Source organism: Carcharhinus amblyrhynchos, chromosome 4 (assembly GCF_965287045.1).
Source record: "Carcharhinus amblyrhynchos chromosome 4, sCarAmb.v2.hapA, whole genome shotgun sequence".
Lineage (NCBI taxonomy): Eukaryota > Metazoa > Chordata > Chondrichthyes > Carcharhiniformes > Carcharhinidae > Carcharhinus > Carcharhinus amblyrhynchos.
This window is the reverse complement of record NC_137327.1, coordinates 65,937,807-66,173,008: the sequence shown is the minus strand read 5'-3', so window position 1 is coordinate 66,173,008 and position 235,202 is coordinate 65,937,807. Positions and strand designations below refer to the sequence as shown.

Genomic DNA, 235,202 nt, shown 5'->3' with positions numbered 1-235,202 from the left:
GTCACTGTAATATTGGGAAAGACCGCAGATAATGCAAGATTCTACATGCTGCAATTAAGTAATCAGTTTCTGCTGATGTTGCTAGCTGCAGCAGCATTGGCTAGAGCATCAGGAAGAATCCTGAACAGTTTTGGAACCTTGGAATCAAGTCAGTATCCACCTTGCTTCATTTCAAAAGACTGCAGGTCTGAAAATACAACATTCCGATAGCACTGAGAGGATTGTTAACATAGCAAAGTGGGAGGATGATTAAGATATCACTGAAAGAGGATCAATAACACTACTCAGAGAGGATTATTAACATAGTACTGTTAGAGGATCATTAGCATAGTACTGAGAGAAGGTCATTAAAATAGTACAAAGAAAGTGTCATTAAGATAGTAAGAAGTTGCACAATACCAGGATAAAGTCCAACAGGTTTATTTGGTAGCAAAAGCCACTAGTTTTCGGAGCGCTGGCTGCCCCTTCATCAGGTGAGTGGGAGTTCTAAACACAAACGGGACATATAAAGACACAAACCCAATGTACAGAATAATGGTTGGAATGTTCCAACCATTATTCTGTACATTGAGTTTGTGTCTTTATATGTCCTGTTTGTGTTTAGAACTCCCACTCATCTGATGAAGGGGCAGCCAGCGCTCCGAAAGCTAGTAGCTTTTGCTACCAAATAAACCTGTTGGACTTTAACCTGGTGTTGTGAGACTTCTTACTGTGTTTACACCAGTCCAATGCCAGCATCTCCACATCATTAAGATAGTACAAGGAGTGAATCAGTAAGATAATACAGAGCGAATATGAACATAACACAGATAGCATTAAGAGATAATCATTTACATAGTACTGAGAGCAGGTCATTAATGTAAAAACATTAACATAGTATTGAAAAAGAAGCATTTGCATCATACAGACAGGGTCATTTCCATATTACTGAAAGAGGATCATTAACATAGTACAGAGAGAGGATGATTCAGAAAGCACGGAGAGAGGATTACTTAGATAGTACTGACATAGGATCATAAACATAGTACAGAGAATGGATCATTAAAGTAGTTCAGAGAGATGGTCTGTGACAAAGTACAGAGATGGTGTCATTAACATTGTACAGGGAGAGGATCATTAACATCATACAGAGACAGGATCATTCCCATAGCTCTGAGAGTGTACAATTAACATGGTACTGTGTTAGAATCATCAACATAGTAGAGAGAGTGAACCATCAGCATCAAGTGAAGGTCATTGACATAGCACAGTGGAGACAATCATTAACAAAGTACAGAGAGTGGATCATTAACATGGTACTAAGTGAGGATCATTGACACGGTCCAGAAAGGTAATCGTTAACATAGTTCAGAAGGGGGATCACTAGCAGAGTTCAGTGGGTGGATCATTAACATAACACAGTGAGAGGATTTTTAACATGGTTCAGAAAAGTGATTGTTAACATAATTCAGAAAGGGGATCAATAGTGCAGATTGTGCATCATTGACATAGTACGGAGAGAAGATATTAATGCAGCACAGAAAGTGCTGAGAGATGATCATTTACACAGTATTGAGAGTCATTAATATTTAAAGAGTGGATCAATAGCATAGTATTGAGAGGGATTATTAACATCATAAAGAGTGGACTATTAACATAGTGCTGAGAAAGTATCATTAACATAGTACTAGGAGTGCATCATTAGCATAGTAAAGACTATGGATCATGAACACAGTACAGAGAATCGATCAATAACACAGCACAGGGAGAGGACCATTAACGTAGTAGTCGGAGTGGACCAATAATATATTGTGATAGTGAAGTAATAAAATAGTGCAGAGTCTGAATCATTAAAAAATACTGCAAGAGGATCAATGACACAGTACAAAATATGGGTCATTAACATCGAAAAGAGAGTAGATCACTAACATAGTACTGACAGGATCATGAAAAAAGTTCAAGGTGAATCATTAATACGGTACAGGAAGATGATAGTAACGTAGCACAAGACTAATTCCCGTAGAACTGAGAGTGGATCGTAAACATAGTAGAGAAAGTGGATTCTTAACTTAGAAATGATTTTGGACCAGTAATAGTACTGAGAAAATCATTAGCGTAGTACTGAGATTGGAGTATTAACATAGAACAGAGAGAGACAGACATTAACATAGCACAACGAGTTCCCAAGGTCATTAATTCCCAAGGGTCGTGGGTGGAGAGGGGGACTGGTGGTGTTAAGGTGGCGGCGCGGGCTCGTTGGGCCGAAGAGACTGTTTCCCGGGCTGATTTTGTTCTTTGTTCTTATATCTGATGATCTTAAAGTGGATCATTAACATAGTACAAAGAGCAGATTATTAACATCGCACAGAGAGAGGAGTTTTAACATAATAGAGGATTGAGAGAGGATAATTAACATAGTACAGAGAATGGATAATTAACATTATACAGAGAGTGCATCTTTAACGTAGGATAAAGAAAACAAAGTCGTAAGAGTGCAGAATTAACATAACACAGCATTTGGATCATTAACATGATACAGAAAGTATATCATTCGCATAGTACAAGAGAGGATCACTTACATAATACAGAGAAGGTCATTTAAATTAGTACAGAAAATGAATCATTAACACAGTATAGTAAGTTGACATAGTCCAGAATGTGGATCAGTAACATCGTATAGAGAGTGGATAATCAACATCATACAGAGAGTGGATCATTACTGAGTTAAAATTTGTAATATAGTACAGTGGAACATTAACATAGTGCAGAGTTAGGATCATTAACTTAGTACAGAGAGTAGATCATTCGCAAAGTGCGTCAATAAGATAATACTGAGAGTGGAACATTAACATTGTACAGCATTTGGATCATTAATATAGAACTCAGAGAGGATCAATAACTTAGTAGAGAAAGTGTGTTGTTAAGACAGTACAGAATGCCATTAATGTAGCACTGAGAAAGGATCATTAACATATATGAATGTGAGTCATTAACCTCGTACTGAAAGTGCATTATTAACAAAGTTCATGGTAGGTTGGCAGAGGATCATGAACAAAGTTCATGCAGATGATCATTAACACAGTACTGAGAGTGTATCATTACTGAGTTAGAATTTTTAACATAGTAAAGAGAGAGAATCATGAACTAAGTTCAGAGTGGATCATTAATATGGTACAGAAAGAGGATAGTAATATAGCACAAGAGTAGACGATTCCCATAGAATGCAGAGTGGATCATAAACATGGTACAGAAAGTGGATCGTTAACATAGCACTGATTTTGGATCAGGAATAGTACTGAGAGAAAACCATAAACTTAGTACTGAAGTTGGAGTATTAACATAGTACAGGGAGATGAGTATTAACATAGCACACAAGGAATCATTAACATAGCACAACAATTGGATATTGTACAGAGAATGGATCATTAGCATAGTAGTGAGAGAATGCAATTAACATGCTACTGAGAGAGGATCATTAACATAGTCCAGAGAGTGGGTCATTAATCTAGTACTGAAAGTGCATCCTTAATATTGCATTGACAGAGGATCATGAACAAAGTTTATAGATGATCACTAACAAAGTACTGTGGGTAGATCATTAACATTCCTTCAATGTACTTTGTTAATGATCCTCTCTCAATACAATGCTAATGAGCCTTGTTCAGTACTATGGAAATGATCCACTCTTTATGCTAACAATTCTCTTCCTCTATTATGTTAAAACTCCTCTCTCTGTGCGATGTTAATAATCTGCTCTTTGTACTATGTTAATGATCCACTTTAAGATCATCAGATATAAGAACAAAGAACAAAATCAGCCCGGGAAACAGTCTCTTCGGCCCAACGAGCCCGCGCCGCCACCTTAACACCACCAGTCCCCCTCTCCACCCACGACCCTTGTCTAATGTTTTATGGCCACCCAGATTGAGGGAAACTGATTTAGGGACAATTTATTCCTGCCAATCAACCTAACAGCACATCTTTGGGGTGTGGGAGGAAACCGGAGCACCCGGAGAAAACCCACGCAAGCACGGGGAGAATGCGCAAACTCCCGCAGACACCGGCCCAAGTCCATGTGTCTGCACAGCAATCAGCGATAGTCACTGAGCTGTCGTCTTGCCCAGTATCTTGTCCAGTTTAGGCGCTCAGTAACGACATGAAGCACTAGGCCAATCTCGAACAACCAAGAGCAGCCCCAGTACGACCCATCGTGTGTATGCCCCTCGTTGGACACGAGGTGGACCCACTTAAAACCTGTGAATGAAAAGAGAAAAAACATTATTATCATACTATACCCATTTACATTACCAGGGTCGCCCCAATGCTAATGACCCTTATTTAAAAGGATCTCCATCTCCAACTCAGTCATGTGCCTGTCTAAGTTACTCTTAAATGACTCTAGCGTGTTTGCCTCCACCACCTTACTTGGCAGAGCATTCCATAGCCCCACTACCCTCTGTGTGAAAAACCTCCTTCTAATATCTGTGTTGTACCTCTCCCCCCTCACCTTAAGTCCATGGCCCCTTGTCCTACGAGTCTCTATTATAGGAAATAGCTTACCTCTGTTTACTCTATCTATACCCTTCATAATCTTATATACCTCTATTAGATCCCCCCTCAGTTGGCTTCTTTCAAGGGAAAAGAGCCCCAATTTCTTCAATCTTTCTTCATACCCCAGTCCTTCCATGCCAGGCAACATCCTGGTAAACCCCCTCTGCACTCTCTCCAGAGTCTCCACGTCCTTCCGGTAGTAAGGCGACCAGAACTGGACGCAGTACTCTAAATGCGGCCTAACCAACGTTCTGTACAACTGCAACATTAGACTCCAGCTCTTATATTCTATACCCCTTCCTTTAAAGGCTAACATACCATAGACTTTCTTCACCACACTCTCCACTTGCACTGCCACCTTCAAAGACTTGTGCCCTTGCACCCCCAGGTCTCGCTGCGATTCTATACTCCTTATGGGCTTATCCTTTATCATATAACTTCCCCCTACATTATTCCGGCCAAAATGCATCACCTCACATTTATCAGGATTAAACTCCATTTGCCCAATCAACCAGCCTATCAATATCCCGTTGTATTGCCAGACACTGCTCCTCACTGCCCGCCAATCCAGCCATCTTGGTGTCATCAGCAAATTTGCTGATCACACCGCCTACTCCCTCTTCCAAATCATTTATAGACACTACAAAGAGAAGAGGTCCCAGTACTGAGCCCTGCGGCACACCACTAGTGACAGACCTCCAGCTAGAAAAGGACCCCTCCACTACTACTCTCTGACTCCTCTTTGCAAGCCAGTTCTCTACCCATCTAGATACCTGGCCACGTAAACCATGATCTTCTCTACCAACCTACCATGAGGGACTTTGTCAAACGCCTTACTGAAATCCATATAGACGACATCAACGGCTCGTCCTTCGTCGACCGTTTTTGTCACCTCCTCAAAGAATTCTACCAGGTTCATAAGGCAAGACTTCCCCTTTACAAAGCCATGCTGCGTATCCTTAATCAAATCACAATGCTCTAAGTGCTCATACATCCTATCCCTGAGAATCCTCTCCATCAATTTGCCTACCATTGACGTTAAACTCACCGGCCTATAGTTACCTGGACTATCCCTTCTGCCTTTTTTAAACAGCGGTACCACGTTCGCTATCCTCCAGTCCTCTGGGACCTCACCTGTGTCCAAAGAAGAGACAAAGATTTACATCAGAGGCCCAGCAATCTCATCCCTTGCCTCCCTAAGCAGCCTAGGATAAATGCCATCGGGCCCCGGAGATTTATCGGTTTTAATGCTACCTAAAAGCCCTAACACTTCTTCCCTCGTAATCGGTAGATCTTTCAATTGGTCTACCGCTCCTTCGGTGACTGTACCAGACATCAAGCCCCTCTCCTTCATGAATACCGATGCAAAGTATTCATTCAGGATCTCCCCCATTCCCTCTGCCTCTAAGCACAATTCCCCTCATCTGTCCCTGAGGGGACCGATTTTACCCCTAGCCACCCTTTTGCTCTTAAGATAGGAGTAAAACGCCTTTGGATTCTCCTTAACCCTACCTGCCAAAGCCATCTCATGCCCCCTCTTTGCTCTCCTAACTCCCCTTTTGAGATCCCTCCTACTCTCTCTGTATTCCTCCAACGCTCTCTCCATTCCCAGCTGCTTAGACCTGACATACGCCTCTCGTTTCTTCCTAACCAGGTCTTCTATATCTGTAGTAATCCACGGCTCTCTAATCCTACCTTTCCCATCCTTTCTCCTAACCGGCACATGCCTTTCCTGCACCCATTGCAGTTTTCCCTTGAAAGACTCCCACATGCCTAACGTGGTCTTGCCTTCCAACAGCCTATCCCAGTCTGTATCCCTAAGCTCCTGCCTAATCCGGCTGTATCTAGCCTTCCCCCAATTTAGCACCCTCCCCTTAGGACGGCTCTCATCTTTTTCCATTCGTATCCTAAAGTAGACAGAGTTGTGGTCACTATTAGCCACATGTTTGCCTACTGCAACCTTAACCACCTGACCCGGCTCATTGCCCAGGACTAAATCCAGGATAGCCCCCTCTCTAGTCGGGCTATCTACATACTGCTCCAAGGACCCTTGCAATACACATCTTACGACTTCCTCCCCGTCCGACCCCCCAGCTCTAGGCACCTTCCAATCCACCCCAGGGAGATTAAAATCTCCCACTACAACAACCCTGTTCTTCCTACACTTGTCCAAAATGTCCCTACATATACCCTCTTCCACTGCCCGCGGGCTGTCGGGCGGTCTGTAGTACGCTCCTAGCACAGTAATGGCCCCCTTCCTATTCCTCAACTCCACCCACAGAGACTCAATTCCCAACGCCCCCATGTTATCCTCCCTCTGCACCGCTGTGATCTGCTCCCTAACTAAGAGCGCCACTCCCCCTCCTCTTTTCAACCCTCCCCTATCACGCCTAAAACACTTATACCCTGAATATTTAGCTGCCAGTCCTGCCCCTCCTTTAACCACGTCTCTGTCACTGCCACCACATCTAAATTCCTTGCTAACAACAAGGCCCTAAGTTCATCCGTCTTACCCGTCACACTCCTCGCACTAAAACAGATGCACTGAAGACCCTCAGGCCCTCTAGGATCCTCCTTCTCCTGGAAGATTTTCCTATCATCTAGACTTACCCTGACCTCCAACTCACTCCCACTCCCAGTGCCTGAGCTGTCTCTCTCCTCTCCACCCCTCCTCCATATTAGTTTAAACCCTGCCTAAACACTCCAGCCAACCTCCCAGCTAAAATATGTGTCCCCTTCCCATTCAAGTATTCCCTATCCCTCTTATAGAAGTGCCCTTCCTTTGCAAAGACTTCCCAATGGTCTACAAAACTAAAACCCTCTGTCCTGCACCAATCCCTCAGCCACGCATTCAGCTGCAGGATCTCATTATTTTTATCCCTGCTATTGCTGGGCACTGGCAGCAGCCCAGAGATCGCCACCCTGGAGGCTCTGCACTTCAGCCTGGCTCCCAACTCCCTGAACTGCCTATGTATTTCCCCTCTACTTTTCCTTCCTAGGTCCTTCTCACCTACATGTATAATTACATCCGCCCAGGTCCCTTGGCCCTTCAAGATTCCCTCTACCTTCTCCAACACATCCTGTACCCCTGCTCCAGGGAGGCAGACTACCATCCTGGAGTCCCGCTTTTGCCCACAGAACCGCCTATCAATTCCTCTAACCCTCCCATCCCCCACCACTATCTCACATCCAGCCCCCTTCCTTCCCTCTGAGGCATTCTGCTCTCCCCCTCGTGCCCTTTCCACCTCAGTTGGCACCTTACCCCTGCTATCTTGAGAGACTACCCCTGGGGTAGCCTTTGGAACATTACTCCTCCTCTTTTTCCCCTTCCTAACTGTAACCCACCCATCCCCCCTCCTAGGCTCTGGGATCCCCTCTTGAATGTGGTTCCTATTCGTTAGCACCTCATTCTTCCTAACTAAAAATAAATCCTCCAGCCTCAACTCCAGTTACCTAACCCCGGCCCTCAAACGCTGCAACTCCAGACATTTGGTGCAGATGTGGACTCTCCAGAGATGCTGTGTCTCCAGGAACTCCCACATATTGCACCTTACACAGCTGACACGCCTCCCCATGGACCCTGCCATTTATTTCGCCACCCTTAAACTTATGGACACAGTTAGAAAAATTTGACCAGTAACTAAGCCTGCTCTCGCCTAAGCCTGTGAGCCAAAGCCCTTGCAGCACTCACTTAGCACCCACCTCACTCCGCTGCCCACTCTCGACGCTGCCCGCTGTCTACTGTGGCCTTCTTTTTGTACTCCCGTGCTCCCTTCCCAACTGCCCTTGCGCCTAGCACCCACTACGGAAAGCGCAAAATGCAAAAAAAACCCGCGAACCAGCAATGCATTTGAAAAAGATCAGTACACTCACAGTTTAGACTCACCAGCCACCAGTACACTGCTCCAGGGAACAATGAGGAGCAGAATTAGACCAATTGGCCCATCGAGTCTGTTCCACCATCCAATCATGGCTAATATTTTTCTCATCCCCATTCTCCTGACTTTTCCCCCATAAACTCTGATCCCCTTGTTAATCAAGGACATAGCTATCTCTGTCTTAAAGACACTCAATGACCTGGTCTCCACAGCCTTCTGTGGCAAAGGGTTCCACAGATTCACCACTCTCTGACTGGAGAACTTTCTCCTTATCTCTGTTTTAAAGGATTGTTCCTTTAGTCTAAGCCCTCCTAGTTTTTCCTACTAGTGGAAACATCCTCTTCACGTCTACTCAACCCAGGCCCCGCAGTATCCTGTAAGTTTTAATAAGATCCCCCCTCATCGTTCTAATCTCCAATGAGTAAAGACCCAGAGTCCTCAACTGTTCCTCATACAACAAGCCCTTTATTCCAGGGATCATTTTAGTGAATCTCCTCTGGACTCTTTCCAAGGCCAGCACATCCTTCCTGAGATACTGGCCCAAAACTGCTCACAATAGTCCAAATGGGGTCTGACCAGAGCCTTATACGCCTCAGAAGTACATCCCTGCTCTTGTATTCTAACCCTCTCGACATGAATGCTGACATTGTATTTGCCCTCCTAATTGCTGACTGAATCTGCACATTAACCTTAAGAGAATCTTGAACAAGGACTCCCAAGCCTCCCATGCTTCTAATCTCCTAAGCATTTCCCCATTTGGAAAATAGACTATGCCTCCATTCCTTCTTCCAAAGTGCATAACCTCACTCTTTTCCGCATTGTATTCCATTTGCCACTTCTTTACCCATTCTCCTAGCCTGTCCAAGTCCTTCTGCAGCCTCTCTGCTTCCTCAATACTACCTGTCCCTCCACCTAGCTTTGCATCATTTGCAAACTTAGCAACAGTATCTTCAGTTCCTTCTTCCAAATCGTTAATGTATATTCTGAAATGTTGTGGTCCCAGCACCGAACTCTGAGGCACACTAGTCACTAGCTGCCATTCTGAGAAAGACCTCTTTATCCCCACTGTCTGCATGCTGCCACTCAGCCAATTCTCTCTCCATGCCAGGATCTTACCCTTAACACCATGGGCTCTTAACTTATTTATCAATCTCCTATGCCCCCTGGTAATTGACTCTTCCACCTTGGGGAAAAAGCTTCTGACTGTCCATTCTGTCCATACCCCTCAGAATCTTGTAGACTTCTATCAGGTTGCCCCTCAACCTCCCTTGTTCCAGTGAGAACAAATCAAGATTCTCCAACCTCTCCTCATAGTTAATGTCCTCCATTCCAGGCAACATCCCAGTAAATCTTTTCTGTACCCTCTCCAAAACCTTCACATTCTTCTGGTAGTGTGGCGACCAGAATTGAACACTATATTCCAAATGCGGTCTAACTAACGTTCTATGAAGCTGCAACATAACTTGCCAATTTTTAAACTCAATGCCGCGGCCAATGAAGGCAAGCATGCCTTATGCCTTCTTGACTACTTCTCCAGCTGCATTGCCACTTTCAGTGACCTGTGTACCTGTATACCCAGATCCCTTTGCCTGTCAATACTGTTAAGGGTCCTGCCATTTCCTGTATATTTCCTATCCGTATTAGATCTTCCTCATATTTGTATGGATTAAACTCCAGCTGCCATCTCTCTGCCCAAGTCTCCAACTGATCCATATCCTGCTGTATACTCTGATGGTCCTCATCACTATCTGCAAATCCACCAGCCTTTGTGTTGTCCGCAAACTTACTAATCAATCCAATTACATTTTCCTCCAAATCATTTATATATATTACAAATAGCACTGACCGCTTGGGAATACAGGTACAGAATTCCCTAAAAGTGACGTCACAGGTGGATAGGGTCGTAAAGAGTGCTTTTGGTACATTGGCCTTTATAAACAGGAGTATCGAGTATAAAAGTTGGAGTGTTATGGTAAGGTTATATGAGGCATTGGTGAGGCCAAACTTAGAGTATTGTGTACAGTTTTGGTCACCTAGTTACAGGAAGGATGTAAATAAGGTTGAAAGAATTCAGAGAAGCTTCACAAGGATGTTGCCGGGATTTGAGAAGCTGAGTTACAGAGAGATTGAATAGGTTAGGACTTTATTCCCTGGAGCGTAGAAGAATGAGGGGGGATTTGATAGAGGTGTATAAGATTTTGATGGGTATAGATAGAGTGAATGCAAGCAGGCTTTTTCCACTGAGGCTAGGGGAGAAAAAAACAGAGGGCATGGGTTTAGGGTGAAAGGAGAAAAGTTTAAAGAGAATTTTAGCGGGGGGAGGCTTCTTCATGCAGACAGTGGTGGGTGTGTGGAATGAGCTGCTGGATAAAGTGGTAAATGCAGGGTCACTTTTAACATTTAAGAAAAACTTGGACGGGTTCATGGATGAGAGGGGTGTGGAGGGATATGGTCCAAGTGCAGGTCAGTGGGACTAGGCAAAAAATAGTTCAGCACAGACAAGAAGGGCCAAAAGGCCTGTTTCTGAGCTGTAATTTTCTATGGTTCTATGGTTTCTATGGAACACCATTTGTCACTGCCCTCTATTCAGAATTCTAACAGAGTTGCCAAACATGATTTCCCCTTGATGGAGCTATACTAACTCAGTCCTATTTTCATGAAATCATAGAACCCTACAGTGCAGAAAGAGGCCCTTCGGCCCATCGAGTCTGCACCGAACACAATCCCACCCAGACCCTACCCCCACATCCCTACATATTATACCCACTAATCCCTCTAACCTACACATCCCTGGACACTAAGGGGCAATTTCTTAGCATGGCCAATCAACCTAACCCGCACATCTTTGGACTGTGGGAAGAAACCGGAGTACCCGGAGGAAACCCACGCAGACACGAGGTGAATGTGCAAACTCCACACAGACAGTGACCCGAGCCAGGAATCAAACCCTGTGTTATACACTTCTAAGTACTTCACGATCTCCTCTTTAATAATGGACTTTAAAATGTTGCCAATACTGAAGTCAGCTAACCGGCCTATAATTTCCCATCTGCTGCCTCCCTCCCTTCTTAAACAGCTGAGTTACATTAGCTACTTTTCAGTCCTATGGGACCATCCTTGCCTCCAATGATCCCTGAAAGATCACCACCAATGCCTCCACAATTTCCTCAGCTACCTCCTTTAGAATTCTGGGGCGTAGTCCAGGTGAGTTATCCACTTTCAGACCTTTCAGTTTCCCCAGAACCTTCTCTTTAGTGATGGCACACTCACCTGTGCCCCCTGATTCTCCTGGAGCTCTGGCATCCCACTAGTGTCTTCCATCATGAAGACTGTTGCAAAGTAACTATTCAGTTCCTCTGAATATTATTCTTATTATTACTTCTCCAGCCTCATTTTCCAGTGGTCTAATGTCCATTTTTGCCTCTCTCTTACCTTTTATATATTGAAAAACACTGTTCCTAACTTCTTTTATATTACTAACTAGCTTACAGTCATAATTCATCTTCTCTTCCTTTTTTTTTTAGTTGTCCTCTATTCACTTTTAAAGCCTTCCCAATCCTCTGACTTCCCATTAATCCTCGCCACTTTGTATATATCTCCTTCCTTTTTCAGCATCAAGGCTGATTAATACTTGTATTAATGATCCACTACCTAGATTGTGTTAATGATCCTCTCTCAATAATGATCCACACTCAGTAGTAAGTTTTTTTTGTTTACTTTATTCCAATCCAATCAAGTCAAATTAAAGCCAATTCAGAGTCCCAACAAGTTGGGACATTCCCGATCCAAGCTGACAAGATAGGGCTCTCACCTCCTGTCTTGGGCTTGATCTACATGATCCAAGCTGATTGGAGTAGGTGTAGCTCCTCCTCCAAGGCTTGATCTTATTTGCGTCTTAGCCAAAAGGCTGAGACACTGCTTGAAAAAAATTGCTTCAAATGAAGCTGAAATGTAACTTAATGACTTCAACCAAGTACAGCATGTTGACACTACACTTGCTCTTAGCCAAAAGGCTGAGAAGCAATCCACGCTCAGTAGTAAGTTAATGAACTACATTATGTATTATGTTAATGGTCCTCTCTGTTACTGACCCATTCTCTATATCATGTCCATGATCTGCTCTCTTTATTATGGTAATAACCCAGTTCCTGTACCATGTTAATGAAATTTTCGCAGTACTGCTAATGATCCAAACAATGTATGATGTTAATGCTCCACTCTCACTACTTTGTTAATGATCCCATCTCTGTACCATGTTAACGATGCTTTCTCTGTATTATGTTAATGATATTCTCTGTACTATGTTAGTGAACCATTCTCTGTGTCATGTTAATGAGCTATTCTCAGTGTTATGTTAATAATTCACTTTCTGTGCTATGCCAATGATCCACTTTTTGTATTATGTTAATGATCCACTCTTTGTGCTGTGTTAATGATCCTCTGCCTGGACTGTTTTACTGAACCACTCTCTGGACTATGTTAATGATCCACTCTCGACTATGTTTATGATCGTCTAATTGCCATTGAAATGTTCTACTCTCTGTGCTCTGTACCAAGACAATGATCCTCTTTATGTACAATGTTAATGATCCTCTCTCAGTACCATGTTAGAATCATAGAGTCATAGAGATTTACAGCATGGAAAAAGGCCCTTTGGCCCAACTTGTCCATGCCATCCTTTTTTTAAACCCCTAATCTCATCCCAATTGGCCCAATTTTTTAAAAACCCCTCAGCTAATTCCTATGGCCCAAATTCCTTTATACCCATTCTACCCATGTAATTTTCTAAATGCTTTTTAAAAGACAAAATTGTACCTGCCTCTACTACTACCTCTGACAGCTTGTTCCAGACACTCACCACAAAATTGCCCCTCTGGCCTCTCTCACCTTAAACCTATACCCTCTAGTTTTAGACTCCCCTACCTTTGGGAAAAGATGTTGACTATCTACCTTGTCTATGCCCCTCATTATTTTATAAACATCTAATAAGGTCACCCCTGAGCCTCCTATGCTCCAGAGGAATAAGTCCCAGTCTATTTAGCCTCTCCTTATAATTCAATCCATCAAGTCCCAGTAGCATCCTAGTAAATCTTTTCTGCACTCTTTCTAGTTTAATAATATCCTTTCTATAATAGGGTAGCCAGAATTGCACACAGTATTCCAAGTGTGGCCTTACCAATGTCTTGTACAACTTCAACAAGATGTCCCAACTCCTGTGTTCAATGTTCTGACTGATGAATCCAAGCAAGCCGAATGCCTTTTTCACCACTCTGTCCACCTGTGACTCCACTTTCAAGGAGCTATGAACATGTACCCCTACGTCTCTTTGTTTTGTAACTCTCCCCAGTGCCCAACCATTAACTGAGTAAGTCCTGCCCTGGTTCAATCTACCAAAATGCATCACTTCGCATTTGTCTAAATTAAACTCCTTCTGCCATTCGTCAGCCCACTGGCCTAATGGATCAAGATCCCATTGCAATCCGAGATAACTTTCTTCACTGTCCACTATGTCACCCATCTTAGTGTCATCTGCAAACTTACTAACCATGCCTCCTATATTCTCATCCAAATCATTATTATAAATGACAAATAACAGTGGGACCAGCACTGATCCCTGAGGCACACCACTGGTCACAGGTCTCCAGTTTGGAAAACAACTCTGTACAACCACCCTCTGGCTTCTGTCAAGAAGCTAATTTTGTATCTATTTAGATACCTTACCCTGGATTCTGTGAGATTTAACCTTATGCAACAACTTCTCATGTGGTACCTTGTCAAAGGCCTTGCTAAAGTCCATGTAGACAACATCAACATCGCTGCCCTCATCTACCTTCTTGGTTACCCCTTCAAAAAAAAATCAAATTTGTGAGATGTGATTTTCCACTCACAAAGCCATAGTGAATGTCCTTAATCAGTCCTTGCGACTCTAAATGCCTGTGGATCTTGTCTCTCAAAATACCTTCCAATAATTTACCCACCACAGATGTGAGGCTCACAGGCCTGGAGCTCCCAGGCTTTTCCCTGTAGCCTTTTTAAACAAAGGCACAGCATTTGACACTCTCCAATCTTCAGGCACCTGACCCATGATAATTAATGATTCGAGTATCTCAGCTAGGAGATCTGCAAGCTCCTCCCTAGCCTCTTACAATGTCCTGGGATACACTTTGTCAGATCCCGGGGATTTATCTACCTTGCTGTGCTTTAAGACTTCTAGCACCTCCTTCTTTGTAATATGTACACTCCTGAAGACGTCACTATTTATTTCCCCAAGTTCCCTAACATCCATGCTTTCCTCAACAGTAAATACTGATGAGAAATATTCATTTAGGATCTCACTCATCTCTTGTGGATCCGTACATAGATGACCTTGTTGATCCTTAAGAGGCCCTACTCTCTCCCCTGTTACTCTTTTGTCGTTTATGTATTTGTAGAAGCTCTTTGGATTCTCCTTTGCCTTATCTGCCAAAACAATCTCGTGTCCCCTTTTTGCCCTCCTGACTTCTCTCTTAACTCTACTCCCTATACTCTTCAAGGGATTCACTTGATCTCAGCTGCCTATGCATGTTATGTGCCTGTTTCTTCTTCTTGACCAGGGCGCCAATCTCCTGAGTCATCCAGGGTTCCCTATTTCTGCCAGCCTTGCCCTTCGTGTGTTTATCCTGAACCCTGGTTAACACACTGTTGAAAGCGTGCCACTTACCAGACGTCTCTTGCCCTCCCCCAGTTAATCTTTGAAATTTCCTGCCTGATACCATCAAAATTGACCTTGCCCCAATTTAGAATTTTGAACAATTAATGAACCACTTTCTTTTCTATGTTAATGATGCTCTCTGTACTTTGTTAATTATTCTCTCCCGGTAATATGTTAGTGATCCACTTTCTGTACTATGTTAATAATATTCTCTCTGTGCTATGTTAATGATCTTCTCTCGTACTTATTGATCGTTTTTCTGTGCCATGTTAATGACCCTCTTTGTAATATGTTAATGAGGCTCTATCAGTAACATACTAACGAACAAAACTCTGTACTATGTTAATGATCCTTTCTGTACTATGTTAATGGTCCATTCTCAAAACTATATTAATGATCCACTATCTAGATTGTGTTAATGAACCTCTCTCAGTAATGATCCACTCCCAATACTAGGATAATGGACCACATGTTAATGGTCAACTCCCCATTTTCTGTTACTGATCCTCACTCTGTACTATATTCATGATCCTCTTTCTTTACTATGCTAATTTTGCACTGTTGATAAATATGTTAATGAAACTTTCTCAGTACTCTGTACTTTGTTAATGATCCACTTTCTTCACTTTGTTAATGATTCTCTCCCTGTACACTGTTAATGATTTACTTTCTGTACTATATTATTGATCCTGTTGCAGTATTTTGTTAATAATCCAGACACAGTACAACCTTGTTGTTCCACTATCGCTAGTATATTAATGATCCACTCGGTGAACTATGTACTCTTCCTGCCCTCTGTTAATGACCCACTCTGTGCAATGTTAATGATCCTCTGTACCATATTAATGACACAATCTCAGTATTATGTAAATGACCCACTCTCTGTACTGTGTTAATGAAACTTTCTCAGTTCTATGTTAATGATCCTCTCTCTTTACAATGGGAATTATCCTCTGTACTACAAGAAGTCTCACAGCACCAGGTTAAAGTCCAACAGGTTTATTTGGTATCACGAGCTTTCAGAGTGCTGCTCCTTCATCAGGCAAGTGATAGAAAGCTCTGAAAGCTTGTGATACCAAATAAATTGGTTGGACTTTAACCTGGTGTTGTGAGACTTCTTACTATGCCCACCCCATTCCAATGCGGCATCTCCACATCATCCTCTGTACAATGTTAACAGTCTTCTCCCTGTACTGTGTTACTGATCTGCTCTCTTTAGACTCTTTGTATGATGTTAATAAAACTTTCTCAGTACGATATTAATGATTCTCTCTGTACTTTGTTAATGGTACACTCTCTGTATGATGTTAATGATCTACCATCTATATTATCATTGATTGTCTTGCAACATTTGTTATTAATGATCTGGATACTGTGCTATTTTAATGCTCCACTCTCATTTCATGTTAATGATCCTCTCTCAGTTCTGTGTCACTGATCTTCTCTCAGTACAATGTAAATGACCCTCTGTCAGTATGATGCAAATGATTCTCTCTCTGTACAATAGGACTTACTGTACTGTGTTAATGGCCCTTTCTCAATGCCATCCACTCACTGTGTTATGTTCATTGATCCACCCTCTTCGGTATGTTAATGACCCACACTCTGTAATGTGTTAATAAAACTTTCTTAGTACTACATTAATGATCCACCTTCTGTACTTTGTTAATGATTCTCTCCCTTTATTATGTTACTGAATCACTCTCATTCAGAATTACCCTCTGTTCTGTGTTAATGATCAACTCTATACTATGTTGATGGTCCACTTTCTTCACTATGTTATTGGTCCTCTCTGAGTACTATTTTAGTGATCCAAACGCTGTTGGTAATGCTCCACTGTCACTACTATGTTAATGATTCTCTCTCAGTACTGTTAAGAATATACTTTCAGTGCTACGTTAATGATCCACCCTCTGGGCTATGTTAATGATCCTCTCTCAGTAGTAGGTTAGTTGTACTCTCTCGTTAATTGCACTACTCATGTTAATTGCATTACTACGTTAATGATCCACTCTCTGTACAATGTTAATGTTCCTCCATATTATGTTAAAAATTCTAACTCAGTAATGATCCACTTTCCCAATGGTACTGAGCGAGGGTCATTAACATGTAACAGAAAGAGGATCATTCCGATATTGATCAGGGAGAATTTTAAACATAACAGAGAGAGGATCATTCGCATAGAACTCAAGAGTGGATCATTAACACAGAACAGAGAGTAGATCATAAAAACTAGAAGCAGGTCTCGGTTATTTGGCCCTTTGATCCTGCTCCACCATTCATTTTGATCATGGCTGATCATCAAATTCAATATCCTGATTCTCCCATATCCCTTGATCCCTTTAGGCCCAAGAGCTATGTCTAATTGGCCTCAACTATTTTCTGTAGTTGTAAGTTCCACACATTCTTTAAAGTTTACTTATTAGTGTCACAAGTAGGCTCACATTCACACTGCCAATGCAGTTACTGTGAAAATTCCCAAGTCGCCACAATTCAGATACACTGAGTGTGAATTTAGTATGGGCAATTCACCTAACTAGCATGTCTTTTAGACTGTGGCAGGAAACCTGAGCACCCGAAAGAAACTCACACAAACACAGGGAGAACATGTAGGCTCCACACAGATAGTGACTCAAGCCAGGAATTGAACCCAGGCCCCTGGTGCTGTGAGCAGCACTGCTAATCACTCTGCCCATGTGCTGCCTTCACCACCCTTTGGGTGGAAACATTTCTCCTCACCTCAGTTCTAAAATGTCTGCCCCCTTAAAAGAGCATAACAACTAGGAGCAGGAGTAGGCCATCTGGCCCCTCGAACCTACTCTACCATTCAATAAGATCATGCCCGCTCACCATAACCCTTAATTCCTTTACTGTTCAAAAATTTATCTATCCTTGCCTTAAAAACATTCAATGAGGTAGCTTCAACTGCTTCACTGGGCAGGGAATTCTACAGATTCACAACCCTTTATGTGAAGAAGTTCCTCCTCAACTCCTCCTCTGCTTCCCCTTATTTTGAGGTCATGCCACCTAGTTCTAGTTTCACCTGCCAGTGAAAACAACTTATCTGCTTCCAGCTTATCTATTCCCTTCATAGTCTTATATGTTTCTATAAGATCTCCCCTCATTCTTCTGAATGCCAATGAGTATAACCTCAGTCTACTCAATCTCTCCTCATAAACCAACCCTCTCAACTCCGGAATCAACCTAGTGAATCTCCTCTGCACCCCCTCCAGTGCCAGTACATTCTTTCTCATGTAAGGAGACTAAAACTGTACACTGTGCTCCAGGTGTGTCTCACCAGCACCTTATACAGCTGCAGCATAACCTCACTGTTTTTAAACTCCATTCCTCTGGTAATAAAGGGCAAAATTCCATTTGTCTTCTTAATTACCTGCTGCACATATAAGCCAACTCCTTGTGATTCTTGCACAAGGACATCCAGGCCCCTTTGCACAGAAGCATGCTGCAATTTTTTACCATTTAAATAAAACCCCTTTTTGCTGCTTTTCCTAATGGATGACCTCACATTTACCAACATTGCACTCCATCTGCTAAACCCTCGCCACACACTTCGACGATCTATATCTCTTTGCAGACTTTCAGCATCCTCTGCACACTTTGCTCATCTTAAAGTCATCTGCAAATTTTGACTCACTACACTTGGTCCCCAACTCTAAGTCATCTATGCAAATTGTAAACAATTGTGATCACAATACTGATCCCTGAGGCATCTGGTCACTGATCGTCAACCAGAAAAACACCCATTTACCCCCATGCTTTGCTTTCTGTTAGTTAACCAATCCTCTATCTATACTAATACTTTACTCATAACAGCGTGCACCTTTTTTCTTAAGTAGCAGCACTTGTCAAATGCCTTCTGGAAATCCCATTGTCCACTGCCCATGTAATATTTTTAAAAAATTCCACCAAATTAGTCAAACATGACCTTTCCTTCATGAACCCATGTTGCATCTTACCAATGGGACAATTCATATCCAGAGGTCTTGCTATTTCTTCCTTGATGATAGATTCAAGCAGTTTCCCTACTACAGAAGTTAAGCTAACCGGCCTATAGTTCCCTGCCTTTTGTCTATCTCCTTTTTTAAACAGTGGAGTCACACTTGCTGTTTCCCAATCTGCGGGAACCACCCCAGATTTGGTAAATTACCACTAGTGCATTTGCTATCTCTCCCACCATCTCTTTTAGCACCCTGGGATGCATTCCATCAGGACCAGGAGACTTGTCTACCCTTAACCCCATTAACTTGCCCAACATTATCTCTTTCATGATAATGATAGTTTTTGGGTTCTCACCTGCCATAGCCTTCCTGTCATCAATTTTTGGCATGTTATTTGTATCTTCCACTGTGAAGACCGACACAAAATACCTGTTCAATGCCTCAGCCGTTTTCCCATTTCCAGTTATTACATCCCCTTCTTGTCCTCTAAAGGACTAATGCTTACTTTAGTCATTCTTTTTCGTTTTATATATTTGTAGAAACTTCTGCTATCTGTTTTTATATTCTGAGCTAATTTACTCTCATAATCCATCTTACTTTTCATGGCTTTCTGTTGTCCTTTAAAGATTTCCCAATCCTCTAGATTCCCACTAATCTTTGTCACTTTGTATGCATTTTCTTTCAATTTGATACCCTCCTTTATTTCCTTAGATATCCATGGCTGATCTTTTTCTACAGTCCTTTCTTATCACTGGTATATACTTTTGCTGAGCATCAAGAAAGATCGCTTTGAAAATCCTCCACTGTTCCTCAATTGTCCCACCATAAAGTTTTTGCTCCCAGTCTACCTTAGCCAACTCCTCCCTAAACCTCTGTAGTCTCCTTTGTTTAAGCACAGACACTAGTATTGGATTTTACCGTCTCACGTTCCTTCTGTATTTTAAATTCCGAGAGGATCCCTAATTGCAAGATCATTAATTATTCCTGTCTCATTACAAAGGACCAGATCTAGGGAAGATTGCTCCCTCATAGGTTCCATTACATACTGTTCAAGGAAGTTATCGTGGGTACATTCTATGAACTCCTCCTCAAGGCTGCCTTGACCAATCTAGTTTGACCAATTGATATGTAGATTAAAATCCCCATGATAATTACATGCATCAGTTATTTCTTTGTTCATTTCTCACCCCATCATGATGCTATTATTTGGTGGCCTATAGATTACACCTATCAGTGACTTTTCTCCTTACTATTTCTGATTTCCACCTAAATGGATTCAACAATTTTTTTGCATAGAACCTATATCATCTCTCACTACCACCTTGATGTCATCCTCAAATATCAGAGCTACACCACCTCCATAATCTTCCTGATGGTCCCTCCGAACAGTCTGATACCCCTGGATATTTAACTCTCAGTCGTGAACATCCTGCAACCATGTCTCTGTGATGGTCACCAAATCATACTCGTTCACAATGATTTGTGCCATCAACTCATTTATCTTTTTCGAATGCTATGAGCATTCAAATAAAGTGCCCTTATGCTAGTTTTTGTCCCCTCTTTTTGAATTCCAACATTTCCATTAATCACATCTCCTGAGTTCTCTCTCCTTTTAACTTTTTCCTGATTTTTGAAGTGGCTGGAACATTCTCCCCACATTTTGTCCTTGTTCCCTCTGTCTCGGACTCCTTACATAGGTTCCCACCCCCCTGGCATATTAGTTTAAACTCTCTCCTACCCCTTTAGCAAATACTCCCTAGGACATCAGTCCCAGTCCTGCCCAGATGTAACCTGTCCAATTTGTACAGGTCCCACCTCCCCCAGAACTGGTCCCAATGCCCAGGAACCTGAAACCCTCCCCCGACACCATCTCTTCAGCCACGTATTTATCCGATATATCCTGTCATTTCTGACTAGTAAAAAGTCTGACAACACCAGGTTTTAGTCCAACCGATTTATTTGATAATAGACTCACAAGCTTTCGGGGTTAGTCCCTTCGTCAGGTGAATGGAGAGTTCTGGCCTCAGGCAGAGCATATAAAGCACAGACAGTTTAGAGATTACTGATTAGAATGCGAATCCAGGTTAGGTGTAAGGATTCGCATTCTAATCAGTAATCTCTAAACTGTCTGTGCTTTATATGCTCTGTCTGAGGCCAGAACTCTCCATTCACCTGACGAAGGGACTAACCCCGAAAGCTTGTGAGTCTATTATCAAATAAATCGGTTGGACTAAAACCTGGTGTTGTCAGACTTTTTACTGTGTTTACGCCAGTCCAACGCCGGCATTCCCACATCATTTCTGACTAGCACATGGCAGCAGTAGTAATCCTGAGATCACTACCTTTGAGGTCCGATTTCTTAACTTTCTTCCTAGCTCCCTGTATTCTGCTTTTAGGACCTCATCCTTTTTTTCTCACCTATGTCGTCTATACCCTCTTCCTTCAGAATGTCCTGCTGCCGTTCTGAGGCATCCTTGACCCTAGCGCCAGGAAGGCAACATACCATCCTGGAGTCTTGCTTGCGGCCACAGAGATGCCTGTCTGTTCCCCTTACAGTTGAATCCCTTATAACTACTGCACTGGCACACTTTTTACCCCACCCCTTTGCAGCAGAATCAACCAACGAGCCCCCCTCCTAGGTCTGAACTCTCACCATTGGGAACATTCTTTCTGAATCTATCCTGTTAGAATCTTATAAATTTCTATGAGATCCCCTCTCAACCTTTTAAACTCCAGTGAATCTAATCCTAACCGACTTAGTTTACTCATATGACAGACATGCCATCCAGGAATCAGCCTAGTAAATCTTTGCTGTTCTGCCTCAAGCAAGGACATCCTTCCTCAGATAAGGACAGCTCCAGGTGTGGCCTCACCAATGCCCTAGACAATTGCAGCAAAACATCTCTATCCCTATACTGAAATCCTCTTGCTATGAAGACCAACATACCATTTGCCTTCTTACTGCCTGCTGTACCTGTACACTTATCATTAACACACTGCTGAGAGTGGATCAGTAACACAGCTCAGGGAGAGGTTTATATTACAAAAGTGGGCCGTTAACATAGTACACTGGTTGGTTGATCAGCATAGTATTCAGGGAGTATTATTAACATAGTACAGAGAGTGGATAATTAACATAATACTGAGAGAGTAGAATTACCATAGTACGAGCTGATCATCGACAGAGTACAAAGAGAGGAATAATAAAATAGTACAGAGAGTGAATCATGAACATAGTAGAGAGATTAAGACATTAGCATAGTACAGAGAAAGGGGATCATTAATACAGTCAGAGAAAGGATCATTAACATTTTGCAAACAGTGGTTCATTAACATAGTACAGAAATTGGATCATTAACGTAGCTCAGAGGGAGCATTTTAAACGTAGTAGGGAGAGAGGATAATTATCATTGTAGTGAACGAGAATAATTGCAGCAGTACGGAGGGTCATTCCAATAGTGCTGAGAGAAGATAATAAACATAATATTGAGAGTTGATCATTCACGTAGAATCATTAATATAGTACAGAGAGAGCATCACCAACATTAAACAGATAGATGATCATTCCCATAGTACAGAGAGAGTATCATGAACACAATACAGAGAGTGAAGTGTTAACATAGCGCACCGTTTGGATGGTACAGGGAATCATTAACATAACAGTTGGAACAGAGAATACTGACGAGAGACATAATTGAGATATGCAATATTGTGATAGGGAGTGAGAGAGTAGACAGGAGGACAATATCTTTCCCATATTGCAGAGAGTTGACTATTCCCCTACACGGAGGGTGGACCATTCCCTAGCGCAGAATGGCTCACTAAAAGCACTGTTTTGATTTTATATCATCAACTGAAAAATTTATCTATTAATTCCTTGCTGTATAATTCTTTTTGACAGCTGTTGGGTAACAAATGATATTGTCCATTATGTGACCAACGTGGGTATCTTCTCAGTGGTCTTTCTTGGTAACACCATCATACTGATCATTGTGTCTATGAAGATCATTGAGATGAAGAGAGCTCAACACACTCACAACAGCCAGGGAAGTAGATGGAAGTCCGTGCTTTCGTTGCTGGGTCTCAACTCTCTGCTTGGCTTGTCATATGGTCTGGGACTTTTCTCCATTGGGCCACAGCGTGAAATTGTGCTTTACCTCTTCACCTTTATCAATTCTCTGCAAGGTCAGTCTCAAAGAAGGGACCTCTTTAGTTATATCCATTTAATTGGTAATGTGGGAGTTGTGCGTCATATCTAATAATGAGGCTGGGAACCAATTGTCATTAATTAACCCCAGTTATTAACATCTGGTATCATATTTATTAAAAACATGGTTCTTCCACACTCTGACTTCTGGTTCTACATGCACTTTCTATTTCCCTTAGCTCACCCATACCCATGTTGTTCATATGTGAGAATAGCTAGTGTGAACCAATCAATAGTTTCACTGTGCACTATCATTCCCCTAGCACTGATGGATAAAGAAAAGTGTAGTCCTCAAGTGAAGGTGCCAAACTGGGGGAAGGCCATACTTTACCACATAGCACATAAGAACATAAGAACATAAGAAATAGGAGCAGGAGTAGGCCATCTAGCCCTTCGAGCCTGCCCCGCCATTCAATAAGATCATGGCTGATCTGAAGTGGATCAGTTCCACTTTCCTGCTTTCTCCCCATAACCCTTAATTCCCTTGTCTATTAAAAACCTATCTACCCATGACTTAAATATATTTAGCGAGGTAGCCTCCATCACTTCAACGGGCAGAGAATTCCAGAGATTCACCACCCTTTGAGTGAAGAAGCTCCTCCTCAACTCTGATCTAAACTGCGCCCCCTTATCTTGAGGCTGACCCTTCTAGTCCCGCTATCCTTTCTAAGCGGGAAGAATCTCTCTACCTCTAGCCTATCCATCCCCTTTGTTATCTTATACGTCTCTAAAAGATCCCCCCTCATCCTTCTAAACTCCATTGACTACAGACCTAGTCTATTTAGTCTCTCTTCATAGTCCAACCCCCTCATCTCCGGTATCAGCCTAGTGAACCTCCTCTGCACTCCCTCCAAGGCCAATATATCCTTCTGCAAATGCGACGACCAAAACTGCAAACAGTACTCCAGCTGTGGCCTCACCAGTACCCTGTATAGTTGCAGCAAGACTTCCCTACTTTTATATTCTATCCCCCTCGCTATAAAGGCCAACATTCCATTTGCCTTCTTGATCACCTGCTGCACCTGCAGACTGGGTTTTTGCGACTCATGCACAAGGACCCCCAGGTCCCTCTGCATCGTAGCATGCTGCAGCTTTTTGCCTTTTATACACACGTGATACACACATACACACACAAACAAAAATCATTTGTTTCATCTAAAATCATTGATGGATTTTTTTCTGTCTGATCTGCAAATGTTACTTTCTACCCTGGGTGAAGTGGCAAATGTAGACCAGAGCTAAAAACTGGGATCTTCCATTGTGGGTCAATTTCTTCAGCTTAAAAGCCACAAGAGATCAGCTGCTCGTCTTATAGTAGATATCAAATTATAATGATTTTCATTTGACATACTTGTTTAAAGCTGGAACATTCTAAAGTTATGGAAAAACTCAGAGCATTTTATAGCACATGCAAAGAGGAATATGTTCTATCATATTTGTGTTGGTTCTTTGAGAAAGTTATCCAAATAGTCTTACTTGCTGTTAGAACAAAGAACAAAGAAAATTATAGCGCAGAAATAGGACTTTTGACCCTCCAAGCCAGCATCAACTATGCTGCCTGACTGAAACAAAACCCCTTACCCTTCTGGGGACCATATCCCTCTATTCCTATTCTATTCATGCATTTGTCCAAATGCCCCTTAAAACTCACTATCGTATCTGCTTCCAGTACTGTTCCCAGCAGCCAGTTCCAGGCACCCACCAAGCTCTGTGTAAAAAAACTTGCCTCATACATCTCCTTTAAACTTTGCCCCTTGCACCTTAAACCTATGCCCCCTAGTAATTGATTCTTCCACCCTGGGAAAAAAGTTCTGACTATCCACGTTGTCCATGCCTCTCATAATCGTGTAGACGTCTATCAGTCACCGCTCAACCTCTCTTGTTCCAGTGAGAACAAACCAAGTTTCTTCAACCTCTCCTCACAGCTAATGCCTTTCATACCAGGCAACATCCTGGTAAAGCTCTTCTGTACTCTTGCCAAAGCCTTCACACCTTTCTGATAGTGTGGTGACCAGAATTGAACATTTTATTCCAAATGTGGCCTAACTAAGGTTTCATAAAGCCACAACATGACTTGCCAATTTTTAAACTCAGCGCCCCAGCCAGTGAAGGCAAGCATGCCATATGCCTTCTTGACTACCTTCTCCATCTGCGTTACCACTTTCAGTGACCTGTGTACCTGTACATCCAGATCCCTCTGCCTATCAATACTCTTAAGGGTTCTGCCATTTACTGTATATTTGCTATCAATGTTAGATCTTCCAAAATGCATTACCTCACATTTGTCCGGATTAATAAGAACATAAGAAATAGGAGCAGGAGTAGGCCATCTAGCCCTTCGAGCCTGCCCCGCCATTCAATAAGATCATGGCTGATCTGTCGTGGCTCAGTTCTACATTCCCGCCCTCTCCCCATAACCCTTAATCCCCTCGCTTATCAAAATCCCATCAACCCGCGTCTTAAAACTCCATCTGCTATCTCTCCGCCCAAGCCGCCATCTGATCTATATGGTCTTCATTGCAATCTGCAAATCCACCAACATTTGTATCATTTGCAAACTTACTAATTTTACAGTTACATTTTCCTCCAGATCATTTATATATGTTATAAACAGCAAAGGCCCCAGCACTGGTCCCTGAGGGACGCCATTTGTCACAGTCCTCCATTCAGAAACATACCCTTCCACTGCTACCCACTGTCTTCTTTGACTGAGCGAGGTCACCTCTGATCCCATACAACTTCACCTTTTCCACCAGTCTGCCATGTCAAAGGCCTTATTGAAGTCCATGTAGACAACATCCACTGCCCTATCCTCACTAATCATCTTTGTCACTTCCTCAAAAAACTTGATCAAGTTACTGAGACATGACCTCCCTTTCACAAAACCATGTTGTCTCTCACTAATATGTCCACTTATTTCCAAGTGGGAGAAAATTCTGTCTTGAAGAATCCTCTCCAATAATTTCCCTACCACTGAGATAAGGTTCACAGGTCTGTAATTAACTGGGTTATTCTTGCTTCTTTTCTTAAACAAAGGAACGACATTGGCTATTCCCCAATCCTCTGGGATCCCTGTAGCCAGTGAGGATACAAAGATCTCTCTTAAGGCCCCAGCAATTTCTTTCCTTGCCCCTCTTAGTATTTTGGGGTATATCCCATCAGGTCTTGGGGACTCGTCTATCTTAATGTTTGTTAAGGACTGCAATACTTCCTCCTGTTTGATCTCAACATGACTCAAACTATCTACACATCCTTTCCCAAATTCATCATCCACCAAGTCCTTCTCTTTGGTGATTACTGATGCAAAGTACTCATTTAATACCTTGCCCATTTCCTCTGGCTCCTTCCCCTGTCCTTGAGTGGGTCAACCCTTTCCCTGGATACCCTCTTGCTCTATATATACATATATGTATACACACACATATATATATAAAAAGCCTTGGGGTTTTCCTTAATCCTGCTGGCCAATGACTTTTTGTGACCCCTTTTAGCCCTCCTTACTCCTTCCTTAAGTTTCTTTTTACTTTCCTTCTATTTCACACTTGCTTCATGTTCCCAGTCTTGACAAATGCTTCCTTTTTCTCTTTGTGTGGGCTTACAATATCTCATTATCCAAGATTCCCAAAACTTGGCTTATCCTTCATCTTTACAGGAATGTGCTGGTCCTGAATCCCTAACAACTTACAAAGAACAAAACAAAGAACAAAATCAGCCCGGGAAACAGTCTCTTCGGCCCAACGAGCCTGCGCCGCCATCTCAACACCACCAGTCCCCCTCTCCACCCACGACCCTTGTCTAATGTTTTATGGCCACCCAGATTGAGGGAAACTGATTTAGGGACAATTTATTCCTGCCAATCAGCCTAACAGCACATCTTTGGGGTGTGGGAGGAAACCGGAGCACCCGGAGAAAACCCACGCAAGCACGGGGAGAATGCGCAAACTCCCGCAGACACCGGCCCAAGTCCATGTGTCTGCACAGCAATCAGCGATAGTCACTGAGCTGTCGTCTTGCCCAGTATCTGGTCCAGTTTAGGCACACACTAACGACATGAAGCACTAGGCCAATCTCGAACAACCAAGAGCAGCCCCAGTACGACCCATCGTGTGTATGCCCCTCGTCGGACACGAGATGGACCCACTTAAAACCTGTGAATGAAAAGAGAAAAAACATTATTATCATACTATACCCATTTACATTACCAGGGTCACCCCAATGCTAATGCCCCTTATTTAAAAGAATCTCCATCTCCAACTCAGTCATGTGCCTGTCTAAGTTACTCTTAAAGGACTCTAGCGTGTTTGCCTCCACCACCTTACTTAGCAGAGCATTCCATACCCCCACTACCCTCTGTGTGAAAAACCTCCTTCTAATATCTGTGTTGTACCTCTCCCCCCTCACCTTAAGTCCATGGCCCCTTGTCCTACGAGTCTCTATTATAGGAAATAGCTTACCTCTGTTTACTCTATCTATACCCTTCATAATCTTATATACCTCTATTAGATCCCCCCTCAGTTGGCTTCTTTCAAGGGAAAAGAGCCCCAACTTCTTCAATCTTTCTTCATACCCCAGTCCTTCCATACCAGGCAACATCCTGGTAAACCTCCTCTGCACTCTCTCCAGAGTCTCCACGTCCTTCCGCTAGTAAGGCAACCAGAACTGGACGCAGTACTCCAAATGCGGCCTAACCAACGTTCTGTACAACTGCAACATTAGACTCCAGCTCTTATATTCTATACCCCTTCCTTTAAAGGCTAACATACCATAGGCTTTCTTCACCACACTCTCCACTTGCACTGCCACCTTCAAAGACTTGTGCACCTGCACTCCCAGGTCTCGCTGCGATTCTATACTCCTTACGAGCTTACCCTTTATCATATAACTTCCCCCTACATTATTCCGGCCAAAATGCATCACCTCACATTTATCCAGATTAAACTCCATTTGCCATGTATCTGCCCAATCAACCAGCCTATCAATATCCCGCTGTATTGCCAGACACTACTCCTCACTGCCTGCCAATCCAGCCATTTTGCTGATCACAGCACCTACTCCCTCTTCCAAATCATTTATATACACTACAAAGAGAAGAGGTACCAGTACCGAGCCCTGCAGCACACCACTAGTGACAGACCTCCAGCTAGAAAAGGACCCCTCCACTACTCTCTCTGACTCCTCTTTGCAAGCTAGTTCTCTACCCATCTAGATACCTGACCACGTATCCCATGAGCTTTAATCTTCTCTACCAACCTACCATGAGGGACTTTGTCAAACGCCTTACTGAAATCCATATAGACGACATCAACGGCTCGTCCTTCGTCAACCGTTTTTGTCACCTCCTCAAAGAATTTTACCAGATTCGTAAGGCAAGACTTCCCCTTGACAAAGCCATGCTGCGTATCCTTAATAAGATCGCAACACTCCAAGTGTGCATACATCCTATCCCTAAGAATCCTCTCCATCAACTTACCTACCACTGACGTTAAGCTCACCGGCCTATAGTTACCTGGGTTATCCCTCCCAACCTTTTTAAACAATGGTACGACGTTCACTATCCTCCAGTCCTCTGGGACCTCACCTGTGTCCAAAGAAGAGACAAAGATTTGCGTCAGAGGCCCAGCAATCTCATCCCTCGCCTCTCTAAGCAGCCTAGGATAAATGCAATCGGGCCCCGGAGATTTATCAGTTTTAATGCCATCTAAAAGCCCTAACACTTCTTCCCTCGTAATCGATAGATCTTTCAATTGGTCTACTGCTCCCTTAATGACCGTACCAGACATCACGCCCTTCTCCTTCGTGAATACCAACGCAAAGTATTCATTCAGGATCTCCCCCATTTCCTCTGCCTCCAAGCACAATTCCCCACGTCTGTGCCTGAGAGGACCGATTTTACCCCTAGCCACCCTTTTGCTCTTAAGATAGGAGTAAAACGCCTTTGGATTCTCCTTAACCCTACCTGCCAAAGCCATCTCATGCCCCCTCTTTGCTGTCCTAACTCCCCGTTTGAGATCCCTCCTACTCTCTCTGTATTCCTCCACCTGAAAGCCTCCCACATGTCAGATGTTGACTTGCCCTCATACATCTGCCCCCAATCTACATTCTTCAGTTCCTGCCTAATATTGTTGTAATTAGCCTTCCCCCAATTTGGCATCTTCACTCGAGGACTACACTCTTCTTTATCCATCAATACCTTAAAGCTTATTGAATTGTGATCACTGTTCCCAAACTGTTCCCCTACTGAAATGTTGACCACCTGGCCGGGTTCATTCCCCAATATCAGGTCTGGTATGGTCCCTTCCCTAGTTGGACTATCTACATACTGTTTTATGAAGCCCTCCTGGATGCTCCTTACAAACTCTGCTCCATCCATGCCCATAGCACATGCCCAGTCAATATAGGGGAATTAAAATCTCCCACTACAACAACCCAGTTACTTTTACACCTTGCCAAAATCTGCCTACGTATCTTCCCTCTATCTCCTGCTGGTTATTAGGCAGCCTACAGTAAACCCCCAACATTGTGACTACATCTTTCCTATTCCTGAGCTCTACCCATATTGCCTTACCATATGTTTCCTCCGAGGTGTCCTTCGGCAGTATGGCTCCTTAACCAGTGGTGCAACTCCCCCATCCCTTTTACATCCCGTCTATCCCATCTGAGACATCTGTAACCTGGAATGCTAAGCTGCCAATCCTGTCCTTCCCTTAACCAAGTCTCTGTAATGGCAACAACATCAGTGTTCCAAGTACTAATCCAAGCTCATCCATCTTACCTGTTAGACTTCTAGCATTGAAACAAATGCACTTCAGTCCACCACACCCTCTTTGATTAGCAACCACACCCTGCCTGCTCTTTCTCTGTTCTTTTCCCTTCTTGCAACATTTCTTTCATTTCCTGTTTTTAATTGTTTCTCCTTTTTTTCTCTCTTAAAACTGTTTCCACATCCTTTCAATCCATCAACCTGGTATCATAATAATAAATCTACTCTTCAGCCTTTTTGCAGCCTTCACATTCTTCCTAAAATGTGTGTCTGGAATTGGATATTATTCCAGCTGAAACCTCACCGGTGCTAGAGCATAACACCTTTGTTTTGTATTGTACTGTATTGGGCTCAGAGGAGCGAGAAGCAGGGAGTGTAAAATTGCATAGGTGGGATTTCTTTGGAATTCCACCCACCCTATCTGGATGCAGTATTCACGCAGGAAAAAGTCAAAGTAGTCGAGGAGAATACTGAGATACAGGCTCTTAGACTAGATGGGATTGAGGAGGTGTTAGCAATTCTTGAGAGTGTGAAAATAGATAAATCCCCTGGGCCGGATGGGATTTACCCTAGGATTCTCTGGAAGGCTAGGGAGGAGATTGCAGAGCCTTTGGATTTGATCTTTGTATCGTCATTGGCTACAGGTATAGTGCCGGAAGACTGAAGAATAGCAAATGTTGTCCCCTTGTTCATGAAGGGGAGTAGAGACCATCCTGGGAACTATAGACCGGTGAGCTTTACTTCTGTTGTCGGCAAAGTTTTGGAAAGAATTATAAGGGATAGGATTTATAATCATCTAGAGGGAAATAAATTGATTAGGGATAATCAACATGGTTTTGTGAAGGGTAGGTCGTGCCTCACAAACCTTATCGAGTTTTTTGAAAAGGTGACCAAAGAGGTGGATAAGGTTAAGGCAGTTGACGTGGTGTATATGGATTTTAGCAAAGTATTTGATAAGGTTCCCCATGGTAGGCTACTGAAGAAAATGCAGATGCATGGGATTGAGGGTGATTTAGCAGTTTGGATCAGGAATTGGCTAGCTGATAGAAGGCAGAGGATGGTGGTTGATGGGAAATATTCAACCTGGACTTTAGTTACAAGTGGTGTACCTCAGGGATGTGTTTAGGGGCCACTGCTGTTTGTCATTTTTATAAATGACCTAGATGAGGGTGTAGAAGGATGGGTTAGTAAATTTGCTGATGACACCAAAGTCGGAGGAGCTGTGGACAGTGAAGTTGGATGTTACAGTTTGCAGAGAGACATAGATAAGCTGCAGAGCTGGGCTGAGAGGTGGCAAAAGGAGTTTAATGCGGAAAAGTGTGAGGTGATTCACTTTGGTAAGAGTAACAGGAGTACAGAATATAGGGCTAATGGAAGGACTCTTGGTAGTGTTGACGAGCGGAGAGATCTCGGGGTACATGTGCATAGATCCCTGAAAGTTAGCACCCAGGTTGATAAGGTTGTTAAGAAGGCGGATGGTGTGTTAGCTTTTATTGGTAGAGGGATTGAATTTCGGAGCCGTGAGGTCATTTTGCAACTGTACAAAACTCTGATGTGGCCGCACTTGGAGTATTGCGTACAGTTCTGGTCGCCGCATTATAAGAAGGATGTGGACGCATTGGAAAGGGTGCAGAGGAGGTTTACCAGGATGTTGCCTGATATGGTGGGAAGGTCTTATGAGGAAAGGCTGAGGGACTTGAGGTTGTTTTCATTAGAAAGAAGAAGGTTGAGAGGTGACCTAATTGAGGCATACAAGATGATCAGAGGGTTAGATAGGATGGACAGTGAGAGCCTTTTTCCTCAGATGGTGACGGCTAACACGAGGGGACATGGCTTTAAATTAAGGGGTGATAATTATAGGACGGATGTCAGAGGTAGGTTCTTTACTCAGAGGGTAGTAAGGTCGTGGAATGCCCTGCCTGCAGCAGTTGTGGACTCGCCAACTTTAAGGGCGTTCAAATGGTCAGTGGATAGGCATATGGCTAACATTGGAATAGTTTAGGTTAGAGAGCCATTAGATTGGTTCCACTGGTCGGTGCAACATCGAGGGCCGAAGGGCCTGTACTGCGCTGTAATGTTCTATGTTCTATGCTGTATTGTCTGACAATGTTCATAGCTATCAGCAAGTCCAGCCATCTTCGTGTCAACTGCAAACTTGCTGATAACACCAGTTACACCTTCTTCCAGATCATTTATATATATCTCACAAATAGCAGAGGCCCCAGTACAGAGCCATGGATAACTTTTTTTTAAAACTCAGTCGGTTGGTGCTCGCTGTTCCCCCTCTCTGCTCTCGGCCATTGCCTCTCTCTCTTTCTGTCTCCTTCCTGCTCGCTCACGCCGGAACACCACTGGTCACAGACCTCCAGCAGGAAGAAGACCCTTCGACTGCTACCCTCTGTCTCCTGTGGCCAAGCCAGTTCTCTACCCACCTCTCCTTGTATCCCATGAGCCTTAACCTTCTTAACCAACCTGCCATGAGGGACTTTGTCAAATGCCTTACTGAAATCCATATAGACGACATTCACGGCCCTTCCTTTGTCAACCGTTTTTGTCACCTCCTCAAAAAACTCTACCAAATTTGTGAGGCATGACTTCCCTCTTACAAAGCCATGCTGTCGATCACTAATGAGATTTTTCCGTTCTAAATGCGCATACATCCTATCTCTAAGAATCCTCTCCAACAACTTCCCAACCACAGATGTCAAGCTCACTGGTCTATAATTACCTGAGTTATCCCTACTACCCTTCTTAAATAACGGTACCACATTCGCTATCCTCCAATCCTCAGGGACCTCATCTGTGTCCAGTGATGAGACAGATTTCCGTCAGAGGCCCAGCAATTTCATCTTTTGTCTCCCTGAGCAGTCTAGGATAGATGCCATCAGGCCCTGGGGATTTGTCAGTTTTAATGTTCCCTAAATGGTAGGCTTCTGCAGAAAATGCAGATGTATGGGATTGGTGGTAATTTAGGTGCTTGGATCAGGAATTGGTTAGCAGATAGGAGACAGAGGGTGGTGGTAGATGGTAATTATTCATCATGGAGTTCGGTTACGAGTGGTGTGCCTCAGGGATCTGTTTTGGGGCCACTGCTGTTTGTAATCTTTATTAATGATCTGGATGAGGGTATAGTTGGGTGGATTAGTAAGTTTGCTGATGACACCAAAGTCGGAGGTGTGGTAGATTGTGAGGAAGGGTGTCGAAGTTTGCAGGGTGACTTGGACAGGTTGCAGAGCTGGGCCGCGAGGTGGCGGATGGAGTTTAATGCGGAGAAGTGTGAGGTAATCCATTTCGGTAGGAATAACAGATGTGTTGAGTATAGGGCTAACGGGAGGACTTTGAATAGAGTGGAGGAGCAGAGGGATCTAGGTGTATGTGTACATAGATCCCTGAAAGTTGGGAATCAAGTAGATAAGGTTGTTAAGAAGGCGTACGCTGTCTTGGCGTTTATTGGTAGGGGGATTGAATTTAGGAGTCGCAGCGTCATGTTGCAACTGTACACAACTCTGGTGCGGCCGCACTTGGAGTACTGTGTGCAGTTCTGGTCCCCACATTACAGGAAGGATGTGGAGGCTTTGGAGAGGGTGCAGAGGAGGTTTACCAGGATGTTGCCTGGTATGCAGGGGAGGTCCTATGAGGAGAGACTGAGGGATTTGGGGTTGTTTTCACTGGAAAGAAGGCGGCTAAGAGGGGATCTTATAGAAACATATAAGATGATTAGAGGTTTAGATAGGGTGGATGGTGATAGCCTGTTTCCTCGGATGGAGAAATCTAGCACGAGGGGGCATGGCTTTAAATTAAGGGGGGGTAGTTATAGGACGGATGTCAGGGGCAGGTTCTTTACCCAGAGGGTGGTGAGGGACTGGAATGCCCTGCCTGCTGCAGTTGTAAATGCGCCTAGTTTGGGGGCGTTTAAGAGATTGGTGGATAGGTTTATGGACGAAAAGGGATTGGTTTAGATTAGTGGGTCAATGTTTTTTTTTAAAAATAAGACTGGTCGGCGCAACACTGTGGGCCGAAGGGCCTGTTCCGCGCTGTAATGTTCTATGTTCTATGTTCTAAAAAACCTAGTACTTCCTCTCTTGCAATGCAGATTCTCTCTAACGGGTCAACACCCTCCTCTGAAACACTCCCAGTCAACACGTCCCTCTCCTTTGTGAGTACTGATGCAAAGTATTCATCCTAATCAACAGCCACCAATTCCAGTCTATACCAGGAAAATTAAAGTCTCCCACTACAACAAGCCTATTTTTTCTGCACCTATCCAGAATCTCCTTACATATCCGTTCCTCCACTTCCCGTGGGCTAATGGGCAGCCTATAGTATACCCCCAGCATAGTGATTGCACTCTTCGTGTTTCTGAGCTCGACCCACAACAACTATTACATGACCCCTCTAAATTGTCCACCCTCTGCACTGCTGTAATATGCTCCCTAACTAATATCACTACTTCCCCACCTCTTTTAGCCCCTCCTCTGACTCGCCTAAAACACTTATACCCCAGAATATTCAGCTGCCAGTCCTGTCCTTCTTTTAACCAAGTCTCCGTTAGCGCAACCACATCCAAATTCTGTGTAAGCATCAAGGCCTTAAGTTTGTCTGTCTTACCCGTTACGCTCCTCGCATTGAAACAGACGCACTCCAGGCCTCCAGGCCCACTCAGGTCATCCTCTTTCAGAAGGCTCTTCTTCTTAGCTAGCCTTGCCCTGGCCCCCAGTTCGACCCCAGCCCTCAGTGTTTACTGTTTTGATCCCCACCGCCCTGCCACACTAGTTTAAACCCTGTCGAAACACTCTGTCAAAACCCCCAGCCAGGATATTCGTGCCCTTCCAGTTAAGATCTCACCCACTTCCTGTCGCTCCACGCATAACTCCCCTCCATTCTCCTTGAGTGGGTCTACACTTTCTCTTGCTCCTAATATATGCATAAAAGCTTTTACCCTGTTTACTAAACATATTTCATGGACCATCTCAGCCCTCCTAATTCCACATTTACATTCCTCCTTACTTTCACTATATTCCTCAAAGGCTTTGTCAGTTTTTAGATGCCTTGACCTATAGTATGCTTTTTTTTGGCTTTTGACTAAATTTTTGTCATAATTGCTTCAAATAGCCCAAAATTTAATCAACCATTTCAATTAAAATGATCTAATCCTCACTTGTGGGAATTTGTATCCGGATTAAAACTCCCACATTTCTTAAAATATCCTGGAATCATGCTAATGGCCATTGAAACATGAATCCAGATCAATAACCTATGAAAAGAAAACTTTATGAATTATACTCCCTCTTTTTAAATTCTGTTTGGCTTAACTCACTTAAATTATGATCACAAAATCACAATATCATACCAAAAAGATTAAAGCTTAAAACATCCAACTCCCAATGATCATTTCCAAATAGAGAAGCATAACAGATGCTTTAAAGGAACAATGAATTCCATAAGCATTCTCTTGGTTCTGTTTTAAACCTTCTAAATTCCTGTAATTAAGAACCTGTAGGTTATTTCCCCAGTTGAAAATATCTTGTATCAAAGCAAAAATTCAAAGCAAAAATATTAAAGCAAAAATTCTCGAATGTCCAGATAAACCAAGTGGAATTCCTTACTTTCATAGCTGCAATTCAAACTTACAGCTTCATCTTCTAAATTTTAAAACAACCTAAACATCCTTTAGGCAGCTATTAATTGGTTATGTTTTAACTTTTACTGATTCTATGGCTGCAGTGACCTGCACTGCAGTAGGGATCCTGATTTCAGAACAAGCTTGCTTGAAATCAGCTTGGTCAGATTTTTTTTTCAAAGCTTTCAGCATTTTTACAATGCAATGTTTTTGCATTGTACCAATTAATTAACAATGTTTCTGAGTGAGCTAGCGAGACAGTGTTTCTTCTCTTCCCCATTCAGTATAAATTTAAGTCTTGCCTTTTTGACTCTCACCTTTTGTTGGCATTTGCCTTCTTGGTTTTTGCCATTGTCCATGGTCTTGTCGACCAACGCATGCTCACAGTTTTCCATAAAACCTGAGGTGATCACCTCCTCACTCCCTTTGCCTGGCCTACTTTACTTGGGGCTCAGATTTCATTCTTTAAGTCATCTACTACTGGTTAACAACAGTACCCAGCTGGGAGTATGATCAAAAGAAAATACTCACCAAACTGAAATGTTATCACATCTTTTCCTGACTAATCGGCACAACATCGTGGGCCGAAGGGCCTGTTCTGCGCTGTAATGTTCTATGTTCTATGTTCTATGACTTGTGCAAATCTATTGTGGGGCTTCTTTGGTGCTTTGCTTGTTAGTGGAGTTACAACTATCGTTTGCCTCAAGTAGCCAGACAAATTCACAGTGGTTCAAAATGATTTATTGAAGACCAACTTAGGTTATTAAGGCCATTCAGAGTACAGAATTCAGAAAGGCACGAGCAGTTATAGATTCCAATTTTATTACAAGTAATTAGCATATACCAATCAAGGTATAGGAGTTATCTCTATTCACGCACAGTTATTGATTAAGGTTACATCATTCATAAGGACAGATTATAAAACCTATAGGCTTGCTTAATTATAATATCCAATCAGCATGAGGTCTTAACTGCATCAATAGTTTATTGTTCTAACTATCTTTTGACACCCCAACTGTGTATGAATATTAAAAATCAAATCAACCTTCTCATTCCAAGTGTCTGGTTTAATGGTCTCTCCCAGGCTAAGGCATTTTCTTTCCCTTCTGTTCTTCAGTTGTCCTTTGTCTGGAATGGGCAGCTTACTATCCTGTTATGCATGTCTCTGCTATTAAACTGTGTGCAGACTTTTTTGTGGTTTAACCCTTTGACTGGACACATCCATCAATATGTCTACTATTTTCCTCCATAATTGTTAGCATGGGTGTCAGTCCCTCTCATTCTGTATCTAGCATCGTGCTGTACCTGTCTTGTGAGTATTAATGGGCCACAGCAGAGGAGCTTTACTCTGTATCTAACTCCCTGCTATATCCTGGGAATGTTTGTTGGGTACAGTGTAGAGGGAATTTTACTCTGTATCTCACCCCATGCTGTACCTGTCTTGGAGCATCTGATGGGACAATATAAAGAGAACTTTATGCTGTATAACCCAGGGACTCAATAGTTGTTGCTGAACTTGGAAATAGATTTCATTTCTCACCAGCTTCCAGTGTATTTTTTCCTAGGGTAGAAGAGTCAATTACTCGGGGGCATGGGTTTAAGGTGTGAGGGGCAAGGTTTAAAGGTGAAGTACAAGGCAAGTTTTTTACCCAGAAGATGATGGGTGCCTGGAACTCATTGCCGAGAAGGTAGTGGAAGCAGATACGATAGTGACTTTTAAGGTTTTTTTTAAGTTTTTAGTGACTTGACGAATACATGAATAGAATGGGAATGGATGGATATGGTCCCCGGAGGATAGGGGGTTTTAGTTCATTTGGGCAGCATGGTCAGTGCAGGTTTGGAGGGCTGAAGGGCCTGTTCCTGTGCCATAATTTTCTTTGTTCTTTGTACTGCAGAACATTCCTGAAAGTCACCTGCAGAGACAGATTGCCAAAACAATGATGAGTATGAAACACTTAGAATGTTCATATTAACATCTGTCAATTCTCTTGTTATTGTCACAAGGCCTCTTTCTGTTTCTTCGACAAATTGTGTTGATCGCCTTTGCCAGGAGGTACAACGTGAGAAACTCATCATCGTCATAAGAGGTGGCTACAAACAAATGTCACTGATATTTAGAATGATGAAGCCACTTTTAAAGGAATTTCCCTACCATTTAACTACATTGGAGAATTGACTAAAAGCGATTGTATGTAACAAAATTCTAATTTAAATATTAATATATTATTTAGCTTGTATTTGTTCTCTACAGCTTTTTAAAATGTATAAGCTTTGAAGCTTCCAGGAAGGTATGTGTGTCTATGAGTTTGTGTCTATGAGTTCATGTTTATGAGAGTGTGTCTATGTAAGTGTGTCCACAAGTGTGTGCCAATATGTGTGCATGTGTCTATGAATGTGCGCCTATATGCTTGCATTCATTTTTGCTATTAAAATGCAGGTGAGTTAGAACTTGTTTATTTATGTTTCAAACTTCAGTAACTTTAAATAACGCTGGGTGAGTTTGATGTGTTGTGTTGATTACATGGATCAATAATGAATAGCATTCTCTCACAGAAAATATCAAACAACTGCACCAAATTCTCAATTAAACGCTTTGTTAATGGTCTCAGTGAAATTTGTGTTGCAACACAAAGTTTTGAAGTTGTCATTTGGTTTCAAAATTAACATTAGATGTTTGGTCATGATTTTCACTATCTCTGCCACTGAAATATTTTTACAAAAGCCTTGACTTTCCTTTAACTTTCAACTATACATTCTGGTATTCCCAGCTCTGTGAACCTCACAAAATCTCCCGAATTTGCATCTGGCAATGTGCTAAAGCTGGTCATGTTCACCAGATTGTATTTTATATAGATGCCCCAGAAATCATTAACATCATCCCTGAGTATGTTCTGTCCCATTGCTTGGAACCACCCATCCAATGAGATAGATAGAAAACTGGTAGACAGTCAGAAGGAAGCTGCCCTGGGCATCTGTTGCGTTCAAACTCAATGAAGTCTCACAGCATCGGGTCAAACCCGGACACCAACATACCCTGCCTCCATCCCATCCTCCCTAAGCTGCTGAATCAACACTTCTCCATGTTGAACACCACTTGGAGGAGGCACTGAGGGTGGCAAAGGCACAGAATATATTTTGGGTGGGGAGCTTCACTATCCATCACCAAGAATGACTCAGTAGCATCAATATTAACCAAGGAAGCAAAGCTCTGAAGGATGTAACTTTGCAAAAATTGAGAGTAAACTTATGGTGTGGTAATTGTTGGATTTGTCCTATTACTTGTGGACAAGACATACCTGGTCAATTTTTCACATTGCTGGATGGATGTCAGTGTTGTCCCTGTATGGAATAACTTGGCTAGGGGCATAGCAAGTTCTTGAGCCCAAGTCTTCAGTTCTCAGGCAGAATATTGTCAGGCCCATAACTCAATATCCATTTCAGCCACTCATGATTTCACATGATATGAACTGAAATATCTGAAGACGGGCTTCTGTGATAGTATGGACCTCTGGAGGAGGATGAGTTGGATCATTCATTTGGTACTGCCGGTTGAATATGGTTGTAAATGTTTCAGCTTTGTCTAATCCACTGATGTGCTGGGCTCCCCCATCAATTAAGGTGGGATGTTTTTGGAGCCTCCTCCTCTACATAGCTGCTTAATTGTCAGTGCTATGAAACAGCACAAAACATAGCAATAACCAGTTTATTGATGGTCAAAATTAGATTCTATCAGGGCCACTCCATTCTTGACCTGATTAGAACCTTGGTTTAAACATGGAAAAATGACCAGAAGCTAAGAGGTGATGTGAAAGTACATGCCATTATTACACAAATAATTAACAGTGTAATACAGATAGTTCACCACATAGTGCAGCACGACCTTCCATTGATTTAAAAGGAGCATGCACAATGGCCTCACTCTGATTCTATAGTAAGTCAATTAACAGTCACCTCTTATTCTACAGACAGTCAGTTAATACAATTCACTCTCACTCTTACAGTCACTTAATACAGTTTATTCACACCCTACAGAAAGTGAGATAATACAATTCCCTTTCACTCCATAGACAGTCAGTTAATACAGTTTGTTTTCACTCTACAGGCAGTCAGATACACAGTTCACGCCAGTGGCTGGAATTTTACTGGCCTACCCACCAAGGGAATTGGGGGCGAGGGGCAGAGCACGGGAAGGCCCATTGAAGGCCTTTTGGGTAGAATTTTATGGTTTTGGGATGAGCGAGGCCCTAAAATCCTGCCCATAGATTCAGTTGATGCAGTTCACTCCAACAATACAGTCAATAAGTTAATACAATTCTCTTTCACTCCATAGAGAGCCAGTTAACACAGTTCATACTCAGAAAATAGATGTCAGTTAATACAATTCACTCTCTGGAGACAATCAGTTAATACAGTTCGCTTTCAGTCTATATGGAGTCAGTTAAAACAGTTCACTCTCACTTTATAGACTTTTGGTTAATATAATTCAGTGACATAAAGACAGTTAATACAGTTCGCTCTCACTCTATAGACAGTCACTTATCACAGTTCTGTCTCAGACAATAGACTGCCAGTTAATACAGTTCACTCTTACTCTATACAGAGCCAGTTAACATAGTTCACTCACACTCTACAAACTGTCAGTTAATACACTTCAAAGAACAAAGAAAATTACAGCACAAGAACAAGCCCTTCAGCCCTCCATGCCTGCACCAACCATGCTGCCCGAGTGAACTAAAACCCTCTACTCTTCAACAAAATTTTGTAAATTGAGTTTGTGTCTTTATATGCCTTGTTTGTGAACAGAACTCCCACTCACCTGATGAAGGGGCAGCGCTCCGAAAGCTAGTGGTGTTAGCTACCAAATAAACCTGTTGGACTTTAACCTGGTGTTGTGAGACTTCTCACAATATTTAGACAGTCAGTTACTGCAATTTAATCTCACTGTGCCTCAGGGATCTGTTTTGGGGCCACTGCTGTTCGTAATCTTTATTAATGATCTGGATGAGGGTATAGTTGGGTGGATTAGTAAGTTTGCTGATGACACCAAAGTCGGAGGTGTGGTAGATTGTGAGGAAGGGTGTCGAAGTTTGCAGGGTGACTTGGACAGGTTGCAGAGCTGGGCCGCGAGGTGGCGGATGGAGTTTAATGCGGAGAAGTGTGAGATAATCCATTTCGGTAGGAATAACAGATGTGTTGAGTATAGGGCTAACGGGAGGACTTTGAATAGAGTGGAGGAGCAGAGGGATCTAGGTGTATGTGTACATAGATCTCTGAAAGTTGGGAATCAAGTAGATAAGGTTGTTAAGAAGGCATACGGTGTCTTGGCGTTTATTGGTAGGGGGATTGAATTTAGGAGTCGCAGCGTCATGTTGCAACTGTACACAACTCTGGTGCGGCCGCACTTGGAGTACTGTGTGCAGTTCTGGTCCCCACATTACAGGAAGGATGTGGAGGCTTTGGAGAGGGTGCAGAGGAGGTTTACCAGGATGTTGCCTGGTATGCAGGGGAGGTCCTATGAGGAGAGACTGAGGGATTTGGGGTTGTTTTCACTGGAAAGAAGGCGGCTAAGAGGGGATCTTATAGAAACATATAAGATGATTAGAGGTTTAGATAGGGTGGATGGTGATAGCCTGTTTCCTCGGATGGAGAAATCTAGCACGAGGGGGCATGGCTTTAAATTAAGGGGGGGTAGTTATAGGACGGATGTCAGGGGCAGGTTCTTTACCCAGAGGGTGGTGAGGGACTGGAATGCCCTGCCTGCTGCAGTTGTAAATGCGCCTAGTTTGGGGGCGTTTAAGAGATTGGTGGATAGGTTTATGGACGAAAAGGGAGTGGTTTAGATTAGTGGGTCAATGTTTTTTTTTTAAAAATAAGACTGGTCGGCGCAACATTGTGGGCCGAAGGGCCTGTTCCGCGCTGTAATGTTCTATGTTCTATGTTCTATGTTCTATAGACAGACCGTTGATACAGTTCATTCTCACACTATATAGGGTCAGTTAATTCAGATCATTCTTACTCTATATAGACTCAGTTAATGCAGTTCACTTATAATCTATAGACTGTCAGTTAATACTAATCCACAGAGTGAATAGTCAAAAACTTTTTCCCAGGGTGCAAGAGTCAATTACAAGGGGACACAGGTTAAAGATGTGAGGGGCAAGGTTTAAAGGAGATGTACGAGGCAGATTTTTTACAGAGAGTTGTGGGTGCCTGGAACTTGTTGCTGGGGGAGGTAGTGTAAGTGGATACGGTAGTGGCTTTTAGGGGGTGTCTTGACAAATACATGAATAGGATGGGAATAAAGGGATATGATCCCCGGAAGGTAGGGGGTTTTAGTTCAGTCCACTGCCTGTAGTTTCTGCCCTTTGATTGTGATTATGGGTTTTGTGTACGGTGCATGAGGAGCAGGCTGGTGCATGACTTCAGTCTTTTTAATGTTGATGGTGAGTCCAAAGTTGTCACAAGTTGTGCAAAGTTTGTCCATAATGACTTGCATCACTGGCTCTGAGTCAGTATACAGGGCACAGTCATTGGCAAACAGGAAGTCTCTCAGAACAGTCTCCTTCACTTTGGTAACAGCTTGAAGTCTCCTCAGGTTGAAGAGCTTCCCATCCACTCTGTACTTGAGGCAGATTCTAGCAACACTGTCCTGGAAGGCATCATTCAGCGTGGCAGTAAACATCATGCTGAACAGTGTGGGTGAGAGTACGCAGCCCTGTTTGGTGCCATTGGTGACTGGGAATGCCTTAGAGGATTCTTCACCATCCAGTACTCTGGCCATCATGCCATCATGGAACTGGAGTACCCTCTGAATGAATTTGGGGGCGGCAGCTGAACCTTGACACGATCTTCCACAGGCCTTGTCGGCTTATAGTGTCGAAGCTTTCGCGAGCTCAACAAAGGTTGTGTAGAGCTCACAATTCTGCTCCTGGCACTTCTCCTGAGGTTGGCACTTAACAAAAATCATGTCAGTAGTCCCATGACCTTTGTGGAAGCCACACTGTGACACTGGAAGCAGGCCCAGCTACAGATGAGTGGCCAGATGATTTAGTAGGACTCTCGCGAAGGCTTTTCCTGTGATGGAGAGCAGTGAGCTTCCTTGTTGGTTTTGCATACTTGCTGATTGCCCTTCCTCTTGTAGAGGTGTGCTATGGAAGGAACTTTAAGTTCTTGAGGAATGGATCCTTGCTTCCAAAAGGACTGGAACAACTCGGTGAGCTCCTCGTTAAGTACAGGACCAACAGCTTTGTAGATCTCTGTGGGTGTGGCATCTGCCCCTGGGGCTTTGCCACTGGATAGCTGGCTGACAGCTTTCGTGACTTTGGCTACTCTCAGTGGGTCATCCATGGCACTGTTGATATCATCTGGGGAATCCTGTTTATTGCCTCATCTTTAATGGATGACGGTCAGTTGAGGACGGCTTCAAAGTGTTCAGCCCATCTCTGCAGGATCTGAGCCCTCTTTGTAATGAGAGTTGTACTATCTGTACTCAGGAGGGGGGAACTCCCAAGAGATTGAGGTCCATAGAGAGTGTTGAGGACTTCATAGACCCGTTTCAAGTTGTTTCTGTCAGTGTATCCCTGTATTTCATCTGCCTTGGCGCTCAGCCAGGCATCCTGCATTTTATGCAGTTTATTCTGGACTGTCCTGCGAGCACTGGTAAAAGCATTTTTCTTGGCAGCTGATGATGGGTCGTTCTGACTGGTCCGATGAACACTGTGCTTTTCAACAAGTAAAGCCTGTATCTCCTCATCATTCTCATTGAACCGGTCATGCTGCTTATGGGTAGAGGGTCTGAGCATCTTCAGTGCAGATGGATGGACAGCATCCCAGTCGTCCTCAGCGCTTCCTGCGAGGTGTAGGTCAGCAAGCTTGATTTTTAAGCGTTCAGCCAGTGCTGAAGCTATGCTGGGGTTCTTTAGCTTGGCCGCATTGATTCTTTTCATAACCTTGCTTCCTTGTGGTCGCCTCTTGGGTCTGATGCAGAGCCTCATTTTGGAGACAATGAGCCTGTGATCTGTCCAGCAGTCAGCACCACACATGGCCTTGGTCACTGACATCCTGCCTGTCTTTTCTCCTGACGATGACATAGTCGATAAGATGCCAATGCTTAGAGTGGGGGTGCATCCAGGAGGTCTTGTTACAGGTAGGCAGACGGAAGGTTGTGTTGGTGATGAGGAGGTTGTGTGCTGCACAGGTCTTCATTAAGAGTAGGCCATTACTGTTACACTTGCCTACTCCATGCCTCCCAGTGACTCCCTGCCAGGTTGCAGAGTCACACCCTACTCCTGCATTGAAATCACCAAGCAAGATCAGCTTGTCGGTACTGCTCACTGCTGATAGTAGAGTGTCTAGTTCTTCGTAGAACTTCTCTTCATCTTGTCCGAGTTGTTTATTGTGGGGACATAGACGTTGATCAGGGTGGCTTGACTTCTGCTCTATAGCAGAAGCTGTAATGTCATAAGCCGGTTGTTCACACCTTTGGGTAGACTAGCAAGTTTCCAAACAAGGTGACTCCTGACGGTGAATCCAACTCCAGCATCACGATGCTCATCACTGCCGTGACCACTCCAGAAAAAAGTGTATCCACCTCCAGTTTCAGTCAACTGACCTGCGTTGGCAAGACGGGTTTCACTCAGGGCTGCAATGTCAATATTGTGTCTTGCAAGCTCCCTGGCAACTAAGGCTGTTCTACTCTCTGGTGTGTCTGCTGTAGGGTTGTCCAAAAGCATGTGCACATTCCAAGTGCCAATGGTGAGCGGTGTTACCTTGTGTTTTATTTTGATTGTTTGACCACAAGTTGGGATCCCTGCCAGCCGCGGTAAACTAGCCAGGGTGTAGTGAAGCAGGCAATGTTTAGGGCAACTTTTCTAGCCCCTTCCTCATTCTATGGAGGTGAGCTGTGCGTTCCTGAAGAGGACTGCTCAGTCGCCCAGGTAGACACTGAGTTCCACCTCTGCTTCGGTCAGCGGAAAATGACCATTAGACCTGAGCCGCCTGTGACTACAGCTCCCAGTGTATCCACACCTGCTGCTTCATCGCTCATCCATCACCACAGGACTTCAAAGGTTGAACAGGATGATGATGATGATGGTGTCAAGACTAGTGCTTGATTTGGATTAAAGTGGTGGAGAGTTGCGCAGCGCCAGCCTCACTCTCTCTTCCCAATTCCATCCGGGTCCAGTGGCAAGACAAAAGTCAAGATGGCTGGAGATGGGACAAGGTGCAGTGGATGACCAGGATGTCTTCTGTATCTTGTCCTGCTCTTTGCGTTCCACGACGCTTGCAGAGACCACCTTCTTGACCGTTGGATCTTCCACTGGTCTCATTAGCTCAATCCGCCAGACGCTGTCTTCACATGCTGGGATAGACTCCCTATTTCACCGAGGGTTGAGACTCGTTGGCTACCCTCACCTGGTTTAGCCGGCTTGTCGAAGCCGTTGCCCGGGTTGTGGCCGCTGTCGCATGCAAACAGCTATGGGGAGCCACAGGTGAGAGCCGAGTGCCAGGTGGGGACAAAGGGTGGACAAACCATCCTGAAAAAGACACGACATGTTCCCCCACCAGAGGTACTACCCATCCCGGACACCCCATACACCCTAATGTTGTAGACCATCAATTAATACAGTTTTGTAGAAAATCTATAGATTTTCAGTTCACACTCACTCTAAAGATAGTTAATTAATACAGCTCAATTTCACATTATACAGTTTCAACTAATTCTGTTCACCGGCACTCTGTATAGAGTCAGTCAATGCAGTTCACTCTCACACTATAGACAGTCAGTTTGTACAAATCCTTCACACTCTATAAACAGTTGGTTAATACAGTCAGCTATTACAGTTCGCTGTCAGTCTGTATGGAGTCAGATACTACCGATCACTCTCATTGTCTGGACAGTCACTTACTACAGTTCATTCTCACTCTGGAATGACCATTGTTATGGTTTACCCTCACCCCCTATAGGGTCAGTTAGCACAGATCATTCTCACTCTATAGATAGTCAATTAATATAATCCACTCTCACTCATAGATTGTCAGTTAATACTGTTCAATTTTATTATATTGAGAATCAGTTAACACTCACTCTATAGACTTTCAGTTAATACGCTTCACTCTCACTCCAATGACAGACAGTTAATACAGTTCACTTTCACTGTATATAAAGTTAGATAATACACCACTCCTAATGGAGGTAGTATAGAACTCCAAGTATAAAGGGTCTCGTTTTAAATTTACTGTAATAAATAAACTAGGTTAAGGAGCAGATTATAGGGTGCCTGATATATAGAATAAGAATTCACCGTGTGCCTGATATAATATGTGCAAAGGTATTGTCTATTAATCACATATAATCTATTGATTTTTAATGAATTTTTAAAGAAATATTGTAACTAAAATGTAGTTTTAAATGTGTTTGTGAACCTTGGCCAAACAATGATCTATTTGCTCAGCATGAATGGAAATTTACAGCAGTGGACAGGCCACGTGTTTTGAGACAATGAAGCATAGTGAGCAGCTTGTTCTTATCAGCCAGGGTTAGGGAGCTGTAAATTAATCAGGCGTCTAGAATGAATGGGAGTATATTCACTAACTTGTTGTTAGTGAGGCTGGTACAACTTCCCATGTTGATAAGAAGGGGCTGGACTCAGGCAGGAGAACTGACCCACTTTTATTATTTAAAATGTGCAGTTATTAGCAATAGTCGTAAATATACTGGATTTACATAGTTAGGTTTCTTAGCAATGGGGGAAGTACAATGGATTAATCACTCCTTTCCTGCTGACAAGTGGAACATTATTGGCTAAGGTAATACTATGTAATATTGTAATTGAACCCTGCAGTTTGGATGACAGGCTGGGCAGGGATGTGATGTGTTCTGAAGCATATATCAATTACATGTTTGTATTGTTACGCCAGAGAGGGTATTCGGTACACACCATTTATCTTTTCTCCTGATGCATACATTAGCAATAAACTTTCTTTCATTCTTTGAACACATGCTGTCTTTCATAGTCCTTGTATTGGTTAAGTGAGACCAGCTGACAAGGCAACCCAGTGGGACACCTTGGAAAATTCCTCTTAAGCTCTCAGTCTATACAGAGGCAGTTGATGCAGTTCACTGCCACTCGACAGAAAGCTATCTAATATAATCCACTCACTCTGTATCGAGTCAGATATAACAGCTGACTCTCATTCTATAGACAGTCAGCTAACACAGTCGCTCTACTAACAGTTATTAATACAGTTCACTCTCACTCCACAGACATTCAATGAATACAGTTCTCTGTCACTCTATATGGAGTCAGATAATACAGCCCATTTACTCCATAGACACTCTCACTCTACAGACAATCGGTTAGTCGAGTTCACTCTCGCTCAAAAGACAATCAGTTAATATAGTCTCACTCTTTAGACTTTAGACTCATTGAGTCACAGAGATATACAGCATGGAAAGAGGCCCTTTGGCCCAACTTGCGCATGCTGACCATATTTCCTAAACTGAACTAGTCCCATTTGCCTTCTAAACCTTTCCTATCCATGTACTGGTCCAAATATCTTTTAATTGTTGTTATTGTACCTGCCTTGACCTCTGGCAGTTCATTCCATATACACACCACCCTGTGTGCGAAGATGTTGCCCCTCAGGACCCTTTTAAATCTTTTCCGTCTCATCTTAAACTTATGCCCTCTAGTTTTGAACATCCTACCCTGGGGAAGAGACCTTGGCTATTCACCTTATCTATGCCCCTCATGATTTTACATATGTTCTTAAGGTCAACCCTCATCTTCTTACTTTCCAGGGAAAAAAAGTCCCAGCCTATCCAGCCTCTCCTATAATTCAAACCTTCAAGTCCCATCAATACCCTTGTAAATGCTTTTTGCACCCTTTCCAGCTTAATAACATTCCTCCTGTAACAGGGTGTTCAGAATTGTATGCAGTACCCCAAATGTGGCCTTATTAATGTCTTGTTATAACATATCATCCCAACTCCTGTACTAAGTGCCCTGGCTGATGAAGGCAATTGTGCCAACTGTCTTCTTCACCAACACGCCACTTTCAAGGAACTATGTAGCTGCACCCTTAGGTCTCTTGCAACATTCCCAGGGCCTTCCCATTAACTGCATCAGTCCTGCCCTAGTTTGCCTTACCAAAATGCAACACCTCTCATTTATCTGAACTAAACTCTATCTACCATTCCTCGGCTTCAATGTCCACTTCACCACCGATTTTGGTATTATCACAAGCTTACTAACCAGGCCTCCTATATTCTCATCCAAATTGTTTATATAAATGACAGTGGACCTAGAGTTAGACCTGTGGCACATCGGTGGTCACAGGCCTCCAGTCTGAAAAACAAGCCTCTACCACTATCTTCTGTCTCATACTGGTAAGCCAATATTGTATCCAATTGATTGGTCCTCCCTGGGTCCCATGTGATCTAACTTTACTGACCAGTCTATCATGCGATACATTGTCAAATGCCTTACTAATGTCGATGTGGACAATGTCTATCGCACTGCTCTCATTTATTTTCTTGGTTACCCCTTCAAAAAGTTATCAAATTTGTAAGGCTCGATTACCCATGCGCAAAGCTGTGCTGATTATCCCTAATCAGTCCTTGCCTTTCCAAATGCATGTAGATCTGATCTCTCAGAATCCCCTCCAACAACTTTTCACCACTGACGTTAGGCTCATCGGTCTGTAGTTCCCAGGCTTTTCCCTGCCGCCTTTCTTAAAATATGGCACAACATTTGCCTCCCTCCAATCTTCTGGCACATCACCCATGGCTGTCGATGATACAAATATCTCCACAAGTGACCTGGCAATTTCTTTCCGAGCTTCCAACAATGTCCTGGGATACTCTCGATCAGGTCATGGGGATTTATCTGCTTTATGCATTTAAAGATCTCCAGCACCTCCTCTTCTGTAAAGTGGATGCTTTTCAAGATATCACTATTTACTTCCCTTAGCTCCCTAGCTTCCATGTCTTTCTTCATAGTAAATACTGACAAGAAATTTTCATTTAGGATCTTACCCATCTCTTGTGGCTCCACAAATAGATGACCCCGATGATCTTTAAAGAGATCTATTCTCTCCCTACTTCTTTTTTGCCCTTAATATGCTTGCAGAATCTCTTTAGATTCTCCTTTACCTTATCTGCCATAGCTCTCTCATGTTCCCTTTTTGCCCTTCAATTTTCTGTTTTAAGTGTACTCCTATATCCCCTATAATCCTCAAGGGATTCACTTGTCCCCAGTTGCCTATACCTGACAGATACTTCCTTCTTTTTATTGACCAGAGCCTCAATATTCCTAGTCACCCAGTGTTCCCTACACCTATGACTGTGTGGCCAAATTCCCCTCCAACTCAATTTTCAAGTTTGCTGACGACACCACCATACTGGGTTGGATCTCAAACAATGACGTGAGAGTACAAGAATGAAATAGAGAACCTGGTGAAATGGTGCGTTGACAATAATCTCTCCCCCAATGTCAACAAAATGAAGGAGATTGTCATTGACTTCAGGAAGTGTAATGGAGAACACATCCCTGTCTACATCAACTGGGATGAAGTAGAAATTGTCAACAGCTTCAAGTTTTTAGATGTCCAGATCACCAAAAACCTGTCCCATGCCAACGCTATGGTTAAGAAAGCCCACTAACGCCTCTACTTTCTCAGAAGACTTAGAAGGCTACACTCAGCTTTGAGGCACTCTCTTGTTTCCTTCTCTATGAATAGTATGCTTTGTCTGTATAACACGTAAGAAACAATACTTTTCACTGTGACAATAATAAATCAAATCCTGCCAGCCTTGCCCTTCACATTAACAGGAACTTCCAGGAGGAGGATCAGGAGCCGACCAGGTGGTTGTGGAGGCAGTGGAGGCAAAGGCCAAGGAAGCTTAAGGATGGATACAGACAAGTGTAGTCCTCAAGTTAAGGTGCTAAACTACATCAATATTAGGCACGAACTGAAGAATGTAGATTGGGGGTAGATGTTTGAGGGCAATCTGGCATGTGGGAAGCTTTTAAGTGTAGGATGATAGGCATTCAGAACTGGCACACTCCTGTAAAGATGAAGGGTAAGTATGGCAAGTTTTGGGAAACTTGGATAACAAGAGATTTTGTGAGCTTAGTCAAAGAGAAAAAGGAAGCATTTGTCAAAGCTAGGAGGTTGGGAATACGTGAAGCAAGTGTGGAATACAGGGAAAGTAAAAAGAAACTTAAGCAAGGCGTAATGAGGGCTAAAAGGGGTCACAAAAAATCATTGGCCAGCAAGATTAAGGAAAATCCCAAGGCTTTTTACATATATACAAAGAGCAAAAGGGTAGCCAGGGAGAGGATTGGCCCAGTCAAGGACAGGGGAAGGAATCTATGCATGGAGCCAGGGGAAATGGCTGAGGTATTAAATGAGTACTTTGCGTTGTATTCACCAAAGAGAAGGACTTGGTGAATGATGAATCTGGGAAAGTGTGTGTAGATTGTTTGGGCCATGTTGAGATTAAAAGGGAGGAGTTACATAGAACATAGAATAGAACACTACAACACAAACAGGCCCTTCAGCCCACAAGTAGCGCCGATCATATCCATACCTACCAGGCCGATCTATAACTCTCAATCCCATTAAATCCCATGCACTCATCCAGAAGTCTCTTAAAAGACCCCAGCGAGTTCGCTTCTACCACCACCGATGGCAGCCGATTCCACTCACTCACCACCCTCTGAGTGAAAAACTTACCCCTGACATCTCCTCTGTACCTACTCCCCAGCACCTTAAACCTGTGTCCTCTCGTAGCAACCATTTCAGCCCTGGGAAATAGCCTCCGAGAATCCACCCTGTCTATACCTCTCAACATTTTATAGACCTCTATCAGGTCACCTCTCAAACTTCGTCTCTCCATGGAGAAAAGACCTAGCTTCCTCAACCTATCTTCAATAGGCATGCCTCCCAATCCAGGCAACATCCTTGTAAATCTCCTCTGCACCCTCTCAATAGCTTCCACATCCTTCCTGTAGTGAGGTGACCAGAACTGCGCACAGTACTCCAAGTGGGGTCTGACAAGGGTCCTATAAAGTTGCAGCATTACCTCCCGACTCCTAAACTCAATCCCTCGATTAATGAAGGCTAACACACCATACGCCTTCTTGACCACATCCTCCACCTGCGAGGCCGATTTAAGAGTCCTACGGACCTGGACCCCAAGGTCCTTCTGCTCCTCAACACTGCTAAGAATCCTACCCTTGATATTGTACTCCTTCATACCACTGGACCTGCCATAATGGACCACTACACATTTATCCGCGTTGAAGTCCATCTGTCACTTCTCCGCCCAGTCTTGCATCCTATCTATGTCTCGCTGCAACTTCTGACATCCCTCCAGACTATCCACAGCACCACCAACCTTTGTGTCATCGGCAAACTTACCAACCCATCCCTTCACTTCCTCATCCAGGTCATTTATGAAAATGACAAACAGCAAGGGTCCTAGAACAGATCCCTGGGGCACTCCACTGGTGACTGACCTCCATGCAGAAAAAGACCTATCCACAACCACTCTCTGCCTTCTGCAGGCAAGCCAGTTCTGGATCCACAAGGCAACAGCCCCCTTGGGTCCCATGCCCTCTCACCTTCTCAAGAAGTCTTGTATGGGGCACCTTATCGAATGCCTTGCTGAAGTCCATGTAAACCATATCCACTGCTCTTCCTTCATCAATGTGTTCAGTCACATTTTCAAAGAACTCAACTATGCTCGTAAGGCATGGCCTCCCCTTGACAAAGCCGTGCTGACTATTTCTGATCATACTTTTCTTCTCTAAATGTTCATAAATCGTCCCTCAGTATCTTGAGTTCTTGAGAAATATTAAAATAGACAAGACTCCAAGGCCTGATGGGATAAACCCCAGAATACGGGTAACGGTTAGGAAGGGGAAAGCTCATGTGATGGAGAGCATGCCAGTGGATGTCCCCCTTCAAAATAAGTACTCCTGTCTGAGTACTGCTGGGGGGGACAGCTCACCTGGAGGAGGAAGCAGTGGCCAGGTCTCTGGAGCTGAGCCTGAGCCAGTACTTCAAAAAAGTAAGAAAAAGAGCAGCAAGGCAGTACTAATAGGGGACTCCATAGTGAGGGGATCAGACAGGCGTTTTTGCGGATGCAGACGGGAGTCGCGGATGGTTGTTTGCCCCCCTGGAGCTGGGATCCAGGATGTCTCTGGACGCGTCCCAGACATCCTGAAAGGGGAGGGTGAGGAACCGGAGGTTGTGGTTCACATAGGTACCGCTGACATAGGCAGGAAGAGGGAAGGGGTCATGAAAAGGGATTATAGGGAATTAGGTAGACAGCTGAGAAAGAGGAATGCGAAGGTAGTAATCTCAGGATTGCTGCCTGCGCTGCGGGAGAGTGAGAGCAGAAATGGAATGAGGTAGAGGGTGAATGCGTGGCTGAGGGACTGGAGCAGGGGGCAGGGATTCCGGTTCCTGGATCATTGGGACCTCTTTAGGGGCAAGTGTGACCTGTTCAGTAAAGATGGATGGCACTTGAATCCCAGGGGGCCAAATATCTTGGCGGGAAGATTGGCTCGGGCTCCGAGGGGGGGGCTTTAAACTAGAAAGGTTGGGGGGAGGAAATAGAGATGAGGAGACTGAGAGCGAGGAGGTTAGCTCCCAGGTAGAGAAGGACTGTAGACGGTATGCGAGGGAGGTTAGACGGATGGTGGAGAAGGGAAGTGCCCAGACCGAGGGGCTGAGGTGTGTCTATTTTAACGCCAGGAATGTAGTGAATAAGGTAGATGAGCTTAGGGTGTGGATTGCTGCTTGGAAATGTGATGTGGTGGCCATTACGGAGACTTGGATGTCTCAGGGACAGGACTGGGTACTTCAGGCGCCGGGATTCAGATGCTTCAGGAAGGACAGGGTTGGGGGCAAAAGAGGGGGCGGAGTGGCACTGTTGATCAGGGACAGTGTCATGGCTGCAGAGAAGGTGGATGTCGTGGAGGGAGTGTTTACGAAGTCTCTGTGGGTGGAAGTTAGGAACAACAAGGGGTTGATAACTTTGCTGGGTGTTTTCTATAGGCCGCCCAATAGCGACAGGGAAGTTGAGGTGCAGATAGGGAAACAGATCCTAGAGAGATGTAGTGATAACAGAGTTGTCGTGATGGGAGACTTTAATTTAGAACATAGAACATAGAACACTACAGCACAAACAGGCCCACGAGTTGCACCGATCACATCAACACCTACCAATCTATAGACCTATCTATAACCCCCAATCCCATAAAACCCCATATACTCATCCAGAAGTCTTTTAAAAGACCCCAGCGAGTTCGCCTCCACCACCACTGACGGCAGCCGATTCCATTCACTCACCACCCTCTGAGTGAAAAACTTACCCCTAATATCACTTCCGTACTTTCCTCCGCGCACCTTAAATCTGTGTCCTCTCGTAGCGACCATTTCAACCCGGGGAAATAGCCTCTGAGAATCCACCCTATCTATTCCTCTCAACATTTTATAAACTTCTATCAGGTCGCCTCTCAACCTTCGTCTCTCCAGGGAAAAGAGTCCCAGCTCCCTCAACCTAACTTCATAAGGCATGCCTCCCAGTCCAGGCAACATCCTTGTAAATCTCCTCTGTACCCTTTCAATAGCTTCTACGTCCTTCCTATAGTGAGGCGACCAGAACTGCGCACAGTACTCCAAGTGAGGCCTGACAAGGGTCTTATAAAGTTGCAGCATTACCTCCCGATTCCTAAACTCAATCCCTCGATTAATGAAGGCCAGTACACCATATGCCTTCTTGACCACATCCTCCACCTGCGAGGCCGATTTAAGAGTCCTGTGGACCCAGACCCCAAGATCCTTCTGCTCTTCAACACTACTAAGACTCCTGCCCTTGATAGTGTACTCGTTCATCCCATTGGTTCTGCCAAAATGGACGACTACACATTTATCCGCGTTGAAGTCCATCTGCCATTTCTCCACCCAGTCCTGCATCCTACTTATGTCCTGCTGCAACTTTTGACATCCTTCCAGGCCATCCACAATACCACTGACCTTCGTGTCATCAGCGAACTTATTTACCCATCCCTCCACTTCCTCATCGAGGTCATTTATGAAAATGACAAACAGCAAGGGTCCTAGAACAGATCCCTGGGGCACTCCACTGGTGACTGACCTCCATTCAGAAAAAGACCCATCCACAACCACTCTCTGCCTTCTTCAGGCAATGATGTGGGTATACCGGCGTTGGACTGGCGTAAACACAGTAAGAAGTCTGACAACACCAGGTTTTAGTCCAACCTGGTGTTGTCAGACTTTTTATTCTGCAGGCAAGCCAGTTCTGGATCCACAAGGCCAAAGGCCCTTGGATCCCATGCCCTCTCACCTTCTCAAGAAGTCTTGCATGGGGGACCTTATCAAACGCCTTGCTGAAGTCCATGTACACCACGTCCACGGCACTTCCTTCGTCAATGTGTTCAGTCACATTATCGAAGAACTCAACTAGGCTCGTAAGGCACGACCTGCCCTTGACAAATCCATGCTGACTATTCCTGATCATGTCAAACCTCTCCAAATGCTCATAAATCTTGTCCCTCAGAAGCCTCTCCATCAGCTTACCGACCACTGAGGTCAGACTCACCGGTTGGTAATTTCCCGGGCTATCTGTGTTCCCTTTCTTGAAAATAGGAACTACATCCGCAATCCTCCAATCTTCCGAAACCTCTCCCGTCTCCATTGACGACGCAAAGATCATCGCCAGGGGCTCTGCAATCACTTCCCTCGCCTCCCACAGTATCCTGGGGTACATCCCATCTGGTCCCGGCGACTTATCTATCTTGATAGAATTCAAAAGTTCTAACACATCCTCCTCCTTAATATCCACATACTCAATCTTTTCCATCTGCTGCAAATCCGTAGCAAAATCTCCCAGATCAGTTTCCACTGTGAATACTGAGGCAAAGTACTCATTAAGCACCTCTGCCATTTCTTCTGGTTCCACACAGACCTTTCCCCTTTCACCTTTTATAGGTCCTATCCCTTCTCTTCTTATCCTTTTATCCTTTTTCCCAAACATCGACTGGAATATCCCAAGGGTAAGGGGTTTGGATGGGGAGGAGTTTGTTAGGTGTGTTCAGGAGGGTTTCCTGACACAGTATGTGGATAAGCCTATGGGAGGAGAGGCTGTACTTGACCTGGTGCTGGCTAATGAACCAGGACAGGTGTCGGATCTCTCGGTGGGACAGCATCTCGGGGATGGAGATCATAATTCTATCTCCTTCACGATAGTATTGGAAAGAGACAGGATCAGGCAGGCTAGGAAGGTGTTTGTCTGGAGTAAGGGGAAATATGATAACATCAGGCAGACAATTGGACGAGTAAACTGGAAGGAGGTGTTCTTGGGGAAAAGTACTGAAGGAAGGTGGCGGATATTCAAGGAATGTTTGACTGGAGCTCTGCACGATAACGTTCCGATGAGACAGGGAGGTTTTGGTAGGTTGCGGGAGCCATGGTGCATGAAGGTTGTGGTGAACCTGGTCAGGAAGAAAAGAAAGGTGTATAAAAGGTTCAGAGAGCTAAGAGATGTTAAGGATCTAGAGGAGTATAAGGCTTGTAGAAAGGAGCTTAAAAAGGAAATTAGGAGAGCCAGAAGGGGACATGAGAAGGCCTTGGCGGGTAAAATTAAGGAGAATCCCAAGGCCTTCTACAAATATGTGAAAAGTAAAAGGATGAGAGGTGAAGGGATAGGACCTATAAAAGGTGAAGGGGGAAAAGTCTGTGTGGAACCGGAAGAAATGGCAGAGGTGCTTAATGAGTACTTTGCCTCGGTATTCACGGTGGAAACTGATCTGGGAGATTGTACTACAGACTTGCGGCAGTCTGAAAAGATTGAGTATGTGGATGTTAAGGAAGAGGATGTGTTAGAACTTTTAAACACTATCAAGATAGACAAGTCGCCGGGACGGATGGGATGTACCCCATGTTACTGTGGGAGGTGAGGGAAGTGATTATGGAGCCCCTGGCGATGATCTGTGCATCGTCGATGGAGACAGGAGAGGTTCCAGAGGATTGGAGGATTGCGGATGTGGTTCCTATTTTCAAGAAAGGAAACAGGGATAGCCCGGGAAATTACCAACCGGTGAGTCTGACCTCAGTGGTTGGTAAGTTGATGGAGAGGCTTCTGAGGGACAAGATTTATGAGCATTTAGAGAAGTTTAGAATGATCAGGAATAGTCAGCACGGCTTTGTCAAAGGCAGGTCGTGACTTACGAGCCAAGCTGAGTTCTTTGAAAATGTGACTGAACACATTGACGAAGGAAGAGCAGTGGACGTGGTTTACATGGACTTCAGCAAGGCATTTGATAAGGTCCCCCATGCAAGACTTCTTGAGAAGGTGAGAGGGCATGGGATCCAGGGGGCTTTGGCCTTGTGGATCCAGAACTGGCTTGCCCACAGAAGGCATAGAGTGGTTGTGGATGGGTCTTTTTCTGCATGGAGGTCGGTCACCAGTGGAGTGCCCCAGGGATCTGTTCTGGGACCCTTGCTGTTTGTTATTTTCATAAATGACCTGGATGAGGAAGTGGAGGGATGGGTTAGTAAGTTCGCCGACGATACGAAGGTTGGTGGTGTTGTGGATATTCTGGAAGGATGTCAGAAGTTGCAGCGTGACATAGATAGGATGCAGGACTGGGCAGAGAAGTGGCAGATGGACTTCAATGCGGATAAATGTGTAGTGGTCCATTTTGGCAGGACAAACGGGTTGCAGGAGTACAATATCAAGGGCAGGAGTCTTAGCTGTGTTGAAGAGCAGAAGGATCTTGGGGTCCGGGTCCATAGGACTCTTAAATCGGCCTCACAGGTGGAGGATGTGATCAAGAAGGCGTATGGTGTACTGGCCTTCATTAATCGAGGGATTGAGTTTAGGAGTCGGGAGGTAATGCTGCAACTTTATAAGGCCCTCGTCAGACCCCACCTGGAGTACTGTGTGCCGTTCTGGTCGCCTCACTACAGGGAGGCTGTGGAAGCTATTAAGAGGGTGCAGAGGAGATTTACAAGGATGTTGCCTGGATTGGGAGGCATGCCTTATGAAGGTAGGTTGAGGGAGCTAGGTCTCTTCTCCCTGGAGAGACGAAGGTTGAGAGGCGACCTGATAGAGGTTTATAAAATGTTGAGAGGAATAGATAGGGTGGATTCTCGGAGGCTATTTCCCAGGGCTGAAATGGTTGCTACGAGAGGACACAGGTTTAAGGTGCTGGGAAGCAAGTACAGAGGAGATGTGAGCGGTAAGTTTTTCACTCAGAGGGTGGTGAGTGAGTGGAATCAGCTGCCGTCGGTGGTGGTTGAGGCGAACTCGCTGGGGTCTTTTAAAAGACTTCCGGACGAGTATATGGGATCTAATGGGATTGGGAGTTACAGATAGTTCTATGGCTTGGTAGGTATAGATGTGATCGGCGCAACTTGTGGGCCAAAGGGCCTGTTTGTGCTGTAGTTTTTCTATGTTCTATGTTCTAATACTGAGAAAGACAAGGAAGGAAATTGCTGGGGCGTTGAGAGAAATCTTTGTATCCTCACTGGCTACAGGGAGGTCCCAGAAGATTGGCGAATAGCCAATGTTGTTCCTTTGTTGAAGAAGGGTAGCAAGAATAATCAAGATAATTACTTCAGTGGTAGGGAAATTATTGGAGAGGATTCTTTAAGAAAGTGTTTGCTCCCACTTGGAAATAGGTGGCCGTATTAACGAGAGGTAACATGGTTTTATGAAGGGGAGGACATGTCTTGCTAACTTGACCGAGTTTTCCGAGGAAGTGACAAATATGATTGATGAGGGTAGGGCAGTGGATGTTGTCTAGATGGACTTTATTAAGGCCTTTGACAAGGTCCCTCATGGTAGACTGGTGTAGAAGGTGAAGCTACATGGGCTCAGAGGTGAACTGGCAAGGTGGATAAAGAACTGGCTCAGTCATAGAAGACAGAAGGTAGCAGTGGAAGAGTGTGTTTCTGAATGGCATTCTGTGACAAGTAGTGTTCTTCAGGGATCAGTGCTGGGACCTTTTGCTGTTTGTAATATTATATATAATTTGGGGGAAATGTAACTGGTTTGATTAGTAAGTTTGCAGATGACACAAAAGTTGGTGGATTTGCGGATGGTGATGGGGACCATCAGAGGATATAGCAGGATACAGATTGGCTGGAAGCTTGGGCAGAGAGATGGCAGATGGAGTTTAATCTGGACAAATGTGAGGTAATGTGTTTTGGAAGGTCTAATACAAATAGGGAATATACAGTCAATTGCAGAACCCTTAAGAGTATTGATAGGTAGAGGGATCTAGGTGTACAGGTACGCAGGTCACTGAAAGAGGTAACGCAGGTGGAGAAGGTAGTCAAGAAGCCATCTTGCCTTCATCACTGGGGCATTGAGTTTAAAAATTAGCAAATCATGTTGTCGCTTTATAGAATCTTAGTTAGGCCATTCTTGGAATATAATGTTCAATTCAAGTTGCCACACTACCAGAAAGATATGGATGCTTTGGAGAAGGTACAGAAAAGATTTATCAGGATGCTGCCTGGTATGGAGGGCATTAGCTGTAAGGAAAGGTTGGAGAAAGGTTGTTCTCATTGGAATGATGGAGGTTGAGGGGTGAGGTGATAGAACAAGATTATGAGGGGCATGGACAGGATGGATAGTCAGAAGCTTTTTTCCGGGGTGGAAGAGTTAATTACTAGGGGGCATAGATTTAAGGTGCGGGGGGGCAAGATTTAAAAAAAATGTACGAGGCAGTTTTTTACGTTAAGGGTGGTGGGTGCCTGGAACGCGCTGCCGGGTGAGGTAGTGAAAGCAGATGCATGAGAACATAAGAACATAAGAAATAGGAGCAGGAGTAGGCCATCTAGCCCTTCGAGCCTGCCCCGCTATTCAATAAGATCATGGCTGATCTGTCGTGGCTCAGTTCCACATTCCCGCCCTCTCCCCATAACCCTTAATTCCCTTGCTTATCAAAAACCCATCAACCCGCGTCTTAAAAATATTTAGCAAGGCAGCCTCCACCACTTCAACGGGCAGAGAATTCCGGAGATTCACCACCCTTTGAGTGAAGAAGTTCCTCCTCAACTCTGTTCTAAACCGCCCCCCCTTTATCTTGAGGCTGTGCCCCCTAGTCCTACTGTCCTTTCTGAGTGGGAAGAGTCCCTCCACCTCTATCCTATCCATCCCATTCATCATCTTATATGTCTCAATGAGATCTCCCCTCATTCTTCTAAACTCTAATGAGTACAAGCCTAGTTTATTCAGCCTCTCCTCATAGCTCAACCCCCTCAACTCCTGTATCAGCCTAGTAAACATCCTCTGCATTCCTTCCAAGGCCAAAATATCCTTGCGTAAGTGCGGTGACCAAAACTGCACACAGTACTCCAGCTGCGGCCTCACCAATGCCCTATACAGCTGCAGCAAGACCTCCCTACTTTTATATTCAATCCCCCTCGCTATGAAGGCCAGCATCCCATTCGCCTTCCTGACCACCTGCTGCACCTGCAAGCTGGGTTTTTGCGACTCATGCACAAGGACCCCGAGGTCCCTCTGCACCGTCGCCTGCTGCAGCTTTTCGCCACGTAAGTAATAGTCCTTCCTACCATTATTCCTACCAAAGTGGACCACCTCGCACTTGCCAACATTAAATTCCATTTGCCAGTTCCTGGCCCATTCGCCCAGCCTATCTAGATCCTTCTGCAGACTCTCCACACCCTCCGCACAATTTGCCGTTCCCCCAATCTTGGTGTCATCAGCAAATTTTGACACCATACACTCGGTTCCCTCCTCCAAATCATCTAGATAAATGGTAAATAGCAGAGGCCCCAGCACCGACCCCTGGGGCACTCCACTAGTCACCAACTGCCAATCCGAATAGCACCCATTAACCCCCACTCTCTGCCTCCTATTTGACAACCAATCCCCTATCCACGCTAACACCCTACCCCCAACTCCATGCCCCCTTACCTTCTGCAATAACCTCTTGTGAGGTACCTTGTCAAACGCCTTCTGAAAATCAAGAAAGACCACATCCACCGGCTCTCCTCTATCCACCGCCCTAGACACATCCTCATAGAACTCCAATAAATTTGTCAGACACGACTTCCCCTTAACGAAACTGTGCTGCGTCTGCTCTATCAAGCAATTCCCCTCAAAATGCCTCGCTATTTCCTCCTTGATGACGGATTCTAACATTTTACCTACAACAGATGTTAAACCAACTGGCCTATAATTCCCTGCCTTTTGCCTGCCACCCTTCTTAAACAACGGCGTAACATTAGCAGTTTTCCAATCTTCCGGCACTTCCCCGGAATCCAGCGACATTTGGAAAATAACCACCAAAGCATCCACTATCACCTCCGCCATTTCTTTCAGAACCCTTGGATGCATTCCATCTGGTCCTGGGGACTTGTCCACAATCAGCCCCTCCAGTCTGTCGAGCACCGCCTCTCTAGTAACAGTAATGTCATTGAGACTCACAATAGTGAGTTTTAAGGGGCGTTTGGACAAATACCTGAATGGGATGGGAATTGAGGGATCTGGTCCCCAGAAGGATAGGAGGTTTTCGTTCAGTTGGGCAGCATAGTCAGTTCAGGCTTGGAGAGCTGTAGGCCCTGCTCCTGTGCTGTAATTTTCTTTGTTCTTTGATATTGCCATGCCACTCTGTTCATCCCACTCCCTATGAGATGCTCTGCTGTCCAGAAGGGGGGAAATTGGAAGGTCTGGGGTCATATGGTGTCTCCTGGCTGCAAGACCCCAGAATGGGCTTCAACCTCCTCTCTTGAGGACGAGGGGAAACACCATGGGATGGCGGGCAGCTGATGCGATCTCCAGAAGCCTCAGTGTCAACTGGTTCTGAGAGCCTTGAAGGATAAACTGTGTCTCGCTCACAATGTGTGAGCCCTCAGAAACAGAACTCTGTGACCGAGCCATGTTTTGCAGCCACTCAGCAGTATTGACTGCCTACCATGCTGTGCCAGCACCACCTACCTGTTGGACTTCTCCAAACAACCTTGCATTGCTGACACTTGCGGTTAATACAGTTCACTGTGACTCTAAAGATAGTTCACTCTATATAGAGTCAGCTGATGCAGTTGACTCTCACTCTATACACTTTTGGTTAATAGAGTTCATTCTCATTCTGTGGACTGTCAGTAAACACAGTTCTCACTCAAAGAATAGACTGCCAGTTCATGCAGTTCAGTCTCACTCCGTATACAGTCAGTAAACACAGTTCACACACACGCTACATAGTCAGTTACTAGAATTCACTCTCACTTAAAAGTGTCAGCTAACACAGCTCACTTTTACTCTTTATAGTGTCAGATAATACATTTCACTCACTCTATATAGAGTGAGTTGATGCAGTTCATTCTCAATATATAGTCAGTAAGGTCAATATATAGTCAATATATAGTCAATATATATTTATAAGCTCAATATATAGTCAATGCACTCTCACTATATAGACAGCCAGTTAACATAGTTCGCGCTCACAGAATCAACTGTCAGTTAATACAGATCAATCTCATTCTAAAGGCAGTTGGTTAATATTTTGCACTCAAAGAGACAGCACAAGGATAGTCCCTTCGTCCTTCCAAGCCTGCGCCAATCATGACGTCCTAACTAAACAAATAAAATCTTTCTGCCTTACTTACTGGTCCGTATCCCTCTATTCCCTCCCATTCATATACCATCCAGATGCCTCTTAAATGTTGCTAATGTACCTGCTCCCACCACATTCTCTGGCAGCGCATTCCAGTCACCCACCATTAAGATGGTGGCACGGGCTCGTTGGGCCGAAGGGCCTGTTTCCCGTGCTGTGTTGTTCTTTATTCTCTGCGTGAAACATGTCCCCTGCACATCTCCCTTAAGATTTCCCCCCTCTCACCTTGAATTTGTGCCCCCTTGTAATTGTCACTTCCACCCTGGAAAAAAGCCTCTGATCATCCATCTTGTCTATGCCTCTCATAGTTTTGTACACATCTATCAGGTCTCCCCTTAGCCTCTGTCTTTCCAGTCCTAGTTTATTCAATCTCTCCTCATAACTAACGCCTTAGATACCAGGCAACATCTTGGTGAACATTCTTTGCACTCTCTCCAAAGCTTCCGTGTCCGTCTGGTAGAGTGGTGACCAGAACTGCAGGCAGTACTCTAAATGCAGCCTAACCATGGTTTTATATAGCTGCATTTCTCAACTTTTGTACTCGATGCCTCAACTGATGAAGGCAAGCATGCTATATGCTTCTTAATCACCTTGGCCACCTGAGTTGCCACTTTTAGGGAACTGTGGACCTGCACATCCAGATCCCTCCATATATTAATGTTCCTTAGGGTTCTGCCATTTGCAGTACAATTCACACCTAAATTTGATTGTCAAAATGCACCAGCTCATGTTTGTCCAGATGAAACTCCATCTGCCATTCTGTGCCTCAAAGTCCAAACTATCTATATGTTATCATAGAATCTACAGCATGGAGACAGGCCCTTCAGCTCAAATTAGTCCATGTGAACAAAAAAGCTCAACTAGGCTAACCACATTTACCTGCATTTAGAACATAGAACATAGAACATTACAGCGCAGAACAGGCCCTTCGGCCCACGATGTTGCGCCGACCAATTAAAAAGCAATGACCCTCTAACCTAAACCAATCCCTTTCCATCTATAAACCTATCCACGGATCTCTTAAACGCCCCCAAACTAGCCGCATTTACAACTGCAGCAGGCAGGGCATTCCAATCCCTCACCACCCTCTGGGTAAAGAACCTACCTCTGACATCCGTCCTATAACTACCACCCCTTAATTTAAAGCTATGCCCCCTCGTGCTAGCTTTCTCCATCCGAGGAAAAAGGCTATCACTGTCCACCCTATCTAAACCTCTAATCATCTTATATGTTTCAATAAGGTCCCCTCTTAGCCACCTTCTTTCTAACGAAAACAACCTCAAATCCCTCAGTCTCTCCTCATAGGACCTCCCCTCCATACCAGGCAACATCCTGGTAAACCTCCTCTGCACCCTCTCCAATGCCTCCACATCCTTCCTATAATGTGGGGACCAGAACTGCACACAATACTCCAAGTGCGGTCGCACCAGAGTTTTGTACAGTTGCAACATGACGCTGCAGCTCCTAAATTCAATCCCCCTACCTATAAACGCCAAGACACCGTATGCCTTCCTAACAACCTTATCTACTTGATTCCCAACTTTCAGGGATCTATGTACACATACACCTAGATCCCTCTGTTCATCAACACTATTCAGAGTCCTACCGTTAGCCCTATACTCTACACATCTGTTATTCCTGCCAAAGTGAATTACCTCACACTTTTCCGCATTAAACTCCATCCGCCACCTCTCGGCCCAGCTCTGCAACTTGTCCAAGTCTCTCTGGAAACTATGACACCCCTCCTCACTATCTACCACACCTCCGACTTTGGTGTCATCAGCAAATTTACTAATCCACCCAACTATACCCTCATCCAGATCATTTATAAAAATTACAAACAGCAGTGGCCCCAAAACAGATCCCTGAGGCACACCACTTATAACCGAACTCCATGACGAATACTTACCATCAACCGCCACCCTCTGTCTCCTATCTGCTAGCCAATTCCTGATCCAATTAACTAAATCACCCTCAATCCCATACAACTGCATTTTCTGCAGAAGCCTTCCATGGTGAACCTTATCAAACGCCTTACTAAAATCCATATATACCACGTCAACTGCCTTACCCCCATCCACCTCTTTGGTCACTTTCTCAAAAAACTCAATAAGGTTAGTAAGGCACGACCTACCCTCCACAAAACCATGCTGACTATCTCCAATCAATTCATTACTCTCTAAATAACTATAAATCCTATCCCTAATAATTTTTTCTAAAACCTTGCCCACAACAGAAGTAAGACTCACCGGTCTATAATTCCTGGGGAAGTCTCTGTTCCCCTTCTTAAACAATGGGACAACATTCGCTATCCTCCAAACCTTTGGCACTATACCTGTGACCAACGACGACCTGAAGATCAGAGCCAGAGGCTCGGCAATCGCCTCTCTTGCCTCCCAGAGAATCCTTGTCTCTCTCTCAGTGAGTGTGGCGTTGTCTCTCTCTCACTGAGTGCAGTGTTGCCTCTCTCTCAGTGAGTGCGGTGTTGTCTCTCAGTGAGTGCGGTTTTGTCTCTCTCTCAGTGAGTGCAGTGTTGTCTCTCTCTCAGTGAGTGCAGTGCTGTCTCTCTCAGTGAGTGCAGTGTTGTCTCTCTCATTGAGTGCAGTGTTGCCTCTCTCAGTGAGTGCGATGTTGTCTCTCTCAGTGAGTGCAGTGTTGTCTCTCTCAGTGAGTGCAGTGTTGTGTCTCTCAGTGAGTGCAGTGTTGTCTCTCTCTCAGTGAGTGCGGTGTTGACTCTCTCTCAGTGAGTGCAGTGTTGTCTCTCAGTGAGTGCGGTGTTGTCTCTCTCTCAGTGAGTGCGGTGTTGTCTCTCTCTCAGTGAGTGCGGTGTTGTCTCTCTCTCAGTGAGTGCGGTGTTGTGTCTCTCTCAGTGAGTGCAGTCTTGTCTCTCTCAGTGAGTGTGGTGTTATCTCTCTCTCAGTGAGTGCAGTGTTGTCTCTCTCACTGAGTGCAGTGTTGCCTCTCTCTCAGAGAGGGCGGTGTTGTCTCTCTCTCAGTGAGTGCGGTGTTGTCTCTCTCTCAGTGAGTGCGGTGTTGTCTCTCTCTCAGTGAGTGCGGTGTTGTCTCTCTCTCAGTGAGTGCGGTGTTGCCTCTCTCTCAGTGAGTGCAGTGTTGTCTCTCTCTCAGTGAGTGCGGTGTTGTCTCTCTCTCAGTGAGTGCGGTGTTGCCTCTCTCTCAGTGAGTGTGGTGTTGTCTCTCACTCAGTGAGTGCAGTGTTGTCTCTCTCAGTGAGTGCGGTGTTGTCTCACTCTCAGTGAGTGCGGTGTTGCCTGTCGCTCAGTGAGTGCGGTGTTGCTCCTCTCTCCATGAGTGTGGTGTTGAGTGAATATGGTGTTGTCTCTCTCTTTCTCTCTCTCTCTCTCCCCCTCAGTGTAATGGTGACTCAGTTTGTTTGTTCTTCACTTTTTGTTGGGTTGCAGTTTCTCCATTCCATATATATATTATATATATATCCATTCCATATATATATTATATATATATATATCCATTCCATATATATATTATATATATATATCCATTCCATATATATATTATATATATATCCATTCCATATATATATTATATCAATTGATATTCTTATGGGCATGTGCATTGATCTTGTTTCTAGAAGCTTGTTGAAGTGTTATCATTGCTTTGACATGACATTTCTTTTGCTGCATATCTATGTTTATCACTCCAACTTTAATCCTGCTTGTCTGATGCTTGAATCTCTCCAGTAGCATGGACAGATGCCTTTAATAATTAAAGGGACAATCTTTATTGTAGGGCACTGTCTCCTCCCCCTGTCATATGCTGTGTAGAGTCTGCTTGGCTCCCATGTGATGCTGTTATTCAGACTGATTTTTGATGCTGCCTTCGGAATGAGATGCTGCTGGTGCTACTTTTCCCTGCTTCTGGCTTAGGCTCTCTAACTGCTGAATCCAGGGCCTCAATTCTCATTCAAACTGCCTGTAAATAATGCTGGGTTGTGTGTTTTTTGAAGGGAATATGTAAATGAGCTGCCGTCAGTTGGGCTGGGCCAGCTTGAGATAATTATAGAGGGATATGTGGAATAGAGTGTGTGTTGGTTGGCTGACAGCTGCGGGTGAGCCTTTGGAATCTCTTCAGTGTGTTTGGATTGTTGAGAGGGAGCTACCATAAGATGGAGCCAGCCAGCAGTTCGCTGCAGTGAAGGGAGAGATTGTTTGGAGACGCAGTCTGTACATACACAGGAGCACCGACATCCTGCAGCAGGCCAAGGTGAGTTCTTTGGAGCTATGTTCATCACATCTAACAGCTTTGTTCAGTGCTTGAGGGAGAATCGTAGACTGGACCTACTTGCTTAATCAGACAGTGTTCAACACTGATATTAGACTCTCAGATGGGTCATAAATAAAATCGCAAACTCAGACAGCAAATATCAAGAATGTCAGACTCACGATCAGATTCTGTCAGACTGTCGTACACACACACACACTTAAAAATGACATCCCCTGATTCAGACAATACACTGATGCACATAGCTACACAGACTGACAGATACACTGAGACAGACGCACCAACACATGAACTTAAAATTTTAGAATCCCTACAATGCAGAAGGAGGCCATTCAATCCATCTAGTCTGCACCAACCACAATCCCACCTAGGCCTTATTCCCGTAACCCCACATATTTTGTCCTGCTGATCCCTGAACACAAGGGTCAATTTAGCATGGCTAATCAATCTAACCCGCACATCTTTGGACTTTGGGTGGAAACTGGCACACCCGGAGGAAATCACGCAGACACAGGGAGAATCTGCAAACTCCACATAGACAGTGATCTGAGGCTGGAATTGAACCCAGCTCCCTGGGGCTGTAAGGCAGCTGTACCACCATGCTGCCCCTAACCACTGTGCCATTGTGCCGTCCCATGCTGCTGTACACATTATATATATGTACACACATACGCACACACACTGACGTGTGCTGCTGTACACATTTACATGACAACGCACACACACTGGCCCATGCAAGCCAACAAGCCTACAAATAATGGTCCATGCACACTCACACACACTGTGGCATAAAAGAGGAAGATGCTGGCATAGTGGTATTGTGGATAAGGAATCTAGAGAGCCAGGGCAATGCTCTGGGTCTCAGGTTCAAACCCCACCGTGACAGATGGTGAAATTTGAATTTAAATAAAAAGCTGGAATTGTTTGTCTAATGATCACCATGAAACTATTGTTGATTGTAGTAAAAACCCATCTGGTTCACTAATATCCCTTTAGGGGAGAAAATTTGCTGTCCTTACCTAGCCCTGCCTACATATGACTCCAGACACACAGCAATGTATTTGACTCTTAAATGACCGCTGAAATTATTACCCTCTATACTCAGAGGGTTGTAAGGGAGTGGAATTCCCTGCCTGCAGCAGTTGTGGACTCGCCAACTTTAAGGGCATTCAAGTGGTCAGTGGATAGGCATATAGATAACATTGGAATAGTTCAGGTTAGAGGGCTATTAGATTGGTTCCACTGGTCGGCGCAACGTCGAGGGCTGAAGGGCCTGTACTGCGCTGTAGTGTTCTATGTCCTATGTTCTATGAAATGGCAAAGTAAACCACTCAGTTCAGCCAATTAGGGCTTTCAGTAAATGCTGGTCTAATGACACCCACACTTCATATAAGACTTTTAAAAAAACACAGTCATGCATGCACACACACACATGCATACACACGTGCATACACATGCACATCATCTATGACAGTAGGATAAATGTTACAGGCATATATTCACTGGGAGAAGATTGACTGTAATCTGTTTATGCTGGTGGGAGCTGCAAGTTCACATCCTGAACTCCAGCAGGATTGTACCATTTATATTTACAGTAATGTCTTGCTAACGTGATATCACCATGTTCTAATTATTTTTAATCAAATTATTGTCGTTTATTAAGCCGACTTGGAAAAGATGTTTGCTACTGTGACAGCAGTTTTGCTTTTCAAATGGTTTGAACCATCAAATTCATATTTTATTAACTAATGAACTGTATTGATAAGAGTCCTGAGTGTCTGGCCCAGAGCCCAAACCTCACCCTGTCTGAAACAAAAACAGAAAATGCTGGAAATACTGAAGAGAGTAGGCAACATGTGCAGAAGCAATGAATATTTCAGATTCACAGATGTGAAGCAAGTGAAAGGGGGAATGGTGAGAAAAGGAATGTGGTAGAAGGTCTGTGATAGGGTTGAAGGTAGGAGAGATGCATAACATCAAAGCCAAAGGCAGTGATGATGGGATAAGTAAAGATTCAAAAGATCATGAAATCACAGTCTTATTACAGCACAGAAGGAGGCCATTCAACCTATCGTGTTCGTCCCATCTCTCTGAAGAAGTAGTTTGCCTTGAGAACCTCCCTGTCTTCTCCCCGTAACCCTCCATATGCTTCCTTTTCAGATAACAGTCTAATACCCTCTTGAATTGAACCCGCCTCCATCACATTGTCTGGCAGTGCACTCCAGGTCTCAAACACTCACTCTATGCAAAAACATCCTTCCATAGATAAGGAAATGAGCAGCACAGTGGCACATGGGCAGCATGGTAACACATTGGTTAGCACTGCTGCCTCACAGCGCCAGGGAGCCGGAGTCGGTTTTGATTCCTGGCTTGGGTCACTGTCTGTGTGAAGTTTGCACATTCTCCCTGTGCCTGGGTGGGTTTCCTCCAGGTCCTCCAATTTCCTCCCACAATCCAAAGATGTGCAGGTTAGGAGGACTGGTCTTGCTAAATTTCTATTTAGTGTCAGGGACTAGCTAGAGTAAATGCAAAATGTTCTGGGAATCGGGCCTGGGTGGGATTGTGGTTGGTGCAGATTCAATGGGCCGATTGACTTCCTGTATTGTAGGATTTTGAGACCAAAATTGCACACAGCAATCCAGGTGTGGTCTCACTAAGGTCCTGTGCAGCTGCAGTAAGACAACATTGCTCCTGTTCTTGAATCTTCCTGCAATGGAGGTCAACATACCATTTGGCTTCTTAACTGCTTGCTGTAACTGCATGCTTGCATGGTGAAATTGATGGGGTTGAAGGCAGATAAATCTAAAGGGCTTGATCATTTTCACCCCAGAGTACTGAAGGAAATGGCCCTAGAAATAGCAGATCTATTGGTGTCATTTTCCAAAGCTGTTTGTGCTCTGGACTGGTTCCTACAGATTGGAGGGTAGCTAATGTAAGCCAACTATTCTAAAAGGGAGGTAGAGAGAAAACAGGGAACTATAGACTAGTGAGCTTAACATCAGTACTGGGAAGTTGGTCAAATCCATTATCAAGGATTTCATAGCTCTGCATTTGAAATGTAGTGGTGTAGTCAGACAAAGTCAGCATGGATTTATATCGTTGAGGATGTAACAAGTAGAGTTGTTGAAGGACAACTGATGGATATGGTCTAATTAGATTTCAGAAGACTTTTGACAAGGCCTCACATAGCAGACTACTATGTAAAGTTAGAGTCATAGAGTCATAGAGATTTACAGCATGGAAACAGGCCCTTCAGCCCAACTTGTCCTTTTTTTTAAACCCCTAAACTAATCCCAATTGCCTGCATTTGTCCCATATTCCTCTATATCCATCTTATCCATGTAATTATCTAAATGCTTTTTAAAAGACAAAATTGTACCCACCTCTGCTACTACCTCTGGCAGCTTGCTCCAGACACTCTGGACATTTTTGTGTCTCTTTCCCCTCACCTTAAACCTATCTCCTCTAGTTTTAGATTTCCCTCTCTTCAGGAAAAGATATTGACTATCTACCTTATCTATGCCCCTCATTATTTTATAAACTTCTATGAGCTAAAGCACATGGGATTGCAGGTGGTGTCTTGAGATGGATAGAAAGCTGATTAGCAGACAGGAAGCAAAGGGTTGACTTAAACGAGTCTTTTCACAATTGGTAGGCATTAACTAGTGGGGTATCACAGGGATCTGTGCTAGGATCCCAACTATTCAGATTATATATTAATGATTTAGAAGAGCGAACTGAATGTATTATCTCCAAATCTGCAGATGATACAAAATTATATGGGAGGGTGAACTATGAGGAGGATGCTGGGATGCTTCAGCATGATTTAGACAGGCTGAGTAATTGGGCGAACGCATGGTGATACAGTATAATGTGGATAAATGTGGGGTTATCCACTTTGGTAGTAATAATAAGGCAAATTATTATTTGAATGGGTGTAAATTGAGAAAGGTGGATACTCAGTGAGACCTTGGAGGCCTTGTGCATCCATAGCTGAAAGTAAGCATGCAAGTACAGCAGGTAGTAAAGAAAGCAAATGGTATGTTAGTCTTCATAATGAAAGGATTTGAATGCAGGAATAGGGATGTTGCACTGCAATCATATAGGGCATTTGTGAGGCCACATCTGCAGTCTCGTGTGCAGTTTTGGTGTCCTTATCTGAGGAAAGATGTCCTTGCTACAGAGGGAGTAAAGCGAAGGTTTACCAGACTGTTTCTTGGGATGAAAGAACTGTCATATGAGGAGAGACTAAGTCAGTCAGGATTATATTCATTGGAGTTTGGAAGAGTGAGAGGGATGGCACTGTGGTTAGCACTGCTGTCTCACAGCTCCAGGGATCTGGGTTCAATTCCCAGCTTGGGTCACTGTCTGTGTGGAGTTTGCACATTCTCCCTGTGTCTGCACAGGTTTCCTCCTGGTGCTCTAGTTTTCTCCCACAGTCCAAAGATATGCAGGTTAGGTGGATTGGCCCTGCTAAATTGCCCTTTAGTGTCAGGGGTTAGCTAGGGTAAATGCGTGGAGTAATGGGGATAGGGCCTGGGTGAAATTGTGGTTGGTGCAGACTCAATGGGCCGAATGGCCTCATTTTGCACTTTAGGATCCTATGATTGTATTGTTCTGTCTCATAGAAACTTATAAAATTCTCATAAGGTTAGACAAGATAGATTTAGAAAGAATGTTCCCGATGGTTGTTCCACAACCAGAGGTCATAGTTTGAAGATAAGGGACAAACCTTTTAGGACTGAAGTGAGCTTCATCCTCAGAGGTGGTACATCTATGGAATTCACTACCACAAAAAGTAGTTGAAGCCAAAATGTTGTGTGATTTCAAGAATAAATTAGGTTAATTCTTGGGGCTAAAGTGATGAAGCAGTATGGGGGGAAGACGGGATCGGGATATAGAATTTAATGATCAGCCATGATGGTCGTAATGAATGGCAAAGCAGAGCAATGACCTGCAATGACCTCATTGTTCCGTTGGAGCAGAGTCGAGAGGCAGCGATTTTAGCGAGTAAGGAGGCAGTAAAAAGGTGCGTTTTTTTTTTCTGTTTATTTTGCTTAACTGTTTAATTCTAGTTTCAGTTGCGAGTTTTTTCGGCGGTTTTTTTTTAAATTAGTTAGAAACCGGAAGTCGTCACTAGGGCGTCGACCGGTAGTTGTAGTTTTTTTTTCAAGCCCCTAACCCTATAAATTAGTCCAGAGAGGATACCCGATTCTCTACACTAGTAGAGAATCCCACCCTCCCACCTCCTCTAACCTAATTATAAGTGTGGGGAAGTTTTTTGTTATATTTTTTACTTTTTTTTGCTGTTACCTGTTTCAGGGATGGCAGTTCGGGCAGTGTGCTGCATCTCCTGTGGGATGTATGTGGTGAGGGAATCCAGTAGTGTTTCAGGGGATTTTACTTGTAGGAAGTGTCTTAGATTGAAGCTTCTGGAGGAGCGTGTTAAGGAGCTGGAGGTGGTATTAGATGAGCTCCGCGTAATTCGTGAGGCTGAGAGAGACATTGATAGGAGTTTTAAGGAAATAGTCACTCCTAGTAATCAGTCTTGGGTCAATGTCAAGAGGAGGGGAAAGAAGCATGTGGGAGGAGAATCCCCTGGGGCTGTTCCCCTCCAAAATAGGTTTTCGGTCCTGGAGGCTACAGTTGAGGAAGCATCAACTGGGGATAGCCAGAGGGAGCAGGACTCTGGGGGTGAGCCTATTGTAAAAGCTCAGGTGTCTAGGGGATGCAAGAGATTGGGCCTCGTGATTGGGGACTCTACAGTTAAAGGGACGGATAGGAGAGTTGGTAGTAAGGGTAGGGATTCAGGGCTGGTGTGTTGCCTACCAGGGGCTGGGGTCCGGGATGTGTCAGAGAGGATATTCAAGACTCTTAGGGGAGAGGGTGATCAACCCCAAGTTATAATTCATGTGGGGACACATGACATAGGGAGGCTAAGGGAAGGGGATATTAAGCAGAGTTTCATGGAGTTGGGATGGAAACTAAAGGCCAAGTCAAACAGAGTGGTTATCTCTGGACTCTTGCCTGTGCCACGGGATAGTTTAGAGAGGAATAGGGAGAGGGAAAGTTTGAACTTGTGGCTGAGGGGATGGTGCAGGAGGGAGGGGTTTAATTACTTGAGCAATTGGGGCTCATTCTGGGGAAGATGGGATCTCTATAAGAGTGATGGTATACATCTGAACCAGAGGGGAACAAATATCCTGGGGGGTAAATTTGTGAAGGCTATGCGGAGTGGTTTAAACTGATTCAGAGGGGGGGTGGGATCCTGGGTAGAGGGGGTGAAAGTGAGGGGGGCATAGAAGAGGATGGCATTGCACGGCATTGTGAGGGTGGGGCGGAGCGAGGTTTGAAATGTATATACTTTAACGCGAGGAGTATTCGCAATAAGGTGGATGAACTTGCAGCGTGGACCAGTACCTGGGACTTTGATGTTGTGGCCATTTCAGAGACGTGGATAGAGCAGGGTCAGGAATGGATGTTGCAGGTGCCAGGGTACAAGTGCTTTAGTCGGAGTAGAGAAGGAGGTAGAAGGGGGGGTGGAGTAGCATTATTGGTCAAGGACTATATCATAGTGTCAGAGAGGAAGTTTAATGAGGATTTGTCTGTTGAGGTAGTATGGGCAGAAATTAGAAATAGGAGAGGAGAGGTCACCCTGTTGGGAGTCTTTTATAGACCTCCAAAAAGTTCTAGAGAGGTTGAGGAAAGGATCGCAGAGACGATCCTGGTTAGGAGTGAAAGTAATAGGGTAATTGTTATGGGGGATTTTAACTTTACTAACATTGATTGGAATAGCTATAGCTCTAGCTCGTTAGAGGGGTCAGTTTTTGTTCAAAGTGTGCAGGAAGGTTTTTTGACTCAGTATGTAGATAGGCCAACTAGAGGTGAGGCTATATTGGACTTGGTGCTGGGAAATGAGCCAGACCAGGTGCTAGACTTGGAAGTTGGTGTGCTTTTTGGTGATAGTGACCACAATTCGGTTACGTTCACCTTAGTGATGGAAAGGGATAGGCATGAACCTCGGGTCAGTAGTTTTAGCTGGGGGAAGGGTAACTATGAGGCCATTAGGAGAGAATTAGGAAGCATTGGTTGGACTAGGAGATTACAGGGACTAGGAACGTCTGAAATGTGGAGTTTGTTCAAGGAGCAGCTACTGTGGGTCTGTGATAGGTATGTCCCTGTCAGGCAAGGAGGAATTGGTAGGGCTAGGGAACCGTGGTGCACGAAAAAAGTTGATTTGTTGGTTAGGAAGAAGAAGGAGGCTTATGTTCGGATGAGGCTTGAGGGCTCGGGTAGTGCAGTAGAAAGCTTTAGATTGGCTAGGAGGGAGTTGAAGAGGGAGTTAAGAAGGGCTAGAAGAGGGCATGAGATGACTTTGGCTGATAGGATTAAGGAGAATCCTAAGGCGTTCTATAGGTATGTCAAGAATAGAAGGTTGGTCAGGGCAAGATTAGGGCCAGTTACAGACAGTAGGGGGAAGTTGTGTGTGGAACCGGAAGAGATTGGAGAGGCATTGAACCATTATTTCTCTTCGGTGTTCACACAGGACGATATGAATGTAGCTGAGGAGGTCACTGGGGTGAAGGGGTGTAAAATAGAAAGTATTGTAGTTGATACAGAGGATGTGTTGGATATTCTAGAAGGGTTGAAAATAGATAAGTCCCCTGGTCCTGACGGGATTTACCCTAGGATTCTATGGGAGGCAAGAGAGGTGATTGCAGAGCCACTGGCTCTGATCTTCAGGTCGTCGTTGGTCTCTGGTATAGTACCGGATGATTGGAGGACAGCGAATGTTGTCCCATTGTTTAAGAAGGGGAGCAGAGACTTCCCTGGGAATTATAGACCAGTGAGTCTTACTTCTGTAGTGGGCAAGGTTTTAGAAAGAATTATTAGGGATAGGATTTATAGTTATTTGGAGAGTAATGAATTGATTAGAGATAGTCAGCATGGTTTTGTAGCGGGAAGGTCGTGCCTTACTAACCTTATTGAGTTCTTTGAGAAGGTGACCAAAGAGGTGGATAGGGGTAAGGCAGTAGATGTGGTATATATGGATTTTAGTAAGGCGTTTGATAAGGTTCACCATGGTATGCTTCTGCAGAAAATGCAGATGTATGGGATTGGTGGTAATTTAGGTACTTGGATCAGGAATTGGTTAGCAGATAGGAGACAGAGGGTGGTGGTTGATGGTAATTATTCATCATGGAGTTCGGTTACGAGTGGTGTGCCTCAGGGATCTGTTTTGGGGCCACTGCTGTTCGTAATCTTTATTAATGATCTGGATGAGGGTATAGTTGGGTGGATTAGTAAGTTTGCTGATGACACCAAAGTCGGAGGTGTGGTAGATTGTGAGGAAGGGTGTCGAAGTTTGCAGGGTGACTTGGACAGGTTGCAGAGCTGGGCCGCGAGGTGGCGGATGGAGTTTAATGCGGAGAAGTGTGAGGTAATCCATTTCGGTAGGAATAACAGATGTGTTGAGTATAGGGCTAACGGGAGGACTTTGAATAGAGTGGAGGAGCAGAGGGATCTAGGTGTATGTGTACATAGATCCCTGAAAGTTGGGAATCAAGTAGATAAGGTTGTTAAGAAGGCATACGGTGTCTTGGCGTTTATTGGTAGGGGGATTGAATTTAGGAGTCGCAGCGTCATGTTGCAACTGTACACAACTCTGGTGCGACCGCACTTGGAGTACTGTGTGCAGTTCTGGTCCCCACATTACAGGAAGGATGTGGAGGCTTTGGAGAGGGTGCAGAGGAGGTTTACCAGGATGTTGCCTGGTATGCAGGGGAGGTCCTATGAGGAGAGACTGAGGGATTTGGGGTTGTTTTCACTGGAAAGAAGGCGGCTAAGAGGGGATCTTATAGAAACATATAAGATGATTAGAGGTTTAGATAGGGTGGATGGTGATAGCCTGTTTCCTCGGATGGAGAAATCTAGCACGAGGGGGCATGGCTTTAAATTAAGGGGGGGTAGTTATAGGACGGATGTCAGGGGCAGGTTCTTTACCCAGAGGGTGGTGAGGGACTGGAATGCCCTGCCTGCTGCAGTTGTAAATGCGCCTAGTTTGGGGGCGTTTAAGAGATTGGTGGATAGGTTTATGGACGAAAAAGGAGTGGTTTAGATTAGTGGGTCAATGTTTTTTTTTAAAAATAAGACTGGTCGGCGCAACATTGTGGGCCGAAGGGCCTGTTCCGCGCTGTAATGTTCTATGTTCTATGTTCTATGTTCTATGCTCTTGATTCTATTTTCTAGGTTTCTATGCTTATTTTTAATGACAGGTGTACATCAACATTTCCCAATCTACCACCATTTAAATAATTCTCTTGTCATTCTGTTTCTCTTTCCAAAATGGATAAGTTCACACTGATTCACATTATACTGCACCTGCCATGTATTTGCCCATTCACTCAATTTGTCTGAATTACCTTGAAACCTCTTAACATCCCCCTCACCACTCACCATAAGACCATAAGATGTAGGAGTGGGGAGCCTTTCGGCCCATTGAGTCTACTTCACTATTCATTGAAATCATGATATAATGATTCTCAAATCCACTTTTCCACCTTATCCCCTTAACACTTGATTCTTTTACTGATTAAAAATCTATCCATCTCAACCTTGATCATACTTAACAATCCAGCCTCCCCAGTACTCTGCAGTAAAGAATTCCATATTCAGTATCTTCTGGGAGAAGGAATTCCTTCTCATCTCTCTCTAAATGGATGATATAGATGATCTGGTCAGAACCGTGGCAAATGGAATTTAATCCTGACGAGTGTGAAGTGTTGCATTTTGGGAAGAATGGACAATTCAAGAGAATACACAGTGAACAGCAGATGCTAGACATACAAAGGACCAGAGAGATGTTGGGGTGCTTGTCCATAGATCCTTGAAAGCAATAAGACAGGTGGATGTTGTGTTTAAAAAGGGAGATGAGACTCTTGCCTTTATTAGCCGAAGCATAGAATAGAGCAGGGAGGTTATGATAGAGCCATGCAAAACACAGTTAGGCCACAACTGGAGTACTGTTTGCAGTTCAGGTCAGCACACTATAGGAGTGATCCGATTACACTAGAGAGGCTACAGAGGAGATTCACCAGGTGTTGCCTGGGCTGGAGCATTGCAGCTATGAAGAAAGGCTGGATAGGCTGCAGTTGTTCTCCTTAGAGGAGAAAGGGGACCCAATTGAGGTGCACAAAATAAAGGACGGAGCTAGGGTGGATAGGAAAAACTTTTCCCATTAGTAGAGGGGTCAATAACCAGGGGGCCTGGATCCAATGTCAGGGGCAGGAGGTTTAGAAGGGATTTGAAGAAAATCTTTTTCACCCAGATAATGGTGGGCAATTGCAACTTTGTCTAAAAGTGTGGCAGAGGCAGGAATCCTCACTACATTTAAGAAGCATTTGGATAAGCACTTCAAAGCAACAGCATACAAAGCAATGGACTAAGTGCTGGAAAATAAAGTTAGAATAGATAGGTGCTTGATGGCTGGAGTAAACATGAAGGGCCGAAGCAGCTCTTTCATAGAATCAGAGAATCTACACTGCAGAAGGATGCCATTTCTTGCCTCTATAGGACGGGGTATAGAGTATAAAAATTGGCGTCTGATGTTACACCTGTATAGAGTTGGTTAGGCCACATTTGGAGTACTGCGTTCAGCTCTGGTCACCGCTCTACCAGAAGGGCGTGGAGGCTTTGGAGAGAGAGCAGAGAAGGTTTACCAGGGTGTTGCCTGGTATGGAGGGTCTTAGCTATAAGGAGAGATTGGGTAAACTGGGGTTGTTCTCCCTGAAAAGACGGAGAATATGGGGAGACCTAATAGAAGTGTATAAAATTATAAGGGGTATGGATAGGGTGAACAGTGGGAAGCTTTTTCCCAGGTCGGAGGTGACAAACATGAGGGGTCACAGGTTCAAGGTGAAGGGGGTGAGGTTTAACTCAGATATCAGAGGGATGTATTTTACACAGAGGGTGGTGGGGGCCTGGAATGCACTGCCAAGCAGGGTGGTGGAGGCGGACACGCTGGGATTGTTTAAGACTTATCTGGATAGTCACATGAGCAGACTGGGAATGGAGGGATACAAAAGAATGGTCTAGTTGGACTAATGAGCAGCACAGGCTTGAAGGGCCGAAGGGCCTGTTTCCTGTGCTGTATTGTTCTTTGTTCATTGGCCCATTGAGCCTGTACCAACACAACCGCACCCAAGTCCTATCCACGTAGTCTCACATGTTTACTCTCCTAATTCCCCCTGACACTAACTGGCAATTTAGCATGATCAATCAACCTAACACACACATCTTTGGACTGTGGAAGGAAGCCAGAGGAAACTCATGCAGACATGCAGAGAATGTGCAAACTCTGCACAGGCAGTGACCTAAGACTGGAATTGAACCTGGGTCCCTGGTGCTGTGGGGCAGCAGTGCTAACCACTGTGCCATCCCATGGTGTAAAATTCTGACTCCATGACTATGACCTCTGAGATTATGACCTCTGGTCCTAGACTCTCCCATAAGTAGAAACAACCTCTCAGCACCGACCCTGTCAAGCCCCCTGCAAATTCTAAATGTCTCAATAAGGTCACCTCTCATTCTTCTAAACTCCAACGAATGCAGGCTCAACCTACTCAACCTTCCTCATCAGAAAATCCCTCCATACCTGCGATCAACATTGTGAACCATCTCTGCACTGCCTCCAACGCCAGTGTATCTTTCCTTATATAAGGAGGCAAAAGCTGTTCAGTCTTTCAGATGCGGTCTAACTAGTATTTTGTATAGCTTTTAGCAAGTTTTCCCTAATTTAATTCCCTTTGAAATAATGCCCAACATTCCATCTGCCTCCCCTAGTATCTGCTGAGCTTGCATGCTAGCTTTCTGTAATTTATGTATAAGGATCCCCAAATCCTTCTGTGCTGCAGCTTTCTGCAGTCTTTCTCCACTAAATAATATTGAGCTCCTTTACTCTTCCTACTAAAGTGCATAACTTTGCATTTTCCTGCATTGTATTCCATCTGCCAAGTTTTTGCCCATACATTTAACCTGTCTCCCTCTATAGACTCTTTTGACAGAATTCTACCATCCTGCCAACAATGGAAATGTCCGTCGACCTCGGGAAGGAATTTCCAGTCTCACTGAGTGAGGCCATAAAATACCCGCCTTTGTGCCATCTTCACTACTTGCCTTCCCACCAATTTTGTGTCATCAGCAAACTTGACATCGTACATTCACTTTCCTCGTCCAAGCTATTAATATATATTGTAATTAACTGTGGAGTGATTCCTGTGGCACTCCACCAGTTACATGGTCCTAATCCTCAAAATGTCCTTCATATTCCAACTCTGTTAGCTGGTCCTCTATCCATGCAAATATATCACTCCCAAAATCATGGCTTCTTATTTATTAACTAGCCATTTATGAATTACCTCATTAAATGCTTTTTTGGAAATCCAGGCATATTTCATCTTCTGGTTCCCCTTTAGCTATCCTTCTTGTTGCTATCTCAAAGAATTCTAATAATGTTGTCATAATATAAACATGAAGCCATGTTTGATTATATTATGTATTTCTAAATGCTCTGCAATTACATCACTTGTAATGGACTCAAATATTTGACAGATGTTAATATAATTGGCCTATAGTTCCCTTTTTTTTGTCTTCCTTTTTGAAAAAGGATGTTACATTGTCAATTTTCCAATCCTCTGGGGCCTTTTTAGAATTTAAGGATTCTTGGAAGATTACAATTAGTGCACCAATTACCTCTGTAGCTAGATCCTTAAATATCTTAGGACGCAACCCATCAGACTCAGGGACTTATCAGCCTTTGGCCCCATTCATATTCCCAGCAGGTTTTGTGTTGTCAGCAAACTTGGAAATATTAATTTGATTCACTCGTCCATATCATTGATGTATATTGTGAATAGCTGGAGCCCAAGCAGTGACCCTTGTGGGACCCTACTAGTCACTGCCAGCCACTTAAAAAAGGACGTAGTTATTCCTACTCTCTGTTTCCTTCTGCTAACCAATTCTCAATCTACACCAGCATATTACCCCCAATTCCATGCGCTTTAATTTTGCACACTAATCTCTTATGTGGGACTTTATCAGAAGCTTTCTGAAGTTCCAAATACACAACATCCACTGGTTCACCCTTACCTATTTTACTAGTTACATCCTCAAAAAATTCCAGTAGTTCGTCAAACATGATTTCCCTTTCATAAATTCATGTTGACTTTGTCTAATCCTGTTAATATTTTCCAAGTGTCCTGTTATCGCATCCTTCATAACTTGTTGGGCCGAAGGGCCTGTTTCCCGTGCTGGGTTGTTCTTTGTTCTATGCATTAGTGTTTTCCCTACTACTAATGTTAGGCTAATGAGTCTGTAAGTTCCCTGCTCTCCTTTCTTAATTCTGGAAGATGACAACCAACTCATTCACTATTTCCATGGCCACATTTGGTGCTCTGGGATGTAGATCATCAGGCTCTGGGGATTTATCAGCTTTCAGTCCCATTAATTTCTCCAGCATTATTTTGCTAGTAACACTAATTTCCTTCAACCCCTCCTTCTCACTAAACCCTTGATGCCTTTGCATTTCTGGGGACCGATTTGTATCTTCTACTGTGAAGAAATAACTAAAGTCATTAATTACTCTGCCATTTCCTTGTTCTCTTATAAATTGTCCCGTTTTGGTCGTAAGTGACCTACATTTACCTTCACCGATTTTTTTTCTTTTTATATACTTATAGAAGCTTTTACAGTCCACTTTTATGTTACTTGCAAGTTTATTCTCGTGCTGTCATTCCTCCAGAACCCCCCCACCCCCCTCCACCCCACTTATTCAATCTCTTTGTCTTCCTTTACTGACTACTAAACTGTTCCTAATCCTCAGGCTTGATACTTTCTCTGACTTCTCTTTGGATCTAATACTATCCTTAATTTCTTTTGTTAGCCACAGTTGGGCTGTTTCACTTGTTGTGTTTTTGCACCAGAAAGGAATGTATTACTGTTACAATGGATACATTTGTTCCTTAAATATTAGCCATTGTCTATCCACCATCATACCTTTTATTGAAGTTCCTATCTTAGCCACCTCACACCTCATACCTTTACAGTTTCCTTTGTTTAGATTTAGGATCTGAGTTTCAGAATGGGCTTCACTTTCCATCCTAAAGAAGAATTCTATCATAATATGGTCACTGCTCCCTAAGGACCCCACACAATTAGATTATTAATTAACAATAACAGAAAAAGCTGGAAAATCTCAGCAGGTCTGACAGCACCTGTGGAGAGAAAATAGAGCCAAAGTTTTGAGTCTAAATGACCCTTCATTGGAGCTGGATTATTAACTAACCTCTTCTCATTGTATAATGCTAAATCTAGGATAGCATATTCCCTCATTGGTCCCTCAGCATTCTAGTCTAAAAGAACCTCTCACTCCAGAATTTCATCCACTACAGTGTTGTTAATTCGGTTTGCCCAATCTATATATATGTTAAAGTCACCCTGATTTCTGTAGTACCCTTGTTAAATGCATCTTGAATTTCCTGTTTACTGCTATGTCCTGATTTACCACTGCTGTTTGGAGGCCAATAAACTGCTGTTTGGCGGCCGATGAACAACTCCCACTAATGTTTTCCATCCTTGTTATTTTTTAGTTCCACCCAGACTAATTTCACATCTAGATTTTCTGAGTCAATATCTTCTCTCACAATTGCACTAATTTCATCCTTTACTAACAGCAACAATCCACCTCCTTTCCTTTTTTGTCTGTTCTTTCTAAAAATTGAATACCCTTGGATATACAGTTCCTACTCTTAGTCACCCTGCAGCCATGTCTTCTTAATCACAACCATATTGTACCAGTACATACCAATTTGCTCTTTAATTCATCTACTTTATTGCAAATGTTCCATTCATTCAGCTGTAGTGCATTTAGATTTGTCTTTTTAACATTTTTATGCATGGTTCTTTTGTACTAGGGCCCTACTTGCTTCTAGCCCTTGTTTCCTCTGCCTCCCACTTTCTACTTCTCTGTCTGTCATTTCTATCATGTCTCCTTGCTCAGGTTCCCATGCATCAGCCATTCTAGTTTTAACCCTTCCCCACAATACTGGCAATATCCCTGAGAGGATATTGGTTCTGGTCCTGCTGCGGTGTAACCAATCCCATTTTTGCAGGTGCCATCTTCCCCAGAATTGGTCCCAATGCCTCAGGAATACAATCCCTCCTTCCTACACCATCTCTTTAGCCACATATTCAACTTGTCTATTCTCCTATTCCTGAGCATTTGGAGTAATCTTGAAATTACTACCTTTGAGGTCTTTCTTTTTAACGATGATGCCAGAAGAATTTACAAGGATGATGCCAGAAATTTGTAGAATACATATCTGAAAATAATGAGCAGGTGGGGCCTCTTCTCTTTTGAAATGAAAGAGCTGAGGGAAGAGCTGCGGAGGTCTAAAATGATGGATACAGGAAGAACTGGGCGACATGGTAGCACAGTGGTTAGCACTGCTGCTTCACAGCTCCAGGGACCTAGGTTCAATTCCCAACTTGGGTCACTGTCTGTGTGGAGTTTGCACATTCTCCTTGTGTCTGCGTGGGTTTCCTCTGGGTGCTCTGGTTTCCTCCACAGTCCAAAGATGTGTGGTTTAGATTGATTGGCCATGCTAAAATTGTCCCTTAGTGTCCTGAGATGTGTAGGTTAGAGGGATTAGTGGGTAAATATATAGGGATATGGGTGTTGGGCCTGGGAGGGATTGTGACCTGTGCAGACTCAATGGGCCAAATGGCCTCTTTCTGCACTGTAGGGTTTCTATGATTTCTATGCATGTTTCCTCTTATGTGGAAGAGCATAACTAGAGAGCGTCAATATAAAATATTCTGCAAGAAATCCATTTACTTTAACTACTCTTTTTACACACTTCAAAAGCTCTCATCTCTTTTGATATTACCGGCTGGTTCACTTTTATATTCATTTTATCAATTTCTTCGTGATGCTGTGCTGGTTTCTAAAACACTTCAAATCCTCAGAACTGCCACTATTTGTAACATTAGAAGATTATATTTTTAATCTAATACTATCCTTAACTTATCCAGTAAACTAAGGGACTTTATGAACTTCATTTCGCAATGGACTATTATTGTTAAACCCAAGTAGTACCTGTTCCAGACTGCTTGTCTCCATTGCTACATTGTTTAATTATCTCAGATTTTCTTTTCAGTTTTCTAAATCTCCCTGCACCTGAGCCACCTCCCATAAGTTAAATGCCCTGTCCTTGTTACAATTCACCAAGACACAGATCCCCAGCCCAGTATAAATGGAGACCATCCAAACGGAATAGTTTCCTCTTTTCCCTGTATTGGTTCCAGAGTCCTTTCTTCCCATATCATTCTTTGCACAATTTGGTGCATGGCTCAGGTAACAATCCACTAATTATCATCTCTGAGATCCTAGCTTTTAATTTGGACCATAAATCTTCAAACCCTCCCAGCAAAATGTGAATTTTAAAAATCAATTCATTAGGCATGGGATGTCGCACGCTGGCTGGCCAGCATTTGTTGCCCAAACTGAGTTGGCCTTGGATGGCAGCTGAGAGTCAACCACATTGCTGTGGCTCTGGAACCACATCATAGAATCGTACCGTGCAGAAGAGGTCCTTCGGCCCATCAATTCCACACCGACACATCAGAAACTATGAAATTCCACTTAATTCCACCTGCCAGCATTTGGCCCATGGCCCTGAATGTTACGATGTGCCAAGTACTCATCCAGATACTTTTCTTGTAGGCCATACCAGATAAGGATGGCAGATTTCCTTCCCTAAAGGACATTAGTGAACCAGACGGGTTTTCCTGACAATTGACAATGGTCATTAGTAGATTCCAAATTCCTGATATTTTTTATTGAATTCAAATTCCACCATCTGCCATAGCAGGATTTGAACCCTGGTCCCCAGAACATTAGCTGAATTTTTGGATTAATAATCTAGCGATAATATCACTAGGCCATTACCTTCTATGCTAATGCCATTGATTACTAAGTTGAAATGGTCACTGGATCCTTTCCCTTTCACTCCAGATTTGGTTCCAGTAATGAAGAAATGTCTGGCACTAGGCAGGCACTCAGCGTTTTGAGTTGCAGAGAACAGTATTCATTCCCTTAACTATGTGGTCTCCAATCGCTATCACTTTCCTTCTCAAATATTCCACTGGAATGATACCCAGTACCATGGTACTATGGTCAGTTTGCCAATTCATCCTGTAGTCCTTGTTCTGATCCATTTGGGTATCAAGTCACTGTTGATCAAAGTGAAATGCTGATGCACCTGCATCACTGTATTTTTATTCCTCACATCTACCTGACTCACAGTCACACTCTCCTCTGTGGTCTCCTGACAATTGAACAACTTTAAAATTCTACTTAACCTAAAAGGTGTACCTTCCTCCTGGAGCAAAATGCCCATGTAACCTTCCCCCTCTCTGATTTCCCATAATGTCTGCAGCTCAGGCTCTGGAACAGTGACTGAGCCAACATGAACCAGATTGCTTACATTGGCACTCAGTTTACAAAACTCCCTGTTCTCCAATCACTCTGTGTTCCTAACTCTCTGTTTCACAGTCTCTTTCTTTCACTCCCACTCTCTCTCTCCCTCCAACTTCTTAACCATCTTTCTCACTCATTCTCTCTTTCTCTATGCCTCTTGTTCTCTTCCTCTGTAACACTGGAATTCTGACCTTTTGCCTTGTTTTGTTGAACAGCAAAGGCGCGATGGAGTGGTGGTGAAAAGATCGAGCACGGAGTTTATACGAAGAAAGGACAAGGTGAAGAGGCAGTAAGCACAAAGCTGATAGACTGGGAGATTCTCCAGTAGAATGGCTTCAAATTTCAATGACATTGTGAAACAAGGATACGTGAGAATGAAGAGCAGGAAGCTGGGGGTAAGTTTGATAGTCGTCTTGTTACACATGCCAGCACATCTGACAAACCGATGGTTCTGATGGACTGGTGCATTGACCATTACGCTGACCGGCACATAGACTGATGCATTGACTGTCACAGTGATCCATTATTTCATCAATGACCTTCCTTGCCTCATAACGTCAGAAGTGGGGATGATCGCTGATGATTGCACAATATTCAGTACCATTCATGACTGAAACTGTCCTTGTCCAAATGCACAAGACCTGGATAATATTCACGCTTGGGCTGACAGGTGGCTAGTAACATTTGCGCCAGGCATTAGCATGACTGAATCCCCCACTATCAACATCCTGGGGCTTACCATTGACCAGGAACTGAACTGGGTCAACCAATATAAATACTGTGGCAGGTCAGATGCTAGGAATCCTGCGGCAAATAACTGACCTTCTGACTCCCCAAAGCCTGTTCACCATCTTCAAGTCAGGAGTGTAATGGAATACTCACCACTTGCCTGCAAAAGTGCAGCTCCAACAACATTCAAGAAGCCCAACACCATCCAGGACTAAGCAGCCTACTTGATTCACACCACATCCACTACCTACGACAACCACTCTCTCCAATGATGAATAGTAACAACAGTGTGTACCATCTACAAGAATCACTGCAGCAATTCACCAAGGCTCCTTAGGCAGCACCTTCTAAACCCACGACCACTGGAAGGACAAGAGCAACAGATACCTAGGGTCACCACCACCTGGAGGTCCCCCTCCAAGTCACTCGCCATCCTGACTTGGAAATACATCACCACTCCTTCACTGTTATTGGGTAAAAAGCCTGGAACTCCCTTCCTATCAGCACTCTGGGTGTGCCTACTCATAAGAGACTGCAAAGGGTCAAGAAGGCAGCTCACCACCACCTTTTCAAGGACAATTGAAGATGGACAATAAATGCCAGTCTAGCCAGTGACTCCCACATCCTGTAAGTGAACTGAAACAAAATTAGCACTCATACCAGCATTCTGACATGAATATTTACACGCCCACATACAAACTCACTCAGGTTAACATTCTCAGCCAGTGCAGCAAAATTGGGGCATAGTGATTGGGGCTGGTTATTTCCTCTCTGTGCCTGAGTCTTCACGTTGAACCCTATTTGGAATGGGACATATTCTCTAAATAACTCTGTTTAAAATCTTTGCCCGAAGTTGGGAAGATCAGCTTTTTCTGATGTTTCCTTGCACTCTGTTTGGTTTTCATTTCAGATTTACCGCCGATGTTGGCTCATCTTCAAAAAATCATCGAGCAAAGGTCCTCGTAGACTGGAGAAATATCCTGATGAGAAAGCAGCCAATCTCAGGGGAAGTCCCAAGGTAAAGGACAGGTAACCCACTGACTCTTACACAGACCCACACGCTGACTCTCATGCTGACTCTCACATTTGTCCATTATTGAATGGTTACAGCACAGCGGAAGAGCCTATACTAGCTCTCCATAGGATCACTGTGCCTAATGCATATTCCCATCTTCTTCTTGGAGGCCATATTTTTTCTCACTTTAGATAATGAATCCAATCTCTTTGGGCTAAAGATAACATTCTCCTTATGTCTCCATTGCTTTTTTTGTCAATTATCTGAAATCTGTTCCCTCTTGTTCCCAATCTAACCATCAGTGGGAACAGTTTCTCCCTACTCACTCTGTCCATCCCCCTCCTGATTTTGAACATCTCTATCAGATCTTCTCTCACCCTTGTTTTCTCTAACGAAAACAGTCATTCTATCTATGTAAATGAAGTTCACATCTCTGGAATCATTCCCATGAATCTTTACAGCATCCTCTCTGGCACCTTCACATCCTTCCTAAAATGCGGCACAATATTCCAGTTGAGGCTGAGCAGAGGTAGAAATTAGCAAGCAGGACCTCAAAAGTAGTAATCTGCAGCATATACTCTTAGCTCTTGTGCTCGATGTTTCTATACAGGTGGCATGGTGGCACAGTGGTTAGCACAGTACTGTCTCACAGCACCAGGGATCAGGGCTGAATTCTGTCCTTGGCCCACTATCTGTGTGGAGTTTGCACATTCTCCTCGGGTCTGCTTGGCTTTCCTCCCATAATCCAAAATTGTACGGGTTAGGTTGATTGGCTGTGCTAAATTGCCCCTTAATGTCAGGGGACTAGCATGATAAATATGTGAGATTATGGGGATGGGGATAGGGCCTGGGTGGGAATTTGTCAGTACAGGCTCGATGGGCCTGTATGGGTTCTGTGATGAAAGCCCAGGGCACGGCCTGCTGTTTTCTCATCCTGCTACCTCCAATGTTCTATGAACATATAAGTCCGGGTCGCTCTGTTCCTGCACCCTTTAAGAATTTTATTCCTTATTTTATATTGTCTCTCCATGTTCTTCCTGCCAAAGTGCATGAACTACACTTCTCCACATTGAACTTCACCTGCCACCTATCTGTCATTTTGAAGTTCGACACTCTTTTTCTGGCAGTTTACAATGTTTCCAGGTTTTGAATCATCAAAGAATTTTGAAATTGTCCCCTGCATACCAAGATCTAGATCATTAAATACATATTAGCAAAGGCAAGTGTCCTAATTCCGACCCCTGGGTAAACTCCAGCCCAAATAACATTGATAAACTATTACTCTTTCTTGCCAGTCACTCAGTAAATTCCAGATCAATGCTGCTGTCCATTTTATTGCATAACCTTGTTCACAAATCTGTTATGTGGCACTGTATAAAATGCCTTTTTGAGGTCCTTTACACGACATCCACAGATTACCCTCATCATGTTTTTCAGATTGGAAGCCTGTGTTGGGCCCTTGCTGTCTGTAGTTTACGTAAATGACTTGAATGCAGGAGAATTGATCAGTAAGTTCATGGATGATACAATAATTGGTAGGAAAATAGTGAGGAGGATAGTGTTAGATTGCAGGAGGTTATAGACGGCCTGGTCAGATGGGCTGATCAATGGCAACAGAATTCAACCCAGGATGTGATATGATGCACTTGGGCAGGACCCTGAAAAGCACCAAGAATCAGAGGGACCTTCTTGTGCACGTACACTGGTCCTGTAAAATAGGAGGACAATGGATAAATTTAGTTACCTCTTCAAAGACAAGACTTACCCCTCACAGATTCATACTGACTATCCCTGATTAAGCTGCATCTTTCCAAATGGTCATAAATCCTATCCCTCAGGACCTTTTCCATTAACTTACCGACCACCAAAGTAATATTAAGTTGCCTATAATTTACCCGGATCATTCTGATTTCTTTTCTTGAACAAAGGAACAACACTTGCCACACTACAGTCCTCTGGCACAATCCCTGTGAATAGTGAGGACTCAAAGATCAAATCTAAAGGCTCCACAATCTCATCCCTTCCCTCCCAAAGTTTCCTGGCCCAGGGAACTTATCGACCCTCAGGTTTTTCAAAATTACTAATACATCTTTCCTCAGAACATCTACCTCCTCCATGCTATCTGCCTGAACACACTCTCATCCTTAAAAACATGGCCTCTCTCCTTAGTGAACACTGAAGAAAAGTATTTATTCAATGCCTCGCCTATCTTTTCTGACATGAACAATTCCCACTACTATCCTTGACCGGTCCTAACCTCACCCTGGTCATTCTTTTATTTCATATATAAAAGTAAAAAGCCTTGGGAATTTCCTTTAGCCGACTCACCAAGGACTTCTCATGCCCCCTCCTAGCTCTCCTAAGCCCTTTTTTTAGCTCATTCCTTGCTACCTTGTAACCCTCATGCGACCCAACTGAACCTTGTTTTCTCATCCTTACATACACTTCCTTTTCCCTCTTGACAAAACATTCAACCTCCTTTGTGAACCATGGTTCCCTTACTCGGCCATTTTCTCCCTGCCTGACAGGGACTATCTAGGAAACGCAGTATTGTTCCATGAACAAGCTCCATTTATAGAGGACCTTATAGAGGTCTATAAAATAATGTGGACATAGCCAAGGTAGATAGTCAATATCTTTTCCCAAAGGTAGGGGAGTCTAAAACTAGAGGTCATAAGTTTAAGGTGAGACAGGAGAGCTACTAAGGTGTCCAGAGGGGCAATTTTTTCACACAGAGGGTGGTAAGTGTCTGGAACAAGCGGGTAGTAGATGCAGGTACAATTTTACCTTTTAAAAAGCATTTAGATTGTTACAGGGTACCATGGGTATAGAGGGATATGGGCCAAATGCGGGCAATTGGGATTAGCTTAGGAGTTTTTAAAAAAAGGCGGCATGCACAAGTTGGGCTGAAGGGCCTGTTTCCATGCTGCAAACCTCTATCACTCTAAGTTTTTCTGTTTTTTTTCTCTTTAAAAATCAAGAGCCTAGTTTCAATTTCAATAAGCAACAGAACCAGTTAGCTGAGTGGCAGTTATCTGTCAATCAATTTAAGCCTGAAGAGGGCCTCAATCGATGTGAACACTTAGGAATTTTAGACTGGTGTGTGAGTCATCCCAGTTCACCTCAGCTATATATAAGGCAGTAGTTTTAGCAAGTGCATAACCAGTGAGCCTGTGCACGCTGGTGGCAGTGAGACTGCAGCAGGAATGAGCTTCAGCCAAAGTGAGGGCTTTGAGAATTTGGAGTTGAGTGAGAATTCGGTGCCGAGAGGAACCTGCCTAGGCTGCAGGTTTGCCTTTGGGTGAGGCGGACCTGCAAGTGTGAGGTAGAAGGAAATTGAACCGTACCACCACAGTCAGCATGTAAGTGATTGGTTGGTAACTGGCAATTTTTTTCTTTTCTTTTTGCTCTTGGCATTGCAGTTTTGTTGTACACTACAATCATGTTTCCATGTGATTTCTGTGGTTTATAGTTTGTAAAGGTTATATGCGGTATAACGAGGAGCAGGAAAGAAGGGCCCTAGAGAATTGATATAATCTGAAACAAAACATCTTTCAAAAGTTTAATTTAAAGGGGTAAGACATGACAGGAGAGCTCCAAGCCATGTGGCAGGATGGGGACAGTTCTCGTCCCCTGGGTCAGCATGTGTGCACAAGCGTCTCCAGCTATAGCTCCTGGAAGCTCGAGTTTCAGAACTGGAGCAGTGGCTGGAGACACTGTGGAGCATCTGCGAGTGAGAGAGTATCGTGGATAGCACGTACAGAGAGTTTGCTCCAAACAGTCTAATTAGAGTGCTTAATGAATACTTGTTAGATATTCATAGGTGGGTTTGCGCTGCAGGGCTTGTCCTGCTCATCAATTTGAAATCTGTGGTGTTTATCATTTATTCCCAAAGATAATTACCATGTTCTTAAGAAGATGGCATCTTGTAACATTATACTAATTACCTAAATGAATTAACTTTGATATTTGTAATCTCTGCTGCACCCTCTCAAAGGTTTCGACATGCTATACAGTCTCAGACTCCACAGGCAGGAAGGGAATGGGTGATCACCAGACAAAGCAAGAGAGAAGGGCAGGGGGTGCAGGAATCTCCTGTGGCCATTCCCCTGCAAAACAGCTTTGGATATTGTTGAAGGGAATGACCTCTCTGGGGAAAGCAGCAGCAGCCAAACTCATTGCACCACAGTTGGTTCTGCTGCAGAGAGGAGGGGTAAAAAGTGTGCCAGTGCAATAGTTACAGGGGATTCGATTGTAAAGGAAATAGACAGACATTTCTGTGGCTGCAAATGAGATTCCAGGATGGTATGTTGCCTCACTGGTGCTAGGGTCAAGAATGTCAAAGAACAAAGAACAAAATCAGCCCAGGAAACAGGCCCTTCGGCCCAACGAGCCTGCGCCACCATCTCAACACCACCAGTCCCCCTCTCCACCCACGACCCTTGTCTAATGTTTTATGGCCATCCAGATTGAGGGAAACTGATTTAGGGACAATTTATTCCTGCCAATCAGCCTAACAGCACATCTTTGGGGTGTGGGAGGAAACCGGAGCACCCAGAGAAAACCCACGCAAGCTCGGGGAGAATGCGCAAACTCCCACAGACACCGGCCCAAATCCATGTGTCTGCACAGCAATCAGTGATAGTCACTGAGCTGTCGTCTTGCCCAGTATCTTGTCCAGTTTAAGCACACACTAATGACATGAAGCACTAGTCCAATCTCGAACAACCAAGAGCAGCCCCAGTGCGACCCATTGCGTGTATGCCCCTCGTTGGACACGAGGTGGACCCACTTAAAACCTGTGAATGAAAAGAGAAAAACATTATTATCATACCATTACCATCATTTACATTACCAGGGATGCCCCAATGCTAATGACCCTTATTTAAAAGGATCTCCTATATCCACCCATCTCCAACTCAGTCATGTGCCTGTCTAAGTTACTCTTAAAGGACTCTAGCGTGTTTGCCTCCACCACCTTACTTGGCAGAGCATTCCATACCCCCACTACCCTCTGTGTGAAAAACCTCCCTCTAATATCTGTGTTGTACCTCTCCCCCCTCACCTTAAGTCCATGGCCCCTTGTCCTACGTGTCTCTATCATAGGAAATAGCTTACCTCTGTTTACTCTATCTATACCCTTCATAATCTTATATACCTCTATTAGATCCCCCCTCAGTTGGCTTCTTTCAAGGGAAAAGAGCCCCAATTTCTTCAATCTTTCCTCATACCCCAGTCCTTCCATACCAGGCAACATCCTGGTAAACCTCCTCTGCACTCTCTCCAGAGTCTCCACGTCCTTCCGCTAGTAAGGCAACCAGAACTGGACGCAGTACTCCAAATGCGGCCTAACCAACGTTCTGTACAACTGCAACATTAGACTCCAGCTCTTATATTCTATACCCCTTCCTATAAAGGCTAACATACCATAGGCTTTCTTCACCACACTCTCCACTTGCACTGCCACCTTCAAGGACTTGTGCACTTGCACCCCCAGGTCTCGCTGCGATTCTATACTCCTTACGGGCTTACCCTTTACCATATAACTCCCCCCTACATTATTCCGGCCAAAATGCATCACCTCACATTTATCCGGATTAAACTCCATTTGCCATGTATCTGCCCAATCAACCAGCCTATCAATATCCTGCTGTATTGCCAGACACTGCTCCTCACTGCCCGCCAATCCAGCCATCTTGGTGTCAACAGCAAATTTGCTGATCACACCACCTACTTCCTCTTCCAAATCATTTATATACACTACAAAGAGAAGAGGTCCCTGTACTGATCCCTGCGGCACACCACTAGTGACAGACCTCCAGCTAGAAAAAGACCCCTCCACTACTACTCTCTGACTCCTCTTTGCAAGCTAGTTCTCTACCCATCTAGATACCTGACCATATATCCCATGAGCTTTAATCTTCTGTACCAACCTACCATGAGGGACTTCATCAAACGCCTTACTGAAATCCATATAGACAACATCAACGGCTCGTCCTTCGTTGACCGTTTTTGTCACCTCCTCAAAGAATTCTACCAGATTCGTAAGGCAAGACTTCCCCTTGACAAAGCCATGCTGCGTATCCTTAATCAGATTGCAACGCTCTAAGTGCGCATACCACTGACGTTAAGCTCACCAGCCTAAAGTTACCCGGGTTATCCCTCCTACCCTTTTTAAACAACGGTACCACGTTCGCTATCCTCCAGTCTTCTGGGACCTCACCTGTGTCCAAAGAAGAGACAAAGATTCGCGTCAGAGACCCAGCAATCTCATCCCTCGCCTCTCTAAGCAGCCTAGGATAAATGCAATCGGTCCCCGGAGATTTATCAGTTTTAATGCCCTCTAAAAGCCCTAACACTTCTTCCCTTGTAATCGATAGATCTTTCAATTGGTCTACCGCTCCCTCAATGAGGGTACTAGACATCAAGCTCCTCTCCTTCGTGAATACCGACGCAAAGTATTCATTCAGGATCTCCCCCATTCCCTCTGCCTCTAAGCACAATTCCCCACGTCTGTCCCTGAGAGGACCGATTTTACCCCTAGCCACCCTTTTGCTCTTAAGATAGGAGTAAAACGCCTTTGGATTCTCCTTAACCCTACCTGCCAAAGCCATCTCATGCCCCCTCTTTGCTCTCCTAACTCCCCGTTTGAGATCCCTCCTACTCTCTCTGTATTCCTCCAATGCTCTCTCCGTTCCCAGCTGTTTAGACCTGACATACGCCTCTTGTTTCTTCCTAACCAGGTCTTCTATATCTCTAGTAATCCACGGTTCCCTAATCCTACCTTTCCCATCCTTTCTCCTAACCGGCACATGCCTTTCCTGCACCCTTTGCAGTTTTCCCTTGAAAGACTCCCACATGCCTAATGTGGTCTTGCCTTCCAACAGCCTATCCCAGTCTGTATCCCTAAGCTCCTGCCTAATCCGGCTGTATCTAGCCTTCCCCCAATTTAGCACCCTCCCCTTAGGACAGCTCTCGTCTTTTTCAATTCGTATCCTAAAGTAGACGGAGTTGTGGTCACTATTAGCCACATGTTCGCCTACCACAACCTCAACCATCTGACCCGGCTCATTACCCAGAACTAAATCCAGTATCGCCCCCTCTCTAGTCGGACTATCTACATACTGTTGCAAGGATCCTTCCAATACACATCTTACAAATTCCTCCCCATCAGACCCCCCAGCTCTAGGCACCTTCCAATCCACCCCAGGGAGATTAAAATCTCCCACTACAACAACCCTATTCTTCCTACACTTATTCAAAATGTCCCTACATATACCCTCTTCCACTGCCCGTGGGCTATCGGGTGGCCTATAGTACACTCCTAGCATAGTAATGACCCCCTTCCTATTCCTCAACTGCACCCACAGAGACTCAATTTCCAACCCCTCCATGTTCCCTCTGCACTGCTGTGATCCGCTCCCTAACTAAAAGCGCCACTCCCCTTCCTCTTTTCAACCCTCCCCTATCACGCCTAAAACACTTATACCCAGGAATATTTAGCTGCCAGTCCTGCCCCTCCTTTAACCACGTCTCTGTCACTGCCACCACATTTGAATTCCTCGTGAACATCAAGGCCCTAAGTTCATCCGACTTCCCCGTCACACTCCTCGCATTAAAACAGATGCACCAAAGACCCTCAGGCCCTCTCGGATCCTCCTTCTCCTGGGGGATTTTCCCATCATCTAGACTTACCCTGACCTCCAACTCACTCCCACTCCCAGTGCCTGAGCTGTCTCTCTCCTCCCCACCCCTCCTCCATACTAGTTTAAACCCTGCCTAAACACTCCAGCCAACCTCCCAGCTAAAATATGTGTCCCCTTCCCATTTAAGTGTTCCCTATCCCTCTTATACAAGTGCCCTTCCTTTGCAAAGACTTCCCAATGGTCTACAAAACTAAAACCCTCTGTCCTGCACCAATCCCTCAGCCATGCATTCAGCTGCAGGATCTCATTATTTTTATCCCTGCTATTGCTGGGCACTGGCAACAGCCCAGAGATCGCCACCCTGGAGGCCCTGCACTTCAGCCTGGCTCCCAACTCCCTGAACTGTGTACGTATTTCCCCCCTACTCTTCCTTCCTATGTCCTTCTCTCCTACATGTATAATTACATGTAGACATTCTGAAGGGTGAGGGCAAACAGCTAATGGTCGTAGCACACGTTGGTACAAACGATATAGGTAAGAAAAAAGATGAGATCCCAAAAGCGAAATACAGGAAGCTAGGAAGAAAGTTAAGAAATCGGACCTCAAAGGTAGTGATCTCAGGATTACTATCGGTTCCATGTGCTCATCAGAGTAGAAATGACAGGATATATCAGATAAATATGTGGCTGAAGAGATGGTGTCGGGGGAGGGTTTCAGATTCCTGGGGCAATGGGACTGGTTCTTGGGGATGTGGGGTCTGTACAAATTGGACAGGTTACCCCTGGGCAGGACTGGAACTGATGTCTTAAGGGGAGTGTTTGCTAGAGTGGTTGGGGAGGATTTAAACTGAAATGCCAGAGGAATGGGAACCTATGTAAGGAGTCAGAAAGGGAGCAAGCAAGGACAAAAACAAAAGGTAGAAAAGTGATAGGCAGAGAAACCAAGGACAACGTGCAAACAGGGCTATAGAGAAAAATACTGAGATCAAGGCAAGCAATGTTAAAAAGACAAGCGCAAAGGCTCTGTACCTTAATGTGCAGAGCATTTGCAATAAAGTGAATCAACTAATCGTGCAGATCGATATAAACAGGTAGGATGTAATTGGGATTATGGAGACATGGCTACAGTGTGACCGGGGATAGGAATCGAATGTCCCAGGATATTCAATATTTAGGAAGGACAGGCATGAAGGGAAAGGTGGTGGAGTGGCATTGCTGATTAAAGAGAAAAATTAACACAATAATGAGAAAGGATAGTGACAATGTGGAATCTGTATGGGTAGAGTTGAGAAATACCAAGGGGCAAAAAGCATTAGTGGGTATCACATATAGACCCTAAAACTGCAGTGGTGATGTTGGGAATGGCATTAAACATGAAATTAGAGATGCATGTGATGAGGGAGTATCGATGATCATGGATGGTTTTAATCTGCGCATAGATTGGGCAAATCAAATTAGCCACAATGCTGTAGAGGAGGAATTCTAAGAGTGTTGTGGGATAGTTTTCTTGACCAATATGTGGAGGAGCCAACTAGAGAGCAGGCCATCTTAGACTGGGTACTGTGTAATGAGAAGGGAATTATTGTCAATCTAGCTGTGCGAGACCCCTGGGGAATGAGCGACCATAACATGATAGAATTTTTTATTGAGATGGAGAGTGAAGTAGTTGATTTGGAGACTAAGTTGCTGAATCTTAATAAAGGAAACTATGATATGAAGCATGAGTTGGCCCTGATAGATTGGGGAGAGTTACTTAAAGGGATAACAGAGGATAGACAATGGTAAACATTCAAGAAATGCATGGGGGAACTGCAGCAACTGTTTATTTCTATCTGGCACAAAAGCAAAATGAGAAGAGAGCTGATCCATGGCTTACAAAGGAAATTAGAGAGAGTATCTGATCTAAGGAAGAAGCATACAGATTGACCAAGGAAAATAAAAGGTCTGAGGATTGGGAACTTTAAGACTCAGAAGGACCAAGGGATTGATTAAGAAGGAGAAAATAGAGTGTAAAAGTTAGCTTGCAGGGAACATAAAGACTGACAGTAAGAGTTTCTATAGATCTTTGAAGAGAAAGAGGTTGGTGAAACCAAATGTAGGTCCCTTATAGACAGAAACAGGGGAATGTATAATAGGGGACAAAGAAATGGCTGAACAACTGAATACATACTTTGGTTCTGTCTTTACAAAAGAGGACACAAATCAGATGCCAGAAATGTTAGAGAATGCAATATTTAGTGAGAGAAAAGGACTGAATATTAGTAGAGAAATGATACTGGAAAAGTTGATGGGATTGAAGGCGTATAACATAATGAAGGGGAAGGGGATAGGGTAGAGGTAGAAAGATTCTTCCCGCTTAGAAAGGATAGCAGGACTAGAGGGCACAGCCTCAAGATAAGGGGGGAGCAGTTTAGATCAGAGTTGAGGAGGAACTTCTTCACTCAAAGGGTGGTGAATCTCTGGAATTCTCTGCCCGTTGAAGTGGTGGAGGCTACCTTGCTAAATATATTTAAGTCACGGGTAGATAGATTTCTGGTAGGCAAGGGAATTAAGGGTTATGGGGAGAAAGCGGGAAAGTAGAACTGATCCACTTCAGATCAGCCATGATCTTATTGAATGGCAGGGCAGGCTTGAAGGGCTAGATGGCCTACTCCTGCTCCTATTTCTTATGTTCTTATGTTTAAGGTGGATAAATCTCCAGGGTTTGATAATCTATATCCCAGGGTACTTAAGGAAGTGGCTCTAGAAATAATGGATGCATTGGTGGTCAGCTTCCAGGATTCTATAGACTCTGGAACCCTGCAGATTGGAGGGTTGCTAATGTCACTCCAATATTCAAAAAGGGAGATAGAGAGAAAACAAGGAATTATAGACCAGTAAGCTTAACATTGGTAGTGGGGAGAATTCTTGAATCCATTATCAAGGACTTTATAGCAGAACATTTAGAAAACAGTGGGAGGATCAAACGGAGTCAGCATGGATTTATGAAGGGGAAATCACGCTTGACAAATCGGTTGGAATTCTTTGAAAATGTACCTGGTAGAGTTGACAAGGGAAAACCAGTAGATGTGGTACATTTTGACTTTCAGAAAGCGTTTGACAAATTCCTGCACTTGAAATTATCATGCAAGATAAAAGCGCAGGGGATTGGAGGAAGTGTATTGAGATGGATAGAAAACTGGTTGGCAGAAAGGAAACAAAAAGTAGGAATTAATGGGTGCTTTTCAGATTGGCAGGCAGTAACTACTGGAGTGCCACAGGGATCGGAGCTGGGATCCCAGCAATTCACAATATATATCAATGATTTGGATGAGGGAACAAAATGTAACATCTCAAAGTTTGCAGATGATACCAAATTAGGTGGGAGGATGGACTGTAACGAGGATGCAGAGATCCTTCAGAATGATCTGGATAGGTTGGGTGAGTGGATTAATCAATGGTAGATGCAGTATAATTTAGATAAGTGTGAGGTTATTCACTTTGGAAGCAAAAACAAGAAGGCAGATTATTACCTGAATGGCTGTAAATTGGCAGAAGGGTGTGTGCAGCTGAACCTGGGTATCCTTGTGTACCAGTCACTGAAGGTAAGCATGCAGGTGCAGCAGACGGTAAAGAAGGCAAATAGCATGTTGGCCTTAATTGCGAGAGGTTTCAAGTACAGGAGCAGGAATGTGTTGTTGCAACTACACAGAGCCTTGGTGAGGCCCCTCCTAGAGTATTGTGTGCAGTTTTGCTCTCCTTTTCTGAGGAAGGATTTTCTTGCTCTCGAGGGAGAGCGGAGAAGGTTTACCAAGCTGATTCCTGGAATGGCGGGATTGATGTATGAAGGTTGACCGGGTTAGGATTATTTTTCGCTGGAGTTCAGGTGAATGAGTGGCGATCTCATAGACTTATAAAAGTCTAACAGGTCTAGACAGAATAAATGCAGGGAGGATGCTTGTGATGGCAGGGTCATCCAGAACCAGGGATCACAGTCTAAGGATTCTTTTAGGAGAGGAGAAACTTCTTCACCCAAGGAGTGGTCAACCTATGGAATTCATTACCTATGGAAGTAGTTGATGCCAAAAACATTGAATGCGTTCAAGAGACTATATATATAGCACATCAAGTGCTATATTGAATGCATTCAATATAGCACTTGGGGTGAAGGTGATCAAATATTATGGGGAGAAAGCAGAATTAAGTTATTGAGTTGGATGATCAGCCATGATCTTATGGACTAGGCTCAAAGGGCCAAATGGCCTCCTCCTGCTCCTATTGTCTATGTCTATGTCTAACAATAGAGTCCATTGTAAGTTACCTTGCAAAATTCTGGGGGCTTCACCTTTCAGGATTATGCCTTCCAGGATCACAAATAGTTCATGCAAATATTTCCAATGTTCCACCCCACCGGTCCAGATCTTCCAGGGTTACGCCTACTGGAGTTACACATTCCTGAATTACACCTTCTGGAGTTGAACCTTTCTGACTTATATTTTCCTGGGTACCGCTCCTGGGTTACTAGGACACGTGAGTTTCAACTGGAACATCACTTCTCACACAAGTCCTAGCTGGGACAAAAGCTCTTGCACGAGTCCCAAACAAGACAGATGAAAACACACTTTGGCCCTCAGACAGGAATCAAAGGAAGGCCCAGGAGGAGGAAGTTACTGAGGCCAAGCAGTGGCTTTTGACTCTGCTTTTGAATAAACTGGAATTGTTCTTCCTGGAAACATGGAGGCTGAGGGGTGACTTGATAAAGGTTTATAAAATTATGAGGGGTATGGATAGGGTGAACATTTGGGAGCTTTTTCCCAGGACAGAAATGACAATTACAAGGGGGCAGAAGTTCAAGATGAAGGGGGAAAGGTTCAGTGGAGATGTATGGGGGAAGTTTTTTACACCGGGAGTGCTGGGAGCCAGGAATGCACTGCCAAGTGAGGTGGTTCAGGCAGATACATTAGCGACATTTGAGACTTATCTGAATAGACACATGAACAGATGGGGAATAGAGGGATATAAGCAGTTAGTCTAGGTAAGATAATGTGACTGGCACAGGATTAGAGGGCCAAAGGGCCTCTTCCTGTGCTGTTCTTTGTTCATGGAGATTGCTGGCCTGGAAACTGTTGCCAGAGATCAAATCAACAAAAAGCTCCAACTTACACCAGCACTAGGAACAAAAACCCTCACTCCTTCTGGAGAGAGAGGCACTCCAGGCAGAGAATGCAATGGAAACAGGGCCAGAAAAATAGGCCGCAAACTTCTAGCCCCAGGCCACAGCAATAGCACCCACCATAATAAGTTTTTCCAAGGGAGAAGTTCTTTTCCCCAAAATACGACTCTTAACAGCCGTACACAGAGCATTTGTACTTAGCAGCCTATCTCTGGGAGTGTCAGAGGGACTCCTGATTAAGTACAAGGCAAAGACTCCCTGATTGGCCCATCAATTGGATCCAATCTTTTTGACCCCATCAATTGGATTCTTAATCAGGGAGTTCATAAGCCAACCTCAATGGCCTCATTGAAGTCATTACTACAAGGCAGCTTGTTCCAGACATTCACCACTTGTGGAGGCGAGTACAATTTTGCCTTTTAAAAACCAATTACATGGGTCAAATGAGTATAGAGGGATATGGGCCTAACGCAGACAATTGGGACGAGTTTAGCGGTTTGAAAAAAAGGGCAGCATAGACAAGTTTGGGCCTGTTTCCATGCTGTAAAGCTCAAAGACTCTTTAGTTGACTATTAGACTTTATTTTGAGCTTCACTCAAAATCCCTTCATTGAGCCAAGTGTCTCTTTGAATACACTCTTGCATTTATCCAAAAGGTCTGTTTTGGCATTGATCAATCCGTTGACAGTACTTCATTTGAGCTTTATCTTCTCCAGCTATGATTTCCCAAATAAAGCTTAAATATTACTGACGGAACTTTTTAACGGCACAAGCTGTTCAGTATATGTCTTTAAAAACACATCAGATGTTTTTAAAGGAAGGCACTTCTGCCTTTGTTGGTTTGTACTCTCAAGAATTAAAGAAACAGCAGCACCAGTATCGACTTCCATCCAAATAGATTTTCTATGTAATCATCCAGAATCTATCTGATTCACCCTCTATGGATAAGATGTTCAGTTGGGCTTCTTCATATTTCTGGACATTTTCTTCTACACAGTCATAATCCTTTTGTTCCATGTTGTAAACTATTTTTATAAATGCAACTTGTTCTTCTTCTTGAAGCCACCCAGATTCTTTGTCTAAATATTCTCTTCAGGGAAGCTGGTCTAGTTTTGCTTTTGCAGTGTGACTCATTTTTCCATAATTCTTACATTGACTATCCTTGTTACAACATTAACTCACTGAATGACCCACTTTAGACGTATTTGGTGCGGTTTTAATCTCTTATGGGTAGTTCCCAACTTATGGACCTTCATTCCTGCATCAAATTGTGAAGTCTCTTTAGCAGCCAGTGCCATTCAAACTGCAATTTCTATTGATGTCTTTAAGTCAAAGATGTTCAGTAAGCAACCTTCTTTTCATAGCCTCATTTTGTAATCCACAAACTGTACAATTTCCAAGAGTATCTTCTAACGACTCACCAAACTCTCAATGTTGTGCCAGCTTTTTTAACATTGTCACAAACTGCTTCACCTTCCACTTGATTCCTGCATTGGAACCTGAAGCATTTCACAATGATCTGTATTTTGGAGAGTAATGCACTTCAAGGATCTTTGTCAAGTCATTGTAAGCTTTGGTTTCTGGCTTTGCTGGATGAGCCAAGTTCCAGAGCAAGTTAAAGGTTTTACTTCCTAGTGTACTGAGAAACCTTGGCACAATTGACATGTTTGCAAAGTACTGAAAATGCTCCACATAGGAATTCCATGATTCATTTTCCTGTTTGAAAGGACCCACAGATCTTAATTGACCTGCCATTTCACTTGCAGGTATGAGTGGCATAGTGGTTAGCACTGCTGCCTCAAAATGCCAGGGACCCAGGTTTGATTCCCATCTTGGGTCATTGTCTGTGTGCTGTCCATGTTCTACCAGTGTCTGCGTGGGTTTCCTCTGGGTGCTCCAGTTTCCTCCCACAATCTGAAAGATGTGCTGGTTAGGTGCACTGATCCAAACAGGCACCAGAATGTGATGACTAGGAAGAGGTCACGGTAGCTTCATTGCAGTGTTAATGTAAGACTTACTTGTGACTAATAAACTTTTCCATGCTATAGACCTCTATGACTCTATAGATAGTTACATGGGTATAGAGGGATATGGGCCAAATGTGGGCAATAGGGATTAACTTACGGGTTTTTAAAAACAGGGGCATCTTGGACAAGTTGGACCGAAGAGCCTGTTTCCATGCTGTAAGCTTCTATGACTCTATGAGTGAGTCGAGACTGCTCAATATACTGTTTTACTCTCTTCCCAGTACTCCCTTTCTACCCTGGAAATCATTCACTCGATGTATAGCTTTTCAAAGACCCAAGTCATACAGCAAGGCATTCCTTCTTTTCAAGTATGTCGGATACTGCTTGGAATCTACCTTTCCCTGATTGGAAACATAGAAACATAGAAAAACTACAGCACAATACAGGTCCTTCTGTTCACAAAGTTGTGCCGAAAATGTCCCTACGTTAGAGTTACTAGGCTTACCTATAACCCTCTATCTTATTAAGATCCATGGATTTATCTAAAAGTCTGTTAGAAGACCCTGTTGAATCTGCCTCCACCACCGTTGCTGGCAGCCCATTCCACGCACCCACCACTCTCTGAGTGAAAAACTTACCCCTGACATCTCCTCTGTACCTACTCTCCAGCACCTTAAACCTGTGTCCTCTTGTGACAACCATTTCAGCCCTGGGAAAAAGCCTCTGAGAATCCACTCAATCAATACCTCTCAACATCTTGTACATCTCTATCAGGTCACCCCTCATCCTTCGTTTCTCCAAGAGAAAAGGTCAAGCTCACTCAACCTATCCTCATAAGGCATGCTCTCCAATCCAGGCAACATCTTTGTAAATCTCCTCTGCACCCTTTCTATGGCTTCTACCTCCTTCCTGTAATGAGGTGACCAGAACTGAGCACAGTACTCTAAGTGGGGTCTGACCAGGGTCCTATCTAGCTGCAACATTATCTCTCGACTCTTAAACTCAATTCCTCGATTGATGAAGGCCAGTACACCATTTGCCTTCTTACCCACAGCTTCAACCTGCGCAGCTGCTTTGAGCGTTCTATGAACTCGGTCCCCAAGATCCTTCTGATCTTCCACACTGCCAAGTGTCCTACCATTAATATTATATTCTGCCATCCTATTTGACCTGCAAAAATGAACCGCTTCACACTTATCTGGGTTGAGCTCCATCTGCCACTTCTCCGCCCAGTCTTGCATCCTGTCAACGTCTCACTGCAACTTCTGACATCCCTCCACACTATCCACAACACCTCCAACCTTTGTGTCATTAGCAAGCTTACCAACCCATCCCTCCATTTCCTCATCCAGGTCATTTATGAAAATCACAAAGAGTAAGGGTCCCAGAACAGATCCCTGGGGCACTCCACTGGTGAACAACCTCCATGCAGAATATGACCCTTCTATAACCACTCTTTGCCTTCTGTGGGCAAGCCAGTTCTGGAACCACAATGTAATGGCCCCTTGGATCCCATGCCGCCTCACTTTCTTAATAAACCTTGCATGGGGCACCTTATCAAATGCGTTGCTGAAGTCCATATATACTACATCTACTGCTCTTCCTTCATCAATGTTGTTTAGTCACTCCTTCAAAAAATTCAATCAGGCTCGTAAGGCATTATTTGCCTTTGACAAAGCCACGCTGACTATTCTTAATCATATTATGCCTCTCCAAATGTTCATAAATCCTTCATCTCAGGGTCTTCTCCATCAACTTAGCAACCACTGAGGTTAGACTCACTGGTCTATAATTTCCAGGGCTATCTCTACTCCCTTTCTTGAATAAAGGAACAATATCCGCAATCCTCCAATCTTCCGGAACCTCTCCCATCTCCATTGATGATGCAAAGATCATCGCCAGAGGCTCAGCAATCTCCTCCCACAGTAGTCTGGGGTACATCCCATCCCGTCCTGGCGACTTATCTAAATTGATGCTTTTCAAAAGCTCCAACACACCCTCTTTCTTAACATCTACATGCTCAAGCTTTTCAGTCCATTGCAAGTCTGCACTACAACCAAAAAAATCCTTTTCCATAGTGAATATTGAAGTAAAGTATTCATTAAGTACTTCTGCTACTTCTTCCGGTTCCATACAAACTTTCCCATCACACTTGATAGGTCCTACTCTTTCACTAGTTACCCTCTTGCTCTTCACATACTTGTAGAATGCCTTGGGGTTTTCCTTAATCTTACCTGCCAAGGCCTTCTCATGACCCCTTCTGGCTCTCCTAATTTCCTTCTTAAGATCCTTCCTATTAGCTGTATACTCTTCTAGATCTCTAACATTACCTAGCTCTCTGAACCTTTTGTAAGCTTTTCTTTTCTTCTTGACTAGGTTTATTACAGCCTTTGTACACCACGGTTCCTATAACCTACCATAACTTCCCTGTCTCATTGGAACGTTGCTGTACAGAACTCCAGACAAATATTCCCTGAAAATTTGCCACATTTCTTCCATACATTTCCCTGAGAAAACCTCTTTCCAGCTTAAGCCTCCAATTTCCTGCTTGATAGCCTCATAATTTCCCTTACTCCAATTAAACATTTTTCTAACCTCTCTTTTAAGAACATAAGAAATAGGAGCAGGAGCAGGCCAACTAGCCCTTCGAGCCTGCCTTGCCATTCAATAAAATCATGGCTGATCTGTCTTGGCTCAGCTCCACATTCCCGCCCTCTCCCCATAACCCTTAATCCCCTCGCTTATCAAAAACCCATCAACCCGCATCTTAAAAATATTTAGCGAGGTAGCCTCCACCACTTCAACGGGCAGAGAATTCCAGAGATTCACCACCCTTTGAGTGAAGAAGTTCCTCCTCAACTCCGTTCTAAACCGCCCCCCCTTTATCTTGAGGCTGTGCCCCCTAGTCCTACTATCCTTTCTGAGCAGGAAGAGTCTCTCCACCTCTATCCTATCCATCCCATTCATCATCTTATACGTCTCAATGAGATCTCCCCTCATTCTTCTAAACTCTAACGAGTACAAGCCTAATTTATAGAACATAGAACATTACAGCGCAGAACAGGCCCTTCGGCCCACAATGTTGCACCGACCAGTTAAGAAACAATGACCCACTAACCTAAACCAACCCCTTTTTGTCCATAAACCTATCCATGGATCTCTTAAACGCCCCCAAACTAGGCGCATTTACAACCGCATATTTATTCATATTTATTTATTTAATAATAAATATATTATTAAATTAAATAATAAATAAATAATAATAAATAATAAATAAATATAAATACATATTTATTCAGCCTCTCCTCATAGCTCAACCCCCTCAACTCCGGCATCAGCCTAGTAAACCTCCTCTGCACTCCCTCCAAGGCCAAAATATCCTTGCGTAAGTACGGCGCCCAAAACTGCACACAGTACTCCAGCTGCGGCCTCACCAATGCCCTATACAGCCGCAGCAAGACCTCCCTACTTTTATATTCAATCCCCCTCGCGATGAAGGCCAGCATCTCATTCGCCTTCCTGACCACCTGCTGCACCTGCAAGCTGGGTTTTTGCGACTCATGCACCAGGACCCCGAGGTCCCTCTACACCGTCGCCTGATGCAGTTTTTCTCAACGTAAGTAATAATCCTTCCTACCATTATTCCTACCAAAGTGGACCACCTCGCACATTTAAAACCACACAGAGAGCTTCCATCTTTATTAAACAGAGTATGGAGTTTCCTGCACTGCCGCTACATACTGCAACATGTACGCGGACTCTGCTGTGATGTTGACCTGATTTTATTTTGGTAAGAAACACGATATTTATTTTCTCCTTTCTTTTCCTTACTTGGTCTTCCTTCAATGGTACTTCAACCTTTAATCTGATTGTTGATTTTTCCCAGCCTTCTAATATTTGAAGGGTGAGAACTCACAATGTCTTTTTCTGTAACTTAGGATCTTTAATCCACATTATCAACAAAACAAATTCCCAACCCATCGCCAATTTTTTTTTGTAATGTACTAACTATGATAGTGGTTGTGGGTTTTGATCAAAAAGATGCGTTTTGCACACAGATTCAAATTAATAACAGAAGGTTTAATCTAGGAACTGTTGCCTGTACAGAGGCAAAAATTAAACTAAATAGGAACATGTGAAGCACTCAAATGACATCTCCATCAAATCATGAGACTGGCTCTTAGAGCAATCATGTATCCACTTAAATATGTAACAGGATATGATGCGAGTATGATTGCTCAAAGGTCTAAGTATTGTACTGGTGAGGCTGAATGTGCCTGTTTGAGTCTGGTGAAGACCACTATGTGGGGTTCTTGCCAACACTTTTTAACATTCTAGTGGAGGAGCTGACAAAGACGTCCAGTGTCCTCACTGTAACATGGGTCAAACTTAGATCATTTATCATATCAAGTAAGTGCTGTAAAGTGTGGTTGTCCGCAGGAATGGCCATCTGTCTTATAGCTGGTGTCTAGTTTGGATCTGGTTTCACACCATCGACTATGAGTAAGTGAGACATGCTGAACCTGGTTGATCCTGAATCTGCATTTAGCAAGGTTAAGCTTCAGCTGTATGGTTCTGATTCGGTCGAGGACGAGACGAAGGCATGCATTGTATGACCCCAAACCAGGATGGCATTGATGATGATTTCACAGGGTTGGACTGCAAAGAATTACTCCATGCATCGTTGGAAGACCTTGCTGCCAGTGAAAATCCCATAGGCTACATAAAGAAAACAACATCTGCCAACTGTAAACATGATTGTGGTGTGTTGTGAGGAATTCTGCTAGAACCCACATTTCACAGAGGATGCTGAATATCTTGGCATTGGGTATGTTTGCTATCACCTGTTTCAATGTCTCCATAGGGTGATATTGTCTGTGCAGTGGCGTGTTATGTTGCACAGGGTCAATACATATCCTGACTGTGCCATCTTTCTTTACTGCAACCACCATTGGTGAAATTCATTCTGTGGCCTCATCTATAGTAGCTATAACACCCAGTGTTGTCACTTGATGCAACTCATTAATGAATTTCTGCTTCATGGTTATTGGTACTCTCCTCAGAGCACAGAGCATTGGCGGTACTGAACCATCTAGCCTCATGTGGTTTACAACTGATGGCTTGCCAATGATGCCACAGTTCAAGAGGAATTTGTGTGCAGTCATTTCTGAGATTTAGAGTTGGAAAGTATGTACTTCTGGACCAGGAGGGATCTTACAGAAACATAAAATTGTGAAGGGAATAGGTAAGATAAAAGCATGGAGGTTGTTTGCACTGTCAGGCAAATCCAGGACTTGGGGGCATAGCCTCAAAATAAAGGGGAACAAATTAAGGACTGAGTTGAGGAGAAACATCTTCATCCAAATGGTTGTGAATCTGTGAAATTCCCTGCTCAGTCAAGTACTTGAGGCTACATTGTTGAATGTTTTTAAGGCAAAGATGGATAGATTTTTGAACATTAAAAGAATTATCAGTTATGGTGAGCAGGCAGGTAGGTGGAGCTGAGTCCACGAAAAGATCAACCATGATCTTATTGAATGGCGGAGCTAGCTCAACGGGCCAGATGGCGTAGTGCTGCTCCTAATTCTTATGCTCTCATGTGAGTCACAATGTCCACCTGGGGCTGGGAATTGGTGCTCCATTTAGGTTCTAGTTCCTGTAACCTTTGGCAAGAAGGTGCAGTTTGGGGTGACACGGTGGCATGGTGGTTAGCACAGCTGCCTTATACTGCCAGGGGCCCAGGCTTGATTCCTGGCTTGGGTCACTGTCTGTGTGGAGTTTGCAGGTTCTCCCCATGTCTACGTGGGTTTCCTCCAAGTCGTCCATTTGACCTTTCTACCCTAGGAAAGAGCATCTGACTATCCACTCTGTCCATGCCACTCAATCTTGAAAACCTCTATCAGGTCACCCCTTAATCTCTGTCATTCCAGTGAGAACAAACTTAAGTTTATGCAACCTCTCTTCATAGCTAATATCCTCCATACCAGGCAACATCCTGGTAAACCTGTTCTGTACCCTCTGCAAAGTGTCCACATCCTTCTGGTAATGAGGTGACCAAAATTGTACACAATATTCTAAATGAGGCCTAACTAAGGTTCTGTACAGCTGCAGCATGACCTGCCAATTATAATATCCAATGCCCCAGCCAATGAAAGCAAGCATGATGTATGCTTTCTTGACTATCTTATCCAGCTGCATTGCCACATTCAGTGATCGGTGGACATAGAACCATAAAAAATTACAGCTCAGAAACAGGCCTTTTGGCCCTTCTTGTCTGTGCTAAACCATTTTTTGCCTAGTCCCACTGACCTGCACTTGGACCATATCCCTCCACACCCCTCTCATCCATGAACCCATCCAAGTTTTTCTTAAATGTTAAAAGTGACCCCGCATTTACCACTTCATCTGGCAGCTCATTCCACACTCCCACCACTCTCTGCATGAAGAAGCCCCCCCCCAATATTCCCTTTAAACTTTTCTCCTTTCACCCTAAACCCATGCCTTCTGATTTTTTTTCTCCCCTAACCCTCAGTGGAAAAAGCCTGCTTGCATTCACTCTATCTATACCCATCAAAATCTTATACACCTCTATCAAATCCCCCCTCATTCTTCTACGCTCCAGGGAATAAAGTCCGAAGCTATTCAATCTCTCTCTGTAACTCAGCTTCTCAAGTCCCGGCAACATCCTTGTGAACCTTCTTTGCACTCTTTCAACCTTATTTACATCCTTCCTGTAACTAGGTGACCAAAACTGTACACAATACCCTAAATTCAGCCTCACCAATGCCTTATACAACCTTACCATAACATTCCAACTTTTATACTCGATACTCCAATTTATAAAGGCCAATGTACCAAAAACACTCTTTACGACCCTATCCACCTGTGAGCCACCTTTAGGGAATTCTGTACCTGTATTCCCAAATCCCTCTGTTCAACTGCACTCCTCAGAGTCCTACCATTTACCCTGTACGTTCTACTTTGGTTTGTCCTTCCAAAGTGCAATACCTCACACTTGTCTGTACTAAATTCCATTTGCCATTTTTCAGCCCATTTTTCTAGTTGGTCCAAATCCCTCTGCAAGCTTTGAAAACCTTCCTCAATGTCCACTACACCTCCAATCTTTGTATCATCAGCAAATTTGCTGATCCAATTTACCACATTATCATTCAGATCATTGATATAGATGACAAACAACAATGGACCCAACACCGATCCCTGCGGCACACCACTAGTCACAGGCCTCCACTCAGAGAAGCAATCCTCCACAACCACTCTCTGGCTTCTTCCATTGAGCCACTGTCTAATCCAATTTACTACCTCCCCATGTATGCCTTGCGACTGAACCTTCCTAATTAACCTCCCATGAGGGACCTTGTCAAAGGCCTTGCTGAAATCCAGGTAAATAACATCCACTGCCTTCCCTTCATCCACTTTCCTGGTAATATATGCACAGATCCCTCTGCCCATAAATACTCCTAAGGACTCGACCATTTACTATATAATTCCTACATGCTTTGATTCTTCCAAAATGCATTATCTCACAATTGTCTGGATTAACCTCCGCCTACCATTTCTCCACCCAAGTCTCCAGTCGGTCTGTATCTTGTTGTTCCTCATTTCTATTCTTTCCTACTCTTTTGAACAATAGGATTACATTTGACAACTCCCACCTTGCAGGAACTATTCCAGAATCTATAGAGTTTTGGAAGATGGCCATTAATGTATTCACTATCTCTACAGTAACCTCTTTCAACTTTCGGGAGCGTGTATCATCAGCTCCAGGGAATTTATCAACTTTCAGTCCCATTTGTTTCTTCAATACTTCTTCTTTACTGATACTCATCTTTTCAATGCCCCATTGCTGCTTATCCCTTGATTCTCTAGTATTTCAATGAGCTTGTTAGCATCTTCCTCCGTGAAGATAGACATAAAGTTTATGTTAATTATTAACATTATGTTAATAAACATTATGTTTATTAACATAATGCTTAATTTTCTATCATTTTTATTTCCGATAATAAATTCTCCTATGTTCAGGTCACTGAGATCAGCAATGTGAAGAATGTTACTCGCTTACCAAAGGACACAAAGCGCCAGGCAGTTGCTCTCATCTTCACTGATGACACATCCCGCACATTTACCTGCGACTCTGGTAAGCACCTGCAAAAGTGTCAGTGTGAGCAAACGGGTATAAAGAGGGGGGACAACAAAACAACTGGGAGTCAGAGCATGTATGACTGGAACAGAATGATGTAAAACATTGCAACAGCGAGAGTCAGTGAATGTGGCACCTGTACTCCAGAGAGAGTCAGTGTGTGTGGGACTTACACCCCACTGAAAGCCAGTGTGTGTGGGACCTGTACCCTACTGAGAGCCAATCTGTGTGGACCTGTAACCCAGTGAGAGCCAGTGTGTGTGGAAGCCCTACCCCAGAGAAAGCCAGTGTGTGGGACCCATACCCCACTGAGAGCCAGTGTTTGAGGGAACTGTACCCCAGTGAGAACCAGTGTGCGTGGAAGCCGTACCTCAACGAGAGGCAGTGTGTGTGGAACCTGTATCCCAGTGAGAGTCAGTGTGTGTAGCATCTGTACCCCAGTGAGAGTGAGTGTATGTGGGAGATCTACCACAGTGAGAGGCAGCGTGTGTAACACCATTATCACAATGAAATGGCACCTTACAGGTAATTTCAGTGTGTACTTTGTTGTTGGTTTGAGGTTTGTTGGTTTCTGTAAGCTGTGAAATCTCATTCCTTACAGAGTTGGAGGCTGAGGAATGGTACAAGATTCTCTCCATCGAATGCCTCGGGGCAAGACTCAATGACATCACACTAGGGGAGCCTGATCTGCTTGCAGCCGGAGTTGTTTGTGAGCAGAATGGTGAGAAAATCTCAAACTGTGCAAATCAAACAGTGTATATAAGTTGGCCACTGAGTTACAATTGTCAGTATGTGTCTATTATCATGTCTTAGTCTGTGTGAGATTGTGTGTGTGAATTGCGCAAGGTGTGTGTTTGTTGCTGTTAGTGTGTTTGTTGCTCTGTGTATGTGTGTGGGGGGAGAGAGAGACAGCTGTGAGTGTGTTTGGAAGAGCGAGAGACAGAACTGTAAGGTGTGTGACAGAGAGAGCTGACCGTGTGTTTAGCACAGTGAGAGAGAATTGGGAATGTGTTTGGCAGAAAGAGAAAGAGAGAGAGAACATGAGCTGTGAGTGTGTTTGGCATGAAGAGAGAGAGGAAGCTGTGTGCATATTTGGTAGAAAGAGAGCTGGTAATGTGTTCGGCAGAGAGAGCACGAGCTGTGAGTGTATTTGGCAGAGGGAGCGAGCTGTGATTGTGTTTGTTAGAGAGGGCGAGAGCTGTGAATGTATTTGGCCTAGAGAGAGAGAGTCTGTGGTAGTGGGACTAGGCAAAAAATGGTTCGGCACAGACAAGAAGGGCCAAAAGGCCTGTTTCTGAGCTGTAATTTTCTTTGGTTCTATGGTTTTTGGCAGAAAGAGAGAGCAGTGAGTATGTTTGACAGAGTGAGAGAAAGAGCAGTGAGTGTGTTTGACAGAGAGGGACAGAGCTGAGAATGAGTTTGGCAGAGAGAGAGTTGTGAGTGTGTTTCGCAGAGAGAGAGGGAGATGTAAGTGTTTATTGGGCAGAAAGAGAATGTGTGTGTTCGGTAAAGAGAGAGGGAGAGAGCTGTGATTGTTTTTGGCAGAGTGAGTGAGAGGCTGTGAGAGTGCTTGGCAGAGAAAACAAGACCAAGCGCTGTGAGTGTGTTTGGCGAGAGAAAGAGAGCTATGAGTGTGTTGGCAGAGAGAGAGAGAGAGGGACCTATGAGTGTATTTGGCAGAGAGAGTGAGAGCCATAAGAGAGCCATGAGTGTGTTTGTCAGAGTGAGAGAGAGCTGAGTATTTGTTTGGCAGAGAGAGAGAGAGCGAGAGACAGAGCTGTGAGGTAATTTGTCAGACAGGAAGAAAACTTGTGAATGGGTTTGGCAAAGAGAGCTGTTTGGGAGAGAGAGAGAGGGTTGTGAGTGTTTTGACAGAGCAAGGAATGTGTTGACAGAGAGAGGGGGCTGGGAATATGTGTGGCAGAGCTGTGGGAGAAACACAGAGAGAACTGTGAATGTCTTGGCAGAGAGAGAGAGAGATCTGTGAGTGTGTTTGACAGAAAGAGGTGCGAGTGTGTTTGGCACAGACAGGGAGCTGTGGGGTATTTGGCGGAGTGTGAGAGAAAAAACTGTGAGTGTTTGGTAGAGTGAAATAGAGCTGTGAATGCGTTTGGCAGAGAGAGAGAGCTCTGAGTGTGTTTGGCAGAGTATGAGAAAGAGAGCTGAGAGTGTTTTTGGCACAGTGAGAGAGATGGTAATGTGTTTGGCACAGAGGAAAAGACAGAGCTGGGAGGGTTTTGGGCAGGGAGAGAGAGAGTTGAGAAAGGGTTTGGCAGAGAGAGAGAGCTGCACTTGGTAGAGAGAGAAAGGTGTGAGTGTGTGTGGTAGAGAGAGAGAGAGCTGTGATTGTGTTTGGCAGAGTGACTGAGAGGCTGTGACAGTGCTTGGCACAGTCTGTGAGTGCTTTTACAGAGAAAGAGTACTGTGAATGTGTTCGGCAGACAGAGAGCTATGTGTGTGCTTGGCACAGGGAGAGCTGGGAATCTGTCAGAGAGAGAGAGCTTTACGTTTGTCTGGCAGAGAGAGCTGTGAGTGTGTTTGGCAGAGACAGAGCTATGCGTGCGTTTGGCAGAGAGGGAGTGAGCTGAGAATGGATTTCATACAGAAAGAGAGCTGTGTGTGTGTTTGGTAGAGAGTGAGAGAGAGCAGTGAGTGTGTTTGGCAGAGATAGGGAGCTGTGTGAGTGTGTTTGGCAGAGAAAAAGAGAACTGTGAGTGTATTTGACAGAGAGAGAGCTGTCAGTGTGTTTGGCACAGAGAGACAGAGCTGTGGGTGTATTTGGCAGAGATAGGGAACAGTGTGAGTGTGTTTGGCAGAGAAAAAGAGAATTGTGAGTGTGTTTGACACTGAGGGAGCTGTGAGTGTGTTTGGCAGAAAGAGAGAGCTAGAGCTATGAGTGCGTTTGGCAGAGAGAGAGAAAGATATGTGTGTTTGGCAGAGAGTGAGAGAGAGAGAGACGTGTGTATGTGTGTGTGTGTGCATGTGTGCGTATGTTTGGCAGAGAGCTGGGAATGTGTTTGGCAGTGTGTGAGAGAGAGCTGGAAATGTGTTTGGCACAGAGAGATCCATGAGTGCGTTTGGCAGAGAGAGAGGTGTGACTGTGTTCAACAGAGAGAAAGGGAGTTGTGAGTATGTTTGGCACAATGAAAGTTGTGAGTGCATTTGGCAGAGAGACAGAGAAGTGAAGGTGTGTTTGGCAAAGGAGGAAAGTGGTGTAAGTGTGTTTGGCAGAGAGATAGAGACAGAGAGCCATGAATGTGCTTGGCAAAGAGAGAGCTGGGAATGTGGCAGAGAGAGCAAGAGAGAGATGTGGGTATGTTTGACAGAGAATGACAGATTGTGTGTGTTCGATAGCTTGAACTTGGGATAAGACATAGCTCGGCACAACACTGTGGGCTGAAGGACCTGTGCTGTAATGTTCTATGTTCTATGAGAGAGAGGTGTATGTGTTTTTGGCAGCGAGAAGGAGAGGTGTAAGTGTATTTGGCAGAGAGGGAAAGCGGTGTAAGTGTGTGAGGCAGAGAGAGAGAGTGAACTGTGAGTGTGTTTGGCAGAGATAGAGAGAGCTGTGATTGTGTTTGGCATAGAGAGAAAGAGAAGGTGTGAGTGTTTTTGGCAGTGAGGGAGAGATTTAAGTGTGTTTGACAGAGAGAGAATGTGCTGGGAATGTGTTTGACAGAGAGAGATCCGTGAGTGTGTTTGGCAGAGAGACGGAGAGCTGTGAGTGTGTTTGGCAGAAAGAGGCAGGGAGAGAGGAAGTTTGGCAGAGACAATGAAAGCTGTGACTGTTTTTGGCAGAGAGACGGACAGAGAGCTGTGACTGTGTACTCAAAGAGGGAGAGAGTGTGTATGTGTGTTTAACAGAGTAGAGAGAGCTGTGTGTGTTTTTGGCAGAGACAGAAAGAACTGGGAATGTGGCCAAGGGAGAGAGAGAGGGAAATGTGAGTATGTTTGGCAGAGAGCGAGAGAGAGAGATTTGTGAGCGTTTGGCAGAGACAGAGAGAGCTGTGATTGTGTTTGGCAGAGACAGAGAGAGCTGAGTGTGTTGGGCAGAGAGAGAAAGGGAGTTGTGAGTGTGTTTGGTAGAGAGAGAGAGCTGGAAATATGGCAGAGAGATAGAATTTGGCAGAGAAAATGAGATCTTTGAGTGTTTTTGGCTGAGAGAATAAGAGAGCTGTGAACGTGTTTGATGGAGAGAGAGAGCTGTGAGTATGTTTGGCAGAGAGAGAGAACTGTGAGTGTGTTTAGCAGAGAGAGCTGTGAGTGAGTTTGGCAGAGCGGGGGGGCTGTGAATGTGTTTGGCAGAAAGCGTAGGAGAGCTGTGAATGTATTTGAAAGAGAGATAGAGCTGTAAATGCGTTTGGCAGAGAAAGAAAGAGATCTATGTGTATGGCAGAGAGAGAGGGAGAGCTGGGAATATGCCAGAGAGAGAGAGAGATTTGCGTGAGTGTGTTTGGTGGAGAGAGAGAGATCTGTGTGTATGTTTGGCAGAGAGAGGGAGAGCTGTGAGTGTGTTTGACAGTGACAGAGAGCACTGTAATTGTGTTTGTCATCATGTGTGAGATGTGTGTGTTTTTGGCAGAGAGAGAGAGAGATGTGTGTGTGTTTGTCAAAGTGAGCAAGGTGTGAGTGCGTTTTGCCAGGAAAGAGAGCTGTGAATGTGTTTGTCAGAAGGTGAGAGAGAGCTTTGATTGTGTTTCTCAGAGTGAGCAAGATACGTGTGTGTTTGGCAGAGAGAGCGAGCTGTGATTTTGTTTGTCAGTGTGAGCAAGATGTAAGTGTGTTTGGTGAGAGAGAGAGAGCTGTGAGTGTGTTTGGCAGACAGAGAGAGAGAGAGCTTTGAGTTTGTCAGTGAGAGAGCTGTGAGTATGTTTGGCAGAGTGAACGAGAGAGAGTGATTAGTGTGTTTGGCAGAGAGAGAGCGAGCGAGCACTGTGATTGTGTTTGCCAGCATGAGTGAGATATGCTTTTGGCCCAGAAAGAGAGAGAGCTGTGAGCGTATTTTTCAGAGAGTGGGAGAGAGCTGTGAGCGTGTTTATAAAAATTTATTATTGATTAGTCACACATAATTTACTGTGACATTCCCCTAGTTGCCACAGTCCAGTGTCCATTCGGGTCTATGCACATAACCAGCACATCTTTCAGATTGTGGGAGGAAACCGGAACACCCAGAAGAAACCCACGCAGTCACAGGGAGAACATGCAAACTCTACATAGACAATGACCCGAGCTGGGAATTGAACCCTGGTCCCTGGCGCTGTGAGGCAACAGTGACAACAACTGTGCCACCCTATAGGAATAGCAGAGGATGGTTTTGATCAAATAGACAGTCAATACAGTCAATGACATGACTCCAAGGTGATGTGCTGTCTCCTTGGTGCCAGTGTCAGGGATGTCATTGATGGGCTGCAGGACATCCTGAAAGGGGAGGGTGATGAGTTGAAGGTTGTGGTTCTTGTTAGTATCAACGATATAGGTAAAGTGAGAAACGATGTCTTGCATCAAGAACTCAGGGAGCTAGGCAGTAGTGAAAAAGCAGGATCTCAGTGGTTGTAATCCCTAGATTACTCCTGGGCCATATACTGGTGAGCTTAGAATTAGGAGAATGGGACAGATGAATTGGTGGTAAAGTGGATAGCGAAGAAGGTTATCTTGGATTGCAACAGGATTTCAATCAACTGGACCGGTCGGCTGACAAAAGACACATGGAGTTTAATTTAGATAATTGCGAGCTGATGCATTTTTGTAGATTGAACCAGGGCATGATCTACTGTTGGGGAGAGTTATCGAACAAAGATTTAGGGGTACAAGTTCATAGCTCCTTGAACGTGGAGTCACAGATGGACTGAATGGTGAAGAAGGCTTTCGGCATGGTTGGTTTCATTGGTCAGAACATTGAATACAGGAGTAGGGACGTCTTGTTGAAGTTGTACAAGACATTGGTAAGGCCACACTTAGAATACTGTACGCATTTCTGGTCTCCCTATTTTGGAAAGGATATTATTAGACTAGAAAGAATGCAGAAAAGATTTACTAGGATGCTATGGGGCTTGATGGCTTGAGTTATAAGGAGAGGCTGGATAGACTAGGACTTTTTCCCCTGGAGCATAAGAGATTTAGGGATGATCTTATAGAGGTCTATCAAATAATGACGGGCATAGGTCAGTTAGATAATCAACATCTTTTCCCACAGGCAGGGGAGTCTAAAACTAGAGGGCATAGGTTTAAGATGAGAGGAGAGAGATACAAAGGGTCCAGAGGGTCAAATTTTTCACAGACAGGATAGTGAGTGTCTGGAACAAGCTGCCAATGGTAACAGTAGAGGTAGTACTAAAAAACATTTAGATAGTTACATGAGTAAGATGGCTGTCGAGGGATATGTGCCAAATGCGGGCAATTGGGACTAGCTTAGTGGTCTAAAATAAAAAGGATGGTATGGACAAATTGGGCTGAAAGGCTTGTTTCCATACTGTAAACCTCTATGACTCTCTGAATGTGAGGCTCAAGAGGAGAGATTTAGATTTCTGGATCATTGGGAGCGTTTCTGGGGAATGTGAGACATGAACAAACAGGACAGTCTGCATCTGAACTACATGGGGGCCAACATGCTTGTGGGTAGGTTTGTCAGGAGGAGTTTAAACTAGTCTTGCTAGGGAAGGGGACCCAGAATAGTGGTGAAATAGAGACACATCATGCTACAGCAAAGGAAGCAATTCAGAGTGAATTCAGCTATGTTGAGTGCTCAGCAAAACTGGATGGTCTTTCCTTAAATGCTAGGAGTGCAATAGGTAAGAATGATGAGGTAAATGCATGGATTGACATGTGAAAGTGTGATAGTGTTGCCGTCACAGAAACATGGTTGAGGAAAAGGCAGGACTGGCAATTCAACATTCTGGGGATAGGATCTTTAGGTGAGACAGAGGATGTAAAAATGGAGGTGATGTAGCTCTATTAATTAAGGAGTCAATTACTGCAATAAGGAAAGATGATATCTTGTCAGCATCTTCAAATGAGGCTCTGAGGGTAGAATTTAACAATATTAAGGGTGCAACCACATTATTGGGAGTGTAATGGAGGAGCAAATATGTACAGTTTACAGAGGTATGTAAGAGTAGTGATTGGGTAATTGTACCAGGGAATTTCAACTTTTTCAACAGAAATTGGGATAGCCTGAGTGTTAAGTGTTTAGAAGTGCAGAGGCAGGGGGGAATGGCGGATTTTTTGAAATGTATCCAGGGGAATTTTTGTATCATTATGTAGAAGGCCCAACAAGGGATGGGGCAATGGACCTTGTTCAGGGGAATAAAACCAGGCAAGTGTTCAATGTGGCAGTGGGGGAATCTTTTAGCCATAGTGACCACAACATAATATAGTTCAAATTTGTTATGATCAAGGAGAAAGATGGCTTGCAAAAGATGCTTTGGATTGGGGGGAGGCAGGTTTTATTAAAATAGAGCAAGATATGGCTAAAGTTGACTGGAAGCAGCTCCTTGAGGTTAAGTCTACAACAGAGCAATGTGGTTGGGGTGGGGGGAGCATTCAAAAAGGAGCTGGGAAGAGTACGAGTTCAACATGTAGTCTTTAGGCAGAAATGTAGGGGCAATAAACTTAGGGAACAGTGGATATCTAGACTAATTCAGGACTGGATGAGGAAGAACAAGTCGAAAGAAAGCAGTTCAGTTGTGGCCCTAGAGGAATATAGGAAGTGCAAGAGGGACCTTAAGAAAACAATTTGAAGAGCAAAAAGGGGGCATGACAAAGGACTTGTGAGCAGGATTATGGAGAATCCAAAGATATTTTACAAATACATTAAAGGGGAGAGGTTAACCAAGGATAGGTGTTAACTGAATTCTCTTCAGTCTTCATTTTAGAAAAGGAAAACGTAAGTATGGAATTCAGGAAAAGACACTGTGTGAGGAACCTGCACAGTTTGACATTGGAACTGAAGAGGTATTGGAGGCTCTGACAGGCTTAAAACAAAACAAAATCTCTGGGCCAGATGAATTGTATCCCAGGCTGCTTTGGGAGGTGAGGCAGGAAATTGCAGGGGTTCTGACACATTTTTTTATTCGTCGCTGGCCACAGGGTATTTGTCGCTGGCCTTGGTGGTTATTTTCCAAACGTCGCTGGATTCCGGGGAAGTGCCGGAAGATTGGAAAACGGCTAATGTTACGCCGTTGTTTAAGAAGGGTGGCAGGCAAAAGGCGGGGAATTATAGGCCGGTTAGTTTAACGTCTGTTGTAGGTAAAATGTTAGAATCCGTGATCAAGGAGGAAATAGCGAGGCATCTTGAGGGGAATTGCTTGATAGAGCAGACGCAGCACGGTTTCGTTAAGGGGAAGTCGTGTCTGACAAATTTATTGGAGTTCTATGAGGATGTGTCGAGGGCAGTGGATAGAGGAGAGCCGGTGGATGTGGTCTTTCTTGATTTTCAGAAGGCGTTTGACAAGGTACCTCACAAGAGGTTATTGCAGAAGGTAAGGGGGCATGGAGTTGGGGGTAGGGTGTTAGCGTGGATAGAGGATTGGCTGTCTAATAGGAGGCAGAGAGTGGGGGTCAATGGGTGCTATTCGGATTGGCGGTTGGTGACTAGTGGAGTGCCCCAGGGGTCGGTGCTGGGGCCTCAGCTATTTACCATTTATATAGATGACCTGGAGGAGGGAACCAAGTGTATGGTGTCGAAATTTGCTGATGACACCAAGATTGGTGGAACAGCAAATTGTGCAGAGGGTGTGGAGAGTCTGCAGAAGGATCTAGATAGGCTGGGTGAATGGGCCAGGAACTGGCAAATGGAATTTAATGTTGGCAAATGTGAGGTTGTCCACTTTGGTAGGAATAATGGTAGGAAGGACTATTACTTACATGGCGAAAAACTGCAGCATGCAACGGTGCAGAGGGACCTCGGGGTCCTTGTGCATGAGTCGCAAAAACCCAGCCTGCAGGTGCAGCAGGTGGTCAGGAAGGCTAATGGGATGCTGGCCTTCATAGCGAGGGGGATTGAATATAAAAGTAGGGAGGTCTTGCCGCAGCTGTATAGGGCACTGGTGAGGCTGCAGCTGGAGTACTGTGTGCAGTTTTGGTCGCCGTACTTACGCAAGGATATTTTGGCCTTGGAGGGAGTGCAGAGGAGGTTTACTAGGCTGATACCGGAGTTGAGGGCGTTGAACTATGAGGAGAGGCTGAATAAACTAAGCTTGTACTCGTTAGAGTTTAGAAGAATGAGGGGAGATCTCATTGAGACATATAAGATGATGAATGGGATGGATAGGATAGAGGTGGAGAGACTCTTCCCGCTCAGAAAGGACAGTAGGACTAGAGGGCACAGCCTCAAGATAAAGGGGGGGCAGTTTAGAATGGAGTTGAGGAGGAACTTCTTCACTCAAAGGGCGGTGAATCTCTGGAATTCTCTGCCCGTTGAAGTGGTGGAGGCTGCCTCGCTAAATATTTTTAAGATGCGGGTTGATAGGTTTTTGATAGGCAAGGGGATTAAGGGTTATGGGGAGAGGGCGGGAATGTGGAACTGAGACACGACAGATCAGCCATGATCTTATTGAATGGCGGGGCAGGCTTGAGGGGCTAGATGGCCTACTCCTGCTCCTATTTCTTATGTTCTTGTGTTCTTAGGGTAAGTGGCAGAGGACTAATTAGAGATTGTCAGCAAGGATTTGTCAGAGGGAGATCATGCCTAATAAATTTGTTGGAATTTTTTGAAAATGTGATTAAGTGTGTGGATGAGGAAGGTCAGTTGATGTAGTTTATATGGATTTTAGCAAAGCTTTTGACAAGATCCCACATGGGAGATTGCTTGAGAAAGTTGAAGCACATTGAATTCAGGGAAACTTGGTGAGATGAATTATAAACTGGCTTAGTAATAGGATATAAAGTGTAGTGGTAGAAGGCGGCCGGCCGGTGTCCAGTGGTGTGCCACAAGGATCAGTACTGGGACCTTTATTGTTTGTCATATACGTAAATGATAAGTATGAAAATGTGGGGGAATGGTAAGCAAGTTTGCAGATGAGACCAAGATTGGTAGGGTGGCTAATAGTGGAGGTAGTTGTGGGTTACAGGAAAGTATAAATGGGTTGGTCAGATGGGCAGAGCAGTGGCAGATGATAGTTAACCCTCATAAATGTGACGTGATGCACTTTGGAAGAAGAAATAAAATGAGAGTGTATTTAATGAGTGCAGGGCACTAGGAAGCTCAGAAGAAGAGAGGGATCTTGGGGTAATTATTGACTGACAGATTCCTGAAGGCAGCAGAACATGTGAATAGGATAGTTAAGAAGGCATATGGAACACTTGCTTTCATCAGTTGTGGCACAGAGTGTAAGAGCAAAGAGGTACTTTTGGAACCATACAGAGCATTAGTTTGGCCACAGCTGGACTATTGTGTGTAGTTCTGGTCACCTCACTATAGGGGTGGCACAGTGGTTCACAGTGCTGCCTCAGAGCACCTGGGACCTGGGTTCAATTCTGGCTTGGGTCATTGTCTGTACCGAGCCTACACATTCTCCCAGTGTCTCCATTTGTTTCTTCCGGGTGCTTCAGTTTCCTCCCACAGTCCAAATGACATGCTGGTTAGGTGCATTGACCGTACTAAATTCTCCCTCAGAGTACCCGAACAGGTGCCAAAGTGTGGAGACTAGGCAATTTTCACAGTAACTTCATTGCAGTGTTAATGTAAACCTATTTATGACACTAATAAAATAAACTTACTTTACTTAGCAAGGATGTGATAGCATCAGACGGGGTATAGAGGGGGTTCACCAGGATGTTGCCTAGGATGAAGCACTTAAGCCATAAGGAGAGACTGGATAGCCTTGTATTGTTTTTTAGTAAGAAGTCTCACAACACCAGGTTAAAGTCCAACAGGTTGTTTCTTTTAGAGCAGAGAAGGCTGAGGGAGGACATGATGATATGAGAGTATGGACAGGGTGAATAGGAAGCATAGGAAGCAGCTGTTTCTTTTGTTTGAGGGGTCAATCGATAGTTGTTGGGTAAGGGGCAGGGGAGTCATAGGCGATTTGAGAAAAAAAAACTTTCATTCAGGGTGATGGAAATCTGGAATGCACTGCCTGGCAAGGTATTGGAGGCCAGAAACCTTACAGTTGTTAAAAGAAAATATTCAGGTAAGCAAAAGAAATATCATAACATTCACAGCTGTGGGATAAGTGAAGGAAAATGGGATTAGTATGCCTTTAGTGATAGCTATTGTCGATGCAGATTCAATGGGATGTTGGGCCTTATCTGCACGGTATGACTTTTAAGACTATGGTTTTTTTTTCACTTTGTAAAGTTCTTCCGGAACCAACTGCGTTTGGATTAGGATTAGAACTTCTGTTAGTCTCAGTGTAAATGCTGTTGTGTTGTTGGGATGTCTGATACATCGGCCTGAACTGTGTCTCCCTCATCTCTCTGACAGAGCGATTCAATGTTTACCTGATCCCCTCCTCTAACCTGGAAATTTATGGTGAGTGTATGATGCAGATCACTCATGAGAACATCTACCTCTGGGATATTCACAACACACGCAATAAGCTCATCACCTGGCCGCTGTGCTCACTGCGGAGATATGGGCGTGACAGCACTCGCTTCACCTTTGAGACTGGACGGTATGGAGACCCTATCGAGGAGAGGGGTGCTGATCAGAAAGCGGAGGGGAGGGGAGGGGAAATGCGAGGGTGTGGGGAGGGGAAATGGGAGGGTGAGGGTGAGGGAATGTGGTGGTAGGGGTGAGAGGATGGGGGAGGGAATGATGAGATGAAAGTGTGAAGGCAGATGGTGGGGAGTGGAGGGTGTGGGGTGAAGGTGAAAATAAGGTTAAGGAGGTAGGGGAGGGATGGAGAAAGGGAGGGGAGTATCTGCATAAATATCAGTGTTTCTTCCTTTGATTAGAGAGAGAGCATCATGTGTTTGCAGCTCTCTCTGACTGAATGGTGATTTTGTGTTTTCAGTTTGTGTGACACGGGTGAAGGATTGTTCACATTCCAGACACGAGAAGGAGAAGAAATTTACCAACGAGTGCATGCAGCAACTCTGTCTATCGCAGAGCAACACAGACATAACATCCTGGACATAGAGAAGAATATGAGAGTCAGTACCAGTTCTCTCTCAAATAGAGGGGAGCAGGGCCGGGGAATGTTCCAAAACATAAATAGGCCAGTGTTTCTCACTACATAACCCTCCCAGTCTAATTCTACCCACCTAGTCTCAAGATGTGGATGTCACGGGCTAGGCCAGCATTTGTTTCCTATCAGTAGTTGTCCAATGAAAAGATGGTGAGCTGCCTGTTGAACCGTTGCAGTCCCTCTGGTGTGGGTACTCACAGTGCTGTTAGGGAGGGTGCTACAGGATTTTCAACCAATGAGTGAAGGAACAGTAATATATTTCCAATTCAGGATGGTGAGTGATTTGGATGGAAGTTGTGTTCTTTGAAGTAGTATTCCCATTCATTTGCTGCCCTTGTCCTTCTAGATGGTATACGTCATGGGGTTGAAAGGTGTTGTCATGACTACACTAACATCCCTCCCCCCACCATTTCCTTCAATATGTGGGATATAATGTCCCTTCAGAACAGATGACGATCAGAAAATGAAGCAGTAGGTCCTGCTTCCCTGGATCTGCTAATCCATCACATCCACATACAACAGGAGAAAAGGGTCAAGAGGAATTGAGCAAGTGATCTTTATATGGACAAAGAAATTAAAGCAGGAGTAAACCGAACAACTTCTGAAGCAAGCTCCACCACTTAATAAGATCTTTAATATCAACATCACTTTTCTGTCCAGTCCCCAAATCCATTGATGCCCTTAAATCTGTCTGTCTCAACCTTAATCATACTCAATGACTGAACATCCAAAACGCTTTGGGGTAGAGAATTCCAAAGATTCTCAAACCTCAGTGACAAAATTTCTCCTCATCTTAGTCCTAAATTATCGATCCCTTCTCCTGAGGGGTGACATGGTGTTCTAGACCCTCTAACGGTGAGTTCACCTCAAAGCAAGTATCCTTTCAAGCCCTCTCAGTATTTGACCCATTTCAACCATATAACCTCACATTCTTCTCAACTCCAAAGAGTAAAAACCTAATCTACATTATCCTTCTTCACAGGACAACCCTCTTATCCCAGGAACCAATCTAGTAAGTTTTGTTGCACCAAGGCAAATATAACCTTCCTTAAATATGGAAACCAAAATTGCACACAGTTTTCAAGGTGAGGCCTATACAATTGTAGCAAAACTCCTTTATTCATATACTCCAATCCCCTTGCAATAATAACCAACATTCCATTTGCCTATCAAATTGTTTGCTGTTCCTGTGTACCAACTTTCTGTTTTCTTGGTACACCCTGTTGTTTTTTTATAGTGATATAAAGGTGCCAATCACTAATAAGGGATTGGATAAACATGTTGTGGGGTTTGTTTATTTAGACTAGGCACATTGGTAAAATGTGAGAAGACATCAACAGCAAAGCTGTGTGCATCTGTGCTCCACTCAGAAGCAAAACTGGAAGTAAGACTGGAAAGCATTTTCCTACTAGTGATCTCATGCTACTATCCCTTAAAGGTATATTATAACATCTGCCTTTTCAAAGATACTTTCATCCCTTTGAAAGAAGTAATACAATTTGCAATACATGCCCATTACATAAGTACATCATATCGGACTGATAAATCTATGAGTCTCTAAAGTGTAGAGGTAATCTGCTGGTACAATATCTGGTAAAGGTAGCATGTCTGCAGGTTTCTTTAATAGCTCACAGTGATCTGTGGGATTGTCATTCTTGGTTGTGTTTTTGGTTTCATTTGGGATCTTGTCTTTGCTATGACAGTGCTGTATGGGAATGGAGGAGCTGGAATGGTTATGCCTCATCATTGCACCTTTGTGTATAATGGTCTCAAAGGACCTTGATTCTGAACAACCCCTGTCATCTCAGCGGATTACGACAAACCTCCTATGGATCCTGAATCTGAACTTGTTGTCCCAACTGTAAACATGGGAACTCTATTCCTGCATTTTGATCATCTTCTCTTGTAGCTTTAAATGTTGCTGTCTGGGTCTGAGAAAATAGAATGGATATGAGAAGGTAAATTGGTTCGCACTGCTCTGTCAAACATGAACTCTACTGGGATGGAGCCTTAATACTTAAAGGTGTAATTCTCAGAGAACATTGCAATGTGTAGATCTTGTTTGGTCTGTCTACATCAAGAATTGGGGATTCCACCCTGTGAATTATTCCTTCAGCTGGGCAATTAGATCTAGGGTAACGAGGAGAAGAAGAAGTAGTGCGATTGATATTCCACTTCTCGTGCATATCTTGAAATGACTATCCAATAAATTGCAGAAGATTATACATACTGATCTCTCTAAGTGCATCAAATAACCTGAAATAGAAGTTGAAGTATGGTGTGCTTAATGTATTGTGCAATTGTTCAGTAATGGAGTGTTTGGGAAAGTAGTGCAATGGAAGTAAAAGAGATCAGATGAAATTTTGGATGAAAGACCAAGAGAACTTCATGTGCAATTAATGGTTCTTTGTGCTTACCTCACATATGTTAAGGTACAAGATCAGAAACCCCAAAGTATATTATGAAGACAGACTCGATTCCAACCATTTTTCAATTTTGGCATAAATGTGAGGAAAGGATACTTCACCTCAGCAGTGATTCCAATGACAAATTAGGCATATTTGTAACAAAACACACTTTCTTCTTTTTAAGCATAAGACTAATAAAATGGAACAGTTTAACTCTTAACCATTGAACAATCTTAAAACATGAAAAGAAACAACTCTTAACTTCTAACCAATCACTATTCAGTTCCAATTAAACAATATTTCTCATATAGACTTAAATTCCACTTTAAAAATAGTTAGCAACTCTAGGCATACTTGCTTTGACTTGGGTTAACAGAGAGATTTTGTAGAGAGAGCTGTTTATAAACTTTTCTATCTTTAAACAGCCCTCTTCATAAATCGCTACCAGAAATCTGTTTTTCTCTGCTACAAATGTAACTCTTTCCATTTCTAGCATTACATAACTATATAATCCTGTATACCCAACTCGCCTTCCATGACTTTACTCAAAAAACATCCCAATGGTCTTTTCTTTGGTAAACAATAGCTCAGTAAACTTTCTGCTAAATAAACACGTAAATAGATAAAATGAGCAATTTATCCTATTTTCCCTTTTATCCTACTTATCTTATTTTCACACTAACTTCATAGCAGTGTTAATGTAAGCCTACTTGTGACAATCATTAATAAACTTGAAACTCTTTCTAAGACAGAAACATAAAAACTAGAAGCAGGATTAGGCCATTTGGTTCTTCCAGTCTGCTCCGCCATTCATTTTGATCATGGCTGTTAATCGAATTCAATATCCTGATCCCCCATGTCCCCCTAATCCTTTGATCACTTTAGCCCAAAGAGCTATATCTATTTTTTTCTTGAAATCAGACGTATTGGCCTCAACTACCTTTTGTGGTAGTGAATTGCATACATTCATCACCCTCTGGGTGAAGGAATTTCACCTTACCTCAGTCCTAAATGCTGGAAAATCTCAGCAGGTCTGGCAGCATCTGTAAGGAGAGAAAACAGCTGACATTTCGAGTCCAGTTTTGACAAAGGGATGTCTGGACTCGAATCGTCAGGTCTTTTCTCGTCTTACAGATGCTGCCAGACCTGCTGAGATTTTCCAGCATTTTCTGTTTTGGTACGCCAACTCTTTTCTTCCTATCTGCTAACCAGCTTTCTATCCATCTCAAGACATTACCTGTAATCCCATGTGCTTTAACTTTACATAGCAGTCTGTTATAAACTACATCCACTGTTCCCTTCAGTCAACTTTACTAGCTACATCCTCAAAGAATTCCAATTGTTTTGTCAAGTATGATTTCCCTTTTGTAAATCTATGCTGACTTTGTCTAAGTATAACATTGCCTTCCAAATGCCAAATTATGAAATCCTTAATAATAGACTTGCTCAGTACTGACGTTAGACTCACTGGTCCATAGTTCTTTGTTTTCTCTCCTTTCTGAATTGTGGTCTTATATTAGCTATCCTCCAATCTGTAGGAACTATTCCAGAGTCCAAAGAATATTGCAAAATAACCACCAAATGGATCTATTATTACCAGAGCCCCTTCCTTAAGTACTCATTTGCTGTATTCCTCCCAGAAAAACTGACTGCTTATAACAAAACATAGCATCTTAAAACATTCCCCCTTAAACATAAAATATATTCATAGCACAGTATCATCACACTACCTCGCCTGTTAAAAAATGAACCAGCAATATGAAAAGATGACTTCATTTCTCAAAACCCAATTTTCACACTACTGATATATTTTCTTTACATCTAAGCATACAAAGTTAAAACAGTAGTATAGTCCATTGTCTTTCTTTTCCAATGTCGAACATTTCCATCGTTCTTTCATCAAAGTTACTGCAAAACATCTGCAATCAGATTCCCTCTTCTTGCTTTGCTTAGCATACTGCTGTAGTTTAGCTGCTTCCTCTTTCTTTTCAGACGCCTCCATCTGTATTGATCATGCTTTCATTCCGAGCCCAGTTCCATTGTAAATTAATCATAGAACCCTACAGTGCAGAAAGAGGCCCTTCGGCACATCAAGTCTGCACTGAACACAATCTCACCCAGGCCTGACCCCCATATCCCTACATATTATACAAAGAACAAAGAACAACACAGCACAGGAAACAAACCCTTCAGCCCAAAGAGCCCGCGCCGCCATTTTAACATTGTGAGTGCCCTCTTCTACCTATGACCTTTGTCTACGCCTATTGGACTCCACAATAAAGGAACCATAACCAGAATGAGGGACGACTAATTTAGGGACAATTTGTTAACACCAGTCAGCCTAAGAGCACGTTTTTGGGGTGTGGGAGGAAACCAGAGCACCCGAAGAAAACCCACGCAAGCACGGGGAGAATGTGCAAACTCCCACATACACTGGCCCAAATCCATGTATCTGCACAGCAAACAGTGATAGTCACTGAGCTGACATGTTGCCTGTCAGCTGGTCCAGTTTAAGCTTACACTAACGACATGAAACACTAGGCAACTCTTGAAGCAACTTCCAAGAGTAGCCCTCGCACGACCCACTGCGTGTATGCCCCTTGTTGGACAACAAGGTAGACCGAATCACCTGTGGATTAAAAGAAAAGACATCAATAAACATGCAAAACTTATACAGACATTCACGGAATCCCCAGAAGCTCAGAAGTAAGACAAGTGAGCCATAAAATATGTTGGACGGTCCATAGGAATCAATTGATTCCCAGGAACATCCCAAGGCTCTTGATCCTTATTTAGAACAATCTTTTGTATCCCTCCATCTCTAGTCTGCTCATGTGCCTATCAAAGTAAACCTTAAACAACTCTGGCGTGCCTGCCTCCACCGCCCTACTTGGTAGTGCGTTCCAGGCCCCCACAACCCTCTGTGTGAAAAACCTCCCTCTAACATCCGAATTATACCTCTCCCCCCTCACCCTAAGCCTGTGGCCCCTCGTAATTATTGTATCTAACCTAGGAAAAAGCTTACCACTGTTCACTCTATCTATACCCTTCATAATCTTATACACCTCTATTAGATCTTCCCTGATTCTCCGTCTTTCTAAGGAGAACAGCCCCAATTTGTCCAATCTCTCCTCATAGCTCAGTCCTTCCATACCAGGCAGCATCCTGGTAAACCTCCTCTGCACTGTCCCCAGGGTCTCCACGTCCTTCTGGTAGTAAGGCGACCAGAACTGGACGCAGAACTCCAAATGCAGTCTAACCAATGTTCTATACAACTGCAACATTAGACGCCAGCTTTTATACTCTATACCCCTTCCTATAAAGGCAAGCATACCATAAGCCTTCTTCACCACCTTCTCCACCTGTACTGCCACCTTCAAGGACTCGTGTACTTACACCCCTAGGTCCCTCTGCATTTCTATACTCTTAATAGGCCTACCATTTATTGTATAACTCCCCCCTACATTATTTCTTCCAAAATGCATTACCTCGCATTTATCTGGATTAAATTCCATCTGCCATTTCTCTGCCCAATATACCAGCCTATCTATATCCTGCTGTATTGCCTGACACTGCTCATCAATATCAGCAAGTCCAGCCATCTTCGTGTCATCTGCAAACTTGCTGATCACACCACTTACTCCCTCTTCCAAGTCATTTATGTATATTACAAATGGCAAAGGTCCCAGTACTGAGCCCTGCGGCACATCACAGACCTCCAGCTAGAAAAAGACCCTTCCATGACTACTCTCTGTCTCCTGTTACTAAGCCAGTTCTCAATCCATCTAGACCTCTGTCCTTGTATCCCATGAGCCTTAACCTTTTCCACCAACCTACCATGAGGGACTTTGTCAAACACCTTACTGAAATCCATATAGACAACATCCACGGCTTGTCCTTCATCGACCATTTTTGTCACCTCCTCAAAAAATTCTACCAGATTCATAAGGCACAACTTCCTCTTTACAAAGCCATGCTGCCTATCACTAATCAGGTTGCCACACTCTAAATGCGTATACATCTATCCCTAAGAATCCTTTCCAACAACTTCCCTACCACTGACGTCAAACTCACCGGCCTATAATTACCCGGGTTGTCCCTACTACCCTTTTTAAACAACAGTACCACGTTCGCTATCCTCCAGTCCTCTGGGACCTCACCTGTGTCCAAAGAAGAGACAAAGATTTGCGTCAGAGGCCCAGCAATTTCATCTCTCGTCTCCCTAAGCAGCCTAGGATAAATGCCATCAGGCCCCAGAGACTTATCAGTTTTAATACTACCTAAAAACCCTAACACTTCCTCCCTCTTAATAGATATTTCCTCCAACGGGTCTACAACTCCCTCCAAGACAGTGCTGGACAACAAGTCCCTCTCCTTCGTGAATACTGACGCAAAGTATTCATTCAGGATCTCCCCCATTCCCTCGGACTCTAAGCATAGCTCCCCTCCTCTGTCCCTAAGGGGACCAATTTTTCCTCTAACCACCCTTTTGTTCCTAACACAGGAGTAAAATGCCTTTGGATTTTCCTTAATCCTGTCTGCCAAGACCATTTCATGCCCCCTTTTTGCCCTTCTAACTCCCCGTTTGAGTTCCCTCCTACTCTTTCTGTATTCCACCAAAGCTCTCTCCATTCCCAGTTGCTTGGACCTAACGTACGCCTCTCTTTTCTTCCTGACCAAGTCCACGATATCCCTAGTTATCCACGGCTCCCTAATCCTACCTTTCCCATCCTTCCTCTTAACAGGCACATGTCTTCCCTGCAACCTTTTCAGTTGCCCCTTAAAAGACTCCCACATGCCGAACATGGACTTACCCACAAACAACCTCTCCCAATCAGTGTCTATAAGTTCCTGCCTAATCCGGCTGTATCTAGCCTTCCCCCAATTTAGCACCCTCCCCTTCGGACAGCACTCCTCCTTTTCCATTTGTATCTTGAAGTAGACAGAATTGTGGTCACTGTTTGCCACATGTTCCCCTACTGCAACCTCGACCACCTGACCAGGTTCATTTCCCAGAACTAAATCTCTAGTCAGGCGAGCGACATACTGCTCCAAACAGCCTCCCAGTACACATTTTACAAATTCCTCCCCGTCCAGACCCCCAGCCCTAGGCACCTTCCAATCCACCCCAGGGAGATTAAACTCTCCCACTACAACAACCCCATTTTTTCTGCACCTATCCAGAATTTCCTTACATATACTTTCTTCCACTTCCCGCAGGCTATTGGGTGGCCTATAGTACACCCCTAGCAAAGTGATTGGCCCCTTCCTATTCCTGAACTCCACCCACAGTGACTCATTTCCTGACTCCTCTAAATTGTCCTCCCTCTGCACCGCTGTAACGTGCTCCCTAACTAACAACGCCACTCCCTGCCCTCTTTTTGACCCTCCTCTGTCACGCCTGAAACACTTATACCCAGGAATATTTAGGTGCCAGTTCTTCCCTTCTTTTAACCACGTCTCTGTCACTGCCACCACATCTAAATTCCTTGCAAACATTAAGGCCTTAAGTTCATCCGTTTTACCTGTTACTGTCCTCATGTTAAACAGACGCACTCCAGATCTCCAGGCCCACTCGGATCCCCCTTCTCCCAGATGATTTTCCTCTCGTCTAATCTTACCCTGTCACCGACTCGTTCCCAATCCCAGTGCCTACTGAGCTATCGGTTTCAACCCCACCCCCCCTCCACATTAGTTTAAACCCTGCCGAAACACTCCAGCTAACCTCCCAGCTAAGGTATTTGTGCCCTTCCCATTTAAGTATTCCCCATCCCTCCTATGCATGTTCCCTTCTCTCACGAATACTTCCCAATGATTTACAAATGTAAAACCCTCTGTCTTGCACCAATCCTTCAGCCAGTTGAAGGATCTCAGTATTCCTAGCCCCACTGTCACTAGGCACTGGTAGCAACCCAGAGATTGCCACCCTGCTCTTCAGCCTGGCACCCAACCCCCTAAACTGCCTATATATTTCCCCCCTGCTCTTCCATCCTACGTCCTTCTCACCTATATGCACAATTACGTCAACTTGGTTCCCTTCGCCCTTCAATATTCCTCCTACCCTCTCTGAAACATCCTGTACTCCTGCTCCAGGGAGGCAGACTACCATCCTGGAGTCTCACTTTTGTCCACAGAACCACCTATCTATTCCTTTAACTCTCCCAACCCCACAACTATCTCACTTCGAGTCCCCTTCCTTCCCTCTAAGGCGTTCCGGTCCTTCTCTCTTACCCCTGGAAGATCACCTCCCCAATTTGTTGCCCTTCCCTTGATGTTTTGGGAGACTACCACTGGGGCAGTCTTTGGACCATGACTCTTCTTCCTTTTCCCCTTCCTAACAGTTACCCACCTGTTCCCCACCACCCCCCCCCCAACCCCCCCCCCCCCCCCCCCCACCTTAGGCCGTGGTATCTCCACCTGACTAGGGTTCCTATCCATTATTGCTTTGTTCTCCCTTACTAAAAATACGTCCTCAAGCCGCAGCTCTAATTCCCTGACCCGGTCCCTCAGACGCTGCAGCTCCAAACACTTAACACAGATGTGGGCTTTCGGGAGATGAGTTGCCTCCAGAAACTCCCACACATGACACCGAATGCAGTAAAATCATCTCCCAATTGAACCTGCCATTTACCTGAGTACCTTTGGAGATCAAAACACAAAAAGGGAAGAGAAGAAAGACAGCAACAGAAACACCCACCTTGCCTATGCCTGCTTTCGCCTAAGCCCAGTGAGCCAAAGCCCTTACAGCTCTCACTCTGCTCCCAGCTCACTCCGCTGCCTGCTCCCGACACTACCCGCTGTCTACTGTGGCCTTCTTTTAACATTCCGCGCTACCTTCCCGACTACCCCCGTGCCTAACTTCCGCTACAGAGAGAAAAACAAAAACCCCGCAAACCGGAAAAGGAGAAGAAAACTCGAAAAATAAAGTTATTCAGCCACTCACCACCACTTTCTAAATCCACTGCTCTGAAGAGCAATGAGCTATACCCACTAATCCCTCTAACCTATGCATCCCAGGGCACTAAGGGGCAATTTTAGCATGGCCAATCAACCTAACCCACACATCTTTGGACTGTGGGAGGAAATCCATGCAGACACGAGGAGAATGTGCAAACTCCACACAGACAGTGACCTGAGCCAGGAATTGAACCCAGGTCCCTGGAGCTGTGAAGCAGCAGTGCTAACCACTGTGCTACCATGCTGCCTGGTGATCCTGGGGATGTCCTCAGAGAGTTGGGCAGGATCTGAAGGGTAAAACTTTACATTGATTGCAAACTGCACAAACTACTTTGGATTTGCTTTTCTTCATTAAGCCAACCAATTCTTTTGATTTTCAGAGTCCCAAAATGTCGAACCAAAATAATCTTTTTCAGAACTTCAAGCTGCTGACAGTCTTTGTCACTCAGTACACCATCTCAACTCCACATGCGTGTGTACAGGGCCATCCAGAAGGGTCACTTTTCCCCTGTCCCCTTTCTTTTTAACTGGCCTTAGTGTCTCTGTCAGGTAGACCAACTCCACTTTCTGTTGTGAATTTGCACTCAACATTCTTTCCAGGGCCTCCAATCTTTAGCTTCAGGTTAGGACAGTGAGTTCTGGGCTACAAGAAGATATTGACAGAATGGTCAAATGGGCAGATAAGTGGCAGATGAATTTAATCCTGAAAAGTGTGAGGTGATGTACTTTGGAAGGAGTAATTTGACAAGGAAAATTCAATGAATGGCAAGACACCAGGAAGTTCTGTGGAACAAAAGGACTTTGGCATGTTTGTCCACAGATCTCTGAAAGCAGAGAGCATGTTAATAGAGTGGTGAAAAAGGCATATGGGACACTTGCCTTTATCAATTGAGGCATAGATTACAAAAGCAGGGAAGTCATGTTGGAATTGTATAGAACTTTGATGAGGCCACAGCTAGAGCTCAGTGTGCAGTCCTTGTTGCCACATTATAGGAATGCGATTGCACTGGAGGAGGTGCAGAGAAGATTCACCAGGATGCTTCCTGAGATGGAACATTTAAGTTATGTGGGTTGTTTTTGTTGGAGCAGAGAAGACTGAGGGGGTGACCTTATCGAGGTGTATAAGAATATGAAGGACATGGACAGAGTGGATAAAGAGCAGCTGTTCCCCTTAGTTGAAGGGTAAGCCACAAAGGGACATAGATGAGGGCAGGAGGTTTAGTGGGGACGCGAAGAAAAGCTTTTTTACCCAGAGGGTTGTGATGGTCTGCAATGTGCTACCTGGTGGTAGAGGTTGGTTACCTTGCATCCTTTAAAAAATACCTGGATGAGCCCTTGGCATGTCATAACATTCAAAGCTATGGGCCACATGATGGTAGTTGGGATTAGGTGGGAGTTCAGGTGTTTCTCATATGTTGGTGCAGACTTAATGGATTGAAGGGCCTCTTTTGCACTGTATGATTCTATAATTTTCTGTTTTTTTCTGCATCCTTGTTTTCACTAGTGGGTTTTCAATTACAACACAATCCCCAATTCTGAAATAGTTAGAAAGCCTTCTTAAATATTATTCTTCTCACCCAGGAAGCTGCAATGATCAGCTACGTTGAACAATCTTGAATAGTGGAAGTAAAAGTATATCTTCCTTTTTCAATATAAAAGCAAAATACTGCAGATGTTGGAATCTGAAACAAAAACTGGAAAATGCTGGAAAGCCTCAGTAGGTCTAACAGCATCTGTGGGGAGAGAATAGAACCAACATTGAGTCTAGATGACCCTTCGTCAGAGCTGCTCTAATGACAAGTCATCTAGACTTGAAACATTGTTGTCCTTTTCTTCTGTCTGCACTGGTAAAATGCTTCCGCTCCTTAATCTCCATCTTGAGATCACATATGATTGATCTACATTTTTCTTCTCATAGATGACCTACTGTTGACAATCCTGCAGTCAACATTTCCTGCATTTGTTTCTCTACTTGCTCACTTTCCTTATTCACAACCATCTTTCAGTAACTTGTTCTCCTTCTCTGCCTTCACCAGTTTCACATTGCACTCATCTGCCTCTAATTGTGTCTTCATTATCTGAGATTTGTAATTATCCACTCGCCCTTCATAAAGTTTGATCGAGACTGAGCAAACATTGACTTCTCCTTCTGAACATGTGTCAATTGGATTAAGTCTATACAGATGTTACCTAATAGAAACATCTACATCATGCATAACTACATTAGCAATTCCCAATTTGTTCCCACATATAACTCTGTGTGATTTTAATGACTCTTTCAGGTCATTTTGATTTTCTTCTTGAAGGCTTAATAATTTACTCCAATTTTGGAATACTTCCTCATTATTCAATCCAATTTAGGGAATGTCACATTCAGAGTAATCTGGACCAGTTACCTTTTCCTCCAAATCATTTATATAATCTACGAACAACAAAGCTCCCAGAACTGATCCCTGTGCAACACCACAAGTCACAGCCTTCCATTCAGAAAAACATCACTCTATTGCTATCCTCTGTCTTCTATGGCCAAGCTCATTCGGTATCCATCTTGCCACTCTACTCTGATCCCATGTAACTTCACCTTTCATACCAGTCTACCATGAAGTACCTTGTCAAAGGCTTTACTGAAGTCCACGTATACAACATCCATTGCCTTGTCCCCATCTATCATCTTCGTCACTTCCTCGAAAAAGCCAGTCAAGTCATGACCTCCCTTTCAGAAAACCATGCTGTCTATCACTAATAAGTGATTATCCTCTGGTTAATCCTGACCATAGACCCCAACATGGTCTTTAAAGTTTGATGCCATCACTCTAATGCTCCCTCTGATTCTTGATGGTACACAGTTGATTTAAATTGCTTTACTCCTAAGCCATCCATAATTTTCCTGAATAACTTTGACATAAAATTTAATCCTTCATCTGATTGTATTTCTTTTAGCAGTCCATATCTGGTAAAAAAAAATTTAAGTATCTCCTCTACAATCCTCTTAGCTGTAATATTACGTAATGGAATAACCTCCATAAATCTAGTAGAAATATCCATTATGGTCAGCCACTACTGATTCGCACTTTTTGTTTTAGGCAGGGATCTCATGCAATCAATTAGGACCTTGTAAGAGGTTCCTCAAATAATAAGTGGGTAATAATAAGCTAGTTTGATTACTACTTGAGGTTTTCCTGTTGCCTGACATGTGAGATGTATGGCAAAATTCAACCACATCTTTATGCGGTCCAGGCCAATAAGAGTGCTTTTGTATTTTTGCTTGAGTTTTCCTTACTCTCAAATGACCTCCTATTGGAACTTAATGCTCGACCTGCAAAGCTTCCTTTTTATAACTCACCAATCACCATCACTTACAATCATAGAATAGAATCTCTACAGTGTAGGATGAGACCTTTTGGCCCATCGAGCCTGAACCAACAACAATCCCACCCAGGCCCTATTCTGGTAACCCCACATTTTTACCCTAGTCTCCCTGACACTGTGGGTCAATTTAGCATGGCCAGTCCACCTAATCGGCACATCTTTGGATTGTGGAAGGAAACTGGAGCACCCGGAGGAAACCCACACAGACATTCTTCACATTTGTCATCCAACTGAATATGTAAAGGTTTCCACTTGCTCATTAAGTCATTATTTCAAATGTAGTAACACTGCCACATACACTCAGATTCTTCTTCTGTGTATGCTTTTTGACACAACTGCTTTATCTCAACATCTTGCTAAAGTAATTCTTTACTAAAGACTCGCATTTCAATCATTATTCTGTAAATTGAGTTTGTGTCTTACGCCCTGTTTGTGAAAAGATCTCCCACTCACCTGACGAAGGAGCAGCAAGCGCTCCGAAATCTAGTGGCTTTTGCTACCAAATAAACCTGTTGGACTTTAACCTGGTGTTGTACTGTGTTTACCCCAGTCTAACGTAGGTATCTCCACATCATAGTTATTCTGCCAACTTTACTGAGCTAAAGACATCCGCTTTATCCTCTACCCATTCTTGTTCTTTATCAACCATCTGGTCAAAGATTGTTTCTGATAACTGTACCTCAGCCTCCTTATCTTTACTCTGATTTTTTTCCTCTTCTTGTCTCAACCAGTAGATTGTTGCCACATAGTCAGAAAACATCACAAGATATGCTTCCTGCAATTCCTCAATTGTTTGATTTTCCACTGGCATTTCAACTACAGTAGATGTCACTTCCACCTGTGATGCAGCTATTTTGTTACCCAGGATAAGATAAATAATATAATATTTTTCTGGTATTCCTATAACCATTTTTCACTGGACTCTCCAACCTCATCTTATATATATGCTATTTTTCATCACTAATTTCACATATTTATACCTCTTCTGGCAATATTCCTTCCAACTACATATCTCCTAATCTCTCACCATTAAAGCTTGACTGATCTTGTACATATTAACTTCCTTACCTACTCCTTCTGGTACACAAGTAAACCTTATTCACACAAATAAAATCTTCAACAAATTCTGGCACTTGCTTATCCACCAACCTGTGAACAGGCTGTACATTCTGTTGCACATCTTTAGCTTCAACCCTGGTTTTCTTTATCAATTTGACAAACCCCACCGGCTTATCCTGTTTTGCTACATCTGCCTTCCCAGTACTTTTAAGCCACCAACACTACGACTTGGTGCGTCCAACTTTACTACAATGAAAACATCTAAGGATCTTTGTTTCCTCGTTGTTCACTGGCAAATCCCAGAGGATTGGAAGATAGCCAATGTTGTCCCATTATTTAAGAAGGGGAGCAAGGATAACCCGTGAAATTATACGCCCGTGAGCTTGATGTCAGTGATAGTGGAATTGTTGGAGAAGATTCTTAGAGATAGGGTCTATACACATTTAGAACTGAATGATCTTATTAACGATATATAACATGGTTTAGTACGAGGGAGGTCATGTCTCAATAATTTAATTGAGTTTTTTGCAGAGGTGACAAAAATGATTGACGAGGGAAGGGCTGTGGATATTGTCTACATGGACTTTAGTGAGGCATTTGACAAGGTCCCTCATGGCAGGCTGGTGCAAAAGATTAAATCTCATGGGATCAGGAGTGAACTAGCTATATGGATTCAGAACTGGCTTGGCCATAGAAGACTCAGGGTAGCAGTGGAAGGGTGTTTTTCTGAATGGAGGTCTTTAACTAGTGGTGTTCTGCAGGGATCAGTGCTGGGACCCCTGCTGTTTGTAATATTTATGAATGACTTGGAAGATAACGTAGCCGGTCTGATTAGCAAGTTTGCGGATGATTCTAAGAATGCTGGAATTACAGCAGGTTATAGATAAGCTGGAAAATTGGGTGGCGAAATGTCAGATGGAACTTAATCCGGACAAATGTGAGGTGATGCAGTTTGGTAGATTCAATTCAGGTGGGCGCTATAAAGTAAATGGCAGAACATCAGGAGCATAGACACATAGAGAGATCTGGGCATGCAGATCCACAGATCCTTAAAAGTGGCAGCATAATTGGAAAAGTGGTGAAGAAAGCATATGGCATGCTTGCTTTCATCAGGCAGAGCATCGAGTATAAAAGTTGACAAATTATGTTATACTTATATAAAATATTGGTTAGGCCATTTTTGGAATACTGTGTCCAATTCTGGTCACCACACTACCAGAAGATGAAGACTTTGGAAAGAGTACAGAAAAGGTTTACCAAGATGTTGCCTGATGTGGAGGGTATAGCTATGAGGAGAGATTAAATAAACTGGGATTGTTCTCCCTGGAAAGACGAAGGCTGAGGGGGGATCTGATAGAAGATTATAAAATTGTGAGAGTATAGATATGGTGAACAGTTGGAAGGTTTTTCCCTAAACAGAAATGACAAATACAAGGGGGCACAAGTTCAAGGTAAGGGGAGAAAGGTTCAGTGGAGATGTGTGGGGGAAGTTTTTTTTATACAGAAGGTGGTGGGGGCCTGCAATACACTGCCAAGTGAGGTGGTTGAGGCCTCATTGGCAACATTTAAGACTTATCTGGTTTGGCACATGAACAGATGGGGAATAGAGGGATATAAGCAGTTGCTCTAGATTGGACAATGTGATCGATGCAGTCTGTTCCCGTGCTGTATTGTTCTTTGTTTCTTATTTCTTTTCCACCCTCATATTCCAAATTTTAATTTGAGGCCAACTATCCTTACTATCTTACCTTGCATTAAGTTGATCTTTCTCTACACCGTAGCTATGACTATAACACTACATTCTGCACTCTCTCCTTCTCTCTGAATGGTATGCTTTGTCTGTATAGCGTGCAAGAAACAATACTTTTCACTGTATGCTTATACATGACAACAATAAATAAAATCAGAGAGCTCTTTCATTTGGTAAACAAAAAGTCATTAAATCTTTTGCTAAATACATACTACGTGTATGTATTTAGCAAAATACACGGGATGACACAGTAACACAATGGTTAGCACAGCTGCCTCACAGCGCCAAGGACCCGGGTTCAATTCCAGCCTCGGGTCACTGTCTGTGTGGAGTTTGCTCATTCTCCCTGTGTCTGTGTGGGTTTCCTCCAGGTGTTCCGGTTTCCTCCCAAACTCCAAAGATGTGCATGTTAGGTTGATTAGCCATGCTGAATTGACTCTGGTTTCAGGAAGATTAATAGGGTAAATATGTGGAGTTGCACAGATAGGGCTTGGGTGGGATTGCGGTTGGTGTAGACTCTATGGGCCACATGGCCTCGTTCTGTACTGTAGGGGTTCTATGGATTCTACATGGCCAAAATGAGTAATTATCCTGCTTTCCAACTTCTACTGAATTCCTCTCAGCCAACCAACTGCTTGTAACAAAGATTGCATTTTAAAGCAGCCTCCTGAAATACATTAGTAGCACAGTAACATCACATATGCTTTGCACTTCTTGACAATGATTTCAAGGTTATAACCCAGCCAATTGACTGTCTCTCTTGCAAGTCTTCTCATCTGATCTATGCCTATGTTTGAGTGACAAAGTTGAAGCATATCAGACTGCAGAGATGATCTGCCGGCCTTTAAAAATGATTTCCTGGGAGATGCCTAAATCATCTGTTGAAGGCCAGGATGGTCTTGTGTGTTTGCTGACATGCTGAATTGAATCAGGCTATCCTTCATTAATAGAATGATGGTTTTCCAGTTGCGGTAGTATAGAATCTTTCGCTATTTCTTGTAGTTGCAGAAATTTGTGTTGTGCAAAATCAATGAACGACTTGCATTCACCTATAAGTGTAATGTCAGCTTTCTTGAAACAGCCAATTTTGTCAAAATATTGTGAATGTTTTGATGTTAGGTCAGTAACTGAGAAGCACTGGTTCAGAAGTAGAGGCTGATCTGTCTTGTGACACCTGCTTGATTCCATAGATTGTCACTAATGTGATATCACAACATGCTGGTAGACCTACAGTCGCTGGGCTCTCTGCATGATGTAGAATGTCTGTGACACTAGGAGATTGATTTTACATGCACTCCAGGACTATGAATCTGCACATGGAATTAGTGAACCTTGGTACACTGGAAGTTGCTCAGGATTAGATTTTGCCATGACCTTCAAGAGGTTATTGCAGAAGGTCGAGGGACATGGAGTTGGGGGTAGGGTGTTAGCGTGGATAGAGGATTGGTTGTCAAATAGGAGGCAGAGAGTGGGGGTCAACGGGTGCTATTCGGATTGGTGGATGGTGACTAGTGGAGTGCCCCAGGGGTCGGTGCTGGGGCCTCAGCTATTTACCATTTATATAGATGATCTGGAGGAGGGAACCGAGTGTATGGTGTCGAAATTTGCTGATGACACCAAGATTGGGGGAACGGCAAATTGTGCGGAGGGTGTGGAGAGTCTGCAGAAGGATCTAGATAGGCTGGGCGAATGGGCCAGGAAATGGCAAATGGAATTTAATGTTGGCAAGTGTGAGGTGGTCCACTTTGGTAGGAATAATGGTAGGAAGGACTATTACTTATGTGGCGAAAAACTGCAGCAGGCGACGGTGCAGAGGGATCTGGGGTCCTTGTGCATGAGTCGCAAAAACCCAGCTTGCAGGTGCAGCAGGTGGTCAGGAAGGCGAATGGGATGCTGGCCTTCATAGCGAGGGGGATTGAATATAAAAGTAGGGAGGTCTTGCTGCAGCTGTATAGGGCATTGGTGAGGCCGCAGCTGGAGTACTGTGTGCAGTTTTGGGCGCCGCACCTGCGCAAAGATATTTTGGCCTTGGAGGGAGTGCAGAGGAGGTTTACTAGGCTGATACCGGAGTTGAGGGGGTTGAGCTATGAGGAGAGGCTGAATAAACTAGGCTTGAACTCGTTAGAGTTTAGAAGAATGAGGGGAGATCTCATTGAGACGTATAAGATGATGAATGGGATGGAGAGGATAGAGGTGGAGAGACTCTTCCCGCTCAAAAAAGACAGTAGGACTAGGGGGCACAGCCTCAAGATAAAGGGAGGGCGGTTTAGAACGGAGTTGAGGAGGAACTTCTTCACTCAAAGGGTGGTGAATCTCTGGAATTCTCTGCCCGTTGAAGTGGTGGAGGCTGCCTCGCTAAATATTTTTAAGACGCGGATTGATGGGTTTTTGATAAGAGAGGGGATTGGGGGTTATGGGGAGGGGGCGGGAAGGTGGAGTTGAGCCACGACAGATCAGCCATGATCTTGTTGAATGGCGGGGCAGGCTCGAGGGGCTAGATGGCCTACTCCTGCTCCTATTTCTTATGTTCTTATGTTCCATGTCTGTGGATACATGTCATCAAGAATTTAAGGGGTTCGTCAGCGCATGGTCCTGTGTCAGACTTGGGCAATAAAGAGTAGTTACCTATCTTAGGACAGATAATTCAAATCTTGGCAAACACTTTGAATAGAGTGCTTGGGCTTGTCTAAATTTTCCATGAGACTGATCGTGTGAAACATGTGTTCGCTGCTCATTATTATGCATGATGTGGATGTGCCGCTGTTGGACTGGGGTAAACACAGTAAAAGGTCTGACAACACCAGGTTTAAGAGTGTACTATCAAATAAATCGGTTGGACTTAAACCTGGTGTTGTCAGACTTTTTACATCATTATGCACATCATTGTCATTTCATGGGTTGCCCATCATCTCATGTTTCTGATGGGATACCAGAAAGAGGTCATTCTTATTGGCTGAAGTTTTACTCCTTTTGGATCAGTGTTTGTGGCTTCATCAGTCTTAGCTTCAGTGTGCTGCAATAATCTGGATTGTAGTTTGGACCTGAAGCTTCCTTGACCTGCAAGAATCACTTCTTGCATCAATACTTGAATAGCTCTTCAATCTTATACATTTTGGATGTAATCATCAGTTCAAGAATTCTGTCTGCTGTCTCTGTGTTTGAAGAATTACAGTACATACCCTTTTCTCTACATCTGCTGGTGAAATGGTTGATGGATTTTGTAGGTTGTTGTCAAAATTACATGAACGCTAGTCAATAAATGCAAAAGTTTAACCTTATTCTGAACCAGTTTTCTAATGTAGTCCATGCCTTTTGGGGATCCTTCAGTAGACCTTTATTTCCAATTGCTTGGTAATTCTTTATGGCTGGTTTAGATACACCTAAATCAATAAATCATAACTCTGTACACTACTTAAACCTTTTTGAATTCAGATCATAGGTCAGTAGGATAGTCTGCCAATTCAAACTGGGAAGTATTGTGGACATGATATTGGGAAATGAACCCAGGCAGGTGGTCGGCATTTCAGCAGGAGAGCAGTTTGGGAACAGTGACCACAATTCAGTAAGCTTTAAAGGTATTGATGGATAAGGAAAAGTATAGTCCACAAGTTAAGGTGCTAAACTGGAGGAAGACTAATTACAACAATACTAGGCAGGAACTGAAGAATGTAGACTGGGGGCAAATGCTCGAAGGCAAATCAATATCTGGCATGTAGGAGGCTTTCAAGTGTAAGTTGATGGGGATTCAGGACCAGCGCGTTCCTTTAGGTTTGTTGTTCATCCATCAACATTGATGACGACCTCGACACCATTAGGCCGGTTGCGGTGTGTCCGAAGATGACTGATCAAGCCAATTCGGGCGCAGAATGTTTTGGCACATATTGGACAAATGTGTGTAAACACTGTAGTTGTTGCACTGGTGGCTCTGGACTTGCACAGCTTGCGCTTAAGTTGTGCTTCACTTTGCTTTGTAAGCTTGACAGCCCTTGTGGATGAGGCAGCGCCAGGTAGGGTGGTTTTGTGCCAGCGTTTCCCAGGTGGTCTTATCTATGTCAAGCAACTTCAGGAGGCCTTAAGTGTGTTTTTGAAATGTTTCTTCTGCCCTCCATGCGAGCGTTTTCCAGCAGAGAGTTCCCCAAAAAGAAACTGCTTGGGTATGCGCTCATCTGACATACGGATGACATGACCTGCCCACCGGGTCTGCGCTCTCATCAGCAGTGTGTGGACTGATGGTAGACTTACTCTAGAGAGAACATCAGTGCCTGGTACTTTGTCTTGCCATCTGATGCGTAATATTCTGCGAAGACAAGTCATGTGGAAATGATTGAGCTGTCTTCCATGCCTTCGATAAACAGTCCACGTTTCACAGGCATACAGGAGGGTAGTGAGTACCACAGTGCTGTAGACCTTCAGTTTTGTTGCTGGTTTGATTCCTGGACGTTCCCGTACAGTGGAGCGCAGTTTACTGAAAGCAGAACTTGCCTTCGCTATTCTGCAGTTAACTTCTGCATCAATAGTCACTGCTTGGGAGAGGGTGCTGCCAAGATAAGTGAACTGGTCCACTGCCTGTAGTTTTGGCCCTTTGATTGTGATTATGGGTTCTGCGTACGGTGCATGAGGAGCAGGCTGGTGCATGACTTCGGTCTTCTTAATGTTGATGGTGAGTCCAAAGTTGTCACAAGCCTTGGAAAATTTGCCCATACAGACTTGCCTCTCTGGCTCTGAGCCAGTACAGTAAAAAGTCTGACAACACCAGGTTTTAGTCCAACCTATTTATAAATAGGTTGGACTAAAACCTGGTGTTGTCAGACTTTTTACTGTGTTTACGCCAGTCCAACGCCGGCATACCCACATCTGAGCCAGTATACAGGGCACAGTCAATAAAAACATAAGAACATAAGAAATAGGAGCAGGAGTAGGCCATCTAGCCCTTCGAGCCTGCCCCGCCATTCAATAAGATCATGGCTGATCTGTCGTGGCTCAGTTCCACTTTCTTGCCTTCTCCCCATAACCCTTGCCTATCAAAAACCTATCTACCCGCGTCTTAAATATATTTAGCGAGGCAGCCTCCACCACTTCAACGGGCAGAGAATTCCAGAGATTCACCACCCTTTGAGTGAAGAAGTTCCTCCTCAACTCCGTTCTAAACTGTCCCCCCCCCCCTTTATCTTGAGGCTATGCCCTCTAGTCCCACTGTCCTTTCTGAGCGGGAAGAGCCTCTCCACCTCTATCCTATCCATCCCATTCATCATCTTATATGTCTCAATGAGATCTCCCCTCATTTTTCTAAACTCTTAACGAGTACAAGCCTAGTTTATTCAGCCTCTCCTCATAGTTCAACCCCCTCAACCCCAGTATCAGTCTCGTAAACCTCCTCTGCACTCCCTCCAAGGCCAAAATATCCTTGCGTAAGTACGGCGACCAAAACTGCACACAGTACTCCAGCTGCGGCCTCACCAGTGCCCTATGCAGTTGCAGCAAGACCTCCCTACTTTTATATTCAATCCCCTTCGCTATGAAGGCCAGCATCCCATTCGCCTTCCTGACCACCTGCTGCACCTGCAGGCTGGGTTTTTGTGACTCATGCACAAGGACCCCGAGGTCCCTCTGTACCGTTGTATGCTGCAGTTTTTCGCCATGTAAGTAATAGTCCTTCCTACCATTATTCCTACCAAAGTGGACAACTTCACACTTGCCAACATTAAATTCCATTTGCCAGTTCCTGGCCCATTCGCTCAACCTATCTAGATCCCTCTGCAGACCTTCCACACCCTCCGCACAATTTGCCGTTCCACCAATCTTGGTGTCATCAGCAAATTTTGACACCATTCCCACCTCCAGATCATCTATATAAATGGTAAATAGCTGAGGTCCCAGCACCGATCCCTGGGGCACTCCACTAGTCACCAACCGCCAATCCGAATAGCACCCATTGACCCCCACTCTGCCTCCTATTTGATAGCCAATCCCCTATCCACGCTAACACCCTACCCCCAACTCCATGCCCCCTAACCTTCTGTAACAACCTCTTGTGCGGCACCTTATCAAACGCCTTCTGAAAATCAAGAAACACCACATCTACTGGCTCTCCTCTATCCACCGCCCTAGACACATCCTCATAGAATTCCAATAAATTCGTCAGACACGACTTCCCCTTAACGAAACCATGCTGCATCTGCTCGATCAAACAATTCTCCTCAAGATGCCTCGCTATTTTCTCCTTGATGAAGGATTCAAGCATTTTACCTACAACAGACGTTAAACTAACCGGCCTATAATTCCCTGTCTTTTGCCTGCCACCCTTCTTAAACAATGGCGTAACATTAGCCGTTTTCCAATCTTCCGACACTTCCCCGGAATCCAGCGACGTTTGGAAAATAATCATCAAGGCATCCACTATCACCTCCGCCATTTCTTTCAGAATGGCAAAGAAGAAGTTTCTCGAAACAGCCTCCTTCACTTTGGTAACAGCTTGAAGTCTCCTCAGGTTGAAGAACTTCCCATCCACTCTGTACTTGAGGCTGATTCCAGCAACATTGTCCTGGAAGGTGTCATTCAGCATGGCAATAAATATTATGCTGAACAGTGTGGGTGCGAGCACACAGCCCTGTTTGATGCCATTAGTGACTGGGAATGCTTCAGAGGATTCTCCGCCATTCAGTACTCTGGCCATGCCATCATGGAACTGGCGTACCATCTGAATGAATTTGGGGGGGCAGCCGAGCTTTGACATGATCCTCCACAGGCAATGTGGCCAAGCTAAAGAACTCCAGCATAGCTTCAGCACTGGCTGAAGACTTAGAAATCATGCTTGCTGACCTACACCTCGCAGGAAGCGCTGAGGACAACTGGGAACACTTCAGGGATGTTGTCCACTCATCTGGAGGATCTGAGCTTTCTCTGTAATGAGAGTTGTACCAATTCTGCTCTTGACACTTCTCCTGAAGTTGGCGTGCAGCAAAAATCATGTCAATACTCCCATGACTTTTGCGGAAGCCACACTGTGACTCTGGAAGCAGGCCCAGCTACAGATGGGTGACCAGACAATTTAGCAGGACTCTTGCGAGTGGTTTTCCTGTGATGGAGAGCAGCGTGATTCCTCGGTGATTGTCACATACTTGTTGATTGCCCTTCCTCTTGTAGAGGTGTACGATGGAAGCATCTTTAAGTTCCTGAGGAATGAATCTTTGCTTCCAAAAGGACTGGAACAACTCGATGAGCTTCTTGATTAGTACAGGGCCAGCAGCTTTGTAGATCTCTGTGGGTATGGCATCTGCCCCTGGGGCTTTGCCACTGGATAGCTGGCTGACAGCTTTCGTGACTTTGGCTGCTACCGGTGGGTCATCCATGGCAGACGGAAAGTTGTGTTGGTGATGAGGAGGTTGTGTGCTGCACAGGTCTTCATTAAGAGTAGGCTGTTACTGTTACATTTGCCCACTCCATGCCTCCCAATGACTCCCTGCCAGGTTGCACAGTCGCACCCTACTCTTGCATTGAAATCGCCAAGCAAGATCAGCTTGTTGGTACTGCTCACTGCTGATAGTAGAGTGTCTTGTTCTTAGAACTTGTCTTTCATCTCGTCCGGGTTGTTCATTGTGGGGACATAGGCACTGATGAGGGTGGCTTGATTTCTGTTCTGTAGCAGAAGCTGTAATGTCATAAGCTGGTCATTCACACCCTTGGGTAGACTAGCAAGTTTCCGAATGAGGCGACACCTGATGACGAATCAACTCCAGCATCACGACGCTCATCACTGTCGCGACCACTCCAGAAAAAAGTGTATCCACCTCTAGTTTCAATCAACTGACCTACATTGGCAAGACGAGTTTCGCTCAGGGCTGCAATGTCAATGTTGCACCTTGTAAGGTATCTGGCAACTAAGGCTGTTCTTCTCTCTGGTGTGTCTGCTGTAGGGTTGTCCAAAACCGTGCGCACGTTCCAAGTGCCAATGGTGAGCGGTGTCACCTTGTGTTTTGTTTATTCGACCACAAAATGGGATCCCCGCCAGCCGCGGTAAACTGGCCAGGGTGTAGTAAAGCAGGCAATGTTTAGGGCAACTTTTCTAGCCCCTTCCTCATTCTATGGAGGTGAGCTGTGCGTTCCTGAAGAGGACTGCTCAGTCGCCCAGGTAGACACTGAGTTCCACCTCTGCTTCGGTCAGCGGAAAATGACCATTAGACCTGAGCAGCCTGTGACTACAGCTCCCAGTGTATCCACACCTGCTGCTTCATCGCTCATCCATCACCACAGGACTTCAAAGGTTGAACAGGATGATGATGATGATGGTGTCAAGACTAGTGCTTGATTTGGATTAAAGTGGTGGAGAGTTGCGCAGCGCCAGCCTCACTCTCTCTTCCCAATTCCATCCGGGTCCAGTGGCAAGACAAAAGTCAAGATGGCTGGAGATGGGACAAGGTGCAGTGGATGACCAGGATGTCTTCTGTATCTTGTCCTGCTCTTTGCGTTCCACGATGCTTGCAGAGACCACCTTCTTGCCATTGGACCTTCCATCCTCATCTGCTCAATCCACCAGAGTCTGTCTTCACATGCTGGGATAGACTCCCTATCTCACCGAGGGTTCAGACCCATTGGCTACCCTCACCTGGTTTAGCCGGTTTGTCGAAGCTGTTACCCGGGTTGTGGCCGCTGTCGCATGCAAACAGCTATGGGGAGCCACAGGTGAGAGCCGAGTGCCAGGTGGGGACAAAGGGTGGACAAAGCATCCTGAAAAAGACACAACATGTTCCCCCACCAGAGGAACTACCCCTGCCTGACACCCATACACGCCCTTCCTTTAAAGATGAAGGACATCCTTTCCTGTCACAGTGACCACAACACCACACAACCCTGCCACACCAACCTCCACAAGACGTACCGGATCATCGACACAGATGCTGTCATCTCACGTGAGAACACCATCCACCAGGTACGCGGTACATACCTGATACGCTACAGGAAAGGATGTCCCGAAGTATGGTACATTGGGGAAAATATGCAGATACTACAACAATGGATGAATGAATACCACTCGATAATCACCAGGCAAAAGTGTTCTCTTCCTGTAGGGGAACATTTCAGCAGTCACAGGCATTCAGCCTCTGATCTTCGGGTAAGCGTTCTCCAAGGCGGCCTTCACGACACACGACAGCGCAGAGTTGCTGAGCAGAGACTGATAGCCAAGTTCTGCACACATGAGAATGGACTCAACCAGGATCTTGGTTCATGTCACACTATCTGTAACCCCCACAACTTGCCTGGGCTTGCAAAATCTCACTAACTGTCCTGTCTGGAGACAATACACATCTCTTTAACCTGTGCTAAATGCTGTCTCTATTCACATTGTCTGTACCTTTAAGACTTGATTCCAACCATTGTTTCGTAAATTGAGTTTGTGTCTTTATACCCCCTGTTTGTTAACAGAATTCCCACTTACCTGACGAAGGGGCAGCGCTACAAAAGCTAGTGGCTTTTGCTACCAAATAAACCTATTGGACTTCAACCTGGTGTTGACAGACTTCTTCATGTGTACAGGAGAGGTCCCAGAGAACTGGAGAATAGCCAATATTGTTCCTTTGTTTAAGAAGGGTGGCAAGCATAATCGAGATAATTACAGGCCGGTGAGCCTTACATCAGTGGTAGGGAAATTATTGAAGAGGATTTTTCAAGACAAGATTTACTCCTACTTGGAAATAAGTGGACATATTAGTGAGAGGCAACATGGTTTCGTGAAGAGGAGGTTATGTCTCACAAACTTGGTCAAGCTTGTCGAGGAAGTGACAAAGATGATTGATGAGGGTAGGGCAGTGGATGTTATCTACATGGACTTCAGTAAGGCCTTTGACAAGGTCCCTCATGGCAGACTGGTGCAGAAGGTGAAGTCGCATGGCATCAGAGGTGAGCTGGCAAAGTGGATACAGAACTGGCTCAGTCATAGAAGAGAGGGTAGGAGTGAAAGGGTGTATTTTTGAATGGGGGAATATGACAAGTGACATTCCTTAGAGATCAGTGCTGGGATCTTTGCTGTTCATAATATATATAAATGATTTGGAGGAAAATGTAACTGGTTTGATTTGTAAGTTTGCGGATGATACAAAGGTTGGTGGATTTGCAGACAGCGATGAGGACCATCAGAGGATACAGCAAGATATACATCGGTTGGAGACTTGGGCGGAGAGATGGCAGATGGAGTTTAATCTGGAAAACGTGAGGTAATGCATTTTGAAAAGTCAAGCATGGTTTCCCCTTCATAAATTCATGCTGACTCTATATGATCCTGCCACTGCCTTCTAAATGCTCCACTATAAAGTCTTTGATAATGGATTCACAAATTTTTCCCACTACCGATGTTAGGCTTACTGGTCTATCATTCCTTGTTTTCTCTCTACTCCCTTTTTTGAATATTAGAATGGCATTAGCTAACCTCATACCTGCACAGACTGTTCCAGAGTCTATAGAATCCTGGAAGATGACCACCAATGCATCCATTATTTCTAGAGCCACTTACTTAAATTTGAGATGTATTTCATCAAGCCCTGGGGATTTATCCACCTTCAACCCCATCAATTTTCCAAGCACCATTTCTCTACTAATATTGATCTCCCTCAGTTCTTCCCCCTCACTAAATCTTGCATTCTCTAACATTTCTGGCATTTGATTTGTATCCTCTTTTGTGAAGACAGAACCAAAATATGTATTCAGTTGCTCAGCCACTTCTTTGTCCCCTATTTCTGTCTGTAGGGGGCCCAAATTTGTCTTCATCAATCTCTTTCTCGTCATGTATCTATAGAAACTCTTAGCATCAGTCTTTATGTTCCCTGCAAGTTTACTTTCATACCGTATTTTCCCCTTCTTGATCAATTCCTTGATTCTTCCTTGCTGAATTCTATACTGCTCCCAATTCTTGGACCTATTATTTTTCTTGGTCAATCTGTATGCTTCATCCTTGGATCGGATACTGTTTCTAATTTCCTTTGTAAGCCACGAATTGGACCTTTTTTCCATTTTGCTTTTGTGCTAGACAGGAATAAACAATTGTTGCAGTTTCCCCCCATGCGATCTTTGAATGTTTGCCATTGCCTATCTACTATCAGCCCTTTAAGTAACCCTCCCCAATCTATCAAGACCAACTCACGCCTCATATCTTCATAGTTTCCTTTATTAAGATACAGCAGCCTAGTCTCTGAATCAACTACTTTACTCTCCATTTTGATAAAAAAATTCTATCATGTTACGGTCACTCATCCCCAAAGAGTTTCACACAGATTGGCAATGATCCCCTTCTCATTACACAGTACCCAGTCTAAGATGGCCTGCTCTCTAGTTGGTTCCTCCATACGTTGGTCTAAGAAAACCATCCTGAATACACTCCAGGAATTCCTCCTCCACGGCATTGTGACTAATTTGATTTGCCCAATCTATGTGCAGATTAAAATCACCCATAATCATCAATATTCCCTTATCATATGCATCTCTAAATTCGTATTTAATGTCATTCTCAACATCACCACTGCAGTTTGGGGGTCTATATATGACACCCATTAATTTTTTTCAACTTCTTGGCATTTCTCAACTCTACCTATACAGGCTCCATCTTGTCAGAGCTAATATTTTTTCTCACTATTGCATTAATTTCCTCTTTAACCAGCAATATCACCTTTTCCTTGATGCCCGTCCTTCCTAAATACCGAATACCCTGTGAAGTGGGCAATTCTATTATGGTGGCTGGATTACTTTAGAAAGTTCTAAAAAGCAACTTCAATAAAGCGTAATAAAATTTTATTTTTAGAACTAGTTTTATTGAAAACATAGAAAATACAAAACAATAACATACAATAGACAGACAAACAAAGATTTTGGCCAAAGGGGGGAATCCAAGATAGGCTCAATGACACAACAGCATCACTGATTTTTCTCCACAGACCTCCATTTTCGTACCAGAAGCTTGGTCAATTAAACAGTTTGGTTATCTCAATTATCTCAAAATACACTCAAGTAATTAATAGACAGAGTTTAATTTAATAATCAACTATTTATGATCATTTTGATGCTCAAATTATAATCTGACATTTAAAATATTGATCATGTGTCTATTTTACAAAAGTTCTCTCAAAAAAATGGCTTCTTATGATTCAGCATTTTTCTTATGCCAAATGAAGGCACTTTATCATTTGGCATTATCCGCTGGTCTAGATATACATGAGTAATTTACTCTGTAGCATAATTTGTGCCTGATTTGTGCTATTATCTTTCATGAATACAATTTACCATTGAAGTTTCTTCGGTTTTTAACGGTAACATTAGAATTACAATAATGTATTTTCCAACTCAAAAAAGCTTATGTTAGCTTTTGCTTATCATTATTTACATAGATTCAACTAACTAATATTAATTATATTAATTCACATTAAACAAATAAAACATCTTTCATTTTACTGGCATGTTATAAATTCATTTTTTAAGATATTTTCTATTATTCTCAAACCACATATTAAAATATTAGCTGTTAATTATCCTCATGTTGGGTAATTAAAATGATCAGAATTCTCAGCTACACCTGGGACATTCAGTCCCCATTCCTGGTCACCCTGCAGCCATATCTCTGTAATCCCAATTATATCATACCTGTTTACACTTACCTGCGTGATTAGTTCATCCACTTTATTGCAAATGCTCCACGCATTAAAGCACAGAGCCTTTAATTTGACTTTTTAACATTGTTTGTCTCACTTCCAATATTTTTCTCGATAGCCCTGTTTGAATTTTGTCTTTGGTTTCTCTATCAGTTTTCTTATTACGTTTTGTTTTTGCACTTGCTCCCTCCTTTTCTGACTCCTTACATTTGTTCCCATCCCCCTGGCATATTAGTTTAACTTTGTGAACAGTCCCCCTCGGACATCAGTCCCAGTCCTGCCCACATGTAACCCTTCTAATCTGTACAGGTCTTACCTCCCCCAGAACCAGTCCCAATGCCCCAGGAATCTGAAACCTTCCCTCAACACCATCTCTTCTGATATATCCTGTCATTTCTACTCTGATTAGCATGTGGCGCCGGTAGTAAACCTGAGATCGCTACCTTTGAGGGCCAATTTCTTAACTTTCTTCCTAGCTCCCTGTATTCTGTTTTTAAGAGCTCATCCTTTTTTTTAAACCTATGACATTTGTAACAATGTGTACCACGACCACTGGCTGTTCACCCTCCCCATTCAGAATTATATTGACCCTAGCACCAGGGAGGCAACATACTATTCTGAAGTCTCATTTGCAGCCACAGAAATGTCTGTCTATTCCTTTTACAATTGAGTCCCCTGCAACTATTGCACTGTCACTCTTTTTACCTCTCCCCTCTGCAGCAGAATCAACCATTGTGCAAAAGTTTGGCTGCTGCTGCATTCCCCTCAACAGTATCCTGTTTATGAGGGAACAGGTGCAGGAAATTCCTGCCTATCTCGCTCTTGCTCTGGCTGGTGGTCAGTCATTCCCTTCCTGTGTGTGGAGTCTGAGACTGCAGTGTGACCACCTCTCTATATGTACTATCCACAATACACAATGACTCGTGGATACTCCACAGTGTCTCCAGTTGCTGCTCCAGCTCCCAAACTCAAGCTTCCAGGAGCTGTAGCTGGGGACACTTCCTGCACACATGCTGACCCAGGGAACTGGAACTCTCCCCACCCTGCCACATGGAGCTGGAGGGACAAACCACAGCTTGGAATTTTCCTGTCATGCCTTACCCCTTTAAATTAAACTTTTGAAAGATGTTTTGTTTCAGATTATATCCAATTTTCTCGAGCCCTTCTTTCTTGCTCCTCATTGCTACCAAATATAACCTTTACAAACTATAAACCACAGAAATTACCTCTGAGACTACTAGTGACAAAATTACTGAATATTTATCCAATCTTCCTACTTACCAATCAGCTTTTTACCTTATGTTCTCTACTACTGCAACAGGGCAAGGCAACACCTTGCATCTACCTCCTCACGGTGCCCTTTTTTTTTGTTTATATCCAATTCAATCCAAAGTCTCATCAAGTGAGACATTCCAGATCCAAGCTGACAAGACAGGCTGGCCACTTCCTGTCTTGGGCTTGATCTATATGATCCAAGCTGATGGGAGTAGGCATAGCTCCTCTTCCAAGTCTTGATCTCATTTGTATCTTAGCCAAAAGGCCCAGACACTGCTTTTAAAAATTGCTTCAAATGAAGCTAAAATGTAACCTGATGACTTCAACCGAGTGCAGCATGTCAATACTACACTTGATCTTAGCTAAAAGGGTATACCAACAACCAATAAGTTTCACCTCTCTGCTGGATAGTTATGTCCCTTGAAAATCCAAGGATATCTTGCTCAGGGTCTTTTTCTGGAAAGGCCAACTTAACCAAAGATGCAGATTTTCACACCAACAGCCAATCAGCTTCACCACTTTGCTGGCAATGTCCTGCATTGGTCTTATATATTGAAAAAGGGTTGCAGGTTGCTGTAAGAGCTGATCATGTGATTTGATGATAATGTCATTAGGGTGTGTGCTCAGGCTGCTCTTTAATTTTCAGTTTTTACCTGATTCTATGCAGAGAGCAACTCTTCAATAAAATCTGTTGGGTGTTAGTTTGGATTTATGTGTGCAAACCATTTTTTTCTGTTAAGACCAACAACCCCTAAAATAGTTAGAACATTACAAAAAGAAAATTGGCGGTGAATCAAGATTTTGTTTCATTGAGAACATCGAGGAAAGAGAAAAATTGTGGGTCCTCACATTAGATGGAAGCCAAAAGGAACAACAAGATTAAAGTGCTGGTGTCAGGAAGACTGAAGTTAGAAAAAGCTCTGTGTAGCTTTAAAACTGTTTTTTTCAATCAGAGAAAGATAAGATGCCAGACACTCGCAGGCATATTTGAAAAGATTGGAAGCTTTGCTGTATGGCTGGGGCTATCTCCAGATTAAAAAGGGGTGTACTGGGAAGACAGTATAAAATATATGTATATTTATATATATACTGAGTAGTCTGAAATCACTCATGCTTGTAGAAGAAATGGTGGGCCAATTAGAATCCATGGGCCCTTTCAATAAAGAAAATGAATCATGGAGTGTTTTTAGTGCCTTGTACAATTGATTAAAATTGCAAATGAGCTGCTTGTACCAGCTTTTCTCAGTACAATAGGATGTAAAACCCTCAATTTGTTCTGGAACTTGGTTCCTTCAGCAAAGCCAGGAACCAAATTTTACGATGATTTGACAAAGATCCTTGAAGGCATTACTCTCCAAAGCCATTGATTATTGTGGAACGGTTCAGGTTCCACTGAAGGATTCAAGTAGTAGGCGAAAGCATTGCTCAATTTATGGCAACTTTAAAAAGGCTGGCGCAACATTGTGAGTTTGGTGAGTCATGAGAAGATTCTCTTTGCAATAATTTAGACTGTGTACTCCAAAATGAGGCTATCCAAAAAAGATTGCTTACTGAACATGCTCTGACTTTAAAGACAGTGGTAAAAATCACTATGTCAATTGCCAAAGTTGCTGCTAAAGTGGCTTCACAAGTTGGAGAAGGGATAAAGATGCACAAGCTGGGAACTGTCTGTAAGAAGCCAAAACAGCAAGAAACATGTCACAGATATGCCAAAATGGCCAATTCAGTGGATGAATGCTGGAGCAATGATAGTCAATACAGCAATTGTAGCAAAAGCTAGACTGGCTTCCTCTGAGAAGAATATTCAGAAGAAGAATCTGGATACCATCAAGGAGAAAAAATTGCATTCTACAAAAATAATTTACAACATAGAAAAAAAGGATTGCGACTGTGAAGAACAAAATGTCCAGAAATATGGTGAAGAGCTCTGACTGAACATTTTATCCATACAAGTTGAATCACACAGATTCTGGGTGATTCTGAAGTTAAGTGGACAAACTGAATGGATGTAGATCGATACTGGTGTTGTGTATATTTAAACCCTGAGGCTGCATATCAACAAAAGCTGAAAATCTTCGTTTACAAGCAGCTGATGTGATTTTAAGGACATAAACAAAGATATTGTGCCATTAAAAGGTTTAATCATGATCAGCATAGATTTGAGTGGACAAACAGTGGAGTTGCCTCTCCATATAGTCTATGGTAATTTTCCAGCTCTATTTGGGAGATGGTTGGAGAAGATAAAGCTTAAGTGGGGTACTGGCAACAGATTGGTCAATGCCAAATCAGACCTAAAGCACATTCTGGATAAATACAAGAATGACACTTGGCTCAATAAAGGGAGTTCAAATGAAATTCAAGATAAAACTGAATGGTCAACCAAAATGTCTCAAAGCAAAAGCAGTGATATATGCAATTCACCTCAAAGTTGAAGAAGAATTAAACATTGGTGTGTGAGAGCTGGTTATAGTAAGTGACTGGGCTACCTGTCATAAAATAGCTGGTTCAATTTGTATTTGTGGTAATTTTAAAATAATCATAAATCCAGTATTGTATGCTTCCCCAAATTGAAGATTTGTTTGCTGGGTTATCAGGTGGGCAGAAATTCAGCAAGATTGATCTTTCGCAAGCAAATTTATAGATGAATGTAGCAGCTGCATCACAAACATTGCTTACCATTATTGCTCATAAAGATCTTTCTCGTTATAAAATATTGCCTTTTGAAATAATATCGGCACCGGCCTTATTCCAAAGATGGATGGATCAGATTTTAAGTGGAGTTCTTGGTGTACAATATTGCCTGGATGATATTATAATGGTGAACTGGTGTGGCAACAATAAGGTCTTCCTCAATGTCAACAAAACGAAAGAGATTGTCATCGACTTCAGAAATCGTAAAGGAGAACATACCCCTGTCTACATCAATGGGGATGAAGTAGAAAGAGTCAAGAACTTCAAGTTTTTAGGTGTCCAGATCACCAACAACTTGTCCTGGTCCCCCCATGCTGACACTATAACTAAGAAAATCCACCAATGCCTCTACTTTCTCAGAAGACTAAGGAAATTTGGCATGCCAGCTACAGCTGTCACCAACTTTTACAGATGCACCATAGAAAGCATTCTTTCTGGTTGTATCACGGTTTGGTATGGCTCCTGCTCTGCGCAAGACTGCATAGAACTGCAAAAGGTCATGAATGCAGCCCAATCCATCACACAAACCAGCCTCCCATCCACTGACTCTGTCTACACTTCCTGCTGCCTCAGCAAAGCAGCCAGCATAATTAAAGACCCCACGTACCCCAGAGTTCTTTCTTCCACCTTTTTTGATTGGGAAAAAGATATAAAAGGCTGATGTCATGTACCAACCAACTCAAACAGATTCTTCCCTGCTGTTGTCAGTCTTTTGAATGAACTTACCTTGCGTTAAGTTGATCTTTCTCTACACCCTAGATATGACTGTAATACTACATTCTGCACTCTCTCGTTTCCTTCTCTATCAACTGTATGTTTTTTCTGTATAGCGCACAAGAAACAATATTTTTCACTGTATGTTAATACATGTGACAATAAATCAAATCAAATTAATGACAGGGTCCAGTGAATAAGAGCACTTGACTGATATAGAAGCAACATTGGAATATCTTCAAACACATGGTCTGCGTATCAAGAAATAAAAGTGTGATATTTCACAGATGTCACCCGACTATTTGGTCATGTTATTGATAGTAAAAGCCTACACAAAGAACCTAAGAAGATGAATGCTATTTTCGAAGCACCATGTCCAACAAATGTGATGCAATTGAGGTTCTTTCTAGGATTAGTTAATTATTTGGCAATTTTTTTCCTAACTTAGCTACATTATTGAAGCCATTGCATAATTATCATGTGTGAAACAGTCATAGGACTGGACAACAGACTGAGAAAGCATATAAGTGTCAAAGATGCTTTATAGCAGTCTGAAATTCTGGTTCATTTTAATCCAAAGTTACCATTTCTGCTTTCTTCCAACACTTCACCTTATGGATTAGGGGTGCTAGTTTCACATACTATGCCTTTGGAAGAAGAATGTTTTTGCTTTGTGTACTTTGACTAGTGCTGAATCTAACTATATTCAGCTAGAAAAAGAAGCATTGAGTATAATTTTTGGCATACAAAAGTCATCATTACTTACATGGTCATCATTTCACATTATTGACTGATCATCGACCCTTAAGTACTATTTTTGGGCCATGTAAAGATATACTGTCTTTAGCTGTTGGTTGATTGCAAAAATGGTCACTGATCCGATCTGCACACTCATACGATATAAAGTATTGTCAGTCAGAGTGCCCTGCTAATACTGATGCATTATCACACTTACCTTTATCTACTGAGCAGATACGATCAACTAGTTTTGCGAATATTCTTTATTTTTCACTAGTAGATCATTTGCCTGTGACAGCTTCTCGAGTTCAGAGACAGACCAGCAGTGATCTCATGGTGCTTTGGTATTGAGAAGACAATAGCAGTTATGCACTATGCACATCTTGATTTGAAACCATATGTATCAAGAAAGCTTGAGCTGACCATCCAAGATATATGGCTATATTGGGGAATCTGAGTGATCATTCCTCCTCATCTGCATGGAAGACAATTCAACAATTACATGAAAAACATCCTCGTATAGCCCAGATGAAGGAGTTAGCTCATACTTTATTTTTGGTGGCCAGGTCTGGATATTCAGTGAAGAAAAAAATGGGACAGTGTCAATCCTGTGCATGAATAAGAAATACACCACCATTGTCTCCATTACATCCTCAGGATTGGCCTAAAATGTCACAGCAATGATTACATGTTGGTTTTGCTAGTCTGTTTGAGGCCAGTAGCTGTAATCATGAGATCTACAACATCTGAATAAACCATTAAAAAACTTAACAAATGCTGGCAAATTGATAAACTGAAACAGATTGTTAACGATAACAGTTCACAGTTTTCTTCACAGAGTTTGAGGATCATCTCAAAGTAAATGATATTCAGCTTATAAAATCCACACCTTTTCACCCATCAACCAACGGATAAGCTAAAAGATTTGTAAATCCTTCAAACATTCATTGAAAGTTTCAATAAAGGCTCATTATCATGTTGAGTGAAAAGCTTTTTGACATCTTATAGAAACACTACTCATAAAACTACAGAGTTCACCTGCATTATTACTCTTCAAGAGAAAGTTGAGAATTAGTTTGATTTGTTATTACCTGCTGAAACTTCAGTGACAGTACAGCATTAACAACATTCTCAAATTGCTAGATGAGAAAGGAAGGCAAAACAACGCTCATTTCAACAAGATCTTGTCTGTATAGCGCACGAAACACTATTTTTCACTGTATACTAATACATGTAACAATAATAAATCAAATCAAAATGTTAGTGTGTAATTATGCCACAAATGGGAAATGGATATCAGTCATAGTTTTAACAAAAACAGTTCCAATTTCTTACACAATTCAAACTGAAGATGAACTAGTTTGGTGATGCCATGCTGAACAATTGTCATGATTTTGAAATGGTATTTAAGAAGTACCAACATCTATAATTCGTTGTGTCATGAGTACAACTATGGATGACTTAGTCAAGCCTGACTTACCTGATGATTGTGTCTGTGCTACTATATCAAGTGAGAATGATGCAGAATTAATTCTAAGAGAAGAAGTGTCTACTGAAGTTCCCAATCATACTTCTAGTGCCAAGGACAGCCAAATTCCAGAACGTTGTATATAGCCAAAGAGGAATAGATATTCTCCTGATCAACTTTCTTATTAACTGTGTTTAATGATTAATGGTGCATATTATGTATCAGATGTCTCTTAAACATTGCTATTGTATCTGCTTCTACTACTTCCTCTGGCAGAGCAATCCAGGCACTTACCATCCTCTGTTTAAAAAGCTTGCCTGTCACATCTCCTCTTTGCCCTTTTACCTTAAACCTATGTCCCCTAGTAATTGATACTTCTACTCCGGTAAAAAGATTCCAACTATCCACTCTATCCATGCCTCTCGTAATTTTCTAAACTTCTATCAGATCACCCCCTCCGCCTCCGATATTCAAGTGAAAACAAACCAAGTGTGTCCAATCTCTCCTCATAGCTAACACTCTAAACCCAGGCAACATCCTGGTAAACTTTTCTTATCCTCCCAAAGCCTTCACATCCTTCTGGTAGTTTGACAACCAGAACTGTACACAATATTTCAAATGTAGTTGAAATAAAGTTCTATACAGCTGCCAGTGACTTGCCAATTTTTATTCTGTATGCCATGACTGAGGAAGGCATGCATGCCATATGCCTTCTTGACCACTTTATCCACTTTTGTTGCCACTTTCAGGGAGCTGTGGAACTGTATGCCTAGATTTCTCTGTAAATGCTTCTAAGGCATTTATTGCCATTTACTGTACTCTTCCCTCCTGCATTAGACCTTCCAAAATGCATCACCTTACATTTGTCCAAATTAAATTCCACTTACCATTTGCCCGTCCAAGTCTCCAGTCTATCTATATCCAGCTGTAGACTCTGGCTCCTTACTATCTATAGTTCCCGCAATCTTTGTGTTGTCCGCAAACTTACTGATCAGATCAATTTCATCCTCCTCCAAACCATTAATACATATTACAAACAACAGGAGTCCCAACACTGATTGATGTGGAACATTACTAGTCACAGATCTCCAGTCAGAAAAACACCCTCCAACTGCTACTCTCTACTTTCTATGACCGAGTCAGTTCTGTATCCATCTTACCAGTCCAGTGCAGATCCCTTGTGGCTTCACCTTCTGCAACACCCTGCCATGAGGGACCTTGCCAAAGGCCTTGCTAAAGTCCATGTGAATAACATGCATTGTCCTGCCCTCATAAATCATCTTTGTAATTTCCTCAGAAACCTGAGGAACCTACCCCTGACATCCGTCCTATAACTACCACCCCTTAATTTAAAGCTATGCCCCCTCGTGCTAGCTTTCTCCATCCGAGGAAAAAGGCTACCACTGTCCACCCTATCTAAACCTCTAATCATCTTATATGTTTCAATAAGGTCCCCTCTTAGCCGCCTTCTTTCTAGCGAAAACAACCTCAAATCCCACAATCAAGTTTATGAGACACAACCTCCTCCCGCACAAAGCCTTGCCCCAGCCTCCATGTGTAAATTGCCTTTTAGATCCCTAATCATATAGAACATAGAACATAGAACATAGAACATTACAGCACAGAACAGGCCCTTCGGCCCACGATGTTGCGCCGACCAATTAAAAAGCAATGACCCTCTAACCTAAACCAATCCCTTTCCATCCATAAACCTATCCACGGATCTCTTAAACACCCCCAAACTAGGCGCATTTACAACTGCAGCAGGCAGGGCATTCCAATCCCTCACCACCCTCCGGGTAAAGAACCTACCCCTGACATCCGTCCTATAACTACCACCCCTTAATTTAAAGCTATGCCCCCTCGTGCTAGCTTTCTCCATCCGAGGAAAAAGGCTATCACTGTCCACCCTATCTAAACCTCTAATCATCTTATATGTTTCAATAAGGTCCCCTCTTAGCCGCCTTCTTTCTAACGAAAACAACCTCAAATCCCTCAGTCTCTCCTCATAGGACCTCCCCTCCATACCAGGCAACATCCTGGTAAACAGCAGTGGCCCCAAAACAGATCCCTGAGGCACACCACTTGTAACTGAACTCCATGACGAATACTTCCCATCAACCACCACCCTCCGTCTCCTATCTGCTAGCCAATTCCTGATCCAATTACCTAAATCACCCTCAATCCCATACATCTGCATTTTCTGCAGAAGCCTTCCATCGTGAACCTTATCAAACGCCTTACTAAAGTCCATATATACCACGTCAACTGCCTTACCCACATCCACCTCTTTGGTCACTTTCTCAAAAAACTCAATAAGGTTAGTAAGGCACGACCTACCCTCCACAAAACCATGCTGACTATCTCCAATCAATTCATTACTCTCTAAATAACTATAAATCCTATCCCTAATAATTTTTTTCTAAAACCTTGCCCACAACAGAAGTAAGACTCACTGGTCTATAATTCCCGGGGAAGACTCTGTTCCCCTTCTTAAACAATGGGACAACATTCGCTATCCTCCAATCTTCTGGCACTATACCTGTGACCAACGACGACCTGAAGATCAGTGCCAGAGGCTCTGCAATCACCTCTCTTGCCTCCCAGAGAATCCTAGGGTAAATCCCGTCCGGCCCAGGGGACTTATCTATTTTCAAACCCTCAAGAATATCTAGCACATCCTCCTTATCAACTGCAATACTGTCCAGTTTACAACCCTGTAACCCAGTGTTCTCCACAGCTACATTTATGTCCCCCTGCGTGAACACCGAAGAGAAATATTGGTTCAATCCCTCTCCAATCTCTTCTGGTTCCACACATAACCTCCCACTGCTGTCTCTAACTGGCCCTAATCTTGCCCTAACCAATCTTCTGTTCTTAACATATCTATAGAATGCCTTAGGATTCTCCTTAATCCTATCAGCCAAAGTCTTCTCATGTCCTCTTTTAGCCCTTCTTAACTCACTCTTTAACTCCCTCCGAGCCAATCTAAAGCTTTCCAGTGCACTACCTGAGCCTTCAAGTCTCATCCAGACATAAGCCTCCTTTTTCTTTTTAACCGGCGAATCAACTTTTTTAGTGCACCACGGTTCCCTAGCTCGACCAATTCCTCCTTGCCTGACAGGGACATACATATCAAGGACTCGTAGTAGCTGCTCCTTGAAAAAACTCCACATTTCGGATGTTCCCAGACCCTGTAGTCTCCTAGTCCAACCAATGCTTCCTAATTCTCTCCTAATAGCCTCATAATTACCCTTCCCCCAGCTAAAACTACTGACCCGAGGTTCATGCCTATCCCTTTCCATCACTAAGGTGAACGTAACCGAATTGTGGTCACTATCACCAAAATGCACACCAACTTCCAAGTCTAGCACCTAGTCTGGCTCATTTCCCAGCACCAAATCCAATATAGCCTCACCTCTAGTTGGCCTATCTACATACTGAGTCAAAAAACCTTCCTGCACGCTTTGTACAAAAACTGACCCCTCTAATGAGCCATATTCGTCCCATCAAGCCTAGGAAACCCTTGCTCTGAAAAGACTTACTTGGAGGAACCTCCTGGTTGAAAGGACACAATTATTCGAGGACCCAGTGACCCAGAAGTGACCCAGAAAAGGAGCTTGATAAAGGAACCCCAGCGATCGCGAGTCCAAGGATCGAACCCACCTCCCAGATACACTTGCCAAATGTGCAGTTGAAGATGCAGCTTTAGCTTGTCTCATCAGCTACACAAAGAACCACAGAACCTATGACCAGTGACACAGAGTTTCTTAGGGGCACACTCTTAAGAGGACATTTTCAGCAGCGAGTGAAGAAAGCTATTTATAGAACATAGAACATAGAAAAACTACAGCACAAACAGGCCCTTCGGCCCACAAGTTGCACTGATGATATCCCTACCTACTAGGCTTACCTATAACCCTCAATTCTATTAAGTCCCATATACTCATCCAGAAGTCTCTTAAAAGACTCTATCAAATTTGCCTTCACCACCACCGACGGCAGCAGATTCCACTCACCCACCACCCTCTGAGTGAAAAACTTACCTCTGATAGCTCCTCTGTACCTACTCCCCAGCACCTTAAACCTGTGTCCTCTCATATTTATCTGCCAATTGAAAACTTCAGGGATCTCCTTTATGTTGGCTGCCAGTCTCATAATTCCTTTTAGCTTCTTCAATGTGTCCCTTCACCTCCCCTCTGAACCTTCTGCATTCCTCTTGATTTTCAACTGTATTTTCTACCTGACATCTCTCATAAGCACACTTTTTCTTCTTTATATTAATTTTTATCTCCTTTTTTATCCAGGGAGCTCAGGATTTGTTTACCCTACATTTCCTTTTTAAGAGAATATACCTTGACTGTCTGGACCATTTCTTTTTTGAAGGCTGTCCATTATTCAGCTGCAGGTTTTCCTGCCAAAATTTTCATTCCAGTATCACCAAGCCAGCTCCATACTTGCTCCATTGAAGTCTAGTTTCTCCCAGTTAATTATTCTTACTCCAAAGATACGCAGGTTAGGTTGATTGACCATGCTAAATTGCCCCTTAGTGTCAAGGGGATTAGCAACATAAATTCATGGAGTTACGGGGATAGGGACTGGGTGGGATTGTTGTCAATGGCTTGATGGACTGAATGGTATTCTGCACTGTAAAGATTCTACGGGTTGCCTATTTTCCTTTTTTATCATCATCCTGAACCTTATGATACAAAGATCACTGTTTCCTAAATGTTCCTCCACTGGCACTTGGAGTCTTAGAGGTTTCCAGCATGGAAACAGGCCCTTCAGCACAACTTGTCCATGCCACCCATTCTTTTTAAAGCCCAAAGCTAGTCCCAATTATCACATTTTGCCCATATCCCTCTATACCCATCTTACCCATGTAACTGTCTAAATGCTTTTTAAAAGACAGAATTGTTCCTGCCTCTATGACTACATCTGGCAGCTTGTTTCAGACACTCACCACCATCTGTGTGAAAACATTGTCTCTCTGGGCCCTTTTGTTACTCTCCCCTCTCGTCTTAAACCTACTAGTTTTAGATTCCCCTACCTTTGGGAAAAGATATCAACTATCTATCTTATTTATGCACCTCATTATTTTATAGACCTCCATAAGACAATCCCTCGCCTTCTACGCTCCAGAGGAAAAAGTCCCAATCTATCCAACCTCTCCTTATAACTCAAACCATCAAGTTCTGGTAGCATCCTAGTAAATTTCTTCTGTATTCTTTCTAGTTTAATAATATCTTTTCTATAGTAGGGTGATCAGAACTGTACACAGTATTCCCAAGCATGGCTATACCAATGTCTTGTACAACTTCAACAACAGGAGGATGGGTTAGTAAATTTGCGGATGACACTAAAGTCAGAGGAGTTGTAGACAGTGTGGATGGATGTTACAGTTTGCAGAGGGACATAGATAAGCTGCAGAGCTGGGCAGAGAGGTGGCAAATGGAGTTTAATGCAGAAAAGTGTGAGGTGATTCACTTTGGAAGGAGTAACAGGAATACAGAGTATTGGGCTAATGGAAAGACTCTTGGTAGTGTGGAGCTGTACACTTGGTAGTGTTGCAGCTGTACAAAACTCTGGTGTGGCCGCACTTGGAGTATTGCGTACAGTTCTGGTTGCCGCATTATTAGAAAGATGTGGAAGCATTGGAAAGAGTGCAGAGGAGATTTACCAGGATGTTGCCTGGTATGGTGGGAAGGTCTTATGAGGAAAGGCTGAGGGACTTGAGGTTGTTTTCATTAGAGAGAAGACTTAATTGAGGCATACAGTGTGACCAGAGGATTAGATAGGGTGGACAGTGAGAGCCTTTTTCCTCAGATGGTGATGACTAACATGAGGGGACATAGCTTTAAATTGAGGGGTGGTAAATAAAGGACAGCTGTCAAAGGTAGGTTCTTCACTCAGAGGGTAATGAGGGCGTGGAATGCCCTGCCTGCAGCAGTAGTGGACTCGCCAACTTTAAGGGCATTCAAATGGTCATTGGATAGATATATGGATAATATTGGAATAGTTTAGGTTAGAGGGTCATTGGATTGGTTCCACTGGTTGGCGCAACATCGAGGACCGAAGAGCCTCTACTGCACTGTAATGTTCTATGTTCTAATTCCTGTATTCAATGTTCTGATCAATGAAACCAAGCATCCTGAATGCCATCTTCACCACTGTGTCCACCTGTGACTCCACTTTCAAGGAGTCATAAACTGTACCCTGAGACCTCTTTGCTCTGTAAGTCTCCGCAGTGCCCTACCATTAACTGAGTAAGTCCTGCCCTGGTTCAATCTACCAAAATGCATCATGTCGCATTTATCTGCCATTCGTCAGGTAACTGGCCCAATTGATCAAGATCCCGTTGCATTCTGAGATAACCTTCTTCACTGTCCACTAAGCCACCAATCTTGGTGTCATCTGCAAACTTACTAACCATGCCTCCAAATTCTCATCCAAATCATTAATGTAAATGAGAAATAACAGTGGACACAGTATTAACCCCTGAGGCACACCGCTGGTCACAAGCCTCCAGCTTAAAAAGCAATCCTCTACAACCACTCTTAGCCTTCTGTCGTCAAGCCAATTTTGTACACATTTAGTTACTTCATCCTGGATCCCTTAAGATTTAACCTTATGCAACAACCTACCTTATCAAAAGCCTTGCTAAAGTCTACGTAGACAACATCAACTGCACTGTTCTCATCTACCTTCTTGATTATCTCTTCAAAAAACTCAATCAAATTTGTGAGACATGGTTTTTCACTCACAAAGACATGCTGACTGTCCTTAATCAGTCTTTGCGTCTCTAAATGTCTGTAGGTCCTGTCTCTCAAAGTACCTTGCAACAACTTACCCACCACAGATGTGAGGCTCACTGGCCTGTTGTTCTCAGGCTTTTCCCTGAAGCTCTTTCAAAACAAAGGCACATTTGCCACCCTCCAATCTTCAGGCACCTCACCTGAGGCTATCGATGACTCAAATATCTCTCTAGGGGACATGCCATTTCCTCCCTAGCCTCTCACAAGGTCTCGGGATACACTTCATTAGGTCTGAGGGATTTATCTACCTTGATTCACTTTAAAACTTCCAGTACCTCCTTCCCTGTAATATATACACTCTCAAGACATCACTATTTATTTCCCCAAGTTCCTTAACAACCATGCTTTTCTCAGCAGTAAATACTGATGAGAAATATTCATGTAGGATCTCACCCAGCTCTTATGGATCCGCACGTCGATGACCTTGTTGATCCTTAAAAGGCCCTATTCTCTCACTTGCTACTCTTTTGCACTTTATGTATTTGTAGAAGCTCTTCGGATTCTCCTTTGCTTTATCTGCCAAAACAATCTTGTGCCCCCTTTCTGCACTCCTGATTTCTTCTTAACTGTACTCCTATACTCCTTATACACTTCAAGGGATTTATTTGATCCCAGCTGCCTATGCATGTCATGTGCCTCCTTTTTCTTGACCAGGGCCTCAATATCCTGAGTCATCCAGGGTTCCCTATTTCTGCCAGTCTTGCCTTTCACTCTAAGAGGAATGTGCTTACCCTGAACCCTGGTTAACACACTTTTGAAAGCCTCCCATTTACCAGATGTCTCTTTGCCTTCCCACAGATTTCCCCAATTAACTATTGAAAGTTCCTGCCTGACACCATTAAAATTGGCCTTACCTCAATTTAGAATTTTAACTTTTGGACCAGACCTATCATTCTCCATAGCTATCTTAAAACAAATAGAGTTATGGTCACTGGTCCCAAAGTGATCCCTGACTAACACTAACCTGCCCTTCCTTATTTCCCAAGAGGAGGTTAAGTTTTGCTCCCTCTCTAGTCGGACCATCCACATACTGAATGAGATCTACTTGGCCCACCTAATTTCAAAGAACCAGTCCAACAGTGCATACTTTCTTGTTGGACTGGACACATACTGCTGTAGAAAATTCTCCTGAGCGCATTCTAGGTGCTTTTGCCTGTCTCTGTCCTTTACACTACCTCTGTCCCAATGTACATTTGGGTAATTAAAATAACCTAATAATCATTCTTTAATGTTTGTATTTCCCTGTAATTTCCCTGCAGATTTGTTCTTCTACATCCTTCTCACTAGTTGATGATCTATAGATTGTGATTGCACTGAGTAATGTTACTAACCATTTTTTCTCTTGACTCAAGCCAAATTGATTCTGTCCTTGAACTCTCTGGGAATCCTCTTGCTCCAGCACTGCAATCTCTGCCTAACCAATACCACCACCCCTCCCCCTTTTCTTCTTTTCCTGTATTTTCTGAGCATCTTGTACCTAGGAATATTTAACAACCAGTCCTGCCCTTATCAGCCAGTCTCTGTTATGACCACAACATCATATTTCCACAATCCCTGTAACTCCCCAATCTTATTATACTCTATACATTCACACACATGCACAATAACCCACTTTCTCCCTTTCTCTGACCCCACCTAATGACTTATTATTCTCTACTCGAGTGCTATCTCTCTCTTTCCCAGTATTCTGTGCATCTTAGTATTCTTCTCTACTGTTCCCTCCTTGTTCCCACATAGAACCATAGAAAATTACAGCTCAGAAACAGGCCTTTTGGCCCTTCTTGTCTGTGCCAAACCATTTTTTGCCTAGTCCCACTGACCTGCACTTGGACCATATCCCTCCACAACCCTCTTATCCATGAACCCATCCAAGTTTTTCTTAAATGTTAAAAGTGACCCCGCATTTACCACTTTATCCAGCAGCTCATTCCACACTCCCATCACTGTCTGCGTGAAGCCCCCCGCCTAATATTCCCTTTAAGCTTTTCTCCTTTCACCCTAAACCCATGCCTTCTGTTTTTTTTTCTCCTCTAGCCTCAGTGGAAAAAGCCTGCTTGCATTCACTCTATACCCATCAAAATCTTGTACACCTCTATCAAATCTCCCCTCATTCTTCTACACTCCAGGGAATAAAGTCGTAACCTATTCAACCTTTCTGTAACTTAGCTTCTCAAGTCCCAGCAACATCCTTGTGAACCTTCTCTGCACTCTTTCAACTGTATTTACATCCTTCCTGTAACGAGGTGACCAAAACTGTACACAATACTCTAAATTCGACCTTACCAATGCCTTATACAATCTTACCATAACACTCCAATTTTTATACTCGATACTCCATATCAGCCAATTCAGTTTAAACCCTCCCAATAACACAAGCAAAACACCCCACAGTGAATTCAGTCCCAGCTCTGTCCTGGTGTAACACATGACACATCCATTTTCTACAGATTCCTTCCCCCCAGACTCCATCCCAGTGTCCCTGGAATCTAAAATCTTCCTCCTGCGCTATCTTTCCAGCCACACATTAATCTCCCTAATCCCCCTATTTCTGTACTCACTTGCATATGACGCTGGGAGTAATCTAGAGATTGCTACATTTGAGGTCCTCATTGTTAGTTTCCTATTGAGCTCCCTATATTCTGATTGCAGGACCCCATCCCCCTTCCTACCCATGTTGACGATAGCCTCTAGCTGTTCATTCTCCTTCAGAATAATGACCTGCGCTGCTCAGTGACATCATTGACCCTGGCAGCAGGGAGGTAACTTACCATCCTGAAGTCACGTCTGTCACCACAGAACCACCTGTCCATACCCCTAACTTACAAATACTCTATCACTATTGCTCTTCCCTTCTTCATCCCCTCCTGTACAATTGAGTTCTGTACATGGTGCCAAAAACCTAGCTCTGCCTGCACTGCTTTAAGGAACCAACACCCCCACCAGCTTCCAAAATGGAAACCAATTTCTAAGTGGGATGCCAGGAACTACATGCTTCGTTCTCTTAGGCTGCCTGATGGCCAGCCATTCCTCTCTGCATTCAGGCCCTTAAGCTGCAGTGTAACTACCTTTCTGAATGTGTTACCCACATAGCTCTCAGCCTCATGGATGTGCCTACATTTGACTATAACTACCATTCAAGCTCTGAGTCCAGTGTTCAAGTTTCTACAGCTGGCAGCATTTTGTGCACATATGGTCTAGGACACTGATAAAGTCCGTGACTTTGCATATATTCCACTCCACTGAATTGTCCTGCCATGTCTTTACTTCTCTTCTGTTAATTCTATTTCACTTAGTATTATTATATTACTTTTCTATATTGGTCCTAACGTTCCCTATTCCGGACACTAATTGTTCACTCATTGCCTCTCACACTGATCACTTACTGGTTAATCAATTTACTAGTTTCCTTTGATGCCACAGTTGCTTTTTTTCCCACTCTGTCTCACAACAGTTGAAATAGTCACCAAATCACTAACTAAAGTCCCTCATGACTGATTGCCTCAAAGGCCTTAATTAGGAATATCAAAACTGTAAACAATATTCCAGGTGTGGTCTCACCAATAGCCTGCACAACTATAGCAAAACTTCCTTACTTTATGCTCCCCTTGCAATAAAGGGGAATATTCCACTTGCTTCCTTAACTACTTACTGTAGCTGCAAGCAAATGTTTTGTGATTCATGTACAAGGACACTCAGATCCCTCTGTACTGCAGTATTCTGTAGTTTCCATTTAAATCATATTTTGTTACTTTTCCTATTCCTCCTGCCAAAAAGTGGACAACCTCGCATTTTATCACATTATGTTCCATCTGCCAAATATTTTCCCAATTCATTGACCCTATCATAGAGATATACATCGTGGGCCGAAGGGTTTGTTCTGCGCTGTAATGTTGGGTAAACTGGGACTCTTTTCCTTAGAAAGACAGAGATTAAGGGGGGATCTGATAGAGGAGTATAAAATAATGAAGGGTATAGATAGAGTAAACAGTGGCAGGCTTTTTCCTAGATTGGAGTCAAATATCACAAGGGGTCACGAGCTAAGGGGGGAGAAGTATAATTTGGATACGAGAGGGAGGTTTTTCACACAGAGGGTCATGGGGGTATGGAATGCACTACCAAGTAAGGTGGTGGAGGCAGGCACGCTGGACTTGTTTAAGGTTTACTTAGATAGGCGCATGAGTGAAACAGGGATGGAGGGTTATAGGAGACGGTTTTAAAAGGGGTCAGAGCCTCGGGACGATACTGGAAATCTAATGCTACATGTTGATATTTTGTCTCTTTTAATTCGCAGGTGTGTCGGTCTACCTTGTTGTCTAACGAGGGGCATGCACACAGTGGGGTCGTGCGTGGGCTGCTCTTGGATGTTTCAAGAGTAGCCTAGTACTTCGCATCGTTGTGTGTGCTTAAACTGGACCAGCAGATGGGCACCACAGCAGCTCAGTGACTATCACTGCTAGCTGTGCAGATACATGGATTTGGGCCTGTGTCTGTGGGAGTTTGCGCATTCTCCCTGTGGTTGCGTGGGTTTCCTCTGGGTGCTCCGGTTTCCTCCCACACCCCAAAGATGTGCTCTTAGGCTGTTGGTGTAACAAATCGGTCCTAAACTATTCTCCCTTGAATCTGGTTTCCAATGGGGTACCATTCGCATACACATGGGTCAAGGTAGATGTAGGAAAATGCTTTGTTAAGATGGCGGCGCGGGCTCGTTGGGCCAAAGGGCCTGTTTCCGTGCTGGGTTGTTCTTTGTTCTTTGTGAAGCACTAGGCAACTCTTGAAGCAACATCCAAGAGCAGCCCTTGCATGACCCACCGTGTGTATGCCCTGCCCCTTGTTGGCCAACAAGGCGGACCAACTCGCCTGTGGATGTAAGAGAAGACATCAATAAACATAAATAGACATACAACAGGCTATACAGACAGTAACGGAAGATCCCCAATAGCTCCAATGTAAGTGACAAGACCTTCAGCCCAACTCATCCATGCTGACCAGATTTCCAAAACTGAACTAGTCCCATTTACCCATATCCTTCTAAACAATGTACCTGTCCAGATATTTTTGAAATTTGTACCTGCCTCAACCACCTTCTCTGGCACCTCATTTGATATACGCCCCTCAGGTTCCTTTTAAATCTTTCCTCTCTCTCCTTAAAGCTATGCCCTCTAGATTTGGACTCCCTACTCTGGGGAAAAGACCTGGGCTTTTCACCTTATCTGTGCCTCTCATGATTTTACAAACCTCTATAAGATCATCCGTTATCCTCCTATACTTCAGAGAAAAAAATTTCCTGTCTATCTAGCTTCTCCTTATAATTCAAACTTTCCATGTAAATCTTTTTTGCATCCTTCACAGTTTAATAATATCCTTCCTATTGTAGGGTGACCAGAAATGTACTCCAAATGTGGCCTTACCAATGTGTCATACAGTTGTAACATATGTCCCAACTCCTGTACTCAATGCTCTGACCGATGAAGGAAAGTGTGCCAAATGTCTTCTTCATCACCCTGTTTACCTGTGACAACACTTTCAAGCAGCTGTGCACCTGCATCCCTAGGTCTCTCCGTTTGACAACACTTCCCAGAGTCCTACCATTAATTGTATAGGTCCTGCTCAGGTTTACAATACCAAAAGGCAACACCTCACATTTACCTGAATTAAACTCCATCTGCCATACCTCAGCCCACTGTCCAGTTGGTCAAGATCCCATTGTAATCTTAGATAACCTTCTTCACTGTCCACTGCACCATCTATCCATATCCCTTTGTAGACTCTCTATATCTTCCTCACAGATTACTCTCTAACATATCTTGGTACTATCAGACAATTTGGCAACAATATATTGTGTCTGTTCATGCAAGTAATTAATTAAGACTAGATTATTGATGCTCTAGTACTGATCTCTGCAACATTCCACTAGTTACAGTTTGGCAACCTGAAAATTACCCATTTATCCAGAATCTGTTTCCTGACAGTTGGCCAGTCCTGCATCAATGCTAATATATCAGCACCAATATCAGGAGTTCTTATCTTATATAATAATTTTTTATGTGGCACCTTATCAAATCATTTTTGGGAATCCAAATTCATTATATCTACATGTTCTCCTTTATCCACCCTGCTTATCACATACTAAAAGAACTCTAATATTTTTCTGAAAAATGATTTTCCTTTCACAAAACTATGTTGACTCTGCCGATAGAGTTATGATTTTCTAAATGTCCTGCTGCTACTTGCTTAACAATGTATTCCAACATAATCAGGGAAAGGACAGGAAATTGGACTTGAAGAATGTCAGATCAGCCATTGAATGGCAGAGCAGGTTCGAGGGGCTGAATGGCCAATCCTGTTCCTATTTCTTATGGTCTTATAATCCCAATGACATATGTTAGACTAACTGGCCTGTAGTCTTTCTGTCTCTTTTTTTAAATAGAGGGCTTACAGCAGGTCCAGGGGACTTGTCAATCTCTAGACCCATTAATTTTCCTAGTGATAATTAGCTGTTTATTATTAACTGTTTCACCTGCGCTTTTCTCCCCCCTGAATTATTACTATTACTCAGTTACCTTTTAGAACATAGAACATTACAGGGCAGTACAGGCCCTTTGGCCCTCGATGTTGCACCGACCAGTGGAACCAATCTAATGACCTAAATTATTCCAATGTTATCCATATGCCTATCCACTGACCATTTGAACGCCCTTAAAGTTGGCGAATCCACAACTGCTGTAATCAGCGCATTCCACGCCCTTACTACCCTCTGAGTAAAGAACCTACCTCTGACATCCGTCCTATAACTACCACCCCTTCATTTAAAGCTATGTCCCCTCGTGTTAGCCATCACCATCCAAGGAAAAAGGCTCTCACTATCCACCCTATCTAACCCTCTGATCATCTTGTATGCCTCAATTAGGTCACCTCATAACCTTCTTCTCTCTAATGAAAATAACGTCAAGTCCCTCAGCCTTTCCTCGTAAGACCTTCCCACCATACCAGGCAACATCCTGGTAAACCTCCTCTGCACCCTTTCCAATGCCTCCACATCTTTCTTATAATGCGGCGACCAGAACTGTACGCAAAACTCCAAGTGTGGCCGCACCAGAGTTTTGTACAGTTGCAACATGATCTCACGGCTCTGAAATTCAATCCCTCTACCAATAAAAGCTAATACACTGTACGCCTTCTTAACAACCTTATCAACCTGGGTGCCAACTTTCAGGGAGCTATGCACATGTACACCAAGATCTCTCCGCTCATCGACACTACCAAGAGCCCTTCCATTAGCCCCATATTGTGTATTCCTGTTATTCTTACCAAAGTGAATCACCTCACACTTTTCCATATTAAACTCCATTTGCTACCTCTCAGCCCAGCTCTGCAGCTTATCTATGTCCCTCTGCAAACTGTAACATCCATCCTCACTGTCTACAACTCCTCCGACTTTGGTGTTGTAGATAGATACTCCTTCAATGTCTCTGTCATTTCTTTGTTTCTAATTACTAATTCCCCAATCTCACCCTCAAAAGATTCAATGTTCATGTCAGCTGCTCTCATTCATTTTATGTACCTGTAGCAGCTTTTACTATCCCTGTTTTTATATTCCTTGCTAATTTGCCTGCAATATGTACCCTATTTTTTATTCAATCTTTGTTGGTTTCTAAAGTTATTAAACTTCTGGCCTACCAGTAATTTTCCAATATTGTTTCTCCTTTCTTTTAATTGGATACCATCTTTAACTCCCTGAGTAATCCTAGTGCTGTATCTCTGACTGTACTCTTGGCAGGTGTATCCAGGAGAAGGGTTCAGTCCCTGGACCCTAGATTGCTGGGATTCCTTTCTCAGGCTCATTTTCTGGGCCTTCTCTTGCAGTCAGGTGTCATTGAAAAATTGTGTCCCTTCAATCAGGAGATTCCTCCAAATAGGTCTCTTCAGATCAAGGGTCTCCCAGGCATTGACAGGAGGAATATGGCTGATTAGAGGTCTAAAAGGCAATCTACAAGGATGATGCATCCTTCTCATAATATTTTATTCTCAATGGAATCCATCTTTGTTGAGAAGTATGAAATATCCCCTTAAATGTCTGCCACTACTTCTTTACTTTCTTACCTTTTAACCTAATTGCCCAATATGCGTTAGACAACTCTACCTTCATACTTTCATCATTGTCTTTATTTAAGTTTAAGACACTAGTTTCAGACCCACATCGTTCATCCTGAAACTGAGTATGAAATTCTATCATGTTATGATCCCACTTACCTACAGAATCCTTTACTATGAGGACATTATGTCATCATTGGCTACAGGTATAGTGCCGGAAGACTGGAGGACAGCAAATGTTGTCCCCTTGTTCAAGAAGCAGAGTAGAGACCACCCTGGGAATTATAGACCAGTGAGCATTACTTCTGTTGTGGGCAAAGTTTTGGGAAGGATTATAAGAGATAGGATTTATAATCATCTAGAGAGAAATAATTTGATTAGGGATAGTCAACATGGTTTTGTGAAGGGTAGGTTGTGCCTCACAAACCTTATCGAGTTTTTTGAAAAGGTGACCAAAGAGGTGGATAAGGGTAAAACAGTTGACGTGGTGTATATGGATTTTAGCAAAGCATTTGATAAGGTTCCCCATAGTAAGCTACTGCAGAAAATGCAGATGCATGGGATTGAGGGTGATTTAGCGGTTTGGATCAGGAATTGGCTAGCTGATAGAAGTCAGAGGGTGGTGGTTGATGGGAAATATTCAACCTGGAGTTCAGTTACTAGTGGTATACCTCAGGGATCTGTTTTGGGGCCACTGCTGTTTGTCATTTTTATAAATGACCTAGATGAGGGTGTAGAAGGATGGGTTAGTAAATTTGCTGATGACACCAAAGTCGGAGGAGTTGTAGACAGTGAGGATGGATGTTACAGTTTACAGAGGGACATAGATAAGCTGCAGAGCTGGGCTGAGAGGTGGCAAATGGAGTTTAATATGGAAAAGTGTGAGGTGATTCACTTTGGTAAGAGTAACAGGAGTACAGAATATAGGGCTAACGGAAGGACTCTTGGTAGTGTCGACGAGCAGAGAGATCTCGGTGTACATGTGCATAGATCCCTGAAAGTTGGCACCCAGGTTGATAAGGTTGTTTAGAAGGCGTACGGTGTGTTAGCTTTTATTGGTAGAAGGATTGAATTTCGGAGCCGTGAGATCATGTTGCAACTGTACAAAACTCTGGTGCGGCCACACTTGGAGTTTTGCGTACAGTTCTGGTCGCCGCATTATAAGAAGGATGTGGAGGCATTGGAAAGGGTGCAGAGGAGGTTTACCAGGATGTTGCCTGGTATGGTGGGAAGATCTTATGAGGAATGGCTGAGGGACTTGAGGCTGTTTTCGTTAGAGAGAAGAAGGTTAAGAGATTACCTAATTGAGGCATACAAGATGATCAGAGGATTAGATAGGGTGGACAGTGAGAGCCTTTTTCCTTGGATGGTGATAGTTAACACGAGGGGACATAGCTTTAAATTGAGGGGTGGTAAATATAGGATGGATGTCAGAGGTAGGTTCTTTACTCAGAGGGTAGTAAGGGCGTGGAATGCCCTGCCTGCAGCAGTAGTGGACTCGCCAACTTTAAGGGCGTTCAAATGGTCATTGGATAGGCATATGGATAATATTGGAATAGTTTAGGTTAGAGGGTCATTGGATTGGTTCACTGGTCAGTGCAACATTGAGGGCCGAAGGGCCTGTACTGCGCTGTAATGTTCTGTGTTCTACTACTCATGTCTCATCACACCTTAATAAGTCCAAAATTTATGGCTCTTTTTGGAACATAATGTTCTAGGCAGCTATCCCAAATATATTCTGTGGCTTCTTTCTCCAAGCTACCTTTCCCAAATTGATTCATCAAATCTATATGAAGATTCAAATCCCATAATTATTTCGTGTCTTTGATAGAGTGGCTGCTATTAGGGGGCCCATAAACTACTTGCACCAGCAAGTTCTCTCCTTTGATACTTCTTCATCAAAACTGATTCTGCAGGTTGACCTTCTGAATCTGAATCATTTCTCACTGTTGGGTGAAAAAGGTGATGTCCTTGAGTTGGTCAAGGTAGAATTTCTTTGGTTTGTGTTGAGAGGCAAAAAAGGGAATGATCATGCTATTGTAGGGGCTGCAAAGTAGTGAGTAATAGAGAGGAACAGATCTGTACGATCCTTGAAGGTGGCGGGCACACTGAAATAAGGGCTAGCAAAGCTTTTATTTGCTTTTTATCTTTGGGATGTGGGTGTCACTGGCTAGGCCAGCATCTATTGCCTATCTCTAATTGGCCTTGAGATGCTGCTGCTGGAGACACTTTTTTGAAGGGAAACAGTCCTAATAGTTTAGGTACATTTGTGATATTCTTTCAGGCAGTTTGATACCAGAATATTAGTGAATCAAATGTGTTTTTATGAATATCTGACAGTTACATGATTGTTATTAATGAGACTGCTTTTTATTTGATGTTACTCAATTGAATTTAAATTTCCCCAATAAACACCATGGAATTAAAACTCATGCACTTGAAGTAGTCCAGGTCTCTGAATTACTGGCCAGTGACATTATCACTCTGCTACTGGCATCCTGAGTTATTGGATACAAAGAGAAGGAGATTATGCTGAAATAATGACAGGAAATGCTAGATAAAGTGTGCCTCCAATGCCATTACATCTTTCCTTATATATGGGGGACCAAAACTGTGTGTGCATAATACTCCAGGGACAGCCTCACCAATGCCTTGTATAGTTGCAACAATACTTCCTTACCTTTATATCCTCTTCCTTTAGCTATAAATTCCATTCACATTCTTTATTATCTGCTGTACCTGCGTGCTAGTTTTCTGTGACTCATGAACAAGGATACCCAGTTCCCTCTGTACTGGAGCACCCAGAAATCTCTCTCCATTTAGATAATAAGTTGCCTTCCCATTTATGTGACCAAAATGCATGATCTCACACTAATTCAATTTAAACTCCATCTGCCACATTTTGGCCCACTTTCCTTATGTATCTACATGCATTTGTAATTTTTACTTCCTCATTGCAACTTACTGCCCTGCCTATTTTGTGTCATCTGCAAATTTGGTATGGAGCCTTGTATCCCTGTACCAAAGTCATTAATGTAGATCGTAAATAGCTGGGACCCAAGAACCAAACCCTGTGGCACCCCACTAGTTACTTCTTGCCATCCAGAAAAAACATTTAAACCCACTCTCTGTCTTCTGTCCATCAGCCAGTCACTTATCCAAGCTGAGACAGAGCAGCTATTTTAATGGTACCATTAGAGATTGAAGAGTGTTAATAGTGGCAATGCTTATATAGCTGAAGGCATTAATTGATAAGCAAAGGTCTGTGTTCAGTGGGAGCAAAATTGAACAACAAGGAACAGTGGCCTTGGGGGGAGGGTTGTGGTTGTGTCAGGGACAAGCCAAGGGAACCAAATAATAGGAAACAAAAGGGGGAAGTCAAGGTGAGGGGAAAGGTCACAGGCTGAAGTTATTGAATTCAATGTTGAATGCAGAGGCTATAAAGTGCTGGTGCTGTTCCTCTAGTTTGCGCTGGACTTCACTGGAAAATTGCAACAAGCCAAAGACGGACATGTGGACATGACAGCAGGATCATGTGTTGAATTGGAAAGCTACAGGAAGCTTTGGTCCTGCTTCCGGACAGAGTAAAGGTGTTCCACAGATTTCCCCTCTTCAGTCTCTAGTGGCACCATTAACAGTCTCTTTGTCTCATGTCCCTGACGCCTTTGCTGATTTCTCCTTAGCTCCAGTTTGGTAGAACTATCATATGAACTTGAAACATTAGCTGTGTTTCTCTCTCCACACATGCTACCAAAACTGCTGAGTAAATACTGTTTTATTTCAGATTTACAATATCTGTAGTATTTTGCTTTTATTTAAGGTTAAAGCTCTGCTTAAGCCTCATCTAGATTGGAGTATCTAGTTCCGATCAACATATTTTTGGAAGGATGTGAGGGTCCTGGAGAAGTTGCAGAGGGAGATTTATCATAATGAGGAATTTATCCAGGAGTGAGGAATTTTAGGATGGAGAATCTTATCCTAAAATAAGGATAAACGGACATTTGATCAAGATGTACAAGATTATGATGACCATGAAAAATTGTTATCATTGGCTGACAGTACAAAGACTAGGAGACACACAAATTTAACAAGAGATGCAGGGAGAACATGAGAAACAACCTTCTTACACAATGAGACTCCCTGAATCTATTGATTCCTACAAGATCACTGCCACTGCCTCCACAATCTCCTCAGCTATCTCTGTCAGAACCCTGGGTGCAGTCCATCTGATCTGGGTGACTTATCCACCCAGCCTTTTCAGCTTCCCTAGCACCATCTCCTTAATGATGACCACTGCATTTACTTCTGCCCCTGACTCTCTTGAAGTTCTGGCATGTCATTGGTGTCTTCCACTGTGAAGACTGATGCAAAGTACCCATTCAATTCTTCTACCATTTCTCTGTCCCCGTTATTTCTTCTCCAGCCTAATTTTCCAGCGGTCCAATGGCCATTCTTGCCTCTCTCTTAGGTTTCATAATCTAAAAAAAACTCTTGCAATCTTCTTTTTATATTACTATCTGTCTTACCCTCATATTTCATCTTCTTCCTTTGTTTTTAGTTATCCTCTGCTTGCTTTTAAAGGTTTCCCAATCCTCTGACTTCCCACTATTCCTCATGTAACGGTATGCTCTTTCCTTTGCTTTTATGCTATCCCTGACTTCTCTTGGGCGGCATGGTAGCACAGCGATTAGCACTGCTGCTTCACAGTTCCAGGGACCTGGGTTTGATTCCCGGCTTGGGTTACTGTCTGTATGGAGTTTGCACATTCTCCTCGTGTCTGCATGGGTTTCCTCCCACAGTCCAAAGATGTGCAGGTCGGGTTGATTGGCCATGCTTAAATTGCCCCTTAGTGTCCTGACATGTGTAGGTTAAATGGATTAGTGGGTAAACCCTGTAGGGATATGGGGGTAGGGGTCTGGGTAGGATTGTGGTCAGTGCAGACTTGATGGGCCAAATGGCCTCTCTCTGTACTGTAGGATTTCTTGCTAGCCATGGTTGCCTCATCCTCCCTTTAACATGCTTTCTCTTCCTTGGAATGAACTTATTTTGTTTCTTCTGAACTATCCCCAAAAACTCCTGCCATTTTTAGCCGATTCCAATGTCTCCCTCTCAAACTGCAAGGTGAATTCCATCGTATTGTCGTTACTGCCCCCTAGGGGTTCTTTCACCTTAGGTTCCCTGATCAAATCTGCCTCATCACACACCACCAGATCCAGAGGTACTTGTTCCCCCATGGGCTCTCGCACAAGCTGCTCCAAAAATCCATCTCGTAGACATTCCACAAATTCTTTATCTTGGGGTTTGCTAACAACTTGATTTTCCCAATCCACCAGCAATATTGAAATCCTCCATGACAAAAGCTAAGTGAGAAGCAGGAGCACTTTGGGTGTACCTACACCACATGGACTGCAGCAGATCAAGAAAGTGGCTCACCACTACTTTCCAAAGACCAATTTGGGATGGACATTAAATGTCCCTCCATACCCAGTGCAGTGAAGGGCAGTACAACTTCATATTGTTTCCACCGCGTGGGGGAGGGGAAATATAACGAGACTGAGTGCCTGAAGTAGGGGATGGGCAGTGTAACTGGGCTCGGTGTGGGGATGGGCAGTGTAACTGGGCTCGGTGTGGGGATGGGCAGTGTAACTGGGCTCGGTGTGGGGATGGGCAGTGTAACTGGGCTCGGTGTGGGGATGGGCAGTGTAACTGGGCTCGGTGTGGGGATGGGCAGTGTAACTGGGCTCGGTGTGGGGATGGGCAGTGTAACTGGGCTCGGTGTGGGGATGGGCAGTGTAACTGGGCTCGGTGTGGGGATGGGCAGTGTAACTGGGCTCGGTGTGGGGATGGGCAGTGTAACTGGGCTCGGTGTGGGGATGGGACAGTGTAACTGGGCTCGGTGTGGGGATGGGCAGTGTAACTGGGCTCGGTGTGGGGATGGGCAGTGTAACTGGGCTCGGTGTGGGGATGGGCAGTGTAACTGGGCTCGGTGTGGGGATGGGACAGTGTAACTGCAGTTAAAACTTGATTTGCCTTGGAAATGAAACCATCATGGTTGAACACCCTGAGAATGATTGGATAGCAATACGGTGCTACAAGCTGGCAGCAGTGGTCGACAGGTTATGAGATGTCTCAGGGTGCTTCTTCCATCACACTTGACAGGAAGATTTTGTCTTGGATTGAGTGCTTTCCTGTGTTACATTTGCAGGTATTGAACAAGAATTCGGAATTGGAGCATTTCCCATCCCCAGCTAGTGGTGTGCTTCCACGCAGTGTCTTCTGGCACCACATAACGAGTTCACAGCACAGCATAGAAATGGAACACAGCAACCGTAAGAATGGGCACTATACCACTGTTATGATATTCACACAACACTCTGAGATCATTACAGCAGCAGGATTAGGCCATTCAGCCCATTGAGCCTGCTGACCTGCTTATGACCTCAACTGCACTTTCCTGTCTGTTCCGAATCACCCTGAACTATTTTGTTAGAACGAGAGAAAGTAGCTTTGTTTATGAATAGTGTGTTAATCACAAATGTTACATAAATAGAGGCATCAGGTTCAAAAACAGGACAATTATGCTGAACCTTCATAAAGCTCTGCTTAAGTACCAACTATGTTTTGTGTCCAGACCTGGTCACACTTTTTGAGTGATCTGAGGGTCTTTGAGAGTGAAGAAGAGATTTATCAATACAGTTCCAGGAATGAGGGATTTTAGTCCCAAGGTTAGGGTTTTTCTCCTTGGTGCAGAGATTGAGGAAAGAGATTTGATTCAGGTTTCGTAGACAAGGAAATGCTGTTCCAATTAGCTGACAGCAGAAGCATTAAGAAACATGATTAAGGTTTTGGTCAAGAGATACAGGTGGGATGCGAGGAAGAAAGTTTTTACTCAGCAACTGGTACGAGCTGAACTCTGGCTATGAGGATGGAGGAAGCAGACGATTAATGATTTCAAAAGAAAACCGAACAAGCACTTTAACAAAATAAATTTGCTGGGCTACAGTGATTGAGTGGGGCAATGAGACCAACTAGTTTGTTCCACAGAAAGCCGACATAGATTTAACTGGCTGCATGCTCCCCACCCCCCAATGTCATAAATTACTTTGTGATCTTTGAATCAGTTTTGTATCTGTCCTAGGAGTATTGGAGAATGTGGGGAGGGAAATTAACTCTGTATTTAACCCCATGTTGTACCTGTCCTGGGAATGTTTGATGGGGACAGAGTTGAGGGACAAAAACAGGGAGTGCTGGAAAACCTCAGCAGGTCTGACAGCACCTAGTGAAGGAGAATATCCCTCTCTAATTGCTGTCAGACCTGCTGTGTTTTTCCAGTGTTTTTCATGGAATCATAGAACCCTATAGTGCAGAAAGTGGCCCTTCAGCCCATCGAGTCTGCACCGACCACAATCCCACCCAGGCCCTACACCTATATCCCTACATATTTTACCTGCTAACCTAAGCACTAAGGGGCAACTTTAGCATGGCCAAACAACTTAACCAGCACATCTTTGGACTGTGGGAGGAAACCAGAGCACCCGGAGGAAACCCACACAGACACGAGGAGAATGTGCAAACTCCACACAGACAGTGACCCAGCCGGGAATCGAACCTAGCTCCCTGGAGCTGTGAAGCAGCAGTGCTAACCACTGTGCTACTGTTTCAGATTGCAGCATCCATGGTATTTTGTTTCTTGTTGAAGGGAGCTATACCCTGCTTCTAACCCCATGATGTACCTGTTCTGGGATTGTTTGATGGAAACAGTGTAGCGGAAGCTTTATTCTGTATCTAACCCGGTGCTATACCTGTCTCAGGAGTGTTTGATGGGGCTGGAGTTTTAATCTGTACCTAACCCCATGCTGTACCTGTCCTGGGAGTGTTTGATGGGGACAGTGCAGAGGGAGCTTTCATCTGCATCCAACCCTGGGAGTGTTTGATGGGAAATGTAGAGGGAAACGTACCTTTAATCTAACCCCGTGCTGTCCCTATCCTGGAAGTATTCGATGGGGACAGTGTAGAGGGAGTTTTACTCTGTATCAAACCCTATGCTGTTTCTATCCTGGGAGTGTCTGATGACAGAGGGGAGTAAGGTCTAGAGATGGCAAAGCAGTGGAAGATAATTTGGCAAAATTATCTGCCCTGTGAAGGATTTGTTTTTAATGAGTTACAATGACCTGCATTCAATAGTAGCTTTCAAAAGGATTTGGGTAAATAATTGGAAATGGCAGGTTTTCATTTCAGGAGAGTGGGACAAACTAGTTTCCTCTTTCACTGGTGCAAGGTAGCCAATAATCTACTGTTCTACATGCTGGGTTGATTCAAGGAGGTGTAGAGATGATGAGAGATGGAGGAGAGAATGATAAAGACAGAGAAGTGCATGGGAGAAGAATTAGTGTAAATCTATAATCCGACATTGTCAGTGTTGCAAAGTTGATGTTTCTAAAATTGTCTGTTAAAAGTTGTTTTTTTTTAAAAATGCAAGTAAGCGAAACATTGTATCAAAGGCCAAGCAGTAGTGTTGCCAAGACAACAGGCTGTTTTTAAAAAAAAATTATTAGTCACAAGTAGGTTTACATCCATACTGCAATGAAGTTAATGTGAAAATCCCCTAGTCGCCACATTCCGGCACCTGTTCCAGTATACTGAGGGAGAATTTAGCATGGCCGATTCACCTAACCTGCACATCTTTTAGACTGTGGGAGGCAACCAGAGAAAACTCATGCAGGAACAGGGAGAACATGCAAACTCCACCCAGAAACATCACTGTATCCCCCCATTTTTGAATTTTGTCCAGTTTAAACTAGGCACTTAACAACAGCAGCCTATAAGATTTAAATTTGATGTTTTGGTAGCCTGGGAACCAATCCTATTGAGCGGATGTTGGTATGCCATCAGGGTATAAGATAGTTCTCAGCCCCAGAGAGACTCAGCAACTGTTCTCTCTGCAACAGCTTTTAGCTCAAAGCCTCATCTGAATATAAAAGGTACTAAAAGAAGCCAGAGATTCCAGACAGAAGAAAGACAGAAGATTCCAGAAGCCAACAAACCTGTTGAAATTTCGAGAGCGACTAAAAAATTCTATTTTTTAAGTGAGAATGGTATTTATCGAAACAGCATTCCATTAGAATAGTGTTTTATTTGGTTTGTCAATAGTTTAGTTAACCTGTTCACTGTTAGATTAATAAATACAGATGCTCCAAATGATTTGACTCAGTTTACTCCATTTGAATTGATGTTAGGAAACAAAGTAAGAGGACCTTTAAAAATCATTAAGGAAAAGTTGGTAGGTCCGAAGTCAGACATCTCAGTTGGATTGTATATCTGAGGTGAGAGAAAGATTAAATAGAGTGGATTAAATCACTAAACATTTGAAGTTGACCCAGTACCTAATGAACCAAGAAACAGATAAGAAATCTAAAATTTGTACGTTTGCCCATGGGGATAAAGTATTGGTGCTATTACCAGTGATAGGAGATCCCTTCAAAGTAAGGTTTAGCGGTCCCCATCAGATTGAGAAGTTAAATCAAGTGAATTATCTCGTAAAGATGCCGGAAAGGAAAAAAATGTATAGGGTACATTATATTAACATGCTATGACAGGGATAGGGAACCAGGGAAACAGGTATTAGTTACGGCCAGTGAGGAAGCAAATCTAGAATGATATGGATTTTGATGTGTCTTAGAATAAAGTGATTAATGAAGAAGTCCTTAAGGAATGGAATAGGATTGTGAGCTACCTGTCCCAGGAACAGAGAACTGAATTGAAAGATTTGTTACAGTGCTATGAGGACCTATGTTGAAAAAGAATGGGGAGGACTCATGATATGGTATATGAGGTTGATGTAGGTTGTTTTGATAAAGCAACTCCCCTATCAGCTTAAGCCTCTCAAAGCAGCACAGGTTCAGAAGGGAATGGAAGTGATGCTACAAGACACAAGAGCCAAATCAAAACGAGTGGAGTTCGCCAATCATATTGCTCCCCAAACCTAATAGTACTCAATGATTCTGCATTGATTATCAGGAGGTCAACACTAACTAAATCTGATTAATACCCAATTCCAAGGCTGGAGGATTGTGTGGAAAAAGTAGGACAAATTATTTACATCACAATGTTGGACTTACTTCGCAGTTACTGGCAATTACCTTTGTTGGAGAGAGCAAAAAAAGTTTCTGCTTTTGTAATCCCAAATGGGCTTTATCAATTTAATGCCCTTTGGGATGAAAAACACACCACTTTGGTGGTGCTACTTTTCAAAGACTTATTAACAGAGTTGTTGCAGGATTGACTAGTTGTGCTGTCCACGTAGATGACTTAGTGATCTTTAGTCATTCATGGAAAGGTCACATGGAGCATTTGGCAGAGCTCTTCGAGAGACTATGGAAGGCAAAGTCGGTCATAACTTTGGCAAAAACAGGATTTATGAAGGTGGAGGTGACAATTTTAGGGCACAACATTGGATATGGATGGATGACACCGAAAAATACGAAGACAGTCGCTATCGAGGAATTTCCGAGACTATTAGCGTAAAAAGAAGTGCTACAATTTTTGGGATTGAGCGGATTCTACAGAAAATTCATACCGAACTTTAGTAGTGCAGTGGCACCGTTGATGAATTTGTTTTTTAAAAAAAACACAATTTTGGTGGACAGTGCAATATCAGGAGGCATTTGAGAATTTGAAAGCAGTGTTAACCACTGCACCTGTTTTAGCCACACCAAACTTTCTGAAACCTTTTAAAGTTGCCATCGACGCCAACAATGTAGGTGTTAGCTGTGTTGTTACAGGAGGATGATTGTGGAATTGAAAGGCCAATTGGTTATTGTTTTGAAAACAACTCAATATTCACCAGACAAAAATTCCACTATTCAAAAGGAGTTATTTAGTAATGGCTTTTTAATATTTTAATGTTGACATTACAAACAATGCATCAGAGGCAATTGTGTATAGTGATCACAATCCCATGACTGTTTTGTTGGAGTCTTATGTTACAAGCATTTAAGGTTGTACATGTTGTGAGTTATGAAAATGTTATTGTGGATGTTTTATTGCGAGTTGTAAAAGAAAAAAATGAAGCCATCTTTTTATGATGGTTCTTTTTTCTTAAGGGGGAGGAGTTGAGAAGTTGGTGTTTGTAAAATTGTTTAAAAGGTTTCCAGTGTTTAAAAAAAATGTAAGTACACAAAGAGCCCTAAAGTGAAACATGGTATCAAAGACCAGGCATTAGTGTTGCCAAGACAAGATTTTTTTAAATTTTGCTCCATCAGTTTAAACTAGGCACTTTGATAACAGCAGCCTGTTAGATTTAAATTTGATGTTTTGGAAATCTTGAGAATCAGTCCCATTGTGGGGATGTTTATATGTCATCAGGGCTATAAGAAACTGCTCTCAGATCCAGAGGACAGCTAGCAACTGCTCTTTGCCACAGCTAATGCTTTTAGCTCACAGCTTACCTCTTTAGAACAAGGTACCAAAAGAAGCCAGCGATCCCACGCAGAAGGAAAATGATGACAAACCAGATTGAAATTTTAAAAGTGACCAAAAAATTCTATTTTTTTGTTAATAAATGAGAATGATATTTATCTAAACAGCATTCCACTAGAATAGTATATTATTTGGTTTATCAATTGTTTAGTTAACCTGTTATCTATTAGATAAATAAAATGTTAGTTGTTGATTTTAAAGTGTCTCAGATAGTTATTTTGATTTAACCACTAAAAGTTACTGAAGAGCAGATCGTACTATTCCTTGCACACCTTTAACAGATAAAGTGAGGTACTCCCCTTTGAGTAGTTAGCTGTTAGCTCTCAGATAGGGAATCAACTCCCTCCCACCCCATCTTATAACATTATTGTACATTCTGATGCAATACATTTAGTTTCAGCAATAAATTTTGTGATTTTTAAAAAAATGTCTTTCTAACAGGAAATGAATGAGTTATCTTTGTTTTCTCACAGAATCTTACAGTGCAGGCCAAGCAGCAGAGGACATGGACTCCTTCCCTGGACAAGCAACTCCTTTAAGCAGTGATTATAGACTTTCTCCACACTTGCCTTCTCAGTGAGTGATCTGGTCAGAGCTTGCCTCTAGAGATAGCTGGGCCACACCTGCAGAAAGGGCCAACAGGAGATTGGGGCAAAGCACTTTCTCCCTCTCACCACAAACCAACCAACTAGGGGCATGACATGGAACCACTGCCCAAAGCATCTGATTGCCCCAGGAGAGAACCAGAGGACAGACAAAACATTCTCCAATCCTTCTGAAGAGGGAAGCTCCAAACAAAAGCTGCACTCAGTTTACATGATGGATTGAACCCAAGAGCCATCAAGGGCATGGCAGTGGGAACAGTCCTGGGAGAGCCCGAGTTTGCAATCACTCGGTAGGTCATTGCTTTGTTTCCAGCAAGTACAACGTCTGGCTACTTTGCTGAAGAGAATCTTATGAAAATTCTTGGCATTAGTACACAGGGCAAGCTGACACAAGGAATCCTTCCAATGCTGGAATCCAATCAAAGTCACTCTCTTCCACTTTGTAATATCATTATCAGAGGGCTTTTTATGCTTTTGTTGGATTACAGGTTCCTTTCAGCCTTTGGGTGTCGTCTAGACAATCTGAAATGAAACAATTGCAGACTCTTCATTCTCTGACCTCAGTGGTCGCAGCCCAAATGGTGTTTGAAATGGATACATCTGGGTTGTTGGGTCCAGTTGCTGCTTTAATTCCCCGTTTGTTCACAGGTACTGATTGGCCAGAGCTAATGAAGTTTATAAGTAGGTCTAGTGAGTTTATCGATTCTCATAGAATCCAGAGTCTAACTGAAACAACCTCTAAGAGTAACAGCTCAACATTTGCTCACTCCCTTCACAAAGTGCTCAGGGGAGCTCAATACTTGGCAAAGGACTGCACTCACTAGCTCATTCACTCAGGAGCAGAAGGATGGGTGGACAGGGTTGGAAGGGTAGTCTGTCCATTGTGTCTCCTCTCTCACCCCGCACAGCCATGGTGTCTCCTCTCTCTCCTAAGCAGTCTACTTTCAACGCTATTAGAAACTCCGTATACCAAACTGCACCATGTTGACAGTGCAAACTGGTTCACACATCACACAAGCCGTTCCCATACTAAGATTAGTCTGGAGTGAAAGGGAGCTTACTTATAAAATGCTCTGCAGTTTCTGCCTGGTCTTGAGTGCCTCAAGCTGGAGTACACAGTCTAGGAGAAGAACAGGCAAATTGTTGACTGACTTAAAAACCAATCCGCTATAATCTCCTTCCACTTCAGCAGCCCAGCTCTCCCAAGTAGAAGCACCCACTCCACCACTCTCAAACCTGGTTCATCTCCGTTTGAGACTCCTCCTCCCTGGGTTCATTCAATACCCTCTCTCCCAGGCTCACCCCACATCTCCTCAGGCTCACCCTGACCCCACTGCCCCATCTCTCTCGTGCCTATCCAATCCCTGTTGCCCCCATGTCCCACAGATTCACCCCGACCCCCACTGCTCCATCTCCTGAGACTCATATTCCCCTCACTCCCATCCTCCCTAGGCTCCATCACTCTGCAACAGAATCCTATCTGAGTGGAAGTGCAGGAACATAGCTATTGAACTTTGAACTGATGGGGAGAACTGGAGCCAGAGGCAGCAGTGTTAAACAGTGGCAATAGAAGAAGAATGCAGACAGTTGCTAGGAATGGCCTCATCCATCCGGTTAGCCCTCAGAAAAGGTAGCTGGGAGGGGGACTGACAGGTCAGTGTCCAGGCTGCTATCCCATTCTCCATTGACTCTCAGCGCTGTAGTTCTTGATCTCACTGGATTAGACACCAATCACGTGTTAAAATGGCAGGTTAAGAAATGATCAGAACTGAACTGTATACTAGGACAATGATATAACCAATAAGACACTGTTTCTGTCAGCTCCTATAGTCTGTGTCTGAACAGGCAGCCTGAACTTCTCAAACATATCAATCCAATATCCCTCAGTGACACAGACAAAAGGACTCTTTCTGTCACCTTTACAGAAGTGAGTGCTCCATCATTATACTGACCATAGCATCTCCTGGTTCCACACACTCCTGCTCCTGTTTCTGGGTCCAGGAGCTCTGGCTAGGAAAGAGAAAGGGCTGAAGGAAAAGCAGCAGGCACAGGAAAAACAAAGATACCTCAGTCAGACAGTATGAGAGCAGTGCTCAAGACTATTCACACAGCCATGTCATATTCACTTAAGTGTGAATACTAAACAATCTCTGCCTGTGGATTGTGTGGGTTCAGCTGTTCAGGAACATTCAACAGCACACACTGTGCCTGAACATCAGCGTCCCATCTCCATCTGATCCTTGGCCACAATGTGTGTCTCAGCCTCCAATTTATTAGCAGCATGAACAAATCTACATTAATTATTATACTCATTGTCTACCCGCATGTGACGAGAATCAGGAGCATAGTTTATGAGGCAGCCAATCAGCAGCTTTTCAATAAAGTTTTAAAAAAGTTTCCTTTTATTGTTAACATGTGTAATCAACCTATTAGCATAACATACATTAATCACCCTACTTTAACCACCCCACCCCCTTACATTAACTCCACTTTAACCCCCATTGCCCGTACACTAACCCCCACTTTAACCCCCTCACACAAACTCCCACATGAATCTCCATTCCACTTGTAAACAAACCCCACTTTATTTCCACCAGACATTAACCCCCCACTTTTAACCCCCACTCCCGCTGTATGGAGACCCCAATTTAACTCCCATTGTCTGTACATTAATCCTCATTTTCTCTGTATGCCAACCCCCACTTTAACCCCATTGCTCATACACTAACCCCCCAATTTAACCTCATTGCCCACAGACTAACCGCCACTTTAGCCCCCATTGTCCATACACTAACCCTCACTGTAATCCTCATTTCCACTGCACACTAATATCCACTTTTAACTCCACTGCCCCCATACACTAACTCACATTAATCCCCATTCCCCATAAACCCCACTATTACTACCCCGTACACTAACCCACTTTTAACCCCCAATCCACCTGTACACAAACCCCACTTTAACCCCCTTTGTCCTTACGCTAACCCCCACTTTAACCCCATTGTCGCCACACTAACCCCATTGCTCGTACACTAATCCTCACTTTAATTCCGTTGCTTATACACTAATCCCCATTTTAATCCTCATTTCCCCTGTACACTAAACCCCATTTTAGCCTGCATTTCCCCTTTACACTAATCCCCAATTTAACTCCTATTTCTTGTATAGTATCCCCCACCTTCAACCTCATATTCCCTCTATGCTAACCCCCACTTTAACCCTCATTTTCCCAGAATACGAACTCCTATTTCAATCCCCATTGCCCATATATTAACCCCATTGTCTGTACACTAACTTCTATTTTAGCCATCATTTCCACTATACACCCGCCTTAACTCTCATTTCCCCAGTATCCTAACCTCTACTTTAATCCCTACTGTCCACAACACTAACCCCCACTGTAAGTTTCATTTCCCCTATACAGTAACCTCCACTTTTACCCCATCCACAGATTTGCAGTTTTGACTATAAAAGCAGAAAAGGCTGGAAATGTGCAGGAGCTCTGGCAGCATCTGCTGAGAGGGAAAGGCTTAATGTTTCAGACCTATGACCATACATCAGAATCCTGAAACATTAACTGTTTCTCTCATCACAGATCCTGCTGGACGGCTGAGTTTATCCAGCATCTAGTGTTTGTAATGAGTGTCTCCACACACGATGTCCGTCCAAACTTCAAAGGGTTCCCTAAACTTTAGCAAAGACAACAGCACTGGGACCAAAATGGATTGGAATAATGTTTAAAAATGGACAAAGGGAGAGTGAACACTGCATTGTAAATGTACTGCTTCTACGTGTGAGGATGCAATGAATGTGGAGAAGCTGCTCCTTGCTGTCTGGATAGGTCCACAGTCTCCCTCCCTGCTTTGGACATAGTGGAACACTTCTCACACTGGCAGCACTAGGTGGTCAGTCTGCATCTGGCTAATTGATGGTGAGTACGTCACTCTGGATTTCATGACTCAGCATGGTCTGCAGGTCACTCAGCTTCTTCTTCAGACCGGAAAGAGCTGACAAAACGATGGTCTCAGGACGTAGAGCTCCGGAAGATTCCACATTGAAATAAAACCTGATGGCAACAAAATTCAAAACCCATCATGCACATTGGAAAGACCAACCTGGTCTATCAGAGAGTTTCAAACAAATTCTACTGGCTCAATAACATGTTCACACACAAGTGCCAGGCAATGACCATCTCCAACAGATGTTTGAGGATGTGATTTGGGTGTGGGTGGCACAGTAGCACAGTGGTTAACACTGCTGCTGCACAGCTCCAAGGATTTGGGTTCGATTCCTGGCTTGGGTCACTGTCTGTGTGGAGTTTGCACATTCTCCTCGTGTGCGTGGGTTTCCTCTGGGTGCTCCAGTTTCCTCCCAAAGTCTAAGGATTGTGTGGGTTAGGTTGATTGGCTATGCTAAAAATTGCCCCTTAGTGTCCTGAAATGTGTAGGTTAGAGGGATTAGCAGGTAAATATGTAGGGATATGGGGGTAGGGCCTGGGTGGGATTGTGGTTGGTGCAGACTTGATGAGCCAAATGGCTTCTTTCTGCACTGTGGTTGCAGAGGAGTATCACTGAGATGTTAGGGACAGGAAGGGTTTTTGGAAGTTCTGGGGTATAAATGTTTCAGTATGAGTAAAGAAGGTGGTGAAAGAGGAGGAGTAGCATTGTTAATCAAGGATAGCTTAATGTCTGCTAAAAGACAGTTTGAGGGGGATCTGCCTACTGAGGTAATATGGGGCTGAAGTTAGAAATAGGAAAGGAGCGATCATATTGTTAGGAATTTTCTATAGACTCCCAAATAGTAATAGATATGTGGAGGAGGAAATTGCAAAGCAGATTATGGATAGGTGTGGAGGTCACAGGATAGTTATTATGGGTGACTTTAACTTTCCAAATATTGATTGGAACTTTTATAGGTCGAATAGTTTGGATGGGACACTTTTTGTAATAGTGTGTGCAGGACAATTTCTGACACAATATGTGGATAAGCTGACAACAGGTGGGGCCACATTGGACTTGGTACTGGGTAATGAACCGGGCCAAGTGTTAGATTTGTTTGTGGGAGAGCACTTTGGAGATAGTGACCACAATTTGGTGTCTTTCATTATTGCAATGGAGACGGATAGGGCCATACGGCAGGGCAAGGCTTATCATTGGGGGAGGGGTAATTATGATGCGATTAGGCAAGAATTAGGGAGCATAAGATGGGAACAGAAACTTCAGGGAAAGGCACAAATGAAAATGGAACTTGTTCAAAGAACAAATACTGCGTGTCCTTGATATCCCTGTCAGGCAGGGAGGCAATGGCCAAGTGAGGGAACCATAAGAACATAAGAAATAGGAGCAGGAGTAGGCCATCTAGCCCTTCGAGCCTGCCCCGCCATTCAATAAGATCATGGCTGATCTGTCGTGGCTCAGTTCCACATTCCCGCCCTCTCCCCATAACCCTTAATCCACTCTCTCATCAAAAACCCATCAACCCGCATCTTAAAAATATTTAGTGAGGCAGCCTCCACCACCTCAACGGGCAGAGAATTCCAGAGATTCACCACCCTTTGAGTGAAGAAGTTCCTCCTCAACTCCGTTCTAAACCACCCGCCCTTTATCTTGAAGCTGTGCCCCCTAGTCCTACTGTCCTTTCTGAGCGGGAAGAGTCTCTCCACCTCTATCCTATCCATCCCATTCATCATCTTATATGTCTCAATGAGATCTCCCCTCATTCTTCTAAACTCTAACGAGTACAAGCCTAGTTTATTCAGCCTCTCCTCATAGCTCAACCCCCTCAACTCCGGCATCAGCCTAGTAAACCTCCTCTGCACTCCCTCCAAGGCCAAAACATCCTTGCGTAAGTGCGGCAACCAAAACTGCACACAGTACTCCAGTTGCGGCCTCACCAGTGCCCTATACAACTGCAGCAAGACCTCCCTACTTTTATATTCAATCCCCCTCGCTATGAAGGCCAGCATCCCATTAGCCTTCCTGACCACCTGCTGCACCTGCAGGCTGGATTTTTGCGACTCATGCACAAGGACCCCGAAGTCCCTCTGCACTGTCGCCTGCTGTAGTTTTTCGCCACGTAAGTAATAGTCCTTCCTACCATTATTCCTACCAAAGTGGACCACCTCGCACTTGCCAACATTAAATTCCATTTGCCAGTTCCTGGCCCATTCGCCCAGCCTATCTAGATCCTTCTGCAGACTCTCCACACCCTCCGCACAATTTGCCGTTCCACCAATCTTGGTGTCATCAGCAAATTTTGACACCATACACTCGGTTCCCTCCTCCAGATCATCTATATAAATGGTGAATAGCTGAGGCCCCAGCACCGACCCCTGGGGCACTCCACTAGTCATCAACCGCCAATCCGAATAGCACCCATTGACCCCCACTCTCTGCCTCCTATTAGACAGCCAAACCTCTATCCACGCTAACACCCTACCCCCAACTCCATGCCCCCTGACCTTCTGCAATAACCTCTTGTGAGGTACCTTGTCAAACACCTTCTGAAAATCAAGAAAGACCACATCTACCGGCTCTCCTCTATCCACCGCCCTAGACACATCCTCATAGAACTCCAATAAGTTTGTCAGACACGACTTCCCCTTAACGAAACCGTGCTGCGTCTGCTCTATCAAGCAATTCCCCTCAAGATGCCTCGCTATTTCCTCCTTGATGATGGATTCTCACATCTTACCTACAACAGACGTTAAACTAACCGGCCTATAATTCCCTGCCTTTTGCCTGCCACCCTTCTTAAACAACGGCGTAACATTAGCCGTTTTCCAATCTTCCGGCACTTCCCCGGAATCCAGCAACGTTTGGAAAATAACCACCACGGCATCCACTATCACCTCCGCCATTTCTTTCAGAACCCTCGGATGCATTCCATCCGGTCCTGAGGACTTGTCCACAATCAGTCCCTCCAGTCTGTCGAGCACCGCCTCTCTAGTAACAATAATGTCATTGAGACCCTCCAGTCCTACCATCTTTCCATCGCTAACACCCGGCAAATTATTCACGTCCTCCTCCGTGAAGACAGAAACAAAAAAGTTATTCAAGGCCTCAGCCATTTCCCCATCCCCTACCACTAAGTCCCCCCTCTCATCCTCTAAGGGTCCAACATTCACCCGAGCTAGCCTCTTCCTTTTTATATATTTATAAAAACTCTTGCTATCCTTTTTTATATTAAGCGCTAGCCCAGCTTCATAGTTTATCCTACCCTTCTTTATCAACTTCTTTGTCAATCTTTGTTGACATTTAAACCTCTCCCAATCCTCTTCTCGCCCACTACTCTTAGCTACTCTAAACGCCTCCGCTTTTAATTTAACACTTTCCTTCACCTCCTTCGTTATCCACGGCTTATTACCTCTCCTCCTACGGTCCTTTTTAACCATCGGAATAAATTTCTGCTGAGCACCAAGAAAGATCTCCTTAAAGATCCTCCACTGCTCCTCAGCAGACCTACCTTCCAACGTGCTCCCCCAGTCAACATTCACCAATTCTTCTCTCATCCTACCGTACTCCCCTCTGTTCAAACAAAGGACGCGTGTCCGGGAACCCACTTTCTCCTCTTCCATCTGCACCAGCAACTCCACCATACAATGATCACTCTCCCCAAGAGGATCCTTCACCACAAGGTCCCTAATTCTACCCGCCTCGTTACATAACACCAGATCCAAGATAGCTCGCTCCCTCGTCGGCTCCAACACACACCGTTCAAGGAAACTATCCCGGCAGCATTCCAAGAACTCCTCCTCGAGCCCACCGCGTCCAACATGGGCCGACCAATCAATATGTAGATTGAAATCCCCCATAATTATCGCCGTTCCATTCCTGCACGCCACACTTATTTGCGCGTTAACAGCCCGCCCCACCTCCAGATCATTATTTGGGGGCCTACAGACGACACCCACCAGCGTCCTCCTCCCTTTGCTGTTCCTAATCTCCACCCACAACAATTCCACTTTCTGCTCTTTGGTTCCTATATCATCCCTTGCTACCACCCTGATGCTATCCTTAATCAGCAGAGCTACGCCCCCCCCCTTTTTTCCTCCCGCCTATCCTTCCTAAACACTTGATACCCCTGGACATTCAGCTCCCAGTCCCTGTCACCTTGCAGCCACGTCTCTGTAATGGCCACCAGATCATCCACTTTATTCTGAATGCTTCGTGCATTTAGATAAAGTGCCTTCATCACAGCCTTCACCTGGACCCTATTTGCCAGAACGCCACCAACCATACTCACGCCCCCTACTCCCTTTATTATTGGGACATCCTCGGCCTCTTCCCTTACCTGTACCCTCTCCTTGACTTTAGACCCCGTAATGTCACCTACCCTCGCACCCTCCCCCCCTAATTAGTTTAAAGCCCTACCTACAGTCCTATTTACACGATTCGCCAGGACTCTGGTCCCAGCACGGTTCAGACCAACCCCATCCCACCCGAACAGGTCCCACCTACCCCAATACTGATGCCAATGCCCCATAAGTTCAAACTCATTCCTCCCACACCAATTCCTGAGCCACCCGTTCACTTCCTTAATCTTATCAACCCTACGCCCGTCTGCACATGGTTCAGGTAGTAATCCAGAGATAACCACCTTGTCGGTTCTACTTCTTAATTCCATTCCCAGCTTTTCATACTCCCTCCCCAGATCCTCAGTTTGCATTTTGCCTACGTCGTTGGCACCCACATGTACTACAATGACCGGATTCTCACCCTCCCACTCCAGGTTCCTCTGCAGCCCGGATGTGACATCCTGGACCCGAGCACCAGGCAGACAACACACCCTTCTGTGCACTTTGTCATTGTGACACAGGTCAGTGTCAATACCCTTAACCCCACTATCCCCAATTACAACTACGTTCCTTATCACCTTCTCTTTGCTATATCCTGCGTCTGCATCACTGTACTGTGTGCAGTTTGCTCACCAAGCTCACCTCCCTCATTCTCGTCCAGACTGGAAGCAAGAACCTCAAACCTGTTATGCAGATTGAGAGGCTGAGGCATTCGGTCCCCACCCTCCTTCTTCCTCTTAGCAGCCCCCTCTTGTTCCTGACCCTTAGGAGTTAGCCAGTCTAGGAGGGGGGTGGATGTCTCTTGCACCCCATTGACAATGGCACCCCCTCTCCCCCTGATGAGCCTCAGTGTCTGAAGCTCAGAGGCCAGCTCATCTACCTTGAGCTGGAGCTCCTCCAGCAACCTGCACTTACTGCAGACATGGTCACTGGGAAGGACCCTGGGGTCCACCAGCTCCCACATCATACAGAAACAGCACATCACATGCCCCTCCATTATTCACTGTAGTAGTATTGAAAACTTCCACACGAACTTACCTGGCCCTTGGTTCACAAAAGAGGTTGAATGTCTTGTCAAAAGGAAAAAGGAAGTGTATGCGAGGATGAGAAAACAAGGTTCAGTTGGGTTGCTTGAGGGTTACAAGGTAGCAAGGAATGAGCTAAAAAAAAGGGCTTAGGAGAACTATGAGGGGGCATGAGAAGTCCTTGGCAGGTCAGATAAAGGAAAACCACGAGGCTTTTTACTCTTATACAAACAAAGAACAAAGAACAACCCAGCACGGGAAACAGGCCCTTCGGCCCAATGAGCCCGCGCCGCCGCATCACCCTACACCTATTCTACCCTGCGTGTCTACGAATAGAACCCCTAACTTAACCAGATTCAGGGGAGAATACTGTCAATTTAGTAAACCAATCAGCCTAAGAGCACATCTTTGGGGTGTGGGAGGAAACCGGAGCGCCCGGAGGAAACCCACGCAACCACAGGGAGAATGCGCAAACTCCCACAGACACAGGCCCAAATCCATGTATCTGCACAGCCAGCAGTGCTAGTCACCGAGCTGTTGCGGCACCCGTCTACCGGTCCACGATCAAGCACACACACCGACACGAAGTACTAGGCCACTCCCGGAACCTCCAAGAGCAGCCCACGCACGACCCACTGTGTGCATGCCCCTTGTTTGACAACGAGGTGGACCTCCACCTGCTGAATAAAAAGACAAAAACGTTAACTTACAAGTCTGCATTTCCGGTGCCTCACGAGGTTCTGACCTTATTTAATAGCCCCTACCATAACCCTCCATCCTTGTTTCACTCATGTGTCTGTCTAACTGAACCTTAAACGAGTCCAACGTTCCTGCCTCCACCACCCTCCTCGGTAGCGCGTTCCATACCCCCATAACTCTGCGTAAAGAACCTTCCTCTCACATTCAAATTATACCTCTCCCCCCTCACCCTTATGTGAGAAATAAAAGAATGACCAGGGTGAGGTTAGGACCGATCAAGGATAGTAGTGGGATGTCACATTGTGCATGGAGTCAGAAGAGATAGGAGAGGCGATGAATGAATACTTTTCTTCGATTTTTACCAAGGAGAGGGGCCATGTTTTTGAGGATAAGAGTATGATACAGGCTGATAGGCTGGAGGAGATAGATGTTCTGAGGAAAAGTTGAATGAGCAATTTTGAAAAACCTGAGGGTTGATAAGTCCCCTCGGCCAGATGGGATATATCCTAGGATTCTTTGGGAAGTAAGGGTTTCTTTGGGAGTCAAAGGTTTGGGAGCCTTTGGTTTTGATCTTTGGGTCCTCACTATCCATGGGGAGAGTGCCAGAGGACTGCAGAGTGGCGAACATTGTTCCTCTGTTCAAGAAAGTAAATAGAAATGACCCTGGTGATTATAGGCCTGTTAGTCTTACTTTGATGGTCAGTAAGTTAATGGAAAAGGTCCTGAGGGACAGGATTTATGACCATTTGGAAAAATGCAGCTTAATCCGGGATAGTCAGCACGGATTTCTGGAGGGTAAGCCTTGCCTCACAAATTTGATTGAATTCTTTGAGGAGGTAACTAAGTGTGTAGATGAAGGTAGAGCAGTTGATATTGTATACATAGATTTTAGTAAGGCGTTTGATAAGGTTCCCCACGTTAGCCTCATGAAGAAAGTAAGGAAGTGTGGGATAGAGGGAAATTTGGCCGATTGGATAAGTGACTGGCTATGTCATAGAAGACAGAGGGTGGTAGTGGATGGAAAATTTTCAGACTGGAGCCCAGTTACCAGCAGTGTACCACAGGGATCAGTGCTGGGTCCTTTGCTCCTTGTGATTTTTATTAATGACTTGGAGGAGGGGGCTGAAGGTTGGTCAGTAAATTTGCTATGACACCAAGATTGGTGGAGTAGTGGATGAGATGGAGGACTGTTGTAGGCTGCAAAGAGACATTGACAGGATGCAGAACTGGGCTGAAAAGTGACAGGTGGAGTTTAACCCTGATAAGTGCGAGGTGATTCACAGAACATAGAACATTACAGCGCAGTACAGGCCCTTAGGCCCTCGATGTTGCGCTGACCTGTGAAACGAATCTAAAGCCCATCTAACCTACACTATTCCAGTATTATCTATATGCTTATCCAATGACCCTTTAAATGCCCTTAATGTTGACAAGTCCACTACTATTGAAGGAAGGGCATTCCATGCCCTTACTACTCTGAGTAAAAAAATTAACTCTGACATCTGTCCTATATCTATCGCCCCTCAATTTAAAGCTACGTACCCTCATATTAGCCATCACCATCCAAGGCAAAAGGTTCACACTGTCCACCCTAACTAATCCTCTGATCATCCTGTATGCCTCTATTAAGTTACTTCTAAACCTTCTTCTCTCTAACGTAAACAGCCTCAAGTCACTCTGCCTTTCCTCATAAGAACTTTCCACCATACCAGGCAACATCCTGGTAAATCTCCTCTGCACCCTTTCCAATGCTTCCACATGCTTCCTATAATGCTATACGGTAATCTATGCTTAAGAACAGAAGAAATAGGAGCAGGAGTAGGCCATCTAGCCCTTCGAGCCTGCCCCGCCATTCAATAAGATCATGGCTGATCTGTCGTGTCTCAGTTCCACATTCCCGCCCTCTCCCCATAACCCTTAATCCCCTTGCCTATCAAAAACCTATCAACCCGCGTCTTAAAAATATTTAGCGAGGCAGCCTCCACCACTTCAACGGGCAGAGAATTCCAGAGATTCACCACCCTTTGAGTGAAGAAGTTCCTCCTCAACTCCGTTCTAAACCGCACCCCCCCCCCTTTATCTTGAGGCTGTGCCCTCTAGTCCTACTGTCCTTTCTGAGCGGGAAGAGCCTCTCCACCTCTATCCTATCCATCCCATTCATCATCTTATATGTCTCAATGAGATCTCCCCTCATTCTTCTAAACTCTAACGAGTACAAGCCTAGTTTATTCAGCCTCTCCTCATAGTTCAACCCCCTCAACTCCGGTATCAGCCTAGTAAACCTCCTCTGCACTCCCTCCAAGGCCAAAATATCCTTGCGTAAGTACGGTGACCAAAACTGCACACAGTACTCCAGCTGCGGCCTCACCAGTGCCCTATACAGTTGCAGCAAGACCTCCCTACTTTTATATTCAATCCCCCTCGCTATGAAGGCCAGCATCCCATTCGCCTTCCTGACCACCTGCTGCACCTGCAGGCTGGGTTTTTGCAACTCACGCACAAGGACCCCAAGGTCCCTCTGCACTGTCGCCTGCTGCAGGTTTTCGCCATGTAAGTAATAGTCCTTCCTACCATTATTCCTACCAAAGTGGACAACCTCACATTTGCCAACATTAAATTCCATTTGCCAGTTCCTGGCCCATTCGCCCAGCCTGTCTAGATCCTTCTGCAGACTCTTCACACCCTCCGCACAATTTGCCGTTCCACCAATCTTGGTGTCATCAGCAAATTTCGACACCATACACTCGGTTCCCTCCTCCAGATCATCTATAAGGTACCTAAGTGTGTAAATGAAGGGAGAGCAGTTGATGTCATATACATGGATTTTAGTAAGGCATTTGATAAGGTTCCCCATGGTAGGCTCATGAAGAAAGGTGGTGTGGGATAGAAGGAAATTTGGCCGATTGGATATGTAACTGGCTACCTCATAGAAGACAGAGGATGGGGGTGGAGGGAAAATTTTCAGACTGGAGGCCGGTTACCAGCAGTGTACCACCAGGATCAGTGCTGGGTTCTCTGCTATTTATGACTTTTATCAATGACTTGGAAGATGGGTCTGAAGGGTGGGCTAGTAAATTTGCTGATGACACCAAGATTGGTGGAGTAGTAGATGAGGTGGAAGACTCTTGCAGGCTACAAAGAGACATTGTAAGATGCAGAGCTGGGCTGAAAAGTGGCATACGGAGTTTAACCCTGATAAGTGTGAGGTGATTCATCTAGGTAGGACAAATTTGAATGCTGATTACAGGGTTGGCGGCAGGGTTCTCAAGAATGCGGAGGAACAGAGAGATCTTAGGGTTCATATCCACAGGTCTCTGAAGGTTGCCACTCAAGTGGATAGAGCCTTGAAGAAGACTTATAGCGTGTTAGCGTTTATTAGCAGAGGGTTTGAGTTTAAGAGTCATGGAGTTATGCTGCAACTATACAGGACCTTGGTGAGACCACATTGGAATATTGTGTGCAGTTCTGGTCACCACACTATAAGAAGGATGTGGAAGCATTGGAGAGAGTGAAGAGGAGATTTACCAGGATGTTGCCTGGTTTGGAGAGTAGGTCTTACGAGGAAAGGTTGAGGAAGCTGGGACTTTTCTCTTTCGAGCAGAGGAGGATGAGAGGCAACTTAATACAGGTTTATAAGATGATAAGGGGGATAGATAGAGTGGACGTGCAGAGACTATTTCCTCAGGTTGATGTAACTGTTACTAAGGGGCATAACTATAAGGTTCATGGTGGGAAATATAGGAGGGATGTCCGAGGTAGATTCTTTACTCAGAGAGTGGTTGGGGTGTGGAATGCACTGCCTGCTGTGATAGTGGAATCGGGCACTTTAGGAACTTTCAAGCGGTTATTGGATAGGCACATGGAATGCACCAGAATGATAGGGAGTGGGATAGCTTGATCTTGGGTTCGGACATACCTCGGCACAACACCGAGGGTCGAAGGGCCTGTATTATGCTGCATTGTTTTATGTTCTAATGCAGCGACCAGAACTGTATGCAATACTCCAAATGCGGCCATGTCAGAGTTTTATACAGCTGCAACATGACATCATGGCTCTGAAACTCAATCCCTCTACCAATAAAAGCTAACACACCGTTCGCCTTCTTAACACCCTATCAACCCGGGTGCCAACTTTCAGGGATCTTTGCAGATGGACACAGATCTCTCTGCTCATCTACAGTACCAAGTATCTTACCATTAGCCCTGTATTCTTTATTCCTGTTACCCCTTCCAAAGTGAATCACCTCACACTTTTCTGCATTAAACTCCATTTGCCATCTCTCAGCCCAGCTCTGCAGCTTATCTATATCCCTCTGTAACCTGCAACATCCTTCCACACTGTCCACAGCTCCACCAACTTTAGTGTCATCTGCAAATTTACTAACCCATCCTTCTATGCTCTCATCCAGGTCATATATAAAAATGACAAACAGCAGCGGTCCCAAAACAGATCCTTGCGGTACACCACTAGTAACTGAACTCCAGGATAAACATTTCCCATCAACCATCACCCTCTGTTTTCTTTCAGCTAACCAATTTCTGATCCAAACCACAAAATTACCCTCAATCCCATGCCTCCGTATTTTCTGCAATAGCCTACTGTGGGGATCCTTACCAAACACTTTACTGAAATCCATATACACCACATCAACCGGTAGGACAAATTTGAATGCGGATTACAGGGTTAACAGCAGGATTCTGAGGAATGTGGAGGAACAGAGAGATCTTGGGATTCATATCCACAGATCTCTGAAGGTTGCCATTCAAGTGGATAGAGCTGTGAAGAAGGCCTATAGTGTGTTAACGTTTATTAACAAGGGGTTTGAGTTTAAGAGCCATGGGGTCGTGCTGCAGCTGTACAGGACCTTGGTGAAACCACATTTGGAATAGTATGTGCAGTTCTGATCACCTCACTATAAGGAGGATGTGGAAGCATTGGAGAGGGGGCAGAGAAAATTTACCAGGATGCTGCCTGGTTTGGGGGTAGGTCTTATAAGGAAAGGTTGAGGGAGCTAGAGCTTTTCTCGTTAGAGTGGAGGAGGACAAGAGGCGAATAGATAGAATGGACATTGAGACCATTTCCTCGGGTGGATGTAGCTGTCACTAGGGGGCATAGCTATAAGGTTCATGGTGGGAAATGTAGGAGGGATGTCCAAGGTAGATTCTTTACTCAGAGTGGTTGGGGTGTGGAATGGACAGCCTGCTGTGATAGTGAAGTCAGACGCTTTAGGAACTTTCAAGGATAGGCACACGGAGCACACCAGAATGACAGGGAGTGGGATAGCTTGATCTTGGGATTGGACATAGCTCAGCATAATATTGAGGGCCGAAGGGCCTGTACTGTGCTGTAATGTTCTATGTTTCTACGTAACCACTGTGTTACTGTGCCACCCCTAATGTAGTTCTGTACATTACTCATTTCTTCCTTTGCAAAGATAGAAGTAGAAATTTAGTTCCTCAGGCATTTCTTTGTTCCCCGTTATGAATTCTCCCATTTCTGACTTTTGGAGTTCACCTATTTGCTCCTTAAATACCTTACTGTTTCCCAGTCCATCATAGCCAATTCATGTCTCAAGCACCATGGTTATCTTCATTGAGATTCAGGACTTTGTTTGCAGAATCAACTACGTCACTATCCACCTTGACATTATTATATTATGGTCATCCCCAAGAGTCCTCTCACATTAAATTGCCAACTAATCCTTTCTTATTGCACAATACTGAATCCAAGATGGCCTGTTCCCTTGTTGGTTCCTCAACATATTGGTTCAGAAAACCATCCCGTTTACATTTCAGAAATTCTTCTTCTATTATACCATGACTAATTTCATTCATGCAATCTATATGTAGTCACTCATAATCACACATGTTCTTTTCGCACATGCAAATCTGACTTCCTGTCTGATGCTATTCCGAGCATTATCACTACAGTTTGGTGGTCTGTATACCACTCCCCACAAATATTTTTTGGCCTTGCTGTTTCTTAACTTGACCCATATAGATTCCAAATCATCTCTGCTAATATCTTTCCTCAGTGTCGAATCAATATTGTCTTTAATCAACAATGCAACTCCACCACCTTTTCCTTTCTGTCTATACTTCCTAGACAGTGAATAGTCCTCAATGTGTAGTTCCCATCCTTGATTATTTTGCAGCCATGTCTCCGAAATGCCAACAATATCATACCCCTTTACATCTATCTGCGAACTAATTCATTAATTTTATTTCAAATGTTCTGAATGTTCAGACAGGAAACCTTAAGATGAGCCCTTTAATGTTTCTTTCTTCGTTCCTATTATTTTTTTACCACGTACTTATCTGACTCCGACTCCTGATTGCTCTGCCTATCATTTTTCTTGCTGTCTTTTGGTCTTGTTCTTGATTCCCCTCTGCTCTGAATCTTTACAAAGGTTCCCATCCCCTTGCCATATTAGTTTAAATCCTTCCCAGTCACTGTAGCAAGTACCTCCCCAAGGACAACAATCCCAGTCTTGCCCAGGTGTAACCTGTCCAGTTTGTATAGGTCCCACCTCCCGTAGAACCAGTCCTAATGCCCCAGGAATGTGAAACCCTCCCTCTCACATTATCTTTGCAGCCACGTATTCATCCTATCAAGATACAAAAGTCTGAGATCAAGTACCAATTGACTCATGAACAGCTTCTTCCCTGCTGCTGTCAGACTTCTAAATGGACTCACCTTGCATTAAGTTGATTTTTCTCTACACACCATCTATGACTGTAACACTACATTCTGCCTTCTCTATGAATAGTATGCTTTTTGTCTGTATAGCGTGCAAGAAACGATACAATAATAAAACAATAGTAATAACAATAATAAAATCAATTCAAAGTAAAATCCAATATATCCTGCCGTTTCTACTCTGACCTGCACTCGGCACAAGTAGTAATCCTGAACTAACTATCTTTGAGATCCTACTTTTCAGCTTGCTTCCTAGCTCCCAAATTCTGCTTTTAGGACATCATCCCCTATGTCATTTGTACCAATGTATACCGCAACCACTGGCTGTTCACCCTCTCCTTCCAGAATATCCTGCAATTTCTCTGAGACATTGTTGACCTTAGCACCAGGAAGGCGACATACCATACTGGAGTCTCGTTTGCAGCCACAGAAATGCCTATCACCCTTATAATTGTATCCCCTGTGACTATTGCATTTCAGTGACTATTGCATTTCAATACCTATTGCTCCTCCCCTGTGCAGCATAGCCAATTTCGCTGCTGCTGTTATCCCCTGAAAGACCATTCCCCTCAGCAATATCCAAAACGGTATATCTGTTTTGCGTGGAATAGCTCCAATAGTTTGCTGCACTGTGTGCCTTGTCCTCTTGCTCTGCCTGGTGGTCACCTATTTCCTTCCTGCCTGTGGACTCTGAGCCTGCGGTGTGACCACCTCTCTATATGTGCAATCCACAATACTCTCTGCCTCATGGATGCTCCACACAGCGTTCCCACCTGCTGCTCCAGCCTTGAAACTTGGGCTTCTAGGAGCTGCAGCTGGAGACAATTCCTGCACTCGTGCTGATCCCGAGCTCTGGAAATGTTCCTGGTCTTCCACATACAGCACAAGGAGCAGAGCACAGTTTGGTGCTCTCCTGCCACTTCTTATCCCTTTAAACTGAAGCTGCTGCCACTCTCCACTCTGATAACAATTTTTCAAACCTTACCGACCAAAAAGAGTATCCTCACTCTCTCGGTGCATATGATACTTTGTAGCGCTCTGCTCCTGCACAGACTGAGTCTGACTACTGCATCGATCTTTCAGCTTCACCTTCTTCCTGCTTCATTTAACTTCCTGTTTACACCAAACTCCAAGCACTCTACTTCAGATCAGCATTGAGGTTGGCTCTTTATAGGTCTCAAAAACAATGCTTTTGAACTGGATTACACCTGATTGTTCTATTAACTAACTAATTACAGCTCCTGTTTCAGACTAAGAAACTCTAGCCAGATCGAAAAACAAAAGAAGCAGCTTTGCACTGCCTGGGAGGGTGACAGAGGCAAGAAACCTTTAAAAAGTATGTGGACGAGCACGCGTAAGGTTAAAACATTTAAGGCTATGTGCCAAGTGCTGGAAAGTGGGGTTAGGATTAAGAGAATCCCTCATGTGCAGAAGGGGGCCATTCAGCCCATCAAATCTGCACCTACTCTCCAACAGGGCCTCTTACGCAGGCCTACATCCACCCCCTACCCAAGCCCTATCCCTTAATCCTGTGAATTTACTGTGGCTAATCCATTTAACATCTTTGGATTAATATAGATTTAGTGCAGTTTTGTGGTTCAGATTCGATGGGCCATGACTCCATAACAAGAGAGAATCTAACCATCACCCTTTGACATTCAATGGCGTTACCATCGCTGAGTACCGCACTATCAACATCCTGGGGGTTACCACGGACACAAAACTGAACTGGAATAGTATCAGAGCAGGTGTATGACTAGGAATCCTGTCATGAGTAACTCACCTCCTGACTTTCCAAAGTCTGTCCACCATCTTCTGAGCACAACTCAGGAATGTGATAGAATACTCTCCACTTCCCTGGATGAGTGCAGCTCCAACAGTACTCAAGAAGCTCAATATCATCTAGGACAAAACAGCCAGCTTGATTGCTATCCTTTCTGTAAACATTCCATCCCTTCACCACTGATGAATTGTGGCAGCAGTGTGTACCATCTACAAGATGCACTGCAGCAACTCACCAGGCAGCACGTTTCAAACCCACAACTACTACCATCTGGAAGGACAAGAGCAGCAGATACCTGGAACCTCACCCCTCAAAGTCTCTCACCATTCTGACTTGGAAATATATTGCCATTCCTTCACTGTCACTAGGTCAAAATCCTGGAACTCCCTTCCAAACACCACTGTGAGTGTAACTATAGCACATGTGCTACAGTGGTTCAAGAAGGGAGCTCATAAACCCCTTCTCATGGATGATTAGGGATGGGCCTTTGGAGTTAAGGTCACATATGAAAAATGAGAATGAATGTTTGTACCTTTCTGGTTTGCCATTCGGATCATATGGAGCTTGAATCTCCTCATCGTCCAGTTCAGAATACTCACTTTTGGGCCTTAAAAAAATCATAGCAATGATGAACACTTAAGAAACAGGAACACAATTTAAACATCTCCCCTCCAAAAGGTATCTCCCCTTCCATGTCACCCAGCAATATCCTTTCCCCTATGTTTACCTGGCCTCTCCTCTTCACTCAAAGTAACACAGCATTGAAATATCTCATTTTCCACCCTGATCTCCTATCCTGTCCCACTCTTCCTGTAAACCACCTCCCATTCCTGTACCTCACTATACACTAGGTCCTCATCCTGTATCCCCCTCCCAATACAACAACTACCCATCCTATAAACCCCTCCCAATACACTAGTCCTCATCCTATGCCCCCCTCCCAATACAACATCTCCCCATCCTGTATCCTCCTCTTTAGACACCAGCTCCCCATCCTGTATTCCCTTCTCTAGACACCAGGTCCCCATCCTATACCCTTCTCTGTACACCAGCTCCCACTGTGTATCCTCGCCCTATACATCACCACCCAATCCTGTATTGTCTCCCTGTGCACCACCACCCAGTCCTGAATCCCTTCCCTGGACACCACCACCCCATCCTGTGTCCCCTCCCTATACACCACCTCCCCATCCTGTGTCTCCTCTCTATACACCACCGCCCCATCCTGCACCCCACCACCAATACATCAGCTCCCATCCTGTACCCTGCTTCTCCATACACCAGTTTCCATCCTGTACCACTTCTCCCATACACCTGCGACTCATCCTGTACCCACCTTCTTATACACCAGCTGCACATCCTGTACCCCATTACCTATACACTAGCTCCCCACCCAGTAGCCCTCTCTATACACCAGCTCCCATCCTGTATCCCCTCCCTACACAACACCTTCCCATCCTGTATCCTCTCCCTATACACCACCTTCCCATACTGTATCCCCTCAACTCCCCCATCCTGTACCCCTCCCCCTCCTGTCCCCATACCCATATACTGTACCTCCTCAAATCAGTACATGACGCCACTCCCAACCAGCCGAATTCCATCCCACTCCCTCACCCAACCCACTACCTCACCCCATCCATCCCCTCACTCCAGCTCTCAAAGTCACCCACACGTCATCCCCAGCGTCTTACGCAACATCCCTCCCTCCCCCACTACCCTCACCCCGGCTTCCACCCCATCCCCTCAGGGCTGGATGAAGAATAGCAATTTGTGCCAGTATAAATTCAGAGCAAGCCTCACCATTCCTCAGGTTTGGGGTACACTGTGTGCCGCAGTGCATTGTCAGGGTCATATTCAAAAGACACCCCGGCTGTTGGGTTCCACTTGGCATGTTCCTTCCCAAAACCCTTCTTGGCGTAAGCTCGGAGTCTCAGTTCCTGTCCCTTCCTTAACTTCACAATCAGGATATCTGGGAAAGGCAAAGAGACCACCATCGTCTAACCAAGACTGACCATATCACCCCACAATCAGTGCTTATTCATCGACATGCATCCAACCCCTGAAATCAATGCCCCAACACTAATGTCCACTGTCTCCCATCACCCACACTCATAATCCAATACTCCCTACTACTCTCTGAGCAATTCAGAATACCTTTACAATATGTACATATAATAAATACCTATACCCCCAATGATCAATTTGACAATCCACAGCTTCCTCCTTACTGCCTCCTCAAACCCTTCCCCGTCCACTGCAATACCTTCCTCAGCTGACCACCCCATTGTCCCAGTTACTCCCTGAAGAACCATTCATCCACCCACACAAAAAACTCAAGCACTGAGCCTGAGCCCTGGTTCTTCTCTCATATCCCCTCTCCTTAATTTGCTGTTCAGTGCTGACATTTCCCTTGGCATTACATTCCCAGCTCTTACCAGCTGATTTCATCCTTTGTAATAATGATCCCTGCTCTCAACTTCACCCATGATCTATCTCATCACAGCTTAGCCTTCAATTGGACAATTTTGGCCCCACACTTTAGTCAATATAAGACACAAGCGTTTAACCCGGGTGTTAACAAGGAGGGAGGCTTAGCCCAGATGTTAATAGAGATGATGGGGAGTTTGACTCGGATGTTAATGAGAGGGGGTTTAACCCAAATGTTAACAGGGATGAAGGGTGAGTAACCCGGATGTTAACAAGAATGAGGAGGGTTTAACTGGGATGTTAATGGGGATGGGGGGGATTTAACCTGGATGTTAATAGGGATGAGGGATTTTGGGTATGAGTGTGGTTGGAAATGTTAGGGCAGTTCACGTTAGAACAGGACAGTTAAGAAGAATGAGGGGAGATCTCATTGAGACGTATAAGATGATGAATGGGATGGATAGGATAGAGGTGGAGAGCCTCTTCCCGCTCAAAAAAGACAGTAGGACTAGGGGGCACAGCCTCAAGATAAAGGGGGGGTGGTTTAGAACGGAGTTGAGGAGGAACTTCTTCACTCAAAGGGTGGTGAATCTCTGGAATTCTCTGCCCGTTGAAGTGGTGGAGGCTACCTCGCTAAATATTTTTAAGACGCGGGTTGATGGGTTTTTGATAAGAGAGGGGATTAAGGGTTATGGGGAGAGGGCGGGAATGTGGAACTGAGCCACGACAGATCAGCCATGATCTTATTGAATGGCGGGGCAGGCCATTCAATGAACAAGCATTTGGTATTACAGAATTTGAATATTGCTGCAAAGAGGAACATGTCAGTAAATCTTTTTGTCTGGTATTCATTAGGACAAACACATCAATACCAAATTTCAAACTACCACAAAAATTTATATCCAGAGGAAAAGGCTGATTGGTTGTCAATTTGACTTATTGGTGTGGAGCTGTTCTTTGGACACAAACAGAATATGTACAAGTTTCGCACAGCAAGGAAACCTACAGACATAAGAACATAAGAAACAGGAGCAGGAGTAGGCCATCTAGCCCTTCGAGCCTGCCCCACCATTCAATAAGATCATGGCTGATCTGTTGCGGCTCAGTTCCACATTCCCGCCCTCTCCCCATAACCCTTAATCCCCTCTCTTATCAAAAACCCATCAACCCGCGTCTTAAAAATATTTAGCAAGGCAGCCTCCACCACTTCAACGGGCAGAGAATTCCAGAGATTCACCACCCTTTGAGCGAAGAAGTTCCTCCTCAACTCCGTTCTAAACCACCCCCCCTTTATCTTGAGGCTGTGCCCCCTAGTCCTACTATCCTTTCTGAGCGGGAAGAGTCTCTCCACCTCTATCCTATCCATCCCATTCTTCATCTTATACGTCTCAATGAGATCTCCCCTCATTCTTCTAAACTCTAATGAGTACAAGTCTAGTTTATTCAGCCTCTACTCATAGCTCAACCCCCTCAACTCCAGCATCAGCCTAGTAAACCACCTCTGCACTCCCTCCAAGGCCAAAATATCCTTGCGTAAGTACGGCGCCCAAAACTGCACACAGTACTCCAGCTGCGGCCTCACCAATGCCCTATACAGCCGCAGCAAGACCTCCCTACTTTTATATTCAATCCCCCTCGCTATGAAGGCCAGCATCCCATTTGCCTTCCTGACCACCTGCTGCACCTGCAAGCTGGGATTTTGCGACTCATGCACAAGGACCCCGAGGTCCCTCTGCACCGTCGCCTGCTGTAGTTTTTCTTCACGTAAGTAATAATCCTTCCTACCATTATTCCTACCAAAGTGGACCACCTCACACTTGCCAACATTAAATTCCATTTGCCAGTTCCTGGCCCATTCGCCCAGCCTATCTAGATCCTTCTGCAGACTCTCCACACCCTCCGCACAATTTGCCGTTCCACCAATCTTGGTGTCATCAGCAAATTTCGACACCATACACTCGGTTCCCTCCTCCAGATCATCTATATAAATGGTAAATAGCTGAGGCCCCAGCACCGACCCCTGGGGCACTCCACTAGTCACCATCCGCCAACCCGAATAGCACCCATTGACCCCCACTCTCTGCCTCCTATTTGACAGCCAAACCTCTATCCACGCTAACACCCTACCCCCAACTCCATGCCCCCTGACCTTCTGCAATAACCTCTTGTGAGGTACCTTGTCAAACGCCTTCTGAAAATCCAGAAAGACCACATCCACCGGCTCTCCTCTATCCACCGCCCTAGACACATCCTCATAGAACTCCAGTAAATTTGTCAGACACGACTTCCCTTTAACGAAACTGTGCTGCGTCTGCTCTATCAAGCAATTCCCCTCATGATGCCTCGCTATTTCCTCCTTGATGACGGATTCTAACATTTTACCTACAACAGACGTTAAACTAACCGGCCTATAATTCCCTGCCTTTTGCCTGCCACCCTTCTTAAACAACGGCGTAACATTAGCCGTTTTCCAATCTTCCGGCACTTCCCCGGAATCCAGCGACGTCTGGAAAATAACCACCAAGGCATCCACTATCACCTCCGCCATTTCTTTCAGAACCCTCGGATGCATTCCACCCGGTCCTGGCGACTTGTCCACAATCAGCCCCTCCAATATGTCAAGCACCGCCTCTCTATTAACGGTAATGTCATTAAAACCCTCCAGTTCTACCACCTTTCCATCTCTAACACCTGGCAAATTATTCACATCCTCGTCCGTGAAGACAGAAACAAAAAAGTTATTCAAGACCTCAGCCATATCCCCATCCCCTACCACTAAGTCCCCCTTCTCATCCTGTAAGGGACCAACGTTCACCCTAGCCAGCCTCTTCCTTTTTATATATTTATAAAAACTCTTGCTATCCTTTCTTATATTAAGCGCTAGCCCAGCTTCATAGTTTCTCCTACCCTCCTTTATCAACTTCTTTGTCAATCTTTGTTGACATTTAAACCTCTCCCAATCCTCTTCTCAGCCACTACTCTTAGCTACTCTAAACACCTCCGCTTTTAATTTAACACTTTCCTTCACCTCCTTCGTTATCCACGGCTTATTACCTCTCCTCCTACTGTCCTTTTTGACCATCGGAATAAATCAGTTACTTCCTCTGTGAGAGCGCCATGGCCAGAGCTGAAGGATGTTGGGACAGGTATTCAAAGAGGAAGGACTGACGAGGACTGAGTACGATGCCATTTCAAAAAGTTGACACAAATAGAATTGGTCAAATGGCCTGTTCCTTGGAGTTAGGATCACATTCACTTCTGAACATGCAGAGAATCGAGAGTGCATGGGGATAAAACACACCCTATAGATCTGGCTTATCTCAGTTACACATTCCAAAATCCATAATCAACCAGAACAACTGCTCACCATCCTGTTCCACATAATCATTGGGATCATTGTCTCGGCTACGAGATGTGACCTGGTTGAATGAGAAGAAAAGCAGTAAGTTTGTAATGTTAGTTATTATTATTCCTTTTGTGTGAAGGTAAGTTGATAGTGCAAAACTTTTATAAAGACAGCTTCCATTTCAACCATGACACAAACAGACTGGAACCTCAGCAGTGTGTTGCACCAATCAACTGCCATTCTGGGGCCTCTACTACCCAAGCTCACACAAGAAGTTTCTCACTCGAGACACGTTGCTCTGTTCAAAATTTATATTCTAATTATTGGAGAGTCCACAAAGATCCTGAGCCTAATTTACTTCCAAGATAAAGGCAAAATATTGCGGATGCTGGAATCTGAAATAAAGACAGAAAATGTTGGAGAAACTCAGCAGGTTTGACAGCATCTGTGCAGAGAGAATAGAACCAACATTTCTCTGACGAAGGATCATCCAGGCTCATAAAGTTGGTACTATACTCTCTCCAAGATGCTGTCAGACCTGCTAAGTTTCTCTAGCACTTTCTGCTTTAATTTACCTCTGGCTCTCGTTCCTCAATAAGAATTTTACCACAGTGATTAGAATTACACTCAAATAAGTGGAGATTGAGTGGATCCCCAACAGATCATGGTGCAAACAACCTGACCGCGTCTCCCCGCACCCCCCCCCGAGTTTGTTCGCTTAAATTCCCCAACAGTGATCAACCTTCCCACAGAGTCCTCGTTCAGCACCAACTGACTATGATGAACATTCATAATTCAATTTCCAGCCCCATCTGACATTGTATTAGATGGGTAAAACCCTCTGGAAATGATTATACTCCCATTGTCACCAAACCATGGAATGAGGTCAGGAATCAGCATTCAGCACTCACAGGGATAACCCGGGAATTGTTGGACAATAGATCCCGGGATGTGACATGTCGAGTCTGATCTTCATTACACTTCACATCGAGTGTTAACTCCACTGAACATTCTGGGCAGAACTCATCACAGGTGCAGTCCTGGGGGTAGAGATGATACGGTAAGCAGAGTCCACACAGCAATGTTCCTGAGAAACACAGCACCACGAAATAAACATGACATGCGCAATGCTGCACAGCACATCTAACACACACCCACACTCAAAGTGAAACACACACACACATAACACAAAGAACAAAGAAAGTTACAGCACAGGAACAGGCACTTCGGCCCTCCAAGCCTGCACCGACTATGCTGCTCGACTGAATTAAAACCCCCTACCCTCCTGGGGACCATATCCTTCCATTTCCATCCTATTCATGTATTTGTCTAGACACTCCTTAAAACTCATTATATCTGCTTCCACTACCTCCCTTCGCAGCGAGTTCTAGCATCCACCACCTTCTGTGTAAAAAATCCTTGCTTCATATATCTCCTTTAAATCTTGCTCCTCCCACCTATGTCCTCTAGTAATTGACTCCTTCACCCTGGGAAAAAGCTCCTGAATATCCATTTGCCCCTCATAATTTTGTTGACTTCTATCAGGTCACCTTTCAATCTCCGTCGTTCCAGTAAGAACAAACCAAGTTTCTCCAACTTCTCGTCATAGCTAGTGCCCTCCGTGCCAGGCAACATCCCAGTAAATCTTTTCTGTACCTTCTCCAAAGCTTGACATCTTTCTGGTAGTGTGGCGACCAAAATTGAACACTATATTCCAAGTGCAGCCTTTCTAAGGTTCTATAAAGCTGCAACATGACTTGCCAATTCTTAAACACAATGTCCTGGCCGACGAAGACAAGCGTGCCATATGCCTTAACTACCTTCTCCACTTGTGTGGCCACTTTCAGTGACTTGTGAACCTATACACCCAGATCCCTCTGCCTATCAATACTCTTAAGGGTTCTGCCATTTACTGTGTATTTCCTGTCTGTATTAGGCCTTCCAAAATGCATTACCTCACATTTGTCCGATTAAACTCCATTTGCCATCTATCCTCCCAAGCCTCCAACTGATCTATATCTTGCCGTATCCTTTAACGGTCTTCATTGCTATTCCAAATCCACCAACCTTCATGTTGTCCAACAAACTTACTAATCAAACCAGTTACATTTTCCTCCAAATCATTTATATATATTACAAACAGCAAAGATCCCAGCACTGATCCCTGAGGAACGCCACTGGTCATAGCCCTCCAATCAGAAACACACTCTTCCACTGCTACTCTCTGTCTTCTATGACCGAGCCAGTTCTGTATCCACCTTGCCAGCTCACCTCTGATCCCATGCAACTTCACCTTCCGCATCAGTCTGCCATGAGGGACCTTGTCAAAGGCCTTGCTGAAGTCCATGTAGACAACATCAATTGCCCTAGCCTCACCTACCATCTTCATCACTTCCTTGAAAAACTCGATCAAGTTCATGAGACATGACCTCCCTTTCACAAAACCATGTTGCCTCTAGCCAATACATCCACTTATTTCCAAGAGGGAGTAAATCCTGTCTTGTCAAATCTTCTCCAATGATTTCCTTACCATTGACGTAAGGCTCACCGGCCTATAATTACCTCGATTATTCTTGCTACCCTTCTAATACAAAGGTACAACATTGGCTCTTCGCCAATCCTCTCGGACCTCCCCTGTAGGAAGTCTCACAACACCAGGTTAAAGTCCAACAAGTTTATTTGATAGTAAACCCACAAGTTTTCAGGGTTTGCCCCTTCGTCAGGTGAGTAGAGTGTTCTGGTCTCAAACAGAACATATAAAGGCACATACAGTTTACAGAATACTGATTAGAGTGCGAGTCTTTACAGCTAATCAATTCTTAAAAGTGTTTTTAAATTCTTCACTCATTAAGAATTGATTAGCTGTAAAGACTCACATTCTGATCAGTATTCTGGAGACTGTGTGTGCCTTTACATGCTCTGTTTGAGACTAGAACTCTCCACTCACCTGACGAAGGGGCAAACCCCAAAAGCTTGTGGGTTTACTATCAAATAAACTTGCTGGACTTTAACCTGGTGTCGTGAGACTTCTTACTGTGCTTACCCCAGTCCAACGTCAGCAACTCCACATCATGAACTCCCCTGTAGCCAGTGAGGACACAAAGATTTCTCTCAAGGACCCATCAATTTCCTCATTGCCTCTCTCAGTACTTTGGGATATATCCCATCTGGTCCTGAGGACTTGTCTACAATAATGTTTCTCAACAGCCCCAGTACCTCCTCCTTTTTGATCTCAACATGACTCAAACTATCTACACATCCTTTCCCAGATTCATCATCCACCAGGTCCTTCTCTTTGGCGAATACTGACACAAAGTACTCTTTAATACCTTGCCCATTTTTTCTGGCTCCATGCCTAGATTCCCTCCCCTGTCCTTGAATAGGCCAACCCTCTTCCTGGCTAACCTCTTGCTCTGTAAATATTTATAAAAAGCCTTGGGATTTTCCTTAATCCTGCTGGCCAATGATTTTTTGTGACCCCTTTTAGTTCTCCTTACTCCTTTAAATTTCTTTCTACTTTCCTTGCATTCCATGCTTCGTGTATTCCCAGCCTTGACAAATGCTTTCTTTAAACACAGTGATCACACACACATACACACACACACACGTAGTTTTGCTAGTGTCACACAGGAGGGTTTAAACTAGTTTGGCAAGGGGGTTTGGGAACCAAAGCAAAGGTGAATTATTGAAGGAGAAACAGAGAGTAGAGACAGTAAGACTCAGAGGAAGAGCGCACAGGGTGTGGTTGCTGATCAAAAAGGGTCTAGTGGCCTGAAGTGCATTTGTTTCAATGCGAGAAGTGTAAAAGGTAAGGCAGATGAACTTAGAGCTTGGATTATTACTCCTAAAAAATTTATTCATGGGACATGGGCATTGCTGCTTGGCCAGCATTTATTGCCTATCCCTAGTTGCCCTTCAGAAAATGATGGTGAGCTGCCTTCTTGAATCGCTGCAGTCCATGTTCTGTGGATTGACTCACAATGCTGTTAGGGAGTGAATTCCAGAAGTTTGACCCAATGACTGTGAAGGAGTGGTGATACATCTGCAAGTCAGGACAGTGAGTGGCTTGGAAGAGAATTTGGAGGTGGTGGTGTTCCCAATTATCTACTACCCTTGTCTTTTGAGATGGAAGTGGTAGTGGGTTTGGAAGATGCGGTCTTTGGGTCTTTTGTGGAGGATACTACTGAGCACTGGTGGTGGAGAGAGCAGATGTTTGTGGATGTGGTGCCAATCAAGTGGGCTGCTTTGTCCTGGATGGTGTCAAGCTTCTTGAGTGTTGTTGGAGCTGCACCCATCCAGGCAAGTGGGGAGTATTCCATCACACTCCTAATTTGCACCATGCAGATAGTGGATAGACTTTGGGGAGTCAGGAGGTGAGTACTCGCTGAAGTATTCCTAGTCTCTGACCTGCTGTGTTTATGTGGTGAGTCCAATTGAGTTTCTGGTCAATGGTAACCCCAAGGATGTTGACAGCAGGGATTCAGTGATACTTACACCATTAATGTCAAGGCGTAGTGGTTAGAGTATCTCTTATTGGTGATAGTCATTGCCTGGCATTTGTGTGATGTGAATGTTACTTGCCACTTGTCTATCCAAGCTGGATATTGTCCAGGTCTTGTTGCATTTGAATATGGACTATTTCAGTGTCTGAGGAGTCATGAATGGTGCTGAACATAGTGCAATGATTGGTGAACATCTCCACTTCTGACCTTATGATGGAGGGAAGATCATTGATGAAGCAGCTAAAGATTGTTGGGCCTAGGACAATACCCTGAGGGACATTTGCAGAGATGTCCTGGAGCTGAGATGACTGACCCTCCGCAACTACAAGCATCTTCCTATGTACCAGGTATGGCTCCAATCAGCGGAGAGTTTGTCCCCTGATTCCAGTTTCGCTAGGGCTCCTTGATGCCATACTCGGTTGAATGCAGCCTTGATGTCAAGGGCTGTCACTCTCACCTCACCTCTGGAATTCAGCTCTTTTGTCCATGTTTGAACTAAGGCTGTAATGAGGTCAGGAGCTGACTAACCCTGGCGAAACCCAATCTGGGCATCACTGAGCAAGTGCTGCTTGATAGCACTGTTGATGACCCCTTCCATCACTTTACTGATGATCAAGATTAGACTGGACACTAATTGGCCAGGTTGGATTTGTCCGTTTTTTGTGGACAGGACACGCCTGGGCAATTTTCCACATGGTTGAGTAGATACCAGTGTGGTAACTGTATTGGAAGAGCTTGGCTAGGGGAGTAGTAAATTCTAGAGCACAAGTCTTCAATACTATTGACAGAATGCTGAGAGAGCCCATTGCCTTTACAGTATCTAGTGCCTCCAACCGTTTCTTGATATCATGTGCAGTGAATCAAATTGGCTGGAATCTGGCATCTGAGATGCTGGGGATCACTTGGAATTATGATGTTGTTGCCATAACAGAAACTTGGTTAAGGGAAGTACCGGATAAGTAGCTTAATGTTCCAGGATATAGATGTTTCAGGCAAAATAGAGGGGGATGCAAGAGGGGTGGGGGAATTTCATTACTTGTTAAGGAGAATATGATGTGGAGATGCCAGCATTGGACTGGGGTCTTTACAGTGTAAAAGACTCACATTCCAATCATTATGCACGTAAATTGAGTTTGTATTCTTTGTGCCCTGTTTTGTGGTCAGAACTCCCAGTCACCAGACGAAGGGACAGCCTGTTCCGAAAGCTTGCGGCTTTTGCTACAAAAACGTGTTGAACTTTAAGCTGGTGTTGTGGGATTTCTTTCTGTTTTAAGGAGAACATCACAGCTGTACTGCAGGAGGACACCTTGGAGGGCTCATACAGTCAGGCAATATCAGTAGAGCTCATAGGAAGTGTCTAGTCACAATGTTAGGGGTTTACTAAAGGCCTCCCAACAGCCAGCGGGAGATAGAGAAAAATATGCTGACAGATTTTGGCAAGGTGTAGAAGTGACAGGGTCGTCGTGATTTTAACTTCCCCTCTACTGACTGGGACTCAGTGCAAGGGCGTGGATGGGCAGAGTTTGTAAGGAGGGCTTCTTGAAACAGTGTATCGATAGTCCAACTGGAAAAGGGACTATACTGGACCTGATATGGGGAAACTGGTATTGGGGAATGAGCCTGGCCAAATGGTCGGTGTTTCAGTAGAGGAGCAGGTCTGGAACAGTGACTACTATTCAGTAAGCTTTAAGGTACTGGTGGATGAAGGTAAGTCTAACCAACACTCATACACATGCACAAGGACCGACACACACATACACGCACCCACGAGGGCCAACACATGTGCGCACGCACGCGCACACACGCGTGTGGGGCGACACACTCATATGAGGATCTACACATGCACACACACAGAAAAGACGACGCACACGCACGCACACACGCAGAAGGACCGACACACTCACGCACGCAGAAGGACCGACACACTCACGCACGCACGCAGAAGGACCGACACACTCACGCACGCAGAAGGACCGACACACTCACGCACGCACGCAGAAGGACCGACACACTCACGCACGCACGCAGAAGGACCGACACACTCACGCACGCACGCAGAAGGACCGACACACTCACGCACGCACGCAGAAGGACCGACACACTCACGCACGCACGCAGAAGGACCGACACACTCACGCACGCACGCAGAAGGACCGACACACACACGCACGCAGAAGGACCGACACACTCACGCACGCAGAAGGACCGACACACTCACGCACGCACGCAGAAGGACCGACACACTCACGCACGCACGCAGAAGGACCGACACACTCACGCACGCACGCAGAAGGACCGACACACTCACGCACGCGCGCAGAAGGACCGACACACTCACGCACGCAGAAGGACCGACACACTCACGCACGCACGCAGAAGGACCGACACACTCACGCACGCAGAAGGACCGACACACTCACGCACGCACGCAGAAGGACCGACACACTCACGCACGCACGCAGAAGGACCGACACACTCACGCACGCACGCAGAAGGACCGACACACTCACGCACGCAGAAGGACCGACACACACACTCACGCACGCAGAAGGACCGACACACACACGCACGCACGCAGAAGGACCGACACACTCACGCACGCACGCAGAAGGACTGACACACTCACGCACGCACGCAGAAGGACCGACACACTCACGCACGCACGCAGAAGGACTGACACACTCACGCACGCAGAAGGACCGACACACTCACGCACGCACGCAGAAGGACCGACACACTCACGCACGCACACAGAAGGACCGACACACACATTCTATCAGGTCGGCATGTTCTCCCGCTTATCAGCAACACTTTTGTTGTTCACCTAATGCACAGCCTCTTGTCACTTCACCAATCTACTATACACGCAGTCCAGTGTCTCACTGCAATGTTCACGTACCCTTGAATACTGCATCTTATCCACAATGTCATCACTTGTTAGAGGAATTAATCCTATAAATTAAGAAAAATCAGTTCACTGAAATATACATAGCTACTATTTTCAAATTGCTGAAACAATGAAATGCCAAAAATACACTGAGGTTTGAGGTGTGAGATCATTAAAATGTCATAGATAGAGAAAATGCTTTAAAAAGCCAATTGAGCACTGGCAATTATATCTAGAGATACTTTATATCTGCTTTAGTTATACAAGGTCCCTTTTAAACCACACCCAAAGTTATTGGGGGCAATTCCGGATACCACGCCTGAAGGCGGAGTGATGGGAGTGTGGAATAGATTTAACAAAAAGACTTGGACTACCTACTTCTTTTCTACGGAAGTGTCTGGTAGTTACCCATTCCCCCTCTCCTGGAATATTGGTAAACTCTAGAACCATTAAACTCCTACAGTGGAGAAGGAGACCATTCAACCCATCAAGTCTGCACTGACTCTCAGTTACCAGATCAACCATCACTTCCAGAGAGGGAACGAATAACTACCAGGCACTTCCGTAAAAAGAAGCAGGTAGTCCAAGAGTTGCCCAAGTGCAACCCACTCCCCAATTAGTATTCCATTCTTGGAAGTGATGGTTCACCTGATGATTGAATGTCCATGGCCACAGATGGCTCCACTGTATAGAGTCCATGAAAAAGACCTGTGGCCAGATGGCCAACAACAAAAGCAATAACAGTGACAAGCAACAGTAACAACAAGAGTCAAGCATACTAGGAATTTTGGTCAAGTTATAATTAAATACCGATGAGGATCAGGAAGGTTGCAGCAAGTCATGACCTGTCTTGTGAGCTGTGACCTGAAACTTCCTGTGTTAACCAAATAAGGATAGTTGCTTAGGTTCTGTTGTGTTTGACCACTAGTGAGATTCCTACCTTAGTCTGCACCATCTCTTGCTGGGTGCCTCATTTAACCTCTACAACATCAGTTGATAGTTCCTTGGGCAATGTTGGAGCCATGGTTACCATATACAGTGAGGCTAAGTAAGTTAAACGAACCTTGGTATAAATATAGTTGCTAATATAAATGGAGTTGTTTATGAGTAACTCCATTGGCTATAATCGAATATTGTGATTTGGTTTCTGATGATATCATCAGCTAAGAGCCAGAGAGCTTTCAACAAGAACGGGAGAAGTTTAGGATAAAGAGATGTGTTTGAGTCTTTGTCTCCAGCATCAAATCAAGATCCACCATCACAAATGTGTGCTGAAGAACATCTTCAGACAAGGCAAAGGATCACAAGAGAAGATTAACGTTGGAGAGCAGACTGGGTCAATTCCTTCAAAACACGGGAATATTCATTTTCAGTTAAAAGCTTAGAGTCAGAGAGTTAGTGAAATGAGTTAAAACATTACAACTGTTGTGAATTCATGAATTTTGGTCCCTAAAGTATTGAATAAAGCAAAGTTTTGTTTAAGTGAATTTGACTCGGCTCCTGTCATTTTGTTTGTTATACTAAAATAAACATCACGAAGACGTAAAAGTGTGCAGTCAGATAACAGACTGAAAGATAGTGATGAAGAGTTTGATAGTTAGAGGAATAGACTGCTGTTTTTGCAGCTGAAGAAGTGACTCCAGGATAGTGTGTTGCCTCACCAGTGTCACGGTCAATCATGGTCATGTTATCTATCAGCTGCACAGCGCCCTGGTGAACAACCAGCAGTTGTGCTTCACATTGGCATCAACTGACATGGGCAGAAAGAGTGATGGGTCCTTCAGGCAGAATTTAGGGAGCTCTGTAGAAAATTAACAACAAGGACCTCTAATGTGGCAATCTCCAGATTACTCCCAGTGTCACTTGCAAGTAAGTTCAGAAATAGGAGGATAAGGCAGATGAATGTGTGGCTGCAAAGATGGTGCAGGAAGAAGGGTTTCAGATTTCTGGGACAGGCTCTGGGGGAATGGAACCTATACAACCTGGATGGGTTACACCAGGACAGAGCTGGGACTGAGTTCACTGTGGGGTGTTTTGTTCTCGTGGGGAGAGTTTAAACTGAATTAGCTGATGTGTGGGAACAAGGGGGAAACATTAGAGGAGAAATTGGGAAAGAGGGAAATAGCACTAGAGTAGAGAATAATAAGTTATAATGGAGTAAGGGAGAAAATAAAGTCTAACTAACGATTACTATACACCTCCAAAAAGACAGAATCTAACCATTGGCCCTTGATATTCAATGGCATTACCATCGCTGAATCCCTCACTATCCACATCCCGCAGGGTTACCATTGATGCGAAACTGAACTGGACTAGCCGTAGATAGCTGTAAATACTGCGGCTCCAAGAGCAAGTCAAAGGCTAGGTATTCTGCAGTATCTCAGCCCAGACCCCCCAAGCCTGTCCACCATCTACAAAAGCATCATCCAGAACAAAACAGCTTGCGTGAATGGCATCCCATTCATTCCCTCCACCACTGACGAACAGCAGCAGCTGTGTGTACCATCTGCAAGTACTGCAGGAACTCACTAAGATTCCTTAGGTAGCAGCTTCCAAACCTACAACCACTACCACATAGAAAGACAGGAGCTGCAGTTACAAGGGGACACCTCCACCTTGAAATAACCTTTCAAAGTGAAGAAATTCAATGAAACGCAGGTAAATGGCAGGAGAGCCATGGTTACAGTAGCTGTGTGAATTTTCTCGCTTCTAGAACACAGTGAGTTGCGCCTCCCCGATGGCCGAGGAACAAGTAGCGGGTGCAATTCATGCCTCCCTACGACCACTACCACCCAACTGCCAGCAGGACACATTGTTGGAGTAGTGTGTGGCTGAAATTGCTTAACTTTGGTTATCTTGATGTTCTAGACCGCAGTGAAGCGAGCCTGGCCGAGGTCCCGTAGAGTATGCAAGCCTCAGTCTGGCAGATTTGGTTTGCAAGGAAGTCAACTAGCCGAGAACTGCCAACATGCTCCTGTGCCTGTAAACCCGGTATTTTAAAGAAACTTTGTCCAGACAGGTCTCAACCTGTCCCGGGAATAGTTGATGTGCATTCAACCATTGAAAGGCGCGATCCACATCCTATCAAGGCAGCAGAAGCCTTACTGAGACCGTCAGCCCAGACAATCGGCTTCGAGGGAAATCGTGTTACCGTACCTGGTGTGATGAAATGAATGGTCGTTGGTGCCCCTTTACGTTCGTGGTGATCACAATCCAGATGATGATGTGAAGGAGTAGGATCGTGGGAACCTCTCAGACGACCGAATATGACAGTCTTCCATGCCCTGAGGGGTCAGGCATGGCTAGACAGCGATCGGTACTGCTCCCGGGTTGTGCGAGCGCGTATCATGTTACTGTTGCGTTGTCAGAATTGTTCTGTTGCTTGTTGTACTGTTGTGGTTTTACTTAATAAACATTGCTTTGTAACGCCAAACGATGACTTATGGGTAAATGTCTCCGGACAAGCAAGCAATAACTAACCTTCCCGGCTCAATTCTCAGTGGTCTGCTTCAGTCTGCTTGTTTGCAATTATGGTGGTTGTGACCGTATCGTATTCGAGATCACTCCCTGTTTCTGCCTTTTGCCTAAGGGCCGTGGTAACATCTGGTGGATGACACTCTCTTGATTCCTTTCAGAAGTGCACGACACACTGTCGACGAGTGACAATAAAACTCGAATAAGACGCTCTCCAGAGTGTCGCCCAAAAATATCCAAATGCCTCGACATCTAATTAGCCCCATACCATCTTGACTTGGAAATACATCGGCCGTTCTTTCACCGTCGTTGGGTCAAAATCCTGGGACTCCCTTCCCAATTGCACTGTGGGTGCATATCCACACCTCAGCAATTGCAGCAGCCCAAGAAGGCAGCTCCCCACTACCTTCTCAAGGACAATAAATGCTGGTCTAGCCAGAGACGCTCACATCCCACAAAAAGAACCAAATCCAACACCCCCTTTATGCTACCCCACTTATGGAGAGACATGAAATAACTTGGTTACACTCACCAATGCGGTGTGCAATAAATTCATCATGGAGTACTGAGGAATTGGCATCAATTTGAACCCAGTCAATTGCTGCAACATAAAACAAGATCATCAAATAGCCACACATACATCTGTCAGTAATAGATACAGAGTTAGCCTAACATCAGTAGTAGGGAAAACGCTAGGGTCTATTATAAAGGCTATGATAACAGAAACTTAGAAAATATCAACAGGATTAGACAAAGTCAGCATGGAAAGAGAAATCACATTTGGCAAACCTACTGGAGTTATCTGAAGGCATGATTATTAGTAAGAAAGATAAGGATGAATACAGTGGATGCGGTGTATTTTGATTTTCAGAAAGCTTTTGATAAAATCCTACTTATGAAGTCCGTGTGCAATGTGCAAAATCAAAATACACAGGATTAAAGTAATGTATTGGCATAGGTTGAGAATCAGTTAGCCGACAGGAAACAAGGGGGAAATAAGTGGATCCTTTTCAAAGTGACAGATAGTGACTAGTGGGGTCCCACAAGGATCAGTGCTTGGGCTCCAGCTCATCACAATATACATCAATGATTTGTATGAGGAAACCAAGTGTAATATTTCCATGTTTGCTGATGACACAAAACTTGGTAGAAATGTGAGTGCTGAAGAGGATGTTAAGAGACTTTTAGGAAATTTCAAACAATTTGAGTGAGTGGGCAAATACAAGACAGGTATAGTACAATACGGATAAACGTGAAGTTATCCACTTCTGCTGAAGAGTATGATTTAAATTCTAAAAGCTAAATACTGCAATTGTTTGAACCTGAACAAAACAGAAAACACTGAAAAATCTCAGTGGATCTGATAGCATCTGTAGAGAGGCAATAAAGGTAACGTTTCAAGTCAGGATGACCCTTCGACAGGATGACCTTGCTCTCTGACAAAGGGTCATTCTGACTTGAAACGTTAGCTCTATACCCTCTCCACATTATTTCAATTGTGATGGATTGTGAAATGTATGTCCTAATACACCTGTCACTGAAAGCAAGCATGTCGGCACAACAAGCAGTTAGGAAAACAAATGTTGAGGTACAGTGCAAGGGAACTCGAGTACGGCAGCAAGGGTGTCTTATTAAAGGGCACTGTTGTGACCACATTTGGAGTATTGTGTAGTTTTGCTCCCTTTGTCAAAGAAAAGACATACTTACAATAGAGAGAGTGCAGCAAATGTTCACCACTCTCATTCCTGGGGTGGCAGGATTGTCATATGAGGAAAGATTGGATGGACCAAGCCTATATTCATTAGGATTTGGAGGAATGAGACAGGATATGACTAAAACATGTAAAATTCTGGCTGGACAGACAGAATGTAAGGATGTTGTTTCCTCTGGTTGAATGGTCTAAAACAAATAGACAGTCACAGGATATGGGGTAGGACATTTAGGACAGAAATGAGGAGAAAGTTGTTCACTCAGAGGATGGTGAACCTGGGAAATCTTTTACCACACAAAGTTGAGGAAGTCAAATCACTGAGTGTATTCAAGGAAACATACATTTCTAAACTCAGTGCGGGAGTATGATCCTAAGATAGGGACTCTGCAATGATCATACTGAATGCTGGAGAAGACACAAAGGGCCAAAATGCCGACTCATACTTTCTATGTTTTTAAAGACCCGATAGATCCAGATGGAGACAGGGATACAGGAAGTGACAGCAATGGGAAGGGGGCGAAGAGGCTAGAGGGCGGACGGGGGGGGGGGGGCAGGAGCATGGAGTAGGGTGTTGGGTTGGGGTGTCAGTGGGGAGCAACGGGGGGGGGAGGGGGGGGGGCATTGGAGGGGGGCAGAAGGGTGATGCCAGAGGGGGGAGGAAGCACCGGAGGGAGGGAGGAAGGAAGGGAGGGAGGGAGGGAGGAAGGAAGGGAGGGAGGGAGGGAGGGAGGGAGGGGGGAGGGGAGAGTGAGGTACCGTAGGCAGTGAACAAGAGGAGGCGCTGAAGAGAAAGGGCACCAGGGGTGGGGATGGAGAGAGGGGGTCACCAGAGGGAGGGAGGGAGGGAGACAGGGGGGGGGGGGGGGGGGGGAGTGGGCGCAGGCGCCGGGGCGAAGGGGGGGGGGAGGGAATGGGGGCTGGTGCCGGGGGGAAAGGAGGGGGGGAGGGAGGGAATGGGGGAGGGGGGGAGGGAGGGGGGAGGGAGGGAATGGGGGAGGGAGGGGGGGAGGGAGGGAATGGGGGAGGGAGGGAATGGGGGAGGGAGGGGGGGAGGGAGGGAATGGGGGAGGGAGGGGGAGGGAGGGAATGGGGGAGAGGGGGAGGGAGGGAATGGGGGAGGAAGGAGGAGGAGGGGGGAGGAGGAGGAGGAGGGGGGAGGAGGGGGGGGAGGAGGAGGGGGAGGAGGGGGGAGGAGGAGGGGGAGAAGGGGAGGGGAGGAGGAGGGGGGGAGGAGCTGGCGCCAGTGTGGGTGGGGGGGGGAAGAGGGAGGGAAGGAGCGGGGGCGGGCGCCGGGGCGAGGGAAGGAGTGGGGGCGGGCGCCGGGGAGAGGGAGGGAACGTGGGCGGGTGCCGGAGAGTGGGAGGCATTGGGGGTGGGCGCCAGAGGGTCGCAAGAAGGGGAAACCAGAGGAAGGGGTGGAGGCAGGTGGGTGAAGGAGGGTGAGATGGGATTCTCCAGAGGGAGGGAGGAGAGCGCTGGAGGTAGGGATGGAGGGATGGAGAGAAGGAGGGTGCAGGAGGGAGTGAGTAGAGGATGGGAGAGAATGGTGGGATGCCAGAAGGTGGGGGGGTGGGAGGGTGGTTGTCAGGCACCAGGGGTGGGGGGGGGGTGGGGGGGGTGGGTCAGGCACGGGAGGGGAGGGGGGGGAGGTGGGTCGGGCAAGGGAGGGAGGGAGGTGGGGCGGAGGGAGGGAGGTGGGGGCGGAGGGAGGGGTGGGTCGGGCGCGGGTGGGGTCGGGTGCCGGAGAGAGCCGAGGGTGGGGGGGGGGGGTGCCGGGTGCCAGACAGAAGGGTGGGGGGGTGAGGGCGCCGGTGGGGGAGGAGGGGTGTGGGTGGGGGGAGCAGACGCTGGCCGATGTGGGTGGAGGGAAATGTCAGCAGGTTGGCGGGGACGGGTGGGGGGGTGCGAAATGCCAGTGCTTGGGCGGCGTGAGGAAACGCTGGCAGGTGGGGGGTTGACGTTGGTGGGGTGAGGGGCATGGAATGCTGGTGGGTGGGAGTGGCACCGAGGAATGGTGGCAGGGGGTAGATGCTGGCAGGGTGAGGGGGTGGGGGACTGAGACAGGGAGGAGCTGATGCCATAAATTTATAATTACCCAAAGTTGCCACTTCTGCCATCAGCACTCTGCGTAAAGCGTTGGCTACCCTAAAACCGAGAACAGAGATCAGTGAGGGAACTGAGAGAGCGCTGAGTCAACCCCCTCCCACCCCACCCCCTGCTCAGACTGAACTGGCCCCATTACCCATCTGCACTCAGCCACCTCCGCTGACCCCAGAGCGATCCGTCCCCACTGACTAGCCTGGACTCACTCACCCTCACTGACCCGGCCTGTTACCGCCCACACTCACGATAACTCAGTATTCTCCACGATAAATTTCACATTCTCGTCGGTAAGTTCCGTGATCCTCACAGTCGGCTGGTTCGCGTACGGCATGTTCAGGACGGCTTGATTCCTCCAATCCTCACCTCCAAAATCCCATCAAACCCCGCGAAAACACATCCAGTATCCCATCAAACCCCGCGAAAATATCACCTCCAGTATCCCATGGTGCCTCACGGTTGGAAATTGTCTGCCGCTTGCTGAGAGATTGCTTAAATCTGAAGTAATGAGGCCATTCTATCCGGGGCTTTGTGAATAGAAAAATGGAGCACCTCAGAGTGGACACGGTTAGCACTGCTGTCTGACAGCGCAAGGGACCCGGGTTCAATTCCTGGCTTGGGTCACTGCCTGCCTGGAGTTTGCACGTTTTCCCCGTGTCTGCGTGGGTTTCCACTTTGTGCTCCGGTTTCTTCCCACAGTCCAAAGATGTGCAGACCAGGTGGATTGGCCATGATAAATACGTGGAATTACAGGGATAGGACCTCAGTAGGCCACTCAGTTGGGGAGATGGTGCAGACTCAGAGCTGCATGGCTTCATTGAGCAGGATGGCACAGTGATTGCGCGGAGGGTGTGGAGAGTCTGCAGAAGGATCTAGATAGGCTGGGCGAATGGGCCAGGAACTGGCAAATGGAATTTAATGTTGGCAAGTGCGAGGTGGTCCACTTTGGTAGGAATAATGGTAGGAAGGACTATTACTTATGTGGCGAAAAACTGCAGCAGGCGACGGTGCAGAGGGACCTCGGGGTCCTTGTGCATGAGTCGCAAAAACCCAGCCTGCAGGTGCAGCAGGTGGTCAGGAAGGCGAATGGGATGCTGGCCTTCATAGCAAAGGGGATTGAATATAAAAGTAGGGAAGTCTTGCTGCAGCTGTATAGGGCATTGGTGAGACTGCAGCTGGAGTACTGTGTGCAGTTTTGGTCGCCGCACTTACGCAAGGATATTTTGGCCTTGGAGGGAGTGCAGAGGAGGTTTACTAGGCTGATACTGGAGTTGAGGGGGTTGAACTATGAGGAGAGGCTGAATAAATTAGGCTTGTACTCGTTAGAGTTTAGAAGAATGAGGAGAGATCTCATTGAGACATATAAGATGATGAATGGAATGGATAGGATAGAGGTGGAGAGACTCTTCCGGCTCAGACAGGATAGTAGGACTAGGGGGCACAGCTTCAAGATAAAGGGGGGGCGGTTTAGAACGGAGTTGAGGAAGAATTTCTTCACTCAAAGGGTGGTGAATCTGTGGAATTCTCTGCCCGTTGAAGTGGTGGAGGCTGCGTCGCTAAATATTTTTAAGACGTGGGTTGATGGGTTTTTGATAAGTGAGGGGATTAAGGGTTATGGGGAGAGGGCGGGAATGTGGAACTGAGCCACGACAGATCAGCCATGATCTTATTGAATGGCGGGGCAGGCTCGAAGGGCTAGATGGCCTACTCCTGCTCCTATTTCTTATGTTCTTATGTTCTATGATTGGCATTGCTGCCTCACAGGATAAGAACATAAGAAATAGGAGCAGGAGTAGGCCATCTAGCCCTTCGAGCCTGCCCCGCCATTCAATAAGATCATGGCTGATCTGTCGCTGCTCAGTTCCACATTCCCGCCCTCTCCCTATAACCCATAATCCCCTCTCTTATCAAAAACCCATCAGCCCGCGTCTTAAAAATATTTAGCGAGGCAGCCTCCACCACTTCAACGGGCAGAGAATTCCAGAGATTCACCACCCTTTGAGTGAAGAAGTTCCTCCTCAACTCCGTTCTAAACCGCCCCCCTTTTATCTTGAGGCTGTGCCTCCTAGTCCTACTGTCTTTTTTGAGCGGGAAGAGTCTCTCCACCTCTGTCCTATCCATCCCATTCATCATCTTATACGTCTCAATGAGATCTCCCCTCATTCTTCTGAACTCTAACGAGTACAAGCCTAGTTTATTCAGCCTCTCCTCATAGCTCAACCCCCTCAACTCTGGTATCAGCCTAGTAAACCTCCTCTGCACTCCCTCCAAGGCCAAAATATCTTTGCGCAGGTGCGGCGCCCAAAACTGCACACAGGATCAGGGAACTGGGTCAGATTCCTGGATCACTGTCCATGCAGAGACTGCATGGGTTTTCCTGTGGCTGCTACTGTTTCCTCCCACACTCTGAAAGACGTGCATTGGCTATGGTAAATTCTTCCTCAAGTGTACCTGAATACTGGTGCTGGAATGTGGCAACTAGGAGATTTTCACAGTACCTTCATTGCAGTGTTAATATAAGCCTTCTTGTGACGTTGATTTTTTTTTTTGGAAACACTATGGACCTTGACAATATGACCACAATATGTCCACATGCTCCAGGAACAGCTTGGCTAGGGTGCAGTAGGTCCTGGAGCACGTACTACAGTTACAACACTGGCATCCACACAGCAATGCGGAAAATTGTCCAGGCAAGTCCTGTATACAATAAATAGGACAAATCCAACCCAGCTAATCAATGCCCCATCTGTATATTCTCAATCATCAACAAAGCAGCACAATCAAGTGACACATGCTCAGCAATAATATACTCATAGATGCTCAGTTTGGATTCTACCAGGGTCACTCAGCTCCTGACCTCATTACAGCCTTCGTACAAACATGAACAAAAGAGCTGAAAGCCAAAAAAGAGATGAGAATGACAGCCTTTGACATCAAGACAGCATTTAGCAGAGTATGGCATCCAGGAGTCCAAGCAAAACTAGAATCAATGCGAATCAGGGGAAAACCCTCCACTGGTTGGACTCATACCTGACACAAAGGAAGATGATTGTGATTGGAGAACACCATCTCAGCTCCAGGGCATATACAGGAGTTCCTCAGGGTAATGTCCTAGACCCAAGCATCTTTAGCTGCCTCATCAGTGACCTCCCATCTAAGGTCAAAAGTAGGGATGTTTGCTGATTATTGCACAATGTTCAATACCATTGTGATTGGGATACTGAAGTCTATGTCTGGGATACTGAAGTCCATATGCAGCAAGCCTGGACAAGATCCAGACTTCGGCTGATTAGAGGCAAGTAATATTTGCGCCACACAAGTGTCAGACAATGACCATCTGCCTCAGAGAGAATCTAGCCATTGCCTCTTACATTCAATGGCATTACTGTCACTGAATCTCCCACTATCAACATCCTGGGGGTTACGCTTGACCTGAAACTGGGCTAGCCATATAAATACTGTGGCTACCAAGGTCCAAGTCTAAGAGTCATGCAGCGAGTAACTCACCCGACTCCTCAAAGCCTGTCCACCATTTGCTAAGCACAAGTCAGGAGTGATGGAAAACATTCCACTGCCTAAATGAGTGCTCAAAAAGCACGACACCATCCAGGACAAAACATCCCACTTGATTGCTACCCCTTCCATAAACATTCACTCTCTCCAACACTGATGAACAATGGCAGTTGTGTGTACCGTCTACAAGATGCATTGTAGGCACTCATTAAAAGAATGGCAGTTAAGATAAAAGGGAAGCAAACTCTTTTACTGGCATGTAAACAGTGTGTCGTAAGAAATGGAGTGGTCCTTTTTGGGGCAAAGAGGTGCAGTGCAAGGATGGAATCATAGAATCCTACTGCGCAGAAGGAGACTGTTTGGCCCATCGAGTCTGTGCCATCCACAATCCCACCCAGGCCTTATTCCCGTAATCCTGAATTCTTTTCAGTGTTCAGAAATGTTGACAAAATAACAGTGGATGTGGATATGGTATAGGTAGCAGATGGGGTGAAAATTGAGGGAGGAGGTACTGAAAAAGTCATGCTTAGTTGTGTGTTCAGGATGGCTTGCTAAGCAAAATGGGCTGGTGGGAAAGGGGGAGATAGCTTGCCATGTCTTTCCAACCTTCCCTCAATAGTGAGGAAGTGCCAGATTATTGGGGAGTGGCAAATGTGTCTCCCTTATTCAGGAAAGGTTGCAAGGACAGTCAGAGCAACTACAGTTCAATTAATTGAACATCAATGGTGGGAAAGGTTTTAGAAACAATAACCAGGGAAAATTTCAACAAGCATTTTGAGAGGCTTGGATTAATTAGAAGTCTCAGAACACCAGGTTAAAGTCTAACAGGTTTATTTGGTAACACAAGCCATTAGCTTTCAGAGCGCTGCTCCTTCATTAGGTAAGTAGGAGTTTTGTTCACAAACAAGGCATGTGAAGACACAAACTCAATTTACAAAATAATGGTTGGAATGCGAATCTTTACAGGTAATCGAGTCTTAAAGATACAGACAATGTGAGTGGAGAGAGGGTTAAGTACAGGTTAAAAAGGTGTGTATTGTCTCCAACCAGGATAGCTAGTGAGATTTTGCAAACCCAGGCAAGTCGTCAGGATTACAGATAGTGTGACATGAACCCAAGATCCTGGTTGAGGCCATTGTCACGTGTGCGGAACTTGATTATCAGTCTCTGCTCAGCAACTGTGCTGTCGTGTGGCGTGAAGGCTGCCATGGAGAACGCCTTTATGGGCGGCATGGTAGCACAGTGGTTAGCACTGCTATTTCACAGCTCCAGGGACCTGTGTTGGATTCCTGGCTTGAGTTACTGTGTGGAGTTTGCATGTTCTCCTCGTGTCTGCGTGGGTTTCCTCCGAGTGCTCCGGTTTCCTCCCACACTTCAAAGATGTGCGGGTTAGGTTGATTGGTCACACTAAAATTGTCCCTTAGTGTCTTGAGATGTGTAGATTAGAGGGATTAATGGGTAAATATGTAGAGCTATGGGGGTAGGGCCTGGGTGGGATTGTGTCAGTGCAGACTCGATGGGCTAAATGGCCTCTTTCCGCGCTGTAGGGTTTTTATGATTTATATGATGTCACACTATCTGTAACCCCCACGACTTGCGTGGGTTTGCAAAATCTCACTAACTGCCCTGGCTGAAGACAATACACATCTCTTTAACCTGTGCTTAACTCTCTCTCCACTCACATTGTCTGTATCTTTACAACTTGATTACCTGTAAAGACTTGCATTTCAACCATTATTTTGTAAATTGAGTTTGTGTCTTTATATGTCCTGTTTGTGAACAGAATTCCCATTTAACTGATGAGGGAGCAGCGCTCCGAAAGTTAGTGGCTTGTGCTACCAAATAAACCTGTTGGACTTTAACAACAAAGAACAAAAGAACAAAGAACAACACAGCACGGGAAACAGGCCCTTCGGCCCAACGAGCCCGCGCCGCCGTCCCACTGTCTCAGTGACCTTTTCATGATTTTAGTCTACGCCTAATGTGCGAGGATCAGGGAGGTCCAATTTAGGGACAATTCAGTACCCAATCAATCAGCCTAAAAGCACATCTTTGGGGATGTGGGAGGAAACCAGAGCACCCGGAGGAAACCCACGCAACCACGGGGAGAACGTGCAAACTCCCACAGACACAGGCCCAAATCCATGTGTCCGCACAGTAACAGAGATAGTCTCTGAGCTGTCATGTTGCCCTCGAGATGGTCCAGTTTAAGCACACTAACGACATGAAGCAATAGGCAACTCCCGAAGCAACGTCCAAGAGCAGCCCACTACAACCTGCCGCATGCATGCCCCTTGCTGGACTTAAATGCCTGTGGAGACAAAAAAATTCATTATTAAACAGGCAAAGACTAACATCCCTGAGGCAAAACGTATTCCCGAGTCTACAATGTTTAGTAAGGCCTACTATATCCCCCTATATGTAGCCCGCTCATGTGGCTGTCTAAGTGACTCTTAAACAACCCTAGCGTGCCTGCTTCCACCACCTTACTCGGCAGTGCATTCCACACCCCCACTACCCTTTGCGTAAAAAACTGCCCTCTAATATTTGTCTTATACCTAGCCCCCCTCACCCTAAGCCCGTGACCCCTCGTTCTATCCATTTCTAATAGCGGAAAAAGCTTACCACCATTTACTCTATCTATCCCCTTCATAATCTTATAAACCTCTATTAGATCCCCCCTCAGCCGACGTCTCTCAAGGGAAAACAGCCCAAGTTCATTCAATCTTTCCTCGTAAGACAGCCCTTCCATACCAGGCAACATCCTGGTAAATCTCCTCTGCACTCTCTCCAGGATCTCTACATCCTTCCAGTAGTATGGCGACCAGAACTGGACGCAGTACTCCAAGTGAGGCCTAACCAACGTTCTATACAACTGCAACATCAGACTCCTACTCTTATATTCTATACCTCTTCCTATGAAGGCTAACATACCATACGCTTTCCTCATCACATTCTGCACCTGCACCGACACCTTCAGGGACTTGTGCACTTGCACCCCCAGGTCTCTCTGCGTATCTATACTCCGGATAGTTCTACCTTTTATCGTATAACTCCCCTCCACATTATTCCGGCCAAAGTGCATCACCTCGCATTTCTCCGGATTAAATTCCATTTGCCATCTATCTGCCCAATCTACCAGCCTGTCTATGTCCTGTTGCATTGCCAGGCACTGCTCCTCAGTACCCGCCAATCCAACCATCTTAGTGTCATCAGCAAATTTGCTGATCACACCACCTACCCCGTCTTCCAAGGGACCTGGTGTTGTGAGATTTCTTACTGTGTTTACCCCAATCCAATGCCGGCAGCTCCACATCCTAATTAAAGAGAGCCAGAATTGATTAAGAACACAGAAAACAAAGGAAATTACAGAAACAGAAAAATGCTGGAAAATCTCAGCAGGTTTGACAGCATCTGTTGAGAGAGTAAAGCCAACATTTCAAATCTAGATGGCCCTTCAGAGCTCAGTACAGCAAAGGAACAGGCCCTTTGACCCTTTAAGCCCATACTGATCATGATGCCCCATCTAGAAAAGTATAAAACAGGATTTGTAAAAGACAGCTTTTTCTTGACTAATCAAATTGAATTTACTAATGAAATAATAGGTTGATGAGGGGAATGTAATGGATAATGTCGATATGGGCTAGTGTTTGACAAGATACCACATAAAAGGCCAGTTAACAAAATTGAGGCTCATGAAATAACACGGTCAATGTCAGTTTGGATACAAATTTGGCTTAAGGACAGAAAACAGTGAGTTATGGCTGCTGGTTATTTTTCAGCCTGGAGGATGGTAGACAGTGATGTTCCTCAAGGGTCAGTGCTTGGAGCACAACTTCAACGTTTGCCCATGATACCAACCTGAAGAAAAGGCAAACAGCAAGGATGATATCAATCATCTGCAATATGACAGAGAGGCTAACAGAATGGGCAGACAAGTGGCTGCTAGAATTTAAGAGCAATGGAAGGTGGTACATTTTGGCCAAAGGGATAGGAAGAGACAAAGTTAATGGCAGCAACATACATTTACATTGTGCCTTTAATATAATAAAAGATGGCAGAGCGCTTCATGGGATTATTATAAAACAAAATATGACACTGAGGCACATAAGGAAATATTGGATCATATGATCGAGACTGACATTAAAAGGGGTTAAAGGGGTAGGTTTTAAAGAATGTCTCAAAGGGGGAAAGTGAGGTCAAGGGGTTTAGGGAGAGACAGTTCTAAAATGTGTTGGAAGAGAGGGAACTGAGAGTAGATCTTTTAAGGTGGCAAGACATACTGAGAAATTAGTTAGGAAAATTTCTTTTGGATTTCATAAATAGAGCTATTGAATGCAAAAGGAGACTGAGCCTTTAGAAAATTCTGGTTAGGCTACAACTATTGCAACTAGTTCAGTTCTGGTCATCCCACAGGAAGGATGTAAGAATCCTGCAGAATATTTCCAGCCTTTTTTTGATTATTCTTTCAGAGGATGTGTCACAGGCCACCAATTTGTTGCTGGGCCATTTCAGAAGGAAGTTTAGAATTAATGTCATTACTTGGATCTGAAGTCATATGTAGGCTAGAGCAGATAAGAAGGACAGATTTTCTTCCCCAAAGGACATTCGCTTTTAACAATCAGTGATCAATGCAGCAACTGACACATTCCTGAGGCAACCTCTTAGCAATCTGTACCTTTGAACAAAGAACAAAGAAAATTACAGCACAGGAACAGGCCTTTCGGCCCTCCAAGCCTGCACTGACCATGCTGCCCAACTGAAATAAAACCCTTACCCTTCCGGGAACCATATCCCTCTATATTTCCATCCTATTCATATACTTATCAAGACGCCCCTTCAAAGTCACTATCTGCTTCCACTACCTCCCCCGGCAATGAGTTCCAGGCACCCTCTACTCTCTGTGCAAAAAATCTGCCTCGCACATCTCCTTTAAACCTTGCCCCCCACACCTTAAACCTATGCCCCCTAGTAGTTGAGTCTTCCACCCTGAGAAAAAGCTTTGCCTATCCATTCTGTCCATGCCTCTCATAATCTTGTAGACTTCTATCAAGTCTCCCCACAACCTCTGTCACTCCAGTGAGAACAAACAAAGTTTCTGCAACCTCTCATAGCTAATGCCCTCCATTCCAGGCAACATCCTGGTAAATCTTTTCTGTACCCTTTCCAAAGCCTCCACATCCTTCTGGTAGTGTAGTGACCAGAATTGAACACTATATATATTCCAGGTGCGGCCTCACTAAGGTTCTATAAAGCACCAACATGACTTGCCAATTTTTAAACTCAGTACCCTGGCTGATGAAGGCAAGCATGCCGTTTTTCTTCTTTCTCCACCTTCATTGCCACTTTTAGTGACCTGTCCATTTGTACGCCCAGATCCCTTTGCTTATCAATATTCTTAAGGGTTCTGCCATTTACTGTATATTTCCTATCTGTATTAGACATTCCAAAATGCATTACCTCACATTTGTCTGGATTAAACTCCATCTGCCATCTCTCCGCCCAAGTCTCCAACTGATCTATATTCTGCCATATCCTCTGATGGTCCTCAATGCTATCCGCAAATCCACCAACCTTTGTGTCATCCGCAAACTTACTAATTAATCCAGTTACATGTTTCTCCAAATCAATTATAAACAGCAAAGGTCCCAGCACTGATCCCTGGGGAACACCACTTGTCACAGCCCTCCATTCAGAAACACATCCTTCCATTGCTACTCTCTGTCTCCTTTGACAGAGTCAGTTTTGTATCCTCCTTGCCAGCTCACCTCTGATCCCACGTGACTGAACCTTCTGCATCAATCTGCCATGAGGGACCTTGTCAAAGGCCTCACTGAAGTCCATGTCGACAACACCCACTGCCCTACCCTCATCAATCATCTTCGTCACTTCCTCGACAAACTCAATCAAGTTTGTGAGACATGACTTCCCCTTCACAAAACCATGTTGCCTCTCACTAATACATAAGAACATAATAAGAAATAGGAGCAGGAGTAGGCCATCTAGCCCTTCGAGCCTGCCCCGCCATTCAATAAGATCATGGCTGATCTGTCGTGGCTCAGTTCCACATTCCCGCCCTCTCCCCATAACCCTTAATCCCCTCTCTTATCAAAAACCCATCAACCCGCGTCTTAAAAATATTTAGCGAGGCAGCCTCCACCACTTCAACGGGCAGAGAATTCCAGAGATTCACCACCCTTTGAGTGAAGAAGTTCCTCCTCAACTCCGTTCTAAACCGCCCCCCCTTTATCTTGAGGCTGTGCCCCCTAGTCTTACTATCCTTTCTGAGCGGGAAGAGTTTCTCCACCTCTATCCTATCCATCCCATTCTTCATCTTATACGTCTCAATGAGATCTCCCCTCATTCTTCTAAACTCTAACGAGTACAAGCCTAGTTTATTCAGCCTCTCCTCATAGCTCAACCCCTTCAACTCCGGCATCAGCCTAGTAAACCTCCTCTGCACTCCCTCCAAGGCCAAAATATCCTTGCTTAAGTACGGCGCCCAAAACTGCACACAGTACTCCAGCTGCGGCCTCACCAATGCCCTATACAGCCGCAGCAAGACCTCCCTACTTTTATATTCAATCCCCCTCGCTATGAAGGCCAGCATCCCATTAGCCTTCCTGACCACCTGCTGCACGTGCAAGCTGGGTTTTTGCGACTCATGCACAAGGACCCCGAGGTCCCTCTGCACCGTCGCCTGCTGCAGTTTTTCGCCACGTAAGTAATAATCCTTCCTACCATTATTCCTACCAAAGTGGACCACCTCGCACTTGACAACATTAAATTCCATTTGCCAGTTCCTGACCCATTCGCCCAGCCTATCTAGATCCTTCTGTAGACTCTCCACACCCTCCGCACAATTTGCCGTTCCACCAATCTTGGTGTCATCAGCAAATCATCAGCAAATACGTCCACTTATTTCTGAATGGGAATAAAGCCTGTCTCGAAGACCCTGGAGTGAGTGCAGAGGAGGTTTACCAGGATGCTGCCTGGTACGAAGGACTGAGTTATGAGGAAAGATTAAGCAAATTGGGGCTGTTTTCCCTTGAAAGACGGTGACTGAGGGGAGATCTAATAGAGGTATATAAGATTATGATGGGGATAGATAAACAGTGGTAAGCTTTTTCCTATGTTAGAAACGCGCAGTATGAGGGGCCACAGGCTTAGGGTAAGGGGGCAGAGGTATAACACGGATGTTAGAGGGAGGTTTTTCACACAGAGGGTAGTGGGGGTATGGAATGCTCTGCCAAGCAAGGTGGTGGAGGCAGGCACGCTGGAGTTGTTTAAGAGTAATTAGACAGGCACATGAGTGGGTTGGAGATGGAAGGATATAGGAGATTGTTTTAAATAAGGTTCAGTAGCCTTGGGATATCCCTGGTAATGTAACAGGATGTGGAATGATACTAATGTTTTTCTCTTTTAATTCACAGGTTTTAAGTCGGTCCACCTTGTTGTCCAACGAGGGGCATACACGCAATGGGTTGTACAAGGGCTGCTCTTGGATGTTCGAGAATAGCCTAGTACTTCATGTCATTAGTGTATGCTTAAACTGGACCAGATACTGGGCAACACGACAGCTCAGTGACTATCACTGTTTGCTGTGCAGACACATAGATTTGGGCCAGTGTCTGTGGGAGTTTGCATATTCTCGCTGTGCTTGCGTAGGTTTTCTCTGGGTGCTCCAGGTTTCCCCCCACACCCCAAAGATGTGCTATTAGGCTGGTTGGAGGTAATAAATTGTCCCTAAATTAGTTTTTCCTCAATGTGGAATGCCATAAGCATAGATAAGGGTCATGGGTGGAGGGGGGACTGGTAATGTTAAAATGGTGGCGTGGGCTCGTTGGGCCAAAGGGCCTGTTTCCCGGGCTGTTTTTGTTCTTTGAAGAATCCTCTCCAATAATTTCCCTACCAGTAAGGTAAGGCTCACCTGCCTGTAATTGCCTGGATTATTCTTGCTACCCTTCTTAAGCAAAGGAACAACATTGGCTATTCTCCAGTCCTCTGGGACATCTCCTGTAGCCAGTCAGGATACAAAGATTTCTCTCAAGGCCCCAGCAATTTCCTCCCTTGCCTCGCTCAGTATTCTGGTATATCCCATCAGGCCCTGGGGACTTGTCTATCTTAATGTTTCTCAAGAATCCCAATACCTCCTTTTTGATTTCAACATGACTCAAACTATCTTTTCCCAGGCTCATCATCCACCAAGTCCTTCTGTTTGGTGAATACTGACACAAAGTACTCATTTAATACCTCACCCATTTCCTCTGGCTCCACGCATAGGTTCCCTCCCTTGACCTTGAGTGGGCCAACCCTCTCCCTGGCTACCCTCTTGCTCTTTATACATGTATAAAAAAAAGCCTTGGGATTTTCCTTAATCCTGCTGGCCAATGCTTTTTCATGACCCTTTTTAGCTGTTCTTACCCCTTGTTTAAGTTTCTTTCTACTTTCCTTGTATTCCACACTTGCTTCATGCATTCCCAGCTCCTAGCTTTGACAAATGCTTCCTTTTCCTCTTTGACTAGGCTCACAATATCTCTCGTTATCCAAGGTTCCCAAAACTTTCCATACTTATCCTTCATCCTTACAGGAATGTGCCAGTCCTGAATCCTTATCAACTTACACTTGAAAGCCTCTTAACTGCCAGATGTTGATTTTCCCTCAAACATCTGCCCCCAATCTACATTCTTCAGTTCTTGCCGAATATGGTTGTAATTAACCTTCCCCCAATTTAGCACCTTGAGGACTACACTTATCTTTATCCATCCATACCTTATTGAATTGTGGTCACTGTTCCCGAACTGTTCCCCTACTGAAACATCGACCACCTGGCCGGGCTCGTTCCCTAATACCAGGTCCAGTATGGCCCCTTCCCTAGTTGGACTATCTACACACTTTCAGGAAGCCCTCCTGGATGCTCTTTACAAACTCTGCCCCATCTACACCCCTAGCACTAAGTGAGTCCCAGTCAATATAGGGGAAATTAAAATCTCCCACCACAACAACCTTGTTACTTTTACACTTTGCCAAAATCTGCCTACATATCTGTTCCTCAATCTCCTGCTGGCAGTTGGGAGGCCTACATTGTGACTAACCTTTCCTATTCCTGAGCTCTACCCATATTGCCTTGCTGTCTGAGCCTTCTGTACAGCTGTGATATTCTCCTTAACCAGTAGTGCAATTCCCCCACCCCTTTTACATCCTCCTCTATCCCGCCTGAAACATCTGTATCCTGGGATGTTAAGCTGTCAATCCTGTCCTTTCTTTAACCAAGTCTCTGTAATGGCAACAACATCATAGTTCCTAGCATTAATCCAAGCTCTAAGCTCATCTGCCTTACCTGTTACACTTCTTCCATTGAAACAAATGCACTTCAGTTCACCAGAACCTTTTTGATTAGCTATTCCACCCTGCCTGCTGTTTCTCTGAGTCTTACTGGCCCTACTCTTGGTTCCCCTTCACCTAATTCACCTTTGCTTTGGTTCCCATCCCCCTGTCAAACTATTTTAAATCCTCCCGTGTGACACTAGCAAACCTCCCAGCCAGAATATTTGTGCCCTTCCAGTTTAGATGCAAACTGTCCTTGTACACGTCCCATCTGCCTCAGAAGAGACCCAAATGGTCCAGAATCCTCCCTCCTCCACCAGCTGTTTAGATACGTGTTGAGCTGCATTATCTTCCTATTCCTAGCCTCACTAGCACGTGGCACTGGGAGTAATCCTGAAATTATAACCCTAGTGGTCCTGCTTTTTAAACTTTCTACCTAACTCCCTAAACTGCTGCTGCAGGATCTGATCACTTCCTGCCCGTGTCATTGATACCAATATATACCACAACCTCTGGCTGTTTACTCTCTCTTCAGAATGTTTTCTGCCTGTTCAGAGACATCCTGGACCCTGACGTATCTTTCACATCCACAGAAACACCTATCTGCACCCCAAACTATAGAATCCCCTATCACTATTGCTCTAGAGCTCTTTGTTCCTCCCTGCTTAATAACAGACCAAGCTGTGGTACCACTGCTTTGGTTGCTGCTGTATTCCCTGATAGCCCAACTCCCCCACCAGTATCCAAAATGGTATTCTTGTTAGAGAGGGGTTTATCACAGGGGACTCCTGCATTGACTGCCTGCCCGCCCCTTCTTACGGTCACCCATCTATCAGTCTGCACCTTTGGTGTGACCATGCCCCTAAAGCTCCTACTTATGATGCTTTCCGCCTCTTCATGCTGCTAAGTGCATCCAACTGCTACTCCAACCTATCCATGCGTTCTGTAAGGAGCTGCAATTGGGTGCACTTCCTGCAACCATAGTCGGCTGAGATGCTGGAAGCATCACGGATCTCCCATATCTCATAAGTGTAACATTTAACCCCACTGACCAACATTTTGAGCACCAACTAAATTATTTGAGAAAATTTATAAAACTCTTACCTTCACTTTTACTGTCTCACAGTGGCCTTTTCTTTTTGGTTAGAGGAGGAGGGAAGGAGGGAAACACTTATGTCGTGTTTTTGGGTTTACTGCTCCTTCTGCCATTCACACGTTCTGATCACTTAATGGACACTTTTTAAAACCTTTTTCAGCCTTCTTAATTATCATTTTCATTCCCTTTGACAATTACAGCATTCCCTCCCATCCTCATAGTATAAATCCTTCCTGATTTTCTTTGCTCTTAGCTCTGCTGAAAGGTCATGCAGACTTGAAACATTGGCTCTATTTTCTCTCCATAAATGTTGAGAGACCTGAGATTTTCCAGCATTTTCTATTTTT

The 235,202-nt window shown here is 44.3% G+C and overlaps 2 protein-coding genes across 3 annotated transcripts; one reads left to right on the top strand and one right to left on the bottom strand.

The window, feature by feature from the left end:
- The first annotated feature begins 65,236 nt into the window (after positions 1 to 65,236).
- Positions 65,237 to 184,404, top strand: dok4 (docking protein 4). Its single transcript, XM_080187291.1, has 9 exons — positions 65,237 to 65,572; positions 83,342 to 83,521; positions 84,766 to 84,873; positions 107,674 to 107,788; positions 108,393 to 108,512; positions 119,214 to 119,403; positions 119,746 to 119,884; positions 176,089 to 176,212; positions 181,835 to 184,404. Exons 2-9 carry the CDS (start codon positions 83,456 to 83,458, stop codon positions 181,939 to 181,941), a joined length of 969 nt encoding a protein of 322 aa, XP_080043417.1. The 5' UTR covers positions 65,237 to 65,572; positions 83,342 to 83,455; the 3' UTR covers positions 181,942 to 184,404.
- An 86-nt stretch (positions 184,405 to 184,490) lies between these two features.
- polr2c (RNA polymerase II subunit C) lies at positions 184,491 to 221,311 on the bottom strand. Of its 2 annotated transcripts, none has more exons than XM_080187288.1 (9): positions 221,168 to 221,311; positions 220,915 to 220,964; positions 217,641 to 217,709; positions 213,647 to 213,699; positions 207,157 to 207,285; positions 206,267 to 206,318; positions 202,273 to 202,441; positions 201,002 to 201,076; positions 184,491 to 186,032 (listed from the first exon to the last, which is right to left on the bottom strand). In XM_080187288.1, exons 1-9 carry the CDS (start codon positions 221,251 to 221,253, stop codon positions 185,888 to 185,890), a joined length of 828 nt encoding a protein of 275 aa, XP_080043414.1. In that variant the 5' UTR covers positions 221,254 to 221,311; the 3' UTR covers positions 184,491 to 185,887. The 2 variants fall into 2 exon arrangements, with proteins under 2 accessions (XP_080043414.1, XP_080043416.1); XM_080187290.1 differs by having other exon boundaries at positions 221,133 to 221,269.
- Positions 221,312 to 235,202: the final 13,891 nt, after the last annotated feature.

Coding starts and splice junctions, on each gene's coding strand:
- dok4 (XM_080187291.1), top strand. CDS start 83,456: ATGGCTTCAAATTTCAATGACATTGTGAAACAAGGATACGTGAGAATG. Junction 107,789..108,392: donor CACATTTACCTGCGACTCTG/GTAAGCACCTGC, acceptor CATTCCTTACAG/AGTTGGAGGCTGAGGAATGG. Junction 108,513..119,213: donor AGTTGTTTGTGAGCAGAATG/GTGAGAAAATCT, acceptor TCTCTCTGACAG/AGCGATTCAATGTTTACCTG.
- polr2c (XM_080187288.1), bottom strand. CDS start 221,253: ATGCCGTACGCGAACCAGCCGACTGTGAGGATCACGGAACTTACCGAC. Junction 207,286..213,646: donor ATAAGATGCAGTATTCAAGG/GTACGTGAACAT, acceptor CTCTACCCCCAG/GACTGCACCTGTGATGAGTT. Junction 202,442..206,266: donor TGATTATGTGGAACAGGATG/GTGAGCAGTTGT, acceptor TGCCTTTCCCAG/ATATCCTGATTGTGAAGTTA.